Here is a 288,358-nt window from a genome sequence, read left to right as displayed (position 1 = left end):
ACCTGTTATATAAGAACTTATAATCCACAATAGTCTATGGCAGATGTCAAGCACATAAATTAAATATGTAAGTTAAACATTTACGTTATACCGACAGCTTTTTGAACTAAATATATAATTTCCCTGTGAGCCAGCTGCTATGGTGCTTCTCTACTCTAAAAGTGTTAAGACAACATTGTATGACTGAAGACTTGCTACGGACCATTTCCAGAATGTCTTAGAGAACTAGAATGTGGAATCAGAGTAACAACTGCAATACCCTTCCAAGGGTGAACACTGTTCCATCATTGGTGAAAACATTGTTTCCTGGATTGTAAAACTATTCAGGGCATTCTTTTTTGGGTTTATATGATTCTTCTGTCTCAGCTTGTAATCTGTAGGTTGGTGAATTAGATGGTGAATTAGACTCAGTACCAGTACACAAACTATTTAGATGAGTCTAGGAGAAGAATGAACTGACAAAATTTGAAATTGTAGGGAACTGAACTATTCTGACTCTTTATTTTCCAGTCTAGACATGAATTAATAAATCAACATATATTTTGTTTAATGGCAATCAACTCTTTAAAAAAAAAAAAAAAAAAAAAAAAAAAAGGATGTTTCCCTTTTTAAAATGATTCATTGAAAAGTGAAGTTCAGGATCCAACCATTCTGGAGAACAAATTGGAACTATGCTCAAAAACTTATCAAACTCTGCATACCATTTGATCCAGCAATGTTTCTACTAGGCTTATGTTCATCTCAAAGAGATCTAAAAGGAGGGAAAGGGACCCACATGTGCAAATATGCTTGTGGCAGTCCTTTTTGTAGTGGCAAGAAACTGGAAACTGAATGGATGCCCATCAGTTGGAGAATGGCTGAATAAATTATGATATATGAATGTTATGGAATATTATAAGAAACGATCAGCAGAATGATTTCTGAGAGGCCTGGAGAGACTTACATGAACTGATGCTAAGTGAAATGAGCAGAATCAGAATATCATTATACACAACAAGACGACTATACAGGGATCAATTTTGATGGACCAGGCTCTCTCCAACAATGAGAGGATTCAAACCAGTTCCAACTGTTCAGTGATGAAAAGAGCAATCTACACCCAGAGAGAGGATTGTGGGAACTAAGTGTGGTTCATAACATAGCATTTTCATTCTTTTTGTTGTTGTTTACCTGCATTTTATTTTGTTTCTCTCTCTCTCTCTCTTTTTTTTTTGTTTTTGTTTTTGTTTTTTTTTTTTTGTTTTACTGGTTTGATTTGATTTTTCCTGTGCAGCAAAATAATTGTATAAAAATGTATGCATATATTATATTTAACATATTTCTATCATGTTTAACATATATTGGACTATCTGCCATCTAGGGGAGGGTGTGGGGCATGGGGGAGGGGGAAATTGGAACACACGGTTTTGCAAAGGCTAATGTTGAAGAATTGTCCACGTATGTGTTTTGAAAAATAAAAAGCTTTAATAAAGAAAAAGTGAAGTTCAGTGCTTTGTATTTAATTATATTGAACAGTCTTAGTCCAGAGGAGAAATGAGGAAATCCTTTTCCCTATGAAACTTGGTGCAATAAGGACCTATGGGTGTTGGAATACTATATAGTTATCCAGAATGGTCGTTGCATGGGTTAGTTTTGTTTACCTATTCTTGGTCACAAAGTGGTGGTTAAGTGACATGTCCTGAAAAATCTGTAAGATAAAACAGAAAATGAGTGAGCATTACTCTGGATGGGGAAATAGAAAAAAAAAAAAAAAATCCTGAATTGATGTGTTTTTTCTTCTTGACAATGCACGTACTTCAGAGCTACAAACCTCGTTCTCTTTGGAGAAAATAATGTTAGACTGGATTTCTCATGACTCTTGGGTTATAGAATTCAAGCAGAACTACTCTCTTACTCCGGCCCCCCCCAAAAAAAAGAACCCCTTCAAAATACTAAGGATATGATTTAAAAACAGGCTATCGGTGAGAATTAGGCCCTCTGCAAGTGTTTGCTCTTAGTCTTAACCCTGCTAAAGACGGAAATAGCTATTAGGAAAGGGAAAAATACAACCTTTGGTAGCTAGCTAGCACATGAGTTACCTACTGGGAACTCTTCAATTTTACAAACATCCGATCCAAGCGCGTTTTTGGCATCCCCTAACCATTTTTTCTTTTTTAAAAAAAGCGTCAATAAACAAGACCCCACATTCCCAATTAGATTTGCTTTCCTTCAGTCATTCCGCCCTCCTCCCTCCCAGTTTGCAGACGGGAGCCAGCAGCAGTCCGGTAAAGCAAAGCGACTTTCTCTTAATAAAAGGAAGGCTGCAGCACCCCTGAACCGGAAGGCTCAGGACTAGGTGGAAAGACTTAAGTGCCACAATAATAACCGATGACTCAGGGTGGAGCTCTGCATCCTGGAAAAGGGGCACAGCCAAGTCTGCTAGATGGAACCAGAAGTTTCTACGAAGCAGTAGCTTCCTCCTTCTCGCTCCTCTGCTTATCTCCCTCCGTGCCTCTTTGCACCAGGAGGGCTATTTCCAGATACTTCCAGCTCTTTCCTCTCACGTCACTCCCCCATTAATTCATAAAGGTTCTCGGCTGCAGACTTAAGGACATCCTAGTAGTCGGACTCCGTCGCCGCCTCTTTAACCTCCCCCTCCCCCCGCTGCCTCCGCCCAGAGCAGTCCAGCCCAGCTCGACTCACTCTCCCCGCCCCAGCCCCAGCTAATAGCAGCCTCGCCTGCAAGCAGCAGCAGCAGCAGCAGCGGCGGCCGCAGCCCTAGACACAGCAGCAGCCACAGCCAGAGAACCAGAAAGTCGCTCCTACGGCAGAGCATGAGCGCGGCCACTCACTCTCCAATGGTTCAGATGGCGACCAGCAATAGCGGGAGCGGCGGGGAACGAGATCCCTTGCCCCCCGGTTGGGAAATTAAAATCGACCCACAGACTGGTTGGCCCTTCTTCGTGGATCACAACAACCGAACCACTACGTGGAACGACCCGCGCGTCACCCCCGACGGGCCCAAAGTGAGTGGTTCTACTCGCCGCCTCCCCCCCTCCCTCCCAACCTGGCCTCGTCGACTCTTATTCACCACAGTGTAGGCAGCAACGGAGAATTGGAAGGAAGGAAGGGGTGTCTTGGGGGGATGGGACGGGGAGTACGAAGCTCTCCTTTCTCCCCTTTTGGTTTGCTTTTGGAAGAGTGTTGCACGGTGCAGGCAAAGTTCGGAATAGAAAGGAGGGATTGTTGGGCGGGGAGCGAGATAGGCCGACTGGTGGTGGGCAATGAATGTGTCTGCGTGTGCGTGCGTGCGCGCGAGCGCCCTGCCGAAGTACAGGTTACTCTGTCCAGCGGCGTGGCAGTACGGAGAGGAAGGAGACGGGAGGGGGAGTTGGGGGAGGACCGTAGATAGTTCTGGACAAGACATGGGCGGGTGGGCAAGTGCTAGAGATATTCGCCCTCGAGACGATGACAGATTAGCCAGATCCCTGCAGTGGGGCGAGGAGACAAAGGGAGATGGGGCTTGAGGGGCTGGCTGGGGAAGGGCAGGAGGTGGAAAAGGGCATTCATTGGCGAGCCCCTTTCCTCTCCTGCCCCACCAAAGTAGACCGCAGGAGCTGCCTTTTGTCTCTGACGCACTGCAGCTCTTCTCTGTGTGTGAAATCATTTGATACTTTAGCCCTGTGATGTTTATTTAAAGTTGGTTAAGTCCACTAGAGCCGCCAGAGAAAGGAAACTGATTTATTCTTCAGCTGCGTCTGCAGGTTAAACAGTAGGCTGCGTTGGAGCATGAGACACACAGCACTTGTTAGTGGTGACTGCTTTCTTTTGCTCCTTTTACAAGTTGCCTGGGAAGTTTGAACGTATGTTCACAAGAGAGAAGCATTTCTATTCTAAATAAGTCCTTAGATAGAGATGCTAGTGGAAGAGACTGTCCGATGTAGAGGGAAATCTAGCAGCCCCAGACTTGGAGGACCTGAGCTTAAACTCAAGATTCTGCCCCTTACTTCTCTGGATGACCTTGGGCAAAGCACCAAATTCTATGTACCTCAGTCTCCTCATCTGAGATTGGATGCTTGATAAAATGGATTGGATGATCGATAAGGATTCTTCCAGCTCAAATCTTTACAGATCCTTTAAAGATAAAGAAAATACAGGAAAGAGGATTTTTCCTGACATATTTGATTTCTGGGTGACATTTGCTCTGGAAAAATTTAAGAATTGCCATTTTCGTTTTCAATTGACAAGATAAAAAAGACAAGCTGCATTTTAAGAGAAATTTAGTCTCTTGATATTTTGTGGTACTTGTATGGTTTAGTTTTTAAGTTTCCATTCTTAAAGTATCTTTAATAAAACTGTCTCTAGCTTGGGGTGAAACACCAAGAACTGGTGTTTCAAAAAGTGCTATCTTTGGGTCTGAGCCATGCTTTGGTAGGTTTCTGGAGCTTTCTGAACACAAGGGAAAAGCTAGAAGATAAAGACAGAGGTTGCTAAGGCCTATGTTGAAAGAAGTTTGGATGGACTCTCTGGAGCCCCAAATTTTGGCTCATGGCCTCAAAAGCCTGGCATCTTTAGCTGCCAGAGAAGGTTCCTGACGCTTCTTCAGAAATGGGTTGGAACTTCCCAGCTGTTCCCCTAAAAATGGTGGGCAGGGAAGGCTGTTGCCCACTCATGCTGCAGCAAAATGCAGAGTCCAGCTAGTAATGAAGGTGACTTTTCTTGTCTCAGCATTAGGCCAGCACATTTTCTAGATTGCAGGCTGAACCCTAGCCCTAGCCAGAATACTTTTGCTCCTAAACTAGATTTGTCATCATTAGGCTCCTGCATTCACAGAAGGGATACCTATGTGTTTGTTAGTAATGGTCTTTTTTATTTTTCGCCTTTAATTTTATATTACTATTTAAATAAAATGCCCTAATCACCTTAAAAAATCATCTTATTTCCAACATTTAAAGACTATAATTGAATAAAGGATCGTTAACACTTCAAAATTAAAAAAAAAAAAAAATCAAAGCCAGGTGGTCAGTAAATCAGTAACCAATTGACAGATTATTTTGAATTTTAAAAGGCACTTGTGTTTAAAAACAATTAATTTAGGAAAGTCTTTTATAACTATTATTTTTTTTTTAAATATTGCTTTTTAAACTTCCTTGGACTTCACTTTTATGAGCTATAAAATAAAGCCTGGTCTAGATGACTTCTCGCGATCATCTCTAATACCAGGACTCTGATACTATGATCTTGTAATCTTACAATGTTGAGGAAACTCTCCTGCCTACAGACATCAAATTCACAAGTAATTGATTGTATACTCATTTCTAAAAATTAGCCAGCTGACTAATTTTCTATAATTAACATTGGACTTATGTCCAGTGTTGTGTAGATGAATTTTTGAATGTGCAGCAACTTGGGTGGGGTAGAAATCATCTTAGAATTCATATTGTAGTTCGGTTGGCATTTTAAATCAGATTAGAAGATATTAAGTAGTTATGGAACATTTATTTTGCCATGTCATTCCTGTACAAACAACCAAACTTATGGGAAACCTGTAGAGACCAAGAAAATTCAAGACAGTTGTTAATAAACTATCAAGTTTGAGCATTTATTAAATGTGTTGAATGGCCTAGATAAATTGTCTGGTATTTTGTTGTAAACATGAAACTGGTCTAACAAGTCCAGAAAGCTATGTCTGCACAATACACTATGTAGGCCGTGGCTTTAAAAAAAAAAAAAAAAAAATCAAAGGTTTTGGTGTAGGTAAATCTAAATCTATCACTTTGGGAAATAACAACTCACTTTTAAAAAGCACTTTTCTTACAAAAAAATGATGTAGATAATATAAATATTATGGATCCTACTTTATAAATGAAAAGAAAAAAACCCAGAGTTGTAAGGGATTGGCCCTACTGGCAAATGGCTGACAGTCTGTGATAGAGATGGGAAGTCTTAGGTTTTCTGTCTCTTATCAGTTGTGAGTGGTGGAGCCAGTTAAAATGTAATTGGGAAGTATTTACAAAAATAAATAAAAATGCAGTACAATATAGATAATATTAATTTACAATTCACAGTAGTTACCTCTCTTGGGAGGGCTTTAGCCCTCCCTTCACCAATCTTCTCATATTCTCCTACTCAGACACTTCATTGACTTCCAGGAGAATAGGTGTCTTATATTTCATATTTTATATCTATATAGTTAGACCTGTTCCCTAGAAAAGTTGTGGAACCCCAATCTGTGAGTGAAATAATCCAGGAAAAAAAGCAAAAAGAGAGTATTCCTGGGTGTGGCTGTCCCATGAAATACACTGGAGAATATGGGCTTTTCTTCAGACTTAGACCCAAGTGTCAGCAAATCAGCTTCCCAAAATAATAAGGATCTTCTACATAAAAATATAGACAAATAGTGATGAATTCTTTGATTTGGAGAAGAGTCTAGGCACAGATCTTACAACATCTATTTAATTTAAAATTAAACTAATGGATACATTAGTTCAGAAGTATTGATTAAGCAACTACTATATACAATTCACATGGATATGATCAAGAATACATAGACCCTGCCTGAAGGAACTTAATACTGTAGTAAAATGGAAACTCTTGGGGCAGCTAGATGGTGCAGTGGATAGAGCTGCAGCCTTGGAGTCAGCAGGAGACCTGAGTTCAAATGTGGCTTCAGACGCTTAATGTGTCTTAGCTGTGTGACCCTGGACAAGTCACAACCCCAATTGCCTCTCAGAAACAACAAATTGCTAAAATGGAAACTTCCTTCTTTACTGTGCAAACTCTGGACCCTCAGATTGAGCCACAAAACTTTTTGATACTTTGCAATGGCTATAGCATGCCTTTATTTAGCACTCTTAACTTTCTATATATAACCCTATAAGGGTTGTTTCTTTTTATAATCCCTCTATTTGACATCTATCAACAGACATTTTCATTTAGAGGAAGGAGAAAAAAATGCATTGTTTATTCTATAAATTCTTCTCCTTGTTTACCTCCTTCACTGTAGCAGTTCATACAAGTTTTCCCATATTTCTCAGAAATCATCATATATCATAATCATATCATCCCTAGTTGATAGGTAACCACTTTGTTTTCAGTTCCTTGATATAACAACAAAATTGTCCTTAGAAAAGAATGGTCTTTTCCCTCTTGTCTCTTTGAAGACCACATATAATTTATACCACACATAAAGAGTTTAGTAACTTTTAGAATATAGTTCCAAATTGCCTTTCAGAATGGCTGAATCAATTCACATCTCCTCTGAAAGGGCATTAGTATAGTTTTATTAAAACCCATCCAACATTTGTCATTTTCCTTTTTTGTCAGCTTTGCTAATCTGATGAGTGAGAGCTAGAACCTAAGAGTTACTTCAGTTTTCATTTATGTAGTTATTCATGATTTAGAACATTTTTTTTTCATATGACTATATATAGCTTAGATTTCTTGAGAACTTCCTGTTCATTTGACCAATTAGCTGCCTATTTTCATCCACTGCTTATTGATCTATTAAGGAATGGCTTTTGTTGTCTTCGATATTTTGAATTTATCAGAGAAATTTGTTGCAAGGATGTTTTACCAGTTCACTGTTTCCCTTCTATCTTCATTGCTTTTGTTTGTGCAAAAATATTCTAGAAAAGTTCTATGTAATCAAAATTATTTTGTTATAATATCTATCATTTGGCCAAGAGACCTTCCATATCCACAGCTGGGAAAAATATCTTCTTACCTTCTAGCCTTATATTTATAATATAACTTTTTATATGGTTTAGCTTCTAAGTCATGTGGAACTTATTGTGGTATATAGTATGAAATGTTGGTATAAATTTGTACTGTTATTCAGTTTTCCTAGCAGTTTAATCAAATGAGTCCCCCCAATAATTACTGTTTATGGATCTTTATTGAAAGTCATGCTGCTGTTCGCCAAAGTAATTGAAGATGTAAGATTAGATAAACCAAGGACAACAAATATGAACCTCTTGATGTGCCTTCGTAGACAAAGGATTTCTTTTGTTTACCCTGATTCAATCTTATGGATCTAGAGAAGCTATTTTTATTTTCAAATAAAAATTTCCTCTGTCTGAGTAGTAGTGTCAGCCTCCTTGAAGAAGGAAAGCAGGATACAAAGACAAGTTTTCAACTCATAATAGACCTGCTTTCTATCCATTTTTATAAAGAAAGATTTCCATTAGGCACTGAGCTATGAGTCATTTTGTTTGTTGTTGGGCCTATAAACTGAGTGAAACCACATTTCATCCTTTATCTTAACAGTTCCATTAGAAAACTACGGGATCTCTGTAGCTTAAAAGCATAATCCTTTAAAATCTCAGACACCCCGGAGCTTAGCTTAGCTTTTCAGTAGACATTCTTATATTGCTGGGGTTTTTCCTCAGACTGAATTTATTTAAAGACGAATAAAGTGATTTGAGTATCCAATTAATCATATAAGCATAGTGGAACTTGCCTAACTACATGGCAAAATATGATGTGTCCAGTTCGGTACTTGGTTAGTTGAAGTTTCCTTACTCACTGGTAATGTTTCACCCACACTTTCCCCATGTGTCCCAATAGTGTAATGGTGACAATGACTCAGAACTGAGGCCTGTGCTCCTTCGTCAGCGCTGTAAAAATGACTCAGCACCGAGACCGTAGATTTGACAATGCTTGAAGCCCAAGTGTACTGAATGTTCTCAATTTGATTTTTATTCCCACTCAGTGAGGTGATGAGCTAATTAAACGCTACTACCTTGTGTTGTTTATTAGGACTAGGTAGGTAAGGATTTGCCAGGGGCATTTTTTTTTTCCCTTAAAAAAACAAAAACACTGGTAGTTTTTTCTTTGGAAAATTAAAACTGTATAGTGGGCAACCCCACTAAAGTTGTTAAGGAGGCTCCTCAGTTTAAGGAAGGAACTTTTTGTTAGCTATCCTCACCTCCAATTTTGGTTTATGTGATTATCCATTCTTCTGCATGATTATATTTAGCTATCTTCCCCTGTGCTTGTGTCTTGGGTTGACCAAACTCTGATGTATAGTATATATAGCAAATTGGCCTCCTAACAAAGAAACAGAGCTGCTTGGCAGTTCCTTCGGGATTCATCTAGTAATAAGGGAAGGGTTTGTTGGTCAGTGTTAAGATATCCTATGGACATATGTATGAACAGTCTGTTCTTACTACTTCTATCAGTGAGACAAACCAGATAGGATTATCCTCCATATTCACATGCCTTATACATCTTTTGGCCATTATGTTATAATTTTGTAAATTTTTTTCCTTCAAGGCTGCCTCATATACTTTTTTAACCTGATAGATTGAAAGTAAATCAAATAATATTCCTCATCTTTGAATAAACACAAAGTATTCTATAAATAATGATTGATTTAACTTGTATAAAAACACATTGGGAGGTGAGGAACCTCATACATAGTGTGATTTGCTCTGGACCTCAAAGCTGTCAGAGGCAGCCCTAATGATCATTTCTCTCATATATTTTCCTGGGATATCCCTGAACTTTTTTTCTTTCCCAGTGTCCATTGAGGAACATGCTATTTATCACTTTTTCCCTCTTGTTACTTTTCTTTAGCTGTTAAGTGCTACTCATTCTTCAAAATTAGACTACTTAAGGTTAGAATTTCATTCACAGCTTGGGTTTTTATAGCTCAAAGGAATAAAAACTTTCTCTTCCATTCCTGAAACAGTAAAGAGAAGCTGTGCTTCCATAGATTGTTTCTAGGTGGTATTTTGGATACAGCAACTGCTCATTTGCAATTTTAGTTTTTGTAGTGTTCAGCAACCCTGGAAACATTGTGAATCTCTCCATTGCACATAACTCATGGTATAGGTTTTTGTAAGCTTTAGAGCTGAAAGGACCCCTAAGGGGAGGTACCTTGTCCAAACTCCTCATCCTCATACAGGTGAGGAAACCTGAAGATCACAAATAGACAAATGACTTCCCCAGGATTACATTAGGAAGTAGAAACTGGATTTTTTATCACTCACTTCATTCACCCCCATCCTCTGACTTAAAAAATCAGTGAAGCCCTTTCTCCTACTTATCCATTAAAATCAATGTTTGGACTGAATGGGTTGACCATTTAATACTGAATGTGCTGCTGAAAAGGAAAATATCAAAAAGTTTGTTCTCAAAGTAGCTGAGTTTTTAATGTCTAAAAAAGAAAACATCTTGTCAACTGATTAAAAAAAAAAATTAAGAGCAGACATTGAAAGTTCCATGCTGAATTAACTAGATTATTAGACTATCATTGTTTTAGTTCTTTTGTTAATATATTTTTATATCACTTGCATTTCCTTCTTTTCCTTGTGCTTCCCAATAAGCTATCCCTTGTAACACAGTTTTGTGGGTTTTTTTTTTTAAGAGAAAAATAATTCACTAAAACAGACATCATTAATGGCTGGCAGTATATTCATTATTCCATCTCTATAATCTGACACCTTTGCAATGAAAATTAAGAAATATATTTACCTATTTCTTTCTCTAGAACCAAGTTCCTATATTATAACCAAACATTCATTTTGATTTTATTATTCTTTCCATTGTCATTATTGTAGTCATGTGCCTTACATTGTCTCCTCGTTTCTATTAATTTTACTCTGCATTAGTTTATATAATGCACCTATACTTCTTTGAGTTCTTCATATTTTTCATTTTATGCTATGTTAATATTCTATTAATTTATGTGTCAGTTTGTTTAGTTATTCCTCAATTGGACAAGTACCTATTTTTTGTCCAGTTCTTTGCCACCAACAGGAAGTGTTGTCATGATTGTTTTGATATGCATGTGGGCCCTTCCTTTCTATGTTTGACTTTCCTTGAGTCTTCCCTCTGCCTTTGTAAGTTAAGCCTAACCCTAGATCTAGATAACACAAAGTATGGTCATTTTCATCACTTTTATTTGAGTATTGTTACAAAATTATTTTTCTTCCTTATTTTACAAGGAATGAAACTTATTTGGAAACTTTGGGTGATTTCTTATTTTATCATTTCTCCCCATGATTTTCTTATATAATCATTTCTCCTGAGACTGATTAAAAAAAGGTTAAAGCCTTTCTTTTTTTATGTGAAAAGGCATTAGGTTTGCAGTTTGCAGTGCATGAGACATATAAGGTCGTGAAGCCAAATAAGGAGAGGGCAAGCTAACAGTAAAGCCTTTCAAAGGGAAGAGAATGATTATTTTATCTGCTCAATTTCAGGGGCAATGAGGTGGGACAGTACCAGTTGTCTCAGATCCCAAAGCAGGCCTTTGAAATTTACCTCTTGGTTGAGGTCCTTGGTTAAAGTTTTCAAATTGCATCTTTATTTTACAGATAACTTTTAATTTTCCATCTCTAAACTGTAAAATTATGTGTATTTGTATCTTTATATATACATATTTACCTACATATAGGTAAACATTTATAAATGCACATATACACATGTACATGTACCATATATTTATATATGTAGATATTTAAATTTTTATGTATGCAAGCCTCTATTCTGGTAGATCATGTCTCCTTACTTATAGGAATATAAGAAGGGAATTCTTATAGGAATATAAGAAGGGAAAATATGTTTTATCTTATTAATCTCCTCTCTGGGACTTTAATTGTTTGTTGTTTTGTTTTTTTAATTAAGCAGAGTTCAACTTTCTTTTAGTGAATTTTTCATTTATATTATTGTAGTGACTGGGCAATTTATTATTATTTTTTAAAGTAAAACATGTTTTGGTAGGTAAGTTGGACCAAAGAATTCAGCAAAACCTAAAGAAAGTTACTTTTTATAATTTATAGCAAGGGTTCTTAACCTGGGATCCATGAATTGATTTCAGGTTGTCTGTGAACTTGTATGGGGAAAAAATGCATCTTTATTTTTACTAATATTTAACGGAAATTTAGCTTTTCTTTTCCATAATGATGAAATCCCCTGCTGTATGGTTTTGGTGTGTGCTTGTGATCACTGAATGTACAGCATACCATTGAGAGTTTGCCCTTTTGTTATCACAACATTTTTATTTTAAACAGGTTGATACCTGTTAGCTAGAGCAGGAAATTTTGGAGTTAAGAGCACTGCTTTCTTTTCTAATATCATGCATTATGGACATAATTCTTGAGTCTCCACAGTTGTCTGTTAAATGGTTACATAATAAATTGCTTTGTGAGACTTAATGATAGAAAGTTTTAAATCTGCAGCTATAATGTGCTGCATAAATACAAAGTTCTTATTACCTGTCTTCACAAAAGCCACTAATAGAGAAGGCATGTTAACCCTTGTCTTTATATGGACAAAGCAGTTTATTAATTGACTCATTCCATCCAAAGCAATCCCAATAGATTGTGGATAGAAAATGTCATCTACATCCAGAAAAAGAACTATGGAGAGTGAATGTAAATCAATACATACTATGTTCACTCCTTTCTTTTTCTTTCCCATGGTTTTTCCCTTCTGTTGTAATTTTCCTCTATCAACAAGATTCATAAAGCAATGTGTATTAAAATTTAATTAATTAATTTTGGGAAAGTAAAATAAAACTGCTTTCTACTCCAAAATTTCCAGGAAAGGAATTCCAGGCTCCTTTTCTTATTGTAAGAGAATTCTCCTTATTTCTTTTCATATTATCATCTTGTATTTTGCTGTGGTTTTTCTTGGTCCATCATCATTGAAACTCTACCTATCTAATTGTATTATCTAAGCTACAATTTAAAAGGTTCTTCTGGCCTAAAAACTTAGATAATTAAATTGTTGCCCTACTTAAAGGCTCCACAGTTATGAAATTAGAAGTACAATGGAGCTATTATTACTATGGTGATCTCAGGTCATTGAATTTAGAGGCAGAAACTGCCTTAGAAATCATCTGATTCAGATCTTTGTTCAGATGAGGAAACTGAGGCCCAGCTGAAAGTGAAATAATTAACTCAGGGTCATACAAGTAGTGGCAGATTTTAAGTAACAAAGCTCAGATTTAAACCTTTGATTTCTTAACTCCAAATTCAATGCTATTTCTACTATACCATGTAATATAGCATCATTACACTTCATTCTTTTTAGATAACTGGCAATGCAGTAAGAGAACCCGAGTTCAAATACTATCTCTGACATTTATTGTCTGTATGCTCTGGGCAAATCACTTCATTTCTCTGAGTCTTCAATTTCCTCATTTTAAAAATGAGAAGGGGTTTTGTTCAGGTCTTTCAGAGTTCTTTTCCAGCTCTAGATCTATGGTCCTGTGAAAGCAAGGGAGAAACTAGGATAAGGAAAAGTCCAAAAGAAGAAAAATGGAGTGAACTCTTGAAATCTATCCATGTTAAAACCCCAAGAATCTTTTCTGGAAAGAGTATTGTGAACTGATAAAAAATTTGCAGGATTAGTGGTTGGAATGCAGCAAGTTTAACACTATGCAAATGTGATCAATATTGGGGGCTTGTTGTGTTTAGTCAAGATCATCAGGCTAGATATATCTCTCAAATTTATTCTTCCTTGATCATAATGGAAAGCATAGGAGAGAAGATAGATGGATCAATATTATCCTTTCATACTACAAGAAAAAAAACAAAACACATAAGCATGTGTGTATGTGTGTATACACCTCAGTATTTGCTGGTAGCATGATAGCATCATTTCCATATTGGGACAACACTTTTAAAGGCATTGGGGCTCATCTTAGATTCTTTTTTTCCTTTTGGCTTAATTGAATATGGGTTTAAAAATTTATTTAATACCAAATATACTGCTTCTATTGAACAGAATATTATAGTATCCAGAAAATTAAAATTAGGTCATCACTCAGAGAGCAACAGTAGTTGCAAATAGACTGTAATCCATACAAATAAAGAAAGGGGGGAAAAAGCAAAGGATGTCATGGGAAAAAATACTGTCATGCCAGGGATGTGATGAAAGTGAATAATAACTGATGGACAATCTTCTATATGCTCCTATTACTGGTATCCTCAAGATGACAAGAGAAAGCAGAGCCTCAACAGTATATTGGGCCAACATGGCAAACTTAGAGGAAGACACAGGCTTAAGGAGATATGCATGGGCTATTCTTCATTATTGGTGAAAACTCCAAATGGATACACTTCTGGCTTCATTTGAGAATAGAGGTTAAACTTTATTATTCTTAAGTTTTCTTATCACATTAACTTTTTAAAAAATGATGTCTTTTGTTGCTTTCCCTTAAATTTCATAGCACATCTGTTACTCCCTCTCTAGTTTTTAAAATGTTTAGCCAATGCTCACCTTATATCCCCCATTCTTGGGTGCCCCTATCTTTCTGTATGTTATTGTAAGTTCTCTGGGATGAATATTCCTGCAGGTACCTTTAGGTGACAGAGCAGGCTTTTCCATGATACTGTCAGAGCTGGAAGGCGAAGATGGGCTACAATCACATTGAAGTTTGGATTTATCTGAATCCCAGCTTCACCCACTAATAGTTCTCTCACTTTGAGCAAATTGCTCACTGTGAGCTCAGTTTCCCTATCTGCAGCACGTGCCTGCCAAATGAGCCAACCCTTCTTCCCACTTTTATAGATGAGACTGAAGTGTCCAGAGAGGTGAAGAAATGAGTTTGGAGGCCTAACTCTTAAAGTCAGCTACTCAAGGTCTCTGCTCTTTCTACCATTCCATCTGAAGACAACGCTTGCACTGGCCCCAAGGTAATTGATATGAAAGTGCCTTGTAAGCTTATAAAGTACTCTTCAAATGATACCTTACAAGATGACTGCTTTTCTTTTAAATCCCCACGGATTCTGTTTTGTATCAAAATAAAGTAGTTTAAATCCCTATAGTATAAGCCCCAAATCAAAACTTTGCACTGGATATCCTCTAATAATAACTTGAATTTAATGGGACAGATTTTCATCTCATCTAGGAGTACTTTTTCTTTATCTCCTATTCTTGTAATTTTCCATGGAGTAATTTAGGAATAGAAACTGGCACTTGAGGACAGAGTAATTTGCAAAGAATTTCAATGCAGTTTACAAGATGGCTGGCAAGAATGATCAGATTTTAAATGGAATAATCAGCTTTGCAGTGGATTTTTCATTCCTGTCTGGGTTTAGCAAATAATACATTCCCAGTGTCTTTACTGAAAAGATGATGTCAATTAGCAAAATTATTTGACAAAAAAATTTAGTTTCCAGAATGCTAAGATTGAGTAATATAAAAGTTAAATTATCAAGTTATATGTTCTAAATTAGTAACATTAGGGAACAGTTAGATGGCACAGTGGATAGAACACTGATCCTGGACAAAGGATTACCTGAATTCAAATCTGGCCCGAGACCTCCTTAGTAATATTTACTAGCTGTGTGACCCTGGACAAGTTACTTAATCTTAATTCTCTCGAAAAAGAAAGGAAAAAATTAGTAACACTAACATTACATTTTAAAAGTAATTTTATATATCTCACTTCACTTCTGTGAAATGAATAATAATACTACAGGTTTTGTTGTTACTGTTTCACAGATTACAAAATTGGCTCAGAGAGGTTAAATAACTTGTCTATGATAACACAGATATTAATTAGAATAGTTAAATATTCAAATCAGGTTATCCAAGTCTAGCATGATATTCACTATGCCAATCTGTACCCTCTAAATTAAGGTGATCTGTTCAAACTCTATTATCACACTTTTTTTTTTTTTAAAGTAAGCAAATGTTGGAGGTATACTGTCATCTCATAAGTAAATAAATTGGAAGGATGCTGAGCAAGAAATAATATAATTATAGTAACTTGTTCTCCTTATGTTATGATTTTGTAGTTAAAAGCATTGTTTCCTACAGAAAATAAAGCAAAAAGCTTTACAAGATTCACTTTGCTTTTGTCTAAATTTGAAAGCAAGGGTGCCTTAATGTAAGAAGATTATTCAGGAAACTGTGCTAAAGCCTATTCACTTTCATGCTGATTAATTTGTGTGACGTTTCTCTCCCCTTACCCCACCTACATTGAACCTCTTCCATGTGACTAAAGAAAACTATTAAATAATATGCTTTGATGACAGCATATCTACTGAATTATCCAGTGTTCTTGGCTTACTAGTCCTCCTCCTTTCTCACCTATGGGTGAAAGTGTTTTGTTTATTATCTCTTCTCTGGACTTTTCACTGGCTTTTTTTTTTTTTTCCTTTACTCAAATTCAGTTTCCTTTTAATGATGTTTTTCTTTACATTTTTGTTGTTCTTGTGTACATTGTTCTTTTGACTTTGAGTATTTTGACCTCAATCATTTTGTACAGATCTTCTCATAGTTATCAGAACTCCTTATTGGCCATTTCCTTAACATTTGTATAGCAGTCTTTTTTTTTTTTTTTTTTTTTTTTTTTTTTTTAACCATTCTCTAATTCATGGCTATCAGCTTTGTTTCCATTTTTTGCAGCCACTAGGAGTGCTGCTATGAATGTTTTGATATATATTGTTTAGTTATTTTGTAATTTAGCAATTAAAAAACAAAAGAGGTTAACATGGATAGGGAAATACCTTAGAATCAGGAAGACTTGGAGTCCAGGCCCTACCTCTGATGCATAATACCTGTATGGCCATAGGTCATAAATATCATTTAAATTCTCAGTGTCCCAGGGAACAGCCCAAGACTACAATTTATCAGATAGATTACAGATTTCCATTAGAAGGGGTAGTTTCCTCTTTGAAAATTCAGAAATTAAATATAAAGACAAAAATAAGACTACCTTAAATTTTTGGATGGAGAAATCCAAATTTTCCTTTGTCAAAACTTGAAGAAAAACTTTAAGTATTTAATTTTTAAAGATTTTTAACTTTTAAATTAAGATAGCTGACAATTTTCAGTTTTAATTTAATTTCAAAATTAAAATCCAGTGAAAATTGGCAAGAGCTGCTTTACAACATTACTCCTAGTGGGACTCTTAATTATTTGTTGCTGGGTTATTTTTCAGTATTGTCAGACTCTTCGTGACCCCATATGTGGTTATCTTATAAAAAATACTGGGGTGCTTAACCATAATTTTTATCTAGCTCCTTTTAAAGATGATGAAACTGAGGCAAACAGGATAAAGTAACTTGCCCAGGGTCACACAGCTGGGAAGGGTCTGTAGTCACATTTAAACTCAGGTCTTCCTAATTCCAAGCCTGGCATTATCTACTATGATACCTAGCTACTCTTAGGCTCTAATTATAGAGTTATGTATATATGGATGTATATATCCCCTTTTAAGGTAGATGCACAGTGTGATAGTGTGAAAAGAACACCAGCCTGGAAGACCTAGAAGTCCATTTTAGCTGCAACTCTTGTTATAATTCCTTGTAATGATACTGATTCTGCCTACCTCTCAGGAAATTTTTGTGATAATTTTTTTTCCTTTGATTAGGATTGATATATAAAGACATTAAGGCATCTCCAAAAACTGGAAAAAAAAAATGGCTATTTATTAGAATCCTTGGTTTTCTTTAAAGCATAGTCCAAGTTGCCACCACTTACGGAAATCTGATTACCTCCAGTTATTAGTGTGCTTCTTTCTCTCTGATTGTCTGTCTGTCTGTCTGTCTGTCTCTCTTTTTCTAGTTACTCAGTGTTAACCTCCTTAGTAAACTTAATCTACTCACTTATTTGTCAACATACTCTTTGTTCTATTCCCTGAGTTGAATATAGGGTCCACAAGGGCAAAGGCAAAGACTGTTTGAGCTTTGTGTCTTGTATCCCAAGCACAATGTCTTGCACTAAGAAGCCAGAAAGTACTTATTAGATTGAATGGAAACTTTTTTTTTTTTTTGCAAGTTTTTGCTATTTTTATTCCAAAAACAGGGAGTCCAACTGGAGAATAAGTTTTAATAAGGTACCTCCATCCTTATCACATTCTGTCTTTTGCAGCTCTGTGTTCTGAATTTTATTTTATTTTATTTTTTTTATTCATTTTTCCAAATTATCCCCTCCCTCACTCTACTCCCTCCCCCCGATGGCAGGCAATCCCATACATTTTACATGTGTTACAATATAACCTAGATACAATATATGTGTGTAAATACCTGAATGGAAACTTTTTGAGCCCACAGGAATTTTGTGGGGGCTAAAAAAGACCGAAAGGATTTTGTAAATTTTAAAGCACTATACAAAGGTGTGTCGTAGAATTTCCAAGATGCAGTATAGAAAAGAGAAAAAAAGATAAATTTTAAGTTTGGAATTCAGCTTAATGAGAATTTATTAAATGCCTATTCTATATAAGATATCAGGAATATAAAAACAAAAATGAAGACCCTCAGAGACTTTACATTCTTTTGGAGGATCCAATCTATAAGTAGATAAGTAATATAATTTGAGACAGCAAACAAGCACTAAGAACACAAAATTATGAGGAAAGATTTTTTTGGGAAAGGTTAGTACCTGAACTGAATCATGACAAGGGAGTGGGGGGGGGGGGGAAGCTTCAAAGCAGTACTCAGTGTGTTCCAGGGAGTAAGGAACAGTTCATGCAAAGGAACAGAGACAAGAAATAGAATGCCAAGTTTGGGAAACAGCAGACAAAGTGGAGGAATAGTCTCTACAAGGCACAATACTGAGATTTAGAATGTTGATTTTAGGGGAACAGCAAGAAGACTGGTTTCATTGGAACCTAGAATGAGTATAGAGGAGAACCATGGAGAAGGAAGTCTGTAAAATTGGATCCAGGTTGCAAAGGAGTTTCTATGTGAATCTGAAGGTAGTGGGGAACCACTGAAAATTCATGAGTAGGGGAATGAATGATATATATATATTAGAAAGATTATTTTGGTAGCATGAAGGTTCAAGGAAAGAAATAGAAACAGGGAGACCAAAAGAAATGTATCAGAAGCCAGTGACATTAGTCTAGAACAGAGGTATTTTACTGAGGCCTGAACTAGAGTTGTGACTGTGAAGGGGAAGGATTGTGATTTGAAATGTGAGAAATCTCGCGGAGGAAAAACCCACATCTTAGAATTGGTTAAATATGGGGACAAAGAAGAAAGAGCCAAGAGTCTGAATTTGTGAACTGGGGAGACTAGAAAAATGGTGGTGCACTTAATAGAAAGAAAAAATAGGGGAGTTTAGAGAGAAGAGTTTCATTTTGGATATACCCAGTTTGTGATGCATATGGGATATCCAGGTAAAGGTGGATGGGACTGGCAGTGAAAAGAAAGATTAGAACTTCACATATAAATTTGTAGAGTTATCTGCTTTAAGATAATAGTTGAATCTACAGAAGCTGACTCCTTAGGGAAAGAAGGGAGGGAAAGAGGGCTCAGGGCCAAGCCTTGAAGGGAACATCTCGAGTTTAAGGTATAGGAGAGTCAGGTGAAATCCTCAACAAAAGTTAGAGGAGGAGAGAGAAGGGTTGCTTATCAGTGTCAAAAGCAGCATAGAGATACCAACTCTTCAACCAACTAGCTGTGTGGCTTACTACAGTTTTATCTCTCTGGACCTCATTTAATTTCCATAAAATGGAGGATGTTGGACTAAATGATCTCCAAAGTCTCTTTCAACTATTTAATTATGGAAATATTTTTTGTGTTTAGAGATTTTGTTTAAAGAGTTCACTAATTAGTAACCATTTGTATAACATTTAAATTACTGTGCAATATCTAATAATTATAAAATTGCAAAAGCAAATGCAGATCTCTAGGTAACTGTCAGTCATCTTTGACTTCTTTTTGTCCCTTTGTCTGACCAATCTGTCACGAGGTTAGGTTGATTCTTCCTTCCCATAGTCTCTTACATTTCTTCCTTTCTATTTTTGCCACTATCACTATCCCAGATCTAGAAGAAGTCTTGCAGCTCATTTAGTCCAATCTCATTTTACATATTAAAAAAAGAAAGAAGAAAAAAAAAAAAGGCTAAGAGTGGTGACGTGATTTGCCCATGATCACACAGGTAGAAAGTAGTTGAACTGGGATGCAAATAGTAGATATTCCAACTCCCATTCCAAGATTCTTTTCACTAACCAGTTTCCTCTCATCTCATGCCCACTTTCTGAAATACCTTACAATAATTCTCTAATTAGTTTCCTTGCATTCTGACCTTCTTTTTCTTCTCCAATCCATCCTGCATTTGACCTTCAAAATACTTAAAGAATTTGTGATTTTTAGAGTATTAATCCATTCCTGCCATGAAGACCAGAATTTAATACTTTTTAAGCTCCTTGAGTAATCCAGGCTCTATGCTAAATTCTGAACTTCCTTTTCACTTTAGTGTAAAGAGTCTTCATAAGTTGCTGTGGTTAAAAAAAAATTCATCAGTTATTGTTAGGTGATAGATAATTGACTGGCCTCTCTGATCCTAAATAGGTTGGTTCTCAGATAACAGAGAGCATTGTTGGACCCATTCAAAAGGCTCTCATATAATTTCTTTTCCAGTGGCTTATCGTAAGTTCTTATGCATAATGGACACAAGTTCTTGCAGGTTGTAACAGGATAGAAAAGTTTTGAGAAAAAGACTTTCAAAATCTTCTTAAAACAATGTTTTTATCATGTAATCCTATTCTACTTCCTAACACACACTGTCTCCCTCTTATTGCTTGTTAAATCAAAGTTTAGCAACTCAACCAGGCAAGGAAAATCTTCCCACTTTATTTATTCCAATCTTGATCTCCAGTCATACCCTATATCATATTGTCCCAGTAAATCTAGTCCTTGACATGTAATCTGTTCATTTCTATCATTGCTTAAAATGATCTCCATTCCATTCTTTAACTATTTTTCCACCTATACAAGTTTCACATGTCTTTCAAGGCCCAACTCAATTTCATCACCTTTCTAAATCTTCCTCAATTACCTACCTAAAACCATACCTTTTCCTTCTCTTGATTTATTGGACATGTCCTCCCACCCTTTTGCATTCTGGTGGAGTATAGGATTATAAAAGAAACCAATTATATTGAAATATAGTTATCAAAATAATTTTTTTTAATTCATAGATTCTAAGAGTCTATACCATACAAACCTCTTAATTATTACTTTAAAAGCTGGGTATTTCATATATTCTTGCCATCCTAATTAGGCTGTAAGCTACCTTAAGGATAAGAAGGTATATCTATATACCTTCTACAACTTCTGTTTCAGTGTTGGCCCATTATAAGCTTTTATTACATACTTGTTGACTTGACCCCATTGAGCATACCCCAATTAAGGGTTTTGTCCAATACTGTGAAAGAGTATGACAGGTGAAAACAACAAACTCCCTACCACCCCTACTCCCCTCAAAAAACTCACTAAAACCCCATAGCAATGATAAAAGCTCAGCCTTTTTTCAAGCTCTACTCTTTAAAGTGAAAAGAGGAGGAACAAATCCTCTATGGATATTTCTGTAAAAAATACAAGATTTTTTTTTTGTTTCTTTTAGCTTTTTTTTTTTTTTTTTTTTAATAAGATGCCTGACTCTGGAGAGTTAAGCATGGTAATAAAAAAAAAAAAAAAAAAAGGCTGGAGCTCCAGCATGAGGGTGTGATAATCCAGCCTCTGGGAGGAAGTAGTAGCTGCCAGTGTCCCCAAGGACATAGTGATATTCTTGCCTTTGATATTTGCTAAAGAAAGTTGATAGCAAAGGAGTTTCTTTCAAGAGAGAGAAACATTATTAGGTAAACATTGAACTTCCAAGATCATCTAAATGCTAACATACGGATATGTGTTCATGTAACAAAATTAAAATTTAGATCTATCACATAGTTCTCATGTTCACTTTTGCCTTTGACAAATTTTGTTGCAGGAGAGGTTTTTCTCTCTAATCTCAAAAGTTTCTTAGCTTTTAGTTAGTTTTGTTTTTTCTTCAAAGATATGATCACTTGAGGAAGAATATTTCTATTTGGGCTAGCAAATTTCTATCTGTCAAGGACATTGCTATGTTTAGATGTACATGAATGGTCAACGTTGTTGTTTATTCAATGTCAATTTGACATTTTTTGCTCATAAGATTTAGCTACTTTGAGGGACTCCAGATATATGTGATATGCCTTCATTTGGAAAGCTCCCTGTATGGTGAATAATGAATTTGCTTGGTGACTGACCGAAGTGCCTTGTTGTCTGTAACATGATCTTTCCCAGAGGTACATCTGGAACTTGGCCTTCTGGAAGGCCCCAAAATAGACTGGTCACTGAAGAAAGAACTTCATAAGAGGACATGAGGGATATCCCAGTCATTCTTAACCTGGACAGAGTTTGTTCGCATCAGTAAGACACAAATAGTCCTCGGCTCCTAACCACTTCTATGTTCTTTCTGTTTTGTTTATTTGAGGGCATTTTAACTTATTCTCAACTTCTATTGTTGAGCCCTGGCTTGAACTTATTTTTCAGCAGCCAGCTTCTGTATTGGTGCAAAGAATGTTGTTACAGATCTCTTTTTGACTCATCTTTAGTCTTTCTCATTAGTAAACTGAGTAAATCTATGGGAAGCTTGAATAATTGAGTATTGTGTCGTAGATCTGAATTGAACCCAAAAGATCTGAGTCAAATCCTACTTTAGATACTTACTAGCTGTGTGACCATGGAAAAGTTATTTAATCTTTAAAATGGAAGTACTTGGACTCACTGCTCCCAGATTCATCTCTAAATCTATGAATTGTCTTGAAGTAATTTAGTTCTATAATTTGGTACATGTATTTAATCACCAGTCCTGTAAGACTAATCAACACTGCTGGGTCTCAGATACTCAGCAAGATGCCCACACCTATGTGCTTGATGTGCTCTCTTCCCATTGTGTCACCCAAAGTAGACTTGACTGACATCAACCCAAGACTCATCCTGCTTTCTCTCTGTTATGATGCTATAACTTTTCACCAAACAGCAGCCTCTGTAGGGAAGAAAGGAAGTGTTGAGGAAACAGGAGAATAATGTTATAGAGGTGGTTGTTTTTAATGTGATTTTTTTTTTTTAACATTCAACAAACATATATCAAACAATTAAAACATATTGGACATTAGGGAGACAAAACAAGAAGAAAGGTCCTTCCCCTCAAAAGAGGAATGACCATTGAGAGAATAATTTGGAGTGGCCCCTCTCCAGTAGACAGGTGAGATAGCAGTGGCATGGGCTTTTTTTTTTTTTTTTTTTTTTATTATTATTATTATTGATTATCCAAAAAACATTCCCACTTTGTGCTTAAGGGATAAAGAAGTTCTCTTTGGTTCTGAAGACTTGAATAGCTGCATGCTTTCTATATTTTATTTGGTTGTCATTCATTTCCATCCCCCATTTCTTTGTTTGTCTTTGCTTCCTTTTGTTTTAGGAAAATCAGTCATCAGCCAACGGCCCATCTGAGGAGAGTCTTAAACCACCTCCCACAAGGGAGGGCACCCCAGTGTATCCACAACTTCGTGCTGGCTACATACCCATTCCAGTTATCCACGAAGGATCTGAAAACCGACAGCAGCACCCGTTCTATCAGCAGCCTGGGATGCATCGAGTGAAAGCAAAGACCTCTCTGAGAGCTCAGTCACCTCTAAGGTCCTTTTCTCCATCAGAATCCCCACTCAGAAGCTCATCTGAATCTACCCAGCCAGAAAAAAAGAGTGGAAAGTCAAAAACAGCTGCAGCAGCCCAGGCTCCAGCATCTCAAGGACTTGAGGTAACGGGGTGTATCTTATAGGAAAGCGGCCTAGCTACTGTTCAGTGCCTTTGAGACTGTCTTGGTTCATTTGATTACTCAGTGGGTATATAATTCAGATTTCCTGGACTTTTCCGACTTGTAATGTATAATGGATTATTTGGGTGTTCTCATATTTGGGGAAAAAACCAACTTTCTTGAGTGGCTTAGTGACTGATGAGAACACCCAAATAAACGTTCTGACAAAAGACACTTTGCAATATTTATTCAAAGCAGCCTAAAATAGACATGCTCTGGAAAATGTGTATTAGCGCTATTGTTTTAATAATCTCTTGAAGCTATTTCATCCAGTAATATAATAGCTGATTTTATATAGTGCTGCATTTTTTTTTCTTGATATCTAGCATAGAGCCTTGTCTAATAACTGAATGAAGGAAAACAATCAATAAACATTTATTAAGTGCCTTGTTTGTGCTGAGCCCTAGTGATACAAAAAGAGGCCAAAGCAGTTCCTGTCCTCAAGGAGTTTATGATCTAATAGGACAGATATTATTATTGCAAAGTTAGCTATATACAGGATAAATAAATAATTTACAGAGAGAGGGCATTGGAATTAAGAAGGATTGGGGCATGTTTCTACATATAGTGATTTAAAATGCTATGTTATAATATATTTAATTCTCACAACAACCTTATGAGGTAAGCATTCTAGATATTATCTACATTTCACAGATGAGAAAACTGAGTCTTACAAAGGTTTTATGATTTATAGAAAGACTTTGTGGACATATAAAATAGTAAGTATGAGAGCAGAATTTCAATATAGGTATTTGTTGATCTGTAAACCTCTTTCCACTTGACTGTGCTGCTTCCACCACTAGCAGCCATTAAAAACAAAAATCCCAATGGTTCCCATGGTGGATTAATTTTCTTCATAGAGACAATTTTCTAAGACTCTGCACCTGAATGGTAGCCTGGCATACAAGATGTTGAGAACAAGGATCAGGGTCAGATACTAGCTCTGCCTTGTCCTGCCAGGGTGACTGTGTAAGTCACTTCATATTTCTGGACCTCAATTTCTCCAACTGCAAAGTGAGGTTAGGCTAGATGATTGTTTATAAAGTTCCTTTCCACTTTTCTAGCATTTTGATATCCTATGCAAGGAAGCACTGTGGGAAAGCCATACAGATGTCTTGGGAGTCTGGAGAGTTAAGTTTTATTTCTGGATCTGTGCCATCTGAGCGAATCCCCTAACCTCTCCAGGTCTCTTACTCCTCGTCTGCAGAATAAGGGGTTGGTCCAGATCTTTTTTAAGGTCTCTGAAGTCCTGTGGTTCTGAATGGGAAATTGAATGCATTAATATCTAATCAATTTTCTGGCTTGAGACCTTTGACATATCAAATGTATAGATCATTACCTAACTGTTGTATAATAATTTTCATTTCCTGTCTGCCCTAAAGATAGGTTTCATCTCTTATGCATTCTGCATTGTACTTTCTGCATGTGGGAATTAAAATAACCCTGCTGTGGAACATCAGGGGAAGCTTTTTCTTTTATAACAAGTAGTGAATGTATTTATGCTCTATGGGATTTTTTTTTTAATTTGTATTGATTTGTTTTTAATCTCATCTATAGTTCCCAACATATCCATTAATCATTTCCTTTCCAGAGAGCCATTACAAAAATATAAAGTGAATCTTCTTTTTTACTTTTGTGACTTTCAGAGATCCCAGTCTCCAGACTCCTCCTCCTCCTCCTCCTCCAGTCTGCCTCCATCCACTCTCAGGAGCTCCAAGGCCTGCCACCATCTTCCTCGAGGCTATATCCCTATCCCTGTAATCCATGAGCAGAATCACCCCCGACATCCATCACAGGCTTATCATCAGGCCCATCATCAGGGCCATCATCAGGCCCAGAAGACTCACTATCCAGCTTCCCAGGGGGTTTATGCTGATGATCGGGAAACCAGGGCTTCCCATGCACAGTCGCCGTACAAAGTTACCAGGGGCTCATCCAGCCGAGAAGCATCTCCAAGCAGAGCTAATGCATCTGTGCTTTCCTCCTCTCCTGCCCGAGTGCACACCATCATGGAAAGCCCCGAGGTAAGGAGACTTCTAGACCAAAGACTGCAGCCCATTTTATCTATATAGTTCTTTGATCTTTTTAGTTAGTATCATTTTCACCCAGTTAGTCTTTTATCATTTCTAGAGGAAATGCAGTTTATACCTTTCACATGAAACAATTAATTGGAATTCACCGTTAGAAAAGACTCTTGAGTTTAGAGTCCCAAATTCCATATTCTTCCTCCTCCCCTAATTTTTCACAGGAGCCAACTCAAAAGTCTGACATGGCTTTCCCTTGGATGAACAGAGTAGCAAATAGCAGAACTACTTCTGAAACATCTGTGCTAGAAAATGTTAATTTAAACTCAGTTACAATTATTTCAAATCCAGTATCCTTTCCATTTTGGCACATGAGGCAGCTCTCTGGTGTGTTGGATAAACAGCTGAACTTGAAGTCAGGAAGAGCCTAACACCAAATCTGGCTTTAAACATTTAGTAGCTGTGAGAACCTCAAGCAAAGCACTGAACTCTATCAGGCTCAGTGCCCTCATTGGGAAGTAGGGATAATAAAATAGCTCCTACCTTCCAGGACTGTTGGTGAAAATCAAAGCAGCTCAGATATATGCAAATCATTTTGCAAACCATATATCATGCTTGATAAATGTTAGCTATATTATTGTATTATTGTCCTCTCCTCTGAGCTGTCTGCAGAAATGCAGTCGGAGAATTAAGGTTCCTTTTCACATCTTGTGCTTCCACTTATTCTTGCTCCAAGCTGATTTCTTTTGGACCTAATCTAATTTCATAGGTTCCTAGGAGATTAGCCGTGGTAAAATGGAGAAAGCATGGAATGGAAGAATCAAGAAACTGGGGTCCTGCATCTGTTATTCATTATACTATTTTTCTTATACTATTGGAATATTGGGGAGAAAAGTTTGATCAGCCCCGTCTAAGTTCTCCCACCTCAAAGTAACAAAACCTCTAGAACGTATACAGGCCATCCCTTTCTCCAAAATTTAGAAAAGTACTAAGCAACTTCTGGAGAATTTGCATGGAATGATTTCTCTGCCCTAGCCATTACTTCACTCACCTTCTTATCAAGTCTAAACTGCCTGGCTATTTTTTATGACAAGTCATTTCCTACTTTGGGCTATAAAATGAGGGGGTTGGATTAAAATTATTGGATGATTCCCAGAAGTTATCTCTTACTTCTATAATTTTTATCTACTTTTTTTAGTTAAGCTTTTGTTGGCCTTTGGTAATAATTTGCCAAGGGACTTAAGTTGCAGATAGGGGTCCCCTGAGTGATGTCATGGGATAAGGTGAATTTGGATAAGAGATTGATGCCTTATCAGCTCTGCTTTTATGGGAAAGATTAGATTGTCTGTAAAATAGTATTTCTTATTGAGAACTAAAGCAGTGAGGGAGTGTGGAGGATGCCACAATGGGAATGAAAGCAAGAAGGGTTTGAATCCTGCCTTAGCCACTGAAGAGTATGTGACCCTGGGAAAGTCACAGAACTACTCTTAGCTTTAGTTTCTTCCTCTACCATAGGAATAGGAGATAGTACCAATCCTCCAGGGTTTTTGTAGCAGCAAATAAAATTAAAGTATGTGAAGTGTTTTGTAGATCTTAATATAAATGGTAGCTATTATTATTGTTTTTATCTAATGTGTCTAGTGCCACTTTGAGCTCCCGGGACACTAGCAGCAAATCTGCCATGTATTTCTGCTAACCCAGAAGTCCTTGAAGTTACCTTTTGTGCTTCTTACACAAATGGCATGTCCTGTTTTGCTCAAAACAGCCATACTCCTTAAAAAAAAGAATCCTGTGGTCTGTAGAATGGTGATAGCTTCCTCCTGCAGGCCTTGTGGGTTAACAGAAAAACAATTTTATTATAGAAAAACTTTTTGCATATTTATTTCCCTTTTAAAACTTAGGAGGGCTTTTTCTCCCCCTTCCTAGTCCTTGTAACCTTGGTATGAGAATACTTTGGCATCGTCATACAGGTTTGAGGGACATTGTGATACAGAAACCTGAAGCACCTCCTCCATCAGTCTACAGAGATAACTTGCTAGAACTGTTTTTTTGTAGAATCTTAAGAGCTCACATTTATGAAGTATTTTAAGGTCTGCAAAGTCCTTTCTATAGATGACCTTATATTTTACCAACAATCCTCTGAAGTGTGGGAGCTAATATATCTATTTTATTGGCAGCAGAATTTAAGTGACTCATCCAAGGTCTCCTGGCTAATTAGCATCTAAGATGGATTTAAAACCCAGGACTTCCTGACTCCAAATTCAACATTCTGTCCACTGTCTCCTTCTCTTTGCTTATGTGATGTTAGGGAAAAAAATATAGGCACTTCATGATTTTAAATTGGTACCATGACATGTTGCTAACATTTGATTAATCCATTCCTCTATCAACCAACAAGTAATTTATTAGTTTCGTTCTTAGTTCCTAACTCTGTCCAAGTGAAAGGCAAGCTCCCATTCCCTTCCCACATGTGCCTGCCTGACAGTGCAGTTGTGTAGAGCAGTCTCATCTACTTTGTATAAGAGAGATATACCATATAGGCTTTATTCAGAGGAGGGAGAGGTCTGTGTAGCTTGGGTGCAGAGCTGGATGAGTCTCCTTAAGTGAAACTCACTTACCCTAACTGCACTCGATTTTGGGCTTTACCGCTGAAAGAAGCAATTTTGGAGATGCTCTATTTCAACCCTCTTATTTTACCAATGAATATATTAGAGGAGGGATTTCTGTGTTGGCATCTAAGTGAATAGGAGGTGCATTTTAGAGCATCTTTTCATATTTCTTTCATGCACAGATGATATAAGAAGCAATGGAACTTATGTAGTGTCTCATACTAAACTTTTATCTTTCTACATGCACTCAAAATCAGTGCAAATACACTGAATAACAATAGCTTACATTTATAATATAAGCTTTAAGGTTTCCAAGTACTTTACATATATTTTGTTATCTCATTTGATCCTCACAGCAAAACTCTCATATAAGGTAGTTGCTATAAGGATAAGTTATCCTTATTTTATAGTTTAATAAATTGAGAATGGAAGAGGTTTAGTGTTGCCTAAGACCACACAACTAATAAATGACTAAGGCATAATTTGAACTCAGGGCTTTCTGACTCTAGGTCCAAAGGATCCACTATGCATTGTACTACCTAACTAGCCATAGCTGTTGCTTATGCTTGTGTTGGCCCAGTTGTCCGGACTGGGTGGTATATTATTATTAGAGCTGGAAGGGTCCTTAGAGGCCATCAAATTCCAAATCTCTCGTTTTATATAGGAAGTTGTCAAGGCAGGATTTGAACTTGGATCTTCCCAACTTTAAGCTAATTATGGCACTTAGTTCCCTGCAGTTAGTTTATCTTTTTGTTTCTGGTTACCTTGAAACAGAGCTCTTGTTCCTCTCTCATTCCCTGCTTTTCTCTGAAGCTTGGCTCTTAAGGGCTTAATCATTCTTTCAAAAAACAAAGTGTCCTAGGGCGAAATAATCCCTGACCAATCAAAAGTGACAAAAAAAGGAAAAGAGCTTTTCAGAAGTGGAATCTTAGAAGAAAACACTCTGTCTAGAAACTTATATGTACCAAAATTACTGATGAGCTGAAAACAATACAGGCTAAAGAGATCAAAAAGCTCCACCCTTCCCCTCACTCCCATCCTCCACACCCACACAACCCACTCCTACCCACTCCTAGCTCACCTCCCCCCGAAAACAAAACCAAATCCTTCCTACCTATGACTGACATTCTACATTGATCTAATTAACTTGATAAATGTTATTCATGATCTATATTTCACTTTACTTATGAAGCCCAAACTTGTCTTTAAGACACATTTTCAAGTATTTTAAGTTTTGAAAATATTCATGTATCTACTAATCTTCTGAAAATTGTCACTCTTAGTTAACCTAGTCTCCAGTTTTTAAAAGTATATTTGTCTTCTCCAGGCTTCTCCCCAACAGTCAGGGGTCCACCAAGAGTCAACCCCAGTGCCCCAACCTGAAAACGACCTGGAAAGTAAGTCAAGCCCTGCTGAACCAGATCTGTCATCAGGCTACATCCCAATTCAAGTTATTCACAAGGAGGCTGATTCTAAACCAGTTTCCCAGAAGCCTCCACCTCCTCCTGAGAAGGTTGAAGTGAAGGTCTCTTCTGCTCCAGCTCCCACTCCCTCTCCCATTCCTGACCCTTCTGCCCCTAGCTCTTCCAAGATTGTAGATGCAGAAGAGAGGCCAACCTCCCCCATTCCTTCCTCTCCTGAACTAGCACCACAGAAGCCAGCTGATGTGGAAGCAGTCCCCAAACATCCTGGTGTGATGAAAGTGGAAGCAATTCTGGAGAAAGTTCAAGGGCTTGAGGAGGCTGTGAATTCATTTGAAGGAAAGAAGACAGACAAAAAATATTTGATGATTGAAGAGTATTTGACCAAAGAGCTTCTGGCCTTGGATTCAGTGGACCCTGAAGGATGTGCTGATGTGCGTCAGGCCAGGAAGGATGGTGTAAGAAAGGTCCAGCAGATTTTGGAAAAACTTGAACAGAAAGCTGAAGATGTCCCAGGTCAAGTTCAAGTTTATGAACTCCAGCTGAGCTCCCAAGACAATGTTAAGCCCCCGCAGGAAACCATGGCACCCACTACCACCACAACAACCAAAAGTAAGAAGACAAGGCATGAAAAGAGAAGGGAAGCCAAAGCGGAGGCCAAAACCAAAGAGATAGCAGACCCCAGTACAAGCACAAACACATCGCGTAATCCAGCAGAACCATAGCCACCTACCTGTTCTAAATAAAAAACTAACTTGGACTCGGGAACTTGACCCTGTGTGCTTAAAGAAATTTTAAGTTGCATGCATTTCAGGAATTTTGCAGTCATTGGTTAATAATAAGCAAAGCAGCTTGCAGGGATGGGGGGAACATAGTAACAGTTTGGGTCAGGGTAAAAATAGTAAGGATAAGCACAGATAGAATCTAAACACCGAAAAGGCTAGAATGAAAATGACGCTTTTCTTCTGTATTCTTCTCTTGTATATAGAAGCTGCTTGTTTCAAAGGTTAGTCCCATACTTGAGTCATTCTAGTGCCCTCTGTGTACAAGGGCATGCTATGTTAATCCATGTGCGGATTGTCTTCTCATGCTGCTTCCTTACCTAAAGGGAGCTAGGGGGAGAAATCACTATACCACCACTCAAGAATAACCAACTTTAACTTTCAGCAAGATGATTTTTTTCCTTCTTCTTTTCACCATTGGACACTTTAAGTCATGACAGCAGAAAGTGTATAAGAAACGATAGTGTTATTTATATGTGTGGATAACTTTCAGTGCTCAATTTTAAAGATGGAAAATAAACCAAGAATAATTATAATAACCAGATACGCTCATTGTGATTTCTGAAGCCTTGGTTCCTGATCCATATCTGAAATAAGTCTTACTTACAAGTCTGGGTTTGAGGTACATTTTTGCATTGACACTCTGACATGACTCATTGCAACTGAAAGAGAAGAATGAAATACTGTGACATGCTAGCATCCTTTTTGGAGACTGCCAAACAGATTCATTTGAGAACTCCAGTGAGGCACTCTTAGCTGCCTCAGGCTTCAGGGTATACTAGTGCCCTGAGTCTTCTAGCCCTTTTTAGACAGTGCAGGGTGGGGTAAAGTAATTCAGTCTGCATTTCCAAAGAAAATGGGCAAGGCTTTCAAGAGGCCAGAGTGTAGGGATTCATTCTCTAGGACATCAAGAACCACAAAATCAGTCTGGGATTTCACTGATTCTCCTTAAAGGTAGGCTATTTACAATAAGGTTCTGGGTCACTAAGGTGGGGGTGACAGAGAAAGTCTGAAATACTGATAAAATTATAATACTTCCAGAGGTAAGCAGGGAAGGGTCTGATAGGGAAGGGTCCAGTCCCACCCCTGTGGAGGTCTTGGGTAACCCCATCTTAATGTATCCAATCAGAAAGCCAAGTTATGATGTCAAACTCCCTTGGTTAAATTTCCCTTATAAATCTGTCCATGGCCTAAGCCATCTTTGCAGAATCCATTTTGAGTTAGTCTCCTCCTGCATCCTTATTTTTACCTTTCATCCTCTTCTCCCATGCCTCATAAGGCCTTTCTCCATGTTATAGCTAACAAACTCTTTTAAGGTGCTAAATCCCTTTTAGGATTTAGCCTGCCAGTCAGTGGCATGATCTCAGCTCATGGTATATTCCTTTTTTTCTACTAAATTAGAAGTTCCCCTGAGGAATTTATCTTTTTTATTATTGATTGTTAAAACTCCTTTCCTTATTAACTGTATGCTCTTCTAAATCTCATATTTACCACTCTTGCTGCCTATTTTACCTCATCATTTTGTCCATAACCTCTTTCTTTTAAATAAACCTACCTCTTGGCAAAGGAGAAAGCCTTTGTGAATTCTTCATATGTGAGTTACTACCAACATTTGGTGCCAGTTACTCTTCTCAGCCTCATTAGTGGGCCTACATAAATCTCATCACCTGAAAACCTAGAAACAGTTCGGTTTCAGGATTTGGACACACCCAGAACCTTGGGTTCCTTAGATTCTAGGTCCTGCCTCTGACCAAAGATTTTCATTTCTCTATTTACCAAAGAACAAATCTACCAGAGATTCCACTACAGTAAGGAGGCCCAGAGTTGTCATATAAAGTAAGTCAATAATTTTGAACCTTTTATTCAGCATATTTTTGCATTTTTCTTCTCTTTGTGTTTGAATGCCCTCACTTTTTTCTCCTTTAGAATTATCAAGATAGGTTAAGCTCTGAAAGGGTAAAGGTATGAGCAGCAGGAAGGGAAGCAGAAGATTTGGGGTTATCTAATGTATTAACTGTGTATTAACAAATTTTTAGAAATTGTAGCATCATCCAGGTCTCCTAAGGTGCTTTCCAGCTTGAATTCTATAATCTTATGATCCCTTATCTTATACATAAAGAAATTGACAACGCATCAAAGCAAAGTGACTTCTAAGATCATACAGAGTCACTGACAGAACCCATGCCAAGAACATAAATAATGTGTTTGGCTCTCCAATGTAGTAGCACTTTTTGTAGTATAGCATGCTGCTTCTCTGTAAACCTTGTTCAATGTTATATGTGCATTATGTGATTCTTCATGTATTAAAAATACATAAGTAATAGGGAAAAGAACAGTTCAAGAAAATATCTAAATGCATAAAAATTCTTACATGACTGACAAGTTCAGAATCTTGTTAAATGTCTTGTTAAATGAATTTAAGCAGTCTCTCAAAATGACTGTTTATAGAGGGGTATGTGGTATCCACATATATTCTAATTTATATTTTTCCCTTGAGTGTTCTGACTCACTTCAGAACAGCAGACCAGTAGAGAAGAGAGGTATTAAGAAAACCTTAAGCCTATCCAAAATCTTGCCTAGATAAGGAACATGACTACAGAAGAAATCTGGCCATGGTACAGACCTTTACTGGAAACAAAATAAGTGTTCAAGTTGAAAAAGAGGGTTTTTTTTGTTACAAGCACTGGTAACCCCTAAAGGCTGTTTTGCTCCAAAGCTTATGTTCTGAGTATCATTGTTGACTCTGGTTTAATATTGGAATTAGCAGTGCACAATCCTGTGTCACCAGTTTGCTACTCTTAGCTTTGTGAACAACACTGAAGTCATTTTTACATTGATCTGCCAACATAATTCTAGTATGAACTCATCTGGGTACCACATTCTGGCTATGGGATTGCATTTCTGCTTCAAGCATGTTACCACCACTAATATAAAAGAGGAGTACATCCTTCACTCAGCAGAAACTGAAGATGACTTGTAATAAACAGAATCACTAGGAGACTTAACCCAGGCAAAGTATACATACAGAACTCTCTGTGTCTTTGGTCTGCTGTTAGATAGCTGAGTTAGAATCCAATTTAGTGGCATCTGGTGGTCCCTAGGTTCTAGATGGGGCAATGGTAATGAAAGTCCCTATCCTTTACATACCCTACACTGGAACCAGAATAAACCACTTGTGTTCTGAATATATCCTTAGCTATTTCTTTACCTGTTATGCCATTTCCCATTCTTGGAATTGCCTATCCTCTTATCTCAGACTCCTGAAAAATTCTTCAAGCCACACATCATGCCATATCTTTTATGAAATGATTTTTTTTTCCTCAGAAATTAATTCTTTCCTAAGAAATCTCATATCATTTTCTTTGTTCAATCTACTCCATATTCTATTTGTGAACATGTCCCCCAAGGACTTAGTGAGATTGAATTAGCAGGCAGCCCCTCAACTGCAAGGTTTCCACTTAGGGTGAAGAGACGTCATTGTTTCCTAGGAAACAAATGAATAGTGGTAGTAGCAAAAGAACTCACATTAGAATTTTCATTTCTACTTTTAACAGATTGTATGATTTCTGACACAGTCATGCCTTGAAAGGGAGTAAATCACTCAAGAGGTGCTACAAAGGACTCACTTAATCTATGCTAGTTTGATCCCAGTCCCACAAGAAATTTCAGGAAAAGACTTGACCCATGGAGTATACTCACAAACAGGGAAAGATATCTGAAATGTCTTGCAGGTAGATACAGTCTTAGTGCCCCCCCCACCCCCGTAGTGAAGTTCTACCTATCATCTCTGTCCCACAGTCACTGTATCAGGCTGCCCATATAGTATGTTGAACTGCCAGTTGTGGAAGACCTCCCGGGTTATATGGTAATCCCACTGAAAGCAGGTCCAACATAGAACTGGTATATTGCTGGGAGCTATTCGTTGCAGTTGCTGTCTTCCTACTCTTAGATTCAGGTGCATTATTTTCTGTGCAGTGCTAACTTTCTTCTTCATCCCCTTTTCCTAAATCTTTTATTCAGTCATTAACTATCAACCATCTGCTATGTTACAGGCACTGGGATAAATGCTAGGGATACAAAAACAGGTCCCAAACAATCCCTGCTTTCAAGGAGCTCATGATCTAATAATGTATTCACTGATTTTACCTTTCTCTACCTTTATGTGTAAGTTAATTTAAATTTGTCATGTCTCAAACAGCATTCGTTACAGACACTTCCTAGCAGACTGCCATCATGGATGCCACCAAAATTCTCCCATCACTGGCCCAAGACCCTGGAGTTGTCTTTGAATCTTTCTCTTTTGTCCTCTGTATTCAATCTATCACAAAATCTGCCCCTCCAAAATATTTCTTCACATTCTTACATATAAAAAGTATGGGCATATGTATATAAAGTGACACAGAGCAGAGAACAATATACACAATGACTACAATTAAATAAAATTTATATGGAGAGAACAAAACTCGTCAGTTACAAAACATCAATATTAACATTTTGCTATCAAAGGTAAAGACTTCTTTCCTGAAGAGAGTGTGCTCCATTGGAAAGATCATTGGATTTAGGGTTATAAATTGATAAAAGGAAGAGATCTTTAAGGTCATCCAGTCTGCCCCTCTCTCATTTTATTCTTCAGAAAGCTGAGATCCAGAGACATTGAATGCCTTGCCTACAAACTCTCAGGTAAGAAGTGATAGAGTCAAGATTTGAACCCAGTTCCTCTGATTTCAGATTTATTGCCCTCTCCACTGTATCCTGTCTCCCATAAAGTTTAAACTCTGTTATTTATTACCTTTGTGTGTTTGGACAAGACATGTAAGCTGGACTTCAGTTTCCTCATTCATAGACCTGTTCTAAGTCTAGATTTGCTATCCTTTCTATGAATAATTGTTGGATTATTATCAGAAAAGATAATTTATTGGGAGATGGAGTGGGAAGTTGAGTTTTTGTTAGGAGGTATCTTGTTATGTCAGAAAACGTAACACATTTTTTAAATATAAAAAAGGTTAAGGCAATTTCTGTTTGTGACCCACGAATGCTTCTTTGGACTCGGATTTGATTGGTAACAGTAGTTAGCTATTTCTCAGAAGATGAAGCAGAGAGCATAGTCGTGTATAGTCTCATCCCACATTCCTATAAGCCACTGTGTGAATATGGGTGATTTGTTTACTCTTCTGTAACATTATACAAATGTAACCGTACTCCAATGAGTGGAATCCAGAGTGGAAGTTATTTTAGGCTGTGCAGGAGGCTGGTGGGAAAATGCTGGAACATGTTCTGAGTCACTTAGTCAAATACCTTTCTTTCCACTTTACAATAGTGAAAACAAATATAACAAAAACAAAATCCTTGAAGGAAAAAGCTTTCCCCTTTGAAATTTGTTGTTGGAAAGAATGTAACTTATTTCTTTGATATTTTTTCTCCACCAAAAATCTTGGCTTTGTTACTGGTCTGAAATGTATATGCATCCTTTTCCTTATCTCTTTCCCACTCTACCTGAAAATTCTTTCCTTCCTATTTTATTCTTGTTCTCAGCTAATTGTCAAAGTATCTTGATCACGTGATTTTTAGCTACTCCTATCTTTCCAAGCTTCAATCTTTCCTTTTACTGGTTCTTTCCCAGTTACTTAACAGGATATCCAATTTTTTCATTGTTAAAGGAAAAAAAAAAAAAAAAAAGTCATTACCTTAACTCCTCAAACAGTTGTCCTATACCTCTCTTCCCTTTTCTAGCCAAATGCCTAGAAAAAAAGATAGCTCCACTTGTCCCTACTCATTTTTCTTTTTCTTTTTTTCCTTCCTCTTTATCTTTTTTATTAAAACTTTTTATTTTCAAAACATATGCATAGATAATTTTCAACATTCACTCTTGCAAAACCTTTTTGCAAATTTTTTCCCTCCCTTCCCCTTTAACACTCTTCCCTAGATAGCAAGTAATCCTATATATGTTAAGTGTGTGCAGTTCTTCTACACATATTTCCACAATTTTCATGCTGCACAAGAAAAATCAGATCAAAAAAATGAGAAAACAAAATTAAGCAAACAACAAAAAAGAATGAAAATACTGTGTTGCTTCCACTCATTTTTCAATTCTTTGTTTCAATTCTTTGTAATTTTTTTCCAACTTCATCACTGAACTAAAACTGTTCTCTCCAATTAACAAACATTTATTAAGTGGTTACTCTGTGCTCTGGGCACTAGAGATATAAAGACAAAAAAAAAAAAAAAAAAAAAAAAAAGGCAAAATAGACTCTACCCTCAAGGAATCTGCATCCTATTGGGAGAAAACATGTACATATAGAGGAATATGTAAGATACATAATAAAGCAGATAAAAGATAATGTGGTGGGGAAGATATTATAAGCTAGGGCAAGAGATAGGATGGGGGTCATTGAGGTGGTGAAGGGGTAGCACGGTGGCACTGTGGATAGAGCACCAGCCCTGAAGTCAGGAGGACCTGAGTTAAAATTTGACCTCGGACACTTAACACTTCCTAGCTGTGTGACCCTGGGCAAGTCACTTAATCCTATTTGCCTGGGTGGGGAAGGGTAGGGTGGGGAGAATCACAGAATTCTGGATTTAGAGTTGAAAGATGTTAGAGGTCATTAAGTCCAACTCCTTTGGTTTATAATTTTGGAACTGAGGGCTGGAGTGGTGCTTGCCTCGAATCATAAAAGAAATAAGTGTTTAAGACAGGAGTCAACTCCAACTCCTTTTCCACTAGACCTCGTTTTTTATTTCTCAGAAGGTGGTGCTTGTTAAGTCTCAGAGGAAGCTGAAGTGCAGGGGAAAGGCATTCTAGGCCTCTGAGAAAGCCAGCACACACAGGAAAGGAACTAGGCTGGTACAAGTGGACCTTAGAGTTAGCCCAAGACTGGAAAGGTAGCCATATTGTAAGATGCCTTGTGGGAGTTTGCCATTGATCTTACTAGTAATAGGGAGCCTTTGGAATTGCATGTAACTTAAAATCATTTTGACAGCTGTGTACAGGATGGATTAGCACAAGGAGAGGCTAAGAAACCAATTAAGTTATTAACACAGTCTAGGTAAGAGGTGATGAGGGCTTGAGCTAGTGCAGTCTCTATATGAATGGGGAGAGATACATACAAGAGATGTCACCAGGCCAGAAGTGACAAGAACTGGCAACTGACTGCATCCATGGGGAGAAGGAGTGAAGAGTCGAACAAGATTGCAAAACTAGTTAACTAGAAGGATGATGATCTGACAAGAGGAAAGTTTGGAAGAGATGAGTTTGGAGTGGGAGTTCTGTTTTGGATATGTTGAGTTTGAAATAATTGTGGAACATCAAATTTGAAACATCTAGTTGGCAATTTGTGATTTGGGACTGGAGCTCAACTCAACTCTAACTGGAGGTTAGAGATGAAAAAATAGACAAGGGTCATTGATAACAGAGATGCTAGTTGAAACCATGTAAGTAAAAAAGAGGAGAAAAGGACTCACAATAGAATCTTGGGGTATATCCACATTTAGTGAGCATGTTGTAGATGATGGGCCAGCAAAGGAAGCCAGAAGGGATAGTCAGATGGGGAGGGAGGGAATCTTGTCATGAAAAGCCAGTGAAGGGAGAGTATTCAGGAGGAGGGAGTGGTCAGCAGTGTCAGTGCTCCAGAAAGGCCAAGAGGAATAAGGATTGAGAAAATTGCCATTCCATTTGGCAATGAAAAGTTTATAGGTGACTTTGGAGAAAATAATTTCAAATAAGTGATGATAATAATAGCTAGCATTTATTTTGTAATTTAAGGTTTGGAAATCTCTTTATAATATCTTTGTCTCTAAAAATAAACACCTGTTAAATGAAAGAGAAAGAAAATTATTTTTTTTTGTCCTCACAAAATCCCTGGTAGGTGATTGCTACTAATTATCCTGATTTTATGCATGAGGAAATTCAGACACAAGTTAAGTGACTTGTTCAAAGTTGCATAGCTAGTAAGTAAGTGAAGCTGGATTTGAACACAGGACTGGTCAGCCCTCTAGCCACTGTACCACCAGACTGCCTCATAATAAAATTAAAAGCCAAATTGCAGCAGATTAAGGAGACAGTGAAAGGATAGGAAATAGAAGGACCAAGAAAATCTAGCTCCAGCCTATCTTTCCAGGCAGTCAGACCTGTCTCTCCCATCTGTCAAAATCAGTCTAGTTTTCTTCCTTCCCAAATGACATCCCACAGATTGGCTGTACCCCACATGCCTGGCATCCCCTCTTTACCTCTACCTTTCAGAATTCTTAGTTTCCTTCAAGAGTCAGCTCAGCTCCCATCCTGTAAATGAAATGTCTCCTGATTTCCACTCCCCAACTGCTGTGCCCTCTTCCTTCTTAGTCACCTTGTGCTTATTTTCTACATCCCTATATATGTACAAGTTTCTCTTAATAAAATGTAAACTCTTTGAGGAGAGGGATGGTTTCTCTTGTGTCCTTGTCTAGCACCTACACAGCAGCCAGCCATAAGGTGTTTTCCAGTCATGTCTGACTCTTCATGATGTCATTTGGAGGGTTTCTTGGCAAGGATCCTAGAGAGGTTTGCCATTCCCTTCTCCAGTTCTTTTTACATATGAGGAACTGAGGCAAACAGGGTTAAGTAATAAGGTTTAGGGACTAAACTTGTCCCACTTATGATAAAAGAGACTAAGATAGCTTTGAGCCAATGGCACTTTATTAAAGGATCCATGTAACCCTCTGAAATGAACTTCAGATCATCCTCATGACCTGAGATCCTTCTCTCCTTCCAGAGCCCTATTTTTATAGTGCTAGATATGTAGACATTCCAGAATAGTTATACCAGATACAGAATAATTCCATTGATTGACATATGACACATAAACCAAAATAAGCAAAATAATGTCAGTAGGGTCACGAGCTGGATGAAGCAAGGAATATCTCCACACAAGATGGATGGGCTTCTCCTTGGGTTAGGCAGGAGGAGAAGCTAGCATAGTCACTGGTCATGAGATAGTAATAAAATGGCTACTAGCTCCCATTGGACCAGAGAGAATGATCCAGAGGTACAAAGGTATATTTGGGTACTTTTCATGTAGTTGAATCACCTCTGCCACACTGAGCTTGGTTACCATGACAAGGAGAAACAAGAGTGGAGAATCTCGAGTTAATTTCCTATAATTAAGCAATTGAATTTAGAATATGCAACTTGCAACTCTGGGGCCTAATATACAGAACTTTGATATGATTCTATCACATTGATATCACACTGATTAAATTAGAGTACAAGTCCAAATGAACTATTTCTCACAAATGTCACACAACTAGGAAGCATCTGAGGCCAGATTTGAACTCAGAAAGGTGTCTTCCTCTTTCAAGGTTCAGCCCCCTATTCTCTGAGCTTCCTAACTTCTCACCTGGCATATAGAAGAAATTTAATAAATGGCTGTTGATTGGTTGATTTAAGCTATTAGCTGCTAAGGACTTGACGGATGATTCCTCCTTACCTCGAGTGAATTTTAAAAGCCTTAAAAGGGTCTCTTTTCATTTAGTCAATAAATAAACAAGCTCTTATTAAGCACCTACTATGTGCCAAACACTGTACAGGCCTGGCATACAGATACTAAAGTGTACAAATATTGTTTTAACTCTGTCACTTGTCTGCTCTGAAGAATTTGTAATGATTATCAATTAAATCTGATTCATGCTGCCTGGCCTTCAAGGTCTTCCCTTTCTCCCCTCCTGTCTCCATTAATAAAAATAATTAGCTAATATTTATATAGGTCTTCAAGATTTTCAAAGCACTTTACATGTATTATTGGATTTGATCCTCATAGCAACCGTATGAAGTAGTTGGGTATAGCTATTTCCAGTTTACAGATAAAGAAACTTAAGAGAGTGGTTAAGTTATTTACTCAAGTTAAGACAGGATCAAATTCAGGATTCCCTTTCTTTAAGACCAAAACACTAGCTATTATACCTTTTTTATTTTATTCTTGTCAATCTGCTGTTTTCACCATACCTCTTAACATATATGCATTCCTTTCTCTTCTCCATCTGACTTCTTCATTTAGGCTTTGGGGCAGAAAAAAAGTATATTTACACCATTTCCTCAACTTCAAATGGCCACTAATTCATAGCTCATCTTTCTTTCAAACAAACAGCTGGAAAAACTCAAAACTTCAAATCTCAGCTTGTCAAGAGTATCTCCTTAGTAAGTGCACCCTCACAGTGATCACACAGTCACCCAGGAATTGGAAAAATCCCTAGGTTGCCAAATACCAGCATGCCAAGTAAAAATTTTCAGGTCATACATTCCACCACTGCCCTCCAGGTAGAATGGAATGAAGATTGGATTGCTGAAGTGAGCTGAAGCTCTGGGGTCAACTCGTGGTGCTAATCACAGTCCATCTGGACAATCATTTCACCTCTCTGGAACTCACTTGCCTTACCTAGAAATGAAGTTGAATCAGATGACCTCAAACTACTTTTCAACATTAGCATTCTCTGACCCTCTAGACCCGGGCTTCTTCAACTTTTCCCACTCATGATACCTTTTTGCCCCAAATAAGTATACAAATCAGTTATTCACCAATGATAAATCATAATTTCATGACCCCCCACATTCAGTTATGAGATTCCCTATGGGATTGTGAACCAATTTAAGAACTCTAGACCAGAGGTATGCAATCTGCTGCCCATGGTTGCATGAGGGCTTCCAACACTCCTCAGCATGGCCAGTGGTGCACTGTTTAATGGGTCTATTTCTATTTGAGTTTGAATACACGTCAGTGAATTTACTATCACAATTACCTGAGGAGTCCACAGTGCTAGCCAACACTTCTTAGTTAAGAATCTAAGGGCATCTCAACATTCTTTGAAACTTCTCCAGCCCATACATTTGGTATATGGGCTAGAAAAGAGGAAAATTAAGATTGCTCATGTTTTCCCCCTTTTGAACTGATTTTTCTAGCACAGCATGGTGATAATGGAAATATGTTTGGAAGAATTGAACATGTTTAACCTATAAGATTACTTGCTTTCTAGGGAAGGTGGTAGAGAGGGAGGGAGAGAGAAAAATAATGGAACACAAGGCTTTGCAATGGTGAATGTTAAAACTACTTTTGCATGTATTTTGAAAAATAAAAAGCTATTTTTAAAAAGTGTACCATCCAGGGCTCCTGACTTCCATACTTCAATAAAAGTTCATCCCCAATGGGGCACTGTTGGACATTTGCCCGATACAGTTCTTTTGTTGTCCAGGCATTTTTGGCTCTCCATAACCTCATTTGGGGTTTTCTTGGCTGATATTGGTGTGGTTTGCCATTTTCTTCTCCAGCTCATTTAACAGAAGAGGAAACTGAAGCAAACAGGATTAAGTGACTTGTGACTTGCTTAGGGTCACATAACTAGTCTGAGGCCCTTTTTGAACTTAGATCTTCCTGACTCCAGGTCAGGCAATCTATCTACTTAATACCACTTAGATGCCAGATCCTGTTCTAATACCAATCCCAAACTCACCTCCCTTCCTTCCCTTTCTTTTTATATATTCCACTCAACATCAAAGGCTCTTAGGGGAAATTTGAAGTTCCCTTTAATCTGCTATTAACTTTTCTTTCCTAGCTCTACTCTTCACTTGGTGTCAGTGATTTTCTATTTAATCTAAATCTGTTTGAATTTATCAAATTAATCTTTTGGGCATAGCATTATGCACCTGGAGACTTCAGCACCTTCTCTTACTGCTAAGTTTGGGAAGATCCCAGTCCTATGAGCATGATATAAATAAGTAGATTACAACAATATGGTTTAAGTGCGTGCAGTTTCTTTACTTGTGTCCACAAGAAACAAAAGAAACAAAATGAAATATATTAATGTATGTCTCTGCTACTCCTCACAGATTCAGGCAACTTTTTTTTTTTTTTTTTTTTTTTACCATTTTATAGAATGTATGTATGTGTGTGTGTGTAAGTATGTGTGAGTATGTGTATGTGTATCTGTCTATGTATATCTATATCTCTCTATTCAGTCTATCCTAAACCCAAGTATTTCAAGTCAGGTTGTAAGATAAAGAATTCATATTCAACAGGCACCTTGATTCAAATAAGACATAAGGGAAAAGGAAACATATATAAAAATAATACAAAATTAGTAAACACAATGGCCACAATAATAAGAAAGACAGTGTAACAAAACAAACAACATACAACATTCATCATCACCATTCCAAGGAACCGGCAATATCTGAATTTTTTGGCTGGAAGAATCCCTGGTCACAGCCATTCAAAGTCTCAGGGTGGGAAAAATTCCCAGGCAAAGTGTACAGTATTTCCTGGGTGAGAGTCTCAAAGTCTCTTTTGCACTAAAAGGCTTTTATAAACTGACAACAAAAAAGGCACTATGCTAAGTATTCTCATTTGACATATGACTCAAGACAAAGCAGCCCCCAGGTGCAGGATATTCTATCTCCAAAGGCCCACCAAGGAGAATATTTGTTCATTCCTTTAGGATAACTATTTACTCAGGAACTGGCCAGATTTCCAAAGCAAACATAGGTCAGCAATAAAGGAACTTACTAATCAGTGCACCAGGAGGGTGGCCTCCCCCTTTCTTATGCGTCCTGGCATTCCATCAGATAACTGCAAGCACGGTTTCATGTTCTCAGCAGAGTTACACAAAAGACATGGCTGAAATTCACTTAGGAATCCTTACTGGTTACGATTGCTTATACAGGTGCATAGACTAAAGATCTACCTAATGTTTCCAATGTTGGAGCTAACAGATACTTGAGCTAACAAGCATTCCTTTTACTGGAGACAGCAAGCATTCTCAATTTTTTTTTCATTAAAAGTTTCCCAGCAACTCTGATGGACATGGCTCTTCTCAGCATTGAGATGATTCAAATCAATTTCAATACACTTGTGAAGATGTCATCTGCATCCAGAGAAAGGACTGTGGGAGCTGAATGTGGATCACAACATAGTATTTTCACCTTTTTTGTTGTTGTGGCTTGCTTTTTTTTCTTTCTCATTTTTTCCTTTTTTGATCTGATTTTTCTTGTGCAGCATGATTAATATGGAAATATGTATAGAACTGCACACGTTTAACATATATTGGATTACTTGCTGTCTAAGAGGAGGTGGGGAGAAGAGAGGCAGAGAAATTTGGAATATAAGGTTTTGCAAGGATGAATGCTGAAAGCTGTCTTTGCATGTATTTTTAAAATAAAAGAGCTAAACCAATGTGGTTAACGACTTAAAGGAACTCAGGACTTGGAACACTGATTCTGCCGCTGGTTGTTTTTCTATAGTCACCTTGTTGTGGCTGGCTAGAACCTCTCATCCTACTCCACAGCAGCTTTCTAGCGGGCTCATAGAGCCTTGATTATCCGCCCAGCGTGTTCATGAAGTGTTGAGGGATGGAGTCAGAAGCAGGTTCGGCCCACCAAGAGATCCCTCCATCCTCGCCCTTCCTCTTTTTAGCTCTTTGATCCCTGAGTAGAGCCAGCCGCGTCCTTCATTTCTCTAGGAAAAATCGGCCTTGGTATTCAAAGCTTGGCGGACACGCCCATCTTCAGTCCTCTGGGAACCTCGGAGTTTTCCCTGAGCCTCCTTCCTTCGGTTCTTGCGTAGGAGCCTCAGTCCTTAGTCAAGACACGGAGGAAAGGAGCAGAGCAAAAAGCAGGGAGGGACACTGATGGCTCCCCGGGTGGGCATCAGGCAGGGCCAGAGCTGGGTTCCCTTATCTGTAAAATGGGGTGGGGGAGGCGGGTTAAATCAGAGGATCACTAAAGTCCTTCCAGCTTGCACTCACATGCCTTGGCTTTATTTCCTCATCACTTCTAACGAGAACCCTTAAATCCCAGAGGAGGATTTCGCCATACAGAAGAAAGCCTGTGACATCCCGACGCCCTTATCCAGAGGAATCCTCTGCCTTTTATCCCGGGACCACGTCCGTTTGCTCACGCTATCCCTTAAGAATGGAGGGGATGATCTTTTTGTAATTTGATCCCCCCTCCTCCCCCTCAGATAGCAGGTAACAGAGAAGAGCCGGGCCTCCGTTCGGAGACTAAAGAAGTTAGCGGCGTGTTCTCCCGCCAGGCCGGAGCTCGGAGCGCAGTACCGGGGTGTGGCCTTGGGGGACGCAATTTTCCTGCCTTAGATGCAGAGCCGGGCTCTACCCGCGGCTCGCCGGCCGCGGAGAAAGGTCTGGGTGGGGAGCAGGGAGTGAGGCTGGAAGCGTCCCAGCGGGCCCCAAGGCGGGAAGCTGGGAAAGCGTTTTCCCATCTCCCTGCGGTGCACCTGAGTCTAAGGGCAGCCTGGGGGCCTAAGCGGAAGGCTGAGAGCAGAGCGGGGAAGCGGCCGCCGTCTCCCGTGTCCGCTCCCCTTCCCCTCGTGCCCTCGGTCTCCGCAGGAACTGACGATCTCCTTCCAGCAGCGCCTCTGGCTCCTGGCAGGACTCCGGGAGGACCCGGATTATGGGGCTGCTGGAGTCAGGGGCAGGCCCAAACACGGCTAACCCCCGCCCTCCCCCTTTCTTCCTTGGCCTCTCAATGTCTGCGCAAACGCATTTTAGTCCTTTCCACCCTCTTCACGCTGGTTAGCTGAAGCTCCGTGAGCGTACCTCACTCTGGCCACTAGGTGGCGGCATAGTGCACACGGCACCGGTCCGGAGTCTGTGACCTGGGGCACTTGTACATGACTCAGGACAAGTCACTTCCCACTTGCCTCAGTTTCCTCATTTGTAAATGAGCTGGAGAAGGAAGTGGCAAACCACCTGGGCGTCTCTCCCAAGAAACAGAACTGCGCCAACTCTCCAACTCCCAGTTTCTTCAGAGATTTCAGCCCGCTCTCCGTCCCCAGCCCCAGCCCTCCGTAAGCTCCTCCGCTCCGCCTCAGCAGAGCCCGCAGGCCGAACGTTCTGCCGCTCTGGGATCCCACGCCAGCTCCGCACCTGGCTGGCCGGGCCGGCCTGCGGGGTGAGCTCGAGCAAGTCACGGCGTTCCCGGAATCCGCGTGCACAAAGACTTTCTAGTGGCTCTTTTTTTAGTGGCCCGAACCCGGGTTCCCAAGGGCTTGCGGCCTACCAGGGAGTGACTGTGAGCATCCTGGAATGTTACTTCGTGCCGTAAGAGATGATGAAATGGACGGAAAGACCTCCATGAACTGAGAACGATCATTCCTAAAGAAAAAAGCCCTTTTAGATTCAGTTCAGGGCAGTGACAAGCAGATGGAACATTCCACCCGTCAGAGAGGCCGCCGGCCTGACTCAGCCGCAGAGGCACCGGCCGGGCACGCGCCTGTGGGGGGCCCCTAGCTCCAGGAGACATTGGCTGGTCCCCGAGTGCAGACAACTGAGCCCAATACTTGGGTTTGGGTTGTAGAATGATCTCAGGCTCTCCAGGCCTGGGATGAACCGCTGGAGACAGGCTAAAAGGCCTGAATGCAATTTCAGATTCTTACTACCTGCATGACCCCGAGCAAGTCACTTCAGGCACCTCACCTATAAAATAGAGATAATAATAGCATCTATTTCTCGGGGTTATATAAATATATATTTTAGAAATGAGTCCTTTATTGATAAATCTTTAAGAAATTTATTTTGAAATGATTCTCTAGTGTACAAATAATTTTACTTTTTAAAGATGAAAGAAAATTTGCATACTAATGTGCTTATTTTTACATAAAGAATTAGACCCTAGTGGAATATTTGATACTTTTTACCATTGCCAAATTTTTCATGACCCCCATATTCACTTATGAAACTCCATATGGTTTTTCAACCCACAGTTTAAGAAGCTTTGGCTGACATTCTCCAATTGATAAGTGGTCAAAGGATATGAACAGAAAATTTTCAGATGAAAAAATTGAAACTATTTGTAGTCATATGAAAAGGTGCTTCAAATCACTATTGATCAAAGAAATGCAAACTAAGAGAACTATACACACACACACACATATATATATTGGGTTTAACATATATTTAAACATTTTATATGTGTAGGACTACCTGCCAGCTAGGGGAGGGGATGGGGGGAAAGAGGGGAGAATATGGAACAAAAGGTTTCTCAAGGGCCAATGTTGAAAAATTACTCATGCATATTTTTTTCTTTTCCTGAGGGGGGGGCTAAGTGACTTGCCCAGGGTCCCACAGCTAGGAAGTGTTAAGTGTCTGAGATCACATTTGAACTGGGGTCCTGCTGAATTCAAGGCTGGTGCTCTATCTACTGCGCCACCTAGCTGCCTCATGTATATGTTTTTCAACTAAAAAACTTTAGTTAAAAAAAAAAAAGAGCTTTGGCTGAGAGTATGTAGTAGAGTATATAAGAATAAATCAGCTTTTTTTGACTGGAAATACTTAAAAATAGAATAATCTCATTGGTAAAGTCTGCTCTTAGCCATCTTTAGGGATCATGAATCAAGGCACATATTAGCAGCCAGCTTCTCTCCCTACAAGCCTATAGTTCTAGAGAGATCTTTTGTCTTCCCTCAAAGTTTGTTTTTGCCTCTCTCCCCCACTCTTTCCAGTACGGTTCTAAATCAGTGTCATTTGCTGTGAGACCTCTCAGGAACCAGAAGACACATCTTCCTCTCTGTCAACAGTACACAGATCACACAGATGTATGACAGAGTCCAAATAGGAAAAGGGCTTAATAAAGCCCTTCCAAAGGAGAGTGGGGAAAAGCACGAATGGTTTTCCATAAATCCATTTCTATTGCTAGAAAAACTACCTTAAGTACATGCCTAATGTAGTAAAAGAGGGTAAGAAGTGTTATAGATAGAACATGTAAGTTAGTTTCCAAGGTATTGGGGAAATTCACAGGAAGGGAATAAGATATTATTTCTTGAAAGGCCCAGAAGCAGTTTACTATGACACCAGATAGATGGAATTATGCTGACTTGTCTGGATTCTAACAGATCTCCAATTATGGAGGCATAGTACTACCTCCCAATATCATTGAAGGACGGCTGGGAGTGATTAAGCAGGAAGTAATCTTTGTGACAGTCAGCAGAGGGCAGTAGAAAACCTTTAGTCCCTTTTGCTACCTGGACAGGAAGCTGCTATTGTGAGCTCCGAGCAAAGTGCAAAGGGAGAGTTAAGAACTAGGGGAACCTCAAAGCCAAGGGGACAGATCCAAGGAAAGAAGTTCAGAACAAAGATCAGATTCAGCCAGAAGTTTGGAATGTAGCATGATCAAAGGCACTTAGCACTCACAAGAAAGTCCTTCCTGGTTAGTATAGGCTTTGGGTCTGAGAACTTGTCTTAAATATATTTTGACAACTTTTAGTTCTCTTTGCAATCCCACTGTTTTCTTTTATAAATTTAAGAACATGTGTTTGAGAAAAGGTATATAGGTTTCCCCAAGAATGCCAAAAGGTCCGTAAGTCACAAAAAGATTAAGAATTCTTATCTTAAGATTAGAAGGGAAGAAATAAACTGGGGGGGGGGGGTGGGGTGTAATTTGCATTCAAGAGTTCTGATAAAGGCCTCATTTCTAAAATATATAGAAAATTGACTCAAATTTATAAGAATTCAAGCCATTCATGGGCAAAGGATATGAACAGATAATTTTCAGATGAAGAAATTGAAACCATTTCTAGTCATAAGAAAAGGTGCTGTAAATCACTATTGATGAGCGAAATGTGAATTAAACAGCTCTGAGGTACTATTACACACCTCTCACACTGGCTAAGATGACAGGGAAAGATAATGACCAATGTTGGAGGGAATGTGGGACACTAATACATTGTTGGTGGAGTTGTGAATTAATTCAACCATTCTGGAGAGCAATTTGGAACTATTTCCAAAGGGCTATCAAATTGTGCATACTCTTTGATCCAGCAGTGTTCCTACTAGGCCTGTATCCCAAAGAGATCATAAAGGAGGGAAAGGGACCCACATGTACAAAAATCTTTGTGACAGCCCTTAAGGAACTAGAAACTGAGTGGATGCCCATCAATTGGAGAATGGCTGAATAAGTTATGGTATATGAATGTTATGGAATATTATTGTTCTGTAAGAAACGATCAGGAGAATAATTTCAGAAAGGCCTGAAGAGACTTAAATCAACTGTTGCTGAGTGAAATGAGTAGAACCAGGAGATCATTATACAGGGCAACAAGATTTATATGATGATCAATTCTGATGTATGTGGCTCTTGTCAACAATAAGATAATTGAGGCCAGTTCCAATGATCTTGTGATGGAGAGAGCCATTGGCATCCAGAGAGAGGACTGTGGGGACTGAGGCGGAACACAACATAGCATTTTCACTCTTTTGTTGTTGTTTGCTTACATTTTGTTTTCTTTCTTATTTTTTTCCTTTTTCACCTGATTTTTCTTGTGCAGCATGATAATTGTATAAATATGTATACATATATTGGATTTAGTATATATATATTTTAACATGTTTAACATATATTGGATCACTTGCAATCTAGGGGAGAGAGTGGGAGGAAGAGAAGGATTTTGGAAGGCAAGGTTTTGCAAAGGTCAATGTTGAAAATTCATACATGCATATGTTTTAAAAATAAAAGGCTTTAATTTTAAAAAATGAATTTTGGAAGGTGAAACCCTTCATGATAAAACAAAACAAAACAAAAAAAACTTTTCTCTTAAAGGGATACTTTTTAGCTCAGCGCTTGGATAATAACTTCCCTTAATACTGGCAATAATTTCCCTTAATATTTCCTTAAAGTCTCCTTTAAGAGACCTTATAAGAAAGGTGCTATAATGTCCTCAAAGATTGTGCTCCCTTCCTGGAATACATAACAAACAGTGAATTCAAGCCACCTCATAGGGTCATTCTATTTAAGTGCTTTACAAACATTAAAGTACTATGTAAATATGAGTCATCAATATTATTGTTAATACTTGACAGGAATTGGGTCACTGGAAACACTCTACAAATATTAATCAAAGACAACCTGAATTAAATGAATGGGATGCTAGATGTCTAGAATGCTGTTGGCTTTTTGCAGGACTCAGCAAGCTCTTATACACATTTTCATATTGTGACCTGCTAAAATCCATGGGGGGCACTCACTGAGCACCTTTGTTTTATACTCATCAAGCAAAGCCCAGTTACAATAGTTTATTAGCATAATCTTTTGGGGACCATGAAATCTATAGCACCTCCTCATTCATTGATAGGACAGAATCTAAAGGGGGAACACAAAGGAACTTGTTAAGATTATAGAAAACTATGATATAAAGATTAATGAAACTCAAGAGGGGATATCTTGAACTAGTTGAAAGACTGTCACTTCACTTCAATGTGTGTGAGAGAAAAAGAGAAAGAGAGAGAGAGAGAGAGTTCATCTTTATCATCATTATTATTGTTATTGTTATTGTTAAGGATAAGACTTATTCTACTAAATCCCAGAAGGTGGAGCTAGGAATGAGTAGTGCTAAGTGGAAATGGAAAGAGACTTTCCACTAGATTTAGACTTGATGAAATGGTAACTTAGTAAAATGGGCCATCTAGGTCATAATGTGTCCCTCACTGAAAGTCTTCAGGCAAAGGGTAGATAACCAAATGTCAAGAATGCCATAAAAAGAACTTTTTCAGATAAAATTTGGATTATAAAGTCACCAAGGTCTTTTACAATTCTATTGTTCTAAATTTAGTAGTTTGGGACAGAACATGCTTGGACTTCTTGATTCCAAATCAGAGATTAGTCTGAAGCAACTTGTAGCAACAACATAGTTACTGGAAAAGATCCCTGAATAATTTTGGTGAGTTGGTAGGAAATTGTTATTGGTTTTTCACTTGGCCATGTGAACTTTACAGAGTCCTAGAAGGCTGATGATACAGGCTGGCCAGTGCTTGGCACTCACTTTGAGAAGCTTATAAAGTATATGGATTGTAGCTGCAATGTTTTCACACCCAATAAATAAACTGGCATTGTGTAGTTTGGTTACATGGTTCTGGTTTATTGGGGGAGGGGGGTGTTCCATGCAGGAAGGAACAGTCAGAGCTTCCTGGGTGTTTCCTTTGGGTAAAAGGTGAGAAAAGCAAAAGTCAGAATATGAAGCCCCTGCCCCAGAGATACAGCCATCAAGCTACAGAGCTCAGGCTAGGTCAATAGTCATTATGAGTCTTGCATATATTTAGGATAATAAAGCTGAAGAGGACCTGAGAGTTTTCAGAGTTCTGCAATAATTCTAAGACCAGGTACAGAGGAGAAAATAGAGACCCAGAAAAGAAAGACAGGATACGAGTTTTGTTCCCATTTTCTTTTCCCTCAAGTCTATCCTTCCCCCAACAGAAATAGTTATTTGTGTGAATTTGAGCAATCCATTTACTTTCTCTAGTCTTCAATTATCTCATTTTATGGTTACAGATTACTTTCATTTGCTTAAAAACTCTAAGGTAATGATCAGAAGTTGCAGAAGACTCATGATAAAACATTTTTTTGACAGGAAGGTGCTGGACTTATGAATTAAAATACATATATATTCATATGGAAATATGAATTAAAATACATATTTTTTTGGAAATGGCCAGCATCAGAAATTTTTCTGCTTAACTATACAAAATTGTTTCAAGAGTTTTATTCTTCTTTCTCTTTCAAGGTTGGGAGTATAGTTTAGAGGGGGAAAATTGCAAGATTTTTTCAGGTCTTTAAGGACATCTATATTAAAAGGAGCATATCTTCTACTCTCTTGGCCTGCTTATACTGCTGAGTCACGGGAAAAATTTGAAGTTTGAAATCATTATCTATTTCTTTTCCATTTTGAATGGCTTCAATAAGCCCTTTTTGTAATCTAGTTATGGGGGTTGGTGATGCTGGGGGGGGGGAGGTGCCGATGATGTCACCGCCCCTCCCACTACTCCTCCTCCCTCCATTCCTGAAGGTGGAGTTGATGTGGGCTGATCAATAATCTGCTCCCTAGGTGGGGTTGAAATTTCTTGGGGACAATCAGAGTCAACACACCCTAATTCCTCATTCAAATCCCCTTGCCCTCTGGCAATGTCTTGAGTTTGCTTATCTTTTATCTTTTGTTCCTCAGACTTCCTTCTCAGTCCATTTTTAGAACTTTTCCTTCTATAACTTGCTCGATAGCTTAAGTCTAATTGAATCACGTTGTATATATAAAATACCTCTGTGGTAATAGAATAAGGCCCATTTTTTTTGCATAAAATTCTTTCATTTCAAGTCCCACTAGCTTCCAGTTATCTATAGTTAGTTTTTCTTCCTTTAAGAACCAAGGGGACGTGCAATTCAATGAGTCTAAGAGATTATCCATTTGTGGGCTGGTTACAAGTAAACTCTTCTTGTCAATTATCTTAATTATGTCCTCTATAAGATTACTACTAGAGGAGGCTGGAGCAGGAGCAGGGGCTGTATCTGGGTCATCTGAGGCCGAGGGAATGTTTTTAGCTAACACCTGCCCCATCTCAGCTACTAGAAATTGCTGGTTTAGTCCTTAACAAGGTAAGTTCCTTATTTCTATTAGAATACTCACCTAAATCTCCTGGTCACCAGAGGACTTCGGTGGAAGTAGGGTGCCAGCCCCACGTTTGGATGCCAAAATGCTGGAACTCTGTCTTCCCAGAAATCAGCCAGAGTCAGGATCACTAAACGTCTTTATTCTTGATCTTTTACAGTCAAGTTCAGGGGGTTAGGCTAGCTACCTCACAACACACCTTCCTCCCTCAAATGCCAGGAGAGACTGACCCAGCTTCAGCGTCTCAATTCCTCTTCTTCCTCCTACTCCTTCCCCACATGTCACTTCCCCCTCTTTGTCCCACCAATCTAGTCAGCACAGAACAGCTGGGGAGGGTCAACCTTCAAACAAGTTAATAGGCAATTAGCAATTGTCCAATTGGCAATTAGTCTCACGTGCTTCATTATCCAAGTGCATTGCTCAGTTCTAGCCCTTTACATATATATATACAAATATACATATACATACATACATACATATATATTTTAATGTAGAAATTGGTTTTGCTTGACTATACATGTTTGTAATAGGAGATTGTATTTCTTTTTTTTTCTTTCATTCTCAATTAATGATCTAATATAGGATAAAGAGAAAGTAAATTTTTGTTTGAAAAAAATTTAATTTTAAAAAAATTCCTATCTCCTGACAGAGAGTTAATAGATTAACATGCAGAATGAGACACATATTTTTGGACATAGCCAATAAGAGAATTTGTTTTGTTGACAGTGCATATTTGTTGCAAATGTTGTTTTTCCTTTTTTTCCCCAGTGAGAAGATGATGAGAGACAATTAATGCTTGTAATTAAAAATAATTTAATTGAAAGCAATACAATTCAATTTTTTCTTTAATAAAATGAAGAGTTTTATTGAATTGTCTTATTTTTGTGGAGCTGACTAGCTTTTTAAAGATTATGCTAGTGAGCTACAAGCTTGGCCAAGTCATACAAAATTGGAAGGGCTCACCAATCAACCTAAGTTTAGGGAAACTTATTTGCATGTCCACTAGATAATGATGTTTGGCAGAGAAAGGAGACTCACCGACCTTATGAAAGAAGTTAAGATGTAGAGGAGTTGCAGCCTCCATCAGTGGAATGCTGGAAGAGACCTTGGGCAGAGAGGGCAACTGGATCAGGGAATAGAGAGATGCTAAAAACAGATAGGAAACTACTAAAGAGAAAATTTCTTTAAATTACTTAGTCATATTCTGCTCATTGTGATCCCACTTGGAGTTTTCTTGGCAAAGATAGTGGAATAGTTTGCTATTTTTCTCCAGATCATTTTATAATTGAGGAAACTGAGACAAACAGGGTTAAGTGACTTGCCCAGGGTCACACCACAAATAATTGTCTGAGGTCAGATTTTAATTCAGAAGGTTCATCTTCCTGACTCCAGGCCTGGCACTCTATGAACTGCATCAGCTAATTGAATTGAAGAAGAAAGCTAAGAGATTGCAAAGTCAAATCCTAGTCTGTGGTGAGGAAAAAATAGTAACCCTATTTTATTTTATTTTATTTATTTTAATAGTATTTTATTTTCCAAAATACATGCCAGAATAGTTTTTAACAATCACAAAACCTTGTATTTTACACAATCTTTATAAAACCTTGTGCTCCAATTTTTTTCTCTCTGTCTTACCCATATGCCTTCTCCCAAATAATAAGCAATCCCATATAGGTTAAATATATGCAATTCTTCTAAATGTATTTCCATATTCATCATGCTGTACAAAAATACCAGGTCAAAAGGGGAAAAAACACAAGAAAAGAAAAATAAATAAATAAGCAAACAACAACAACAAAAAGGTGAAAATATACTTTGATCCACATTCAGATTCCATACTTTTCTCTCTGGAGGTAAATGGTACTCTTCATCCCAAGTTTATTAGAATTGCCTTGAATCATTGCATCAAGTCCATATTAATTGATTATCACATAATCTTGTTGAATAATCCTATTTTATAGATGAGAAGTCAGGCTCAGAGAATTGAGGAGCTTGCACACTTATTAAGAAGTGACAAAACAGATATATATATAATTGATGATACAAAGAAGAACCCAAGTTTTTTGGCTCCTTTTTTTCATATTCTTTTTCATATTACACCATGTCACTTCTCTTAAGGCATCTACTATGTAGATACAAATGTTCACACTAACATTCTTTTGCCTTAAAAGATTAAGTCATACAACCTTATATTTTTGAGAAAATACTTCATTGATGTGTCAGAAATCTATTTCATTATTTGCTCTCTGAATCAATCCACTAACTTTTGCAAACCTTTTTTATGCTTACTTTATTGTCAATTCAGAGAAAGGGAGTCCTTCACACACACACACACACATACACACACACACACACACACACACACACACACTGGATTCTGAATTTCCTACAAGGCTGAGAGGGAGTTCTTAGATTATTTTCTCTATGGCCTTAGTGAAATCATTCCACTCCTTTGAATACCCATTTTTCTTCTCCCTTTAAGATAGCAGGATGGGCCAGAAGTACTCTAAGATCCCTTCCAGCTCTAACATTCTATTTAAAGATAGTTGGCAAAAAAGCCATCTCTTTAAGCAATCTCTTTCTGAGATTTAATTTAATTAGATTATAAAGATGGAAATGACCATTTCTCTTCCATTTAGTTCACTTAATATCATACTGAGCTCCATCACTGCATGGGGTAAGGGAGGAAACTACAGCTTAAACTGGCAATAAAGTACAACTCTTGGAGGCTAAATAATAATATAACTATGGTATTCTGTGGCATCTTACTCTTTAAAAAATAATCTAGCCATTCCTTGAAATATATTTTAGTCAGAGAATTCAAGCAAGTGTGTAGCTTCAAGAATTATTATGACACAACAATCAATCCATTTACAAGCTAGAGGTTCTTTCCTTCTGGCAGTGGGGGAAGGGGACTGCTCTAAGGAAAAATATCAGAGAGAAGAGTACTTCTAATCCAAGGTTCAATGTGTCAGTCAATAGCTCAGCTCAAGAAAAGCTCAATTTAAGAACTATACTGTTTGTGAATGATTGTTTCTGAGGAAATAGGGGAAGAGGATTGTGGACCAGTTGAAGGAAGTGAGAAACATTTAAAGAACTGAGAAAGATTTCATATTTAAAGGTATACTTGCCTTGACTGAGGAAAGAGAGGGGATTTTGCGACCAATCTTTGTGATAGAGATATAGGTTTTAAGGAGAAAAAAATTTGCTGTTAAGGAGTTGTAGCAGTGATTGGGATTGGACAGACTGCCCTTTTATTTCTTTCCTTTGTTCTGAGGGACTCCCTTGTGGAAGAAATTCTAGCTTTCATATGTTACAGCTTATTCAGTTAAGACAGAAAATTCCTTTGTGCCTAAGTCTTTTTGGTAAATATGCTATTTCCCATTTCTTCATGTCACTAATAATCTCAGTTCTATAAATGGAAGAATATTTAACCTAACTTTCTCTTTTAATAAATAAAGAAACTGAGACTCAAAGAAGTTCCGAGTTTCCCAGTTGTTACATGAGTAATTAGTTACAGATAAAAAATTTGAACCTGGTTCCTCTAACTCCAGTGCCAATACTTTTTCCATCAAATCCTGAGAGGATTTACAGTTCTTGGAGCTCACCTCATGTAGCACATTATAGCTATTAAATACCTCTTAGATATTCTCTTATTTGCTATACATGATAGCTCTGGAAGTAATCAGGATCCATATTCCCATTTCATTATCATTTTCCATTTTATTATTATCTTGTGGAGGGGGATGTGAAAGTTCAAAGAGGTCACCCAGCCAGACTTAGAAACACTGCCTTCCAATTACAGTGTCTTTTTACCACACCACATTGCAACTACAATATGTTCTATTTATAATGAATAACACCTGGCAGTCCTTTAGCCAAGGAGAATTTGCTTTCTTGGTTAGGAATAGACTCAGAAAATGTTGATACTTGTCTCTGAAACTCTTCAAAGCCCTGCAAATCAGCTTATACTTTGACTCAATTATTTAACAGCAAATAGATGTAAAAGATACACCATCTTGTCTGGGAGGTTGTGGGGGTGATGGAAGGAGAGGTAATGAGGGAGGTATTACTTCTATACAAAAGTCTTTCTAGTGAGTGAGTTGTAATAATGAATTATTCTGCAGTAGGACAAAGGTGAATAGATGAATGTAGTTAAGTTTCAAGCCTAATATCAATAACATTGTCACCCAGACACAGAAACAAAATATTGGGCAGATTCTTATTTAAAACTGTTTCAAGCACTGGCCATCTCTAAATATAAGATAGATTATTCTGCAACATAACAGTAAATCCTCAAGGACTTGAGATTTCATTCATGGAGAATGGTGGTTCAATGCAAGAGTAATTTAGAGTATTAGAGAATTGCCCAAGATCCAGAGAGGCCTAATAATTGTCCCATGCACAAGTGACAAGTAGCCTCTGCTTGTACCTTCTCCATCACACTGCCATACAATCTCTCCAAAATGTCTTCAGATTATAACCTTGCCTCTGTTCAGATCTGCTTAACATTTTGATTAATATCTTGATTCCATTATAGGTAAAAATATAACTTGAAGTTGGAACCAAAGAGTTTCTTTTCAAAAGAAATCTTTCATCAGTTTTCCCTCAAGACCCCTAATTTAGTCAGTTTTGTATTTACTAGTATTTATGCACTTACATTGTTTAATATAAGCTTTCTTTATCAAAATGGACAAAAAGCTTCTCAAGGGAGTGGACTGACTCCTTTTCTCTTGTGACAGATCCTCAGACTTTGCTTAAAGGAGAGGCAGTATGTTTAGAGGTGTGAATAGAGCAGTTTTGAACCTCAGGTCTTTGAGCCTGTATTTTTTAAAATTTAATTTGATAACTTTATTTTAATGTAATTGATTTTCTTAATAATTGAATGGATTTATTTTATTTTATTATTATTATTATTTTTTTTTTTTTTTTGCTTAATTCTGAGAAGCCTCTTGGCTCCAAAAGGGTTCATAACACAAAAGAGGTTAAGAAACTCTACCATAGAGTGTAGAGAGAGTGGGATGGCAAACCTGGGTGAAAAGGCATCAACATGACCTGAGGCATTGAGAAGCTGGGCTCTTGTCCCAGATTTGCTATTTTCTAATCATATAACCTTGCATTTTCCTTTTCTGAGCTCCCTTTCTGGTAAAGGTGATGGCTGAACTAGATGATGCTGAAGGTTTCTTCTGGCTTGAAGAGTCCATGAAAAGTCTTTTTTTGGAATTACCTCTGAAGTCTGATGCAGACTCCTTGGCATCTCCTCCATTGTGCCAAGCCTTTCTCCTTCCAAGGTTCATTTGATTTTTGTAAAGGGTTGTAAGTGATTGGAAGCCAAATCTGTTTGTGGTAGAGGAGTGAACTGGGAATATTGGGTTTTTTTCTTTTTGAAAACAACAACCATAGCCATAAACTGGAAATCTGACTCTAAAGCAAGTGTGCAGCAAACTACAGCCAATGGGCCAAAGCCAGTCCTCCAGGGTTTCTGTACATTATATAAAGAACATTCTTAGTTCACTGAACTGTGCAAAAGCAAGCTGTGGGCTGTTTTTGGCCCATGAATAGTTGTTTTCCAACTCTTGTTCTAAAGGAATCAGACTGATATGCTTGTATGATCCACAAACTTGGCCTAACATTGATTCCCAAAGACAAATTCTAAAACATATTTTGAATGTTGGCAGCATCCTTGGAATAAGGATATAGATTCATCAGGTCACAACTTATTGATTATCAACACTCATTGGAGTATACCATTCCTTAAATGTAACTTCAGTTCTATTAAAACTTCACCCTGACATCTCTTCCCATCCCCTAGCAGAAAGGGTCTTTTCTTTCTTAAACCTTGAATGACATTGCATTTCTATCTCTATCATACATCTGTCATGTTCTATTTTGTACCACAATTATTTAAGTATTATGTACTCTCCTGAAAAAAGCCTCATTTCTAAAATACATAGAGAATTGACTCAAATTTATAAGAATACAAGCTATTCTCTCACTGACAAATGGTGAAATATGAACAATTTTGAGATGAAGAAATCAAACCCATTTCTAGTCATAATAAAAATGCTCTAAATCACTATTGATCAGAGAAATGCAAATTAAGACACTTCTGTGATATTATTACATACCTTTCAGATTGGCTAAGATGACAGGAAAAGATAATGGCAAATGTTGGAAGAGATGTGGGAAACCTGGGACATTGATGCATTGCTGGTGGAGTTGTGAAATGATCGAACCATTCTGGAGAGCAATTTGGAATTATACCCAAAGGGCTATTAAACTGTGAAAGCCTTTGATCTAGCATTGTCTCTACTATCTAAAGAGATCATTAAAAAGGCAAAAGGACCCAAAAATGTTTGTAGCAGCCCTTTTTGTAGTGGCAAGGAACTGGAAACTGAGTGGATGCCCATCAATTGGAGAATGGCTGAATAAGTAATAGTATATTAATGTTATGGAATAATATTGTTCTATAAGAAATAATTAGCAGGATGATTTCAGAAAGACCTGGAGAGACTTACATGAACTGATGCTAAATGAAGAGAGTAGAACCAAGAGAACATTGTACACAGCAATAAGATTATGTGATGATCAACTTTGATGGAAATGGCTTTTTCAATCTGATTTTTCTTGTGTAGCATGGTAAATGTGGATAATATGTTTAGAAGAATTGCATGTTTTTTATTGGATTACTTGCTATTTAGGGAAAGGGAATGGGGGTAAGAGAGGGAGAAATTTTTGGAATGCAAGATTTTATAAGGGTAAATGTTGAAAACTATTTTTGCATATGTTTTGAAAATAAAAAGTTATTTAATAAAAAGGATTATCCACTCAGAGTTGTGAAGTGATATAAATATAATGAAGAGCAATTTGGAATTATATCCAAAGGGCTTTTGATCTGGCAATACTACTACTATGTGTGTATCACAAAGAGATCATTAAAAAGGGGAAAGGACCCACATGTACAATAATATTTATTGCAGCTCTTTTTATGGTGGCAAAGAATTGGAAATTATTAAGATGCCTATCAATTAGGTAGTGGCTGAACAAATTGTGACATATAAATGTCATGGAATACTATTGTTCTACAAGAAAAATGATGAGAAGGCATATTCAAAAAAACCTGGAAAGACTTGCATAAATTGATGCTAAGTGAAATGAACAAAACCAGGAGAACACTGTACACTGTAATAACAAGATTATGTGATAATCAACTATGATAGATTTAGATCTTCTGAGTAATATAATGATCCAAGACTATTCCAAAAGACTCGTGCTGAAAATTGTTGACTACATACAGAGAAAGAACAATAGTTTGAATGCTGATTGAAGCATACTATTTTTACTTGTTTTTTTTTTTTTTTTTCTCGTATTTCCCCCTTTTTCTGATTCTTCTTTCACAACATGATTAATGTGGAACTATGTTTAACATGATTGCATGTGCATGTCTTTTTAAAAATAGAATTATCCATCCTATCCTTTATGAGGACACAGACTATATCCTAATCATCTTAGTATTGCTCTTGGTAGGTGCATAATAATACCTTATAAAGGAGTTACAGATAAACCTGAAGCTAGAAACCATGGAAACCATAGTGAAACATCTTAACTATTCTACATTCAGGGGCATTTTTGGCCCACAAGGCTTCTACTGAGCTGCTTGCTCAGCTGAGGGACTGCACCCTACAGAAAGTAACATCATAAGAAGATAGGACACCCAGTTGTACCAGAAGTGTTAGTTGTCAATTCATTGTACTCTCTTTGAGCACCCTCCCCATACATGGTTTCTGTTCTTGATTATTCTTCCCATTGATGATATATATTTTATGAAAGAATATTCCTTAGATTTATTGGAGAGATATTTTTTCTTTTCTCTATTTTTCTTTTTAATTAGGCCATTTTGATAAATGACTGCCTAGGATAAAAAATAAAAATAAAAATACTAAGACTATTTGATGTTTGGTCTTGGTTTTTACTGAAATCCTAGTCTGGAGTACTACTGTGTAGTTTACTGTACTGTGTAGTACACATTTAGGAAGAATAGAAGCTATACCCTAGAACTAACAGAATTTTTTTTTTTTTTTTTTGCTCTCAGGTCTACCATTTCTAAATAGAATTACCAAATTGACTCACCTAAACTCTCTTTCACTGAATATTGCCATGGGCTTTTGTTCCAGGATCTTATTATCAATAGGGCCAGAGTAGAAAGGGAAATTCCCTCCTTCCTTCCTTGCCACTATTACCAAGAGATATAAAGGTATCTCCAAGAGATGAAGATTGCTTAGAGTAGGGTAAGTATGCTTTTAATTAGACTACAAGGGATTTAGCTAATCCTCTCAGTCACTGGAACTCCTCTATTGTTCATCAGTAGCCTGCATCCGAAAACCTACACAATATATCTTCATTTGGTTAATTGAGGAGCTTCTCCACACGTTGTGATTGATTGTTTAGGAAAACTTTCTTATGCTCCATTACCTAATTATAGAAAGCTCCCCAAGTTGTTTAGACTAAGCCACTTCCTTTACATGAATATATTAGACCAAATATATAGAACAGCGTCTATGATCATATCTCAAAGTAATTTTGATAGTAGTAAGTATTTCATTAGAGCCCCAGCTCTAAAGTCAGAAGGACCTGAATTCAAATCTGCTCTTAAATATGTACTAGTTTTATGACCTTGGGCAAATCACTTAGTCCCATTCCTCCAAAAAGGAAAAAAACAAACAACATGATTTTGTGGGATTTTAATAAATCAAACTAGTAGAAAAAAACCTGGAAAAGCCAATGGATAAAGAAGGGAGCACATTGAGAAAATAGCAGTGAAGCACTGTAAAAGGGAGCCATTGAAAAATAATTCAGGAAAAGAGAGGTAATGGGGGATTGGCCAAAAAGGGCCCATCCCTTTGAGCATGTACACTATGCTGTTTGCTACCAATCTACAAGATGGCTTTGGTGAGCCTGCTTCCAGGCATATGAGGAGAGAACTGCCTTCTGCTTTAGAGCATATGCAAGTAGTCTGGAATTGTGTATTGTTCTCTTACTATAAGTTAATGAAAATCCTTTCAATTCTCTGCTGGGCAGGGACTAAGGATACATATAAAAGGGTGCAATAGAGGAACTAAAATCTTCCTTCTCCCTCTTGAAAAGAAAGAAGTGCTGTAAGTCTCTTGGGGAAGTAAGTGGGGGGCAAGAGTCTTTAAATCCTCATCTGGGCCATCATGAAGCAGGGATCATATGGCATTGAAATTTTACTCTGTGTGTTGTATTTCATCTTTTCCTTCTCAGGTGAATGAATGTAAAATTCATCAAGTTTGAAGGGGAAATGAATACATAACTGAACTGAAAAGGACTGACTCATAGATGACTATAGTTGCAAATAATGCTAGTATCAGAGAGTACTTAGAATTTTTTCCTGAGGCTGATAATCATTTTTGTTTAGGAAATTAGTTTCTAGATGCATGAAATCTGGAGAAATTTATGCAAAGAATGAAAGCAAAATCCTTTAGGGAAAATGGATAGTAGTGTGAATGTGAGATGAGAAAGAATATATGATTCAAGAATAACATGGTTATGTGGAAGCAATGAGTGAGTCCGTACTGCTGGTTTGTATATTTGGATATAGATCCCTATCAGTGTATGGGTCTGTCTAATTGTGAATTCCTGGGAGGTTGGAAACTTTGTGAATGAACTTTAGTGAAACCAAAGTGAACTTTGTTTTAAAGGTAATAGGGAAAATAAAGATTGAGGTTGAGGAAGTTTGTGAAGGTGAATGTACCCAGCCTGAATAGGTAGCCAATAAGATATCAGTTAAAACTAGGTATACACTGATTTTAGGACCCTCTCCTTGGAATGATCTTAGCACTAGTAGCCAAGTGGAGCTGGGCTTAGAGTCAGGAAGACCTGAGTTCAAATATAGTTCCAGATACCGCTTTGTGAGCCCCATCAGATATGGCATATCTTAATGGCACAATTCTGAGTTTCTAATAATCTCTGCATGGGAAAAATGAGTAGTTGTGCAAAAGTGATGATAGTCATAGAAGGTATTTTTATTAAAACTCATGTCACTGATCTGTTCATATCACTTTCTTGCTCTGAGCTCCTTAATTTCACTTCTTGTGTGCCTTCCTTTGCTATGCTGATTAAGATAAATGATATTAGTCTTTTTCTTACACTTGTCTCTGATATTTTATTTACTTTTTAATAGTATCTTATTTTTCCAAATACATGCAAAGATAATTTTCAACATTCATGTTTGTACGACTTTGTGTTCCAATTTTTTCTCCTCTCTCTCATTTCCCTCCTCTCCAAAACAGCAAGCAATCTGCTATAGGTTAAATATGTGCAATTCTTTTAAACATATTTTCATAATTGTCATAGTGTGCAGGAAAATTCAGACCAAAAATGGAAAGCATCCATGAGAAAGGAAAAAAAAACACAGAAAAATGAAAATACTGTTTCACTCCACATTCAGTCTCCATAGTGTTCTCTTTGGATATGATTGGCATTTTCCATCCCAAGTCTATTGGAATTGCCTTGAATCACTGTATTGTTGAGAAGAGCTAAGTCCATTCCAGTTGATCATCACATAAAATGATACTACTCTTAACCTAATCATTGACCATTCTTTATTGTTGCTCTAATGTAGTGCTTCATGGCACCTTCAGTAGGGCTAGAAAGCCTGGACTCAGAATCTCAGGACCCCATGAACAGTTGGGGAACTCCAGATTTCACCCCTTCACAGTTCTCTCAAATCAAGCCTCTCTTCTATACACACAGGCTTACATCCCTACTTTCCACTCCTGCACTCTTTCCAATGAAATCATTCTTCCTTAAATGATTCATCCCATTCCACACATACTTACCAATGCTTTCCTACTTAGTCACTAGTCTCCAAATGGAGCTGGGCTTGGAGTTAGGAAGACTTGAACTCAAATATAGTCTCAGATACTTAACAGCTTTGTGAGCTTGGGCAAATCCATTAAATTCTATTTGTCTCAGTTTTCTCAATTATAAAATCAGGTTAATCTCACCTACCTCTCAAGGTTGTTTTGAGGGTCAACTGAGATATTTGTAAGATGCTTAGTACCTGGCACATGATGGGCATTTAATTAATGTTCATTCCCTTCCCCCTTTCCACTGCACTACACATCAGTTCACATCACCTACATAACCACCAGCTCATTGAACATATTCCTGTCTTCATCACACCTTGGGTCTGGTTTCTACCATCATGCCTTCTCTAATGCCAGTATCAAGGATAAAAGAAAAGTATCAAAATAATTTAAATAACCCTATAGTATAATTGGCATCTGAAGCATCTATATATCTTTATCACTTCTACACATAAGTTGTTTTGTGTTGAGATCCTATCACTTCATAGGAATGTTGTTTTGTTGAATTATAATTTAAAAAATACTGAAATAGTTTTTATTTCTATGGAAATTGCTAAATGAAATGAAAAGGTTGCTGCAGCATTACTATTTTTTTTTTTTTTGGTTGCTGCTGCAGTATTACCATTTTTATTAGTTCACTTTTACAACTTGCCCTTTTGCTGAAATTACTTGTTTTATCCAATTTCAGCATTGATAGGAATCTCAGAAGTCTAAGTTGATGCCAATTTGAGCAGGAATCCTTTCTCCAAAATCCCCAAGAAGTACTTGTACAATCTCTAATTGAGGACTTATAATGGGGAATCCATTACCCCTAAAGGAAGTTTGTTCTAATTTGGAATAATTGATCAAAAACCAACTATATTCCTACATGTGAAATGTGCATCTATTTTCCTTTCTGACTCTAAATGTAGGATCTTGTGACATTTAAAACTGTAATTATGTTTCCTCTTAAGGCACAGTCTAAAATCCTTTGATCTTTCATCTAAAATGTTATGTATACCCCAACTTGTCAATGTCAATTTTTTAGTAAGTGGATATTGTTTACTATAAAATGATTAACACTTAAAAATGAACAAATCCTCAATTAAGTTTTTTTTGGGCTTAAAAAAGTTAATCTCATGAATAGCATAGTAGATTTTATTTACTATTGAATAATGGTAGTCCTATGTTATTATATTAAAAACTGTATTAGCCTCAATGTTCTTGACTACCCCAAGAAAAAGACCTAAAAGCAATCATAAAACAAAGTATATTCTCCCAAAGTTATTTGTAACAGTAATTATAAATAAAATTTGACAAATATTTGTAGATATTTTCTAGAACTTGATAGGAAATAATTTTCTTACAGTTTGGTTTAAAGTTCTATAGCTAGATGAGAAATTCCAGTTTGAGGATGCCAAAATAAAGTTATCACCTATACACATTGTCCAAATAATCACTACACATAGACATTTAATGTTTGTAAACATCAATGTCCTTTCAAAACTGAACACAATACTTCAAGTGTATTCTGATCAACAGAACACACTGCCTCTCTTATTGAAGACAAAGATTATGTTTAGGGGTGTGATGTCATACTTTTAACTCACATTGAGTTTGTAGTCCACTGAAGCACCCAGATATTTTTTCCACATCAGCAAACTCCACCCATGCCATTCTTATGAAAAACAAAATTTAATTATAGGACTTCACATTTATTTTTTGAAAACTCTTTCTTGTTATATTTGGATCATTCTTGGTCCCTGAACTGAGAGGAAATGGTCAAATGAGAAAATCTTTGTATCAAATTACTTAGATATTTGGTATTCAAAAATAAAATCAAGAAATAGGATAAAACAGCCATTTCCCAAAAGATAAATGATCAAAAGCTATAAACAGTTCCTGAAATAATTTGAAAGTATCCATATCCACATGAAAGAATTGTTCCAAATCACTAATAAGAAAAATTAAAATCAAAATAATCCTGAGATTTCATCTCATACCCTACAAATTGGCAAAAATGACAAAAATGGCAATCAATATTCAATATTAAAGGGGGTTTTAAACCACAGACACATTAATATATTATTAGTAGAGAAGGGACATGGTACAACCATCTTGAAAAGCTATTTGGAATTATGCAAATAAAGTAACTAAAATATTCATGCTCTTCGAACTCCAAGATGCTATTTCTGGGCATATATACCCCTAAGGAAGCCATTGATAAAAAGAAAGCCCTCATATACATTAAAAAAATTTATAAATGCACTTTTTAATGGCAAAGAATTAGAAACAATGTAAGTATCCATACATTAAAAATATGTGACTAGATAATGTTTCCTCTGAAAAAGATGAGAGGGAGAAGGTTCCAGGGAACTACAAGCTCAATGTGAGTCAATTTATATGGCAACCAAACAAACTAATGTGATCTTGGGCTGCATCAAGTTTGATGTTTAAAATTGTGAATTTATTGTCCCACTGTACTCCATCCTAGTCAGACCACCTCTAAATTATTATGTTCATTTCAAAGTGCCACATTTTGGAAAAACATTAAATAGTTAGAAAGTGTTCTTAACCAGGATGGTGAGGAACCTAAAGATTATGACATTAAGGGGATTAATTGAAGAAACTGGAGATAGATCACTTGGAGAGAAAAAAGTTTAAGAAAGATGTGATATCTTGAAATATTTGAAGATTTATCCTATGATAGAAGGATTAGACTTGTTTCACTTGTTCTAGAGTGGGAGCAGTGAGTGAAGTTGCAGAGACAGATTTTGGATTAATATAAAGCAAAATCTCTATCCCATAGTATAAAGGACTGCCTCAGGATGCAAAAGATTCTCCTTCGCTGAAAGTCTTCAAGTGAAGACTGTATCAGCACTTAGGGGGGGAAACTGTTGACTGAATTTCTAGATAAGTGTGGATTAGACTAGAGGACATCTTTCCAGTCTTGAGATTTTTTGATGTTGTGAAGTTGGATTGTTAATGAATGCTAGATAAAGCCATGCTTGCTCTTGATGAGTTCCACTTAATTTTCCAAATTACCATACTTCATCCCCTTATTAACAAAAGATCATAGATTTAGATCTGGAAGCGGTCATCTGGTCCACCTTCTTCATAAACAGATGATGAAAATGCAGTCCAGAGAGATTAAGGACTTATCCAAGATCATATAGATAATCATGAAGCTTAGCTCTTTTGAGCCTAAGTTCAGCATTTTTCCCACTAGACTATTTTGCCAAAATCAGGCTTACTAGACTATTGAAATTCTTGATCAACCATTTTCTTATATCTTTTTTCCCCCTACAGCTATTGACATAGGTCATAAGAGGAAGAATGTTGGTAGGTGCTTTAGCTTCCCACTCAGGGGTTAAGATTTAAAAGTAATCTCTGATATCATCTGCAGCTTTACCTATCAACAATACTGGTACTATTTTGACACTACAAGATCTGTTAGATCCCCAGTTCCTGCATACAGTTTCTTATTTTTAAAATGTATTTATTTATTAGGCACTTGGGGATGTGACCTTCCCAGGATCATACAACCAGCAAGTGTTTATGGCTAGATTTGAACTAAGGTCCAACTGACTTTGGGACTTAAACTTATCCATTAACCCACCTAGCTGCCCATTCTACCTTTCCTTGCAAACACTTTCAAAGCTGTTTTTAGTCCACCATTTTACAGGCATTTGCACTTTAGCCAAGGTTCCTAAAGTTGCTCCATAAGGATCATGGGGTTTTCTGATTATCAAATCATTAGACACATCTGTAGGGATTGGTATCAAAACCAGTTCTTGGGCAACCTGTTTCTCAAATTTAAGGGTCTGCTCAAAGGTACCAATAAGCCACCTGGTAAAACTATTGATTTACCAATTTAGCCAATCTGAGCTTACCCAGAGTGTCAAAATGAAAGAATCCTTCTCAAGGCTAAGGATATCTATCCCTTAAAGTTAATCCTGTTCAAACATTTTCACAAAAAAATTTTATTGGATTTTAGATAATTTGGATTCCTTAAATGGAATATTTTCCAATTAGCTAGGAGACAATCTATAAATGTACATTTGGAAGAAAAGCAATGACTAGATCTCATATTTTAGAGTAAAAGATTTTTACTTCAAATATTTGAACCAGAATCTGAAGGGCCCCAAAAAGAATGTTTTTGAAATCATTGTCCCCTAACAAATAAAATTTTTGTTGTTGGTGACAAAACACTATAAAGTAGATAACTGAGACAGTAAAGAATGAGATTCTCAGGTGATTTCCTCTATATAAACACTGAGTATATGCCAAATGTGCATTCCTACCAGAATCATTTGATCAATGATCAGTCCATAGTGCTTGACCCTACCATAGTCTAATTAAAACCAGTCCCAGAACCAAAGGGGATTTCTGAATAAATCACTATGCTGCTTTACACCAGACCAGTGCTACTAAACTAGGACCATTTAAATTGTATTCAGCAGCATGTAGCTCAATTTGATTCAGAAACAATGGCTACAACACATAGAAAAGTCTCTTTTTTTTGTGCCTGCAAGGAAAATGAAGTTTTAAAAAAGGCATTGAGGATTCTGAGAAGATGATGGAGTAAGTTAGAAAATTTCAAGTTTTACAGATTTTCCCAACAAACAAAACAAAACTGTGCCTCAGGGTGAACATTAGAATAGTAAAAAGCAAATTGGAGTTGAGGCAGAACAGTGGTCCTCCTGGGACAATTAGAGAAGATCCAAAGAAAGATACTACTTAGCCAAGTTTGGCCACGTGAAGTGAAAACATCTCCAGGCTAGGTCCACTCCCAACTGCCAGTTGGGAGTCCTGGGTTTGGCTGGTTGAAAGGTAGTCTTAGACTCCAGCCACAGGAACTTTCACTTCCTAAACCGGGAGTTCAGGGTCTTGGGTGGGGGAAGATTGAGGGAACCTTTGCTGATGTGTAATGCCAGACTCAACTGTGCTGCAGAGACAGTTCTGGATGAGAAGGAACCAGAAGAAGCCCAGTGAATGCAGAAGCAGTGGGGCAAGGACACTGATGGCTGCAGGCACTCACAGAAGGGTGGAGTTCTTCATTTTGAGTTCCAGGCCAGTGGAGAGAACTGAAGGAGAACCTGAAGCCAGAGGCACTCTCCCCTCATTCACTCCCCCCCACCCCAGGATTAGAGGTTATTATGCTAACAAGCTCTTATTTTTTTTTAAAGATTTAATCTATTTTTAATTTTATAATTATAACTTTTTTTTTGATCGTACATATGCATGGGTAATTTTTTACAACATTATCGCTTGCACTCACTTCTGTTATGATTTTTCCCTTCCTTCCCTCTACCCCTTCCCTTAGATGGCAGGCAGTTCTATACGTGTTAAATATGTTATTAGTATATCCTAGATACAATATATATATGCAGAACCCAACAGTTCTCTTGTTGCACAGGAAGAATTGGATTCAGAGGGTAAAAATAACTGGGAAGAAAAACAAAAATGCAAACAGTTCACACTCATTTCCCAGTGTTCCTTTTCTGGGTGTAGCTGATTCTGTCCATCATTAATCAATTGGAACTGAATTAGATCTTCTCTTTGTCGAAAATATCCACTTCCATCAGAATACATCCTCATACAGTATCATTGTTGAAGTGCTGGTATTCAATCAGCATCAGTTGATGTAAGTCTCTCCAAGCCTCTCTGTATTCCTCCTGTTGGTCATTTCTTACAGAGCAATAATATTCCATAACATTCATATACCACAATTTACCCAACCATTCTCCAATTGATGGACAACCATTCATTTTCCAGTTTCTAGTCACTATAAAGAGGGCTGCCACAAACATTTTGGCACATACAGGTCCCTTTACCCTCTTTAGTATTTCCTTGGGATATAAGCCCAGGAGTAGCACTGCTGGATCAAAGGGTACACACAGTTTGATAACTTTTTGGGCATAATTCCAGATTGCTCTCCAGAATGGTTGGATTCTTTCACAACTCCACCAACAATGCATTAGTGTCCCAGTTTTCCTGCATCCCCTCCAACATTCATCATTATTTTTCCCTGTCATCTTCAAGTTCTTATTTAAAAAAAAAAAGAAAGAAAGAGGAGGCAAAGGAAAAAGAACCCAATCATAGAAAGTTACTATGGCAGTGGAGAAGAGTGGGGTTCATCTTCAAAGGAAGATACTGAAGCAAAAAAAGTCTCTCCTACCCCAAATAAAGAATTACCCTAACAGAATTCATAGAAGAATTCAAAAAAAGGCTTTAAAAATCAAATGAGAGGTAAAAAATTTTTAAAAAGGAACAATTCAAGAAAAACAATAAGATTATAAAGAGAAAGTCAATCAACTAGAAAAGGAGATCCAGTCTTTTTTTTTTTTGGCAATTTTTAAATTATAGCTTTTTTTTTTCAAAACACATGCATAAATAATTTTTCAACATTGACCCTTGCAAAACTTTGTGTTCCAATTTCCACCTCCTCCCCCCAGAAAGCAAATAATCCAATATATGTTAAATGTGGTAAAATATATGTTAATAGGGGCAGCTAGGTGGTGCAGTAGATAGAGCACCAGCCCTGAAGTCAGGAGGACCTGAGTTCAAATATGGTCTCAGATACTTAACACTTCCTAGCTGTGTGACCCTGGGATACTTAACCCCAATTGTCTCAGCAAAACAAACAAACAAATAAATAATTATGTTAAATTATATATATATATAATTTATCAGTTATCTTGCTGCACAAGAAAAATCAGATCAAAAAGGAAAAAAATGAGTAAGAAAACAAATGGAAGCAAACAACAACAAAGAGAGTAAAAATGCTATGTTGTGATCCATAATCCATTTCCACAGTCCCCTTTCTGGGTGTAGATGGCTCTCTCCATCACAAGATTATTGGAACTGTCCTGAATCCTATTGTAAAGAGCCACGTTCATCAGAATTGATCATTGTATAATCTTCTTGTTGCTATGTACAATGATCTCCTGGTTCTGGTTTTGCTCATTTCACTCAGCATCAGTTCATGTAAGTCTCTCTAGGGTTCTCTGAAATCCTGTTGATCATTTCTTATAGAATAAAAATATTACATAACATTCATATACCATAATTTAGTCATCCATTCTCCAACTGATGGACATCCACTCAAGAGATCTAGAATTTTGAGGAAGAAAATTGTGAAGTCTGGAGTAGCACCCTGGATACCTTAGAATCAGCCAGAGTCAGGATAAGCAAAAGTCCTTGGTCTTTATTGTTGTTCTTTAGGGTAGAAGTGAAGGGAATGGACACACAGGATCTCCTCGACCTGCCTCTTCGTCTCCCACCCAGAAAGTTACTCTGGCTAGTTTTAGTATACCCCCTAGTCCCTCCTACAATTCTCTGTATATATCAAACAATTGGGCCAACACAGAATAGTGGGAAGAGCCATTTTCCAAGCATATTCTAATAGAGTATTATCCAACTGGTAATTAGCCTTAAGTGCTCAGTTGTCCAACATCAGTGCGTCAACTCAGAGTTTCAGTCCTTTACAGAAAATGACTCCTTGAAAATTAGAATTGGGCAAGGATAAGCCAGTAAAGTCATGAAAGTGAGAAATAATAAAACAAAATATAAAGAATGAAAAAATAGAGGAGAATGCAAGTCATCTCATAAAGAAAACAACAGATCTGGAGCTCAGATCAAGAATAGTAAACATAAGAATAATTGGATTATCTGAAGGCTACAATCAAAAAAAGAATTTTGATATGTTAATATAGGAAGTAAGTAAAGAAAATTGTCTTTCCCAATTGATAAATGACTAAAGGATACAAACAGGCCATTTTCAGGCAAAAAAAAGCTATCTACAGTAATATGTAAAAATGCTCTAAATCACTATTGATTACAGAAATACAAATTTGAAAATCTCTGAGGTACGACCTCACACCTAACAGACTGACTCATATGTCAGAAAAATAAAATGATAAATATTGGAGATGTGGGGAAATTGGGACACTGTTGCTCTGTAAGAGTTGTGAACCAATCCAACCATTCTACAAGGCAATTTGAAAGTATGCTCAAAGGGGAATCAAACTGTATACTCTTTGATTCAGTAATAGCACTACTATGTCTGTATGCCAAAGAGATCATTAAAAAGGGAAAATGACCTACATGTACAAAAATATTTATAGCAGTTCTTTTTTTTTGTGATGGTTAAGAATTGGAAATTGAGAGAAATTAATTTGGGGATGGTTGAACAAGTTGAAGTATATGAATATAATAAAGGAATGCTATAGGACTATAAAAAACGATGAGTAGGCAGATTTCAGAAAAACATGAAAAAGTTTTCATGAACTGATCAGCAAAATGAAGTGAGTAGAACCAGGAGAACATTGTACATGATAAGAGAAACATTGTGAGATGATGAACTATGAATGATTTAGCTCTTCTCAGCAAAACAATGATCCAAGACAATTCCCAAAGACTCTTGATGGAAAATGCTATTCACATTTAGAGAAAGAACTGATGGAGTCTAAATGCAGATCAAAAGATACTATTTTCACTTTTTTTTTTTTTTTAGCAGTTTTTCCTCCTTTTGGTCTATTTTATAGAATGACTGTGGAAATATTTTATAGGGTTTTTTGTTTTGTTTTGTTTTGTTTTGCTTTTTGGTTTTTTCTCATTTTTCCTTTTTGATCTGATTTTTCTTGTACAGCAAAATAAGAGTGGAAATATGTATAAAGGAATTGCAAATGTTTAACCTATATTGGATTGTTTGTTGCCTAGAAGACGGAGTGGCAGGGAAGGAAGGGAGAAAAAATTTGGGACATAAGGTTTTGTAAGGGTGAATGTTGAAAACTATCTTTGCATATATTTTGAAAATAAAAAAACTATTATTTAAATATTGGAATTGGAAAAGTAGAATACAATTTAAAAAAAAAATTAATAGTTTTAATTTACCAGATATATGCATGGGTAATTTTACAACATTGACAATTGCCAAAGCTTTTGTTGTAATTTTTACTCTCCTTTCTTTCTCCTCCTCCCCCCCATGGCAGGTTGACCAATACATATTAAATATGTTAGAGTATAAATTAAATACGATATATGGATATATGTCCAAACAGTTGTTTTGCTGAACAAAAAGAATCGGACTTTGAAATAGTGTACAATTATCCTGTGAAGGAAATCCAAAATGCAGACAGACAAAATTAGAGGGATTGGGAATTCTATGTAGTAGTTCATAATCATCTCCTAGAATTCTTTCTCTGGGTGTAGCTGGTTCAGTTCATTACTGCTCAATTAGAACTGATTTGGTTCATCTCATTATTGAAAATGGCCACGTCCATTAGAATTGATCATCATATAACATTGTTGTTGAAGTATACAACAATCTCCTGGTCCTGCTCATTTCACTCAGCATCAGTTCATGTAAGTCTCTCCAGGCCTTTCTGAAATCATCCTGTTGGTCATTTCTTACAGAACAATAATATTCCATAACATTCATATACCACAATTTATTCAGCCATTCTCCAATTGATGGGCATCCACGTAGTTTCCAGTTTCTGGCCACCACAAAGAGGGCTGCCACAAACATTCTTGCACAAACAGGTCCCTTTCCCCTCCTCAGTATTTATTTGGAATACAAACCCAGTAGCAACACTGCTGGGTCAAAGGGTATGCACAGTTTGATAACTTTTTGAGCATAGGTCCAAATTGCTCTCCAGAATGGCTGGATGAGAATACAATTTTTTTTAAAAGAAAGAATATAAACACCTTGAAGGCAGAGATTTCCTTTTTGCTTGTATTTGTAACTCCAGTGATTAACAAGCACTGTGTTTGGAACATGATAATAATTTCTTAATAAATCTTTAAAAAAAAGATAATTATCCTGAAGTGTTAGTACAAAAGGAGAAAGTAGAATAGAAAAAATCCGCCAATCACCATCTGAAAGAGTCTTATGAAGATAAAGGAACATGATTACTAAATTTGAAAAACCCCAGAACAAAGAGAAAATTTTACAAGCAACAACAATTCAAATACACTGGAGTCACATGTGTATGATTATAGATATCTATTTATATGTATGTGTATACATATATATATATGTTTGTGGGTACACATATATATGTCAATATGTATGCATGTGCGTATGTGTGTGTGTGTATAAAATCATACTTAATTGTAGCCTGCTTGGGGAAGTTAGAGGAAGGAAATGAGAAAAAAAGAAAAAAGTAAAAAATGCACAGCAGAGAACAACAACAACAACAAAACTACAAGGAAGCAAAGATGGAGAGTTCTGAATTCAATGTATTCTATTATTACATATGCTTTTTTGAAATGGAAATTTATTGTTAAATATTTTGAATCCTCTCATGTTCTGGGTTGCAATGACAATATTTTTTCTTTTTCTGTTTCTTTTCTACTTAAGTTTTTAAAAAAATATATTTGAAAAAAAATTTCAAAGCACAAGATACTGAGGCAAACAGGGCACAAGGTTTGGGGATAAAATGACTTGTCTTACCTATTAAAACCTAAATGTCATAAGTGTAGCCTTTGCTTTAGACATTTAAATTGCTATGCTTTATTCATCATAATATCTGGATAGCTATTAAGCTAAACACCCCAAAAGTTTCAATAGACTAATTTTTCAAATGCAAGAGACAAAAAAAGAAAACAAAATACAGAGAAATACATGGGAACACAGAGAAGACATCTTTCTGCAATTTTTCTGAGTGGCCTGAGTTTTTCCTTCAAAAATTTCCAAGGTAAATCTGTCCTTGTGCACACAGAATTTCTGAAGAAGAAACCCCAGTCTTTTTGATCTTCTGTCTATCCCCTCATGGTCATCAAATTTGTCATGGGAGTTCATGAATAGGTAGCTGCTGCCAAAACATTTACCATAATGCAGAAATTATAGAAGTAAATAAACCTCGGTTTTATTATTATGCTCAAGCATAAGATTTAGTTCTCAGAGAAAATCTGAATCATCATTAGGATTCTAATAAACCATTTTATTAGAGTAATTTTATGATTAGAGTAATATTATGTCAAAGTGACAGAGAAATAATTCCTTTATATATTGCAACCTTATATATTCTTCTAAAATCATAAAAGTTAAAGAAAAGATAGAGCTGTAATTTCAATATAATCTCAATCTAGATTTCCTTCAATGTCACGAAAATTGAACAAATTTAATTAAACAGAATCATAATCTCATAATATTTGAAAGAAACAAACTTCTTCAAACTCTATAGGTAAACTAAGATTACAAGTTAAACTATATTTAAAGAGTTCACAGGCTAATTGAGGAGGAAGATTTGTATGTCACTAAGGTGAGTAGATATTCTGGTTTATCAAATGAATATTTAAGGCTTTAAGTAGATTTGCACATAAAATGGAACAGGTTTTGGTCTGATGAGGTAAATATTAACAGAAGACAGATTTTAGATAACTAAAATTTGCAGAAGGAATTGCTCTAAGCCTAAATAATAAAAGGAAATGAAAAAAATTAAAAATTTCCATTACAACTAAAATATTTTTATTCCTGCCACACCTCTCCCATTACCAACAATTTTTTAATAGTCACTGACAGTACTTTTACCATGCCATAATTTAATTTGGATTCCAGCTTCTTGTTAAATATTTTTGCCTATTTTTACTATTCTGAAAATCATTTTCCTTGGTAGAAAAAGCAGAAACAAATTAAGAATTTCAAAATTTAGAGAGCATTCTGGGAAGATGGCAGAATAAGGCAGGAAATTACCTGCTTTCCTTAATTCTTTCACAAATAATTTAAAATATTGCCTAATGGTGAATTTTAAAGCACCAAAAATAATTAAAAGCAATTTTCCAGCGTAAGGCAATTTGGAAGAACCTTAGGAAAGAGCTGACTTCCCAGGGTGGTGGTCTGGCCTGATTGAAGTACAAATACATGATTCAAAAACTACAAATTCAAAAAATAACAAATCCTAGAAGCAGCTGTGTTAGTGGCAACTTCAGCTTCAGGAACTGTTGCCCCACAGACAGTATAGAGATCAGACAGCCAGTCAGGGGAAGATTGTAGGGCACTCCACTGATGCAAGAGACAAGACCCAGGTGTGCTGATCAAATATGGTCCCAGACTGAGGCTGTAGGTGAGAGCAGAAGAGATAGGGCATACTGGCTGTGGTCAATCACAGGACAGCAGAGTTCCTGATTTGGTTCCAGAGTGATGAGCCCAATCATGAAGCCATTGAAGGGACTACAGGAAGACCATTTATTTATTTTTTAAACATTTTTTTTATTACAGCTTTTTCTTTACAAGATATATGCATGGGTAATTTTTCAGCATTGACAATTGTTCCAACTTTTCCCCTCCTTCCCCCCACTCCCTCCTCCAGAAGGCAGGTTGACCAATACATGTTAAATATGTTAAAGTATAAATTAAATACAATATATGTATACATGTCCAAACAGTTGTTTTGCTGTACAAAAAGAATCGGACTTTGAAATAGTGTACAATTAACCTGTGAAGGAAATAAAAAATGCAGGTGGATAAAAATAGAAGGCTTGGGAATTCTATGTAGTGGTTCATAGTCATCTCCTAGAGTTCTTTTGCTGGGTGTAGCTGGTTCAGTTCATTACTGCTCTATTGGAACTGATTTGGTTCATCTCATTGTTGAAAATGGCCACATCCATCAGAATTGATCATCATATAGTATTGTTGTTGAAGTATATAGTGATCTTCTGGTTCTGCTCATTTCACTCAGCATCAGTTCATGTAAGTCTCTCCAGACCTTTCTGAAATCATCTTGCTGGTTATTTCTAAGTAAGAACATTTGTGATAAGAGGATTGCTGAGGTCCCTGATTACAACTCAGAGGTACAGAGGAGTACCTGAGATTAGGCCCTCAGATAGAGCTCAGAAAACAACAGCATGAAAAATCTGAAAATTATCCCCCACAATTTAGGACTGGAGTCCAACTCTAACATAAAGTTAATAGTCAAAGAATAGGCCACTTAAAAAAAAAAAAAGGAGCAAAAGATAAAAGAGTAAGCAAGAAGATAAAGAACCTGACCATAGATTGCTATTATGGTGATGGAGAAGATCTAGATTCAAACTCAGAAAGGAGATAATGAAGTAAAAAAATATTACTTTTACTTAAAAAAAGGCCACAAACTCAAAAGAGTTTTTGAAACAGCTTAGAAAGGACTCTAAAATGAAATGAGAGAGTGAGAAAAAATCAGGGAAAAAAACCCAAGAATGATTCAAGAAAATCAAAAAAAATTATGAAAAGAAAATTAACTAATTAGAAAATGGTGTTTTTTTTTTTTTTTTTTTTTGTTGTTTTTTTCCTGAGCCTGGGGTTAAGTGACTTGCCCAGGGTCACACAGCTAGGAAGTGTTAAGTGTCTGAGACCAGATTTGAACTCGGGTCCTCTTGAATTCAAGGCTGGTGCTCTATCCACTGCGCCACCTAGCTGCCCCCTAGAAAATGGTTTTTAAATTATGGAAGAAAATTAGAATTACAAATTATTCTAATAAACTAAAAACTAGAATTGGGCAAGGGAAAGCTAATGACTTTATAAGACACCAAGAAATAATAAATTAAAAATAGGAGACAATATGAAACATCTCATTAGAAAAACAATTGACCTGGAAAACAGATTGAGGAATATAAGAATATAAAGACTACTGAAAGTTATGATAAAAAAGTCTAAGATGACAAACATGAAAAATCAATTATAAGGGATTTAATAAATTCAAACTGTTTACTTCATATATGAGAAAATATCTGTAACTATGTAATGATAATGTTATTATTACTAGGGTAGTTTCAATGAGCATACACAGAAGGCTTGGTGTTGAGTTGAGGATTATACTAAAAAAATTGGGTAGGAACAGATAAAATGAAATAATTATCTCATTTAAACAAGATGTGAATGGAAGAACTGTTTCAGTAGAAGGCAGAAGAGTGTGAAGGATTGATAGTTCTAGAATCTTATTCTTATCAGAACTGAATTAATGGGGAAATAACAGATGTAGAGGGATAGAAAAGTTTTCTTAATTTAACAGAAAAATAGAAGAGTGAGGGGAAAAGATAAAGGAGGGATTCTTAGAAGGATACGAAAGTTAAGAAATAAGAAGACTAGGAGATAGAATAAGTGATAGACTCTTAAGAAGATGTGCAGATCAAGAAGAGAAGGGTAAGGGGAGAAAATAAGAGAAGGTTTTTAGAAGATTTGTAGAGTAGGGACACAATTAGAAAAATAACTGATAGAGTTATGAATGTATAGTTATATATATATATATATATATATATATATATATATATATGTGTGTGTGTGTGTGTGTGTGTGTGTGTATGGTGTGTGTGTGTGTGTGTGTGTGTGTGTATGGTGTGTGTGTGTGTGTGTGTGTGTGTGTGTGTGTGTGTGTGTGTGTGTGTGTTAAATATTGATTGGCCTTCTCAACTGAGGGATAAGAAGGCAGAGAGTCAGGGAAGGATACAGGAACTTAAAATGTAAAAAAATTAAATTTAAATTTATTTTTTTAAATATCAAAGTTTTTCTTTGCAGCAAGATAATTGTGTATGTGTATATATACGTACATATATATATATATATATATATATATATATATATATACACACATATATATATATTTATATATTTTAATAGTTTTTATTTACCAGATATATGCATGGGTAATTTTACAGCATTGACAATTGCCAAACCTTTTGTTCTAATTTTTCCCCTCCTCCTCTCCAGATGGCAGGTTGACCAATACATGTTAAATATGATAAAGTATAAATTAAATACAATATATGTTTACATGTCCAAACAGTTGTTTTGCTGTACAAAAAGAATCGGACTTTGAAATAATGTACAATTAGCCTGTGAAGGAAATAAAAAATGCAGGCGGACAAAAAGAGGGATTGGGAATTCTATGTAGTGGTTCATAGTCATCTCCCAGAGTTCTTTTGCTGGGTGCAGCTGGTTCAGTTCATTACTGCTCTATTGGAACTGATTTGGTTCATCTCATTGTTGAAGAGTGCCACGTCCATCAGAATTGGCTATCATATAGTATTGTTGATTTAACATATATTTTAACATGTTTAACATATATTGGATTACTTGCCATCTAGGGTTGGGAGTGGGAGGAAGGGGGGAAATTTGGAACATAAGATTTTGTAAGGGTCAATGTTGAAAAGTTATCCATGCATATGTTTTGAAAATAAAAAGCTTTAATAAAAAAATAAAAATAAAAAAGTATCAAAGTCCTGCCTTCTTCATTTTCTGATATTATCATCCCATTTATCCTAAAGAATAGGTCTATCTTCTTTCCACAATATAGCTTTAAAATCCATTTTTTTTGTTATGTGATTATTCTTAACATATTAAAAATACTAGCCTTAGCTTATTCTGAGCTTCAGTATTCTTGACATTTTTCTTCCAGAACTATACCACTCTTTGGTATTTATCTTCCATTAACCTGTTTGTGTATCATTTTCTGCTTATAGCTTTTGAAAATCTAGTTCTTTTCCCTGAACACATCACCTTGGTACTTAACAGTAATTTTTGTTTCTATGCCATTAGCACTTTCACATCTGTAGCGAACTGTAATGTATTGTTTTCCATTATCTCTGTAGGTCTGTTGCTTGTTTTATTTCATTCATTCACTTGCAACAGTGGGAGAAAATTGTTATTGAACATTTCCCCTAATTTGTTAGCTTGTAAAACTAAGTGTAAGTGGAAGGCATCTGTAGCATTGTGATTTTTTTTTTTTATGTGTGAAATCTATGTAAACTTTGTTGACTCATGTTTAACCTAAGTGTTCCTCTGCTACATTGAATGACTTTCCTGACAACAATCTTGAGAGATAAGTAACTCAGATATTATTCCTAAATAACATGCTGAAACTGACTTGCCAGTTATCTGAAGAACAGGTTGATAGTATAATTATATCACAAATTATATGATTTATATTATTATACTTTCTGTCTAGTTAAAGAAGTTCTGGTTTATCTTTTTTAAAGTCACCCAAAAAAGAGCCTGGGAATTTCCTGTATGTTCATTTTTCTGATTTTGGCATTAACCTTTCCATTATAAATTCCAGCAACTCAGTTTTCTACTTTAAAAATAAATAACATGAATAATTTTTATCTGTTGACTTGTTTCTAGGCTTTCCTTTTCCTCTTTGTTGTTTTCATCCTTTGTATGTTTTAGGGGAAAACATTTTTCTACATTAGACATTTTATTATGATTCTTTTCACTTTACTGGACTGTTGATTTCAGTGGCATAGGGAAGCAACTCCAGATGAGCAAATGCCTTTTAATAGTACAGATTAGCAACTTCTCTGCAATTTATAGTTTTAGAGAGCTTCCTCAAGGGCCCTCAGAGGTATTTATCAAGCCTTTCTCAGATCTTTTTAATCTCAGTGCTTTCCCTCTGAGTATCCAGTATGCACATGTAATAATGTATATAGCATATATACACATATTATATTATATATGCATTATATAACATAGTATATGTATCTAGTATACATATAACTATATTATATATACATTACACAATGTATATGTATCTAGTGTATTATACACGTTATAATGCAAACTAGATATAAACACTACCTTATGTAAGGTATATATATATCATATAATATGTAATGTATGCATGTAGAATATATATGTATTCTGCTTAAATTAAGGATAAACATACACATATATAAATATATGCATGCCTATTTGTACATAATATATATGTTAATCCCTCTTATGACAGTGAACTCTTTGAGAGCTGGTGATTGCCTTTCTTTGTATCTCTAGTACTTAGCCCAGTGTTTTATACACACTAGGTGTTTCATAAATGCTAGTTGACTAAATTCAGCCAATATGTGTCAGAAGTAGAATTTGAAGTCAGACCTTTTTGACTCAGAAAACTATTCATTTCTATTCCAAGCTGACTCACCATGCTGTTATTATTCTCACATAACCCATGTTCCAAAGCTCACTGATCTGGGACTCTCTCTTTACCAATGGAGAGGGGAGTCCTGTCTGGCTTGAGGGATGAGGTGAACTTGGCAAGAGATGAGAGAGCTCCAGCCTTTACTAGTCCCCCTTCAGGACTCCTCAGGGTTTAGGAGGGAACTCTGTCCATAGAAATATAATTTCTTGTAAAAGGCTGAAACTCTGAGTTGATACACTGGGGTTGGACAACCAAACATTGAAGGCTAATTACCCATTGGATAATACTCTCTTAGAATATGCTTGGAAAATGGCCCTTCCGCTGGCCCAATTGTTTGGTGTATACAGAGAACTGTGGGAGGGACTGGGGGTGGAGTAAGACAAGCAGAGTCACCTTTGGTGGTAGAGGGGGAGAAGGAAGGTTGGGGAGATCCTGTGTCCATTCCTTTCACTTCTACTCCTAAAGACCAAGGACTCTTGCTTATCCTTACTCTGGCTGATTCTGGGGCATCCAGGGTGCTAACTCGGTCTTCACATTTGGTGCCCAACGTATGGAGCAAGGACCCTAATTTCACTGAAGAAGTCTACCGGTGACCAGGAAATAGGGTGAGTATTTTAATAGACAAACAGGGAACTTACTTTGTTAAGAGATACACTAGTAACCTTTTCTAACTGAAACGGGGCAGAAAAGATTCTCCCCCATCCCCAGCCCTACCTCCACCCCCACCTCGAAGGGGTGCTGTAGAAAGCATGCTTAAATCAATCAAGGGACAAGGCTTAATTATAACTTGGTTGCAGATCGTTAGACACTTAGGTACATTACAACATACATCCCCTTGGTTCTTAAAGGAAGAAGATATTGGGCCAGATAATTGGAAACTAGTAGGAGCTCAACTATGTGAATACTACAATGATAAAGGTCCTCATTCAATTTCCAAGGAAGCATTTTATACATACAACATAATACAACTAGCCTTAAAGAATCCTAGAAGTTATAGAAAAAAGAAAACTTTTAGGAACAGCCAGATGAGGAAGTGTGAGGAAAAAGAGGAAGATAAAGAACAGATTAATGGCAATGTCACCAGAGGGCTGAGGAATTAAGTGAGGTGAGGGGTCTATTATAATATATCTCACTATAATAGACTATTATAGACTCAGTAGACAAGAGTATCAGGCCTAGAGACAAGAAAACTCATTTTCCTGAGTTTAAATTTGATCTCAGACATTACCAGCTGTGTGACCCTGGGCAAGCCGTTTGTCTCAGTTTTCCTCATCTATAATGATCGGGACAAGGAAATGACAAACTACTTCAGTATTTCTGCCAAGAAAACCTCGAACCCAAAATGGAATCACAAAGAGTTGGACAGGGCTTAAAAATGGCTCAACAACAATAACTTAGACTTAAAAAACTGTAATCTATAAGCTAACAATTGTTTGCCTCCTAGATAGATCTTTCCTAGAACTTTCCCTCCTGTTATGATTTTGTATATGTGGAGGGAGTGGGGGAGAGGGGGGAAAAGGGAGAGGAATCACTTCTTTTTGCATCAAGTTTTGCCTTGAGCATTGCCTCAGGCAAGCAAATTGAGGCCTGGGAAAAGTTCTTGGTTTAGAAAGAAAGTTTTTGGCATTTTTCCTTCTTTGGTCAGCTTTATTTCAAGAGGATAATTTTGTCTTCTCATTCTGGGAAATATTTTTCTTTTCATTTTCCTTTATTTTTTTTTAAATAGTAAGTAGAATTTTTTTAGAGCCATACACAATTTTTTTCTTCCTAGTTATACCCCAGAATTTTTTTACAATGTATTTTTAAATAATAGATTTTTGTTTTTCAAAAATATATGCAAAGATAGTTTTCAGTATTTATCCTTACAAAACCTTATGTTCCAAATTTTTCTCCCTCCTTCCTCTCCGTTTCATCTCCTAGGTAGCAAATAATACAATATAGGTTAAATATGTGCAATTCTTCTAAGCATGCAATGTAATTTTTATTGGGTTTGGGGGGTGGGTTTTTGGGAAGATGTAACAAGATTATTCAAGCTTGACTTTATCTTGTTGTTATGTAATTGCTGCATTTATTGAAAGAGTGTATTTTTTAAAAAATCTGAATACGATCAAATGTATAATTGATTTATGCTGTTACATGAAAAAGCCATTGCTTTTCATGCTTTGATTTCGTGTCTTTTGCTGTACTGTTGAATTGCTTAAGTATGCTTACCCTAATAAAACACATTTTTTTTGTGTGTATTTTCCAGTGCATTATAAAAGCTGCAACCCAATACCTTCACACTTTGATCATCCATCCATACAGACTCTGAAGAAGCTCAAAACAAGAGGATAAAGGCAAGTGAGCACCCCAGAAGTCATTTGTTCACCCTCTGCACTAGATCCCGAGATGGCTGACTTTGGGGTCTCCCAAGTACCACAAGAGGAAGGATAGGTTGAGGCTAGGATTCAGCAAGAAGACAAATGTGATCTCTTTGCATGTATGGGACATGGGATGCATTCAACTTGCAAAACACAGAATCCAGTTCACCAATTTCAGACCATTTGAAGAAAGATACAGGAGAAATCTGTGATAGAAGTCCTAAAAAACCATTCCAAAGAAATGCTAGTTCATGCATCCTTGTAGCAAGCTATCGTCTCCAGAAGCTGCCGGATCGCTCTCTGGGAAGAGATCTGCTGTGTCTACTCAAATCTCTCAGACAGATTCTTCTTCTTGTAGCGAACCGTTGTCTCCAGGCAGTTGCTGTTAACTCTTGTCCAGAGAAGTGACTTCCCTTCCTGCAGAGAGCTGCATCAAGCCAGATGTAGTACAGAGTCTTCTTCTCTTCCTGGAGTGGTGTCCTCTTTTATCCTCCCAGAGAATGGGCGTGGGATAATGCAAGGGCTTCTGGGAAGAACCACTTCAGCCAATGAGCTTGCTCCTTCTATCAAGTCAACCTGAGTTCTCACCTTGTAATTGTCCAGACAACCTGAATTCTCACCTTGTCACTGTCCAGACAACCTGAGTTCTCACCTAGTAATCCTAACATCTCCCCCTTTCTTTTGATTTAGAACATAGGACAGTCATGACCTTGAAACATAAATCCATCAATATGGGAAGTATTACACATAATTACATAAATTACATAAGCACATAGTAACATAGTAACATAACACATGCTAGAAGTATATAACAAATAACATAATCAAATAATCATAAATTGAAAATTTATAAATGTCCATAAGTCCATTGTCCGTTAGTCTCATCTTGTGTTAGGAAATCCAATGATTCCTGCTGGTTTTAAAGTTCTTTAACAGTCTTTTTATTAGCCATGCTCTTTCAAGTGTAAGATGTTTCTTAGATCTTCTCCTTTATTTTGAGGTCTTTCTCTTTTTCTGTCTCTCTCTGATGGACAAGGCGAATATGACTTGTTGGCACCCATCTGATTCCTTCTCCTGCTGAAGAAATACAAGCAAACCCTCTCTCCCAGGCAGTTAACCTATCTAATTTCCTTCTATTTACCACTTTTTAAATCTCTTCTCATCATCTGGCAATTACATTGGAGTTGTTTGCACTGGACACAGCCCTGTTGGTTTAAAAGGCCTGTATTCTCCCCAAGTGTAATCCATTTTTGCAATCTGATTGTCTTTCGGCTGACTTATCAGATAATCCCTTTCTGCCATGTGATTGCTGTTCTGCTGGTTGATCAAATAAGAGTCCTGACCTTCTAAAGGCTCTTTGGGTGTAACATCAGCTGCCATCATGCCCCAAGTCTTTTTTGCCTGGGGCCCTGGACCTGGGCCCCTCATCCCATTTCCCTGAATTATTCTACACTCTGATGCCCAATGGAGTCCTCTGTTGCATTTTGGACATGGGGTTTTAGGTCTTCTTTCACCCTGTCTTCTCACTGTATCTCCATATCTACACTGAGCTCTTAGATGTCCAATTTTTCCACATTGAAAACATCGCCAAGTTTCTCTAGAAATCCCTTGCCAGGAGGGACCCTGTCTTTCCACGTTCATCATTGTCCGGGTGTAAAAAGCATTTGTTCCCACTGTAGCACAACGTCTTATGATCTCCTCTAAAGGAGCATCTTTGTCGAATCCCCATATAATTCTTTTACAAATCTCATTGGCATTTTCCTTAGCCAGATGTCTGGTCATTATTTCTGTAGCTGCATTTTCTCCAATAGTTCTTTTGACAGCAGTTTGCAAACGTCCCACAAAATATGCAAAAGGTTCATTGGGACCTTGCTGTATTTTAGTGAAAGCCTCTCCGTGATCTTTCTGTCCAGGGAGGACACCCCAAGCTTTTATTGCAGCCTTAGCAATTTGCTCATATATTGTCATGGTATAATTAATCTGTTCTGAGTTCTCTCCATACCGACCTTCACCAGCTAAGTGCTCAAAAGTGAATTTTGTGTTAACTCCTATTTCCAAATTGCATCTGACTTGAATTTTACATAATTCATGAAATTCCACAAGCCATAATAAATTTTCTCCAGGTTCCAGGCATGTCTTTGCTCTGGATTTCCAATCATTTGGGGTTAGGACTTCATAAGACAAACCATCTAGTAACATTTTGACATAAGCTGATGTAGCCCCATAAAGGGTACAACCTTTTTTCAAATCCTTAATTTTATTCAAATCTAAAGGTGCATATCTTCTCCTTTTTTTACCTACAGAGTCAATATTTTCAATCATAGGATATGCATGTATAAAATCACTTATATCCTGTCCTTCTCTCTTAGCTTTAACCAATGCTTTTTCTAATCTTGTCATAGGCTTAGGCTGCTTCACAGGCAATTCTGTTTGTGTTTCTGCCTCTTCCCCTCCTTCTTCCTCCACCTCTGAAGGTGGAGTTGATGTGGGCCTGTCAATAATCTGTTCTCTAGGCAGGGTTGAAGCTTCTTCAAGAGAATCATACCCTAATTCCTCATTTAAATCCTCTTGCTCTAGGGCAAGATCTTGATCTTTCCTTTTTTCCTCACACTTCCTCCTCTGTTCATTTTTAGAACTTTTCCTTCTCCTACAACTTGCTTGATAGTTTAAGGCTAATTGAACTATGTTGTAGATATAAAATACTTCTGCATAAATTGAACGAGGCCCATTTTTTGCATGAAATTCTTTCATTTCAAATCCCACTAGCTTCCATTTATCTACATCTATCTTTTCTTCCTCTAAGAACCAAGGGGATGTGCGTCTTAATGCAGCCAAGAGTTTAGCAATCTGTACCCAGGTTACAAGTAAACTCTGCTCCTCAATTATCTTGATTATACTCTCTATAGTACCACTCCTGAATGGGGGTGGAGCTGAGGTTGCTTCTGGGGCTGGGGTTGAGTCGGCTGAGGTCCAGGGATTGAATATAGCTAACATCTGCCCCATTTCAGCTATAAGAGATTGCTGGTTTAGTCCTTAACAAGTTAAGTTCCTTATTTATCTATTAGCACGCTCACTTAATCTTTAACAAAGTTTCCTCGTTACTCACGGTTCTGGGTCAGAGAGACTGAGATCTGGATCAGAAGCTTTTCCACTGGAATCAGGATTGTGTCGGTCCCTGCTCAGGCGCCAAATTGCTATGGTCCAGTCTAGCTCCTCTGAAGGGCTCAGAATAAGTCCTTGTCAGAATAAGGAAAGGTCCTGGCCCCACGTTGGGTGCCAAATGTAGCGAGCTGTCGTCTCCAGAAGCTGCCGGATCGCTCTCTGGGAAGAGATCTGCTGTGTCTACTCAAATCTCTCAGACAGATTCTTCTTCTTGTAGCGAACCGTTGTCTCCAGGCAGTTGCTGTTAACTCTTGTCCAGAGAAGTGACTTCCCATCCTGCAGAGAGCTGCATCAAGCCAGATGTAGTGCAGAGTCTTCTTCTCTTCCTGGAGTGGTGTCCTCTTTTATCCTCCCAGAGAATGGGCGTGGGATAATGCAAGGGCTTCTGGGAAGAACCACTTCAGCCAATGAGCTTGCTCCTTCTATCAAGTCAACTTGAGTTCTCACCTTGTAATTGTCCAGACAACCTGAATTCTCACCTTGTCACTGTCCAGACAACCTGAGTTCTCACCTAGTAATCCTAACACATCCTCACAGAATCCAGTAGCCCTCTCCTATCACACATTGAGGCAATGTCTAAGGAAGGTGGAAAAATACTGATGTGTGTTCATTACCAAATTTTAAACATAGAGACTAAAGGGGAAGACCATGCTTTGCCATGGGTGCAAGATGTTCTGGAGTGTCAGGTGTGCAGCCAGTGGATTTCAGTCTTGGACTTGTCTAGTGTATACTACCAGACTCCTAATGTCAGAAAAGGACAAGGAAAAGATTGCTTTCTTCTATCTGGAGAATTACCAATTGGCTGACCAATGGAAAGCTTACCTATAAAAGATAATTGAGAGACTTGGCAACTTGCCTATTTATAAAATAGCCCCCCAAAATGGGAAGAATCCAATCTGGACTATTCACTGCAACCACCTATTGTCCACAGGAAAATCAATAGGATTTTCTAATGAGCATGTGGAGAACTATAGGACCCTGGCCCAGGAAACAGCTGAGGAAGTTCCTCAGGCTGCTGCCTTCCCTCCCATTTGTCCATAATTTCTGCTTCTTCATCTTCTTGCCTGCTTCCTGGGAGGATGAGACCAACCTGGCTTGTGACAGTCAGATAGACCTGGTGTCTGGCCCCGATCCTCCCCCGATCCAGCATGGATCCAAAGGTGGGTGACCACTGTAGTAAGAGAAAATAAAGGAAAAGATGGCAGAATATCTATTGTGGTAGACTGTGGCACTAGACATACAAAACTTAAATATGCTAGAAATATGAAGTCGTAGTTTTTCATTACTTCATGTCTTGCTGTTAAGGAGTCTGAAAAAGTAAGCATAAAGGAAGATGATGCAAGTTGTCACTGATCTAGATTTCTTTGCTGGGGATGAAGCAATAGAAAAGTCAACTTACGCAATGAAGTAGCTAAGTTATGGCCTAATTGACTACTGGGACTTGATGGAGAGATGGAGCAAGTGATCTTTACTTAAAGGCAGAACCTGAAAGTACTTATTTTCTTTTGACTGAACCCCCACTAAACACACAGGGAAACAATATACTGCTAAAATTGTTTGAATCCTTTAATAGCTATTCCAGATATTTTTGCTTTTATGTGTAAGTCTTGGGCAACAAGACAGGTAAGGAAGGAAGGAAGTAGGAAAGAAAAGCATTTGTTAGGTACTCAGTTTAGGGAAGCTGAGCTTCTCTGTAACAGAGTCATTTCTAGTTTTTCTCTCTAGAACAAAGTTCCATCTTCTATATGAAGTGAATAAAATCATTTCAACACACAAAGTTTTGGGGTAAATTAAAACTGATTTTGTTAATCACACCAGCAAACGACTACCAAAAAAACCCCTCATTATCCTCTTAATGATCAAAAAAGAAGATGCCCACTTTTTGAGGTTTATATGTCCTTGGATAAGAGGTGTTACAGCAGATGGTAATCCACTCTTATTGGTTAATAATTAATGAGAGGTGGACATTACATCATATAACTCTTGGACAGAGAGACTATCCCTATATCCAGATCACTCCCAGTTTTGAGTTAGCTAGACAAAAAAGATACATCTTCATCCAAGCTTTTGGGCAGAACTTTAAACTTTAAACTAGAGATTCCTTGTAAGGATAGAATGGGGTCAGATGGAGAAGAAATTTAACTCAACTTTGAGAGACTGAATTTTTGAAATGACATTAGAAAAGGGTAGAATTCCAGATCTCCCCAGATCATTGGCTATTATCAATCATTTCTCTCATATATGATATTCTTTAAGTTACAAAAAGACACTTAATGCATTCTTCCCACTCCAAAAGTCTTTTCTGCTCTAGGATTAGCATGACTTCAGTTGACTTTCTTATAGCATGGTGTCCAGGTCACTGGCCATCTTCCTCTAGATGCATTCCAACTTGTTAATGTCCTTTCTAAAATGTGATGCCTACAATTGAACATTGTGCCCCAGATGTTGTCTGATTAGGGCACACTATAGAAACTTTATGATATGCTTTGTTTCAGACAATATTCTTTTTCCAAGATTGCCACAACACACCACTAATTCATATTGACCTAATTTATTGTTGTTTATTCACTCGTTTTTCAGTCTCTGTCCAATTCTTTCTGACCCCATTTGGGGTTTTTTTGGAAGAGATACTGGAGTGGTTTGCCATTTCCTTCTCCAGTTCATTTTACAAAAGAAGAAACTGAGGCAAGAGGGTTAAGTAACTTGTCCAGAATCACACTGCTATGTTTGAGGCCAGAATTGAACTCAGGTATTTATATCTGACTCTGTATGTGTGTGTGTGTGTGTGTGTGTGTGTGTGTGTGTGTGTGTGTATATATATATATATATGACACTTTTTTTCACCACTCAGTCTACAGGCTCCATGTTTACCTTACAGTCAATTAGACTTCCCAGGGTTTTTTGTTTGTTTGTTTTATCCAAGCTATTGTCTATCCACTTTGCTAGCTAACACTTATACAGTTAATTTTTTGTAACTTAAATGTTTAACTTAATGATAATCTCTATTAAGTTGAATCTTACTGGATTTGAAAAGGTGATGAGGCTCTTTTGTAGGATTTCTTTGACAAGTTTAACTTGACAGGCCAGACTTGTCAGGGCTAACTCCTAGTCAATAAGAATATCTTGTTTTGATAGCAAAGATTTCTTTGATAACATAGGAACTGCTTTTCCCCCTCCCTCTTCTTTGGCCCTTTGATAGCCAGAAGATGACTAATTCAATCATAACTAGTTACTTGTATTTGAGGTCTAGGGTAAAGGAATCAATTTTCTAGTAATTCCAAGGTTTTTAAAGGCCAAGTACCAGTACTCAGCACATTTTTTTTTTTTTTTTTTTTTTTTGGTTGGGGGCTTAACCCTTGCTATAAGTCTGGACAATTGAATTCCCATGAAAAAGTAAAGCTCATGGAAGAATTTTGACTTTCTAGCAAACCTGCAGTTTTTTGTTGAGATGAAGCAGAACTCAGAAAAGTGGAAGTGAGCTATTTAAAGTCATATAATGAGTCAGCAGCAGAGCTAAAATTCAATCCCAGTTTCCTCTTGACTTTTTTATTAGACAAATTTTGAGTCTACCTAACCCTTTCATCTTGTCAGCAATAATTTCACAAAGGACTTCTTTCCAACATCTTTACTGCAATCAAAATAAATTGACTATAACATTCCTTTTGACATACAATTAGAAAAAGATATTATTTTAGTCTAGTAATTTTCTTTTTTTTAAATTTTATTTATAAATTTTTTGACAGTATATATGCATGAGTAATTTTTTTTTATAACATTATCCCTTGTATTCATTTTTCCACATTATCCCCTCCCTCCCTCTACTCCCTCCCCTTGATGACAGGCAATCCCATACATTTTACATGTGTTACAGTATAACCTAGATACAATATATGTGTGTAAATACCATTTTCTTGTTGCACATTAAGTATTAGATTCCAAAGGTATAAGTAACCTGGGTAGATAGACAGTAGTGCTGACAATTTACATTCACTTCCCAGTGTTCCTTCTCTGGGTGTAGTTATTTCTGTCCATCATTGATCAACTGGAAGTGAGTTGGATCTTCTTTATGTTGAAGATATCCACTTCCATCAGAATACATCTTCATACAACATTAAAGTGTACAGAGATCTTCTGGTATTATTCATTTCACTCAGCATCAGTTGATGTAAGTCTCTCCAAGCCTCTCTGCATTCCTCCTGCTGGTCATTTCTTACACAGCAATAATATTCCATAACCTTCATATACCACAATTTACCCAACCATTCTCCAATTGATGGACATCCATTCATCTTCCAGTTTCTAGCCACCACAAAAAGAGCTGCCACAAACATTTTGGCACATACAGGTCCCTTTCTCTTCTTTAGTATTTCTTTGGGATATAAGCCCAGTAGTAGTATGGCTGGGTCAAAAGGTATGCCCAGTTTGACAACTTTTTGGGCATAGTTCCAAATTGCTCTCCAGAATGGCTGGATTCTTTCACAACTCCACCAACAATGTATATGATCTCATTCTTTATGCCTAAATCATGGACCCATTTTGATCTTATCTTGGTATATGGTGTTAAGTGTGGATCCATATCTAATTTCTGCCTTACTAATTTCCAGTTTTCCCAACAGTTTTTTCCAAATAATGAATTTTTATACCTAATGTTGGTATCTTTGGGTTTGTCAAAGACTAGATTGCTATAGATGTACTCTTTTTTTGTCCGTTGTACCTAATATGTTCCATTGATCTACCGGTCTATTTCTTAGCCAATACCAAATGGTTTTGGTGACTGCTGCTATATAATATAGCTTTAGATCAGGTACACCTAGACCACCTTCATCTGACTTTTTTTTCATTAGTTCCCTTGCAATTCTTGACCTTTTATTCTTCCATATGAATTTTGTTGTTATTTTTTCTAAGTCACTAAAATAGTTTCTTGGGAGTCTGATTGGTATAGCACTAAATAAATAGATTAGTTTTGGGAGTATTATCATCTTTATTATATTTGCTCGGCCTATCCAAGAGCACTGAATGTCTTTCCAATTATTTAAATCTGACTTTATTTTTGTGGCAAATGTTTCGTAATTTTTCTCATATAATTCCTGAATATTCTTTGGTAGATGGATTCCCAAATATTTTATACTCTCAACATTTGTTTGGAATGGAATTTCTCTTTGTATCTCTTGGTGTTGCATTTTGTTAGTGATATATAAAAATGCTGAGGATTTATGTGGATTTATTTTGTATCCTGCAACTTTGCTAAAATTCTGAATTATTTCTAATTTTTTTTAGCAGAGTCTTTGGGGTTCTCTAAGTAAACCATCATGTCATCTGCAAAGAGTGATAGTTTGATTTCCTCAATTCCTACCTTAATTCCTTGAATCTCTTTCTCGGCTCTTATTGCCAAGGCTAGCATTTCTAGTACTATATTGAATAGTAATGGTGATAGTGGGGCAACCTTGTTTCACTCCTGATCTTACTGGGAAAGGTTCCAGTTTATTTCTGTTGCATATTATGCTTTCTAGTAATTTTCTTAATAAACTATGCATATTTGTAAGGATCACTGCTTCCTTTTATAAATATTCATAAACTATTCCTTATCATTTTGCCAGGAAATGAAGTTACACTAATTGATTTATAGTATCTAGCCATTTTCCTTTTGTGAAAATAAGAGCATTTGCCCCTTCGGTTTTTTGCTCTCTTCCATTTTTAATAGTTCTAACAGTTCTTGGACAAAAATGAAACACACATTTTTCAGATGTTTTATACTATTTCAAGGATGTATTTTTTTCTGGATTTGATAACCTGTTGGTTCTTTGTTTTCAAAAAGGAGCAATGACATCATTTGCAGGTGAGCTGAATTTCAGTGAGTTATACAAAGTTGTCTGCCTCAATCTCTCTTCCACAGTCCTTGAAGATTAGTAGCAAGACAAAAGTAAAGAAGATTAGCAATGGCCCAGAATATATTGGATGATTTTGGCATCTTTAATGTCTGACCAAGCTTTACGTGCTCCACAGAGCTTACTTCAGACCCCTTCAGATGCCATTGGAACAAATTGTTCTCATTCATCTATTCTGCCAGGAGGAAATCTTCACATACTTGGGGGATACACCCCAATGGGGTAACTCACCAATGGGTTTGAGATTTACCTTCAACTTGTTTAGCCCAGCTGCTGAGATAGCTTACTGTAGTATGACCACTGTACATGGGAGATGGGTGAAAGATGGACAGCAAAGGTGGATGAGCAGCCCTAAAAAAAGCTCAACAAACCCTCAGATTAGAAAGGCTGATCCTTCTGAATATCCCATATATTTTTTTGAGAACTCTCTTGTACTTGAAACAAGCTTTTCCATTATATAGCATTAAGGAAGTTAAGTAATTTTTTCCTTCCTTCCTTTCTTTTTTCTTTCTTTCTTTCTGTGTTTGAGGCTGGATATGAATTCTGGTCCTTCTGGCTCCTGGATTGTTACTCTATTCATTGAGCCATCTAGCTGCTGTTGCCTCCCTTGTCTTTACAATTTTTGTTCTTTCCTTCCCAGTTTGAAAATCATTTTCCTTGTTAGGGAAAATAAAAAGAAAATGAGGGCTAAGTAGTTCCAAAGTGTCCACAGGAAGCTAGATGGTACAGTGGATAGAGTGTGGTCCTGGAGTCACTTCAAATCTGGCCTCAGACCCTCATTATGGGACCCATCCATTTTCAGTGTCCCATTCTCTTTTGTCAATGGCATTATCCCTTCTTTGGTCTTCCTCTTGTATACATCATAACCTTCATATCATTGGTCTCAGCTTGTGCTAAGGTTTAATGAGCCTGACAATATTCTTACATAACTATGTCTCTCTTTTGTATTTATTTACCTGATTTTGTATCTATCTCCTGTACTTATCTTAAAAATCTTTATTGGTTGATATATTATGCATTCAAATTGGTCTTTTTAAAGTTTTTTTTTCCCTTTTCTTACACTGTGGAATCACTTGTGTTTATTTTGTCTAGTTTTATTCTTCAGAGCTTTCCACCCTTATAACTTCCTCTGTTGAATTTTAAATCACAGAGAAATCTTTTCCTTTTGATGAATTCTTTGAAATTAGTCCTTCAAAAAATGTATAGTGTTTCTGTTATGCCACAGTCTTCTCGAACCGTTCTACCTCAGTTTCCCTGCACTAGTTTCCCTCATTGTCCTGACTGAGTTTCCATGAATTGTTCTATCTCAGTTTCCTTAACTGTTCTGCCTCAGTCCCCTAAGTCATAAACCCCCCTGGTTCATTAAGACTGAGGACCATTTGCTCTAAGGTTATAAATTGTCAATGGGAGAAGAGGAGCAGATCAGACTTCCTGGCTCCTAGCTCCTTCTGCCCCCAAGAATTTATGGCACTGCCCTTCTAAGATATTCCAAAAGATAAGACTATCTCGGATACTTCACTGATATCTTTATTTCTGTTATTCAAACATCCTGACTCTAGCTTTTAATAAAAATTTACAACTTCCCCCCCCATCCTGAAAAGGCTTCTAATTTTTCCGCTCTTTTTCCTTCCCTTTGTTTGAAGAGCTATAAAAGTGTTTATCATTTCCCCATTCATTACTGGATACTTTGAGACAAGAGTCCTGTCCAGTCAATTAAACTCTCCAATTAATAAAATATTAAAAAAAACTCTCTAATCTCTATCTTGCCTCAGTTTCTCCGGCATTACATTTCTAGCTTTCACTTCCCTATCACAATTTCTTACAAAATTTAGAACAAGGTGAGACAATCAAAGAGTCTCATAGAATGTTAATGCACATGTGGTCACATTCTCTAGAGTCCCATGGTTTCTAGTTCAGATAGCACTTTCCTTCTTATTAGAATCAGCTCCAGAATGCCAGTTACCCATTACTGCCTCTACTTTTTAAGAAAGAAATTATCATGAAGACTAATCATAAATTTCTGCTTTTAACAGCAAAACACTCTAAGCAAATGCACAGTGTGCTGAAAAGGAGAGTGGATTTGGAGTTAGACGACTGGAATTCTAATTCTAGCTCTATCTTTTGTTATTTGGGTTATGTACTTCCCTTCTCTTGTTTTCAATTTTCTTACTTTCCAAGTGAAAGAGTAATACCAAAGAACTTCTAAGGAACAGCTATATCATTTCATTCTTTTGGCTTTCTCATCCTATTCAGTTATTATATCTTACTATAAATTGTCCTTAGAGGATAGGCAAAGAGTTAGTCACTTTCAGCTTGTCTGTTTAACATGTTTTCCCCCCTCAGATACATGTGTCTTCCATTGTGTCTTTTTTGATGCTTCTAATGTCTGAGTCATTGTGAGAGAGATGATTATTTTTCTCTCAAATAACCAGTTATTGAACTAGATCAGGATTTTTTCAGAAACTGTAAACTGTTCAGTCTATGAAGGGCATTAATTATTACTGAGATTACCCAAATCCCAGGAGTGCCTTTCAGTCCTGTGTGGGAGACCCCACTCAACTAGAAAATCTTACAAAAAAACTTTAAACTCGGGGGAATTCTGGCTCATCATGTTCCACTCAGCCAGATTTCAGCAGAGATGGATTCTCTTTTGTCTAGATTGTCCTAAGTGAGGGCAGACAGGATAAGATCAAGAAATCAGACCCACAGCTCCTCATTAGAATAGGTCCACCTCTTATTATAATATTCATTCTCATTAATTGTTAACCAGAGTTGATTGCCATTCTCACCCACTCTTTCAAGGACATATAAGCATTGGGGGAGGGCAGCATTCAAGAGTCACTTACTCTTTTATTATTGCTAGAATCATTAAATAAAATAAAATGATTAATTACCTAGAAAGTATGTCTCTCAAAATTTTTGTACATCACTATAGATAATATATTGGTGCGTGCAGCTTTCATCTTTTCATTGTTCTTTCAGATATTTGTATTTTTGATTCTTCTCTTCTATGTACATAATGATTTTATAGAGATAAAAAATTAAGTATATGGATCATTAGATGCCAATGTCTTTTAGCCTCTTTTAAAAAATTAAAAGTACCAACTATAGTGATCTTTTCCATTCTTTTGGAATCTTTGAGGTATCTTGAAAATTGACTCCTGAGTACCTTTAAAATTGTATTATAAATTTCTCTTATGTGTGTATAATATAAATGGATATAAAAACATATATAAGGATTGGCCAAACTCAGACCTTTGAGCCGATACAGTTTGCTTAGCCAATCCAATCTTAATGTGGACTTTGGAGCATGAGTAAATATTCTGTTTTGGGTTCATTTAACCACAGATAAAAGAAGTAAATTTTTCTTTGGCTGGTAAGCTGGAACTGGCACTACTTAGAGAAAATTCCCTTGGCAGAAAACTTAAATCTTTTTTCCCTTTGGTTGTGAGAAAAGAGGATAAAATATTGTGGGCTTCCCTTGGATGAGAGTGGAGCCTCAGGCCCTTTCTAATCCAAAACCAGGGGGACCCGAAGTCAGCTTGACCTGGATCCCAGGGCCATTGTTAAATTTTCATTCTGAGTGTTTATATCTTGGAAATGGAGCAAATACTACAACTTGGAGCCTGATTTATCAAGCCTGTATTTAAGAAAATTGTTAATAATTCAGATTAAACTTAAAAGGGTGCTCTGCCATACTTTTTTTTTTTTTTTTTTTTTTTTTCAAGAGAGGAGTGTTAAACATTTCTCAGCACACCCTGCTGAAAGTCACCGAGCAACGAGGAGTGCATGGCCTTGTAACAAGACAGTTAAAGAAATCATTGCGGTGGTGCCGTGGCCTCCTATGGCCCATTGCCTATCTCCTCATCTGAGCAGATATGTGAATTATAAACATAGGGCTCTGGGTTGGGCCTCTTTTCATTTGTTCTTCCCTGCTCTTGGGTGATAGAATATTAGAGATGGCTGTGAAATTGGTTGGAATCTGCAACATCAAGTACTCAGTCCATTCTGGGATCTATCCAACAATGGAACGGGAGATTTCTTCCAGTTCTTCGGACACTTTATGGACAGCAAGGGGACATGCCAGCTAGTGATCAGTTATCCCTCATTCCGCCTTATGGCTGCTTACCTCTCTCTGATAAAATCCTTAATACTACTTCTTCTCAGCTATTCTTCGTTCGCACTTTGTAACAGAATACTCATGGGCACCGCGTGTCTCCTCATTGTCCTTTGGGTGACCTGCAGCTTAGTTGTTTGGTGACAGTCGTGTTCCATGACTCATACTGGTACAGCATCACAGGAAGGATATTGATTTTTACACAGAGAGCTTTTGTTTCTAAAGAGAGAACTTAGGAGTCATTGAAAATATTGTGTGATTTTCTCAAAGCCATTCAACATGTTCCTTTCCTATTCAATTCTGGGACCCCTTCACTTGTGAAATATTTGAATTAAAAAGATAAGTTTGTGTTATGGAGAAATTTGGGATCACTAAAAGTACCGTCTAATTTCTCATATGAAATCCAGTCCATTTTCTTCCTCATTTAATTCTGGACCCAACTCATTGTCCATCTGCAACTGCTGCCCCAGAAATTGCTTTAGCAAAAACAAAACAAAAAACAGAAAAATCCTAGCAGTGCACTTCACCTCCTTGCCAAGTGGAGAGAGATGGAGGTCAAGGGCAATGCTAATTTAGAATACAAATCCTGAGCAAGTCACTTAACTGCGGTTTCCCTAAATCCACCAGAGGAGGAAATGGTAAATCACTCCAGTGTCTTTGCCAAGAAGAGTCCGTGGAGAGTACTGATATGTCCACGGGGACACAAAGAATAGGATATTACCGAGAAACTGAGCAATAACAGCAAAGGGGTCGGGTACTGGTATGCCTGCCTTTCTTGTGGGGTTTCCATATGGGACCAGTGTCCACTTCTTCCCTCTGTGCGTCAGTGTAAGGTGAAGGGAGGTTACATCTCTTGTCTTCCTAACGGGATCAAAAGCTCTTCCCAAATCTCTATCCATACCACCGTTCATCATACCAGATAAGGAATGGGAAGCTGCAGAATTTGTTTATAATCAGACACAGAATATACCTGATAATCTGAAATAGGGAAAAATTTAACTGGGAAACAATCTCAAAGAGCACTGATTGCTTTGGTTTCCGTTAGAGGTCATGTCTCTGTCTCTCCTTTTGTCTCTCTCTCCTCTAACTGAGAAGAAAGCAGGGCAGAGCCAGGAGGAAATGTTCTCTCAGTCCCAAGGGCTTCTACGTTTTTCCACAACCCACTAAGAGTCCCCAGTGAGAAAGGCAGAGGAAAGTGTTTAGAAATCAACTCTACAAATGACATTTACTCTACATGGCATACCGCTTCTCTTCCTGCTGCTTTTTCCCAGGGTTTCTAAAGTCAAATGGAACCAATCTAATGAATTCTGGAATCATATCTGCTTGCGTTTCTTGCTTGAACATTCCATAACAATGTTGTTTGTATGGAGAGCCCAGGAAGTCAGGATATATTTATTTCACTCTGCATATATTCATACAAATTTCATGTTTCTTCAAATTCCTCATATTTGTTAATTCGTTGTACAATAATGTCCCATTTCATTCATATACCAGAAATTTTTTAAAAAACTGATTTCCTAATCAAAGGATCTTCACTTTTTTTTTTTTTTTGTAACATCTATATGCTATCACAAAACAAACAAACAAAAAAACACTGCTATAAATGTATTTGTTGGATTTTTGTTTTTGTCTTTGTGACTTTCTAGGCATATATGAGCAATAGTAACATTACTGGGCCAAAGAATATGGCCAGTTTAGAAACTTCCCTGTGTAACCAAGTCAAATTGAATAAGACTCTTCTTTGGGGAAAATTGATTAATTAATGCTCCACACCTGCTTGAAGGGTAGAATTGGTTGGAAATTGGGAGAAGAGAGAATTCTTTCTTCTGACTTCCAGCTTTGAAAGAGAAGACATACAGTTCCAGATGTTCTTCAAGTGCTCAAAGGGAGAGAAAGATTCTGAGAAGAAGGAAACTTGTAGAGGGCCTGATAGCCAAATATCTCTATCTCTAGCATACTATATTAGTTTTCAGGGAGTTTCTCCTTTGGTGAGATCTCTCTCCCTCTCCCCACTCTTCTCTTTCTCCCTGCCTCCCTGCCTCCCTCCATCTCTCTCTCTCTTCCTCTTTCTTTCTTTCTCTCTTCTTCCTTCTCTCTCTCTCTCTCTCTCTCTCTCTCTCTCTCTCTCTCTCTCTCTCTCTCTCTCTCCAACCCCCTCCCCAGAAGAGCTCATTACTTGGACATTCCTTCTCAAATGATCATGAGCCCAGTTTGAACTTAGAAATTGTTTCCCTTAGACCAAAATATTTAGAAAGGGAAAATAGATATAATTTTAGCCTAGTATCTTCTTTTACTGAAGAAAACTCTGGCCCTAATCTCCTACTTCTCTTCCTGGCATGAATCAGTCTTCCTTGAAAAATAGTGAGTGGAAGAGAATCTAAAGATATCTATCCAAGCTTCATTGTGAGCCATATCTAGACAAGTTCATGCAAACACCCATAATCCACTTGGGCAACAATAGATCACTCCCACTTGCACAATTGCAAATTGATATCCTCAAGTTAGATATCTATTAAATTGATATCCCCTGGTTGGACTAATTAAAAGTTCTATCAACAGTATATAAGTATATCCATCTTCTTATTGCTTCATTAACAAAGATAATTATTAATGATCATAAGTCTTTGCCAATTTGCAGTGTGAAGTAAAGTCACAGAGTTGTTTTAATTTTCATTTCTCTAAATAATAATGTTTGGAATAGTTTTCCAATTTTCATTTTATAGTTTAAAATTCTTTTGAAAACTATTCAATGAACAGAACCAGCCACACTTAGCAAAAGAACACTGGGAAATGAGTGTGGACCACAACATAGCATTTACACTCTTTCTGTTATTGTTTGCTTGCATTTTTGTTTTTCTTCCCAGCTTATTTTTACCTTCTTTCTAGATCTGATTTTTCTTGCGTAGCAAGATAACTGTATAAATATATATATATATATATATATATATATATATATATATATATATATATATATATATATATACATATATTGTATTTAACATATTTAACATGTATGTAACTACCTGCCATCTAGGGGAAGGAGTGGAGGGAAGAAGGTATGTATGTTAAACTTTTAACAATAATTTCTATTGCAGATATTTCCCTACCTTGACACTGCCATTTAATTCATTTGTTCCAAAGGTTTTTAAAAGTTGATGTAATTAAATTTTGTGTGTGTGTGCTTCAGCCTATCTTTTTTTCCTTTTATTTAAATAATAGCCTTTTATTTTTAAAATACATTAAAAGATAGTTTTCAACATTCACCCTTGCAGCACCTTGTGTTCCAAATTTTTCTCCCCCCCTTCCCCCTCCCCTAGACAGTAAGTAATACAACATATGTTAAACATGTGCAATTCTTCTATACATAGTTTCACAATTATTATGCTGCACAAGAAAAAATAGGATCAAAAAGGGAAAAAGATGAGAAGGAAAACAAAATGCAAGCAAACAACAACAAAAATGGTGAAAACACTGTGTTGTGATCTACATTCAGTTCCCATTGTCCTCTGTGTGAATGCTGGTGGCTTTCTCCATCACAAGACCATTGGAATTGGCCTAAGTCACCTTATTGTTGAAAAGAGCCACGTCCATCAGAGTTGAGCATTACATATGTTCTCTTGGTTCTACTCACTTCACTTCATATCAGTTCATATAAGTCTCTTCAGGATTCTCTGAAATCAACCTGCTGATCATTTCTTATTTAATAATAATAATATTCAATAATATTCATATACATATAATTAAATTTTTAATGAAATCTTCTATGTATTATTTGTTTAAGATTTCTCTCTCTAGTCATAGTTATGAAAGTTACTTCTCATTAATTTCTTTTTCTGTTTTTTAAAAAATGAGAACTTTTACATTCAGGTTGCCATCCATCGCTCCATGTCATTTTTCCTCCTTTCTTGGTATCTACTAGAGTCACAATTTTCTTTTATACCTCAGATAAATCTTCATTCCTGAGACCTTTGTTGTTGTTGTTTGCCCTTTTTCTCAAAGAGGACCATGAAGTTAGTGAGGTAATGCTATGACATGCAAGTAAATTGAATTTAAGTGAGGGAGGGCTGTGTAGAGTCACCTGCCTTACTCTTTCCCCTCCAAAGCCATCAAGGTCCAGTGGCCACATATAGATCAGGACGACTGAAGATGGCCTTGAGTGCATTGAGAGAGATCTTGGCCTTCTTAAGTTAAGGCCTTCAACAGGTCTCAGTTTGACTTAGGCCTCAGTAAGACCACCCCCCACTCCGTGATTAATGCTAGTACCAGTTGAAGCAAAGAATGCCCTCTTTCACACAGTCAAAAAATCTGAATGAATAAGTAAATAAACAATCAATAAATGAATAAATAAGTGAATAAAAAAAAAATAAATCGTGGAGGGTGTTATGGGCCAGAATCTGAAATACTAAGTCACTGGAATTGATAGAGACAATGATTATATACTTAGTACTTATTAGAGTTCACATCTTTAAGAAAGCATACATAAGGGGAAGCCCAAAAGCCCACAAGCCCACTCTTGGAGGCAGAGTCAGATTCATTCCATTTTCCACCTTTGTCCTGGCTGGAGACTTTGGATTCAGAAGGAGCTAGAGGCAGAAACTGGAAGAGACAAAGGACCAGTGACAAGAGCTCTTGAAACTAAGGAGAGAGATAGGCCTCTATTAAAGCTAACTGGGCCCCAGGAAAAGATTCAAGACTTTGAAGGAGAAAATAAAGGATTTGGACTTTAGCTCCTGGTTGCATTTGAGGTGATTATTACACTGAACTGAAACTAAGGCTGCCTCCAGAAGCTCCCCAAGAAACCTGCTCCCAGAGAACATTATATTCTAGAGAGGAACATTACAGGAGAGGAGACTCTCAGGTTTTCTGGCCAAAACAGAAATGACTGCTATTTACATTCATTCTGAGTCGATTAGGACCCAAACAATGATCAATTTGAGCTAGTTTGGGACTTATTGTTGGCCATCTCTGGTGCTTCTGATCTATATCTGGCCAGTGGACCCAGATGGCTCTGGAGAGGAAAGTGAGACTGGTGACCCTGCAAAGCCCTCCCTCACTAAAACCAATTCACTTTCATGTCATGGCATCACTTCTCTGATGACATGGTCCTCTTTGCAAATGAAAGATAAACAACAAACTCTGTGAGTAGAACTGCCCCACTGGGGACCCAACTGGGAACTGGTCAGTTAGGAAATTCCCTTTGCTGTTGTTCTGTTATGTCCAACTCTTTCTGACCCCACTCAGGGTTTTCTTGGCAAAAATGCTGGTGTGATTTGCCATTTCCTTCTCCAGCTAGTTTTACAGATAAGGACTTTACAAACAGAGTTAAGTGACTGGCCCAAGATCACAAGGTTAGTAAGTGCCTGAGGCCAGATTGAAACTACTGAAGGTGAATCTTTCTGACTTCAGGCCTGGTGCTCTATCCATTAACCTAGTTATTTGTTATGGATCTAATTGGTTACACTACCTTAGTGGGGCAGAGATGGGACCCAGTCTTCCTGACCTTAGGTCTCTGTTGTATCTAGAAACTCTGAAGATCTTCCCCTTCCTGTTTTAATTATTTGAGTAGGCAAACATCATCTTATGGAGCAAACTAGGCCTTATTTCTTTCCTAGCCTTAAATCAATGAATGGGTGTTGCCTCAGACAGACTGAGACCTGGGAAAGATCTTAGTTTTAAAAGGCCAAGATCTCCCATTGCATCTGGGTCATCTCTAATCCTCCTGATCTATGTTTGGCCCCTGGGCTCATATGACCCTGGAGGAAAGAGTGAGACTGGTGATTTTGCAGGGCTCTGTCTCACTTAAATCTAATTCCTTTATAGGTCAAAACATCACCTTCTTCTTTTTTTAAAAAATTATAGCTTTTTATTTACAAGATATATGCATGGGTAATTTTTCAAATTGCAAAACTTTCTGTAACAACTTTTCCCCTTCTTATCCCTACTCCCTCCCCTAGATGGCAGGTAGTTCCTAACTATGTTAAAGTACAGGTTAAATCCAATATATGTATATACATACATACATACATATATATATATATGTATGTATGTTTATATATATAATTATCTTGCTGCACAAGATCGGACCTAGAAAGAAAATAAAAATGCAAGCAAACAATAACAGAAAGAGTGGAAATGCTATGTTGTGGTTCATTCTCATTTCCCATAGTTCTCTCTCTGGATGTAGCTGATTCACTTCACTACTGATTTGGATCCTCTCATTGTTGAAGAGAGCTATGTCCATCAGAATTGATCAATGAATAATCTTGTTGTTGAGGTATATAATGATCTCCTGGCCCTGCTCATTTCACTCAGCACAGTTCATGTAAAGTCTCCCCAAGTCTCTCTGTATTCATCCTGCTGGTCATTTCTTACAGAACAATAATATTCCATTACATTTATGTACCATAACTAATTCAGCCATTCTCCAATTGATGGGCATCCATTCAGTTCCCAGTTTCTGGCCACTACAAAGAGGGCTGCCACAAACATTCTTGCACGTACAGGTCCCTTTCCCTTCTTTAAGATCTCTTTGGGATATAAGCCCAGTAGTAACATTGCTGGATCAAAGGGTAAGCACAGTTTGATAAATTTTTTTATGTGATTTACTTTTTTTTTTTATTATAGCTTTTCATTTACAAGATATATGCATGGGTAATTTTTCAGCATTGATAATTGCAAGACCTTTTGATCCAGTTTTTCTTTCTCTTACCCTCATCCCTTCCCCCAGATGGCAGGTTGACCAATACATGTTAAATATGTTAAAGTATATCTTAAATACAATATATGTATACATGTCCATAGTTATTTTGCTGTTCAAAAAGAATCAGACTTTGAAATAGTGTACAATTAGCCTGTGAAGGAAATCAAAAATGCAGGTGGACAAAAATAGAGGGATTGGGAATTCTATGTAGTGGTTCATAGTCATCTCCAGAAGTGTTTTGCTGGGTGTAACTGGTTCAGTTCATTACTGTTCTATTGGAACTGATTTGGTTCATCGACCTTCTTGAAGAGAGTCATGTCCATCAGAATTGATCATCATATAGTATTGTTGTTGAAGTGTATAATGATCTGGTCCTGCTCATTTCACTCAGCATCAGTTCATGTAAGTCTCTCCAAGCCTCTCTGTATTCATCCTGCTGGTCATTTCTTACAGAACAATAATATTCCATAATATTCTTATACCACAATTTATTCAGCCTTTCTCTAATTGATGAGCATCCACTCAGTTTCCAGTTTCTAGCCACTACAAAAAGGGCTGCCACAAACATTTTTGCATATACAGGTCCCTTCCCCTTCTTTAAGATTTCTTTGGGATATAAGGAATGGCTTTATTTCTTATAAATGAGTCAATTCTCTATATATTTTGGAAATGAGGCTTTTATCAGAACAGTTAACTGTAAAAATGATTTCCCAGTTTATTGCTTCCCTTCTAATCTCGTCAGCATTAATTTTGTTTGTACCAAAATTTTTAAACTTAATATAATGAAAATTTTCTGTTTTATGATCAATAATTATCTCTAGTTCTTCTTTGGTCACAAATTCCTCCTCCACAGGTCTGAGAGGCAAACTATCCTAAGAAATCACCTTCTTGATGTCATTGATCCTCTTTTGAGAATACAGCACAATCAACAACAATCCTGACCTTTCTAGTCATGCAACATCTCTCTTTGCACATAATAGGCAATATGTTTGTTGAATTTAGTTGAATTAAATTTTGTTATAATTTGATGATCATTTTAATTTTTCCTTTAATTAATTAATGTCCTGTTTACACACAGATACCTGATTGTGAAATGTTTAATACATTGTATAACCAGTCATTTCCTATCTATCAAGAAAGAGTCTAGAGAGGTACTATGGCACAGCAAATAGAGAACTAGCTTCTGAACCAAGAACCCCGAGATTCAAGGCAACCACTGGTACAGATTGATTGTGTGATTGGGCAAATTACAATTTATCAGGTCTCCAGGTAATTATCTAAAACTATAAGCTACAATATAGTAGCTTTAGTAAGGGCTACTTATATCTGTGAAATTATAGGTTCAGTCCTTCCCCATCCTAAAAATTTCCTTCCTTCCTTCCTTCCTTCCTTCCTTCCTTCCTTCCTTCCTTCCTTCCTTCCTTCCTTCCATAGAGCTATATTGACAGGCTTATACTGCCATTCTGAATATTGAAATATTTTAAACAAAGTCCAACAAAAGCTTACAGGAACACACACACACACACACACACACACACACACACACACACACACACACAAACACCCATAATGTATAAAAAAAGCCTTGTGAATAATGGAACGATTATATATTAAACAAGATTCCAAGGAGTTTCAGCTAAAGAAATATTTCTAGGTTTCATTAGCTCATTAATTTTTCACAGAATTAAAACATACTGAAATAATAATAATAATAGTGAATCTTTAGATTTTTATACGATCATTTTTTTCAGCATAAAATGTTATTTTTGGAATTGTCATGTTATACATGAGACTGTAGAGTGCTGTTGTCTCCAGACGCTGCCGATTGCTCTCTGGGGGGGAGATCTGCTGTGTCAACTCAGATCTCTCGGACAGATTCTTCTTCCTGTAGAGAGCCAACTTCCCTTCCTGCAGAGAGCTGCATCAAGCCAGATGTAGTGCAGAGACTACTTCAATCTCTGGAATGGTGTCCTCTTTTATCCTCCCAGAGAATGGGCTGGGATAATGCAAGGGCTTCTGGGAAGAAGTACTCCAACCAATGAGCTTGCTCCTCTTAGAATTCCTAAGGTGTAAATTCCCTTTAAAGGCCCAAGCCAAAGGTCTGAGCCAGAGAACTGTCAAGTCAACCTGAGTTCTCACCTTGTAATTGTCCAGACAACCTGAATTCTCACCTTGTTACTGTCCAGACAACCTGAGTTCTCACCTTGTAATCCTAACATGAGACAATAAAATTGAAGTGTAAGAGTGATTTTCCACTCAGGCCATCACTAGGAATAAAGAAAACCGCTTGATTTCTTGCTTGATTTTCCTTTCACTTCTATAGTATGAAAATAATCAAGGGTTGAGTTCTTAGAAATTGAAGACAGAGTTACAGACAGAGGTGGAATTAGAGTCAGTTTTGAAACCAAGGAGAAACAGGATCTTTCCCCCCCAAGGAAGAAAATCTCCTTCAGGAATTCAGATTTTAGGCAGTGTGCTTCATATCTGGACATGTAAAGGCCTACAAAGGCCAGTACATTAGTGAACAATGAGCCTATGGGGAGGGTGAGCTTAGAAGAGAGTGATTAGTATCTTTAAAAAATTATTTTTATTTCATTAATTATTTCCCATTTGCATGCAAAAACTTTTAACAAGATTAAATATTTCCCAGATACATGTAAAAAATTTTAACAATCCTTTATTAAGCTTTTGATTTCCAAATTCTCTCCTTTCCTCCCACCCTTCCCTCCTCTTTGAGAAGGAAAGGACTTTGATTTTGATTATACATGTGAGCTTATGCAAAAGATATTTCCATATTAGCCACACTGCAAAAGAAAACACAAACAGAATAAAGTAACAAAAATTAAAAAGGCAAAAAAATTATGTTTCAATCCATTTAATCAATGAAAGTTCATTAGTTCTCTCTCTCTCTTTTTCATTTTTCATTATGAGTCCTTTGAAATTATCTTGCATCATTGTCTTAATCAGAGTAGCCAACTCTCTCATAGATGATCATCATTAACATTGCTATTACTATGTACAATGTTTTTCTGGTTTTGCTCACTTTATTTTGCATTGGTTCATATGAATCTTCCCAGATTTTTCTGGAAGTATCCTGCCTGTCATTTCTTATAGCACAACAGTATTCTGTCACAGTCATATATCACAATTTATTCAGTTATTCCCCAATTGCTGGGTATCCCCCCCCCCCCCAGTTTTCAATTTAGATCAAAGTGTTTCTAAAAGGAAATGAAAACAACTGGCAAAAGCATTCAACAATACATAAAGAATGTTTAATATCAAATATGGCAAGGAAAATCTTAGGAGTGTATTTTGACAATGTTAAGAATCCTCTGGGTGGACTGGATGAAACTTAAATAAATTATTTAGGGTATGGAAATAACTAGTGTCAAAAACCAATTATCATTATGTGTGGAAAAGGTGAAGAACTTACAGATCTAACACATATCAGAGACTGTTAACTAAATTAATTGAAGCCTTAAAGGCCTCAGTTTTGGCTTTTCTGTGATTTTAGATAAGGTCTGGAGTACATTCCATTGTCCAAAGATGGGATTAAAAGTAAGAAGCTATACATCACCTCATCTTCTGCATTCCAATGACCAAATAGGGGAAGAGAGACTTATGTAACCAATCACAACATATAGAGGGTGGGTTTTTGGGGTTCTTTGTCTGAAATGTATAAAAAAGGTGACTACTCTCTAGGGAATGGCCTTCCTGCTTTGAACTTCGGCTCACAGAATGAGATGGTTCACTTCTTGAGATTCTAATAAATAATTCTGCTTTTTATGAGTGATCTCTAAGTAGTCAATTTGGGTAGGTGTCTTTGTCCCAAACAATTAAATTTTTGGCAAGGCAATTGGGAATAAGTGACTTACCTAGGGTCACACAGCCAGTAAGTGTCAAGGATCTTGGTCTGGATTTGAATTCAGGTCCTCCTGATTCATTGTTATATCCACTGCACCACCTAGCTGCCCCCCAAACCATGTTTCTTTCTGGAAGTGGGCTATCCATCTTTTATCAGTGAATGAGCCTAGGCTCAGCCTTCCTAGTAGTTTGGTGACTGGTGCCTTGAGGCAAAGAGACTTGCTAGACATTCGGTCCCCAGGAACTGTTCTTTTTATATATATATATATATATATATATATGCTTCACAACTGTAGCCACTTACTGAGGAATAGGGATGCTGTCATAACTTGGGATTACCCCCTGCTGGTAATTCTGTCTGTTCCCAATGGGGCCTTTCACTTGATAGCCTGGTACCAAAAGAACTCCCCTTTCTGAGATGCTTCCTTGCAAAACTTGGTCAACCTGGTCTCTTGCCTCTCATCCCTCTCAAATCCAATCTAATATCTGTCTCTGTCTTTGATTCTCGCTGTCTCTGTCTCTGTTTCTGTCTGTTTCTGTCTCTGAGTCTCTGTTTCTGTTTTTGTTTCCATCTCTCTGGTTTTTTTTGTCTCTGTGTGTCTGCCTCTCTCAATCTGTCTGCTTCTAGTCTCTCTGTCTCTGTCTTTCCATCTGTCTCTGCCTCCTGTCTCTCTATCTTTCTGTCTGTCTCTGTCTTTCTGTGTCTCTATCTTTATTTCTCTTTCCAATGTTCTCTACAAATTATCTCCCCAATATTCCCTACACACCACTTCATGGACTAAGATGAGATCTTTCATAGGATTTCACCTTTTCTCTAGGGTGTGTCCTGGAGTCAACTCAAATCAGCTCACTCACCTTAGAAATCAGCAAACACTACAAATCAGGACAATTATTTAATCTCAAAAAAATGATAGAGAAAATGTTAATGATATAATTTAAACTTAAAATATATGCCAGAGGGGACAGCTAGGTGGAGCAGTGGATAGAGAGCCAGCCTGAAGTCAGGAGGACCCAAGTTCAAATCTGGTTTCAGACACTTAACACTTCCTAGCTGTGTGACCCTGGGCCACTTAACCCCAATAGACTCAGCAGAAAAAAAAAAAAAAAAAAATATATATATATATATATATACACACACACACACACACACACACACATATATGCCAGGTGGGACATCCAACTGGTGAAGTGGAGAGGCTCTAAAGTCAAGTAGACTTGAGTTTAATCAAACCTCAGACTTTTACTAGATGTGTGATCTTGGTCAAGTCACCTAATCCTGATTGCTGACGTCCCCCCCCCCAAAAAAAAAAGAGTATGATCGGTTATGTTTTCCCCCTTACAGATCAGTTCTTAAACATTTATTGCTATACTTCTGTCTCTCCGCCCATCTGGAGTCATGTCTCCCTGAATGGACACAATATCATGTGCCCATCCCTTAGGGAACTGAAAAAAGGGGGAGGGTGAAGAGTAGGAATTGGAATGTCACAAGAAATTTTCTGAATTTGACTTGTTCAATGCAAATCTTCAATCTTAAAGGCATTCCTTTGAGTGCTCCCCATTCCAACTTTGCTTGGTGAAAACACTTTGGAAAAAAAGCTGAATTCTTGTGAAAGATATCTGAGGTCGTTTGGAAACTAGGAATCACAGTCAGTCAGCAAGTAATGCATTTGTTAAGCACTTTTTGTGTGCCTGGCCCTGTGCTAGGTACTATGGAAATAGAAACAAGTATGATATAATCTCCTCCCTCACAAGGAACTTCTATTAGGGGTGGGTAGGGGTGTGTGTGGAAATACAACATGGCTACAGATGACTAGATTCAGGATATGTACAAATTAAATACACTGTGATTTAATATGTGTGTGTAAGGTGGTGGTGGGGGGAAAGGTGGATATGAAGGTTGTGGAACTTGAGCTGCCTTAAACTGAAGCAGGGATTCCAAGAGGAAAAAAGGAAAGGGAGTGCCATATAGGTGGCTCAGTGAATACACCACCAGTCCTGGAGTTTGGAGGACTTGAGTTCAAATCAGGCCTGAAATACTTAGTAGCTGTGGGTCCCCAGGGCAAATCATTTAACTCTGATTGCCTTTAAAGAAAAAAAAAGATGTAAGGGGAGAATCCTAGACATTGGTGGTGAATGAGGATGGAATGGTGGAATGGAGGGGAGGGAAAGTCAGAGACATACAATTGCAACTGGATGCTAAGTGCAAATTGTCAAAATCTCATATATATATATTTGCCAAATCAATATTTTATCTGAACTTCAGAAACATACATATTTGATATCTGATTAATATGGAAATTACCTATTTGGTCCAAAAATATGCTATCCTAGATATAATTCAATTTCCTAAAATGAGATCTTTTTGAAAGGAAAAACAAAACATGTATAGGTATGAAATAATTGCTCCCAAATTATTGCATTACTAAGATATATTTACTGGGAAGTATTTTTCCCCTTATGTCTAATTAAATTTTACCAGTGTGGCTAAGTGTCTCTGGCCCCAGCTTCCTCATCTTGGACTTAATGACCTCTGTGGCCTATTACACCTTTTGATTGTTGACCTTAAGGACAAAATCACAGATCTTTGAAATTTTAAAGAAGCATTAATAATGACAACCTGTAATGTTCTTTTTTCTAAATTATAATTGTTCTCTGGGTGCAGGTTTCTTGGGGAGCTTCTGGGAGCAGCCTTAGTTTCAATTCAATTCAATCACTCCAAATGCAGCCAGGAGTTAAAGTCCAGATCCTTTATTGTGTCCTTCAAATATTGTCTCTTCAAAAATCTTATCTCCTTCATTTGGGGCTCGGCTAGTTTTCTGGAGGCCTTCCTCTCTCCTTGCTTCCCGAGATCTCTTGTCTGAATATCTCCAGCCTGCACAAACGTGGAAATTGGAATGACTCGACTCTGAATCTCCTAGAGTGTGGGATTGTGGGTTTCCTGGAAGTCAATCCTAGTTGTAAATCTTCCAAAGTCCTCTCCTGAAGTTCTCTAAATTCTGAGAGCTTCTTGCTTATATGGTGCACACTGAGTATACACCAATCATTACATCACTAGGAAACCATTATTTGTTGTAGGATTAAATCTATGCTAAACTAGATTTAATCACTGTCTCCTCAATTCCACTTAGTAGCTTGTTTCAAGTTCTGGCCCATAACATCTCCTTATAGGATCAGATCAATCATACGAACCATGCTAAATTAGATAATTATTGTCTCTATCATTCCAGTGACTTAGCACCTTGTAAGAATCTTAACAACAACCAGCAAAAGAGAAATGTAGAAGAGTGTAATATATAAAATAATTACTTCATCAGGATAGAATAGACTTGTAATCAACTAATTTCTGCCGAAATGGTGGTGCACCTATGAATTGTATCTGTGTGTGTGTGTGTGTGTGTGTGTGTGTGTGTGTGTGTGCATCTATAAAATTCCAGAAAGTCATGATTTGGGTACACGATGTCAATGCCAACTTCACAGCCCAGCTGCAGAGCATTAAGCAGGAAGGAACGGGGTGGTGTGGCCCCACAAGCCTGGTACAAATAGATACTGCTGCTGAGCAGACAAGTGTTTGTTCCATTGTGCTGTTTGGCAGCAGCAATTCCCTGGATGTCCTCCATCCCATCCTCTCCTCAGTTTGACTAGCTTTCCTGGAACAAGGTTCTGCTTGCATCTTGGTTTCTGTTTGCAAATTTGCCCCTGAATAATCAATCTGGTGAACGGCTGTTAGTTTCCCTCTGGGGACAGGAACTCTGCTTGCTTGTACTCATTCTGTATCAGTGATTATCTTAAGTACCAGTTTCTGGGCTACTTTTCTCTGAAGGAAACCACAAAATGTTGTCTTGCCAACTCTTTTCCAGCTTCTCTGCTGGAGTTTAGATTAAGGTCCTATTTCACCTAGTCCCAGGACTTGTATCCTTCTCCTTCCTGAAGGGAAAGGACCCCTCCTCTGTCCTGAAATCTCAGCCTAAAAGTCTCACTTGGTCATTTCCACTTTCCCCTAATCTGCCTATGATACCCATGATCTGACTTTGAACATATTTTCTTTTTATTTATACCTATGTGGCTGTTGTCTTCTCAAGTAGGCTGGAAGCTCCTTAAGAACAGAGATTATCTAAAGACCTCATTTCCAAAATATATAGAGAATTGATTCTAATTTGTAAGAAATCAAGACATTCTCCAATTGATAAATGGTCAAAGGATATGAACAGACAATTTTCAGATGAAGAAATTGAAACTATTTCTAGCCATATGAAAAAATGCTCCAAGTCATTATCAGAGAAATGTAAATTAAGACAACTCTGAGATACCACTACACACCTGTCAGATTGGCTAGAATGACAGGGAAAGATAATGCAGAATGTTGGAGGGGATGTGGGAAAACTGGGACACTGATACATTGTTGGTGGGATTGTGAACACATCCAGCCATTCTGGAGAGTGATTTGCAACTATGCTCAAAAAGTTATCAAACTGTGCTTAGCCTTTGATCCAGCAGTGCTACTACTGGGCTTATATCCCAAAGAAATACTAAAAAGGGGAAAGGGACCTGTATGTGCAAAAGTGTTTGTGGCAGCCCTCTTTGTGGTGGCCAGAAACTGGAAACTGAGTGGATGCCTATCAATTGGAGAATGGCTGAATAAATTGTGGTATATGAATGTTATGAAATATTATTGTTCTGTAACAAATGACCAGCAGGATGATTTCAGAAAGGCCTGGAGAGGCTTACATGAACTGATGCTGAGTGAAAAGAGCAGGACCAGATCATTATACACATCAATAACAATATTATATGATGATCAGTTCTGATGGACATGACTCTCTTCAACAATGAAATGAACCAAATCAGTTCCATTTGTTCAATAATGACTAGAACTAACTACACCCAGCGAAAGAAGTCTGGAAAATGAGTGTGAACCACTACATAACATTTCTAAATCCTCTGTTTTTGTCCACCTGAATTTTTTATTTCTTTAACAGGTTAGTTGTACATTATTTCAAAGTCCAATTCTTCTTGTGCAGCAAAATAACTATGGATATGTATACATAAAATTAAGGGAGATGAACTAGGAAATTATTACAGTTCCTAACACTTCTGACTGTTTTTGTTTTCTATGTAAATTTCAAACTTGGGGAAAAGTTTTCAAGGCTACAAGTATTTCCTTCTTTTCTTCCAGACCATATACAGAGCTCATTGTGGTTTGGTGTCAAATACTAAAGGTCACAGAAAGTAGACCAGACTCACCGCCGAATGTCCAGGTCATTTAAGAGGAGATGCCAACAAGCTAAATTGGAGTGTAAACAATGTCTCATGGGAGTTACTGGAACAAAGCTTATGTTAGTCTAAGGGTTATTAACAATAGCCCAGGAGTAAAAATGTTGTTTCCAGGTCAATGGACAGGTCCAGGGATTTTTCAGAGGAGTTAGGATAAGGAACAGTGAGCTCATACTGCATTAACAGCAGGGGTGAGGGCTTCAGATCTTGCTCTGACTTCATCTCCATCTGCTAGCATCCTAAGGACTGTGTCCTTCTGTGGTCTGAGACTGGAGGCCTTATCAACATGTCATAAGCAGTTAGATTGTAGCATATAAACAAATCCTGAAGGAAAGCTCATTTTTTTTTTTTCTCTTGTTAACTGCGTCATTGCCACTCATTTGGAGGGAGAGGAGGGCCAAGGTACCAGTCCATTATCTATCTAACTATGGGGGAAGACATGAATTGAAACTGTTGTGTTAAAGGTTGTAGTTCTTAAAAGAGAGTGGTGGAAGAAAATGTAATGTTCTCTTGTTTGGTTTTCTTGGGGTCTCTGGGAACAGCCTTCTTTTCAGTTCAGAGTAATCACCACACGAGTAGCCAGGGGTTAAATTCCAAATCCTTTATTTTCTCCTTGCCTGATTCTGGGTAGCTTTCTGGAGAGCCTTTCAGTCTGGCCTTGGATTTAGTGGGAGAAGTGCAGGAGGCCAGGCCAGCCACCAGGAAGATCGAAGATGGAACTGAATTTCTCCCCTTGGTTCTGAGAGCTTAAGCTCCTGCCGCCAGTCCTTTGTCTTCTCTGCCTCTCTGGCTTCTCTTTCACAATCTTCGTATACTTCTCTTACACAATCACACTGCTACTGTCTTTCCTCTGAAATTATGTTGTATTTTCACTGTATAAATTATGTATGGGCATCTACATGGTGCAGTAGACAGAGTGCTGGGAATCAGAAAGAGAGTCAGACATACCTGGAAAATGACTAAACAATATGATATATTTTTGATTGTATGCTATCTCCCCTAAGATCCATGATTATTGGCTTTCTTTGTATCCTCAGCAATTAGCATAATCATTAGTCACCTAGCTGTTACTTGAAAAACGCAGTGAAGAAGAATCCATGACCTTTGCAGGTTGACTTCTTTGAATAGCACTAATTGTTAAGAAGTAAGTTATATTAGTCTAAATTGCCTTTCTGCAACTTCCATTTTTTGTTCCTTCTTCTACCTTTTGGGTTCAAGAAGAAGGATCTTGTTCCCCTTTCCATACAATAGTCCATAGAATATTTGAAGATAGTTGTCATGGCTTCCCTAAATTTTATCTTCTTCAGGCTCCACATCCCCAGTTCTTTGAAATGATCCTCACATTCATAGTTCTAAGGACATTTCTTTGCTCTCTTGAACATGATTCATAGAACTAATCATAATGGTTCAGGTATGATCTGATCAGGACAGTGGGATTGTCACCTTCCAAGTTCAGGGCACTAAGGCCTTCTTAATGTTGGCTAAGATGACATCAGATCCTCAACTGCTGTTCTACTATTAGATCCTCTTCAGCTTTGTTGTTGTTCATTCAGTTTAGAATTATGACGCTATTAGGGGTTTTCTTGGCAGAGATACTGGAGTGGTTGGCCATTTCATTCTTCAGCTCATTTTACAGATGAGGAAAGGATCACAAGGTAATCATGTCTACCCAGTCATGACTACCTGGGGCCAGATTTGAACTCGATAAAATGAGTTTTCCTGAATCCAGACCCAGCATTCTCTCCACTGTGCCACTTAGCTGTCCTTGCTTTGCAATTCCCTAAAATACCGAAATCTTTTTCATATGAATTACACCCTAGTTGTGTACTTTCAAAGATGATTTATTGAATTCAAGTATAAGCTTTATCCCCATTACATTTGATTTTATTAAATTTAACTGAAAGTTTTAGCCTACTATGTCCTTTCAGAACCTGATTGTCATTCATTGTGCTATTCCACTAAATCTCCTGTCACCTACAGATTTCATAAAGAAGTTTTTTTTTTCAAATCATTGATAAATACATTAATAATATGGACCAAGCATAAATGCTATTTTTATTCAAACCATTGATAAATACATTAAATAATATGGACCAAGCATAAATCCTATGGGCATTCCACTAGCAACTTTGTCAACTATTTTATTAAATGCTAGACATACTACATTCACTGCATTGGCTTTGATTTGCCACTGTTAATGCTGTCAAAAGAAATAAGATTAATCTGGCAGGACCAGTCCTTAATGTGACCATGATGGTTCTTTGTGATCAGTTCTCCCTTTTCCAAATGCTTACTAATAATGTGAGGATGAGTTTATATTTATGTCTGCTAACATACAGATATGTTTCCCCCCAACAAAAACCTCCTTATAAATACAGACTCAATAAAGTGAGCACTGTCAAAAGGTATACATAGTGTTTGTTATTCTTTATTGTATAATTTCATATTGCTTTTTGAAAAGGTTCAATTTCCAAGTCTACTAACAGTGTAAGAAGAGCCTGTTAAACCATAGCAGCACTAACATTACATTTTGTTATTTTTGCCATCTTCTTTAAATTTCATTTGCATCTTTCTGGTTTCTATCCATTGATCATGGCAGCTAGATGGCACAGTGGATAACTTCCCTAGTTCAGATCTGATGTTAGACTCTTATTAGTTGTGTGATCCTAGGCAAGTCACTTAATCCTGGTTGTCTTACTTTCTCATCTATAAAATGAGCTAGAGAAGGAAATGACAAACTGCCCCAGTATCTTTGTCAAGAAAACCCCAAATGAGGTCACAAAGAATTGGACACAACTGAAAAAAAGACTGATAACAAAAAAAACAAACAAAAACAAAAACAAAAAACCCTATTGGTCATAGTCTGTGCAGCACTCATTGCTGTGTGAGTGTCTGCTCCATTATACTCCTCCCAAGATCTTTTTCCAGAGAATTAATATGATACTAAATTCAAAACACATCCCATTTTACCTCTTATTTGATTTACCAGTGTATTGGGGCTTGATCTGTGCATGGTCAAGATCAGCTAATAGAGGCATCCTGCTTCCTTTGCTTTCCTTATCATATAGATGAGAGTAGTCACTTTCATTGTACATTTAGAACAGGTTATATCTTTAAAACTGACCTGATTGGAACAGTCTATCTTGTTCCTTCTGTAACCAGAGGGTAAGGATTATATAAAGTTTGCCTACAATATAGGCACTATAAACTGAACTGGGGAAAAGGATACCTTCCCAACCTCTCAATCCCCTACCTTTTACCTTGTCTCCAAGAAATAGACCTAGGAGTGTTTGTTTCTATTCTGTGTCCTTCTCAGTTTCCGGGGCTTGTGATGATCCCCACTGGACCTGGGAGTTTGATTTCTGGCCATTTTTTAGGCACGATTCCAGCTGGGATATTGCAAAGCAGCTGGACTAGCAGAGAAGCCTGGAAAAACCAAGGCGTCTGGGACTTGCGCTAAAGGGGATTTTGTTCTTGGAATTTGAGATCATACTCTTATAAGTTACTAAGCTAAACTATGAATTTAATGCATTTCCCCATTTGAGAGATTGATATGGGAGGAAGATTAAACCCTACATGTTGGGGGAGTAAGCTGTCTGAATATTTGTTAATATAACTTTTAAGTAAATCTTTCTTTCTCAAAGCTAATCTGTTAGTGCTTAAATGAAACTGGGTACAGGGGACCTGGGCACACATTGGTAGGAACCTAGATACCCTAACCCCTCCTAAGAGTACTGGAGAACCCTCTAAGGGGGGTGAAATATAACATGCTCAGCCTTCTGGTAATGGGGGCCAGAGTAGTTAATGTTACACCAGTCTGAGGTTTGATAGCAGGTAACAGGATCCCAGATTAGGAGATCAGAGAACAAGGATCAGAGATCCAGGCAGAGAAGTAGTCTGGAAAAAAAAAAAAACAAAAACTTTAAAATATTTTTAAAAAAGAAGGGGTCTGGTCAGAGAAAGAATCAGTATCTAAGCAAGATGTTTGAGTCAGAAAAACAGAATACCAAAAACATAAATGGAAATTGATACTAAGATAAACTTCTGAAGCAGGGCTTCTGGCCAGGGCCAAAGATAGTCTCAGAGTGCAGGTAGACTTGAAGCTGTAGATATAAGCAAGTAGTACTATCTGGCTAGAAATGGAGAATAGAGAAAACTTATAGGATCATGGATTTAGAGTTGGAAGGGACATTAGAGGACATTTGGTCCAACTGTTTCATTTGGCAGATGAAAAAAGTGAACCCCAATATGTTTATGTGACTTGTCTAAGGTCATGTAGCAGTGAACCTCGGAGATAGGATTTAAAGCCACAGCTTCCCACTACACTCCCCTACTTTCTCGTAGGAGTTTATAATCCTTTCAAGGGCCCAGGGCCCATATTTCCATGCTTCAAATAAGAGTTTGATGGTGCTTTTGCTTATTCAGCAGAATTTGACAGGGCCAGAAGACAGATGAAAGGATGAGACAAGGAAGATATTAGGTGATCAAAAGATCTCATCCAGAGATGGCGCAAGTTTAGGTGGATTTGGTGCATAATAGGAGCAAATGGTTCAGCATTCAGGAGATTAAAAAGTTAAATTTAGTGTATAACAGGGGTAAGTGGTTCAGTATTAAGGAGCTCAAATAACATATAATAATATTCCATTAGTAATCTAGAAATTTTAAGATTGAGTTTTGATCCTATTATAGTGATTAACATTCATCTGGTGCTTTAAGGTTTCTCTTCTTCCAAATTATCCTTCACTTCTGTGTACTGTAGTTGTATTCCCAAATAGTTATTCTCTTTTTTGTTTCTTTAGTGAGACTTATCACTGTGGATTCAATGTTTTCTATTCTGCCAATTCTTTCTGCTGTGGTCATAAATTCTGCTATCACAATTCTGCTTTCTCTTTTAAATCATTCAGGAACGTCCATGCTCTCTTGGAAATACACAGATTCCTCTGTCTTATCAGATTCACTTTCCATTGTTTTGCAATATTTATTCATATAGTATATGTATTGTGAGCTATCTGGAGGTCATATTCCCTTCTGTTACTAATATATTCCCTGTTGGTTTAACTGTTTTATGTTCAAGGTCTCTTCTCCCTGAAATCTTTGGTAATTTCAGGTTTTTTTTTTTTCTTCTTACAATCCTATAGTGCTTACTTTCTGACTCTTCCTTTGAATGTAGTTACTCTGAGGGCACTAGACCTCACAATTGTCTCAGGCTCTTCTCACATCAAGCAACTCCTGTTTTATTGATTTTAATTTCTGCCCTAAGTGACTTCTGAGGTGACAGAAGTGGCATCAGCTGGAAACTGGACCCTTTGTAGCAGGTACCCTCCAGTGTCTTGTCCTCTTCCTTGAGTTGTTGTAGCATAAAGGACTTTATTCCCAAGTCCTTTATTCCCAGAGCAAGCTTCTGTCTTCTGGTTTTCCATGGTATAGTAAGAAGGAGAGGTAGGAAGTAGGTAATTCTGAATTTCATTACTAACTTGAGGCTTGTCTTTCTCAGCTGTGCCAGAGCTAGTGGAAGCTGGACAAGAGGGTGCTGAGTGAGCAAGTTAGAAGTTAGGATTAGTTTTATCTGGTATTAAATCATCAGATTTTTTCTTTATGGAGCTCTGGATTTCCTAAACTGAAATGAAAGTTTACTTTCCAGGATTGTCCACATTGAAAATAAGGTTGATACATGTATTGTCAGACTCAGTGTTTGGAAAGCTCTAAAGGAAAGTATGGGAGATAAGTATTAGATTGACTACTAAACTGAAGGTCTACAGATCTGTTGTATTGACTTCATTGATGTATATCTGTGAAATTTGGACAGTATATGAGTATCATGCCAGCAAACTGAATTGCTTCTATTTGAATTGTCTTAGGAAGATTCTGAAGATAACCTGGTGGGATAAGGTACCAGACTCTGAGGTCCTTTCTCAAACTAAATTTCCAACCATTCAAATTCTACTGCAGAAAGCACAGCTCTATTGAGCTAACCATGTTGTTCAAATGTCAAATGTACTCTTGCCTAAAAGACTATTTAATGGAGAATTCACACAGGGCAAGCACTTATGTGGAGGTCAGAAAAAGCAATACAAGCACACTTTCAAGGTCTCTCTTAAGAACTTAAGCAACTCCCATGACATGGGAGATGCTGACACAGGACCATCCAGCATGGTGTGCCCTCATCAGAGAAGATGCTGTGCTCTATGACCAAAGTAGAATTAAAGTAGATCAGATAAAATATGAGATACATAAATTTAGAAAATACACCTCAAATGTTCATATGGGCTATTTGTGCCTTACCTGTAGCAGAGCATTTCAAGATCCTATTGGTCTGATCAGCCATTGTTTGACACATTGTAACTTGACTCTAACATAACAGCCAAAGAAAAAGCTTTGGTGAGCTGCTGGCTGGATGAACTAGAGTGACATTGCAGAAGTTTTCAAATAAGTGAAGGAAACTTGATCTCACTGAGGGGTCAGTGAATGGGAGGTACTATTTACAAAATATCAAGCTAGTTGAAAACTGAAATTATTCGAGGTATTTGGATTCCAACAAGTAGTGATTGAAGAAAGAGCAGTTCAGCTAAATACCTACTGAGGAGGCACTCGAGGGGAGAAAACCATATTTCTTTCCTGACCTCTTTTATGTTCTTTGCCTGTATATGGTTAGGCAAGTGTTTCTAGTTGTATGGAAGAAGCAGCTCTTGATTTCTGCTGAAGTTTTCAGTCACTTTTTCCAAAATCACTTTTTAAAAAACCTAAATAGTTTTAGAATGAACAACTGTAAGCAGTTTTTTTTTTGTTTTGTTTTTTTTAATTCACAATAGTGCTATTTCCCCCCCACACTGGGGAAATATGACTCATGGTGAAAGTAATGGAACAACATTTTTTGAAAAATATATATCTAGGGGGAAATCTACTTTGATTATATGCTCTCTATTGTGGTTGATAATGGGAAAAAAATGACTTGTAAACTGAGGCAAATGTTCTCTTAAGGGAATTTAGATCTCTTTCTTTCCCCAAAAGTGTAAGATGCCAGGAGAATGCAAAGGCCAATTCTCAAGATTTAAATCCCCCTTTTTCCTAAAGGAAGGAAAACTAGCAGAAGATGATGCCTGTGAAATTAAAGAAAGGTTTTTATATAAGCAGAGAAGAAAAATATCACAAATGCTGAACAGGATGCCAGGTAATAGATGTGAAGAGTTTATATATCTTTTAAACAAAGGAAGGGAAGAAATTTTAGAGGAGAGGTGGGCTTAGAAAGGAATGAGTCAGTAAACCCATCCCTAAGAGGAGGAGAAAGTGAGAAATTCTAGGAGTCAGAGATACACAAATCAGAAGTCCTCCTTGCTAATAAGCAATCTGTAGTTCAAGGCCTGATAAAGCTTGATATCTTCAAAAACAGGATATTCTAAGAGCTCCCTAACCAAAGTTAAGGAAAGGTCTGGAGATAAAGTTGTCTCCAAAACACATAAAATAGGATATGTACAGAATCTTATAACCTGCAGTAAGAAAAATCTTTGAGGACATGGATGTCTCTCGAAGATCCATTAAACCACCAAATAGCTCAGGGTCTGCTTCAAAGGTGGTATGAGCTTAATTGGCTTCAAAGTTGCTGATTTTCTGTATATCGATCTATTTTTATTCTCCATCACCACAAAGGATGGTTGCTTTATCAAGCCAATATATCCAGGACTCATACAGTTCTTCTAGTTACCAGGATAATTGGGGGAGGAGGGGCCTTAAGGAAGTCAAGGTATCCATTTCCACACCCTCTAAACATCCAATTTCAAGTATGTGTCTATTATCCTCTTTGCTGAGGCTGTCTTAATATGAGTATCTGATACTCAAACACTTTCCATAAATTGGCATTACCCTGAAAGACTCAAGCTAGACTTGATGGAAAGATGTGATGATCTAACTCACCTTTGTGTGTCCTAGGGCTCTCTGGCAATTTGATGAAATCTGTGGATAAAATACAAGGATTACAAAGGGAGCCAACTATTCTGAAAAAAATTAACAAAATATTTAAAAAATTTTAAAAAGTTAATAACTCCTCATTTAGTGGAGGAAAACACTAGATGAGGAGATAAGATTTGGGAACTGTGCAACCAAGTCTCATAATCTATTTAGGCCTGTTTCCTCAATTGTAAAAACTTTTTAACATCAACATTCTCTTATTGTTGCTGTTGTTCAGTGGTTTCTGAATCTTTGTAATGGCATTTAGGGTTTTCTTGGCAAAGATGCTCGAGTGGTTTGCCATTTATTTATCCAATTCATTTTACAGATAAGGAAACTGAGTCAAAAAGGGTTAACTGACTTGCCCAGGATCACACATCTAGTAAAGTCTGATGTCTGAGGACCAGAGGTCAGGTCTTTCTTATTCCAGACCTAGTACTTATCGGATACACTATTTAACTGTCCCTCTTATTCTGTATAGGAAATGGGTAAAATCCTTCCTTCAAGACAAGTATTAAAATTGGAGGCCCAGCAACTTTCTAGGACTGAGATGCCAGTCTTGTTAAAATAGGTGTGGTCTTGATTTGGGTTGTGGTCTCTTTAAGACTAGTCCTTTCAGATTGATTTATTCCTTTCTGATTCCCAGCCCTTCCTAACTGATCAATTCAAGAAGCTAGGACCTTTGATTCACAAATCCTGGTCAAAAGTACCCCTTTGAATTCCAATAGGAGATTTACGGGCTCTCGCAGCCTCCATCAATCTGAGCCAACTTGGGCTGTCCCAGCCCCCATACTAATGATCTGCTCAAGTTTCCCAACTCCCACCTAGCAAATTGTAGCCCTAGCTGGGTTCAGGGAGGAATCAACTTGGGACTTCACCCACAGGCCCCTTTAGCTAAATCTCTCATTATAAAAGAGCCAGACTAGAGTCCTCTCTTTGCAGAGGTTCCTAACATGCCAGCACCATGCCTGGCACCAAATACTCTCTGTCCACTGGAATCTTATTTCTGGTGCCCTTTTATCTCTACCTTCATCTTTTACTAACTAGACTTTAACTTTACTTCCAAGCCCCCAAATAAACCTCTTTTTATCAATCTAGGTTTTCGGGCCTGTAAATTCCTTTACAGAGAACTCTTGCACGGCCACTAGACCTCATTTAACTCTGTATCCTTGCGCCGAACCCAAAGGGGTTGCAGGGGAGCTCCATTTGACTCCCTGTCCCCCAAACCTGCCACTAGACCTCAATTAACCCTAATTTCATTTAGCTTCCCCATATCTAGACCTCATCAGTCTTCTGGAGAAGATAAGAATTGCCTGATAGAGGTGGAGAACACTATCTCTTATAAGAATAGAGAGTATAGCTCTTAGTCTCTCTCAGCTCTATGCGAGTAGTTTAAATACTGTTGACTGTACTCTTTCCAGTATTTATTGCTTTTCTTTCTCACCGAGGAATAGCAAGTGCAGAAATTTATATTATGAGACTGCTTAAGCAAGATTGAACCAGTCAGTGGCAAGCATTAAGAGCTGTTAGTGTTGTAAAGGTCTTAGAAATGATTACATAGGTGACTTGAGAAATAATGATTTGTCTACAATCATAGAATCAGGACTGGAACCCGAGTTTCAATCCCATTCCAGATTTTTTCCACTATATAGTCTCATTTGGGGTCTATTTATTGTGTATTTGCTACAAATACTGGTTGACTAGGGAACACAAAAGAATCAGAAAGTAGAGGCCCCTGAGGCACTAACAAGCTTTAGGAGAAAAAAAATCTGGCAAAGGAAGTACATAGAGAAAAATTATTAAACCAGCAAGTCAAAAGGATGTGAGAGGCTCCAGCTAGCTTAATATCCATATGAAAGGCCAGGAATCTGGCTAAATAGGAGACACAAAGATCTAGTCTCCCAGATTTAGTTTTGTCTTTGTGCATTTCCTCAATCTTCAACTACCCAGGAAGGGATTTTTTAGAAGTGAAAAAATTGGAGAACCTCCAAATTCATCCCGGAGACGTTTGGTTGCTACAGGCTTCGATCGGAAGCTGAAGAGAAGAAGTAGAGCCTTCAGGGCAGGAAATAAATGGTTACTAAGACCAAAGGTGAACTTGTCCTTAGAGACTCAGACCGAAGGGCATTAGTTGCTTAGAAAGTAGTAAAGAACTGAGGGCTGGAGGCAAAAAAAAAAATCCGAGACCCTAGGCCTTCCAAAGAGAATGCAGAAAGGGGACCCTCCTCTCTATAAAGGGGGGAAAATGAATCTTTTCAGAATTGTTATTGGTTTGAGGTCTGAAACAACCGTGGCTGTTTTTTCTCAGAAAGCTGAAGAAAAAAATACCAACAAAAAACCAAGACGCCTTTGGTTTTTGAACTAAGCTGGAAGAGGGACTTTTTAAAACATTAGGCGCTCGTCAGTCAGGACTCTGCTGAAGCCAGAAGCTGCGTGGCTCCGAGGCAGCAGCGGCCGGCGGAGCAGCTTCCACCCGAGACGGATGGGTATGGAAGTTGGGCTAGTCTGAGGGACATCCACGGAGGATAGGTCCGGCGGGAGCAGGGCAATGACATCACTAGACGACGTCAACGGCTCCTCTGCTTCCTAGGGAGAGCTGCCGAGGGCCAGGAGCAGCGCCTGCTGCTTCTGCCCCCGGGCCTCGGTTCGCAGCGGCGGCCACCCCGCTGCCAGGCTCTAGCTGGCCATCCCGAGCATTTATCCGGCGCTGACTGCGGGCCGGCCCGCGCTGACAGCTAGGCATTTCTCTCAGATTTGTCCCGTAACTCGAGTTTGTGCGAAGTTGTTTGCACGCTGTCCGCCCCTCCCTTCCCCCTCCCCTCCCCGTTTGATCTGGAACTTCCTGAGGACCGAGGCTTCCTTTGTAGTCCTAGCTTCTGACACACATTTGGCGTCTACTAAATGCTCATTCATTACCCGCAAAAAACTTATTGCACTGAAACAGAGAAGGGGAGGACCGCGGGTCACTTGCTTTCAAAGGCAGAGTGAGGGAGGTGAAAAGAGGAAGCCTGGGCAGGGGGCGAACCCCACTTGTGGGAGGGGTCTCTTCTGTAGAACGGCCCATGTGTTCTATCCGGCGGGACGAGCGAGACCCGGGAACCCTTTCCCGGCCCTACTTGGAGTTTGGGGTTTTGTTTAAGAGCGGCTCTGGGGTCCTGGAGGACTGGTGGAAGCACGACTGGGAGGCGCTGGCTCTTGTCCCCCGCAAGGGGGCGGGCGGGGAAGGGGCACTGCCTGGTCGCTGGGTTGCACTGGCAGGGGGACAGGAGGTGGGAGGGGAGGAGAAAACAGCAGGGGAAGAGATGACCGCAGGGTCGCCCTCAAGCGGCTGCCCCAGTCTCCCGCAAGGGGGCGACGTGGAGCCGCCACGGGCGGGATCACGTGAAGGCAGGGAGGGTGGGGACGGGGCGGTGCTGGGGGCGGAGCCTCGGAACCCGGGGAGAAGACCGAGAGCCGGAGCTGGGCTCACACAGACTGACCTGGAGCCGAGAAGGAGGCGGCGGCCGCGGCGGCAGTGGCTTTTAGGGCGGTACTCCCCTACGCTCTTTGCCCTTGGGCCTTGGCTCTGGCTCTGCGGCCGCCGCTCTGGCGGCCCCGGTTGAAGAGGGCGCCCCGGCCGGGCCGGGGGTCCGCCGCGGGGCGGGCTCGCCACCGTGCTCTCCGCCCCTGGGGCCCGGGGCGGGCATGGAGCTCTTCCAAGCCAAGGATCACTACATCCTGCAACAGGGCGAGCGCGCGCTGTGGTGCAGCCGCCGGGACGGGAGCCTGCAGCTGCGCCCCGGTAAGTGGAGACCCCCGCCCCGGCAAGCGGAGACCCTCGCCCCGGCGTGGGGAGGAAGGAGGAGGAGGGCGGCGTGGGGGCGGGGCCGTGCCCCCAGCCCGTTCCTGCCCTCCTCCCACTCCTGGCCCCCTGCGGGGACGGGGATGGGGAGGGGCCTTTGGGCCGGGCGGTTGGCTGGGGGTCCGCAACCTCTGAGCTCCTGGAGGGCTGGAGGGTGGGCGCGGTGTCTCCTGCTGAGAGGTCATTATCTATTAAATGACCACATCGTGATGATGGTCAGGTTGGGGTGTGAAAGACGGATGCTGTTACTTGGGAGCAAGGTCCTTGGAATTAGAATTTGCGAAATAAAGGTTCCGGGAGGCGTAAGGATGCTTAAGGTGGATAGATGTCTTCTTTTTTAACCCTGTCCTGCCGGCTCCTCCTACTAGACTCGGCGTATTGTATCCCTGAAAAGAGGAAGTTCGGCTTCTGCCTCTTTAATGAATCCATTGGTCAGATAACCTAGCTTTCCTTTGTAACTGAGAAAGGTTTTTTTTTTTTTTAATCCTTCAGAGGTTTATTTCTTAGAGAACAGCAACCACAAACAATATCACAAAACAGGTTACCAAACCTTTGTCACAACAATTAACATTCATTAGTATACACCCACAACAATCATATGATGAACTGGAGGTGGCAATCTTGCAAGATGCTATCTTTCAAGGGTGGGCCTAACCTTATGTGAGTGACTCCTAGGTTTGATCTTCAGTGTTTGGGGCATAAAATAAAAAGGTTTTTGCATGAACTTTGCTTGCTTTTTAAAGATGCCTTCTTTTCTGGAATCTTAGGCAAGTGGCCAGAATTGAATGTTCCAAATTTAGATGTTCTGTCTTCCACTTGTAATATCAGGCGAGAAATAATTATTTCTTGTCCATCTGTCTACTCCTGGCAGTATTGTTGACATCAATTTTAGTTTCTCTAACCCCAACTTTAAAAGTGTGACTTTATTATGATTACTTTGTCACTTTTGTGATTTACTTTATTTTTTTTTAATTTTTTTTTTTTATTCATTTTTCCAAATTATCCCCTCCCTCCCTCCACTCCCTCCCCCTGATGGCAGGCAATCCCATATATTTTACATATGTTACAATATAACCTAGATACAATACATGTGTGTAAATACCATTTTCTTGTTGCACATTAATTATTAGCTTCCGAAGGTATAAGTAACCTGGGTAGATAGACAGTAGTGCTAACAATTTACATTCACTTCCCAGTGTTCCTTCTCTGGGTATGGTTGTTTCTGTCCATCATTGATCAACTGGAAGTGAGTTGGCTCTTCTTTATGTTGAAGATTTCCACTTCCACGTGATTTACTTTAAATGCACCTTTTCTTATGTAATAAGTATACTGAACAGTCTAATGTACTTTAATTATATATATATAATATAAATATCTAATTAACATATAGTCATATAAAATGACTACATTTATTGCCTTGTGGGTAACCACAAAGTGTTTTGACATTGTTTAGGGATCAGGCTTATTAAAACTATAGTCATTTTGTTTAGCATAAAAGATTCCTGAATCATTATCTTAATTTTCCTTTTGAGAAGTTTAAGATTAAAAAAAAATTCACAATGAAATTAACTGTTTAGATATTTTGTTTCTAAGTTTTTGGACTGATATGTTTATCTTTTTCTAATATTACCCAAAATAATATTTACTCTATCACTAAATTAAATTAAAACAATTTTTTAAAAAATGGTCATCTTGTTATAATTCTGCTCTCTATACTTTGATTTTGTGAATTCTTGAAAGCAGCTTTCCACAGTATAACTTTTAAATTTTCTAAGATTGGTACATAAATAGAATTTTAATTACTAACAAATTCCATGATATATATACTTAAAAATGTGGGTTTAGTGCCAAATATTAGTTGCTTCTTTTTTTTTTTTTTTTTTTGATGATCTGACAAGCCTAGGAAATAGCCTGATATAGCTGTAAAAATGCTGAATCAGGAATCACAAAATCTTTTATTCCATCTTTTTACTCACTGACTATAGTCTTGGACAAGTCATTTACTTTCTTTAGGTATAATTTCAGTCATTCCCTGAAGTTCACCTATGTAATTTCTAAGATCTCTTGCAGCTCAAAGTATTAATTCAGGGGCTCTCATGCCTTGTAGGACATTGACCTAGATCAGAGACTCACCATGTTGAACAGGCTCCATCCAGAAAGTCCCTTCTTAAATCCCAAGGATTCTTTCCAAGACTACATGATTTTGTTTTTCATTTCTTACTAATTGCAATTGAACAAATATTTGTTGAGCACTTACTATGAATGAGGTACCTTGTTAAATACTAGAGAAACAAAGACAAGACATTGAGAAAGTCTTGACCTTCACATCCAATTTGAAATATTTTCAAAGACAAATAAATATAGGGTTATGTAAGGGAAAAAAAAAATTGTTAACTGGAAAGTTGGGCAAGACTTCCATGAGGAGTTTATATTTTGAAAAAACAATAAGAACTGAAAGGCCAAAATGAGGTGGGAATGTATTCTAGACTTTAGTTCCTAGGGAGTGCCTCTAGTTAAATTCAGATAAGAAATTAGGGTTGAATATATAGATTGAGAATCATCTGCACAGAGATAACTTATTCTATGGAAGTTTCTTAAGAGTTGCAAGATGACCCAGGAGAGAGTTGGCAACAGTTATGCTTAAAGGGCAGGAGATGGGTTAAGAACCTGCAAAAGAGATTGTAAAGTAGTTACTGTTAATGAAGTTTAGGGAAAAGAACTTCAAAGATAGAGGAGATGATAGCAGAAAGATCGGTGAAGGAGATTGAAGAATTGAGAAAAAAAGCTGTTAAATTAAGCAATTAAGAGATTATTGGCAGCCTCAGCTGAAGTTAGAAGCCAGAATGCAATAATAAATTGAAAAGTGAGTAAAATAACCAGGAAGTGAATGCAGTCAATGAAAAGGATTCTAGGAGCCTAGCAATCATTCACCTAGCATTGATTCACAAACATGATTCGCAAACAGACACTGTGATAGGCATTGAAATTAGGAAGACAAATATGAAGTATTCTCCATATTTAAAGAACCTACATGTATATGTGTCTTCAGAATAGATACAAAATAAATATGAGTAGTTTATAGAGAGAGGGTAGTGACATTTAGAAATTCAGAAAGGCTTTGTGTAGAACCTGGGTGCTTAAGCTGAGTTATAAGAGAAGTAAAGAATTCTTTTTTTTTTTTTTTTTTTTAAATTTAGAATTTTTTTTTCCCACAGTATATATTCATGAGTAATTTTTTTATATTATCCCTTGTATTCATTTTTCCAAATTATCCCCCCCTCCCTCTATACCCTTCTCCCCCCCCATGACAGGCAATCCCATACATTTTACATGTGTTACAATATAACCCAGATACAATATATGTGTGTAAATACCATTTTCTTGTTGCACATTAAGTATTAGATTCCGAAGGTATAAGTAACCTGGGTAGATAGACAGTAGTGCTAACAATCTACATTCACTTCCCAGGGTTCCTTCTCTGGGTATAGTTATTTCTGTCCATCATTGATCAACTGGAAGTGAGTTGGATCTTCTTTATGTTGAAGATATCCGAAGTAAAGAATTCTTAAGAGGTAGAAATGAGGAGAATACATTTTAGGATCTATGAGCCCAGCCTTCATAAAGGCCTGGAGACAAGAGATATAATGATAATGTCCAGGGTGAAGAACAGCCAAGAAGGCTTATTTGATTGGATTGTTGAGGGTGGAAAAAATAAACACACACACACACACACACACACACACACACACACACACACACAATGAGGGTGTAGGTTCCATCAGATTACAAGTTTTAAAAAACAAATCAGTCAATAAGTATTTAAGTGCCTCTTACTGTGATAGTCCTTGTTTTAAACACAAGAGGTCATACAGGCAATAGGGATCCATTGGAGTCAGACTTGTAGTGTTGTGAATAGATAATTTTCTTAAAGATTTTATAGAAATGGAAAAATAGTTATCGTTCATTTGTTCAGTCATGTCTAGCTCTTTGTGATGCTATTTTCTTGGCAAAGGAAGAACAAGTCATTGGGTTGATATGGTTTATTCAAGATTCTCACTTGAGTTCTGTATTTAGTTCTCCCTACTTTGGAGGCAGTACTGCTTATCCTTCTTTTCCTCCATGACATTACACATTAAAAAAACTTTACCTTTCATCTTTGGCTTTTATATCATCTTTAATTCTCCATAAGATTCTATAGATGAGTTTAGAATTGAAACCAAAACTTCTTCAGCTGCGGGTTGTGACCCCATATGAGGTCATATAACTGAATGTGTGTGGGGGGGTGTCTACAAAAAATTTGACAGCAGTAAAGGTTTCTGAAGTAGTAACCAAAAATTAATTCCAGGTGTTTCTGAAAGTACTTGCCCATGTTGCATTGAGCAACTTCACTGAAGCTTTGGCTATGAACACAAATGTACACTTTGCACTGGGCATGCACAAATGCTGCTAGAAACATCTTGACTCAAATTCTAGATGGGATCGCAAATTTCTCAGGAGAAAAAGGCTCACGAATGGAAAAAGTTTAAGAAGCCCTGGTCTAAACCAATGTTGTTCTAGGCTGTCATATTGCTTTACTTGGCAAGGAGATAAAATTTGCTGGCAAATAATTTATGCCTTGTTAAAATTCCTTAGGAAATGGTGATAATCTGTATAAGTATCAGTTCTCTTTATATTTTACCGTCTTTGGCCTGTTTCAGTCAGTCAAATTATCTATGTGTATGTATATAAAAATGTGTACATATATTTATACAGAAACACATTTATTTATTCTTTGTCATAAAACATACTCAAGATTGTGTTAAAATTAAGATGAGATTACATAGAGATGAAGTGCTCCACATAGATCCAATACAATGTTAACTCAAAACAGAATCATCAAGTAAACTAGAACGATTAAAATATAATCTGTAATTGGTCAAAGGTATTTAATATCCACACAAAAACAAACAAATGAATTATGAATACTTAATGTTTAGATTCTCACCGGCCCATCAAAAAATATATCTTGGATAGTTGCCATAGATGAAACTAGGTTTAAAATTGAATGGTGGAGAAGTATATTTTAGGGAATATTGTTCAGTACTTTTAGTGAACCCAGACTTCTCAATGAAACAAAAATCTAACTTTTTAACGTTAATAGTTTTCCAGGGATGCTACAAGTCATAGGATATGACAACCTTCTGAATTACATTTATGTGTGTTTTGAAAGTCAATGAAGAACTTCATGATATAGGTCAGTAGATTGTAGCATACTGACATTTAAGAGAAGCAGGGGGAAAAAAAGTATATCTTTAGAGATGTTTAAGCAGGAAAAGAAGTGGGCTTATCATATTATTAGAGCCAGGATCATCAGATAAGAATCTGAGGTGCTCCATTCACATCTATGAAGTGTGAAGAGATTTAGAAGATCCATATCACATTCATTAAAGATATGGATAGTATGAACTGGATGAGAAGATTGGGTAGGGTCTGTGATCTTTGAGACACCCACATTGATGAGATCACAGATCTGTAGAAGTGAACTTTTTAGGTTAGGAATAAAAAGCTCAGAGAGAGATGCCATTCTAAATGGGAACATAGATTTCCAAAATTATTTGACAATGGGAAGCGTAGATTGTATTAGTTTAAGATTGGGGGAGTTCCCCATGGCATTGAAATCATAGCCTGAACCAAAAAGTAAAAATGAGTGGGTTAACTTCTGCCTCTTGGGCCCTCCCATGTTTCTTTCTTTCTTTTTTTTTTTTTTTTTTTACTTTTAGTCTTTAAGGTGGCAGGTACATAAGGAATGTATAGAGGAACAACAAAATCTTCAGTTTGACATTTAAAGATTTACCCTACAGCCTTGTTTTACATTCATCTCCTTTATACACTCTCCAGTCCAGTCAAACTAGCTATCTTATTGTCCCTTACCCAAGATATTCCATCTCCTGTTTTTGTGCCTTTGTCTAGGCTGCCTCCTTATGCCTGAAATGTAATCTCTCTCCTCATCTTCACTTTTTTAGGATCTTGCTTTTCTTTAGGGCTCAGCTCACAGCTCATGGGAAAATGTTCCTTGATTTCTCTCCTTTTTCTCTCCCCCAACTACTAGGGCATCCCAAAAAAGTTACTTTCTGTTTACTTTATATGTACATAAATGTGTATACATCATCTCCCACAGTATAATGGAAGCATCTATGGGACAGGTATTTAATTTTATTTTTTAGTTTTTGTTACTACTCCCAGTTCAATAAAATCTTAATTGATTAAGGTGAAACAGGATAGTCATAGAAACCATCAAGTCAGAGATGTTGAAGAATTATTTATGAGTGTTATACTGATAATTGACTTATTAGTTTCTTGTACACCAGTGTTTAATAAATTGTAATAATGAACAGAAACAATTTTCCTTACTAAAACAAATTAAATTTTATAGAATACTGGTTAGTCAGTTACTTCTTGCTAATAAATGAGAATACTATCTTTTTTTATACTTGATTTGTGATCATATATATGAATTTTGCTATTAGGCCTTGAAGGAAAACTCTAAAGTATCTAAAGTATATTAGCCTAATTTTGGGCTAGATGTTATGATTTTGGATAAATTTGTAATTCAATTTGAAAGGAAAACTGAAGTTTTCTGGCTTTGAATAGGCTTGATAGAACATTGGCTTCATGCTTTTTTACATATGATTATTTCTTTTATCTAGAGTTATTTAAAAAAAAAAATCTTGCTTGCTGAAATGGACATGATTAGGTAGGAGAAGAGGCTGGTTGTGTTTTATTTAGTAATTGTGAATGTTGGCCTCTTCAGAATGTTGTAGACTAGTTGATTAATGGTTACAGTCCTATTAATGACATCTGTGCTTCATCATTCTGTGAATCATGTCTGTACCCTCCCATTAATCCTTCATAGAAGATCTGTGTTGGAGGCATTCTCTGATTCTCTTAACACTCTTGGGTACTGGTGCAACACTTAGGCTGTCTGTTATTCATGTTCTTGCTACAATACCACCTATGTTTCTGATCCTATTTTCAGGATCATTCTTTTTATGCCACTTATATTAGCAATCATTGGATATATTTTGCATCCCTCTTATGCTCCCTGTGTATTTGTCTACTCATTGTCTTTTAAGATATCTGTAATTTTGATTCTTGGAGATTGTTTAGGGTTTTTTTTTTTTTTGTTTTTTTTTTACCTAGACTTGTGATTTCATCAATTCAGAGAACTTGCTTTTATGCAATGCAGATTATATATATATATATATATATATGTATATGTATATATATATATATATATATATATATATATATATATGTATATGTATATGTATATATGGTTTCTGTAATGTAAAGTCTTATAGAGCATTTTCCTGAGTCCCTTAAGAGGTTTAGTCCAAGGTTACACAGCATGTGTAAAAAGCCGGACTTGAACTTGGGTCTTTGATTCCAGAGCTAACATTCTCTATCCATTATGCTAAACTTCTTGAGTTATTCAATGAATAAATTTTATTTTTGCAACATTTTAAGACTAAAAAAGGATAAGGTTAGATAGAAGTATCTTTTATTTCTGAAGAAAAATGGGAATTCACAATATTTGAGTTAGAGGATACTTTACAGACTTCTAATACAGTTATTTCATTTTGTTGAGGAGACAGAGGTCCAGAAAGCTGAAATGTCTTCCTTGGTTCTTGTAGTGGAACTTTGTAGAAAGACTTTCATTGTTTTCTTTAGCTAGTTATGTTGAGACAAATAGAAAACTCAGGTTCATATTTAGAAGTTACTGAATAATGTAACTGAAGAACTCTTTCTGCATACCATTCTTTATCAAGTGGAATTTAAGATCTTCTGGTACTTAAATATTTTCTGGTATTCAACTTGAAGCCAACATGCTATTGGAGAAGAAAATGCCTCCTTTGGGACTTCCACAAAATTTCAGTCCCAGTCTCTCTTTCTATCCTATTAAAAACAGAATTTAACTTTATTTTTTTTCTGAATACCATGCTGAAGGAGCTATGTTTAAGTGTCATTTAAATATGAAGTTCAGATTTCCTATAGATAACCATTATTCTCTTAATACAAGAAAGACTCTTGGTGCCAGTTAGACATAGGCATTCATTGATTCTCTGAGAGTTCATGTGCCTACACTTGGTTTTTTGTTTTTTATGTTTTTTAATATATGATATGAAAGTATTACTTTAGTATTCTACCACCCTGTCAAACTATTGATTTTAATTTTCTTTTATCAATTTTTTCCTTTAAAACTTCCTCTTATCTAGACTTTAGATTTTTTTAATATCTGGAGTTTATTTTCAAGGGAGATCATGAGTGAAACACAGGGAGACAGTATACTGTTGTTGAAAGAACTTGGGCTTATGATCTTGAGCCTTGGGTTTGAATTCCAGTTCTGTCATTCAGTACTGTGTGACTGTAGGCAAGTCACTTCTCTCTTGGGGTGTGTTGCTTTACCAATTCTACTAATTAGATTTTTGTTTTATATGCAGACTAGTAGAAAAATGTCCCAATACTTCTGTTCCCCCCCCCCCCTTTCCTCAGAAACCAAAAGTTTGCTGTCATGATATTTTATTATACTTTTAAAACAAGTTTTTTGGAGGGTGGGAGGGTATATTTCTGTTTTATATTTGGACTGTTCTCTGTAATTAAGTGACTAAGAATTAATTATATAACATTTTATTACTGTTGACAAAGATGTTTTCTATTTTATCATCTTTTTCTTATGAAAATTGTATCCCTGAGACTCCATCTAATAGGTACGTTTTGTTGTCATGATAAGAACAACTCTGTGACATAGGATAGAATATTTTTTCCTCCTGAGGCTGGGGTTAAGTGACTTGCCCAGGGTCACACAGCTAGGAAGTGTTAAGTGTCTGAGAACAGATTTGAATTTGGGTCCTCCTGAATTCAAGGATGGTGCTCTATCTACTGCGCCACCTAGCTGCCCCAGGATAGAATATTGAATCAAGAAAACCTGAGTTCAAATGTGGCTTGACACTTCCTAGCTGTGTGACCCTAGCCAGATCACTTCACCCTGTTTGTCTCAGTTATCTCATCTTTAAAATGAGCTGGAGAAGGAATTGGCAAAATATTTCAGTATCTTTGCTAAGAAAGGGGTCATGAAGAGTTAGAGATATGACCGAACAACAATAATAACTAACACCATAATAGTATTTTATATTAGTGTTGTGTTCATGATCGAGTTTTATACTGTATGTACACACACACACACACACAAATATGCAACATATGTTTACTAAGTACATGCAGTTTACTAGGCATTACACTAGCCATTAAGAGTACAAAGAACAAATGAAATAAAGTGGCTTTGAGGAGACACATGTTCATATATATGTATAAGTAACAAATGCAAGGTGACTGGGGGAGGGAGAACATTAGTGAGTTGATTTTCTAATCAAAAAGACTTCCTATAAAAGGTATGCCCAAAGCCTAAACTGTGAAGAAAATGAGATTCTGTATCTGAAGGAGAGGTAAGGAGGAAGCATGTTCCAAAAATAGAGGCATTGTCAGTGCAAAGACAAAAAGGTGGGGATAAAGTGTTGTGAGTATGGAACAGTCAGAAGACCAGTGTGGTGCTGGAGGTGGAAATAAGTAAAAGATGACATAGTTCTGTGTGAAGAAAACTAAAATGATTGCATCAAAAAATTGCTTTTTTTCCCTTACAAAAAATATTAAAATGATTTTAGAGTGGAAGAAGAAATAACTTTTGGCAAATATATCTGATTAAATATCTTATACTCATAATCTGTAATTGAAGCTATTTCTTAATGGAAATGTGGTCTAAAGATAGACACAGAATTTTTGAAAAAGGAGATTCAAAGTGTTAATCACTTGTAAAAACTATTTAATTCTCTGATTAGAAACACAAGATAACTTTTAAGATGCTACCATCAACATGAAATTTGCAAAATTTATTTTAAAATTACCTAATTTGATGTTTTTAGTACAAGGTTGAGTGGAATCACACACTCATTAAATTTAAGTTTAAATTTTTTTCATTCAGAGTACAGTATTATAGGAGGCATTAGATGGTGAAGTAGAGAGAGTGCTGAGAAATCAGGAAGGATAAAATTCAAATTTATCTCTGTGTGTGTGTGAAAGAGAAAGAGATTGAGACACACACACACACACACACACACACCTTGGACTATACACTTAATTCCTCTTTGCCTGTCTCTTCCGTTGTAAAATAGGCATAACAATAGCACCTATCTCTCCATATTGTGAAAATCAAATGAGATAATTATTTGTAAAATGTTTAGTACAATGTTTGGCACATAGTTGGTGCTATATAAATGCTAGCTATTATATTTGTGCAAAACTTTTTAAATTTAATGTAATAAAAATTCTCCATTTTGCATTTCATAATGTTCTTTATTTCTTATTTCATAAATTTCTCCCTTCTCCAAAAATCTGACAGGTAAACTGTCACCTGCTTTCCTAATTTGCTTATAGTTATCACTTCATATCTAAATCATGAATCCACTTCGATCTATCTTGATAAAGGATGTGAAATGTTGGGTCTATGAGCAGCCTTTGCCATACTATTTTTCAGTTTTCCCAAATGCTAGTTATTATTATTGCTTGCACTTAAAACTGCTGATCATAAGCTCATAGACTCAGGAATTAAAAGGGACCTCAAAGGATATCTAGTTCAACTCCCTCATCCTATAAGAAGAAGAAACTGAGATTTTGAGAGGTGAATTGACTTATCCAAGGATACAGAGGTAGGAGATGCAGTCTTTAAACTCAGATCTGGACTCCAATTCTTTCCACTGTGTTTTATGATTTGATCTAAGCTTTTTAGAAATCAATATGACAGTATCCAGTAAATCACAGAAGTAATCCTATCCTTTGACTTAGTAGCCCTATGTCGTTAGAAAAGAAAAAGACTTTTCTCTACAAAAACAAAAAACAACCTCCCCCAAACCAAGATTATTCATAACTACATTATTTCTAATAGTGAACAACAACAAAAAGCAACCTATTGAGTTGTTGGTGAATAGCAATATATCTTTTCTTTCACTAATGTTATTACATATGATATGCAGAAAAACATAATGAAATGTGAAACACCTACTAAGTGATACAAAATGAGGTAAACTGACTAACAAAATACAGTTACTATCACATTAAAAATCTAACAAAATCCCTGGGGGGGGGGATTAAAAAATGAATTTTGTTTCCTTATTAAAATCTTTTCTTTTTTCTTTTAATTGGCAAAATAATAAGATACTACTAGATATAATAATAAGATAATAGAAACTACCACTGTTTCCATGCGATATTAGTTTTCATCTAGAGAAATTGTATTTTACAAGTGGGAATAAATACTTATGTTAACTTATGCATCTCAAGCCTTATAATAGAGGCTGTTTTTAAAACATCTGAATAGAAAAACCACATATAATATTTTTTTTCTTAGAGGACTCATTTGTTAGGATTACAAGGTGAGATTACTTTACACTCATTGATATACAAGATTTTATGGAGTGTTGAGATAAAAACATAAATGTCTTTGCTTTGAATTACAGAAGAAATGAGTGTGGTTTGCCACTGCTAGTTAGGAATCTATACAAACTTGCCAGTCAAGTCAATAAATATGGGAGCCATACAGAAAATGGGAAGATCCAAAAAAAACTGGTCCTGTACATGATTGCACTCCCTCCCATCTCTAACTTCCAGTCCTCATCTTTGCCCTTCCCTAGCTACACCTTCAAGGCTCAGAGGAAGTGCCACCTCTTACTTAAAACTTATCAGGGTCTCCACACCCTGAACATTTCCTCAATTCCCTCTCCCTTATATATACTTACAAATATTTTGTGTTTACATATGTTGTTCCCCCCCCAACCAAGAATGCAAACACCTTGAAGGCAGGACTTTTTTTTCCTTTTGTTTTTATATTTCCAGAGCCTAGTAACATACCCAGAAGACAATCAGGGAATTTTTTTTTTTTTTAAATACCTTCTATGTGACAGGCATATATATACAAAGAAAGCAATTGCTGCTCTCAAGGAAACACAGTCTACTGGGAGAGACAATATGCAAACAAGTAGACATAAGGGAACTCCTTCCATTCACAGATAAGCAAAAAAAAATCCTGTACGGTTCTTTCTTTGATAAAATTAGTCATAGTCAATGTAGACAGTTATTCTTTTAAAAACTTTGATTCAGTCTTTAAAAAAAAAAACAAATTGCTTCCATCCCACTTTTATGTCAATAAGTAGTATCTTGAGGAAACTTTATGAATCTTGGGTTTTTTCCCATTTTTATTTGTATTGTTTTTGAAACAACATCCTAGAATATTATGAACTTTGCAGCGTTATATTTGAACATTGTGTTTTGAAGTAAATATGAACTTTAATTAAACCCATTATCATTTTTAAAATGTTTATATGATTCTGGATGAATTTTTTCTAATCATAGCATGTATATATCAAATCTAGAAGGTGTATTTTTCCCCAGGTAGCCAATATAGTAGTTGAATCACAAATTAAGAGGAAAAGAAGAAAATTATCTTGTACCCATTTCAGGTAGCTGTGTTTTCTTTCTCCCTGTATTCTAAAACAAAATAAAAACTCTAAGAAAGCAAAACCCTGCTTTAAAAAAATTGGTACTGGGGGCAGCTATGTGGCGCAGTGGATAGAGCACCAGCCTTGAATTCAGGAGGACCCGAGTTCAAATTTGGTCTCTTAACAAATCTGGACACTTAACACTTCCTAGCTGTGTGACGCTGGGCAAGTCACTTAATCCCAGCCACAGGGGGGTGGGAAATTGGTATTAGATCACTCTCTTTACCATCACATGTCACATCTGACTATTCTCATTTCTTATTTAACTTTAATCTAATTATCTACTTTTCTTTGTTTTGAAATGGAGACAAAGACAATGGCTTTGCATTTTTGAGGCTGGTACCTAGGATTTCTTGGATATTTAAAATTTAAACTTTTGCTTCTCTTCTCTTTCTCTTCTTAGAGGTTATGCACAGATCTCTGTCTCCAGGCCTTACTGACTCATCTCCTTCAGATTTGTACTCCAGATGTCTATAGTTTTTAATGCATCCCTATAGATGTCCTACCAGAAGCTTAGTATCAACATGTCCCAGGTCACTTTATTATCTGATGTATTCTCCCCCAGATGCCTTTCCATTGATTTTTTTTTTTAACCAGTGAGATGTCCAGTTACATATGTTTGAAACCCTTATTAATGTTAACTTTTCCCTTTCTCTCCCCACATCCTATTGTTAATTAATTACTTATAAGTTCTACTTAGAAACATTTCTTTGGATCTTTCCACTTATTACTATTGTCTGTTTCACTGTTTCTCCTAACAGTTCCCTCTCTTCCCCCAGTCTTTCACATAACAGACTAATCTGCCTCCCTTGTGTGTGTGTGTGTGTGTGTGTTCTCTTCAGTAATAATGAAGATAATTCTGAATATAAATTTGACCACATAACTTACCTGTTTAAGAAGCTATCTCTTTTAGGAGAAAAATACAAACTCCTCAGCTTGTTTTTTTAAATCCCTTACTGATAATTCAGTCTATTTTTTTTCCTAGACCAATTGCATGTTATTCTTCTTCTACTCCCTTCTCCCCAAACTAGTCTGTTTATTGTTCCTTGAACTCTGCATTTTATCTTATGGTTTCTGGCTTTTTTACAAGTTTACCTTCATGCCTGGAATGCATTTAGTTCATCATCACATCTACCTCTTAGAGATAGGAATTTATGGAGCTTCCTCTTTTCTTTCTCAGGCTTTTGGAGCACCTACTATGTGCTTTTCAAATATCTCACTTGTGTTTGTCTTGAATTATGATGAAGAGAACCCCAAAGCACTATTTTTTTTAACAGGTGGAATATTTGCTAATGAATATTTTCCTGGCCTTTGGCTGCAGCAGCATATTATAGCCATATCTATAGTGATTTTCTAGATCCCTTTCCTAGGTCAGAACTACTGGGCTTGAGTATATATCTTAAAATGTATAATTTGTCTTTGTTTTTCAGAAACACATTCTGATATATCTTCCATTAAAACATGTCCCATATATATATATATATATATATATATATATATATACACACACACACACACACACACACATATACATCTTTATGTATATGTGTATATATATCCATATCTGCTTATTCATGATGTCTTATGAGATCTGTGACTTTTTACTATGCAGATGAGTTTACATGATCTTATCAAAAGAATTTAGAATTTTTACTGTTTAAGAGGATAATACTACAAAATAGGGTATATCCTGTGACTAACTGGCTATTATACTGGGAAAGGACTAAATACTAGAGGTTCTGAATCAGTAGATGTTTAATGCTTGTTGGCGAACTAATTAGTATGTTAGTACACAACTGGCATGTTAAAAGTTTAAAATAGTTTAGAATCTTTTATAAGATGGCTTCTTAATTCTGGGCATATTTTCTTTGAATATGTTTTATAAAATGTCAAAATGTATTTCATTAAATTGTCAAAGCATAGTTAAGAACCTTGTTGCGCTAATAATTGCTCTCTCTTATTTCCTCCATTCATTTTTTTTTTTTTTTTGTCAGTGTTATTTCTCATTCCTATCCGCTCTTTTTGTTCTAAGCAGGAAATGAGGCTTGGGTCTAACTAGTTACACCCTGGCCTTTTTTTCTTCTAACAGGAACTATTGAATTTGCTAATGCATAACTTATTACAAGATCAGTTTAGAGCATATGCTTATTCTTGGAGTTACGGGTGTGTCTCTTTCACAGTAAGGATATTGGAATGAATGACTCATACTTTATGCAGACACTCTTGTACCATTAACTTATTTTCTGCATACCAAAAAGGCAAGAGCATTTTTCATTGTAGAAATAAAATACTACCTAATTTGTCTGAAATAAGGATGGCAATGTTTAATTTTGGAAGTGGGGACTCAAAATTAATTGTAGAAAACCATTATAGTCAGGACCTTACAAGTTTTTAGGGACTGGCAGCTTCTCTGATGATTGTCTGTGTAGAACAGAGGAGAATGGATTCTTGTTAAAGGAGTTCTCCAATGTTTATGAAAGTAAGCTGACAAAATAGACTAGTTGCTTTGACTTTTAACTTTTCTCTAAGTAGAGAATCATGGACAATGTTTTTGAACTGTGTGCTTCCTGAACAAAGAAGAGACTTATTTACATGGCTAGTACAACTCTACGACAGTGAAGGGAGCCTGTGACTTGGACCTCACTTTCCTTCCTCTCTATTACAAAGAATTATCCTGAAAATGGGTTTGATAGGAAGAAAAAAATGTTTGTTCAGCAGCATCAGAATGAGATTATCTTCTTGGGAGAGCATGAGGCTATTTTAAATGCATTGAAATGCTATTTTAAGCCATTAAAGTGCTTTCTGGTTTTCAGTATCTACTTATAAACTCCTGCAACTGCTGTCAGTGTTTTCTTTATCAGTTTATGGATTCCTTTATGTCTTTTGCATTTTCTTGACTACTTGGCATGGGAGCTAGAGATTCTTTTTACCTATAGTGGGAAATTTAAACACAGCTTTAAGTAAGCTACATTTGAAGATTCCAGCTCCTTCTACATTAAAACTAGATGATTACAGCAAGCCAAAAAATGAAAATGACTTGGCTTTGTACTAGTTTATTTGAGCTCTGGTGATTATTTTAGGGAGTGGGGTGGATGGAGAGAAGAAAGGGAACCTGAACTTTACATTCAGATTAGTACATTAATAGACAGGTAATATGATTAGTTCAAATAAATAATTATACATGTGTGTATACATACACATATACACAAAATAAATGGTAGAGCTAGGAATATAATCTTGGGTCTTTTGCTTCAAATATACTGTTCTTTCCACTGTACTATGCCGGTTGTGGCTACCTCTCTCAAATCAACATTTTTCAAATGATAATGACAAAAAGACACATATACACACAGAGACTCAAAAAAAATGAAAGAAAGAGATAGGACAGAGAGTAAGAGGAAGGACAAAGGGAAGAAAAGGAGTGAAAGAGGGAAGGAAGGAACTTCAAGTTTTCTCAAAACCATTTGGACTCTAGGGACCTAATAAGCCCCTATTGTCTAAATTACTTCAAAACAATAGTAGACTTTTTTTCCCCCCCTTTGGATGTCACTGAAAGTTTATTGGTCTAGGGATTTCCCAGTAAGCTCCCTCCACAGGAGGATGACACTGTTCCACAATTGTCTTATTTGCCTGGAGGCATTGAGACAGCCAACACCTGTCAGAAATGGGACTTAAACCTGGTTGTTCCTGAATTCAAGGTCAGCTCCATATCTACAATGTCATCATGTGCCTTACATTTTGAATAATGAATCTAAAGGTTATGAGTATATGTATATGCTATATTTCATGCATATGAAACTATGTGCATAATGATTATAGTTACATATAGAAAATGTTTTTTGTATTTTTATGCACTATAAAAAAAGTCTTTTTCTTGTTACTGATACATATATTTATGTTCAGTTATTTTTTTAATCATGTCTGACTCTTCAAAATCCTATTTGGGATTATCTTGGCAAAGATACAGGAGAGGTTTGCCATTTCCTTCTCCAGCTCATTTTACAGATAAAGAAAACTAAGGCAAACATGGTTAAATAACTTACTCAGGGTCACATATCTAGTGTGAGGTCAGATTTTTCACTCAAGAAGATAAGTCTTTTTAAGAATAAAGGCCTATAGAAACTGGAAAATGAATGGATGTCCATCAATTGGAGAATGGTTGGGTAAATTATGGTATATGAAGGTTATGGAATATTATTGCTCTGTAAGAAATGACCAGCAGGAGGAATACAGAGAGGTTTGGAGAGACTTGCATGAACTGATGCTGAGTGAAATGAGCAGAACCAGGAGATCACTATACACTTCAACAACAATACTGTATGAGGACGTATTCTGATTGAAGTGGATATCTTCAACATAAAGAAGATCCAATTCACTTCCAGTTGATCAACGATGGGCAGAAACAGCTACACCCAGAGAAGGAACACTGGGAATTGAATGTAAACTGTTTGAACTACTATCTTTCTACCCAGGTTACTTATACCTTCGGAATCCAATTCTTACCCTGCAACAAGAAAATTGGATATACACACATATATTGTATCTAGGTTATACTGTAACACATTTAATATGTATGGGATAACCTTTCATATAGGGGAGGGAGGGGAAAATTTGGAAAAGTGAACAAGGGATAATGTAAAAAAAAAAATTACTCATGCATATGTACTGTCAAAAAATTTATAATTATAAAATTAATTAAAAAAAAAAAAGAATAAAGGTCTGGCACTCTTATCTATCTACTGGGCCACCTAACTGCACTTATTGTTTCATATGGTAAAAGTCATACAGATGAAAGTCCTCCCAACAGATCCAGATAGAATTTCAATATATGATAGGCTATTTCCCTTTTAAGATTATTATTCCCTTTCAATAGTGAGGGTCATTGAATTTCATTTTCTATAATCCTTGATAAGACATCTTCTGTGTCTCCTCTCTTTGCAGAGTTGGAACAGCTTTTTAAGTTCTCTGTTATAAAGGATGGCTATCTGGGATGATGGGGATGATATACATTGGGAAATATAGGTACTATAAAAAGAAAAAAAACATAAAATTATTTTAAAAATACTTTCTGCTCTTCCTTACCCATTTCTACATTCTTTTCCAAATGTATGCTGAAGTTGTGCTTCTAATTGCTATTGTAGTCAGTTGAAGAACCTACAAAAGAGCTATTCGTGTGTGTGTGTGTGTGTGTGTGTATGTATGTGTAGGTATATGTGTATGTGTACATAGGTAAGGAGTTGATTCCATAGATTCCTGGGATAACATATTCCTTAATGCTCATTATTATGTTCTTTAGAGCCCATACAGTCAGCCTATTCATGTGTCAGTATGCATAGAAGAGACAGTTCTTTCTCTTATAAACCTGTGTTGGTCAAATTTATATAGGTTGGATATTGCCTTAATAGAAAGAATAAGAACAATTACTTAACAATTTTAGATACTCGGGTGGGGTTGGTTAGATTTGTGAATTTGCCCAAGATATTTGTGAAAAACCAAAGAAGGGGATTCTTACTTGCTAAGGCAGCTTATTTGATTTTTGTCAGTTATTAGAAATTTTTTTTCTTATATTGAACCTATCTTCATATGATATTTTACTTTTTTGATATCCTCTCCATGTTGCTTTCCTGTCAGGTGTAATATCAGCTGATATTCCTGTAGTACTTTAAGCTTTATTATTATTATTATTTGCTGCCAGTAGAGCAGCCTTCTGAGGTGTGTCCTTCTGAAAAATTTAATTCTCAACTTGAATACCATAATCTGGTTAGGATTTGACCAGAACCACATAGAGCAGAGACCTTGTTGTGTAGAGGAGAAGATGTGATATAAACATCTATGTCAAGGCAATTGAAGTGGCTGTCTTGATTTAAAATTTGATTTGTGGGTAGTTTTTGTCCTTAGGATAATTGGGCTGAATATAAGATTGTATTCTAATTTTACTGCTTTTGGAATTTAATTTCTCCATCATTTGATTTCTGTTTTGTCTTTTAAAAGCTTTGGAAATATTAATAGCATCCATTTAATTGTTAATGTTCCTTCTTTTGGTAGATATTTGGTTGATTGCTTCTTCAAAAATAGACGTCAGGTCCTTTTGTAACTGAGTAAATATTGATAATAGTGATTTAATTTTACATAATTCAAATTATACTCAAGGTTTGGAAAAATTGCACATTTAAAAAAATGACTTGTCATTGTATGACTGCTATCTACTGTAAGAAATAGTTTGTGAAAATTTTATTGTAAAAGATGTGAAATCTTATTCCTATTTAATCAGAGATACCTTTTATGCATATGCAGATCATTTACAAGGATTTTTGGAAATGAATTTGGTAGTTATTTGTAGTCTTTTTTTATTTGCAAATGGACATTTACCTTTTCCCTTGTCACAACTCCTCACATTAAGAAAACAAGAAAAACAAATATATATAGTTAAGTAAAGAAATTCCCATATTGTCCACTCTCCACTTTTGAGTAATTACTTTCTAACAGGAGGTAAGCAAACATGTTTCATCTTGAGTTCTCTGGAATTGTGGTTGGTTATTGTGTTAATAAGATTTCCCAAGTTTCTTAAATTGTTTTTTGCAATGTTGTTTTTATATAAATTGTTCTACTGCTTGTGCTAATCTCATTTTGTAATATTGATGGCCTTTCATAAGCTTTTTTAGATGGTAGTAATGCTGGACAGAAGTTTAAAAATTATGGTTTTGAATCTTAGAGTTGTGGCCATAATAAACAATTGAATAGATCAACTCAAAAGTATATATAATCTTAGGTGTATGTTGCAGGGAGAAAGTGAGTTGGACCAAGAATTGACTAAGAGGATTTGGGAGATTTTATTGTATTTTCAACCATATCAAGCTGCTCCCTGAAACAGAAACCTGTTTAAAAAATGATAATGTTCTCCAGTGTCATGTTTTTCTTTCTCAAATTATGCCATGAAAAATTTGTAAGGATTTCGGATATCATAGTTGCTAAGAGTACTGGAAAAACTGTAGAACAATGGCCATGACACAAAATTTTCTGTAGATTGAATAGTTTGTTTTCCATAATTTTTTTTATTTTGATACTAATTCAAGACGTTTGTATTTCTCATAATGCTATTTCTTATCTTTAGTAAGTTTGTTTTTACAAAATGATTGGCATTTCAGAAACAAATTTTCTCTGTGGTCTTATACTTGGGGCAGTTATTTTTGGTAGGTGGTATGATGGGGGAAAACTCAAGTAAAAACACATTGAATTTTGATTTACATTTGAATTTAATTAGTCATTTAGTAAGAGCATACTATATACAAGGCACTATTCCTTCACTGGTGTGAATTATTTGTGTTCTAAGTTAATGAATACACTTATGCAGAGTTTGGTTTTTGAACATTGTTAGAACTATTCTTTCTCCTAGACCAGAAACTGTTAACTATGTTATAAGCATGCTCTCTCTTTTAGTAGTACTACTTTGTAATAGTTAGTGTACACTTTGTATTTACTTTATTTGTTTACCTGTTTTAATCTTCCTGCTGATATATATCTCTTTAGAGGGGGCATTATTTTATTTTTCAAATATCACCTTGGTGTTATATAATGTTTAGCCTATCATAGATGCTTAATAAATGGAATCAAACTACTAGAATTTGGGTACTCAACTTATTATTTATATTAAATATAATTTTTCCATATATTTAATTGAAATTTCTGAAACAGACCCACGAAATATTTCTCTTTTGACAAAGAAAAATAAATTTAAAAAAATTCTTAGATCATTGTCAGTTCTGTAGATACATGTCTTTAGTCCATTGTGATTTAGGATTATCTCTGACAATATAGATCACAATCCATCCTGAGTACTTTGCCATCCTGTATATCTTTGTCCATATTCTTCTTTAAGTGTGCCATAGGAAGTTACTCAGCACACTGGTTGGGGATGTCTTGAATTCTAACAAAATACAATTAGAAAATGTGGTCTGTTAGTTATCTCTTCTTCTAACACGCCTGACTTAGTCTGATATAGTTATTTTCATTTGGGATTGGAATGAAATTTAACCATCTAACATTTAACAAAAGGAATTTTTCTTAATAGCATGGAAAGAAAATCTCTTATAATTTTATTCTAGACTTAATAAATGCCAAATAAACTGAACATATCCATATATAGAATGATTAGAAAAAGAGAAGTTTGTCCATGAAACTGCAAAACTTTCTTATGTAGAGTGTACTTTTCCTTTAAGTAAAACAAATTCAACATATAACTTTCAAAATCACCCTGCTTATGATTTTAAAAAATTCTTCACTTATCCCATTTTCTCTTTTTCCTGTTGTTTTCCTTTTTTGTCAACCCTAGAGCTATTTCATCCCTGCCTCAGTTTTAAAAAGAAAAAAAAGCCTTTATCAAATATGTATAATCCATCACCTCTCTCAGAAAGTGGGTAGCTCTGTACAATCAATTCTGGAATTGTAGTTGACTATTGCATTCTACATAATTCTGAAGTCTTTCAGAATTGTTTTTCATATTGTTATTTTACATATATAAATTGGGTTAGTTTCACTCTAATTTTTCTGAAATCATCCTTTTATCATTTTTTATAGTGCAACTATATTCTATTACTTTTATGTATCATAATTTGTCCAGCCATTCTTTAGTTAATGGATATTCACTTAATTTTTAATTCTTCTCTAAAATGAAAGAGCTATTATAAATGTATTTGTATATAGGGATGGTTTTCTCCTTAACTTTTTTTTTATATCACAGGTTAAAAAATACATACAGTTTAGTAACTTTTGAAGCATAGTTTTAAATTGCTTTCCAGAATAGCTGGAGCAGTTCACAGTTTCACCAACAGTGTATCAATCCGCCTCTTTTCTCCCTACTCCTAAAACGGTGGCTTTTTTTTTTGGCTGGGGGGGGAGAAAGGGGTCATTTCATCAATCAGATAAGTAGGGAACAGAACTTGTTGCTTTAATTTGGATTTTCCCAATCATTAGTGATTTGGAATCTTTTTAAAAAATGCTCATAATAGCATTTCTTCTTCTGAGAACTGCCTGTTCATGTGCTTTAACCATTTATTTTTTGGAGAAATGACTCTTGTTCTTATATAGTTGAATCAATTCCTTTATATTACTTGGCTTTGTGCACTTTTCAATTTTATATAATTAAAATTGTCTTTTATTTTCTCTGATTCTTTCTATTCTTTGTTTCAACATTAATTCTCTTTATCCATAGATATGGAAGGTAATTTCCTTCCTGTTCCTCCAACTTACCTTCCCTCCCTCCTTCCTTTCTTTCCCTCCCTGTTTCCCTCTCTCTCCCTCCTTCCTTCCCTTCTCTTCCCTCCTTCCCTCTTTCCTTCCCTTCTTCTCTTCTTCCTTCCCTTCCTTCTTTCCCTCTCTCCCTCTCTTTTCCCTCCCTCCTTTCCCTTCTTCCTTTTTCTCTCTTTTCCTGCCTTCCTTCCCTTTCCTCCCTGAATGTCCCATAGGCATTTTTAATTGTTGTGTCTAAAACATAACTTGTCATCTTGTCCCTCAATACCTCTTCTGAATTTCTGTAATACGATGTTCACAATGTTGGTGTTATCCTCTAATTCTTACTTGCTTTCACTTCATATATCCAGTTAACTGCTAAATTTTGCCATTACTACCTGTATAACATCTTTCAAAGATAACTCTTTTTTCTCCATTCAAACAGTGACCATCCTGATTTAAGCTCTCATTAGCTCATGTACAGACTCTTGCAATAAACTTCTGGGTCGCTCTTTTCCTTACCTTCTCTCTCTGGTCTGTAGTCAACTGCCACTCAGCTGTCAAAGAAATTTCTTTAAAATGCAATTCTAATCATGTTACCCCCTTATCCTCATTAAATTTTAATTCCCTCCTATTACTATTATGATCAAATGTAAAATTCTTTGTTTTGTTTTTACAACTAAGAAACTATTTTGTTACAAGGGAATTTTTGTCATTTTGTATTCAAAATAATTGGGTTAATAGACCAATTTATTTACTTATTTTTTTGTAGTGAGGCTTTGAAATTATGCTATCACTAGCAAGCAGGATTTACTAAGATAAGAGAATATTATGTACCATAAGGATTGATAATTTTTTTCCAAATAGTAAACATTCACAAAATGTCTTTTGGGTTTTTTTTTTTTTAATCTCAAAAAACCAATATTAATTTTTAATATAACTAATTTCCTAAAATACAGTGAATATCTAGGTCTTGAATTGTATTTGGATTTACATATGTACCCAATGAGCTACTAGCATAGATCTTCTTTGCTGTTTCTGTGCATGGTGGGAATTATCTTCTTTTAATTTTACCCTCTGGCTTCCTTGACCAATTCTTTCAAGTCTCAGCTAAAATTTTGCCTTCTGTAAGAATCTTTTCCCAATTCCCCTAATGATAGTGCCTTTTCTCTGAGATGATCTCCATTTAATCTTATATCTGTCATGTTTGTACATATTTCGTTTGCATGCTCTCTTTTGAAAGAAGGGAGTAGTTTTGCCTTTCTTTGTATACTATCCCCAGTGTTTAGCAAATAGTTCGTGACACATAATGACACTTATAAATGCTTATTGACTTGACATACACTTTTCACCTGGAAAACTCATATTATTTTATTATTTGTAGTAAGGTTATTCATTCTTTTGTTCTTTTTCCAATAAGTATATAGAGGTTATATTCAGATAAGTAGTAAGATTAAGCTATAGAGTTTAGAATCTTATTAACTCAGTTAATTGTTAAATTCATGTCCTTTAAACAATTTAAGTAGAATTTCAGAAAAAAGTTTTTACCAATATGGTTTACCTTCTAAAAAACATACTACTGTGACTGCTTGTTTCTACTTATAACTTCTGAATGGTACTGATTTTATGATCTTGTCAAATTTTTACTCTCTTGGCCTCTTCAGAGTAGGTATTTCAAAGTGTGATTTATATAATAGTGTCCCTATAACATTGGCCTTCCATTTTTGTCACTTCAGAGAAGATTAAGAGTTGGAAAGGACTTTAGAAGTCATTTAGTATAATCCTTCTACTTTATAGAATAGAGACTGCTAGTTAAGTTGTGACTTATCATCACCCAACTCAGCTAGGATTTAAATCTAGGTTTTATGGCTCCAAATCCAAGGTCTTTTTCTTCTTTACTAGGATTTAGGATTGTCCTTGAATAGGGACCTATCTAGTGTGATATCTTGTAGTCATTTAATCTAATCCTTGTTTCATCTACCCTTTTCTCCTGGATGATAATGGATGATAACAATGACTCAGCTTTTTAGGTGACAAGAATTCAGCAGTTCTAGAAGACAGTCTACTAAGTCTTCTAAACCCAAGGAAGGAATATGTATCCACTCTTATAAAACTACATATCCTTCAAATATTCAAAATCATGATGAGATCCATTCATCCAGAAATGTGAAGAGAAAATAATAAGCTTCTCCCTTTTTGTTGTTATATTAACTAATTAGAGCCTTGACTGGGTTTTTAATTTGGATCATATTTCATACTCAGTCACTTTTGTTGGCCAATTTACTGTTTTAAAAATATGCTGCTTTAGATATTTTGTAATATTTTCTTATGTTAATATATTTTAAAATAAATGCTTTTTTATTTTATTTTAGCCACTGACCTTCTTCTGGCCTGGAATCCCATTTGTTTGGGGCTAGTCGAGGGTGTTATTGGGAAAGTTCAACTTCATTCAGGTAAGTTTCTAAACTTCTTACAAAAAAAAAAAAGCAACAATCTGAATAGAATCATAATTTATTAATTATTAAATATTTAATTTACCAATTAAAAATTAACAATATCAGCTATATTTTTCATCAAAGATGAGGCTACAGATCTATAGAACTTTGCCAAATCACAAAAGTTTAATTATGATTTTGATTCATTTTCTTCCTTTTCTTGGTCTTATAATATGTATACAAGTTGAAATACAAGACATGGAAAACAGCTTTGATATTATGGTCTGCCTTAAGTTATTTGTTTATTAAAATGTAATTTTGATCCTGGATGATACTGAGTTTAGATATTAGAGTATATGTATAACTTTTAAAAAATATCATCTCATAATTATGATTTAAGCTTGACCTATGACATATGATCATAAGCAAGACTTATGACATGATCATAAGCAAGACCTATGACATATTTGTTATGATCATTCCAGAAATTATAATAATGCATACTTGTAAATACTATGTCCATGGTATCTTTCACATGGCCATAACCTTAATTCAGGACTTTATTACATCTCTCCTAGATTATTTTTGTAGTCTCCTAAATGAAAATTAGTCGGTTTAATGTATCTTTCACTTAATTGCCCAATTTTCCAACTGTATTGGCCTTATCATGTGTTTCATTTCATTTCCTTATTCAAAAATTTGAATAGTTCCCTGTTGTATATAAGATAACTGCGTAATTCTTAGCTTGGCTTGTATGGCATTACTCAAACTGATTTCATCTTACTTCTCCAGTATAGTTTTGAAGTTCAAACTTGAAATTTTTTTTTTTTTCATTTTTGTGGAGTGCAGATTACCATAAAATGAATATTTTTATAAATTCTCTTTCATACAGATAGTCAACTCATTTAATTTATAATATACAAATTGCCCAGAATCATTGAGAAATTAATTGACCTATGAAAGACTTGTTCTTTTCAGTAGTTCAGTGATCCAAAGCAATCCCAATAGACTTTGGACAGAAAATGACATCTGCATCCAGAAAAAGAACTAAGGAAACTGAATGTAAATCAACATATGCTATGTTCACTTTATTTTTTCTGTTTTTTTTTTTTTCTTTCCCATGATTTTTCCCTTTTGCTCTGATTTTTCTCTTCCAACATTATTCATAAAGTAATATTAATTAAAATAAATAAATTTACTAGAAAAAAAGAAAAATTAAGTTACCCATTATCACATAGTATATATCACAGTTCTTACTCTCAATTTTTAACATACTTTAGCTTTCAGTGAATTAATTAGTTTTAATTTATCTATAGGAACTGGTTACATAATTATATTGCAAGTGGCTACTAGGCCTCTATTTAAAAAAAAATACTTATTACAAAATTATGAATTTGAATAATTTGAGATTCAGCCCTAAGTAAAATTTGTTGTTCAGTATTCGTGTGTCCAATTTTTTGTGATGCCAGTGGCTTGTCATTTCTTTTTCCAGTTCATTTTACAAATGAGAAAATTGAGCAAAATAAGATTAAGTGACTTTCCCAGGGTCATACAGTTAATCAATATCACTATGAACTTATTTCAACCTCCTAATTTTACATATGAGGAAATTGAATTCCTCAGAAGTTAAGGGACTTTTTTCCAAAATTGCACATTAAACAAAGCCTGGATAGTATCCTAAGTCTTGTGACTCCAAATCCCAGATACTTTGCTATATGCCATATAAATTATGCCTTATTTTGTATTTTAGATAAATAGGAACCAATTTTAATTATTTTTTAATTAAAAACTATTTTTGAAATTTACCTCCTTGGATTATAAATCAGGGAACTGATAGGTGGGTAGGCCCTTTTCCTCTTAATTCTCTTCCTCTCTTATAACTCTCATTTTTAATAAAAAATGAGTTTAACAGAAACTCATGTATTCTAATTCAGAAAAATTCTCAAGATCTCTGTAGATACTTACTTATCTAGTATTTAAAGACAGGATTCAATGAACTTTCTAGAAGGAAGAAAATGGTACTTAGAAATAGAATAGCAGGAATGATTTTGGAGAAGAGTGACTAAGAGGAAAATCTCTACAATGCTGCAGAGTTTTCTATTGTAGGGCAGGTAAAAAAAAGATCCTATAAATTTAGAAGGCTTGAAATAATTTGTCACCAACATTCCATGTTTATAAAGGTCATTCATTCCCTGACACAGTAGTGATCTGAAGACCTAACAGTCATAAACAATGGTTGAATTAGAACTCTCAAAGTTAAGGTGCACAATAATGGATAGATAACTTTTGCAAAAATGACTTCAGGCTGTCATGGAGACAGGGACAATAAGGGGATGACTTTCCCACAAAATACTCTTGATGGTTTTGGGGAAACCAGTCTTCTCTTATGTCAGGCCTGCTTCTGCTTTAGACTTTGCCCTTGCTCTCTTCTCTGAAGTCCTTTATACCTTCTGGCCTTTAATTAGATGTCTTTAAGGGTAGAACCATATCCTGTAGCTGCCTTGGAGTGGAGGTTACTAAGAATCCAGGCATCTCGTTCTTGACTTTGCTCTGCTTGAAGGGAATAAAAGAACGTAAGAAGCTGAGGGGAGTGGGAGTGGATTCCAGGAAGGAGGTGTAATCAGTGCAAAGGTCCTGGCAGAGGCGGGAAATGGAATGAGGCAACAAATGGAGAGAAAGGGAGGTTAGCAGGACTAGACCTTTTAGGGTTTAGAAGTCAAACAAAGGGATTTATATTTGATCCTATAGGCAATAAGGAGCCATTGGAATGTTTGGAATAAGGAAAATCCCTCTGGCAGATCTATATAGAAGGCTCTGAATGAGGAGTCTTCATGCAAATAGAGAAATCTGATGTACAAAGTAATTGCAACAGGAGAGGTGTCCTGACAACTCCAGGGATTGGGAAAGGGCTCTCTGCACAGCTGAGACTTGGATGGGAGAGGGGGGAGAAAGAGGAATTAGCCATTGATGCTTTTTTAGTGGGAAAATGACATGGTCAGACTTGGTTTTACTAATTACATGTGGAACATGGCTTGGAGAGGGAATAAGCAAGATCCAGAGATAATTAGGAGGCTGTTAGGATTAGTAGTGTTCATGTGAAAGGTGACTTGAATTATGATGATAATGGGAGAATCAAAGAGCAGGGAGCAATCACAAGAGAAGTAGTAGAGGTAGATTCAGCAGAACCTGACAGCTTGAATACAAAAGGCAAAAATGACTGGGATTGTTAGCTTGGATGAGAAAAAGAACAATGATATTCTTAATAAAAATAATGAAGTTCATGAAAAGGGTTTTTTTGAAGGGGGCTATAGTGAGTTCAGTTTTGGACACACTGAATTGGAGATACTTCTGAGACATTCAGGGAAAAGCATCTTGTAGCAGGTGACTGGAAATGTGGGACTTTAGCTTAGGAAAAAGAATGTGGGCTGAGTTTATTTGGGAATTATCTGCATCCACTTGATAATCATGGGATCAGAAAGATGGTAGAGACAAAGAGAAGGCAGTCTCTGGACTGAGTGTATCCACACACTGGAGGAAATAAATGATAATTCTGTAAAGAAGACTGAATGGCTCATATGTATAGGACAAGCAGAAAAGAGCAGGGAAGAGAGAGAGAAGCCACAAAGAGAGATTTTAGCTAGTGAAGAAAAGTGAAGAAGGATGAAAATTGAGAAAATATGTTTGGATTGGGCAATATCATTATTGATGTTGCAGAAGGCAGTTTCAAATTGAATGGTTAGGATTGGAAGGAGTAGTGAGAAAGTAGAGGCAAAGAATGTAGACAGTTTTTTTGGGGGGAGAGTAAATTTAGTAGTGAAAGATGAGCATTATAGAAAACTTGCTAGATTATAGAGTTATAGATTTTCTTTAAGGATGAGTTAAGTGGCACCTAGATGGTTTGGTGGAGAGAGCGCTGGCCCTGGAATCAGGAGGACCTGAGTTCAAATCCTATTTCCATCATTTAACACTTCCTAGCTGTGTGACCCTGGGCAAGTCAGCTAATCTCAATTGCCTCACAAAAGAAAAAAAAGATTAAACAGAAAAAAGGATGATTTTACTGTTCTTTGACTCAATTACATTTATTTTTAGGAATACATTCCAAGAAAATAACCAGAAGGAAACAAAGCAATTTGTACAATATTCATAACAACACTCTTTGAACAACTGGAAACAAACTTAAGTTCTGACAGTCGGGGAATAGCTAAGCAAAAATTATATTAATATAATAAATTGTTAATAAGTGACAATTATGTAAAGTTCATCAATAACTTAAGTACATGAATTTTAAAAAGTAGACTATATAATAGTATACATCACTAAAATCACATAAAAATTATTTACATAATAACAACTACAGGAGAATCTGAAATAATATAAGTTGATTTTATATCAGAAGGTATAATTTCTTTGTTTGTTTTGCTTTGGGGTTAAGTGACTTGCCCAGGGTCACACAGCTAGGAAATGTTAAATGTCTGAGACTAGATTTGAACTCGGGTTCTCCTGACTTCACGGCTGGTGCTCTATCCACTTCACCACCTAGCTGCCCCTAATTTGTTTCTAATAAAAACGGTAAGACTTCTGGCCAAGATGGCGGAGAGGACACACACATATATTTAAACTTCATCTTTTCTCTCAGAATAATTTATTTCATGACAAGCCTTGGAATTAGTGATTGACTGAAAAAAACCACAAATAATTACCAAGAGAAGATATCTTTGAAATTCGCCAGAAAAGGTCTATTTTTGCTCGCGGGTGGGCATGGTTTTAGATTGGGTACAAACTGAAGGCAGGCAGGGACAGCACAGCAGACAGTGAGACTAAGGCAGGCAATTCACAACTGAGTAGATTGGTGGGGTGTGGGGTATGATCTCAGCCGTTTCTGTGGGAAGAACTTTACCCAGTGTGGCTACTTTGCCCTGGCAGCAAGCCAGTAGATCAGCAGAGAAGCTATAATCCCAAAAAGCTAGGGTCTCTTGGGACCTGGCCACCCCCATTCGAAGTGTCTCAGCACACTCTCAGAGTCTCAGAGCGCAGTCGCAGTGCAGCCATTGCTGTCCTGCTAGTGCCTCGCTGCTGTCCCTTACAGTCTGTACCCTTCAGCCACCCCTCAAAAAAAGCAGATTGCATTTGGATTTTTTGTTAGTTTGTTTTCTTTGATTCTTCTTTGACAAAATGAATAAAAAATTAAAATGGACTCTTAACTATTGATAGCTTCTATATGAGTAGAGAGTAGACTTTAAACCCTGAGGAACTAAAAACAGACTCTCTCCAGATGAATCCCCAAAGGGAGATATGATCTGGTGCTCAATACACAAGACTCTCATAGAAGAAATTAAAAAGGCTCTCACAAGAGAGCTAGAAGAAAAATGAGAAAAGGAAAGAAGCTTGTAAAGAGAGTCTGGATAAATCATTTAAAGGCAGAGTGGATAAAGAAATCAAATCCTTGAAAAACAATTAGTGAATTGGAAAAACAAAATAGGTCTCTAAAAAATAAAATTGGCAAAATGGAAAATTCTATAGATCAAAACAACTCACTTAAAAACTCAATTGGACAATTAGAAAAAGATATAAAAAAAGTGAGTGAAGAAATAATTCATTAAAAATCAGAATCAAACAAATGGAAATGAATGATTTGAGGAGACAAAACCAAAAAAATGAAACAATGGAAAAAAATGTCAAATACCTTCTTGGGAAAACAACAGATCTGGAAAATAGATCTAGGAGAGATAATCTGAGAATTATTGGACTTCCTGAAAATTATGATGAAAAAAAGAGCCTGGACACTATTTTCTAGGAAATTATCAAAGAGAACTGCCCAGATATTATAGAAACAGAGGGTAAAATAGACAGTGAAAAAATTCATCAATCACCTACTGAAAGGGACCCTAAAATCAAAACTCCAAGAAATATAGTGGCCAAATTTCAGAACTATCAGACGAAGGAAAAAATACTGCAAGTTGCTAGAAAAATCAATTCAGATATAGAAGAGCCACAATAAGGATTATTCAGGCTCTAGCAGCATCTACATTAAAGGATGGAAGGACCTGGAATATGATATTCTGAAAGGCTAAGGAACTTGGTATGCAGCCAAAAATAACTTACCAACAAAATGAGCCTTTTTTCCAGGGAAGAAGATGGACATTCAATGAAATAAGTGAATTTCATCTATTTCTGATGAAAAAACTGGAACTAAACAAAAAGTTTGATCTACAAATATAGAACTCAAGAGAAACCTAAAAAGGTAAAAAGAAATGTTGGGAACTATATTTCTGTTATAAAGATATATAAAGAACATATATTCATATGGAAGAACAAAAGGTCGAGAATTTCAAGGGAAGTAATGAAAAAAAAATCAAATGAAGGTGGCCTAGCTGTACCTGATCTAGAACTCTATTAAAAAGCAGCAGTCACCAAAACCATTTGGTATTGGCTAAGAAATAGACTAGTTGATCAGTGGAATAGGTTAGGTTCACAGGGCAAGATAGTGAATAAAAATAGTAATCTAGTGTTTGACAAACCCAAAGATCCCAACTTTTGGGATAAGAATTCATTATTTGACAAAAACTGCTGGGAAAACTGGAAATTAGTATGGCAGAAACTAGGCATGTACCCACATTTAACACCACATACTAAGATAAGATCAAAATGGGTCCATGATTTAGGCATAAAGAACAAGATCATAAATAAATTAGAGGAACATAGGATAGTTTACCTCTCAGACTTGTGGAGAAAAAGGAATTTGTGACCAAAGGAGAAGTAGAGATCATTATTGATCACAAAATAGAAAATTTTGATTACATCAAATTAAAAAGCTTTTGTACAAACAAAACTAATGCAAACAAGATTAGAAGGGAAGTAATAAATTGGGAAAACATTTTTACAGTTAAAGGTTCTGATAAAAAGCCTCATCTCTAAAATATACAGAGAGTTGACTTTAATTTATAAGAAATCAAGCCATTCTCCAATTGATAAATGGTCAAAGGATATGAACACACAATTTTCAGATGATGAAATTGAAACTATTTCCACTCATGAAAGAGTGTTCCAAATCACTATTGATCAGAGAAATGAGGGGCAGCTAGGTGGCGCAGTGGATAGAGCACCAGCCTTGAATTCAGGAGGACCCGAGTTCAAATCTGGTCTCAGACACTTAACACTTCCTAGCTGTGTGACCCTGGGCAAGTCACTTAACCCCAGCCTCAGAAAAAGAAAAGAAAAGATCAGAGAAATGCAAATTAAGACAACTCTGAGATACCACCACACACCTGTCAGATTGGCTAAGATGACAGGAAAAAATAATGATGAATGTTGGAGGGGCTGTGGGAAAACTGGGACACTGATGTATTATAGGTAGAGTTGTGAAAGAATCCAACCATTCTGGAGAACAATCTGGAATTATGCCCAAAATGTTATCAAACTGTGCATACCCTTTGACCCAGCAGTACTACTACTGGGCTTATATCTCAAGGGAAGGGAAACCTTTCAGATACTTGAAGAGAAGTCTCTGATTTTGTTGGGTATTTTCTTCTCTTTAGCTAGATTTCCCCATTCTTTCAGAACACCCTCCTAGAGGTTGACCTTGATGTCCCTTCCAGTTCTGATCATCCTCCTCTGGATAGGCTTCTCAATGCCTATACTAAGATTCGACTTCCAGAATTGAATATGATTATGCAAATCTGGTCTGACCAAGCCAGGTTAGTGGAGGGCTATACCTTTGGATAGAATGCTTGCCAGTGCAGTTTAAAATTGCATTATCTTTTGGCTACTATATTGTAACGAGCTGTCGTCTCTAGAAGCTGCTGGATCGCTCTCTGGGAAGAGATCTGCTGTGTCTACTCAAATCTTTCCGACAGATTCTTCTTCCTGTAGCGAACCGTTGTCTCCAGGCAGTTGCTGTTAATTCTTATCCTTAGAAGTGACTTCCCTTCCTGCAGAGAGCCCCGTCAAGCCTGATGCAATGTAGAGTCTTCTTCTTGAATCCTGGCTCTGAATCTCCTCCAGCTCTTATCCTTCTCCAGGCCGATCTGCTCTCTGGGCCCAGTGCTGTCTCTTTTATCCTCCCAGAGAATGGGCGTGGGATAATGCAAGGGCTTCTGGGAAGAACCACCCCAGCCAATGAGCTTGCCCCCTCTATCAAGTCAACCTGAGTTCTCACCTTGTAATTGTCCAGAAAACCTGAATTCTCACCTTGTCACTGTCCAGACAACCTGAGTTCTCACTTAGTAATCCTAACACTATATCATATATCTTTGAGCTTGTAGTTCATATGAAAACACAGAGATCTGCAAGGCAGAGCTGCATCATGACTCAAGTGCTGGATTTGGGTTCTGAGAGATCTGTGCTCACATTCTAGTTCCCTTACTTCTTAGTTATATGATCTAAAACAAGTCATATCATCTCTCTGAAACTAAATTTTCTAATCTGTAAAATGATATGTAAAAATAATATCTCCCTTGTAAATATCTCCCTTGTAGATTTGTCATGAGAGTAGAAAACCTTTTCTTTCAAAACTGAAAAATAGTCAATAGTTAACAAATCATTTATTGAATAGCTACTATGTGCCACATATTTTTCTCAATATTGGAAATACAAAGAAAGCTATAAGAAAGAGTGTGCCTTAAAGGACCTCACAATATGTTGGGGGAAGGCAACATATGGAAAAAGAGTTTCAAAGCCAGAGGTGAGGTGGTAATACTCAACTCAGGAATGGCAACATTTTGTAGTTAGAGTGGGAAATTATTTGAGGAGACAGTACCTTCCTTAAAAGGTAGAGAACTAGGGAGAAGTTCTTCACTGTCTAGTTTGAACTCCCTCCAGTCAGAGGCAGGGATGCTGTAGAGGTATGAGTTTTAAAAGTTGATTTCATCTTGTGGAATGATGAGTTTCTGGAGATCATGAAGTCTAGGAGAATAGCCAGATGGGAAATAATGAAAATCTTTCTCTCTCATATCACTTCATTAGTGAGTCATTTCTTATATGGTATACAATTAAAATTCTTCCTTTGCTATTATTCTAGCTGGCCTTTCAGGTCATGCTTTTCAGAGTAATCCCTTCCTGATTTGTTTTTTTATCTTGCTGTGTAAGGATTTTGTTTTTTACCTTTTTACTTTTGGGTCTGAGATTATAAAATTCTTATTTTCTAAAATATAATAGCATTATTATTTTTATTAGGACTCCAGTGTTAAGATTTTTAATGTCTAAAGCTATTACTCAAATTTTAATTTAGTGGTTATAGTTTAGAAAGAAATATCTCTTTTCTGTGGAATTATGTAAGTTAGTTCCTTTGCCCAAACTAGTACTTTAATTAATTTTATTTGTAGAATCATAAGTTATGAATATTTATAATTTTATGGATATTGTGATTTTTTTTTGTCTGAACTGCATCAGTTTAAAAAATTAGGCTTTGCATGTTCTCTTCCTTTCATCTTCTTACCCTGCTCTCAAAGACAGAATACTTATGACAACAGATTCCATCATCTCCTTTAAATTATTTTACTGCCTAATGAAATTTCTTAGAAGTATCTCAGTGTTCAGGCAAAAATTTCCAGTTTTGTTCCGTTGGATAACTTTTGGCTATTCTCAAAACTATCCCAGTAACGTATTTTTAAGTTTTAATAGACTATCCTAACATAACCCTTGCTTTTGACAAAGAGTGCATTTTAGTTTTCCCTTCTCTGCTATAATAGAACTCTTAAAAAATGTTTAAATCTTTATACCTGTTTTCAGCTTACTCATGATTATTCAGTTTCAAAGTGAGGACTGTCATATTTGTGTCTGCTATCATTAGTGGAGTTACTTAACAGTTTCATATAATTTTGTTTATATAATTACTCTTTTTACTTGAAATATGAAATTAAAATGTTTTAATAAGAATATATCTGTAGATAATTTTTTTTAAATTTTTTATTATATATATATATTTTTTTATAATATTATCCCTTGTATTCATTTTTCCAAATTATCCCCCCCTCCCTCTATTCCCTCCCTCCGATGACAGGCAATCCCATATCTGTAGATAATTTAAAGAACAAATGAACAATTGCCTTTTTCGATTTGCAAAAAAACAGAATAGCAAAATTAAGTTAAAAAAAATAGAAGATAAAGGTTTAAAAAAATGTTTAAAGGGATTTGGAACTGAGGATATCCTAACATTAAGTATAACAACTATTATAGAAAATAAGATGTAGCCAAAATAAAATGTTTAGTTTTCCTACTGGATCCATCCATAATTCCATCATTAGTATAACACACAAACTACATTAAAATTTTTTTTTCCACTTTAGTATTAGTATGACAGTTGCTTGGTTTATTTGTACAATATACTTTATATATAGATACATGAAGTTGACATCTATTTTCATCAAAGTATATGGGTTTAGTTGATTTGCTCAAAAACTATGAATTGCCCCATCGTTATGCAGGCCACACACTTTGAAGGTATGGTTTGTTTTACTAATCACTAACATAGTTGTATATTTAAATATGGATCTAGGCTAACTTGTTCCTTTCACAGATGAATAAACTGAGGTTGAGGAAAGGTAAGAATTTGCTCAGTGTTAAGCAGGTAGTAAGTAGCAAGGCTGGAATTCAGGTTCAGGTCTTTTAAATCTCAAATTCCATGAATGTTTTTATATGAATTAGAATTCAGTTTTTTGTTGTTGTTTTTCCAGTGTCTTATACATAGTAGACCCTCAAAAGTATTAATGAGTGGATGAAAAAATGTTTAGTAAGCACTTACGATGTCCCAAACACTGTGCTAAATGCTAGGAACAACAAACAGAAAAAAACAAAACAGTCTCTGCTCTCAAGGAACTCAGTCAAATTGAAGGAAATGGCACATACAAGGTTGTTCAGTTGCATAGTCGGGAGAAAGGCTGAAAAGTCCAAAAATGCTACTGTACTAAAGGGGGGAAATGGCAAGACCAGGGATGTTTAGGTTACATCAGTGGGGCAGATCAGATGGCAGTATCTTAAAGGCTGGCAGGCATAGCAGTAGGACAGATGGTAACCCAAAAGGCCTTGAATACACAATGGCAGGGCAGAGGGTCCAGCTATGTGTTCTTCTATCTTATTGGAAGACTTCTAATGATAAGTCCAGGTTCATCTAAGCAATTTAAGCAGACATGTTGCTTTGCTTCCTTCTGCCCCCATGAGGTCTGGTCATTGGGATTGGGCGGGGGGGATGTATTTGAAGATTGGGGAAAGAGTAGAGAGAAAGCTACCATGTAGCTACCATGGCTTTTGAAAATGATAAATTCTTACTTGTATTTTTTTTTTTGTATCCACAGTATAAGGTAGATTATCAACAAATATTTATGATAAAGAATAAATTAATCATGTCAGTCCTTAAATGGCAATAAGGGTAATGGAAACTCAGATGAAAATTTCCCCTCTCCACTGATCTTCAGGGGAATGGTATGAAGGGAAGTATTCATTTAAAAAAATTCAACCTTTAAATCTTCCCTAAAGATTATGATACTTAGGAAAAAATGGGAAAATAAAGATTTTTTTTTGCAACTATTTTTCCTAACCTAACTTTTTTTTTCATGTAGAAAATAAATCAGGCAGTACATATTCATATTGGTAAAAAATTCTTAAAGTACCATTTGTTTCAGCTGTTGATAGGATTTGTTTAGAGCTAGAAAAGACCTCAGTAATCATTTAGTTAAAAATCTTTATAGATGAGGTAAATGAGGCCCAGAAAAACTTGTCCATGGTTACACAGGCAGTAAAAGGCAGAGAAATGATTCAAATCTAGGGCCTCTGACTTCAAATCCAGCTCTCTTTCCATTGTATCCCACTGTTTCATGTTATATCTACTGGTTATTTAGAAAGAAATCTTCTTTTTAAAAAAAATTGTCACACCATCTCATTAGCTAACACATTCTTATGCTCTATACTAGGATACTTCTAATTTAATCTTAATTTTTTAAAATGAAAGGTAAAAATTGTTTGCAAAGATCAGAGTAGCCATGCTTCTAAAGCAAGTTCTTTTGTTTCAACTTAAACTTTGTCCTTAACTTTTTAATCTTTTTTTTGAGGAATATTATAAATGAGATTTTTTTGATAAAGCTCCTCAGTTTTCAAGGATAATAGCTCTATATAAATACCAAGGGGGGGGTATTATTTTTCTTTTTCAGATCTCCCATGGTGGCTTATTTTAATTCGTCAGAAAGCCTTGATAGGAAAGCTTCCTGGAGACCATGAGGTCTGCAAAATTACCAAAATTGCTGTATTATCACTTTCTGAAATGGAACCTCAAGATCTTGAGCTTGAGGTAAGATCAAACCTGCATGGGAAGGGGCGGGGTCTGGAACTTTAGCTTAATTATAATTAGTTAAATGCAGTAATACAAAATTGATTATGACTCACAAAAGTCACATGAAACTGGAAGGGAAAAAAATGAGCTTTTCCTGTCTTTCTATAGACTTATTCAAGAGAATAGCATAACTTTCTATGGGGGGAAAAAAATCATTTAAAAAAAAAAAAAGGTAATTGGCAGTAGCTAGGTGGTGCAGTGGATAGAGCATCAGCCCTGAAGTCAGGAGGACCTGAATTCAAATCTGGCCTCAGACACTTAACATTTCTTAGCCATGTGACCCTGACAAGTCACTTAATCTCCAATTGCCTCAGCCAAAGGAAAAAAAAAAAAAAAAGTAATTATCTAGTTAATAACATGCAACTAAATTATCAGTACACTTATTTATTTTTTTTAGTACCTATATTAAGTAACTATTTCTGTGCAGTGAACTGGGCCTAGAATTGAATATGGTCAAGAGAGCTGCCTGGATTTTGTTTGGGAAATTGTGTAGGGCTTTACCAAGCTGTTCCCTGTGACATAGTAATTTCTCTTGCGATATTATGTATTTGTGAATATTCAACACAATTTCTTTTTTTTTTTCTATTGATTTATTTTTATTTCCACTGAGTGTTTTTCATATTTTGAAGTGAGACTTGTAATTTGCTTTCAACTTCTGAAGGGTATTATAATTGACTTTTTTTTTTTTTTAAGAATTTTTTTTCCACAGTATATATGCATGAGTAATTTTTTTTTTATAATATCCCTTGTATTCATTTTTTCAAATTATCCCCCCTTCCCTTCACTCCCTCCCCCCGATGACAGGCAATCCCATACATTTTACATGTTCAACACAATTTCTTAAGAATTATAACTGAAGATATCCCAAAAGAGAGGTGTGTGGTAGTTGTAAATAGACTTTAATGTTTTCAGTGATGAACTGTATTCAAAAAAATTATATAAGGGTTGTCTTCTAGGAACTAACTGTATAACAACTAGAAAATTTTATCCTCTAACATTGAGTAGCTACTCTATGAAAGATTTATGGGAGAATCTTATAGTATGACAAGGCCTGAATGGATTGTGATTTGAGTGTTAAGAACAAACTTATAAAAATTAAGAAACAAACCAAGCTTGATAAAGTTTACATGTTTTAGGCTCAGCTCAAAGATCTTCAGTGTCTTATTAATAAACCAACTTTAAATTTAAATGAGAGTGATCTAAGGATGTTTCTACTTTTACTCTTAATGATTTTTTTGTTATTCTTTTGTGTTATCAGAATTTGTTATTGCTAACTACAAATTGAATAACTTAAGTAACTATAAGACAGAGCTATCCAGTCAATATTCTCATGACAGTTTGAGCTTTTTATCTTTTAAGGGTCCCTGGAAGGAAGAACTAGGGTTTGAGATTGTGACCTGGAAATACAGCTTGAGTTTGAATGTAGTGGGGTTAGGACCTAACCTTGTCATAGCCTTAGATGTAATAATAGATAATAACTTTGAGTACACCTCCAGAGTTTTAATAAGTAATTCTTCAGGTCTACTCATGCTGACATCTTTCATTCTGTTTTTCCTGGGAAGAATGCCTTTATTAGAGCCAAGGTTTCTTGGGAAGTATATGTGAAAATTCCTTGGTGGGGTGAAATTTGTGTTGGGCTACTCTCTTTGTACTCCCCAATGAGTAACTGTGACTTTTTCATTATCCTACCATTTAGAGGCCTAAGAAGTGTCTCTTTAGGGGTAGGTAGATGGCACAGTGGATAGAATACTAACCCTGGAGTCAGGAGGACTCCAGCCTCAGACACAATACTTCTTAGCTGTGTGATCTTGGGCAAGTCACTTACCCAATTGCCTCTCAAAAACCCCTAACAAAAAAAAAAACAAGAAGTAGTTCCTGATTAGGAAAAGCTTATATGTAGGCTCTACTTTTACTTTTTTTTTTTCCTGAGGCATTTGGGGTTAACTGACTTGCTCAGGGGCACACAGTTAGGACATGTTAACTGTCTGAGGTCATATTTGAATTCAGGTCCTCCTGACTTCAGGGCTGATGCTGTAAACACTGTGCCATCTACTGCCCTTAAAGAGATATCTGGTTGCCTCCTACTTTTACTTTCTTACTCGGGTTCCTTAACTATTTATTAGTCACAAATTTGACACTTTTTTGAGCCTCCCATCTGACCATTATTTAAAGTACAATGCAACACAAAAAAAAATTATTTTTTTATTAAAGGTTTTTATTTTCAAAACATAAGGATAGATAATTTTTCAACATTGACTCTTGCAAAACCTTGTGTTCCAAAATTTCCCTTCATTCCCCACAACCCCTCCCCCTGATGTCAAGTAATCCAATATATGTTTACATATATTAAAATATGTTAAATCCAATATATGTATACATATTTATACAATTAATTCGTACCAAAAAAAATCAGATCAAAAAGGAAAAAAATGAGCAAGAAACCAAATGCTAGCAAACAACAACAAAAAGAGTGAAACTACTATGTTGTGATTCACACTCAGTTTCCACAGTTCTCTCTCTGAGTGTAGATGGCTTTCTTCATCACAAAACCATTGGAACTGGCCTGAATCAGTTCATTGTTGAAAAGAGTCATGGGGGCAGCTAAGTGGCGCAATGGATAGAGCACCAAGCCTTGAATTCAGGAGGACCCGAGTTCAAATCTGATCTCAGACACTTAACACTTCCTAGCTGTGTGACCCTGGGCAAGTCACTTAACCCCAGCCTCAGAAAGAAAAGGGGGGAAAAAAAGAAAGAACCATGTTCATCAGAATTGATTGCCGTATGATTTTGTTGTTCCTGTGTATAACGATCTCCTGGTTCTGCTCATTTCAGTCAGCATCAGTTCATGTAAGCCCTTCCAGGCCTTTCTGAAATCATCCTACTGATTGTTTCTTATAGAATACTAATACTCCATAACATTCATATTCCATAACTTATTCAGCCATTCTCCAACTGATGGGCATCCACTTGGTTTCCAGTTTCTTGCCACTACAAAAAAGGCAAACACTTTTGTACATATGGATCCCTTTCCTTCCTTTATGATCTGTTTGGGATATAAGCCCAGTAGTAACACTGCTAGGGATATGCACATGACAAAAAACATTTTTATAAGGAAGTTTTTACAAATTTCGAGAATATCGTAAAAAGTTTGAATATTTCTTTTGTTATTTACTTAATAAGGAAAGTACTTCAGCTAGTTAAATGGAAAAGATATTGCTTTCAATTACAGATTAGAAAGTGTTTTTTTTCCAAGCAACACTGTTCAGTATCCTTTACAGTATACTGTGTTATCAGGCTTCTGAAGATTATGGTATTTGTTAATGAGGTTTAAGAAGCTACTCTTAATTATCCAAACTAATAGAGGACAAAGAGGAGCACAGATAAAGGAAATTATCTCCACTTCGTATTTTAAGAAGTAACTTCATACCCAGATCACTTTAGGAGACATTTTAATGATTCAGAACTAAACCATTTTAATTTCAGCCTCTTAGCTTCCTCCCTTTCCCCACAATGATAATTTTTTTATAATGATGCTTAAGAACAAAGAAGAAAAGAAGCTAATGGATTGGATAATGAGCCCCTAAATAATCAAGGGTTAATTATTTTCCAATAAAAGGCCATACATTTTGTTATCTTCTTCTAGATTTCAATGGAGACATTATTGAAAGCGTGTATACTATAAAGTAAATAAATAATCACATGGGGCTATTTAGTCAAATGTTCTCATGATACAGTTTGAAGGGTCTCTTAGGAACATTTTATAGATATCTCACTTTCATTATTCTTGAGCCTGTTTTCTTTGTGATAAGTCTAATAATTGATGACTTGATTGTTTTTGAGGAAAGAAATTATAGCAATTTGATTTTTATTTTCTCCAGACCTGTGATTTCATCAGTTATGGGATCTCCCTGATGAGGACATTCTCTTTGACAGTATGGGGTGGTCATGTTTCTGCACCTTTTACTTTTGCAGAGCTTCTGGGATCACTGGGAGGTGGAGTAACTTGCTCAGAGCCCCTGGGCAAGGATAGGCCAGAGACAGGATCAGAATACAGAACCTAGCTCCTTGGCAGACCTGTTAACTACACCAAATTGTGACGAGGCACTTATTTTAAAATCCAATAAGCTGTAATATTATAAATTGATTAGTTTGATTTCCTTTTCTTACTATTACTCTTTTCATTCTCATTATTTTTGGTGCTTATTCGCATATAAGTGCTCCACACCATATCTCTAAGAAAACCTTAAATATGAAAGTTACTCTGCTACACTTTGGTGTTCTTTTTTCTTTATATTATCTAGCATCTATTAAGTGCCTGTTGTATATTAGGTACTGTGCTAAGAGTGGGGAAAACAAAGAAAAGCAAAAACACAGTCTGTCTCTCAGGAAGTTCACAGTTTAATGGGGGTAACAGCATGCAAATTACACAAAGAGGGTGTTTCTGGAAGGCACCAGAGTTAAAAAGAACCAGGAAAGGGTTGTTGCAGAAGCTAAGACCTCAGCTGATACCTGAAAAGAACCAGGGAAGCTGGGAAGGAGAGATGAGGAAGGGGAGAGCATTTTAGCATGTGAGACATGTTGCCAGCAAGTATTTTTGAAGTGTCATGTGTGAAGAACAGCAAGAAGGCCCATGCCATTGAGCCATAGAATACATGGAAGACAGTAAATTGTACAAAGACTGGAAAGGCAGGAATGGGGCCAAATTGTGAAGGCTTTTAATATTTGATCTTGGATACTATATAATGATCAATTCTGATGGATGTGGCCATTTTCAACAATGAGATGAACCAAATCAGTTCCAATAGAGCAGTAATGAACTGAACCAGCTACACCCGGCGAAAGAACTCTGGGAGATGACTATGAACCACTACATAGAATTCCCAATCCCTCTAATTTTATCCACCTGCATTTTTGATTTCTTTCACAGGCTAATTGTACACTATTTCAAAGTCTGATTCTTTTTGTACAACAAACCAACTGTTTGGACATGTATACATATATTGTATTTAATTTATATTCCAACATATTTAATATGTATTGGTCAACCTGCCATGGGGAGGGGAAAGAAAGGAGGGGAAAAATTATAACAAAAGGCTTGGGAATTGTCAATGTTGTAAAATTATCCATGCATATATTTGGTAAATAAAAACTATTATTAAAATATAAAAAATATATATTTGATCAATAGGGAGCCAGTGGAATTTTTTTGACTTTAGGGGGTAATATAGTCAGACCTGAGCTTAAGGAAGGAACACTTTGTCAGCTGAGTGCAGGATGAACTGGAGTGTAGAAAGACTCTAGGCCTAGAGTTAAAGCAATAGTAAGTCTATTTCCATGTGAAAATAGTTTATTTTAACATTCAGTTGCCTATCCTTTGCCCACTATATTGGGCTGTTAAAACTGTGTTTTCATCTTCTTTTTTTCTGCCTGCAATTTTTAATTTCTCTAAGTTGAAATAAAGAATCTGTAATGATAGTAGAAATGAGAGCACAGATGTTCTCACTGTTTAGAATAGTTCTTTAAAGTTTCATAGGCTTATATTCCACTTCTGCATATCCTGTTTGCTGTATTCCATTGCCTTAATAGATAGCAAGCATCATTTTTCTTATTTGGTTTCCCATTAGACATCCATTTTAAAATTCTAGCTTTACATAGCTAAAGATACATGTCATCTTTAAGGTAAAACTTTTTTTAATGAGGAAAATTATTAGTTCTTAATCTTGGTTATAAACTTGTAGATTTAAAGATAGTAATACGTAATTTTCTTTGTTCTCCTTTTCTTTTTCTTTTTTAAAGGTATGTGTATGAAAGCTATAATAAAAAATTAAGGATCTTCCATATAGAATTGGCTCAGCTTCTGGAAAGGGAATTTGATTTTACACAATTGTCATTAGTTGTTTAGTGTTTTTAAAAAATTGTAATCTCTGTGGGCCATTTTTAGTCAAAAAGAATGATAAAAAGGATCCTAAGAAATATTCTACTTCCCTGGCTTTCAATCTTGTTTCCTGGAAAAATTATATAGAACCATTCTGTTATTTTTCTTTTTGAAAATTGACCCCTGGGGCAGCTAGGTGGCACAGTGGATAGAACACCAGCTCTGAAGTCAGGAGGACCTGAGTTAAAATCTGATCTCAGACACTTAACACTTCCTAGCTGTGTGCTTAACCCCAATTCCCTCAACAAATAAATAAATAAATGAAGGAAAGAAAGAAAGGAGGGAGGAAGGAAGGAAGGAAAGGAAGGAGGGAAAGAGGAAGGAAGGAAATTGATCCCTACAGCAGTTCTTGCTATTAGACTGTTTTGTCCATTCTTCTTGAAAATAGGGCTTAAACATCTAGGTGAGGGAATAGAGGGGGAAAATAAGGGAGTACAATTTACAATTACAATTACAACATTGTAATGTCAACTTTGAAAGACTTAAAGTCTATTCAGTACAGTAACCAACTACATACAGTTGCAGAGGACCAGAGATGAAGTGTGCTATCCACCTAAAAGAGAAATGATACCCTCTGCTTTTAAACAAAGACTACTGGATCTTTCTCAAATGATCTGAAATATGATTTTTTGTCACTTGAAATCCTTGAATACTTGCATTATTTTTCTTTGAGCTCAGGATTTTGGCTGTGATACTGTGACTTTTCCTTTTAGGGTTCTTGTCTACTTTCTTTATGTTGATGTCTGATTCTAATAGATGTAGGCAGTTTTATTAATGATTTCTTAAAATGCCATGTCAAGATGTATATTTTTTTAATCATGGTTTTCAGTGTTTTCTCTGATTTTTTTTTTTTTTAATGTAACACATCTTATATTTTCTTGTATTTTTCAGTGTTTTGATTTTGTTCTGATTTTTAAAAACTTTTATTGATGTCTGTTGGGCTATTCTAATTCTTGACATTCTGTTCTACTTTTTCTTCTGAACTGCTTTTTTCTTTCGCCCCTTTTTTCCCCCTCTGGAACCTTTATTTTGTTTTTTAGCTGTTGCTTAATTTCTTCTAGTTATCCATGTAGGTTTTGTGGGGGAATCATTTTTCACAATACCACACATTTTTCATCATTGATTCTCTAGCTTTAGATTGTTAGGACATTAGATTCTCAGTAATTTTTTTATTCAGGATGATGTTTCATTTATTCATCTTTTCAGCTTTAGTTTGTGAATTAGAACTTTGTGCTAGGTTCAGTTCTGTCTTTTTCTGTGCCTTTGAGTCAGGTGGTCAGCCTTGCTTGACCTTACCTTGGGTTCTTCAGATCTTCATCTTTCAGTTTAGGGAAAGAAAGGGATATTTGAATTTTAGGGAGCTGAGTCTTTTGGGCCCTCTCTGGCTCCTCAGTGCTATTTCCTATGACTTCCAGGCTACTCATTCTGAGACTTCCAAGTGAGCTTTCTGCTTGTTTTTTTGAAACAGTATTACATAATGACCTAGAAAAAATCACAGCAAAATTCATATGGAAGAACAAAAGGTCGAGAATTTCAGGGGAATTAATGGAAAAAAAAAATCAAATGAAAGTGGCCTAGCTGTACCTAAAACTATATTATAAAGCAGCAGTCACCAAAACCATTTGGTATTGGCTAAGAAATAGACTAGTTAATCAGTGGAATGGGTTAGGTTCACAGGACAAAATAGTGAATAACTATAGCAATCTAGTGTTTGACAAACTCAAAGATCCCAACTTTTAGGAAAGGAATTCATTATTTGACAAAAACTGCTGGGAAAACTGGAAATTAGTATGGCAGAAACTAGGCATGGACCCACATTTAAGACGACATACCAAGATAAGATTAAAATGGGTCCATGTTTTAGGCATAAAGAACAAGATCGTAAATAAATTAGAGGAACATAGGATAGTTTACCTCTCAGACTTGTGGAGGAAGAAGGAATTTGTGACCAAAGGAGAACTAGAGATCATTATTGATCACAAAATAGAAGATTTTGATTACATGAAATTAAAAAGCTTTTGTACAAACAAAACTAATGCAAACAAGATTAGAAGGGAAGTAACAAATTGGGAAAACATTTTTACAATTAAAGGTTCTGATAAAGGCCTCATCTCTAAAATATACAGAGAATTGACTCTAATTTATAAGAAATCAAGCCACTCTCCAATTGATAAATGGTCAAAGGATATGAACAGACAATTTTCAGATGATGAAATTGAAACTATTTCTACTCATATGAAAGAGTGTTCCAAATCACTCATTGATCAGAGAAATGCAAATTAAGACAACTTTGAGATACCACTACACACCTGTCAGATTGGCTAAGATGCTAGCAAGGTTAACATTGAATGTAAAGAATTCATTAAGTTATTGTGTGCAGATGATATCAAACAGCTTTTTAAAAAAAGTACTGTGTAATAGGGACAGCTAGGTGGTCCAGTGGATAGAGTACCAGCTCTGAAGTCAGGAGGACCTGAGTTTAAATGTGACCTTAGACACAACACTATGTGACCCTGGGCAAGTCACTTAACCCCAATTGCCTCAGCAAAACAAACAAACAAACAAACAAAAAACCCCACTGTGTACAGAGCAGGCTAAGATAAACAGAGACAAATAAGAAACGGCTCTTGCCCTCAAGATGCTTATATTCTATCAGGTATTAAGATCATCTGGCTTAGTAATAAAAAATGAAACAAATGAATTCGGAAATTATTCATTCAGTAAGTTTTTATTAAGCACTTACAATGTACCAGGTAGTGTGTTAGATGCTGGGGACACAGACACACAAAATGAATCCATCCCTACTCAGAATGAGCTTATTATATTAGAATGGGACCATGATAAGTACACATAAAACTATATGCAGTATAATATTTAACATATATTGGATTGTTTGCCATCTAGGGAAGGGAGTAGGGAAAAGGGAGGGAGAAAAAAACTGAAATTCAAGGTTTTTCAAAGGTGAATGTTAAAAATTATCTATGCATATGTTTTCAAAATAAAAAGCTTTAAAATAAAAAAAATTTAAATGGAAAAAATATAGGATAAATAGAAATACTACTATATACACATATTATACACATGTGTACATGTATGTATAATTATACACTTTGAAAATTAGAAGATTTTTGCAGTAATCAAGGTGAAAGGAATGAGGGCTTAAACTATGGATAGGTGTGTGAGTAGATGGAAGGGTTGTAAAATAACACTATTTGGCAACTGATGGATATGTGAAGTAAAGGAGCTCATAGTTTTCCATACTGGAAAATGAACAAAATAATTTTAAAATAGGAAACTTCATTTACAATGATAGAAACTATCAAATATCTGGGAATTTATTTACTTAATATATTTATATGATTTTTAAAAGATAGATGAAAATACTAGAATCAAATGAAAATGATACTAGAATGACATTCAGTAGCTTGCAGTTCCTGATGAAGAGAATGCTTGTCGTAATAATGACATTATGATTTGAAATTCATAAAATGGAAATTCACGTGAAATTGAAAAATATTTATTAACAAATAAATTAGTTTATTATTATTTTCTGTTTTGCAATTGCCAAATTTCAAAATCTATGTTTAATTAGTCTCCTTGCTAATCCTTTAAAATTTGGGCATCAGAATTCACTAGGAATCTTAGTTTTATTTTAATTCTTGATTTAAATATTCATCATAAACAATGAATTTTATTTTTAATCATTCAGCTCTGTAAGAAGCACCATTTTGGAATTAACAAACCAGAGAAGATTACGCAATCTCCCGATGACTCAAAATTTCTACTTAAGACATTTACTCATATTAAATCAAATGTATCTGTTCCCAATAAAAAGAAGGTAAGGAGTTGCCTTAATTTATTTAGGTTTTGTAATCAGTTTACTTGATTTATGTTATAAGGTAATTTAATGCAATTGTGTTCAAAAATAGATTTGTTCTATTTTAACATTTTTTTATAATTCTTTTCTATAAGTAGAATAGGGACTGGAACTGTGGTTTTATTGGTATAGGGAACTTTCACATGAGAAAATTTCATTCTTCCGATACAGATTGACACTTCTCTGCAAATCTGTAAAGCCTTTGAGAATTATCCAGAATACTTAGAGGTTATATGCTGTAAAGTATATAGTATATATATTATATACAATATGTTTTGCCCAGGGTTACCCTGCAAGTATGTCAGGGGCAGTAATTGACCGGGGGTCTTGATGGTTCCAAGGCCACCGCTCATCTCCTATGCCAGGCTGCCTCATTTTTTAAAAATTATAAATGCTGGATGAAAATTCTACTTCATTTTGCTTTATAGGTGAAGGAGAGTAAAGAAAAGGAGAAATTAGAAAGGAGATTACTGGAAGAGTTATTAAAAATGTTCATGGATTCAGAATCTTTTTATTATAGTTTAACTTATGACTTGACCAACTCAGTGCAAAGGCAAAGTATTTGTGAGAACAAAAACTTACCACTTTGGCAAAACGTAAGTACCTGCTCCTGATTACAATAATAATGGTAATAATTGATATTGTGTAGTGTCAGCCACTATATATTTTCTATATAGTATCTCAGTGCATTCTAACAACTTCACTATGAGCTGTGTACCACCAGTAACAATATCCCCATGTGGTCCCACAGGCTGGTCAGGTAGAGTTAGGATTTGAAGCGAGACCTTTCTGATTCTGCATTCTTGTTATACCAGGGTTATACTTTAAAATTATATCAATTTTGTGAAACTGTCTTGTTTTTGAATTACAAACCAAGGAGAAGTGACCCCTGAACTTTTTTTTTCTTTTTGCTTTTTCTAGGTCGATGAGAGATTTTTTTGGAATAAATATATGCTAAAAGATCTAATCGAGATTGGTGTGAGTAATTATTTTCTAAAAAATAAGCTCTGTAATTCCCATAATTAATTTGGAAAAAAATTGGGGGGATTGTCCTCTTTATTGTACTGCCATTATACCTCTTGAAGTATTTGAATTACTTTGATGCTATCAAAATGTTTGCTTATTAAATAGCAAGAAGATTTTTCTACAACATTCCTATAAGAGCCCTCATGGCAGGAACTAGAAAAGCCAGTGTAATATGAATATTTGGTAACTGTGGGTAACAAGGGGTCACCCAGTTGTTGAAAAAGATATTTATTGTTTGTATAAAGTAGGAATGCTGAGCCTGGTTTTTCTTTTGTGAGGAAAAACATGTAGCTGGCCGCATGTGCTAAAGGTCCCTTCTAGATCAGTGCTTCTATTCTTTTCCTCTTGTTCTGTCTAATGCTGGAAAAAGAATACTTTGGAGCTAGAGGACAGTGGTGAACTTATAAGAAAGGAAAACAGCTTCTTATTCTTGTAAGGATTTAATTTTCATTTAAATCATCGTTGAGAAATCAGATTTCAGATGAGCTATATGATATATGATAATAAGTAATATAGAATAAAAAATATAATTGGTTTCCTGGAATAATCATAACTCCCACATCATCTTTTCTCGATATGTTTTTCAGATTTCTTGTAAATTTTCTCATATTTAATTAATCTGGGGGCATCAAGGTAGCGCAGTGGATAGTAGTGCATCAGCCCTGAATTCAGGAGGAACTGAGTTCAAATGTGGTCTCAGACACTTAACACTTCCTAGCTGTGTGACCCTGAGCAAGTCACTTAACCCCACTTGCTTCTGAAAAAAATAAAAAACATAAATCTGAAATTAATGCTAAAATGTTTTAGGAATGAGAAATATGGAAACATTTAATTGGTTTCAGAGATAATTTTTGAATGTTAGGATCAAGTCAGTAATTGAACTCTTGTTATATGTGTTTTAACCTTTTTTTGTATTCCTCAATGTTTAGCCCAGGGCCTGGCACTTAAGTGCTTCTTGGCTGACCATCTCCCTCCTTGTAGTTAAAAAAAATGTATAGTATAATAATAAATATGTATAATCATATAAAATGTATGTATATAAATATATCTTTATATAAAAATGTGTCTCATTTTATATTTTTGTTTATTCCCCGGTCAGGACATGGATAGCATTCTTATCATCATGCCAGAATCATATTTGATCATTATGTTTGTTATTTATCAGAAAGCTCACATATTTCAAAATTGTTCATTTTTATAGTGTTGTTATAAATTGTTTTCCTGATTCTGTTCACTTTATTTTACAACAGTTAATTCATTTTGATCTTTGCAGGTTTCTTAGAAATTTTCCTCTTCGTTATTTTTTATAGCACAATTGTATTCTACTACATTTACATTTTATTTCACTGTTTCCCACTTGATAAGCACCCTCTTAGTTTTTAATTCTCAACCATTACAAAAAAATAAGTATTTTTGTATATGTAAGACATTTTGCTTTTCCTTTATTTTCTTTGGGGTTCTGCTAGCTAGTTGTATAATTAAGTCAAAGGGTAGGCCTTCCAGAATGATTCCATTTATTTTTATTTTACCAGGTTCTGTCAGTGTATCTACTTAATTTATCTTTTACAATATATGAATTATACTAGTCATCTCTTGTTATATACTGTGCATTTGGATATAGTGTAGGTTAAATCATTTAATTCATTACCCTCCCAAACACCATGGGCACTAATACTTAGGATGCAGTTATAAAAAGGTTCTAGTGTATTTTGTTAACAAGGATAGGGACTAGACATTGATATTGAAATTCCTTATGTCAGTGTAGATTGGCATCTTCCCTGCAATGTGTATTCTTAAGCCACCAAGAGGTTATGTGGATTGCCAAAGGTTACATATAATCAGAGGCAGTTCTGAGCCAAGACTTCTAACTTTAAGGACGGTTCTCTGTGTACCTTGACACACTGCCTGTGATTAAAATGTCAACAAGATATTTTTGTGTTTCCATTTGAGTTGCTTTTTTTTTTTTTTTTTTTTTTTTTTGAGTTGCTTTTTAATCAAGTGTTAAAGCTGGTAATTTTTTTTATCTTTGTAAAAGGTTTGTGTCATGGCTAGACTAGAAAGAGGCAGATATTGGTAAATAGGGTTGGAGTAAAGGACAATACATTTAAGAACAAGTCTCTAGTGGGACATTTAAAGAACTTTGTGATTGTTAACAACTAGATTTTTCTAGTGCTTTAAGGTTTGCCAAGCTCTTTATAACTTTCATTTAATTCTTACAACTAGGGTCTTTATTTTACAGATGAGGAAACTGAGGCAGAAAAAGATTAAGTAAGTTGCCCAGAATCACAGTGTTCATAAATGTCTGAAGTAGGATTTGATCTTGCATCTTTCAGATTACCAAGTCTGATACTGAGTTCTTTGTGCCCTCTAACTTCCCTCTATTATATATTTATTCCATTCAATTATTAAATCTTAATGTTTTTATTCACTAAGGAGAAATTTCCTTTAAGAAAATTAATTCTTTTAATTATTTTTGATTTCCTAATTAGGCATTTTAACTATTTAAGAAAAGGTCAGACTTGTGGTTGTTCAATACTTGAACTGGTTTAAGTAAGAGAGAATTCTTTTTTCTTTCAAAGTTATGAAACTCAAGCTTTTTAAAAATTAATAATGAACATAGTGAACTTTTATATTTATTTTAAAAATTGTGAAACTAGAACATTTCTGCAGAATTGGTTCAAAATTTCACTGAAGTTTTAGGACATGTTAGAATTTAAAATCTTGTTTAGGTTACTTGTTTTCTACAGAGTAGTCAATTATTAATAATAGAAAATGCTACTTTTAACATTGTCATAATCTACATAAAAACAAGGAAAAAAAACCCAAAAAACTTAACTTCTACCACAGTTGAGTCATTTAGCTTCTTGGTGACCTAGACAGTTCTCTCTGACAATTGTAGAACAAATGTTGATCTAATTTTATCAAGGGAGTTTCTCTACTAGGGGAAACTTAAAAAAAAAAAAATAATAATAATAATTAAATGTTATGTTCAACTCTTTCTCTTTTCCTCCAAACAAACAAAAACTCCATGATTAAACAAAGGAAATTTTCCCTCTTCAGTATTTTTACACTCTTGACTAAACCCTTCTTTCTGGATACCCTTTTCTTTCTAGCCTCTGTGAATCTGGCAGCTCCTAGTTTTCTTGTAACCAGGTGACTGTTTCTTTTTACTTCCCTTTGTAGGGTCATCATATTTGTCCCACCTCCTGATCCATAAATGTCCTGAATCTTCTTTTTATACTTACTAATTGGTTTAGAAACTGATTGGTTTCAGTAATTTCTATTTCAGATGACTCCTAAATTTATACATCAAAACCTCTTCACAGCTCTGGTCCTCCTTCAATGCCAGCTGCCTAACATTTCTCTTGGGATATCTCATCAGCTTCTCAAACTCAAAATTTATCACATGGTTGTCAAACTTTGTTGTAGTGGAGCGGTTGACTATTCCCCTTGCGTCTTCCCTCTCTAATATCCCATAGCCAGTCAATCATCATGTTGATTCTCTGTTCCTGTCACATATCTTGCGTCTGTTCTTTTCTCTCTGCTTGTGTGTCCACCACTCCATTTCAGATCCAAACCATTTATTGTCTGGACTATTAGTCTTCTTAACTAGGTTTTTCCATATATGCTCCGGTCTCAACACGGTTGCCCAGTCTCCTTAAAACTTGGATCTGACTATGGTATTCTCTTTCTCAGAAATCTTCTGTGACTCTGTTTGCTTGTAAAATATCAATTCCTCAACACAGAGTTTAACATCTTGCCCAAGATGACTCCATCCTCTCTTTCCGACATATTTCATGTTCATTTCCATCCTTTTTTGGTTCTTGTCAGATTGGCCTGATTAATATATTAAGTCTCTATCTCTTAAATCATCTTGGTTTTACTTATTTGATTACATTACATATTGTATTTCCCAGTAGAATGTAAGCTCCTTTTCCATTTTTGTTTTGATCTACATATTTATACCTAGCATATGTAGAAGGTACTGAATAAATGTATATTGAATTAAATGGAAGGTTTCTGCTGAACAACTCTACTGGAATAAAATAATACATCTTAATGTGGTTTTGATTTCAGTACAGCTCGATTTGTGTAGGATAGAAATAGAGGAGTATACATGTTTTTTGCAGACTTCTGAAGTGGATTTTTGGATTATCCCAATCATCCAAGGTTTTGTGCAGATTGAAGAACTTGTGGTCAACTATAACGAATCATCTGATGATGAGAAAAGCAGCCCAGATACTCCTCCTCAAGAGTCCTCTTGTGTAGATGATATTTATCCTCGATTTCTTGTGGCTCTCATTTCACGCCGAAGTCGGCACAGAGCTGGTAAGCACAAAGTCTCCTGAATTACTAAACATGAAGGTGATCCTAAAGAGTTGAAAGGGCAAAGGACAAGATTAGAACCAATATCTGGAAGATCTTCAATGTATTGCTGCCTTGATGCATCAAGCAAAGAAATATTCCTTTGCTTAAAAACACTGCTGAACTTTTCTCTGTTAGAATTGGTTTGATTTGAGGAGATGCTTAGATATGATTAGAAGTTCCAATCATTTGACTGAAACTAAGGAATAAATATGGATTAGTGATTAGGGAATATAGGGAGAAAAAAGAAAGGAGGAAAGATATATATTTTTAATGAAAACTTTATAATAGTAAATTAAAAGATATGGCTGTTTTTTTTATTATTCGTAGGTAAACAAGTAAGTAAACTACAGAAAATAAATTGGTTTATATATTTGCAAAACAAATATTAGTGCTTCTAATTAATTATGTTTTAATCATAATAGAACCTCCACAAAGGTTTATTTGCATAAGTGTTTACTATGTGTACTGTATTATAGGTGCTTGGGATCTACAGCTAGCAAAACAGTTCTTTTATCCTTACATGCATGTGCACACAGATATATAGGTAGAATGTGATAGGTATAAAGGAATAAGAAATTGAAGGAGGAACCTAATTTCCTCTAATATTAAAAAACAAAATCAGAGAAAACTGAATTTTCATATACTTTTGGGTAATCTGGTTATAATTATAGGAGAGGAACCATAATGTCTAAGATGTCATCGAAACTATAATGAAAGGGAGAAGATGGGTTAGAGTACAAATTCTTATCCTGAGATCCATGGGTCTGTCATTATTTTGGGGGTTTCCATCATGATGAGAAGGGGCTTCCCCAGACTGAGAGGACTTAGTGACACAAAAAAGGCCAAGAACCTCTGGTTTAGAGGAATGCGTGAATAAGGCAGAATAACTTCCATGTAATAAATTATTTGCTGCTTTTTTTTCTTTTGTCATTTCACAGGGATGCGATACAAACGAAGAGGAGTTGATAAAGATGGAAATGTTGCAAATTTTGTAGAAACTGAGCAGTTAATTCATGTTCATAATCACACACTGTCATTTATTCAGACACGAGGCTCTGTTCCTGTTTTTTGGAGCCAGGTTGGATATCGGTACAATCCACGGCCACGGCTAGACAAAAGTAAGTGGGCCAATTATCTAGTTGCTCTGTGAACAATATTATTTGAAAGCATATGGGAAAAAAATGAGACTTTGGAATATGAGCTTTCAAATTGCTGAATTAAACAAGAAAATCATTGCATTATGTCAAATTGTATAGATAAGCAGTAATGTTTTTGCTGAGGCAATTGGGATTAAGTGACTTGCCCCGGGCCACACTACTAGAAAGTGTTAAGTGTCTGAGACCAGATTTGAACTCGGATCCTCCTGATTTCAGGGCTGGCTCTATCCACTGTGCCACCTAGCTGCCCCCATGATATGTTCTTTATCAAAAGAACAGTCACTGATTTGAATGTTAATCTTTTAACTTAAATTCCTAAGTGATAATTAGTTGAAGCATACATCAGATGAAGAGACCTTTTTGTGGTGACCTTTAACTGCTATTTAGCTTGAAAGATGAATTAATTGGTTACTTGAGTGTATAAAAGTTAAACACAAACAATATTTATCTCATGAGGAAATATTTTTAAGTGGTAACACTCACCAAAATAGGCTATATATAAAATTGAACAGAATTTTTTCATTTTGAACATCAGAAGATAGTTTTTCTATTTTAACTTCACAATAAAATTTCCAACATGCACATACACACACAGACACAGTGACAACACAAAACCTTAAATTTTTTCACTAGTACAGATTACCACTTATCTGTGATTTTTTTTCATTTGGTGAAACTTTTGTCCATTTCTTTCCATAAATTTCCATGGAAGTGTACGCAATATACTAAAGACTTTTCTTAGGGTGTTTTAATATTGTGAGGATATGTGCAAAATGCTAGAGCCATTTTGTTGTTCTTTGTTCTTGACTGACCCATTCCTTTTTTTAGTCACATGTCTCTTGTAGGACACATTTGACACAGTTAGATGAAGAGCTTCAAATTAGTAATGCTGTGCAACCTACTTATAACTACCCCATATTTCTTCCTTGACTTTTTGTAACCTGCACTTTTGCTGATATTGCATTATTCACTGCCATGGAATATTAGTAATTAATGTTAAAAACATAGGGGTTTTGTTTTAGAGAGAAGTTTGGAGTCATTTTCTAAATGCATTCCAGTTAGCTTTCTTTGTCCATTTCAATTTTGAACTTAGTTTAGTATCTTTATTTTCTGTTCAAGACATAATATCTTAAGTCCCTGCTCTTTGTATGATTTTCTCCTATTGAATATCCTAGAATGGACAGTTTTAATTCATTCACTTGCTTTTTCCCCCCCTTGGCTAGTTGAGCACTTTTTGAGTGTTTTTAGATTTCATTTAGGATGCCCTACCAATATATTGAGTTAGTTAGTATAATGATGTCTACAAATAAGGACACCTGGAAGATCTCCTCATCTATAGGGATTTCCTTTTCCATTTGGCCTCTGTGCACCTTCCTAACTGTGGTGAAAAATTTTAGGCATGAATATATCTTTCTGTTTTATTTCTCACTTGATATAATAGAGAATTATTAAGGAAATTTCTCTATATCTACTGGGGTCATAGAGCAGGATTTAGAGCTGAAAAGAACTTTATAGGTTACAGTTTAGTCTCTCCATACTGAGGCCCAGACTAGCTTTATCGAATGTTACAGTTGATGATAAATTCAAAGTAGGATTCAAATCCAGGTCCTTTAACATTAGTTGATACAGTATTCTTTTTACTGTGCCATATTGTGTCCTCCATGCAGCAAAAGTGAAAGTTCAGTCCCAATTGGGATTAGAATCTAGGTCCCTTGAATCCAAATATGTTATGTGGTAAAAAGCCAAGATCACTTGTGGTTAAAGAAGTAAAGAGCCATTTAGCATATTGGTTCTTCTTCTTCTTTTTTTAAAAACTGTCTTTATGTTTTGTTTTGTTTGTTTTTTTTGATTAAAGTTGTTTATTTTCAGAACATGGACATAATTTTCAACATTTACCTTTGCAAAACCTTGTGTTCCAAAATTTTTTCCCCTCCTTTTCCTCCACCCCCTCCCCTAGATGATAAGTAAACCAAATATATTAAGGTATATACAATTCTTCTATATATATTTCCACAATTATTGTGCTGCACAGGAAAAATAAGATATCAAAAAGTAAAAAAAAAAAAAAAGTGAGAAAGAAAACAAAATGCAAGCAAACAGCAATAAAATAACATGTTGGTTCTTATGTACTTTGGTAAATTTTGGAACCTAAAAAAGCTGATTTCCACTAAATCAGGACTACTGTGAAATTCATTGTTACAAATTCCGAAGTCATGTAATATTTTTAATTGAAGTCAACAAGTCTCCATCTTTTCTTTTAATTGTAGCATCCTTTGTTTCTTCTGGTTTTATTTACAGTGAAAATGTCCATATTGCTAGAAATTATTTCCCATTAGTAGGATATTGATTTATTGATCATTGCAAAGGGATTTTGTAGTTAGAGTACTATTCTTATTAATAGCCTAAAAATTGTAATTCTTAGCATCATCTGACCCCTTTTTCCCCAATCCTGGAACTCTCACTGCAGAAGTAAAAAACAGAGTAACTTTGAAAACCATTTGGACTTTGTCTATTGCTATGTCTCTTCAAACGTCAAAGGATCATAGGTAAAACTTATCATCTACCTCCTGATGTAAAAGTGAGGACTCAGAGTACAAAATAAGACATTTTTCATTAGTGATTTATGCCATGGGTAGATAATTGAACAAGAAGTTTATAACTCAGAATTTTCTTAGAATCTCTCCTTATGAAATTTTTTCCTTTCTTTTGCATTCATGTCCTTTTACATTTTATACAATTGAGTAGTTTTTTTATTCACTGTATCAATCTTACTTTTTAAAAAATTGCTTTTTATTTTCAAAATATATGCAAAGATAATTTTCGATATTTACTCTTGCAAAACCTTGTGTTCCAAATTTTTCTCCCTCTTTCTCTTCTACCATTCCCCTAGACAGCAAGTAATCCAATATATGTTAAACATGTACAATTCTTCTAAACATATTAACACATTTATCATGAATCACAAGAAAAATCAGATCAAAAAGGGAAAAAAATGAGAAAAAGCAAACAACAAAAAGGTGAAAATACTATGTTGTGATCCATAATCAGTTCCCACAGTCCTCTTTCTAAATGCAGATAGCTCTCTTCATCACAGTTAATCATCACATAATCTTGTTATTGTATATAATGTTCTCTTGGTTCTATTCATTTCATTTAGCATCTGATCATGTAAGTCTCTCTAAGTCTTTATGAAATCATCCTGCTGATCATTTCTTATAGAACAGTAATATTCCATAACATTCACGCACATAATTTATTCAGCCATTCCCCAACTGATGAGGCATCCATTCAGTTCCCAGTTCGTTGCCACTACAAAAATGGGTGCTACAAACATTTTTGCACCTGTGAGTCCTTTTTAATGATTTCTTTGGGATACAAGCCCAGTAAAAACACTGCTGGATTAAAGAGAATGCCTTTGGGCATAGTTCCAAATTGCTCTCCAGAATAGTTGAATCAGCTTATAATTCCACCAATAACATATGTGTTCCAGTTTTCTCACATCCTCTCCAATATGTATCATTATCTTTTCCTATCATTTTAACCAATCTGAGAGGTGTGTAGTGGTACCTCAAGAGTTGTTTTAACTTGCATCTCTGAGATCAGTAGTGATTTAGAGTATTTTTTTCATATGATTAAAAATGTTTTAAATTTCTTTGTCTGAAAATTGTTTATATCCTTTGATCATTTATCAATTGGAGAATAGCTTGTATTATTATAAACTTGAGTCAATTTTCTATATATCTTAGAAATGAGGCTTTTATCAGAATCCTTGGATATTTTTTTTCCCAGTTTTCTGCTTTGCTTCCCTTTTTGTTTGCACAAAACCCCTTAATTTAATATAATCAAATTTATCCAATCAAATCTTCCTTTTAAAAATGAAGAATTATTTAATTAGTTCGCTTTTTGATTAAGCAAATTTGATTTTCTTAGGATCAGGGATTCTTTTAGAATTGGAAGAGATCAGAGAAGCAGCTGAGGAAATTGAAACATATAAAAAGGTGTGAAGGGATTTATTCAGGGATTTACAATTCTTAAGTATTAGGACTTGAACTCATCCCTTCCTGACTCCAAGATAGAAAGTATTCTATCCATCTTAAAAGTTACACTTTATAGATCTTTTTAAAGTATTAGTGCTGCATAGATTTGAGTCAGAAGATTAGGATTAAAATCTTGGTTTTCCAATTTAGACTTGTACAGTTTTAGTAAAGGCACTTGATGCTCTGAAAATGTTGAGGTGGCACTAGGGAGTTGGGTGCCACAATGGATGGAATATTGAACCTTGGATCAGGACCTAGACTTCAGTTCAAATCTAGCCTCAGATACTGACTTTGTGATTATATTCAAATCACTTAACTTCTGTGTACCTCAGTTTTCTCAATTCTAAAATGGGAATGAGAGCACCTACTTCTTAAGGGTGTGGTAAAGATATAATGAGACAATAATTTTAAAATACTTTGGAAACCTCATAGTTCCATATAAATTCAAGCTCCCCCTTCTTATGAAGAGGTGAAGTTAGGCTTGATCTCTTCTGTGACTATGCCTTCTGTCTCCTGAAGGAAGACTTCATAAAGCTTCCATCTCCCCCTGCTTAGGAGACTTTCACTTCCCCCGATCTCTAGCCTCTGTGAAAAAGAGAGGGGACGACCTTCCATCTTCTCCTGTGTATGTCCCCTAAGGAAAGGTGGCAGGGGTTCAGGACTTCCGTCATCCCCAGCCTTGAAGACTTCTACCTACTGGTTAGTTGATCTGATTTTTGAGTACCATCTCTGTGGCTGCAGAGCTTCCATTTCCTGCTGTGACTATCCTTTGAGGGTAAAGGATGACAAAGGTATGCTAGGAGAAGGATTTAGCTGCAACTCTTGTGTGCCTCTTATTGGAAGATGAAAGGAGAAATGCAGACCTTCTAATTGTGGTCTTCTGTCTCATGATGACCATGTCTACTGTCTGATTTCCAGCCACTTTTGGGAGAAGGATTTTCACCTTTCACCCAGTGATGATGAGAGTCACTCTTAGTCTTATCTTCCACATGCCAGTAATTCTGATATCTTGTAAGTTATCATTCAGAACCCTGTTCCACAACACCTACCTCTCAGTTTCTTATTTCTATTCCCCTCAAGCTTCCTACTCTCAAATCCCAACCAGATGCAAACTACTCCTTTTACTGTGTCTTTGGAAGGCCTTATCCATAGTCCTTCATCTTAAATCTTTTCATCTCCCACTTTTCTCATCTTCCAGCAATCACCAAAACCGGATTCCATCTAATGACACAGTCAGTCTCCTTTGCCACCTTTTGCATACTGACTGCACTTGCATTTGTTCTTTTTGACTCACTGGTCAAAGAAGAGGATTTTGAATACTCTTTCCTCTCCATTACCTCTTCTAGGTTCTCCCCCATCTCATTTTCTTAATAACTTCTTTGAAGTCCATTATATTCCACATATTCCATTCAATCAAAATCCTGGTAGCTATTATCTATAAACCTCTAAGATTTTCTCCTTTCTTTCTAAATGAACTCATTACCTGGCATATAATCTTCCTCTCCTCAACTCCTTTTCTTATATGTGGGGATTTCAATATACATATTGCTACTCTGAAACACTAACCATTCAGTCCCTCAGTTTACTGACTTCTGATGATCCTATTTCCTCTACCTTTTTTCAGCCACACACAGATATTCAGACCTTTGACTTTGCTTTCACCCTTAAAAGGATTACCTTCCTATTTAAAAATTTTGAAACACCCTTCCCTGATCATATTCTACAGATTTCCCTTCCCTCCCTCTGCCTTCCCATAGTAAACACTACTCTTTGTTTACATTGTGACTGCCAGTCCCTTAACTCTTCAGTTCTCCCCTAGGCCATCACCATTGCACTAGCCACTCTTTTCTCTTTTTCTCATCGTGATCCCTTGATGAACCAGTTAAAATCTAAACTGTTTCCTTCTCTTAAGTCCCTGGTTCCCTTTTCAAGTCACTGGTCATACACTGCCAAACATTAGCTGGTCTCTTCCTTTATTCCTATACATACACTGCTGAACAAAGGTGGAGAAAATCACTTGTGACATGATGACTGGGCATGCTACTGAGCCTCAGTTGGGCCCTTACTACTTCTGAGTAAACTTTCTGCACCTCCCTCGTTTACTATTATGACACTCTTCCAAATCTTTTTCTTTTTTCTTCCTCATCTCATGTTACTCTTTACTCTTGTCTCTCATGAAAAGATTACCCTTCTTATCGAGGAACCACTCTACATACAGAATTCCCTCACTTCCTTCTTCTCTACCACCCTATAGACATACCCATGTCTCCTCTATCCTCAAAAAATCCTCTTAATCCTTCCATCTCCACTAACTGTCCTTCTGGGTCTTGTTTATTCTTTCTAACTAAACTTCAAGTAAAGGTTGTCTGCAGCATGTGCATCCACCTTCTTTCATCTCATGCTCTTTTTAATGTTTTACAAGCTATTTTCTGACCTCATCATTCCACTGAAACTGCTCTCCCCAAAGTTACTGGTGATATAATTATCAAATGGAATGCCTTTTTCAGTCCTCATTCTTCTAGGTCTCTCTGGCACCCACTGACCACCCTCTTCTCCTCAGTACTCTTCTCTGTTTTTGAGTCACCACTTCTTCCTTATTCTTATGCCTATCTGACCACATTCTTTAGCTTCCCTTGCTAGGTCTTTATTCAAGTTACATCCACTAACCATAGGTCATTCAGGGCTCTGTCCTAGGCCTTCTTTAATTCCTATGGTATTTCATTTGGTGATTGCATCAGCTCCTATGGATTTATTGAACATCTCTATGCTGACGGGTCTTGGAGCTACTTTTCTAGTCCTAACCTCTCTATTGACCTCTTGTCTCCTATCTCCAGATAACTTTTCTGACTTTTCAAACTGGGTGTCCAGTAGACACCTTAAACTCAACATGTGTAAAATTGAGCACATTACCTTTATCCCCTAAACTTATTCCTTTCAACTTCCCTATTACTGTCAAGAACATCCATCCTTCTAATCCCCAAGCTCATAATCTGGGTGTTATTCTGTTCCTCTCCAATTTTCACTCCTCATATACAGTTTGCTGCCAGCATCTTTCATATAGCCCCTTCTCTCCTCTCCCACTGCCCATAATTCTGGCTCAGGTTCTCATTACCTCTTGCCTGGGCTGTTGCAGTAGCCTACTGGTGGGTCTGTATGCCCCCAATCTCCACTCTAATTTTTTCTTCATTCAGCTGCCAACATAATTTTCCTAAAGCACAGGTCTGGCCATGTCACTCTCCTACTAAACAAATATTAGTACTTTTTTTTTTTTCCCCACACATTTGATCCTGTAGATCAAATACAAAATCCTCTGTTTAGGGTTTAACAATCTTTCGTAACCCAGTACACTCCTCCCTACCTTTCCAGTCTTCTTATATCTTTAACTTTCCCATATATTTTTCTGTCTATTAACACTGATTTCCTTGCTGTTCCACAAGTAAGACATTCATTTCTTAGCTCCCAGCATTTTTTCTGGCTAGTGCCTGGAATGCTTTTCCTTCTCATCACTACCTTTTAGTTTTCCGTGGATTTCTTTTAAGTTCCATCCAAAATTTCATTTTCTACAGGAAGTCTTTACCCACTGCTCTTCATGCTGATGCTGTCCTTTGTTAATTAGTTCCTATTTATCTCATAAACAGCTTGTGTTTGCTTGACTCCCTCAATAGATTGTGAGTTCCTTAAGGCTGAGGCTTATTTTTTGCTTCTGTTTGTATATTCAGTACTTATCACAGTATCTGTCATATAATAGGTGCTTGATATAAGTCTGTGGACTATCTTTTGACTCTAAATTTTTTCACCTTTGACGTCTTACCTTCTAAGTTTCCTTAGTGCTTATGGCTTTCTCATGTAGAATCTCCCTCTACTTCGTAGTCCCTTTTCTCACTGATGAATTCCTTCCAGAGCCTCCATTTTGGGAAAAGAGCCAGACTGTCCTCTTCATTCCTCTCTCAGCTCTGCTTCTTACTCTTTGAACTTGGCTACTGTACCCGTGCATGTAGTACCTGCCAACTCCATGTGACATACACCTTTCAGTTCTCTTGTAGGTATTGTCTTCCCCTAATAGAAGATATATAAACTTCTTGAAATCAGAAGTGTCTTTCTTTTTGCTTGAGTTTGTCTGCCTAGATCCTTGCACAGTGACATAAGTGTTAAATATTTGTTTACTGATAGCCCAAAGTAGATGGTTAAAGATGGAAATATGTGTATGTATGTACACACACACACCACACACACACACACACACACACACACACATATATGCACACATGCTCTCAGTGCCTTTCTGTTTTATATATACATGGTAAGAAAAAAATTTTGTATTTTTCTTTTTTGTAGGTGAAAAGGAAACAGTTGCATATTTCTCAGCACATTTTGAAGAACAGTTGAAAATTTACAAAAAACAGGTAGGCTTTGAAATCTAGTTATCACATTTTTTTATGTTTAGAAATATTTTATTTTATAGGGTTTTCTCAGGGTATATGTAATTTTTTAGGAAAAATATTCATTATACAAAAAAACGGCTTTTACACTGAAAGATGCCGTTATCTCATATGTGTATGTATTTTATATATACATAAATAGTAAAAGAACATTGAAACTGAAAACACATTCTTAATATATTTTGAAGATTATAGATCCAGCAACCAGACTATTTAAACATTGTAAGTGATCCAGTGACAAATTCTTATGAATCTGGATTTTTGTAATTTCATAGGAAACAAGTTGTTAGTAGCATGAGTTAATTTCTTAATTTATGACTGAGGAAACCATTCTTGCAGTATGTTCCTTGAAAAAAAAAAAAAAGATTCAGCATGGATAATTGTAAGTTTCAAAGATTTAGTGAAATCTTACTTTTGCCTTGCCTTCCTTTCCCCTTTTACTTTCCTTAACAGGTTATCATTAATTTGGTAGATCAAGCAGGAAGAGAAAAGATTATTGGAGATGCTTACCTCAAGCAGGTGTTGCTTTTCAACAACCCAAATCTCACTTATGTTTCATTTGACTTTCATGAACATTGGTAAGAACATCCTTGAAATGTTCTTTGATCCATTGGAATGTAAGAGGCTATGTGATAAAAGCTAGTTTCACTAACTAGCAATTATCTTATTTGTAAATAATTGGATTAAGGAATTTCCAAGGTCATTCTCAGTTCTAACACTCTTGAACTCTGAAGTACTTCTGTTTAATGGAAATTATTTCTTCTTAGTTTTAGGACAGATTTTTTTAAAATTTGATTTCCACATAAACATAATTTTGATTTTTTTGGTCGGTTTCTCTCTCTGTCTCTCTGTCTCTGTGTGTGTGTGTGTGTATATATATATATATATATATATATATATATATATATATATATAGCCTTCAAATGGTTTGGAGAGGGAGTGTGTGTGGTGTGTTTTGTGTGTACTTTCCCTTAGCTACTTCAATTCTAGAATTTTCCTTCTGTCCTATTCTTTACACACTTAGGAAATTTTCTTTTCTTCTAACCCAGAACAAAATTTACTTTGAAAAAAAACTATGGAAAACAGGATACTTATAATTGTAAATTCAACTTCAGTTTTGTACTATTGCATGTATAGAGGTTGTATTCTGAACCTCTGGCTCTGGCTAAAGTAATTTATACTGTTAATAGGTTGATTTTGGGCTAATCAGAAAAGGATAAATTACCCAATTTTTCTGTTTTAATATTGTTCTTCATAGTCTTTTAAAGACTATACTTCATTGAACCACATAAACTGACTTCAAATGTTTATATAATTTATTTCCGTTACTTTTGCATTGTATTTTACACATTTCATGTTAAAAAGTTATCAAAGAGATTTAAAAATACCATTTTCCAATGTGTTTTAGCCGAGGAATGAAATTTGAGAATGTTCAGACCTTAACGGATGCCATCCATGACATTATTCTAGACATGAAGTGGTGTTGGTAGGTATTATTTAACAAAGCTAACTTTTTTTTTTTTTTTTTACAAGATTCTAATATTTATGCCTTTTTCTGCCTATAAACACTAAGTGTAACTTCTGCGGGGTTATTTATTTGATCTCCCAACTCTCATCTTTTTATTTTATTTTCCTAGAAATTTAGTTATTTTGCTTTGAGGAGAAAAGTCATAAAATAGATAAATTTTTTAAAATGGTTTAAATCTTATTGCTTTTTTGAGTGTCTTAAGTCTGTCCACATTATTTAATGAAGATAAATTGACTTAAAAGAGTATTCCTTCTTAATCCATATTTTTTTATTTTTATCAAATGGAGAAGCAAAACAAAGATATTGAAGACACTGACTTAAATTTTTAATGAAAAGGATGATGGTCAATGATAGTCATTGGCTATTGACAAGCTATTTCATGAGAATGCCTAGGACAATGGCTTATAGATATAGTTGCTTAATAAATAATAGTGAAATAAGTGGATAATGACAGAGCATTAAGAGAAAATTAACATGTCATGGAAGATTTAGAGTGTATGTTCTGAAGGCATGTTGATTACAGGGCAGTTGTTCAGAAAAAGACATTAAATTTTTTGAACATTTTTATGTTCAAATTAGTTTGCTATAGACTTGAGATAATGTAAATGAATATACTTGAAGTCAGTAGATAGAAATGAGATAACCACTGAATTCCTATTCAAACTTATAATTATAACTTGAAGCAATTAGAGTTAAACCTAATTGGTAGTCAAGTTTCTTTAGTCAGTTATGTCAGATCTCGATACAATTCATTGTAGGCTTCGCTTGGGTATCATATACTCTTAAATTGATTGCTTATAACAGTTTAAGTATGCATATTAGAACTTGTATTTTGGGTATTTGTGACTCAAAACTTTAACCTAAAATTTAATCAGTTTGATCAAGAACAACAAAATAATATGCTACCAAGTGACAGATTTGCAGAAAGTTACACTATTACTAAAATAGCCTCCTCTGGATTTTTGAAGGGTTGATCAAGCAGGGGTAATATGTAAACAGGAAGGAATTTTTCGAGTTAACTGCATGGACTGCTTGGATCGTACAAATGTAGTACAAGCTGCTATTGCAAGAGTGGTCATGGAACAGCAGGTATGTTTAAATTTGATGTTGATTTTTTTTTTTCCTAATCAATTGTATTGCATTATAATTATATAATAATTGTATTGCAATTTAGTCTTGAAGTCAGAAGAAAGACTAGTTCAAATACTGACTTGGTTACTGAAGTTTGACTAGGAATTTAAGTCTTTTAACTTTTAGTTTTCCTAATTTTTAAAGGCAGGGGCTTTTAATTAGCTGAGTCCAAAGATTGTTTATGAAATCAGTGCATTAAATAAATTAAATTATTATGTATAAGAAGAAAAAAATTATTAAAACTGCGATGGAGAAAGATCCATTTAAACTGAGTAAAAGTGACTTTTTTTCACTTAATATTTTGTCTAGTTACATGTCTTAATTTTTGAAAGATTTTGAGTTCCAAATTTTTCCCCCTTCTTCCCTTCCCTCTCCCTAAGAAAGCAAGCAATCTGATATAGATTATACATGTATTCTCATTTTAAAAATATTTCCATGTTAGTCAGTTGTGGAAGAAAAATCAGAACAAAAGTGGGGAAAGTATGAAAAAGAAAAAACAACAAAAAAGTGAAACTAGTATGCTTTGATCTATATTCAGTCTGCACAGTTCTTTCTCTGGATATAGATGGTATTTTCCATCCCAAATCCATTGGAGTTGTCTTGGATCACTATATGGCTAAGAAGAGCTAAGTCTGTCATAGTTGATAATCACATAACCTTGCTGTTACTGTGTGCAATGTTCTCCTGGTTCTGTTCATTTCGCTTAATATCAGTTAATATAAGAAAAGTGACATCTTTATAAGTATTAATTTCAAAGATGCAAATTTTGACATTTTAAAACTTGCCAACTATAAAAGTGTTATGTAGTCAGTTTATTTTTTGTTTTACATTGATATTTTGTTGTTTCTGCTGTTTACATTTGATGAAGTGAAATATTATTATGTGGACCTTTATGCCAAAAAATTACATGAAGCCATTCCATGTATTTTGTTTATATATCTTTGACATTCCAAATGTTACTTTTCTTATGATATTAAAAAGACAATGCTAACTCTTTTCTTTAAAAGTACTTATTTTTGTTTGCACTTTGTATTTTATGTGTGCCATCCTGTGGGAGCTTTGCAACTAATAATTACTGTATTTTTAAATTTAGCTAAAGAAATTAGGTGTGATGCCTCCTGAACAACCATTGCCAATGAAATGCAATCGAATCTACCAGATAATGTGGGCAAATAATGGTGATTCCATAAGCAGACAGTATGCTGGAACAGCAGCTTTGAAGGTAAATTTTTAAAATGGGGCATACATTTGGTCATCAATCATCCAATACCTATCAGGGTTTTGTTTAGAAGTAACTTTTGAAAATATCAAACTTGTTAAGTTTTTTTTTTTTTTTTTTTTTTCTCTATGTGATAGGGTCTTTGGAAATCTCCAACTACTCTGTGATAGACTTAATTACTTATCTCATTGTGAAATCATAAATTGTGAAAACTTAGGTATCACTTTACACCCATGTTATTATTTATACACACCTAGAGCTTGAAGGGCTCCTCAGTCATCAAACATTTCATTTTTTAGTGAAATTTTTAAAAAATTATAATAATTAAAAGAGGTAAAATTTAGAATCCTTTCACATTTTCTTATTTTAAAGCATAGGGAAAGGTGTTAACTGTGGGGATTTAAATTCAGATTTCTGAAGAAGCTATCTTCTAGTTCTTGTTGGTAGCAGTATGTCAGTCCTAGTTCGGTGGACCTAGAATAGGTTCATAGGATCATTCAGACTTACAACTGAAAGGGGCCTTTAGAGATCCTCATATTCAACCCTTTCATTTGACAGATAAACAGGTATACTTCAGAAAGGTTATTTGTTCAACATAAGTTGCACATAAAATTTTCAGTTTACCCAGCAGTTTTTGTCAAATAGTGAGTTCTAAGCCCAAAAGCCTAGGATCTTTGGGTTTGCCAAACACTAGATTGTTATAGTTATTGACTATTTTGTTTTGTGAACCTAACCTATTCCACCCATCAACTTCTTTATTTCTTAGCCAATACCAAATGGTTTTGATGACTGCTGCTTTATATCAGGGGTTCTCAAACTATGGCCCATGGGCCAGATGCGGCCCACTGAGGACGTTTATGCTGCCCGCTGGGTTATGGCAAATGGGCTGAGGGACGGAGAGTGTGAGTTTTTGTTTTTACTATAGTCCGGCCCTCCAGCAGTCTGAGGGACAGTGAACTGGCCCCCTATTTAAAAAGTTTGAGGACCACTGCTTTGTATTATAGTTTTAGATCTGGTACAGCTAGGCCACCTTCATTTGCTTTTCTTTTCATTAAACCCCTTAAAATTCTTAACCTTTTGTTCTTCCAGATGAATTTTATTATTTTTTCTAGGTCAGTAAAATAGTTTCTTGGGAGTTTGATTGGTATAGTACTAAATAAATAGATTAGTTTAGGGAGTATTGTCATCTTTATTATATTCACACAACCTATTTATCCAATAGCACTTGACATTTTTCCAGTTGCTTAGGTCTAATTTTATTAGTGTGGAAAGTGTTTTATACTTTTGCTCATATAGTTCCTGACCCTCAAGGGAGGGTCAGGAAAGATTCCCAAATATTCTATCCTATCAACAGTTATTTTAAATGGAGTTTTTCTTTGTTATCTCTTGTTGTTGGATTTTGTTAGTGATGTATAAGAATGCTGATGATTTATGTGGATTTATTTTGTATCCTGCAACTTTGCAAAAGTTGTGGATTACTTCTAATAGTTTTTTAAGTTGATTCTCTAGGGAGCTTATAAAATTTTCAGCAAAAATAGGACCTCTGTTTTTAGCAGCCTTTCCAGGTTCTTTTAATTAAATTGTATCATAGTCACAATAGGTAATGCGTTATAGTAGAACTGAATTTAGAGTTGTGAATATCTGGATTCACATCCTATCTGATTTTCCCTGAACTTGAGTTCCTTGAACTCTTTGTGCTTCTAACTCTATTAGCTTCTAAGGCATAGCTCTTCAGTTGATGAAATTATTGGTCCTAAGCACCTTTGGCACTTCTTTTTACTTCAAGTAAAATTAGTATTTGGAAAGAATTTTTATGAAGCTGTGCTTTGATATTTAGTGGTATGTTCTTATTAATGTGGTTATTCTCTACCTACAAAAATTATATGTCAGCTTTTCTATTTTTTCCCTCTGTGATAGATCATTATGCTTCCTTCCCATACATCATTTAGGGAGGATCTACTTACTGCTTTAAAGACCTTTTATTATGGTGAAGCATAATAGATTATTCTCCAAGCCCTTTTTTTGGTATCTTTTCATTTCTAGTAAACAACAACATATTGTTAGATTCTAGTTTCTAATCCATTTTTTATCTTTTTTCATTTTTATGGATGAATATATTCTAATTACATTCACAGTTACACAGAACTATGTAACTCTATCCTTTTATCTTATGTTTTTCCTTCTTTTTTTTTTCTCTGCATTCTCTTTAAGAGTTTGTTAATGCTTCACTTAATGTATCCTCTCTTCAATTCCTCTATCCCACTCCACCTCATCCTTTTCCCCTAATGACTTTATTTATCTCTTTGGTAAGTTATACTTTTATATCTATTTGACTGTGTGTGCGCGCGCGCGTGTGTGTGTGTGTGTGTGTGTGTGTGTGTGTGTGTGCACGTGTGTGTATCCTTCTCTTCTGTGACCAATGCATATTATAATGAGGCTCATATATTTTTCCCATTCCTCATTTTTCCTACTTATATTTCCTTGAATTCCTAATTTTTATAGGATAATTTTCCTCATTCTTTTTTTTCCCCCTCTTTACAGTATGTTCCTTCCCTCTCTCTCTCTCTCTTTTTTTTTTTTTTTTTTTTTTTTTTGAGATCATCACCAATAACAGAATCACTTTCTAATGATGATAGAGTTCTGAGAGGCTACATATATCACCTCTCCATTAAAAAAAATGTAAATGTTTAACCTTGTTTAGTCCTTTGGATAGCATGTTCGTGTTTACTTTTTTATGCTTCTGTTGACTGCTTTGTTTGCATGTCATGTTTTCTATCAACTTTGATCTTTTTATGGGAATGCTTGGAAGACTTTTTTTTTTTTAATATATTTTTTAATAATATTATCCCTTGTATTCATTTTTCCAAATTATCCTCCCCTTCCCTCTACTCCCTCCCCCCGATGACAGGCAATCCCATACATTTTACATGTGTTACAATATAACCTAGATACAATACATGTGTGTAAATACCATTTTCTTGTTGCACAATAAACTTTAGATTCCGAAGGTACATGTAACCTGGGCAGACAGATATTAGTGCTAACAATTTACATTCACTTCCCAGTGTTTCTTCTCTGGGTGTAGCTACCTCTGTCCATCATTGATCAACTGGAAGTGAGTTGGCTCTTCTTTATGTTGAAGATTTCCACTTCCATCAGAATACATCCTCATACAGTATTGTTGTTGAAGTGTACAGTGATCTTCTGGTTCTGTTCATTTCACTCAGCATCAGTTGATGTAAGTCTCTCCAAGCTTCTCTGTATTCCTCCTGCTGGTCATTTCTTACAGAGCAATAATATTCCATAACCTTCATATAGCTTGGAAGACTTCTATTTCATTAAAGATACATTTACTTCCTGAGTATAATCAGATTTTCTGGTTAAGTTATTCTTGGTTATTTTCCTAAATTCTTTGCTTTTTAGAATATCAAGCCAAACTCTCCACTTCTTTATTATTGTGGCTGCAGTGCTGACTGAGGTACTTGAATTCTTTTTTTCTGGCTGACTGCAGCACTTTTTCCCTTGACCTTAGAGCTCTGAATTTTGTTGATAATTTTCCTGGGAGTTTTTATTTTAGAGTTTCTTTAGGGAGGTTGTGACTATATTCTTTCCATTTTTACTTTACCTTCTGGTTCTGAGGGTATTAAAAAAAAATGATTTCTTGAAATAATATGTTTAGACTCTTTTGTTGTTGTTCAAGACTTTTAAAAATAGTTTAGTTATTCTTAAGTGTTCAATCTGTTTATCTCATGGGATCGTTTCCATTTGGCCAGTTCAAGTTTTGTTTTTGTTTTGTTTTTAAATTTTATAATTATAACATTTTTTTGACAGTACATATGCATGAGTAATTTTTTTTCTTTTTCTTTTTCTTTTTCTTTTTTTTTTTTTTTTTTACAACATTATACCTTGTACTCCCTTCTGTTCCAAATTTTTTTCCCTCCTCTCCACCTCCTCCCCTGGGTGGCAGGCATTCCCATACATATTAAATATTTTATAGTATATCCTAGGTACAATATATATGTGCAGAACCGAATGTTGTTGTTGTTTTTGCAAAGGAAGAATTGTATTTGGAAAATAAAAATAATCTGGGAAGAAAAGCAAAAAAAATACTCACAGTTTACACTCATATCCTAGTGTTCCTTTTCTGGATATAGCTGATTCTGTCCATCATTGATCAATTGGAATTGGATTAGCTCTTCTCTATGTTGAAGATATCCACTTCTATCAAAATACATCCTCATACAGTATCATTGTTGAAGTGTATAATGATCCCCTAGTTCTGCTCGGTTCACTTAGCATCAGTTGATGTAAGTCTCTCCAAGCCTCTCTGTATTCCTCCTGTTGGTCATTTCTTACAGAACAATAATATTCCTTAACATTCATATACCATAATTTGCCCAACCATTCTCCAATTGATGGACATCCATTCATTTTCCAGTTTCTAGCCACTATGAAAAGGGCTGCCACAAACATTTTGGCACATACAGGTCCCTTTCCCTTCTTTAGTATTTCCTTGGGATCTAAGCCCACTAGTAGCACTGCTGGGTCAAAGGGTATGCACAGTTTGATAACTTTTTGGGCATAATTCCAGATTGCTCTCCAGAATGGTTGGATTCTTTCACAACTCCACCAACAATGCATCAGTGTCCCAGTTTTCCCATAGCCCCTCCAACATTCATCGTTATTTGTTCCTGTCATCTTAGCCAACCTGACAGGTGTGTAGTGGTATCTCAGAGTTGTCTTAATTTGCATTTCTCTGATCAATAGTGATTTGGAACACTCTTTCATATGAGTGGAAATAGTTTTAATTTTGTCATCTGAAAATTGTCTGTTCATATCCTTTGACCATTTATCAATTGGAGAATGGCTTGATTTCTTATAAATTAGGGTCAGTTCTCTATATATTTTGGAAATGAGGCCTTTATCAGAACCTTTAATTGTAAAAATGTTTTCCCAATTTGTTACTTCCCTTCTACTCTTGTTTGCATTAGTTTTGTTAGTACAAAAGCTTTTTAATTTGATGTAATCAAAATTTTCTATTTTGTGATCAATAATGATCTCTAGTTCTCCTTGGAAACAAATTCCTTCCTCCTCCACAAATCTGAGAGGTAAACTATCCTATGTTCCTCTAATTTATTTATGATCTCGTTCTTTATGCCTAAATCTTGGACCCATTTTGATCTTATCTTAGTATGTGGTGTTAAATGTGGGTCCATGCCTAGTTTCTGGCATACTAAATTCCAGTTTTCCCAGCAGTTTTTGTCAAATAATGAATTCTTATCCCAAAAGTTGGGATCTTTGAGTTTGTCAAACACTAGATTGCTATTTTTATTCACTATCTTGCCCTGTGAACCTAACCTATTCCACTGATCAACTAGTCTATTTCTTAGCCAATACCAAATGGTTTTGGTGACTGTTGCTTTATAATATAGTTCTAGATCAGGTACAGTTAGACCATCTTCATTTAATTTTTTTTTCATTACTTCCCTTGAAATTCTCGACCTTTTGTTGTTCCATATGAATTCTGTTATTTTTTCTAGGTCATTAAAATAGTTTCTTGGGAGTCTGATTGGTATTGCACTAAATAAATAGATTAGTTTAGGGAGTACTGTCATCTTAATTATATTCGCTCAGCCTATCCAAGAGCACTCAATGTCTTTCCAATTATTTGAATCTGACTTTATTTTTGTGGCAAGTGTTTTGTAATTTTGCTCATATAATTCCTGACTCTCCTTTGGTAGATATATTCCCAAATATTTTATACTATCAACCGTTATTTTGAAAGGAATTTTTCTTTGTATCTCTTGCTCTTGGATTTTGTTGGTAATGTATAAAAATGCTGAGGATTTATGTGGATTTATTTTGTATCCTGCAACTTTGCTAAAGTTCTGAATTATTTCTAATAGCTTTTTAGCAGAGTCTTTGGGGTTCTCTAAGTATACCATCATGTCATCTGCAAAGAGTGATAATTTGATTTCCTCATTTCCTTGTATCTCTTTCTCGGCTCTTATTGCCGAGGCTAGCGTTTCTAGTACTATATTGAATAGTAATTTTGATAGTGGGCAACCTTGTTTCACTCCTGATCTTACAGGGAAAGGTTCCAGTTTATCGCCATTACATATGATGTTTACTGAAGGTTTTAAATATATGCTCCTTATTATTTTAAGGAATAGTCCATTTATTCCTGTACTCTCAAGCGTTTTTAGTAGGAATGGATGTTGGATTTTATCAAATGCTTTTTCTGCATCTATTGAGATGATCATATGGTTTTTATTAATTTGATTATTAATATGGTCAATTATACTAATAGTTTTCCTAATATTAAACCAGCCCTGCATTCCTGGTATAAATCCCACTTGGTCATAGTGTATTATCCTGGGGATGATTTTCTGAAGTCTATTTGCTAATATCTTATTTAAGATTTTAGCATCAATATTCATTAAGGAGATTGGTCTATAGTTTTCTTTCTCAGTTTTCACTCTGCCTAGTTTAGGTATCAGTACCATGTCTGTGTCATAAAAGGAATTTGGTAGGACTCCTTCAATCCCTATTTTTTTAAATAGTTTATATAGCATTGAAGTTAGTTGTTCTTTAAATGTCTGGTAACATTCACATGTAAATCCATCTGGTCCTGGGGATTTTTTCTTAGGGAGTTGGTTAATAGCTTGTTCTGTTTCTTTTTCTAAAATGGGACTATTTAGACTACTTACTTCTTCCTCTGTTAATCTGGCCAAGCTATATTTTTGAAGGTATTCTTCCATTTCATTTAAGTTATCGAATTTATTGGCATAAAGTTAAGCAAAGTAGCTCCTAACTATTGTTCTAATTTCCTCTTCATTAGTGGTGAGTTCTCCCTTTTCATTTTCAAGACTAACAATTTGCTTTTTCTCTTTCCTTATTTTAATCAGGTTTACTAAGAGTTTGTTTTTTTCATAGAACCAACTCTTAGTTTTATTAATTAATTCAATAGTTTTTTTACTTTCAATTTTATTAATCTCACCTTTTATTTTTAGAATTTCAAGTTTTGTGTTTGTCTGGGGGTTTTTAATTTGTTCCTTTTCTAGCAGTTTTAGTTGTAAGCCCAATTCGTTGACCCTCTCTTTCTCTATTTTATGCAAGTAGGCCTCTAGAGATATAAAACTTTCCCTTATTACTGCTTTGACTGTATCCCACACATTTTGGTATGATGTCTCATTATTGTCATTTTCTTGGGTGAAGTTATTAATTATGTCTATGATTTGCTGTTTTACCCAATCATTCTTTAGTATAAGATTATTTAGTTTCCAATTATTTTTTGGTCTATTTTCCCCTGGCTTTTTATTAAATGTAATTTTAATTGCATTGTGGTCTGAAAAGCATGCATTTACTATTTCTGCCTTACTGCATTTTGATTTTGAGGTTTTTTGTATAGGTTCCATGAACTGCTGAGAAGAAAGTATACTCCTTTCTGTCTCCATTTAGCTTTCGCCAAAGATCTATCATATCAAACTTTTCTAGTATTCTATTTACTTCTTTGACTTCTTTCTTATTTATTTTGTGGTTTGATTTATCTAATTCTGAGAGTGCAAGGTTGAGATCTCCCACTATTATAGTTTTGCTGTCTATTTCTTTTTGCAGCTCTCTTAATTTCTCTTTTAAGATTTTAGATGCTGCACCACTTGGTGCATATATGTTTAATATTGATACTGCTTCATTATCTATGCTACCCTTTAGCAGGATATAATGCCCTTCCTTATCTCTTTTAATTAGATCAATTTTTGTTTTTGCTTGATCTGAGATGAGGATCTCTACCCTTGCTTTTTTGGCTTCACCTGAAGCATTGTAGATTCTGCTCCACCCTTTTACTTTTAGTTTGAATGTATCACCCTGTTTCAGGTGTGTTTCCTGTAAACAACATATAGTAAGATTCTGGCTTTTAATCCAGTCTAACTGCTTCCTCTTTATGAGGCAGTTTGCCCCATTCACATTTATGGTTAGAATGACTAATTCTATATTGCTTGCCATTCTGTTAACCCCGGCTTATGCTTTTCTCCTTTCCTTCCCTCTTACCCCCCTACCCAGTATTAAACTTGTGAACACCACTTGTTTTTCACAGCCCTCCCTTTTTAGTATCCCATCCCCACCTTAAAGTTCCTCCCCCTATTTTACCCCTTTTCCTCACAATTTCTGTATTCCCTTCCCCTTAGCTTACTCCTTCCCTCTCACTTTTCAATGAAGTGGAAGAAGTTTCATCATAAATCGAATATGTCTGTTTATACACACTATGTTCATCTCCCTCCTTTCTTTCTCTCAGATATAATAGGTTACCTTTGCCTCTTCATGAGATGTAGTACCACCACTTTACACTTTTTTATGATATAATTTCCTTTCCACCTCAAGTTTCTAGAACAAATTATACATATGTTCTTTACATATTTTTATGGCAGAAGTATAGTTCCCAAGATTTCTTTTTACTTTTTTAGAAATCTCTTGAGTTCTGTATTTGAAGATCAAACATTTTATGTAGGTCTAGTTTTTTCATCAAGAATAGATGGAATTCATTTATTTCGTTAAATGTCCATCTTCTTCCCTGGAAAACTATGCTCATTCTTGCTGGGTAAGTTTTTCTTGGCTGCATATCAAGTTCCTTAGCCTTTCGGAATATCATGTTCCAGGCCCTTCATTCTTTTAATGTGGATGCTGCTAGATCCTGGGTTATCCTTATTGTGGCTCCTCTATATCTGAATTGCTTTTTTCTAGCAGCTTCCAGTATTTTTTCCTTTGTCTGATGGTTCTTGAACTTGGATCTACTGGCTTGTTCTTTTTTGATGATTTCATGAACTACTGTCACACTCAGCTATTAATAGCTTGCTGAGAAGCTCTGTAGATTCAGAATTATTAAATTGCTGGTTTCCCCTTTGACTTGGGACACTTATTCTGGTTATTTCTGTTCAGGCATCTGTTGTGTCCTGCTTTCTAGAGCCCCCAAGTTGAGGTGACAAAGCATACCGTGCTTTCTAGAGCCAGGGTGATTAAGATGGACCTTCCTAGGGGAGAAGGGATGAGGCAGGACTCCTGAGGATGGTGGGAAAATGGAGTCCGTTTATTTCAAGGACTTTCCCCTTTTTATAATGTAACAAAAACAAGCATGTGGGACCATATAAACAACTTGCTATGTAGTTTGCCAGTCTCAACACATGTTGTCACCACCCCCTGACTTCTCAGGAAGGCTGAGAGCCCTTAGGGGAGATGGGGAGCTGAACCCATAGAATCACGTGACCTGAGCCATTTGCTCTTTTACTTCCTTTTGTCAACAATGACCTACCCTATGATTTGGTTGAATGAGGCTAGGGGTACACAAATATCTACTTGTGGAAGCATTTTTTTCCTAGTTAATCTAAGACATTGTCAGCAGGTTCCCTCTGGGCTGAAGGGTCTTATACCTTACCCAGAGTTTCCCCACTGTCTGTGACCCTCTACAGGCATCTACACTGAACTAGAGACTAGAACTGAGCCCCTGCAATGCTCTTAGGATCAGAGCTGTACAGCTAAGTTTTGCTTCAGCTTGTTCCCTTTGGGTACACAATAGGGTTCTCTACTCTTGCTGGGTAACAATGGCCAGATGGTGCTCAGTCCTTCAGCCAGTGCTAGTTCCACAATCCTCTAGGATCACTATCTTTGAGACCCTGGTACTTAAATGACCTGTACCTCATGCTCTGTGGTGGGCATACCTTGTCCCCAGTATCTACAAAAAGTGTTTCCCTTAGCCACCTTGGGCTGGAAGAAAGTATTCACATGCCTTTTTTCGAGTTCCCAACTAGAATTCGTTCTGTGGTATTTTCTAGGTCTTTTGGAGGAGACTTAGAATCTGGGCTTTACTCTTTACTCTCTCTCGCTGACATCTTGACTCTGTCCCTCTGATCTATATGACACTTTTTCTTAAGAGGTCACACCAAAACTGTTATATGCTTCAAAGCCTCATTTTTGCAATGATTTTTTTAAATTAAGCATTTTTTAAATTAATTTTTATAATTATAACATTTTCTTTGGCAGTACATATGCATAGGTAATTTTTTTTTTTTTTTTTACAACATTATCCCTTGTACTCCCTTCTGTTCCGAGTTTTTCCCCTCCTTCCTTCCACCCCCTCCCCTGGATGGCGGGCATTCCCATACATATTAAATATCTTATAGTATATCTTAAGTACAATATATATGTGCAGAACTGAATTTTGTTGTTGTTGTTGTTGTATTCACAAGGTAAAAATAATCTGGGAAGAGAAACAAAACAAAAACCAAAACCAAAAACACCCCAAAAAAACCCAAAAACAATGCTCACAGTTTACACTCATTTCCCAGTGTTCCTTTTCTGGATGTAGCTGATTCTGTCCATCATTGGTCAATTGGAATTGGATTAGCTCTTCTCTATGTTGAAGATATCCACTTCCATCATAATATATCCTCATGTAGTATCATTGTTGAAGTATATAACGATCTTCTGGTTCTGCTCATTTCACTCAGCATCAGTTGATGTAAATCTCTCCAAGCCTCTCTGTATTCCTCCTGTTGGTCATTTCTTACAGAGCAATAATATTCCATAACATTCATATACCATAATTTACCCAACCATTCTCCAAATGATGGACATCCATTCATCTTCCATTTGCAATGATTTTAAGGGCAGCAACTGATGAAAAGTTTTAAAAATTACTAGGATAATATATAACACAAGGCATAGTCAATGCTGAATTTTAATAAGAAATACCAATATTTTAAAAATTTAATAACCTTTCAAATGTTTTTGTAAGTTTGTAGTATTTATACCTTTGAAGTAATTTGACTTTAATACTTATTTAAAATATTGAGGAATACTATATGTGCTTATAGATCCTGTTCACCTGAGTGCCATAATTTGAGCAATATGTGTTGCTGCTCATCTATTTGTGTGTGTGTGTGTGTGGAATAAGATAACCATTTTTGAATGTCTTTAAATTTTATTGAGATGAAGTAGTTCTATAAGCAGTGCTTTTAAGCTTAACTGCACAAAAACTGCACAATTTTTCTTGAGAAAGAGATGCATTATGATCTTACAAGTTTGTCTTCTCAACAGGAGGGAGAGAATTTGGAACACAAAAATAAAGAAACTCTCATGTATATAGAATATAGTAGAAATAATTAGCTCAGTAGTTAATAGAAAATCCCAGTCTAAGTTAACACTTAATCAAGTACGCAAATTAGTGGAAATTCTTAGCATACAAATATATTTTTTAAAGTGATGGAGTTTTAAACAAGAATATTACAGAAGGGATATCAGTGGATTACTAGTTGATTCTCATCTAGCAAACTACAAGACAGGCCTTTTAGTCAGAATGATGGAAAAATGAAGTTTTCTTTGGTCCATCAGGAAAACAAAAGAAAAAAATGCTTTTTCTCCTGGTATATAAAACTAGGAAGGGAGGCAGACCAGAGAGCAAAGCCTCAAAACTTCAAACTCTTTCTTGACTGTAAGGAAATAGAGGGCAAAGTCAGGAGAGATCACAGAAGGCCGGATCTTAAAATTTTGGTTACTGTGTCTGGTCGAGTCATGTTCCTCCTTCAAGGATGAACAACTGCTTTTATTTTCTATAGTCCAAGTTCTGCTATATTTGAAGATCAGTTTTTAAGGGGAGTCCTATTCCATTAGTAAAGAAAAAGCTGCCTCTTCATTTCAGTCCACATGTTTTATTGAGGATCACACTTTGGAATTCATTAATAACAAATAGGTCTTGACATTTGGGTACCATTCTTTCCTGAAAGGGGACTCCTTATCTTAGCAGGAAGGAAAGGCAGAAGCAAGTTATTGTAACCTTCTCTCCATCCCAAGTTACTTACAAGGCAACTTGTAACAGTTGTGGATTAGAACTGCCAAGGATGGCTGAGCAGGCAAGCTTTATAACCAGACATTCCTTCAGTTCTTTAAGGGATAGTGGGAATTCAATCCAATTCACCCGAAATTCTTCTGTAACAGAATCTTGGCTGACTTTTGGAGGGGCATCTTAGAAGTCTTTTTCAGCATCCTGGGTTTTAGACTTGTGTTGCTATTTTCTTAAACCTGATACCAGAACAATCTTTTCTCTCACAGGGTGACTTCACTAGGACTGGTGAAAGGAAATTGGCAGGAGTCATGAAAGATGGAGTTAATTCTGCTAATAGGTATTACCTGAATCGCTTTAAGGATGCTTACAGACAAGCAGTCATAGGTAAGATCCTTTTTCTCTTCTTTAAATTTTGATAGCTAGTCTAGTAATTTCTTTTTTGAGTAAACATTTTTTGGGAAAAAAGGCTGTCAATCTTGAATAAAGTTTCTGCTTTGTAATATATTTTGTATTGTCTACCTTTCCAGACGAGATGACTTAAAAAAAATGATTGTTGATGTCAGTTGCTTAGACTGCTACTAATAAAATAAGCCATCTTTCTCTATAAGTATTTGTCTCTGTGTTTCCAGTGCAACAGAGCCAGTGAAGTTGGAGCAAACAGAATGAAGTGTTTAAAGCCACTGCCTCATAGAATTAAAATTTTATGGCCTCAAAATTTCCTAGTCAGCTTTTAGATCTCATTATTCCTTCCCTTCCCCAATTTTCCTCTTTCTCTCAAAAGCACTACCATCATTGATCTCCAACTCTTCACTTTTACCTCCTCCTATCTAATTGCTTACCATGTTTTGTTAATGGAATCTCTTTAGCATTTTTTTCCCATCTTTTTCTTCTTTACTCAGACAGCTACCCATGGTTCAGATCTTCATCCCCTCTTACCTGACTTACTGCCACAACTTCCTTTGGTGGTCTCTTGTTTTGTCTCTTCGTTTTCCAATTCATTCTCCACCTATTTACCAAATTGATAGTCTGACAACCCAAGAAACTCTGGTGGCTCCCAGATGGCTTCTGAGATAAAATTCAAACTGTTCTCTCACTTAAGTTAACTTGACATTCCTTTTCCCCTGGGTATTCTGTGCTACAGGCACAGCAGAAAGCAAAGAATTCTTTCCTTTCATACCTTTGCCTCTTAAGATGCATTGGTCCCTTCAAGGCTATTTTTAAATGATAGTGCCTTCAAGAAGCCTTTCCAGGTTTTCCTTAGATATTTCTTCTGATCACTTTATGTTTAGTGTGAGTATCCAGTATTTATTTTGAGCATGGAAGAAGGTTTTGGGGCAGCTAGGTTAGGCATTGGAGAGAATGCCAGCCCTGGAGTTGGGAGAACCTGAGTTCAAATGCAGCCTCAGACACTTAGTAGCTGTATGATCCTGGGCAAGTCACTTCACCTTGTTTGCCTCAATTTCTTCATCTGTAGAATGAATGTCAGAAGGAAATGGCAAACTACTGCAATTCCTTTTCCAAGAAAACCCCAAATGGGACTGTGAAGAGTCAGACGTGACTGAAACATTGAATCACAAAGAATATTTAATTCTTTTGAGGGCACAGGGACTGTTGGGTTTCTTTATGTATTTTTAACACCTCACACAGTGCCTGACACATAGTAGGCACTTACAATGTTAGTTGTTTGGATAAAAGTAGGAAACTTCCTTCTCTGGAAAAAAAATTTTTGGTCACTATGGGATCCTTGCCATGGACAAGAGTTGATCTCTTGCTGTAAGCACGGTTTGATTTTTTTTCCCCCTCACAAAAATACCACCTTGCAGATGACTTTGAGGGAATGTTGCATACTAGTTCCTATCTCTGTAGTGCTTTTTTATTTACGAAACTTTTTTCTCAGTCCTTGAAAGTAGAAAGTGAAAGTCTTTTTATCCCATTTAGAGATGTCAGTAGCTGTTCAATGTTAAAAGCCTTGATATCTTGTGAGCTTCCTTTTCGATGACACATGCCTTCTTTTCTATTTTTAAGATTATTAATCATTTTTATAGTTAAGAAAAATATATCTTAGCATACTTAGACTTCTATTGTACAAAAGAATTTCTAATCTTTATCATTTTGTCTTTCTAGATTAATTAATGCTGTTGTGTTTCATTGGTTGAAAATTTATTTTCCCTACATTGTTGTTTTTGTTCACTTATTTTAGTTGTGTCCAACTCATCATGATCCAATATGGAGTTTTCTTGGCAGAGATCTTGGAGTGGTTTGCCATTTCTTTTTCCAGCTTATTAGATAAGGAGATTGGGACAAATAGGCTTAAATGACTTTGCTCAGAGTCCCTTGGTCTGTAAGTGTCAGAGCTTGGATTTGAACTTGGCTCTTCCTGACTTCAGGCCTAGCACTTTATTCATTATATCGTCTATCTACATTTTTTAGTTTACCCATAACCTTTAACCTTTTTAAAGTCAGAATTCATTATAGTTTGTTTTTTTTTAATCAGTATGCATACCTTCAATCTTCATTCTTTGTATTTTTTCTTATATGATAAATGTTTAGGAATTATAGACCTTCTTATTTTCTTAAAAAAATATATTTAAACTAATCCTGTTTTCCATTCTCTTTCCAAAGTATAAATTAAGATAATGACTTTTATTGGCATTTTTTCTACTTTCTCCAATTTCCTCACCTTCTATCTTAGATTTGATGCAAGGCATTCCTGTGACTGAAGATCTCTATTCCATATTTACAAAGGAGAAAGAACATGAGGCTTTGGATAAGGAAAATCAGAGAAGCCACCAGGAACTGATTAGCCAACTTTTACAGAGCTATATGAAATTACTGTTGCCTGATGATGAAAAATTCCATGGGGGATGGGCCCTTATTGATTGTGATCCAAGGTCAGTTTGAATCAGTACTCTTTCTTGACCTTCTGATGCTAATGTTTTAATTAACAGTTGCCAGATAGTATTGGCAGTGTTTACTTAGATAATAAAAGATTTGGACTTCTTTGCATGATGCATGGCAATTTACAAACACTTGGGTATCACATCATTTTAGGTAATTGCATATGGCCTTTAAAGATGTTCCATGTATGCTAGTGGTGCCCTCCTTCAATCTTCCTTTACTCAGATAACTGTGCCGACTCTAAATTGTTTTAATGTTTTGGTATTCGTTCACCCTCTTTTTTTTCACTGCTCAATTTCTACCTTAGTAAATTCTACCATAGAATGATGTGAAAGGCTTTTCTAAACTGCAGTATGCTGCTATCATATGTGTTCTCTACTCAAGTCCTGGTAGCTCATTATGGTGAGGAGGTGGCTTAAGGTTATGCTGCCAGAGCATAATTAGCCCTTGAAAATTCCATCAAGTTGGAATGGTTTTGAGTATAGGTATGATGATGGACTATAAACTGATCTTGTATTCTGTCAGTTGAGGGAGCATCTAAATCATGCATCCTTGAAACAATCTATATGTAAACATCTTGCTTTTAACTTCTTTTCTTCAACTCTTGTCCATTAAACTCAGGAACTTTCCCCCTCTGGCTGCATTCATTTATGGATATCCCAAACACTCCTCATCATGACTGAGAAGTATAATATTGCTAGTGACAGTTGTTTCAAGAAACAGAAAGTGGATTAATTTTGAGATGAAATTACATAGTAGAGAGATCCAGGCCACTAGTCTCCAAAAATGCTTTAAAAACACTTAGAAACCTTCTTCACAAGTTCTGTAAAACCTTCTATATGTAACCAATTTTGGTGTTTCAAAAATATCTTAAAAACTAGATTAAATGATTTATTGTTTTTTTCTTTCTTTAAAAAAAAAATCACTGGTATTCCAATGTTCTAACTTTTTCATCATAAAAATCTGTTAGATAGCCTGAGACTCTTTCCATGTAAATGTTTATATCATCATAAAATCTCTGTAAATAAAACCAAAAGTGCAATATCATTAGGACCGGTTATTCCTTCCCTTCATTATTTAGGGAGATTTTGTTATTTGGACAGTGACAAGTGTAAAAGCAAGGGATTTTTATATAGTTAACATGGACTGTATGAGCTTGCCCTTAGTTTCTCCTGTGTTTCATATAGTGGTGTCAATGTAGGAGTCCCAGTGGCTGATGAGAGAGAATACAAATAAAACTGTCATGGAAAAGTTTTAACCAAGAATATACATGTTCTACATGTACTATTTCTTTTGTGCCCCCATAAGAATACTATTGGTTGATGTTTTTTCACTTTGACAATTGATAGTCAAGAAATAATGCTGAATCTTATTACTTTATTATACTGAAATTTCAATTTTTTTTTTCCATGACAATTGGGGTTAAGTGATTTGCCCAGGGTCACACAGCCAGAAAGTGTTAAATGTCTGAGGCCATATTTGAACTCAGGTCCTTCTGACTTTAGGACTTTCACCTACCTGCCCCTCAATTTATTATCTTAATGGAGATTGAGTTTTCTATTCCCTTAATTTACTAGTTCTCTAAAATAAGCTCGAGAGGGGACCACATAACAATAAGTTAATAGTGTTTCTCAGCCTCTTTATTTTTGCTCTGTTTTATACTTTTTTCTACAACCTGCTAAGTTTAACAGCTGTTTCCTTCCAAAATTCCAGGGTTTTTTTTGTTTTTGTTTTTTTAATGAGAAAAGAGTTAGTTAACAATAATCAGAATAGTGTTAAGTCCTCATTATTTGTGGATAAACTATATATTTTATCTATAGATTTTAACCAGTTCTATTTGTCTTTATGCAAAATTGTAGTTGATGGTTTGAAATATGGGTTGTTGTGAAAATAATTTTTCCCTAATCCCTGCCATATTTTTTAGCCTTATTGATGCTACTCATAAAGATGTGGATGTGCTGCTACTGCTTTCTAACTCTGCATACTACGTGGCCTAGTAAGTTGCACATTGATTAAAAAAGCTCTGATTTAAAAAATTAGATGATTTCTTCAATCAAATGTCATTTTTATAAGATTGTTATTTCTAACAGCTTAAAAGTTCTTGATTATTTTATGTACTCATGCTGCAAGTTGTCTTGTTAAATCTTTATTCTACTTCTTTCTCTATCTAGTTATGATGAGGAGGTTGATAAAGTAAATCAGTATCAAAGACTGAGCCTGGAAAACTTGGAGAAAATAGAAATAGGTAAAATTTAAATATTTAGATTGTTTACATATTAATCTGTTTCTTTAAAGGGCATTTTGGTTTAAGCAACTAATATGATTGTTTTAGAACCAGAAAGTTTCTTGAATTTTGGGGAATTTTTCTAACTTCTCGGTGAATAGCTCTCAGTATTTTGGCCCTGTGAGCCAAACAGACAAGACAGATTTCTTTTTAAAAAAGTCATGATTGAGATGTGAAGTTTTGAGTTAAAAACTTCACAATCTGGTTCAAGAATTCCAAAATCCCTCTCACTGACCATACCATATTGACTTTCCTCCTCTCCCTCTGTCTTTCCTTCACAAGCCCTACTCTTCACCCATTATCCTCTCCCCAACCCCTCATCTGTCTGTCTCTCTCCAGCCTTTAATGTTCTTGATTATCTTCTCTTTGATATTCTTTCTTTTCTGGATTTTTGGGGTTCTTTTCTCCTGGTTGTCTTCCTAACAATCTGATCATTCCTCACGCCCAGAGGCGTGAGTTTTGTTCTGGGCCTTCTTCTGTCCTGCCTTATTGGTGATCTCATTAGCTCTACTATGGATTTAATTACCATTTGGGTTCTGGTAATTCTCATACCCACTTATCCTGCCTTAACTTTAGCTAACTTCCTGTCTCACATCTCCAATTGGCTTTAAGATATCTCACACTGAATATTCAGTAGACATCTTAACTCAGCCTGTCCAAAAGTAGACTTGTGAACTTGCCCCAGACAACCCTTTGCGCCCCTGCTTTCCGCATCGCCGGAGAACTGTGCCTGCCCAGGGTTGTCCTTGGCAACTCTTACCACACCACTCCCACAGCTCATCTCTGGCCAGGACCTACCTGGGGCTTGTCCACCTTCTGAATGTGCCCCTTTTCTTCTCTGTTCTGCTCCTTCTGCTGCAGGCCCCTCTTACCTCAGCCCTGACTAAGGAGGCTTCCTAAAGGGTGGATCACCAGGTGTCCCTCCCATTTCCCTCTTGCCTCCTGGACCAAATGCTTCCCTGGCTTCCTTTAAGTTCCAACTAAAAGTCCTTTCTATAGGAAGACTTTCCCAATCCCTCTTAAAATTTTAGGTCTTTTATTTCCTATTTACCCATCATAGAGTTTTTGCTTCTCATCTTTCCCATTAGATCATCAGCTTTTTGAGAGCAGGGAATTTCTTCTTCCCCAGAATTTAGCACATAGTAGGTGTTTATTGATTAAATAAGATTGACAGAAAAGTATTCTAAATGCATAGTTGTTGATAGAAAATATATTAAATGGTGTTTGGATTGTCTTAAAGGTCATTTAAACTATATGATATTCATTTGGGTTTCTAGGTCCTGAGCCCACTCTTTTTGGGAAACCAAAGTTTTCCTGCATGAGGTTACACTATAAGTATAAAGAAGCAACTGGCTATTTTCATACCCTTCGAGCAGTGGTGCGTAACTCAGAAGAGGATGGAAAAGGTAAAGATAATAAGAGAAATTGTGTCTTCATTCTGAGTGGAGATAGATGAGCCTCAGTAGATGATTTATCCTGAGATGGGATGCAATTTTTAAAAAGCAACAGAGGATGTAGAACGTAGATTATATTGATGTAATTCTCAGTGATGGAAAGTCTCAGTGTGACCTTGCAGTAAATTATATAGCTGCAGACACATTTTTACATCCCCTATTTTATACAAATGTCAGAACTTATTATTCTTTTAGGGATATAGCATATAGTGTTTTCTGCACGTGTTAACCACTTAGCATTAAAGTTGGAGGAAAAAGATTTAAGTTATTAAAGCTGTATTAAGACTTTTGGGGATTTTTTTGATGGGGATAAATTTTTTTTTCCCATTTAAAAAAAAAGTAGACTAGATTGCATCAAATTTCATTTTAGATTAGATTGGCTCTTTTAAAAATGTATATTTTGAAGGCTCACAGGATGTAAACTGGGTTTCAGATACTCTTCAATGCATTGCAGAGATGCTACAGATCACCAAGCAAGCCATGGGTTTAGATGTACCCATCATAGAGAAAAAACTTGAGAGGTGAGTGAATTTATTGCCTACTCCTGGCTTTTAGAGTGTCAAGGAAAAAAAAGGGGCAAGTATGTGTATATGTTATGTGTGTATATGCATGTGTATGTATATATAGATATGTATGGGGGTATAGAGAGACAGAGTGAGAAGAAGGGAAGGAAGGATATTTCTTAGACTTCTAAAATAATAAAAAGAAATATTTTGCCTTCAAGCAGGGCAAGGCCAGCTAGTTTAAGGGACAAACTTCAGAGGTATAAGGTACTTTGAACTCAAAAAAATTCAGGGAAATTTCAAAACAAATTTTAACAGTTAAATATTGTCTTGGAACCCAAATTAACATTCTGCAAAATACTAGGGTTTTTTCAGAATATGGAATAGAAGATGCAATTTGCAAATTATGCAAAATAGCATTTAAAAATTGAATATTTTTCACCAGTTTTTCTAAAGACAGTAATCTATTTCAAAGGATTAGATTTAGATCATCTAATTTTAGCTTTTTGGCATCAAATATAAGTACTGAAATACATAAATAGGCATCTTATGAATCCTAGTTGATGCTTATAATTCTATTGATCTCTAGTATTGTAATAATGTAACAATCTTTGCTAAGTTTGATACTTTTTTCTCTTTTCTCATAATACTTGGTTTGTGTTGTGATTAAATAATACTCTTGTAAAAATCTCTGTAGTTGATTATATTAATGTGATGCTGCTGCTGAGCATAGTTCACTTTTTCATTGTCCATTTCGTTTGTTCCTCCTTGAAACCTTATGAAAGTTTATAGACCAATAAACCCAAGATCAGATATAAATAAAAATAACTTGACCCTAGGGCTTTGAGCTTCAATTCCAATCTTCTTTCTACTAATTAGAATTGCTTCACTTTATGAATATGGGCATTGTAAGTAGCTTTTTAGAAGTCTTTGAAATTATAATTCTTAACTATTTTTCTCATCCGATTTATAGGAAGAGTAGCAAGCCTCATGAGGACATCATTGGCATTAGAGCTCAAAATCAAGGATCATTGGCTCAAGGAAAGAATTTTTTGATGAGCAAATTTTCATCTCTTAATCAAAAAGTGAAACAGACCAAATCCAATGTTAGTATTGGCAACCTACGCAAGCTAGGAAGCTTCACAAAACCTGAAGTGAAAGTCAACTTTTTAAAACCAAACTTAACAGTGAATCTTTGGAAATCAGACAGTAGTCTTGAAACGATGGAAAATAAAGGTGTGATGGATAATAAAGGTCAGATACAATCTGATGAGGAAATATCTTCAGATGATTCATTCCACTCTGATGAGTATCTTACAAATTCAAAGTGTGAAGAAGACCGGCAACTAGCTAATTCTTTAGAAAATGTGGGGCCAGTGGACTATGTTCTTCCTAGTTGTGGCATTATTGCTTCGGCTCCAAGATTAGGCAGTCGATCTCAGTCTATAAGCAGCACTGACATTACCATTCATGTTCCTTCTGAAATTGTGCCACATGGAAGTAGCCTAGGAAAAGGACTGTCTTCTCCAATAAAGAAAAGTCCCTCTGCTGACAGTGTATTAATAGACTTTGTGAAGCCCATGGATGCTTACTGCCATAGGTTTGTACAAGATGCTCAAAGTAAAGTGACCCAGCAGTTAGAGACCGAGGCTGCTTCTCAACAGGCTGCTGAGGAAGACTCTCAGTCCACCATGGATGAGTGGAAGACGAAAGAAATCAAATCAGAAGTAATGAAAGAGATACCTTCTCGACCCTCTAAGCTGGATGTCCCTTCTGACACAGGACCACAATTTTTGTCAGTCGAAACACCTCATTTTGCTATAGCTCAAAAGACCCCAGGTTCTGGATCTAGTGTTCTTGAACTTGAAGCAGGAGCTAACCCAACACCTTCCCCTGCAGAAAGTAACGGGAGTAGAGCAGTCTCACCTTTTGCAAAGATCCGAAGCTCCATGGTTCAGGTTGCTAATATTACCCAAGCTGGATTGACCCAGGGGATAAACTTTGCGGTTGCTAAAGTCCAGAAGAGCCCAGCAGAACATGAGGTAGTTAATGAGGTAGCACAAAATGAACTTAAAGACATATTTACCCAGTGTCAGACTAGAATAATTCAGATTTAGTCAATCAGAAATAGTTCTTCAATGGCTTGAATATAATCCTGGAGAAAAATTATTTCATACCAGAACCTCATTATAACACGTACTGCCTGAGTATGGGGATCAAAACTGCAAATTATGTATATTTGGAGAATGGTTTTGAGACATTCTGAGCAGGATTCAAAATTACAAAGAGCCCTGAGATGATATTCACAGTAGAATATTTTGATTTCAGCAGGTAGTCATACACTGGCACTAACAAACAAGCTATTTACTTAAATTCCAGAATCCATAATTTGGGTACTATCTGTAAATTGCTTCCACTGAAAGGATGGATCTGGATACATTTACCTAATTGGTAATTCACAGCTAAACATAAAATATTTTATCTATAAGGTACATTGTTTATTTAGGGGTTTTGTGTATTTTAATCCTTGTTTTAGTCGTGTTGATGAGCCTGTAGTCTCATTTCTGTCTTAACATTTCTGTAGGGTAATTGATAAATTGGTTAGGTATAGGAGTTTTAAAAGTAGTTGTTTTAAGACCGAGTTGAGAGTGAGTGAGAGATGCAAAAAGATAAATGATTGCTTCTGTGATTTTCATCCATCTCCCTATAAGGAGCTAATTTTGGGATACTGTAGTCAGGAACCTAGGGTACCCTTTCAGCTGATTATCCACTTGAAGTATTCATAATACATTACTGCCTACACATTTGCATATGCAGAGTCTAGCAGCACTAAAAACCCAGTTGTTAAAATAAATCTGAATATATTCAGATTGTGTGACTGACCATTCACTACGTGGATACCTTAAGATCCTTCTAAAGTGTTTTCAGGAATGAAGTGAAAAACTACTTTACATGTGTGCACTGTTTATTGAGTATTAAGAACTTCTTTGTAGAAATATAAATGGATTTTGTTTCTAGCAATTCACAATAGGGACTTTTCCATGACATTTTCATGTAAGATACCATAGAGAAAAGGTAGCAAGCTTCAAAACTGTTAAAATTATGGCTTCAAGCCATTCCCCCCACTATATAAAACCATTGTGTGCCTGTGCTTTAGTATATGTCCTGTGAGCAGACTGCACATGGTATCTCAGACATGTGTCATAATTGTAGTATAGTGGCTCAAGAGCCTTCCTTTCGTGTTGAAGTGATTATCAGCTGAACAGATTATGTCTGTTGAAACTTTGATAAGCATTTTAACTTTTGTTATTTATTCATTTTATTAGTGACGTGGTGTTTTTTGTGTCAATAAAATCTTGTCACTGTATATTTAAAATAAAATACTATTGTATTTTAATGCAAAGGGATGTATATGAGAAATATTTTAATAAAAAATTTAATTCCTAATTAGCTTCCTGATGTTTCAGATATAAGATATACATATATATGGGTTTAGACTCTGTTTCAGACAGCTTGTGCATTTAATAGAAAACAAAAATGCTCTATTATTTCAACTTTTTGCCCTTTCTCATTAACATTATTCCTTTCAATGTGATCTTTATATTAAATATTTTATAACATTCTTTTAAATTTTCAAAATTCAGATCTTTAAGAACAAATGATGCTAACTCTTTCTTGTGAAACTCATATTTGAACCAATGCTTTTTTTCCTTTTTTTTAAAATAAGGTTGACGTTTCTGTTGTCTGTAGGTAAGCCTTGAGATTGCATCTCTATCAATCAGTCAATAAGCCATAGTAGCCTAAGTATAAATTAAACTCCTAAGTGAAACGCCCTGTGACTATTTCATAACATTATTTTAGTGTGAAATCTAATGACCAGAACTGGCTGACTGAATAAATTAAATACCTGAAGAATGTTTTCTCAGTCCTGTCTGGAGGGTAACTGACCAGAGGTAAAAATTATAGCATGTTTCAAGGCCAACATAACTTTGAGATTTGACAAATTTCTTGAGTTCAGAAGTAGGAGAGTAATTTAGTTTTGTTTTTTTTTAATCAAAATAAATTCAACCAAAATTCAAATGCCTATTGTGCATTTGAAGATGAATCCCCAAAATTAACTTCCTAGAACAATTTTGCTGCTTTCTTGGAACAAGAAGGGAAATGAAGCACCCTACTTCATTTTTGTCCATCTATATACCTTAAAGATTTGTAATGTTTTGGGGGGAGGGGAGGGAAAGTGTATTCTCACTTGATACTCGTTTTCTTTCAACATTCAAGCTACTTTTACTGAAATCTCTCTCCCATGTCATCAGTGACTTCCTCATGACTCACAGAAATTCCTTTCCTGTGCTCCTTGTCCATGACCAAATCCTTCACTCTACCCCCTTAACTTTTTTTCTCCTGGCGCTTCTGTCCTTGGCTCAGCACCTCCTATCAATGCTGCCCATACTTCTGACACTATTTTCACTGGAGCTCAAAAAACTGTTTGCTAACGTTCCTTTCTATTGAGGAGTTGTGCCCTCCTCTCTACATCCTCCACACGCATAGCTGTTAACTTGCCCCATCCTCTTGACACTTATTAAATCTTATTCTTATCCTTTCTTTTTCCTTCATGCCCCTCGTCTTATCTGTATCCCAACTTGTATCACAGCCTGGATAACCATCCCCAGTCTCCCACCTGATCTGCCCCTCTACTCTCTCCCTTCTCCGGTTCAGCTTTTCTACCACTTCTCCAGGAGCTTTTCAAAAGAAGGTTCCCTACTTCTCACGTACACTTGTCCCTACTTACAACTTTCAATAGCTTATTCTTTGTGTAATAGTGCATAAATTTAACTCTATGTTCAAATCCTGCAGTCTACCCTCTGCCTTCCTAGCCTTTTCATACTTCTACTATCCCTTCAATATGAGCTATGAATCATGTTAGGTGCTGAGGATACAACAAAAAGTTTAAAGTTCCCAGCTTACATTCTATTGTGCTTCAGTAATACAAACACAATTAAATGCAAATCAGATCATGTATGGTTAGGTTTGATTATTCCAAATAAATCTTCTATGAGGGTGTCACAAGCATTTGAATTAACTTCAGAATTACAATTTTGTAAAATATGGCAATTAGTTCCAGCCCAAGGGAAATATGCAGTATGAATTAGAGTAATGTGACCCCTTCTCAAGATTATTTCTAGTGACAGCCAAATATAATTTCTTGTATGGAAGGGCATTGGCACCTGGAACAGCAGAGTGGGAGAGACAGGAGACAGCACAAGCTAAAGTTTGAATGAAGGTAGCAAATGGAGTGGAGATTAGAAGGGGTACATGCAAGATGCTTGTGGAAAGATTGTATCTGGAAACCAGCTGAATTGGAAAGTGGAATATAAAAAATGTGATAAAAGCCAGAGTTTTGGAACTGGGCTTTGCTCTGAAAGGCTCTAATGGCCACCAAAGGACTTTGTATATTTTATCATAGAAAACAAGAGAGCTCTATCTGAGCTTCTCAAGCCAAGAAATGGCCTGTTCTGTCTTTCATGAAATTAGAAAGGAAAGTAAATGCAGAACAACTAGGTAGTACAGGCAAGAAGTGACATAGGGAGAGTGGGTAGAGAACTACTCACTGCTTGTTAAACTCAAGCTCACAGGATTTGGCTAAAATATACCATGTGCACTTCTATTCTCATTCTTGCCTTGGGCTCTTTGTCCCCCTTGGTTGGAATGGCTTCGAGGTCTAACTCCTATCAATCCTACCCTGACATTCTCTCACCCAACAGCCAATCTTTCTTTCCTCTCCTCCACCTTTTAAACTTTAGGTTTTTCCAAGCATAGCCAAGAACTTTCCTTTACATAATCCCCATGTTTTTACCCTTTATTAGATTGAAAGGTGCTGGGTCTGCATCCTATTGTATCTCCAGCAACCAGAATTCTCTTTCACTTAGGACTATTAGTGCTACCTCCCTCAAAAGTCCCTGAAAGCAAAGTGACAATGGAGTTATAATCAGCAGTATTATCAATATTAAATCTTTAATATCAAATAATTTGCACAGTTACCAGTTTAATTACAAAAAAACTTCAAAAGCTTCATAAAATCAGTAAGTTTAAAAGAAGGCCTTACTGAATACCATATAAACTTCAGTTGTTTTCAGGCATGATTTGGATTTCAAGGAAAAGTCATTTGTTTTGATACAAATAATCTACAAAACAATATGGTATAAATGATATTTCAATTTTACAATAATCTTGTTGCACTTTGCATGTTACCTTTTCATAATCTGTTAAACTAAAGTAAAAGAAAAAATTTTTTAAAGTTCATTTCCATTAACACATTTCTGTTGTTGAAGCCTGGTTTTTCGTAAAGATTCCAGCTGCTTTGCTCTTAGCCACCTCTCTCTTGACAGTGTTGTCTGACCAGCACTTAGAGACAAGAACCTATGTAAAATGCAAAACCCAATGAGGATGTGAAATATAGACCAAATGCACCTTGCAGAATCTAAACAAAGGACTATAAAGTTCATGGACTACAGACATTTCTTTTTATAGATGTAATCTAATGAAGGGATATGGCTTACACACAGAGTAGGGAAAAGCTGGGACTAGAACTGAAATATCTTTAACACATATTAGCATTCCACAAACTAGAAACGGTAGTTAAGCTGGGTAAGCCACATATACCCATAAAAGCTCTTTTTTAAAGATTAGATTTTGATTCACTTTAATTTTGGGCTCTGTATTTTGGCAAGAGGATACTTGTTATGGCTCACTAACTTTATGGACTTTAGATATATAAAGCATGTGCTTTTTTTTACATGGCTCACCTAGACATTATCTTCATCCACTGTGATCCCCATAACAAAAAAAAAAAAAATATTTTAAAGATCAAAGAGGACATTCCTCCTAATTTGCCAAAGAAAGAGAGAGGTTTACCTGGCTACAACCAGTAATCGATGGAGGTCATCAGCTGTTATGCTCTGTGGGTCATTCTTGCGCATTTCCACAAAGTCATCTTCAACTGCCTGCAGGAAATATCAATGTCTCATATAACAAGGAAGCCATGGCACACTGAGCTAAAGTGACTTGCCTGAAGCCACAAAAATCATTCTTGTATTTAATTGTTTCCTAATCTGACATTTCTGATGTTTACAAAACCATTTTCATTTTCCTACTTCATTCTCCCAATTTTGTATTGCTACTGTACCCATAAGGTAACAAAAAACAAAACCTACCCCCCCCCACTAAAGCACAAAAAAACTCACTCTGCCACAAACATACCTTGGTTATCTCATCAGATATGCTATAATCCAGCAATCGCAAAACAGTCAGATAAATGCGGAATTTATTCAAGACAGAAGGGAGTACTGCTGTGAGAAGACTGCTCATATATTCTTCCATATTTGGTGGAATTATTTGTGGCTGCAAGTGGACCTGGCAATCTGACTATTAAGAAAAACAAAATATGATTATTTCCAAGTTTCTAAACAAACTATCAAAAAGATCTGAATGTTTCTGGTTACAACATGAATAGTAATTTTTGTCAGATAAATGTCTTGTCATTAATGAAATTGACAAATTTTCAAGATTGAATACAGTTGCATCATAATTATAGAAAAAGTTACAAAAATTAGACTAAAATAAAAATTTAGTAGGAACAAGGTGGTTGGGTTTTAAAAAAAAAATTCTCAAATGGGTTTTCCATTGAAGGGGCTTGAAAATTCTGAGCCAATAAGACATAAAAGACAATATTACTACTTAAAGAAATGTTCTTTTGCAGTCAGTGTAAAACAGCTTGGGATTACTGAAAATGCTGCATGATTTTCCAAATACAAACAACCCTAAATTCCAATTCTGTTGTTAGATATGTGTAAATGTGTAAGATAAAACATTTTACACTTGGATTAACCAACTATATGGGAAAATCTGGGAACATTCTACTCTTCAGGTGCGTGTTAGTCTGACACCTAGTGGCCGTGAGAAGACCTAATGTGTTCCACAGCATGATCAGCACAAAGGACAAGCACACATTCACATATTCACTTTGTGTCCTATTGTCATTAATACTCAAAAGATCACTGAAGTGAGTTACCCTCTGCAGTTTCACCAGCAAAGAATTGTATATAATCTTAACATATGCATGGGAGGATATTTTATGGGAAGAATAGTTCTCCCCTCTCCCGTCCCCAAGGACAATTCCTCCCCCCCCACCCCAGTCAGATGCCTTTTTTTGGGATTCACCATAAAAGACACGTCATGATCTTAATCTTTAATAACTTAAAATCAGCCATGATTATATGAAACACAACCCTTGATATAAGAGCTTACATTTGATATAAAGCTTTAATATTTGCAATGTTATCTTTAAGACAGGGAAAAAATCTATTCATGAGTGTGTTATTAAATCAAACTGCTTCTGTTAATCAAAAAAGATGTTACTTCTTGCCTACACTGCTTCAGAGAGGCCATGCTGTCTATTATATACAACCTAAGACATTATTATCCTGTTTAATTTGTACCTGTCTTATTTCTTGCATATCCCAATCTGACAATTTCGTTATCAATTATATCCCAAATAATCTTTGCTTCACAGAATTTTTCCTTCTTTGCCTCTCTCCTATCCCCTTGATGCACGCAGTCAGAAAGAGAGGGAGAGAGAGAAACCTTTCCTGTTCTTTATCCTACAGCACAGGGGGCAAGTGCTATTCTAATGCCTCTCTTAAACTGCATTGAAAACTCCCATCTTTGAACTTGAATAAATTAAGGTAATTAGCAAAGTGATTAACTATTCCATTTTCACAATATGTACATGTGTGTATATGTGTATGTACCTATTTGTGTCTAATGGTAGCCTGAGGAAGGGGGGAACTAAGGAAAAAAAGTGAAAAAAAGAAATTTACATAAGAACTTTATGCATATTTAAAAGGAATAGCAAATTATATATAATAGTTTTGTGTTTTCATGTGTAATAATATTTTTAAAAATTATCCTGTTATGGAAATGCTTGTTTTATTTCATAAATTAAAAGAAATGTAGGAGCAAAGCAAAAAAAACAAACAAAAAAACAAAACAAAACAAAACAAAAAAAACACCTCCCATCTTTGCTTAGAACTATAAATCTACAAAATAAGTTTAAAAGCTAACTATCCAGAATTTTAGTGCCTTTCCTGCCACAGGTAACTACAGGTTTAAAGGCTATAGAGAGGCTATCCAACACAGATTTTCTCCCTCTGAATACTGTGTAGTGTAGACAGTGGAAAGGGTACTAGATATGGAATGAGAGAATCTGAGCTTGAATCTGGCTGCGCTTCTTTTCCTTATCAATAAAATGAGGGAAGTTGGATTCAGTGATGTCTAAGTTGAGTTCAAACTTAACAGTCCTACCCCTATCAATGAGAATAGATGATCAGTAGAACTTCCATTCCGTTTTATGACTATCTATTGTCTTCCCAATTTCATGGCTCCCATGAGCCAGCTTAATTTTCACACATTCTATGTAAATAAAGATTTTGTGCTTTGCTCATACCACATATTCTCCTCCGTAATTCTTTAACAAGTACATTTGTATTCTAAACTAAGGTTGCCATTGGTTATCATGTTTGTCTCTGCCCAGCTAGAAGACAAAGTAGATTAAGGAAGCGCTTCCTGGCCCAGAAACCACAGAGACCTCTGCTATCTTGGAACAAATACAGTAGAAGCACTGGAAATTCGGCAGAAAAGGTAATTCCAGAGCAGAATCAACATTATGACATTCAAACAACATTTTTTTTTTTTAAAAAGAATTTAAGCATTCCTAGAAATAACTTGAAATGGCTTAGGTCTCCTAAACTAGTTCTTTTCCTTGAACAAAAGAATCCACAATTATTTCAATGATCATAGTTGTATACTTAAATACAATTTTTTTTTTTGCCTTGAAAATCTCATGAGATTGACCTAACATTTTCTAATTCCAACTTTCTTAGTTTATTCAAATCTTTGATTTGATACGAGTTCAAGAAAAGTCTCCATGAAAATTGGCACTTTCATGACAACTTTAAGACCAAAAATATAATTGTTATTGAAGATATCTAATAGTAATTTTACTTGTTCAGGAATAATAGGAGGCAAAATTTGACCCAAACTCCTAAAAGTAGCAATTAAGATAAATGTTTTAATTAGACTATCAATTGAGAAAAACAATCATGTGAAACAGGAGAGGAGCTGCTGTAACCACTCTTTAAAAAAACAATCACCACCAACCCTATAATTTTTTGGCTCTGCCTAAAAACAGCTATCTTTTCCTTATGATTGGTAACAATTTACACAATTAGACAGTTTTAAATTTCTTGTTATGAAACCTTTTCTGTACAAATTTAAAATGTATGTTGTATGTTAGTTATTTATATATTTGAAATGATTCTACTGCCTGAATAATCAGCAATGATTATTTTAAGTATATTTGGGAAAGAAAATGGGCATCAAAAAAGCATAAGAAAATGTATACTTTTATTCACACACCTTTCAGTACAATTTCCCTCCATTCAAAAATCCCTCAACATACCGGTAGCAGTGATCTGCCTTCTGAAGTAATAAGTACATTAATATTGCAGGGGAATTCCATCTGGTGGTAATTAAAGTCATAATCTACTTTCTGCCAAGTTATTAGGTTGCCCAGTGCTGTTACATTATGGACTCCTAGTAAAAGAGAAGAATTTGGAGGGTTATTTTATTTTAATCACGTAAGCAAATTAGTTTCTTGATATAAATTAGATGAGAGAGTTTTACAGTACTGTTTAATGAAAGAAAAAATATCAATTATTACTTATTGATAGACATCATGAACTTAGACAACAAGCAAGAGGAATGGGGATATGCCATTAAAAAACAACCACCACCAAAACCCCAATTTAGAGGCCTTTCCAATAAAAAAGAATGCAGCAGTATCCATTATCTCCCACTATTATGTAATATAGTGCTAGAAATGTTGACTATAGCAAGGAAAAGAAATTTATAGAAGGATTTTTGCAGATGTGATTTAAGTAGAGAAAAGTAGAAAGTCAATTAAAATTAATTGAACTAACTAAAGCAAATCTGCAACTATAAAATAGACAAGCAGCAGCATTTCTGTACATTATCAATGAAACCCAGAAGGAAAAAAAAAGGAATTTCATTTAAAATAACTATAGAATGTATAAAATATTTTGGAGTCTCTATAACTATATAAATATACTACATGTTGTAATTCTTTATGGAAATAAAGAATTAAGTAAATGGAGAAATATGAATTATTTATGGGTACCCCACCCCAATATAAGAGAAATGACAATTCTACCTAAATTTAGTCTCATTTGAAATGACCAAAATATCACTTGAGAGCTAGGAAAAAAAAAAAAAAAATTCATCTGGAGGAACAAAAGGTCAAGATTCACAAGGGAAATTAAAAAAAAAAAAAAAAAAAAAAAGTGGTAAGTAAGAAGGCCTAACAATACCATTTTCAAATTATACTTCAAACTAGAAATCATGTAAATGACTGATTAAAAAACAGATCAAATATATAACAAAATTCTGCAAAATGTTTAGTAGCCTAGTATTTAATAAAATTAAGATCAGAACTCAGTTTTCTACAAAAACAACTGAGAAAACTGGAAAGTACTGACAGAAAGCAGAATTAGAGCAACATTTTGTATCACATACTAAGATAAGCTCCAAACAGATAAGACTATATAAAGGGTGACATAAAAAATCAAGAGGAACAAAAAAGGATGTACCTTTTTACAACTATGGAGAAGAGAGGATCGCATAAGATAAAATAGACAATATTGATTACACAAACAACACCAACATAGCTAAAATTAGAAGGGAAGCAGATAACTGAGAAAAATATATGGTATAGTGAGAATAGGATGCAGCCTATTATCAAAGAAATTTTAATGTACTATATTGGTAATCTGTGCAATGTCAAGAGGTCCCAAGGAAGGCCCTCCATAAGATGGATAGAAACCCTGCCCACTCTCCAGAGATGTATGTGAGAAACATGGATGTGAGCAGAATATAGGATGAACAGGTATAGAGGGACTAGAGGAAGGAACCACACTGGTGAAGATCAGAGAAACTGATATCTTCGCACTGAAAACTCAATAAGAAATGCACAAAATTGTTCTTACAAGGTTTTTTCATTTGAAAACCATGGGGATCACACTTATTAACTCATCAATATTCTAGTATGAGCTGCTTTTAGGATACATACTCTCCTAACAACTTACTTTTCTAGTAATTACCAACAACAAAAAAATTAGCACCTAAAAAACATGTTTTTTACTTTATATAGTCACATATAAAGTTTTTTACTTTATATAGTCATATATATATAGGTTACTAGGATGAATTTTATTTTTAACTTAGGAGTTTCAAAAAAGAATGACAAAAACTAGCTATAATCTTATATCAACAATGCAGGGACAATATACATGTACTTACCTGGGGTGTCAAGCTGTCCTTGCTCAAGTTGAGTCTCATCTATTACAAGGGAAGTATTATTTGACAGTTGCAAGATTCCACTGACTAAGCGATTAGCTGTGTAATCTTTGTGAGGAATTAATTTCAAGAGATTCATATTCTCTATTGTCATCTGTAGACGGAAAGACTTTGAAAAAAGAAAAGTTTAATAAGAAAAGGAAAAAAAAATCTGTCTTCTAGGTAATCTAATCAGGATTATTGCATTGCTGAGAAGAGCTAAGTCAATCTAAGCTGATCATTGCACAATGTTGTTGTTTCCATGTACAATGATCTAGTTCTGTTCACAACAACCTGTTGTTTCTTATGGACAGTTGGATACAATGATCCTAGGATGAGTTTAATTAACAGTAGTAATCTGTCATTGTGAAACTGTTTTCTTGGCTATTGTATAACAAGGCCTGAACAATACATACACTACCTTATTTGAATTGAACTATAAAAATTAACTTGAAGGATAGTTTTTAATTTACCAGCGAATTAAAAAAATTAAAAAAAATTGCTTGACAAATGAACGATTAACCATAAATTACACTCTCTTATCTTAGATGTAAGAGAAAAAAAAAAATTATTTCACTAATCAGAGCCAAAAGATCACTTTGATTTAAACCTTTAATTTCAAAGAATCTGAAAATATATTGTCTTTCTCAAAAACGAAATGGTAAAACCTCCAAGATTCCAACTAGGACTTTCATATTTAAGAACAGTTAGGTGGTTTGGCTGAAGCACTTTCCATCCAGCCGTGTGCTACTATTTCCTCATCAGCTGTAGGTATGAGATCTTCACTAACCAGGTTTTGATTCTTTATTTCTTTCCCCAAGTTTCATGGACTCCTTATGTGTTTTCCTATCGCCTGGTACCATAATAATGTTCTCATATGCCACACTCCACCAGTCAACCCCAAAAAGCTTTTTAAATCTTTGACTGCTATCTTCTGCTAAAAAAGGCTCAGTATTTCTAGGGAGGCTTTATTAAGGATTAAAAATTAATTTAAAAATGATAACTGACAGAAAAAAAAAAGAACAGAAATCTGAATGAAGGTTCTACTCTTGACGGTGGCCCAAATAAGCTCCATTGCTTAACTTTTGTTCTACAAGTGGTGATAGTAATACCTGTTCCATCTAACAGGGCTAATATAAAGAAAAAATATAATCATGAAAAATTTTTAGGAGAATAATAAGGAAAAACAGTGGCACAAGGAAAAATTTAGACAATGTAAAAATTAAAAAAAAAAAAAAAAAGAAACAAATATATGCTATATAAATAGCAACAAATGATGTGTTTAGAAGATAGATGATATTTAGAATGCAAAAGTCCTATTCCCGTATATTTTTGGTTGACATGGAAGTGGTCATGGATTCTTAAAGGCTGTGTGCCAGCAATGGTTATATTAGGCTGGAAAAGCTTACAGGACTATCCCAGTATGAGTCTGCTAATCTGCAAAGTGGCTATAGTTAGGTATGACGTTCATTACCAGAAGGGTGTCCCTCAAGACCCAGAAAATAGAATAGAAAGATTTAAGAGATATAAAATACCCAAGAAACAAGAAATACTCATTCTAACTTTGGATGAAATTATGACTGGCAATCACTGAATATTAAATACTAGTATTGTATAAAACAAAACAAAGCAAGAATTTTCTAAAGTCAAACAAAACAAGTATGTGAAGTATATTTAAAATTATCTTACTGCTGGAACAAGATGTTGAATAATTTGATATATGTGTTCTGTGAAGGTACTATTTCGAGGGCAACCACTCAAGTTAACTGTGAATTTTCCTAGAGGAAGAACATCTCTCCTTGTGTATCTGAAAAAGCAAAATCAAAAATTATCAAAAACATTATTAACAAGATTTTCATTTAGGAGATTTTTTTTTTTTAAAGGCCATTTTTATGACAATCCTATTCTTGAAATAACAGGTCATTTTTTTTCACTTAATATATTTTTTTTTCTGATTACATGTTAAGATAGTTTTCAACATTCACTTTTGTAAGATTTTGATTTCCAAGTTTTTCTTCCCTCCCCCACCCCCCAAAAACAGCAAGTGATCTGATATAGGATATATATATGCACGAGAAAGAAAAAACAAAAAAGGAAATATAGTATACTTCAATCTGCATTTAATCTCCATAATTCTTTCCCTGAATGGGAATGGCATATTCCATCTAAAGTCTTTTAGAATTGTCTTGGACCACTGCATTGCTAAGAAGAGCTAAACCTATAATAGTTGATTATCACACAATCTTGCTTTTAACTAACAGGTCACATTTTGGAATGTGTAAATAGTATGAAGAAATAGCTAATTCTCTCATTTTACTCAACTCTAGTCAGATTCTGTATTCAATTTTGAGCTTGAAAATTTAAAAGATGATATAACAAAAATTGTGAGGCAAAATGATAGAATAGTCAGGAAGTCCTGCATGTAAATCTTTTTCCTAAAACCTACTAGTTGTGTTTCCTTGGGCAATATACTAAGCCTATCAGTATCCAAGGCAACTTTACTAAGATTTTAAGTTGCAGTGATGAATCTATATTAAAGAAATGACAGGTTTGATTTAAAAAGCACTTATTCCTCTCTCCAATTCTAATTTACAATATGTTCCTTGTCTTAAGTTCCTCCTTAAATTTTCTACTCCATCAGAATTTCAACTTACACAGTGGAGATGAGATGCAATATTAGGTATTCAGCAGCCAAGCTATCTCCCAGAAGAGCATGGGTTAGGAACCCAAGTAGTTCTGCTCTCACAGGAGATAATTCTGACATGAATCCTGAAATAACTAAGAGAAAATACAAACAAAAATTTTAGCACCTTCTCTTACTTTCTTCTAACGCATCAAAAAGAAAAGATGATGATTACAAAGTAAAAAAATACAATCAAAGATTTTAATAGCAGAACACAACCCTTGCTTTTTGGTCCTCTGAATTTTATAATGTAATTTTCACTTAATAAAAAAGACACATACAGCTGCTCCCTCACTTTATCTGTGAAGAATATTGTAAAAGTTGAAAAAAGACAACAAAGAAACTGAGATGACTGACAATGGCCTACTATGGCACTATATTTTTCTTCTAAAGAATTACATTTTTGATGATTATATGACATTCTCTTTTACATCATATTAGGATACATGCAATCATACATCTTAATAATTTCTCCCCAATTATATATATTGCCAGGCTTATAGGATGGCTTGTTGATTTATATTGAACTTATGTTTTTCCCCCTCTTACTTTTTAGTAAGAATTCTTTTACAAATGATGTCTTTCTGGATAATAGGGGAGGATATACTTGGAAATGAAGGAGATAAAAACAAAACAAAAAGGAATTAAATTAATAAAATCTAAAAAAAAAAAAAAAAAATTCCCTACATTATAATTAACCTATTAATAGGAGCTACAAAACATTATGTAACAAGCTTTATTAAGGAATCACTAATTTTTTTTTTTAAACTTACAGCTTTTGTTCTCCTCTTCCTTAAGAAAAGCAGGCAAGAGTGGATTGATGTGCTGCAATTTTTGGGCTAAAATCACATGAATTCTTGGAACTAATGAAGCAGGGGGGCTATGTACTCTTTGTTCTTCTAGGGTATCCATAGATTCCATGGGATCCAGTAATGATGACTCCCTAGGATATTAAAATAAAACTTAAATTGTGTAAAAAGCACTTACAAAATAAAAATAGATCTCAAAGCCAATACATAATATTCTCATGGATTCATCCTACAGGTGCTCTTCACTTATTTCTCAATATGAATTATAATATGCAGCTTTTAACTGTAAAATTGGCCAAATCTTTAAAAAAATTTCTAAATTGACTTGCGATTTTGGCAAATGGGAGCTGATATTTTGAAAAGACAATGTTTTCCTTTTGTATGTATTCACATAAGTAATATGGAGTTAAGGTAAAATTATTTCATGACAAAATTTATTAGTGCTACACAAAATGTCAATGCTTTTTCTGAATTATTTATGAAGTAATCAAATAGACTTGACAGAGGCTCAAAAAGAAGTGTTCAACTCAACAATTTAGCATGTAAATTATCATTTTGCCTCTTTTAATACATTAACTGTTCTAGTAATTTTGCAATTCTACATAATCCTCCTTAAAGAGTATGTGGCCAAGTAAAGAAAAATTAAAATTATGTCATTATGTTCTAACAACTCTAATAAAATGATTTGGCCTGAAATGATCATTTTAATTTTGCTATTCTTTATTTAAAGACTTTTATCCAATATGAAGTAGAAAAAAAAAAAAGAAGTCTTGTTCTTCCACTTAAAAAAACATAGTGAACATGTTTGAAAACAATTCAAGTACTTTCTGCTGATGTCAGGTTGTAAACCAGTCATTTAAAACCAGAATGCTTTTTTTAAAATGTCCTTTCCTCCAAACTATAAAGAAAAAAAATGATTACCTTTCTTCATTATTCAATATGCTCAGCACTGGATCCACAGACAAAATGCCATATACCTCAAGAATATCATTCACTTTGAAACAATCCCAGTTTTCATAAACCTGACAAAAAAAAAAAATTAGTGTGAAATAATCAGTTTCAAAGTAAATTATGTAAACAACATGTATCTCTAAATTTATCTTCATCCCAATAACAGGCAGCCTCAAAAAAAAAAAAATGACTCATTTCTATAGTGCTTTAATAAGGTTTACAACAAAGCACTATCCTCACAACACCCCTGTGAGGTAGGTAGTACAAGGATTATTGGTCATTGTCGGCACGCAGCTAATAATCACTTAAGTTAGAATTCAAACCCCGGTCTCCTAGACTTCAAGATTTTGTAAATGTTTCCAATATTCCACACTACCTCATCCTTAGAAAACTCCAATATCAAGTACTCTGTAATAGTGTGTAAAGATTACTTCCAAATCATGAACTACTAAGTGATGGAAAGGATCCTAGAGATTTTTTGTAATGACTTATCCCTTCCCCATTCCCGCGTTGCCCTGCTAATGGGAAAGCTAAGGGAAAAAAAAAAAAAAAAAAAAACACAAACCAAAAAAACCCAATAAACTGCTGACATGTCCAATAGATTTTTTCTTCCAGCTGATTCACTATACAGATCTTCCCCACAGAAGGCTATTCTGTTTTTTAACAAAATATATGCCACTTCAAAACCAACCAACCACACATAGACAAGAAAAAAGAATGACAATTTTAGATGTCTTCTTCAGAGCCTGTTTTTCCAAGGTATTATTTTAAAGTGTCCTACTGGCTTGAAGATAACCCTGAATGCTTGATGGCTGGACTAGTGGAAAGTCAAGCACTGACAAGTCCTTTCAAAGTGGAAAGGTTTTAGGTACAGGATGGCAACAGACAGCACATATCTTGTCTGAACACTAAACTAGATGAATTTGAACAAGTTAATAACTAGTTCAGTCATGATCACAAAGGAACATTTTTTCTTTTCAGGCACAACCAACTTACACCAACTAACAAATAGAAGAATTATAATCTGTATTACTAGTTTGCAATACCCATACTAATAGAATCATGGATCCTTTAAATACTCCCTTTATCTAATATCAAGCTACAAATTTGATCACTAATTTTCAGAATAAAACAAAAAACAAAAAACAAAACAAAACAAAAACAAACAAAAAAAAAACACCACCCTGCAGTATTTTGAAAAAAGCCAATACAGACAAGGTAATGCATCTCTCTAATGAGATCAGTCACTGTTGGATCTCTTTTCTCAGCAAGTCATTTTGTGGAAGAATGGAAGCAGATAAATGAAGAAAGAATATATAACTGTTTCAGTCCAGCATCCTCTTATGTGTTTGGCATTCGGTACATTTTATCTATTCTCAATCATCATCAATACTCATACTGTCTATTTCACCAAGTTAAATGTTCATGAACAGTCTAATTACCTTTACAAGGCATGCAGGGCCTTTCTCTCCTGGCAGTGGAAAATTGAGATCAAGAGGAGGGGTGTAGTTTGGGGAGTTCAAGTGTTGCCCAGCAGAAGCCTCAGTTTCTAACCGTTTTGGCTCTCCATACCCATGAAGATCACCAACCTTCCCTAAAATCAAAAGAAATAACTGTACTTTCTAACACCCCTAGGAGAAAAACAAACCTCAACAATCTTATCAGTCTGATTCCTTATCAGGCTAATGATGCTTCTCACTGGACAAAACTTAAGTGGTTAATTTTTCAGGGAATAATATTAACAAGCTAATAAAGCCTTTTGCAAAACGTATGAGGAAGACAATAAAAGATTAATTTGCAGAATAGGATAAATTTAAATTTTTCTCCTAACTGTACAAATAACAAGAAAATGGGTAACAAATATTTTATGAAACAAGCGCTAAGAAAGAAGAGCTACGATGAACAAAGAATGTTTTACAGTAAAGAAATAAAATACATCTAAAAGCAAAACAATTTATTTGTTTTAAAAGTATTTCCTTGAAGTTATTTTATTCTCTAATAACAAAATAGTCTTTTACTTTCTAGACACTGGCAAGAAATTATCAATTAATAAACACTTATTAGGATTGTACATATTTAATTTATATCAGATTACTTGCTATCTTAGGGAGGGAGAAGAGAGACAAAAATTTAGAACACAATTCTAGAAAAATGAAAGTTGAAAACTATCTTTACATGTAGTTCAAAAAATAAAATGCTAAAAAATAAAAATAATAATAACAATTCATTTACTATTTACCAGGCACTTTGCAAAGCATAAATTATCTTCCAAATAGAAAGGTTTATTTCTATAAACAAATGTAAAACTTTTAAGTCTACCTTTTAGGAAACCAATTTTGCAGAATTGTGTCCCTAAATTACCTTGTGACATATATTAGTGCTATCCAGACAACTACTCAAGAAATGACCTCTTACATTAAAACCTTCACATTATCCCAGCTGAATGACTACTGACATGTATACTACAAAAAATGTTAAAGCTGTACTGCCAAATGACTGTTATGTATTAAGACAAAATTGATCTAATTTTATCAAAAATGATAAATAATATTAGATCAAATGAATTTCACTGATATTCTAAACCCCTTCTTTGAATTAACTTTTATTCTTTGTTCCTTTCCTACTGTTAAAGGTATTAATGAACTAATAAAATAATTTCACTTCCTTTTTCTGCTACCTCTTATGAAAATAATTTTCCTAAGAAAATGGGAGAAGAAACAGGGACAAAGGTATTGTGCATATAAAATAAAGAGATGAAAAGTACCCATTTTGCCTTCAAAAAATAAACCAATGATGATTCATGTTTTTTAAGAGTCAAAAGTTTTTTAAAATTTCAAGTTCTTACAACATGCAAATTTATTAGTTTGGTACAAACTAGTAACATGATAAAAAAAATTTTTAAGGAAAAAAATTACAACTGTTAGCACTACTGTCCTTCTACCCAGGTTACTTATACCTTCGGAATCCAATTCTTAAAGTGCAACAAGAAAATTGGATTTATACATATATTGTATCTAGGTTATACTGTAACACATTTAATATATATAGGATTGCCTGGAGGGGAGGGAGTAGAGGAGAGAGGGGAAAATTTGGAAAAATGAATACAAGGGATAATGTTATATATAAAAAAAAATTACTCATGTATTTCTTTTGCCTTACATTATGTTGCTTGCATAGTAAATATGACCATGAATATATATTGTATATTTCTTCAAATTTGGGGAGGAAATGAAGCTAATAACTGAAATACATACTTTTTCTTGAGTGATTTAAGACTGAAAAATAAATGGCTTTATCCCACAAAGACTACATAACAAGCAAGCCTGTTTTCAACAAGAAAATACTTTTAAGTACTCTAAAAGTGCTAAAGAAGATAAGCTGAAAGTGAAGACCATATGAGCCAAGGAAAGACATTTTATTTTCAGTCTAACCACTCAGGAACTTTCAAATTCAATTATGTACCTATAGGCCAGGTAAAATGGATTTTTCAGTTTAAGAATTATTATAAATAATCCTATCAGGTAATCTCTTGTTATTAAGAGATAAAATATGTTTTGTTTACACCTATTAATAGTTCTGATACAATAATTTCCATAAGCTTGATAAATATATTTTAGGTGGTGGGAGGCTGAAAAGAAGAGGCATAAATGAATCTCCCAATTTTGCTCAGGCTGTAAGTATTTTTACCTCAAATGAGATCCAATGGATGAAATGTTACAAAGCTTTGACAAGCTCAGTTTCTGCCTGGGGCTGGTTTCCCTGGCAGCTCTGCCCCCCTGCTCCTTGAGGCCAGAATTAGTGCAGAAAAGTGATCAGTTTTAGCTTAGTGCAGCTCAGAATTTCCAAGCTCAAGCACTTCGGCAGCCTCAGTTCACTGGTGGCAGGGAATTACTGGTGTGAAACATCCTATCCAGTGATTGATACTCTTGAAGTTAGTCCCGTTTTAAATTTATTAGCGAATACTATTATATTACCTGTATGTCTTAAACCTGTATGTTGATCTTTCTGTTTAGATGGATGAAGGTCCATATCTTCATCATCTTCGTAACTTCTCTTGTGACGACTTGGAGTATAGGAAGTTGAGGGACTAACTCGAGCTTGACTTGCACTAACATATGCGTAAATGAAAAATTAAGGAAGCCACCACATAGAATTTAAAATCTAAAGTACTGCTTTTTTTTAACAGCTCCTTAAAGATTACCAGCTTGTTTATTAGTTTAATAGATTAATAAGAAGACCCATTCTATTACATTATTGCTTTCACAAATTTCTTTCAGAACACTTTAGTATTTATTATTAATGATGAAATGATGACATATTCTTTAATTTCACATATTAGAATTTTCAGAAGTTATAGCATGACTCACCATTCCTAAAATTTTGTAGACCACCAGGAAGCTGTTACCATGATTTCAATACAACGATCTTTAATTCATTAGTGAGATTTCTCTTTACCTATCTTACAATTACTAAAATAAATTTGCTTTCTTCTTGAAATTAAGCATAATAACTATAAAGCTGAAGAATATGGAAAAGCAACTTTTTTTCTAATAAATGACTAAAAAACAATTTACTAAGTACTTACTATGTATCAAAAAACTATTTCAAGTTCTTTGGTTAAAAATAAGAAAGCAAGATGGTTCTTATTCTCAACAAGTTCCAGTTTAATAAGGAGAAACAAGCCACATGGGAAGATTTAGTGTTTAGATGGGTGCCAGGCCTGAGAATCCCAAAGGGACAGTAGCAGGGTAATATAGTTTCCTAAGGTACTGTAGACTCCCAAAGTCCTGGGATCCTGGTTTGGGAGTGAGGGAAAATCATAGGATCTCAGAGTTGGAAGAGACCTCACCTAGTTCACCCATACCTGAATAGGAACCTCTCACAATGTTCTTAAACAAGTGATTATCCAGCTCTACTGCAACTCTAGTGAACGAGGAGTCTGCTATATCCTTTGGCAGCACTTTTCAAATTTGGACTGTACCAACTGTTAGGAAATGTTTTCTTACATTAAACCCAAAATCAAGTCATCATTTCCATGCATTTGATACTAGTTACATTTTCTGGGACCCTATGTGTAATTTTCCTTCCCCCAAAATAGTGACAATAATGACAAAAAAATAGTACAGATTAAAATTTTAGAGTAGAAAGAGACCTTGAAGTTCATTTAGCATATTTTAATTTTACAGTTAACCCATATAAGTAAAATGACTTATTAATAAATGACAGAGCTTGCATTTTATTGCTCATTGATGTTCTCTTTCAAGGTTTTTAACCCAATAACCCTGGCAATTATTGTTGCTACTCAGAGAAGCTAAGTGATCCTATAGCTAGTATCAGAAATAAGATCTGGCCCTAATGAATGATCCAGGGTTCTTTACCCAAGTATTACATTGTAGATCATCCTGGAACCCTGATTTGCATATGAAATCACATTACATCTTCGCAATAGTTGAAAACCATTCTCTCCTTGTTCTCAATGTTTTAAAAGATTAGACCTTTAAGATCTAGTGATCTATGTGTATATATTAGTCAAAGTAAAAACATGAAAATTTGTTTACATCAGAGAAAAGTCTTAAATAGTTTTATGTTTAGTTTTTCTTAAAAGTTAAGACAAATAAGTTTTAAAAACAAAGTGTTATACATGTAGCTGGGAAAAATAAAAATACTAAAAAGGGGAAAAAAAAGATTGAGAAATAAACATTAAAAAAATTATGACATGTGAAAATATAGGGAAAAAAAACACCTTACAGAAATAAACTAAGTTCCAAAATCTATTTATTTGTGACTGGTAAATGGAATGAAATCCACTTAACCCTTTGATCTAGCAATAGCACTACTAGGTCTGTAATCTAACGAGACATTAAAAGGGGAAAAGGACTCACATGTGCAAAAATGTTTATAATAGCAGTTCTTTTTGTGTAGCAAAGAATAGAAATTGAGGAGATGCCAACCAACAGAATGGCTGAACAAGTTGTGGTACATGAATGTAATAGAATACTGTTATGCTATGAGAAATGATGAACAGGTGGATTTCAGAAAAACTTGTAAAGACTTAATAAATACTAAATACTGAATTAATGCCGAGTGAAGTGAACAGAACCAGGATAAGTATATACAAGTTACTGTACAGTAACAGCAACACTATATGATAGACCCAGCTCTTCACAGCAATACAATGATCCAAAAGACTCATGATGAAAAAAAATGCTATCCACATTTAGGGAAAGAACTATGAAATATGAATGCAGATTGAGGCATACTATTTTCATGTATTTTTAGGGTTTTTCTTTCTTTTTCATGGTTTCCTTTTGTTCTGTTCCTCTTTGACAACATTACTAATGTAGAAATATTTTAACATAACTGTACGTGTAAAAAACCTATTTCAGATTGCTTGCTGCCTTGGAAGGGAGGGAAAAAAAATTTTGGGATGCAAAATCTTACCAAAATGAATGCTAAAAACTACCTTTCCATGTAATTGGGAAAAAAAAATTAAATATCATGAAGTGCAAAAAAGAGAAAGACAGAAAGACACACACAGACAGAGAGATCTAAATATCTGGAGATATGCTCATGGATAGAACAAGCCAATAAAATAAAATAAAACACCCTCCCACAACAACGAAAAATATAACATTCTCCCCCTATATGCTCCTTTCCTCCATTTATAGATGAGAAACAGCCTCACAGAGGTTCAGTGAAGCACCAAGTTGAAGCCTAGATTACCCAAGAACAGAAAAAGGATATTTCTTTTACCCATGCCGATTCTCCTGGCACTGGGACACAATAGAATGTCTGTCGTTCCAAAGTAGTGGTCTGGGCAGAGTTCAAATCAACTTCTTGTTGAGGCTGTAATAAAAAGCAACATAAAAGAGATGAAATAATGAACATATTAAAATTATGACTTAAAAAAGAAAGTTCAACCTGGAAAGGGGATGACAAAAGGAAACATTGGGAAATGAAGATATTAAAAATAAGTGATATCATTAAAAATTTATTTTTAGAAAACTCAACAACTACATTTTAACAATAATCTACAGAATGATGCGTACTTTCCATGGAAATGAAATATAGTTATAATAAGCATTCCATTAAGAATAACAGATAATTGGTCAAGAAAAATAAAGATAGGGAAACATTGTAAATTATATTGTAATCCGAACATTTCCCCATTCCCCTATGATATACCTTGCCCAAGACCATAAAAATCAATAAACCAATAACCAATTCTTCTTACAATAGTAAGTTAAATATTTACAATTTCTCTTTATTAATATTTTGTATATTAACTATAGGTCTTCCTGATATTATTTATTATATTATTATTATATATAATGTTATTATTATAATATTATTATATATTAATATCATAATATTATATTATATATAATAATATTGTTAATATACTATATATAATATTATTATAGGTCTTCCTGATATTATTGTACAACGTATTACCATTAGGGGCATAGTTCCATTGGATATACCTGTACTTCCTGGGAAAGACAAATAGAGACTTTTTAGTGAGATCCACAAAAATCCCCATAAAATGAATTTTTAGAAGTAACTTAACTATCCAATACATGGATCTCCTCCATCTCCACTTGAATATTTTGAATGTCTAGTGAGCTCACCAAATCACAAGATACCCTATTCCATTTTTAAACATCTCTGACTGTTAAGTTCTTCCTTGAGTAAGCAGAACAAAGTAAACAATATGCCCAATGACCTCCAAAACATAAATGGAAAAAACAACATAAGAATCGAAACAATGCTGCAGAATTAAAACCAAACTTGACCCCAAATAAGAGATAAGGCATTTCTCTCCACATTCTTTGAAGCAAGGAGGGGGAATGCAGATGTCAAACAATGTACAAAATATGAGACATTTTCAACATATTAACATGTTTTGCTAAGCTTTCCCATTCCCCCTTTAAAAATGCTCTATTATAAAAGATAACTCTGAGAGGTAAAAAGGTTAAGAAATGTAAGTAATAGGAAAAAAAAATTATCCAAAGAAGTTCTTTCATTTAGTGATGTAAAACTTGACTTCTACTACTCTTCAATTTTATTTGTATTCTCTGGAACAACACTAATTTAACCCCCTCTTTGATTAAAGATAAATTTTTCAAATATTTAGCTAATATGTTCTCTTTTCCAGAAAAAACTCTTTCAAAGTCACATTAATAATTTACCTCAAAGAGATAATACATCAGTTGGATCAGATATAATGATGCACCATCATATAAAAGGTAGTACACCATTCAACATTATGTTAAAATGTTAACAGATGGAACTTTTCCTCACAAATGTTATCAACACAGGTTAATGGATCAATATGTAAAATACTATCAATCCCAAGATTTTTAAAAAGTTCTAAAAGGAAAAAGATCATAGACTTCGGAAGTTATATTTTCTCAATAATTTACTATGTATTTAATAGGCATGTGATCTCACTCTCTTATACCAGAAATTCCAAACTTCTTCAGTAACAATTCTAAAAATAATGCACTTTAACATTTTCATTTAGTCCTGTGTATGTCTTTTGCCTAAATATGCATTATCAGAAAAAAAAATTTCACGGAATTCAGAATCTAGATATATATAGAATACACGAAATAAGTGTGTGTGTGTGTGTGTGTGTGTGTGTGTGTGTACAGACACACACTTACACTTAGATTCTGAATTCCACGAAATAAGTATACACACACACACACACACACACACACACACACACAGGTCATTAACAACTCCCATGTGATTTGGGGCTTTTTAGAAAATAAGCTTATTTCACATGGTTTTCCCTTTCAACCATCACTACATTCAGTGTTCTATGTCTTCTACTCTCTATTGGTTAGAAAGTAAAACTTTCTCCTTTTCCCACCCCCATCCTACAATTTTTCTATTACCAAGGAGGCTAATTCATTCTATTAAAAGAATCACATATTTTCCTCGAGGAGGAAAATATGGAGAATAAAATGATTACTGAGGTGTGCAAGTTTGTAAAATGCAAGTATATGTAAGTATATTAGCAAGGAATAAATTTCTATTTTTAAAGTAGCCAATGGTTAAATATGCAAATTAAAACCAAAATTTCTCAAGTATGTGGAAAAACACTAATTAAAATATTTATTATAAACTCCCTGTATGTAAAATTAAAAAAAAAAAAAGACATGCCACGCAAAATTATAATACAAATGACAACTTAAGGAGATAATATCTACTATTTTTCTCAGATATGTGAAACAAAAGAAAAACTTTTTTTTTCATTTGTGCAAAGTAAAAAAAAAAATTCAGTATCAAGCTCAAGAAGAGTAATAAACTCCAGCACATAATCTTCTAAGGGGATCAAAACCAGAAAGTTCTTGTACAATACAAAATATTTATAGCAACACATTTTTTGGGGGTAGCAAAGAACAAACTAGGGAATCCATTAATTGGAGAATGGCTAAACAAATTATGGTACAAGAATATAGGTAAATATTACTGAGTTATAAGAAATGACAAATATAAAGAATTCAAAGAAACAGGAAAACTTAAAGAAATTGATATAGAGTGAAGTAAACAGAACCAGGAAAATAAAAACAATGACTGCAATAATGTAAATGGAAAGAACAACAAAACAAAACTGAAAGCTGTGCATTATAACCAAGCTTGAACCTTGAGAAGAGATGAGAAAATATACAGAAGTAATGACTATGTGGGTAGTGTTAGTTTGGCAGAGATGACTTTCACCCATCTTTCTGCATTTTTTATTACAGGGGACAGATCACTGAGAAAAACAGGACAATTATATTTGGAAATTTATGTGATATAAAAACAAAAGTTACCAATAAAAAGAGAAGTAATAAGTTCTGATTTAAAAGTCTTGTTTTTTAAAAAATATTTTAAGCTGCAACACATACCCCACATTCTGCTATGTCTCTGTATTTTCCAAAATGTAAAACCTGTGAACAACAACAACAAATTGATTCAACATTCAATCAAAACAAATTATAGATTTTTACAACTCAAGAATCAGAATGCTATAATAGAATGACAAAATTTAACACATCAAATTGTAAGCAGCTCTGAAATTCTTTAAGTTTATATAGTCAGGGACTCTGTGAAGTCTTCTTCAGATGCTTCTTTACCAAAAACCATCAAATACAACAGCTAGTTACTAAAAATCTACTTAGTAAACTGTACAACCCATTACCTAAAGCATCATTACCTGTAGGAATGTAGTATTAACTTTGGGGCCAAATCAAAGCTTAAAATCATAACCTTGGTGACCAATATCTCCAAATATCTGATATAAAAACAAATTTTTCTCCATATTATTGCTATAATATTTTAATTTTATCAATTATTTATCAATTAAGAGTCCAATAAGTCTGAAATCACAGAAGGATATGTTTCTCAGAGGTGGTAGATTTTTTTGTCACAAGATTCAATGGAGGAGGGGTAGGAATAGGAAGGCACACTGGAAAATTACTGGTATTTCCAAGACATCAATAAAATGTATTTTAGTTAAATTAGTAGAATTCATCTAGCAGATATTTAAGTTTCTGTCTTTTTAAAGTTTGAGTTGGGATCTTTCCAAGGTTATTCCTAAGAAAGTCTTTGAAAATCCTTATAAAAATATACAACCCAACTTCCCATGCCAACTCATACCAATCAAACCTGGTTTGGCAGAGAAAATAAGCAGTATACAGTCCATTCCTGCCTCTAGTTTTTCTTGTTCTATCACAAACAACTCTTCATGACCCATGGACCAAAGTACATCTATGCTGTTCATGGGTTTTCTTGCCAAAGATACTGGAGGGATTTGCCATTTTGTTCTCCAGTGAATTTAGGCAAATAGAAGTTAGGTGACCAGCCCCAGATCATGCAGCTAGAAAGTGCCTAAGGGCAAATTTGAATTCAGATTTTCCTGACTCAAAAGCCTGCTATTGTCCACCAACTCACCTGGCCTCCTCTACAGGTTTTCCTTATAGATGGGCAATCTAATTTCAATTAACCATAAAATAGTTATGATGCCAAAGCTGAACAAGGCATAATTTAAAATGCTTCATACTTAGTATAAAAATGATTGCTGCTTAATTATTCTGTGACTAAACTTTAAAGTAGCAATACATACCCGTGCTTTTGTATTTGGATCAACAGTTTCATAGACTCCCATGTAAAACTCAGGATCAAACATATCCTGAACCATGCAGCGAAATTTCACAAAACTATTGGGTTTCAGATAATGAAGAGGAACATCATTCAATGATGGTACCTTAATGGGAAAAAAAATAAATAAAGTTTAAAACAAAAGTAAAACCAGACACATCTCCAGATTTAACAAATATTTATCTTGTGCCTAATATGTTTCATTCTATGTACTGTGAATATCTATTGGGAATACAAACACAAAATGAAATAGTCTGATCTCAAGGACCTTACATTTTATGAGGTAAAACAAAACAGTTATATGTCAATTATTATGGATACCATTATCAGCCAAAATTTCACATGGCAAAAGGATCCCTTCCAAGTCTCAGCTGTCAATTGAATTATCCCAATAATTAATACAATGAAATCATCAAAATATTTTCATATTTCCTTAAAAGTTCAGTTTACAAGAATTGCACATATTTAACATATATCTGATCACTTACTGTCTAGGAAAGGGAGAATAGATAGGGAAGGGAGAAAAATCTGAAATCTAAGATTTTGCAAGGATAAATGTTGAAAACTATTTTTGCATATATTTTGAAAATAAAAGCCATTTTTTAAAAGGTTCATATATAAATATGTGCTCTCTTCAAGAGAAATAATATCTGCTCTGTAGTGCTATACTTTACAAATAATATAGATATAAATTTCAATCAAATCAAGGTACTATGTTACCTGTTACAATAGCAATGTAGCATTTTTCTAAACATTAAATGACAGCTTGTCAACTACTGCCATCTACAGGCGCTGATATATAGCACCTCAAAGCCATCACAATAGTATCTTAACCTACTAGTTATTGAAAAAACACAAGCTAGTGACATTAACTTGGCTCCAAACTAAGATTAAATTCAAAGAAATTAGAAACAAACAAAAAATCGTTAATCTTACCCATTTAGTAGCATTGTTTTCTTTTAGCTTTTCTTTAAAATATCCAGTTACTTTCTTCTCCCAGTCAGAATTTAATCCATTTTGGGCTGAAAGGAGAAAATTCACCTTTTTAAAACAATAGTACAATAACTTGGGACTTTATTTAGTTGATTTATGCCGTTACGTTGCTAAGAGGCAAAGCTAGTCATTTATATACTTGTCAAACAGTCATTGCTCAGGTGAGGGATAAAATGCAGAATATAAAGGAAACAATTATTTTTTTTTAAAAGAACAACAAAAACTTCATTCCAACCATTTACCAAGGAGGGCAGTGAGTTGTCAGCTCTGTAAACTTTGAAATAATTGGTAAATTTGTTATTAAATAGCAGCTTAAAATATAATTTCAGATAGCTCACATGTATGATTACTGTGTTTTCCTCATAACAATTCTCTGAAACCATGTAAATATCACACACTTTACAGAAGAAAGTAAGGTTAAGTGAACTGCCCAAGATAACACAGCCTCCGGGCTGTGGGGGCATCACAAAAGAGAGGAGAAACTGTACCACAAAGATTGTCATTCCTTCTCCCAGTCACATAGGATATATACCCTTGCCTAAGGATGCTCTTAAAAGCACTTTTGTCTTTTCTTTTTCACCTCTGAATCCTCCCCCAAGCTATTTTGGAATTTACTGTCTGGATTTCTTTCTTAAGGATCAGGCCTTAAACCAAAACCTAAATGGATGCAGAATAACAATGATTTGTTGACAGTTACAAAGAATATTTTTAAATGAATAATTTCTACATGACCATGATCCATAACAACAGATGATGGCATTTTTATGTAAACATGAGAATGATTATTACATTTCTACTCTCTAGGACCTAGAGATAACAAAAATATTTAATCTCTGCTGAAAGCTTTGATTAAAATGAAAAGTGTCCTCAAATAAAAGATGGAAACAAGGTAGCACTTTTAGCAACTCACCTCCATTTTATCTTTTAACTCTGGGATATTTTAACCCACTATGAAATTTTAGAGTTGAAAATAAGAAACTGTTTCATCTTGTAAGATGAACAAACTAAAGCAGTGACTCAGCATCTCAATAACAGAACTGGAACCTAGCTAAATTTTAAAAGATTAAAGGCTTTTGTTTTTTGGTGAGTTGGGGTATTTTGACATAGAAAGAAGTAATAAAATTGAAAAGTAAAAGTATTGAACTTGGAACAAGAAGCATGGGATATAGCATAGCACACTAGAAAGAGCCTTTGATTTGTAGTCAGGGTTCAATTTCTGTCACTGTGTAAGTGCCTAAGATTTTAGGCAAGTCCCTTAACCCCAGTTTCCTCATCTACTGCACGTGTGGTTTGGCCTAGAATATCTGAAGTTCATTCTAGCTCTAAATAATTAATCCTATACTATTTGGACTCCACCGAATCAAACATATCCTGAACCAGACAGCAGAATTTCACAAAACAAAAGTTAAAGCCAGACACAGATGCAGATTCAACAATTATTTATTTACTTACTACCTGTGAACACAATAGGCCAATTATAGTTAACTTTTCAACTTCAGTTCCATCATCTACAAAATTGGTTAATGCCTATTCTACCTCATAGAACTAATGTGAAGTATTATGTAAATTATAAAATGCCATAGGTGAGTGGTATAAGAACATTGTATTTGGAAGTTTACAGACCTTAAGATCAAAGTCCCAGGTCTGCCACTTACTAGATGTAGGACTTTAGGCTTTCATACTAGCCTTGTTTTATCTGTAAAATGAAAGAATCAGAATAGTGGATTTTAATGCACCTTACTGTTCTAACAAGCTATAGCACCCTCTTAAATTATTATTTAATAGCTGATGGAGAAGGTAAAAACAATGTTGGTTATCTAAGCATTTTTGATATAGAGAGAATGGCACAGTAGGAGATAGCATCAGAAATATTTTATATGCAGTATTCAATCATACCTTCAGCTCTCCAGGGCTGTGCTGACCCATGTACCTTTACGGCATATAACCAGCCCAGCCCTCTGCCTCTGCCCACTGCCCATCACTAAAGCAACCAGATGTATACTACTACCACTGCTTGACCAATTGTGATTCCAGAAGACTGATGATGAATTCTAGCTACTCACTTCCTGATACAGAGGTGACAGTTTCAAGATACAGATTTTTTTGGACATGATTAATATGGGAATTTGTTTTGCTTAATTATATATTTATGTTACATACGTGTTTCAAAGGCTTTGTTTTTCTTTGCTTTTTTTGGTAGGGATAGTAAGAAGGAAAGTAAAAGCTTATTAATTAAAAAATAAAATATAAATATAAAAACACAACCATTGCTCCTGGAAAGGGTGAGGAAGGCATTAACTTAGTATCTGTTATGCTACCACTCCCCTTTAGAAAGTAAGTTCCAAAAGGACAAAGACAATTCCCTTTTACAAGTACTCCAGTGGTTAGAACAGAGCACAAGCCCCTTAAGCAACTTTGAGCAACTAGCTCAAAGAATCAGTCTTTTCTCACACATGAAACCATTATGCAGGGCATTTTACCTTTTTTTTTCCCCCCTAAAGCTCACACTTTTCAATAAAATGCACAGCACTGTCCCCAATCTCAGAGGGAGGAACTCTCTATCTCAGGAGCTTGCTACATACTGCAAGAAGGTTAGGTGAACAAATGAAAAAGTACCAAAAGAGAGCACACTCTGAGCTTTTAAATTACCACTACAAACAGTATGTGTCTTATTAGGTGTAAAGGGAGCATGCAAACAAGAGTATATCAGCAGCAGACACTTGAAAATTCCTTTAGGGCAGGATGTTGCTTTCCTTTTGCTCAGTGTCTAACAGGGGCCTGCACACAGACAAATTAAATGTTTGCTAGAAAAGAGCAACAGGGGAGCTACATGAAGGAAATAAGCTGTCTCAAAAGACAGAAAGGATATGGAGTTACAGAAAATGAGAGAGCATTAGAAAATCAGGCCAAGACCAAATTTTTGGAGGGCACTGTGTGGTAGGTGGCTAGAGGTTTGGACAATCTTTTAGCCCATGGGTAGTAGAATATTTCTCAGGAGAGGAATGACACCATCCCAGTTTATTTCAGAACTGCATACAGGAAAATTTAAGTAATTTTTTAGAGCTCTCTAAAGATATGGCTTTATCAAAGAAGGTCGATTACAACATTTATTTTCTATCTCACAATGGAAATAAAAAACAGATCATTTAGTTCCTGGCAGTGACCCTGGGTTCTTGAAGAATTTTGTGAGGAAATTCAAACCATGGCAGATTTTGTGACTGTCACCTGAGGATAAATCTGGATAGTTTCAGAGAGGCTCAAAAGAAATGTGGACACAGGCAATAATTCACTCAACTGTGCTGACAACTGGAAGAACTGTAACCTGGTATGAGTGGAAGGGGTTTCCTAACTTTAGATACCCTCCTCAATCTATATTATACAATACTGACAATTATAACTTTTTTTAAAGTCTAAAGAAATTATTTTAAATAAGAGATTAAGCACTTCATCTGGCAAATATAAACCCAAATCTCTACTTAAGCCACAAATTCAATAATTGAAAATGGGGGTAGAGAGGCAGACCTATGATGTCATAGAAGTGAAGGGCATTTAGTGAGGAAAAAAATTCACTCTACCAATGTAGATCAATAATAAATGAGTTATTATTTTGCAATTTATTTAAGAGAGTTCCTGGGGCAATCTAGGGGTTATGATTTGGTTTAGGGTCAGAGTCAATGTGTGTCTGGAAGAGTTCTCAAATCAAGGTTCTTCTGGATTAGATTCAGCAATGTGCAGATACAATTACATTAACAACAGACAGGTCTTGAATTGGAAAGACTTGGTTTAGGAACATCCTCTGATACACATTAAGTCTGCAACCCATGGGAAAATTCCAGCATCTAACTTTTTAAGTTGCAGATATAGTTTACTACAGTGATATAACCACAGTCTGAGCTCCAGAAAAATTTTCCAAATTTGTTATCAATTTTCTATTCAATATTTCTCCCTGTGGCTATGTCATTATTTCAAGAGTAAAAAGACAGTAACTCTATTTTCAGGTATTTATCAGTATTTCTATATAAGGAAGTAAAAGTAATTTTCTCCTGTCCAGAGACTAACTAGAAATATACCCAACTATTCTCATGTCACATTATTTATTATAATAAACATCCATTCCTGAAACAGTATTTTATCATGGCAGCCCAAGAAATTGTGAAATTGACATCCTTCAATAGTACTAAATGCAAAATATCCAAAAAAGAATTGAGTTTTTTGTTAATATAACAAGGCCAAGTAACATGGGCACTACATTATTAATAACTATTATAACCTAAATAACTCATGGAATTTTAATAACATTGTTGAACCCTGTTATAAAGCCGATGCGGGATACCAAATATAAACAGTGTCTGCTTTCTGGGCTATGGGAAAGGGCACATTTCGATGTAACAAAGGAAACATGATTTGACCAGATCCTTGGCATACAGTAACAAACTTCAATTGATCAGAATCTTGGGAATGTTGTGCTTTGTATGAGTAAGGCATTTAAAAAAATAATCATTTTTGGTGGAAATCCTAAAATGTAGCACACTTTTCTTCTCTAGTTAAACACAGCATGCTAAAGATAGATCTGTTAACTTTTGCTTTAATTACTTGGGGCTCATCATTAAGAATATCAACTATTACACTTCTTTGTTAGAATGATGCCGTTGGAGACGGCAAGGTTCTTCCCTGAAGGGTCTCAGATACTACATTTTAAGTTAGTTTTAAACAAGATTTCCTGCTTCTGTCCTTACTATAGGGACTTCATTGTTAAGTGTCCCTCTGGCCAGTGCTTGAGATGTGGAAATGATACTTCTCCTACCGTGATGGGCAAATAACGCTGCCAAGTCCCATCCCTCAAGACCTCCCGTAAGTGCACGGGCTGTATGTCAGTTGACAATTTCTAGAACTTATTTCCTACTTGCTTCTGCTCCGGACTAGGATCGCCCGATAAATGAGCTCAACAACGGCTGGCTCGCAAGTGCTGCTATACCGATATCAATCCCGCCTCAGTTTAGGAAGAAGCCCGGAAGACCGATGCTAGGACGCTCCCCAGGGGCTGGGGAGGAAAGGACCGGCTCAGGGTCATTCGGCCAGTAAGCGTCTCCAGACTGACAAATGAGGCCCGGAGTCAGGGCCCCTTTTGAGGCTGTGCCTCGGTTTCCTCCTCTGTGCAATGGCCAGCGCTCCAGTTCTTTGCCTAAAAGACCCCCCTTCCCCCTCCCTGGGGTCACAGAGCTCGGACCCGACTGGCCCCCAGCCGTAAAAGCGCACCGGAGCCTGAAGTCTCCGAGTTTGCAGTCCGGTGCTCACAAGCCCAGATTGATCTCCCTTCCACTTCACGGCACGCGGGCAAACAACGACGTTCGACGCGGCACGAGCGCCGGGGAGCCTCGGGACGCGCGGCGGCCTTGCCCGGGATTCCCGCCGTTCGGTTCCGGCAAGGTTCCCAGGCTGCGCAAGCGTGCCACTGAGAACCGTACCCGAGGACGGAGAAAATAGTGGGCAAAAAAGTTTCCCCCGCGCATCCTGGTCCCGAGAGAGCAGAGGTTGGGCCCCGAAAGCACTGTCCCTCCTTAGGCGCCCGCACGCGCGGCCTCGGCCCCAGCCCGCCGTTCTCGGGGTGCCCGTAGGTTTGCCGGGGAGCACTCTTCTTGCCCACTCTGGGCACGAGAGGCTTCCCCGAGACAGCCAAGGCTCCATGGGTCCCCATAACGCGACCCCCCGGCGGCGGCGGCGGCGCGCGCCAGGACCCAGGTTCCCCGCACCCCCACTCACCGAAGAAGCCCTGCACGATGCCGAGTGGATGGTTGAGCCAGTCGTCCCCGCACGGCATCTTGCCGAGGGTCGCGCGGACCAGGCTACCCCGAACGGGGTTCTCGAGGCCGCGGCAGCTGGGTTGAGCAGACAATCGCACGGCTCTCCTCCCTCCCGGGGGGCGGCGGCAGCGGCGGATTCCTCCTCCTTCTCTCTGCTCCTCTTCCTTCGGGGTCCAGCCCCCAACCCCCGGCCGCTCCCTCTTTTGCCCACACCCACGCCAGGCAAGCCGCAGTGGTCACAGAGCGTCACTGCCCGGCCTCGGACTCGCCTCGCTGCAGGCAGCAGCAACTTCGGCGGCTACGAGGCGGAAGCGCAGCTAGCCCCTCTGACCCTCGCCTTCCTCTACACTATGGCGGGAAACGGACGCGCAGACGGCGTCGCCTCTGACCCCCGAGCGCGAGCTGAGGAGGGGGCGGTGGTGAATTCAGTGGCGTTAAAAGGAGGGGCGGGGCGGAGCTTCCGGGACCTGGCGTCGTCGTCGTCGCTGCCGCCATTTTAGGAAAGGGCAAAAAGGGAGGGCAAGCCTGAGAGGCGGGGCGTTGTGGGGGAGCCGGGGCCGAAGCCCAATTCCCAGTTAGCTCCGCGCGAGAAGCGACCTTCCTTCCTTCAGCCCCTCCAAAACCTGGTCATTCTGGGGTTTCGGCTCTAACACGACAGGATTGGAAGAAGGGGCAGGGAAGATTAGGCAGTCCAGATCTACAGATGAGGAAACGGAGGCACTAGGCGATTCCGAGCCGAGACAGCGCAGAGCCGAGGGCAGTGCCAGTTGCAGGAGCTTTCACTTCTGCCTCCCGCAACGTCTCCTCTGGGCCTGCGGGATGTCCAGAAGCTGCGGGTGACTTTAAATCCCCAGCAAGTGCACCTGGGGCGGAAAGGAGACAGGGTTCCCGAGCCTAGGGTTAGCTTTGGAGTGGAATGGATCTCATTTGTTCAGACACCCGTAAGCATACACGCATATGTATGCATATGTGTACACAAACTACATTTCTATACATATTCATTCTATGAATGCCGCACTATATGTTGATTACAAATAATACATAATAAACATCCACGTGTTGTTAAATATGCAGTATTTTTATGTTAAATATATGAAATACACATTAATGTCATAAAAGCCTGGGCAACTTGACCAGATAAAAGAATGATGTCTTTATCTCTCCCTCTATTTTGGTCTTCCTACACACTATATTCGCTACTGAACTGGTGCTTAACAAAATGTTTGTTGAATTAATGAATGGCTTTGAATAGAGATCATTTAGACCTCTAGAAATTTTGATCAATCAAAAGGGAGAGGTGGGAAGTGACCTTAAAAGTCTGGAGGCTTGATTCCTTAATTGTGCTGTCGTACCCCAACCTTTCCACATATCCATACTTTGTTTCTCAAACTGAGGATCACCTCACAATCATATTTCTGGAATTAGCTAGATTGGGGTTCAGACAACATCAAGGGACTTGCCTTGTCAAAAGAAGTTTGCAAACTCTTTAAAACTATATAAATGATAGCTATTACTATGATGATTATGACAAAGATGACTTGGCCTTCAAAAACTCAGGGTTTCAAAAAGATCATAAAGGAGGGAAAAGGACCTACATGTGCAAAAATGTTTGTGGCAGCCCTTTTCATAGTGGGAAGAAGTTGGAAACTGAGTGGATGCCCATCAGTTGGAGAATGGCTGAATAAGTTATGTTATATGAATGTTATGGAATGATCAGCAGGATGATTTTTGAGAGGCCTGGACAGACTTACATGAACTGATGCTAAGTGAAATGAGCAGAATTAAATCATTGTACATGACAACATCAATATTATAAGACGATTAATTCTGGTGAACCTGACTCTTTCCAACAATGAGATGATTGATGCCATTTCCAATGATCTTGTGATGAAGAGAACCATCTACCCCCAGAGAAAGGACTGGGGGAACTGAATTTGGATCACAACTTGACATTCTCACTCTTTTTTTTGTTGTTCACTCACATTTTGTTTTCTTACTCATTTACTTTCTTTTCTGATTTCTCTTGTGCAGCAAGAGAATTGTATAAATATGTTCATACATATTGGATTTAACATATATTTTAACATGTTTAATTTATATTGAATTGCTTGCCATCTAGGGGAGGGGGAGGGGGAAGGAGAAAATCTGAAACATAAAGTTATGCAAGGGTCAATGTTATCAAATGATCCGTGAATATGTTTTGAAAATAAAAAGCTTTATTAAAAAAAACAAAAACAAAAAACAGGGTTTCTGTTGTATGATCAGAATAAGATTTCAGGTCAAGTGCCACTTTCTACAAAAGGCTTATTCCATTTCCACTTTGACAGTGGCCTCTCCTGCCCCTCCCTGAATATCACTATGTATTTTGTACTTTCTTTGTAAGATCCTGCAGACTTGGAGCTGAAAGGAACAATTCTTATGATATGATCTATATATTCCTATATGACCATATAGTCCAACTCCCCTATTTTTATAGATGAAAAAACTGAGGCCAAAAGCACTAAAGGTACAAGAATAAGTGAATCAAAGACAGGATTCATACTCAGTTCCATTGATCCTATTTCAACATTCTTTCCCTTTTATTCCAAATGCTAGAATTATTCATGTTTTTCCTAATACAAGTTTCTTGACCACAGAAATTTATTTCTATCTTTGTACCCCAAGCACCTAATACAATGTCTGGCAGTATTTTCTCTACTTCAAGTTGAATAGTAAAAATCCTAACATTCATCACATCTGTGTTGTGTGACTTGTCCTTGCCTAAGTTTGCCACAGGAGTATATCCAATATTTTAGAGCTCTTCTCATTTTTTCTCCCTCTTTTTTATATCAGGTTTTTGAACTTTTTATAAACTGTGCATATTAAAATTAAAATCATGACAAAAAAAAAAAAACAACAAACCCACAATCTAATTAACTGTATGTTATAGCTTGCCTAGGCCTTGTTACAACTTTACATTTTTCCCTGTAACTAAATTGACTGAATTCCTTCCCAGACTCTTCTTTCATTAAAGTGCAAGCTCTTTTTTGTGCTTAGTACCAAAACTAACCAGACAGATGAAAAAGCTACAAAACAATGCCTTCTTTCAGAATCAATATTTTTTTTTCCTTCTAGTGTTGAAAAGGACATCACAGTCTTAAAGCTTCATCAAAAGTCTTTGCAACTTAAAGATCAAAAATAATTAAATTAAGAAGGTAAAGTTTATTAAATGTACAGTAAATATTGACAGGGCAGCTTTCATTACAATTGCTTGCTTCTGTTCAATAAACAGAACAAGAAGATAATGAATTTTTCTCATTTCTGCCTTTCTTAATTTCGATTTATTGAATTCTGCCATATCTGATTTTTGTAGACTAATCAATAATAGGTGAAGTGTACCAGTAAATTAAGTCCCCATAGAGGTGACTCTGGCTGACTTCTTCACTTTTTCTTGAAAATCTAAATCAGCCATTCCCAACGTGTGGTCCTCAAGAATCTTAGAGACTCTTTCAGTCTCTAAGGACAAGAAATTCTTTCAGGAAGTCCTCAAGATCAAAACTGTTTAAAATAATACTAATTTGTTATTTGCTTATTCCCTTTTCCAGTTACTTTCTATGTGCTGCTGGATTTTTTCATATATTTCAACCAAAACAACATGTCACAACAGACTGTGGAAGCATATATGGGAATACTGATGTCTTCCATTTAGCTACTCATTAAAGAGATTTGCAAAAATATGTAAAACAGTGCTCTCTAATTCTAATTTGGAAAAATTATGTGAGCATATTTATCATAATTTTTAATGATTACATGTTTCAAAATGTTGCCAATTATAATTATATTTTGGTGAATGTATATATAGCCCAAATAAACAAAGTTTTTTGGGAACCTCAAATTTTAAGAGTGTAAATGGGTCCTGAGAATAAAGTTTGAGAACCATTGATCTAGATGATATTAGTACAACATTCTGTCTGTTCATGTCATCTCTTCTCTTTGCTGTTGCAGGAATTTCTGCAGTGTTGTGAGGCTGGATGCAACCAGCACAATATCCTCCCCAAACTGGAGAATTTGGAGGATCTCACCACCCCCAAAAAAAATCACTCATTAATTTAGACTGTCTTTCAAAGGAGTTTTAACAATTTTAATGTTCAGTTGCAAGGCACTATCTAGAAAAATAAGGGAAGACTATGAAAGCAGAGGGCTATGAACAGTTTTGAATACCAGAATTTTGATCTTGGAGGTGAGGGAATCATAATTGTTGAGAAAGTAGCAGAATGACATAGTTGGACCTGCATTTTTGGAAAATCACTTTGACAGCTGAATGGAGAATGGATTGTAGTGGACAAAAACAGCGGCAGGCAGACTACTGATGATGAGATCATAAGTGGTAGCTGTGTCAGAGGGGAGAAGGGGATGCTTAGGAAAGATCTTGTAAAGGTGAAATCAAAATCCTTGGCAACAAGGTAGTGATTTTTCTCTATTTTTATTTTCTATTTGCATGAAGTAGTCTAGAAGATAAGGCCTGGACCTGGTAGTCATGAAGATCTGGGTTCACATCCCACCCAACACTTGTTAGGTTTGTCACTTAGGCAAGTCACTGAATCAAATTGTGCTTTGATTTCCTCATCTGTAAAAAATGGAGAAGAATGTTGGTGCATTTTCTTCCCCTGGACCTCGAAGAACCTGGCCATCACAATTACAGGGAGCTCCGGTTGCTCTTGAGGACTATGCTGGAATGTTGGATACCCGTTCCTTTCTGCTTTCTTCACTATGCATCTGCGCATACAAGTCTTCATATGCTCCCGCATTCTCCCCGTTCCTGGTGATTAGGTGGCTGCACTTATTCTTCTAGGACATCCACGCCCCACAAAGTGTGTGGCTAAAGCCTAAGTGATAGGTCCTGGACTCGTTCGGGCTCTAGGTTCCCATAAAAAGTGCTGCTCTGACTGTTCAACTCCCTTTGCCTAGGGAGGAACACGAAACTTCGCGTTCCGCAGCGCCACCTTCCGGCAGTATCACTCTCCGACGTCTTGGCTTAGTAAAAAGGGCGAGGCTGAAGTATTACGTCTGGCAGTAAGGGAACGCCTTCGAAGTAGTTTCAGGAACGCCCCTTAACGTTGGAATCCCACGAAATGTTTTCCTTTCTTTTTGCTTCACGAACTTTTAAGTTGCTTCTAATGTTAATGGGGTCAGAATTCACCCTAAGCTCGTCACTCATCTTCCCCCAAATACCGAAGACCCAACTCTCTTCCAATCGCGGCGTCCATTTTGACTCCTGGGGTTGGGAGGGGGGAAAGGAGGATTAGGGGTGGGCTATAAGGGAGCCGAAGAGAAACACGGAAGAGGCGGGGCCGGGTGGGTCAGCTGATCTCTTCCAAGCTCAGCGCGCAAATGCGGAAGAAGCCGGTCCCCTCGTCTGACCCGTTTCCGGTCGGTGTTGGGGCACCGGCTGGCCTGAGACGTGTAACTGGGAGGCGGGCCGGAGTCATGGCTGAGAAGAAGCCTAGTGGAGGCAGCAGTTCCTCCGCCGGCACCAACTTACTTTTTTCTTCGACTTCCGATTTCAATTTCAATGTGCCCTTCATCCCGGTCAGCCAGGCCCCCACCTCCACAGGCTCATTGCTTCTCCTTGGAGGTAGGAGGGAAGGAAGCGGGGGTGGGGCGTGGGTGATGGGCACCGAGGGCTCTGGAGAGCCTAGCCTCGGAGCAGGCGAGGGGCGCTGTTAGAGGTGCCGTCTCCGGAGGCTGGCAGAGTTCTCGTGGAAGAGTGAGGCGTCTGGGCACCCACCGTGTGAGGGGAGTAGCGCCCCCAAAGTGGAGTAACGAGAGAAATGGCGAGCCTTAAAGGAATTGGAAAACCTTCCTCTTTAGCGTGATTGCAAGAGGGGTGGGCTCCAGGGTGGCATAGGATGCCCGGGCTCTGAGGGTCGCGCCCTCTCCTTCCTTCTCCCTCGTTTTCCGCCCCTCTGGTTTCCCCGGCAGGATGGACGGAGTTATCCATTCTCGGAGAGTCGTTGAGAGGTAATCATGGGGAGAGGGGAAGCCCGGGGTCCAGGACTGGGTCAGCCCAGGAGTTAGGTTTTCTGCTTCGAGGAGGTGGAGACTGGGTAATAAAAGCGAGTGAATTGGCTTCTGTTTACCTTGCCAAGGTGGCAGGGCCGCTGGATCGTGGACGCCGCTCCTTTTGGAGGTCCTCTGGCCATATTTATGCCGGCCTACCTATTAGAGAAGGTGTTTATGCACTTTGCCTCTAATGTATCTCTTGTATTTCGATTGCCTCCAAAGGTTTGCAGCTGCTAACCTAGAATTTAAATTTTGGTATTTGAATTAATATCACCTTTGAGAAGTAAATTAACTTTGCTTACTGTTAAGGTTGCCTCCTCCTCCTCCTCCTCCTCACTCCGCACTCTCAGCTTAGTTCCTTGCTATCTGACTTCTGTCCCTATCTCCTTACTAAATTACATTCTGTAAGGTTGTAATCTCACCCTTGCCAAAATCTGCAATCTTTTCTTGGCGCTCAGACTTCTTGGCTTTTCCCTAGCTGTTTGATATCGTTGACTTCCTGAACCCTTTTGTCTTTTTGCTCCTTTTCCCTTGAACATGGCTCTTTCCTAGTTCTGTTCCCTGACTTGCTGATGTCCTCACTTCTCTTAAATGTGGATAGTGTCTTTTCAACTTTCTTTGATAGTTCTCATGCTCTCGCATTCTCTTTTGGAATCTCGTCTGTGCAGATGACCCTTATTACTTACATGACCAATGCCAATCCGCCTATTTTTCCTAATAACCCTCCCACCCCCATCTTCCCTCCATTTCCCAGTCCCATATTTCTGTTTCATTCTGACATTTCTTCCTGAGTGTCCCACTGACACTTCAACTTCCAGTTCACCTTGTCTTAAAGAGAATGTATTTCTCTCCACAAAAAGATGATTCTCCTCACATTCTCACATTTCCTTTTTCCTATTGATGAAATCAACTTTTATATAATTTATTAGTACAGAGTTTGCATCTTGTTTCTATTCTTAGGTGAGCTCCTTGAGAGCTCACTTTTTCACCACGTTTGTATTCCCAGTAACATAGTAGACACTTAGTAAATGTTAGTTGACCAATTGACAAGATTCAGAATTAAATCATTTCCTTCTTTCCCTAATTCCCCACATTCAACAAATAGTGAAGTTCTTTTCATCCACAATAACTTCTTTACTCACATTGTAAGCTTCAGCTGGACTATTTTATTAATAGCCCCTTTTTTGATCTCATCTCTTACCTTTTACATACCTGCAAGAATAATTTCCTTTTTTTTTTTTTTTTTCAGTGTTTGATTTGACCACAACATTTCCTTTTTCAAAAACTTTCTATTTGATTCAGAGGATAAAAAACAAATTCCTCATCTTACCATTTAAGACTATTTGCAGTCTAGTTCCAACCTACCTTTCAGCTCTGTTTAATTTGTTATCGTACATGTATCTTTCAACAGAGTTATCTTATAGAAATGGGGATCACTACTTAGGACAGAAGGAATCCTATAGGCCACTTAGTTTTAAAATATAATGTTATCTTTGTTTTATTGTCTTTTTATTTATTTTGGAAATTATTTCTCAATTAACATTTTAATCTGGTATTGCTGACCTCAGCTAACTCAGCTTTTTATTCATAACAAGGGTGTACTACTTCTGTATCTCTGCCTACTGAAATCATTTTCTTCTTTCAAAACTCAAACTTCTCCATGAAGCTGTTCTTGATCCCTCTGTATGAGAGTAATTTTTCTTCCTTCTGATTTCTTAGGATATTTTAAACTTCTTTATCATTATCACATTCTACTTTGGAATCTTCCTTAGACTCTTAAAAGGGAGAGGGGGGTTTGCATGTTTGTCTTCCTAACACCTTGTGTATAATATAAGCCTGTAAATATTGGGTTGAATGTTTTTGTTGAATTTACTTGTCCTGGTCATTTAGGATCATAATGTTTTGTAGAGAATGGATTGAGTATATAAGTATTTTACATGTAATCATAAAATATATCTGAATTTATTTGTGTTGTTAATGGTTATCTGTAGTTGATATTGACAGATTTAGTGAATGAAAAGTTTTAACCAAGGAAACAGTGTTTCTTTTATATGTGAAACAAGGTTTAGGAAGAAACATTAATTAAAAGATAGGAACATGAGTGGATTAAGAGAATAAAATGATATCCATGGGCGTCGCAATCCTAAGAGAGTAGACTTAGGGAGTTTCTGTTTAGTCAAGCCTGAAGCCCGTGCCCCAGATAATTCAGGGAATTGTCAAGCAAGAATCTAGCCCTGGTCTAAGCACAATAGAGAAAAAGCCCTTTGCAAAATCCAACTAAAGTAGTCTCCAAAGCCTTTGGCTGGAAATCAGCATGGGAATATTCTCTGACCCCAGTAGTTAGAGGAAACAACCCCGAGTAGCATGTACAGGAGAAATCTTGGAGCCTTAAAGTAAAAGAGGGCACATAGGCAGAATCCAGCACTGCAGCAGGTCCGGGGCTTCTTGAAGAAAGGTCCTAGTCTAGGCCAACATACTTGGTCCTAGACATTTGTGGAGAATGATTCAAATTTATTAGGCTTTCCCTGCTAAATATTGAGGTTGTTAAAATGAGCAAATCAACAAAAATTCAGAATATTATGAGGAAATAGCTTGGATTGAGAAATGCCTAGGGAAAAAAATTCATGAAGTATAGTGATCATCTCACAAATCCAGGTGCAGCCTTAGGAAAATAGTTGTCTTGGCCACTTGGGATTGTAGGAGTACCTGGGAGAATTGAAACAATAGAGACAAAATTGAAAACTAGGGTGATAAGAATAGAAAGAAAGAAAAGCAAACTCATGAACTGAAATGTAAGGGCCAAGTAAAAACAAAACAAAACAAAGACGAAACAAATCAGACACAAGCAATGGGAAATATATATTTTTGTAAGTTTTAAAATATTTTAAATTTTAAGTATTTTCAAAATCACTTTTTTAAAAATAAAAATATTGAGAAACAGAAGTCATGGCCAGTGTGGGAATTTCTTTTGGACTACATATCTCTATTTATGAAAATTTTTATTTGGTCAGGTAGTGTGACATTGGAGAGACAAATTAGTAAATGAAAAAATTTACACACAGCAGAAGGGAGTTGAGAAGGGGACAAAGACAAGAGTGATGGTTTTGTAAATTTAACATTTAAAACAAGATATGTATAATATAACTGAATTATGAATGTAATTGAGGTCCACAATTTTATATATAATCTTTCTGTTCAGACCTTGTATTTGGAAATGTTCATATTTGTTGATATTTTTCTTTCTTTTTTTTTTTCTCCCTGAGGCAATTGGGGTTAAGTGACTTGCCCAGGGTCACACAGTTAGGAAGTGTTAAGTGTCTGATGTCAAATTTTAACTCAGGTCCTCCTGACTTCAGGGCTGGTGCTCTATCCACTGCACCACTTAGCTGCCCCTCTTTTTTTCTTAAAAGTATTTTATTTTGTTTAAATACATTTAAAGATAGCTTTTTAACTTTAATTTTTGTAAGATTGTGTTCCAATTTTTTCTTCCTATCTCCTTTTATCTCCCTTCTTCCCAAGATAGCAAGCAATCTGATATAGATTCTACATGTACAATATTTTTAAACATATCTCCATATTTGTCATGTTGTGCAAGAAAAATCAGAGCAAAAGGGAAAAACCATAAGAAAGATAAAGCAAACAAAAAAAAAGTGAAAATGCTATGGTCACAATTCACTCTCCATAGTTCCCTCTTTGGATGCGGATGGCATTTTCCATCCCAAGTTTATTGGAATTGTTTTGGATCACAGCATTGTTGAGAAGAGCTAAGTCTATTATAATCGGTCATCACATAATCTTGCTGTTACTGTGTTCTGGTTTTGCTCACTTCAGTCAGGATCTGGCCCTGCAAATTTTTTCTTAGGCAGTTTATTGATGGCCTGTTCAATTTCTTTTTCTAAAACATAAGTTTTTAAATTTAAGTAATTAATTTTCTTTCATTTTAATCTGGGAAATTTATATTTTTGTAAATATTCATTCATTCACTTAGATCATGAGATTTATTGGGCACAATAACTCCTTATTGCTTTGATTTCCTCTTCATTGGTGGTTAGTTCATCCTTTTCATTTTTGATACTGGTAATCTGGTTTTCTTCTTTTTCTAATCAAATTAACCAAAGATTTATCTTTTTTTTTTTTTTTTTTTTTTTTTTTTTGCACAGGCAATTGGGGTTAAGGTACTTGCCCAGGATCACATAGCTAGGAAATGTTAAGTATCTGAGATCAAATTTGAACTCAGGTCCTCCTGACTTCAGGGATAGTGTTCTATCCACTTCATCATCTAGCAGCCCCACCCCTCACCCCCCATTTAAAAAAAAAAACAAACTTTTAGTTTTATTTATTCAATAGTTTCCTTTCAGATTTTATTAATCTCTCCTTTGATTTTCACCATATCTACTTTGGTATTTAATTGAGGATTTTTAATTTGTTCTTTTTCCCAACATTTTAGCTGCCTGCCCAGTTATTTGATATCTTCTATTTTATTCATGTTAACGCATCTTAGAGATATAAAATTGTTTTGTCTTGCATCCCATAAATTTTGTCATGTTTCTTTATTCTCTTGGATGAAATTATTGATTGTTTCTACAATTTGTTGTTTGTTCTACCTTTTTTTTGGGGGGGGAGGCTGAGGCTATTGGGGTTAAGTGACTTGACCAGGGTCACACAGTTAGGAAGTGTTAAGTATTTGAGACCAGATTTGAACTGAGGTCCTCCTAACTTCAGGGCTGGTGCTCTATCCATTGTGCCACCTAGCTGCCCCGACCTACCTATTTTTTAGGATTAGATTGTTTAGTTTCCAATTAATTTTTGGTCTTTTTCCCAAGGCATTTATTACACATAATTTTATTTCATCATAATCTGAAAAGGATGCATTTAATGTTTGGCTTTTTTGCATTTAATTGTGAGGTTTTTGTGTCCTAATATATTGTCAATTTTTGTGCAGGATATTTTTCAACTTGATTAAATTTTTTTTTTTTTAATGGTATAGAACTGCAATACCAAGGAAAACTCTGTAAAAACAGAGGAAACAATTGTGAATTATTGTTTTGAGGGGTGAAGTGACATGAATAAAAAGTGAAGGACAATGAGAACTGTATTTTTAATGTATTTAGAGCCATACAGACATTTACTGGGTCTTGGCAAAGGATTTTTTTGCTGGGATCAGAGTAGGGAGGATCAGTGTAAAGTAGAATATGATGAGCCCACATAATTATGTTAAAAAGCACAAAAATCTTTGATCTTACAATCTTTACAATAAGTTAAGATTGACGATATAGTCAGATTTAGGTTTTGGACATTATCTCATAGAGATTGGTGATCATGATGTTTCCCATGAGATCATTCACATTAGGCAGAGAGATGAAGGATGATTCAAAGCTTTTAAAATTTATTTGTATTTTAATTAGTAATAATTTACTGGTTAGTTTGGTGTTTTAAAAATATCAGTTTGTGGTAACGTGATTTGGATATCTGTTCAAATCTGATCTCAAATACTTAACACTTCCTAACTGTGTGATCCTGGTCAAGTCACTTAACCCCAATAGCCTCAGCCTCCCCCCCCCCAAAAAAAAAAAGGTAGAACAAACAACAAATTGTAGAAACAATCAATAATTTCATCCAAGAGAATAAAGAAACATGACAAAATTTATGGGATGCAAGACAAAACAATTTTATATCTCTAAGATGCGTTAACATGAATAAAGTAGAAGATATCAAATAACTGGGCAGGCAGCTAAAATGTTGGGAAAAAGAACAAATTAAAAATCCTCAATTAAATACCAAAGTAGATATGGTGAAAATCAAAGGAGAGATTAATAAAAACTGAAAGGAAACTATTAAATAAATAAAACTAAAAGTTTTTTTTTTTTTTAAATGGGGGGTGAGGGGTGGGGCTGCTAGATGATGAAGTGGATAGAACACTATCCCTGAAGTCAGGAGGACCTGAGTTCAAATTTGATCTCAGATACTTAACATTTCCTAGCTATGTGATCCTGGGCAAGTACCTTAACCCCAATTGCCTGTGCAAAAAAAAAAAAAAAAAAAAAAAAAGATAAATCTTTGGTTAATTTGATTAGAAAAAGAAGAAAACCAGATTACCAGTATCAAAAATGAAAAGGATGAACTAACCACCAATGAAGAGGAAATCAAAGCAATAAGGAGTTATTGTGCCCAATAAATCTCATGATCTAAGTGAATGAATGAATATTTACAAAAATATAAATTTCCCAAAGTTTCATGTCATTACCATAAGTAGTCATACCCATTTGGGTAGAAGAAAAACATAATTACAGTTACTTCAATAATCCAAAATTCACCGATTGAGTTACCACAAACTGATATTTTTAAAATACCAAACTAACCAGTAAATTATTACTAATTAAAATACAAATAAATTTTAAAAGCTTTGAATCATCCTTCATCTCTCTGCCTAATGTGAATGATCTCATGGGAAACATCATGATCACCAATCTCTATGAGATAATGTCCAAAACCTAAATCTGACTATATCTTCAATCTTAACTTATTGTAAAGATTGTAAGATCAAAGATTTTTGTGCTTTTTAACATAATTATGTGGGCTCATCATATTCTACTTTACACTGATCCTCCCTACTCTGATCCCAGCAAAACTGAGGTCCTCCTAACTTCAGGGCTGGTGCTCTAGACATTTACTGGGTCTTGGCAAAGGATTTTTTTGCTAGTGGATAAATTATTAAAATTTATTTTTGGTGTTACTTTTAGAGAATGGCACTCTCTTTTTCCGAACTTTGTGGTAAATTTAATCTCAACCCTCTTTTTATTCTGTTTTTATTTCAGAAGATTCTACAGATGTTGGTGAGGAAGACAGTTTTCTTGGTCAAAATTTTGGTCATACTACTTTGCCACAGACATTTAATTATTTCTCTCAGGTATCCACCAACAGTGATCCTTTTGGGAATATCGGACAGGTACCATTAACAACTGCAGCTGCACCTGTTGGAGTACCAACATTGTCTAAGCCTCCAACTTCCCTTCCTCTTACAGTTGGATCTCCAGATGGTCCAAATACTTTCTCACCACACATTTCAAAGACACAGTCTGCTTGTAGTGTTGCACCTCCAACCAATGCTTACCAGTCTTCACATGGTGGTCTCCCACCTACAAACTTTACAAGTCCCCATGGAACACCACAACAAGGATATAATCCTTATCGTCATAACCCTACCAGCAGCAGAGCTAATCCTTATATTGCTCCACCACAGTTGCAGCAATGTCAAACTCCAAATCATCCTCCCCATCCATCAACATCTGGACCACCTCTTCAGATGTATCAAAGTCCTTCTGGAACAATGCCACCGGTATAAATATTCTCTTTAATTCAATTATTCCTTCTATTATCACTCTTTTTAGTTTTATTCTGCATTTCAGATAATCTGCTTTTTAAAAAAAATAAAGGAATATGAAAGGTAGTCACTTTTAAAGAAATGTTGAAGTCTTTATGTTTTATGGAGAAAATAATTTTTTAAAGTGAGATGATTAGATGTATTCTTTTCATTACTTTAAACTGCTTATTCACTAAAGAAGTAACTGATTAAACTAACTGGCAAATCAAAAAGTTTTAATGTAATATGAAGTATGAATTACTTTATAAAATGAGAAGTATCTAGGAACAAATATCTTGGAATATAGTTAGTTATAATTTTGATTTTTAAAACCATAGTTATCAAAATTGATGTATAATTTTGTAATTATGTTTAGGTTGTTTTTTTTTTTTTTTTTGCTGAGGCAATTGGGGTTAAATGACTTGCCAAGGGTAACACAGTTGAGGTTAGATTTGAACTCAGGTCCTCCTGAGTTCAGGGCTGGTACTCTATCCACTGCGCCACCTAGCTGCCCCCCTATTATCCCACTTTTACAGAAGAGGAAATGGCCTCAGAGAGATTATGGTCACACAGTTAGTATGAGTTAGTAAGTATCTAAGATGGGTCTTGCTGCTCTCGAGCCCATGGTGCCTCTCAGACATGGAGGAGACCTGAGGCTTTATCTTTTCAGATCCCTCCAGCAGGACAGACAGTCTTGTCATCCCCAGGCCAGCAGCAGCTCCTGGCTAGACCTGCAGCTCCTGTGATTCAAGCACCACCTCTTTTCCTTCAAAATCCGTATGAGGCTGTTCAGCCACATTGGTTTTATTGCAAGGAAGTAGAACACAAACAAATATGGATGCCATTTAGTATGTTTGATTCTATACATCTTGAAGAGGTCTATAATTCAGGTAAGTACAATTTTCCTTTTTTTGGGGGGGGTTGGGGCAGGGAAAGGCAACTGATTTTAAAAAATAGAAATTTAGATATGATCTGGGAGTGGAAGGATCTTATTCCTTGCTTTTCTTGTGATTTTGTGTACATATCAAATTACTTAGTTCTCTCAGATGTATTTCCCATTCCTCTGTTTTTTTCTTTTTGAGCAAGTAGTATATGTTTGAATTGAATAACTTTTCATTTTATCAGAGGAACTGTTTGTCTATATATAATCCATTTATTCATTTTTGTTGTTGTTATCTCTAATTAGGATAGCAAAGAAGCATTTGGCTTCAGAATTTGATTTTTATTAAGGAAGAATTTCCTTAAATTAAAAAAAACAACAAACATTGAACATTAAAAACAAACAAACAAACAAAAAAACATTCAAACAGCATAAAACAATTACTTTTGACCTAGGAAGTCTTCTTCCCCCCCCTTTAGCCCCCCATAGAGTTTTCTAGATCATTCTTTTGAGTTAGTTTTGTGTTTTGATATGTATGCTTTTGAAAAATTTAATATATCTAATGAGCTTGGTTTGTTATTTAGTATAATTCTTAATATGACTTTTTTAAAAACTGGATTTTTGAGTTAGGTGATTTTGGGAATTGCCAATGAGGAAAATATTTACACCCAAACAGATCACTACTTTATTTTTTTGTTATTTAAAGAGAATTGCCTAGAACACTGAAAGCTTAATTGGCCAGACTGTAAGACAAAGCCAGTGTGAATCACTAGTGGAACTTGAACCCAGATCATTCTGCCTTTTGAGGCCTGCTGTCTCTTTCTATTCCATCACCTTGATTTCCTTTTTGTGGCACTTGTATTTTTTAAAATCCCATAAATATTTTTGAATTATTTAAAGTAGCACAGACTAATTTTAAGCCTATTTTTCAACTGGATGAATTTTGGCATTTTATTTGGAAAGAGAGTAATATGTTCATTGTGTTATCTATTTATAGATTGGGAAGAAGAACATATTTAATGTCTAAATAAAGTTTAAATTTTATATTTTAGTTCAGCCTGATCCAGAGAATGTTGTTCTAAGCACAGATGGTGGACGTTATGATGTTTACCTCTATGACAGATTGAGAAAAGCTGTATATTGGGAAGAAGAACAGACTGAAGTTAGACGTTGCACTTGGTTTTATAAGGGGGATACAGATAGTCGGTATATTCCTTATACAGAGGAATTCAGCGAAAAACTAGAGGTAAGAATTTAAAAAATATTTTGCCATTTGTTTAAAAAAAATAGGCACAATATACATGTGCTTAAACTTATTAACATACTGTTTTTTTCAGTGTAAAATTTTTTTAATAATATAAAAAATTTACATTTAAATACAAAATGAGGGGAAAAAAACATTGCCATGTACATGGAAGACCATGAGAGGATTCAATATGAAACAAATTTCCATTTCAAGAAAACATAATAAATACTACATATTGTTTTCAAAACTGCACAAGACTGTCTTTCCTGCTGAAGGAATTTGAAAAGAAAAAGCCTCATATCTTACATATTTGAGGAAGCAAAGGAAAGTTGGGCAGCTTTGAAAAATATCTGTAATATCTGGGTTTTCTTAAAATGGAAGTTTATTATTTTATGTTGAATTCTCTCATTGTTTGCTGTGTATGTGGTAGTGTTCTTTTATTTTCCTTTTTCCTTTCTCCTACTCCAAGAAAGGCTGCAATTATGCATATATATATTTGTACACACACACACACAGATATCTCTAAACATGCATATGTACATGTACTGTGTTTATTTCCACCTATCATCTGTTTCTCTTAAAGAAGATAGCATCTTTTTTCATATCTCCAAGTTTTTACATGTTTTTCTAAATCAACTGGCTCATCATTTACAAAATATTACTTTCTGGATTTAAACTTCAAAAGCTACCTTTAGGATACTGCTACTAACCAGTGTTCTCTTGGTTCTGCTCATTTTATTCTTCATTAATTCATGTGTGTTTTGTTTTTTTTCTTAATACCTTTTTGTTTTTCCAAATACATGCAAAGATAGCTTTCAACATTTACCTTTGCAAAACCTTGTATTCTGAATTTTTCTCCCCACCTTCTCCAATATACCCCTCCTCTATAGATTAAACATGTGCAATTCTAAACTCCATGCTTTTCTAAAATCATTGATCTCATCATTTCTTGTAACCGAGTAGTATTGTCTCATGAATTTATGCCACAATTTGCCATCCTTTGAGTGACTGTCAGTACAAGAAAGCTGCTATTAATATTTAAGAATATGTAGGTTCTTTTCCATTTTCTTTAATTGTCTTGGGAAACACCAATATTGGTATTGGTGAGTTAGAGGCTATAAGCAGCTTATTAACTCTTTGGGCATAATTTGAAATCTCCAAAATGGTTGGTTTAACACATATATACACCAAAAAAATCATATAATATCAATAGTTGCAGAAAAAGAATTTGATAATACTAATTTCTATTAAAAACACTTGAAAGTATTTGCATAAATGGACTTTTCCTTTCCCACATAAAAAAAAAAATTTGTCATTTCTTGATATTCTTAGTGACTCAGCCTCTAAGCATCACCTGTTTTAATTTAGTGCTTATGCATGACATTCCCAAATGCAAATAGAAAAATGTATATTTTTTCCAACTAGTTTTTTCTAGTTAATGGACATGATATATGAATCAATCTAACATTATAAAAAGATTCTGTTGTCAAGCATCATCCTTTTAATATCTTGAAATCAATGGGTAAGTATCACTTCCTTTTAGGACATAGTATATTCAAGCTAAACTTAAACGTAATTCATTGTACCTCCTTTCAGAATGCTGAAAACTGTAGCACTGAAAACTATTAGATACCAGATCTATGCTGGCATCAGATAAATACCAAAAATTAGAAATTGAGAATGGGCATAAGAGTGAGAAAAATAAGAGTATATCAGGTTTGACAAGATAGAAAAGATTTTTTTATGAGGAGAGAAAAAATTGATAACAATGAAGATTAGAGAGACAAACCTATTGTCTGCTGCCCAGTATATATTAAAATCTTCCAGAATTATTTGTTTCTGAAAAACAATTAACATGCTTTGAAATAACTAGAAAAAATAAAAAAAATCTGAGATGCAACTTTTATTTTGCCTTGATTGAAGAATTCATCACCTGATAGCCAATTCCTTCACTGTATTCTATATTGGTCCAAATGTGGAAAAGCCATCAGCAGGTTGACTATTAGATGTGAGGTTGTTGCAGAATAGTAGTCTATTTATTTAGGTGGAAAATTGTGAAGCTATTTAATGCAAGTGAAAATATTTCATTGTTTTCAGGAGCCATATAAATTGTAAATTATTATTATTCCCTCTTTCCCTATCTATGTTAGAGAACTAAGAAATTCTATTCTCATGTTAATTTTCCTGGAAAAAAGAAACTTCAATAAGCAGTAGATCAAAACATTTTTAAAATCCTGAATTTTTTTATATTGATTTTATTTGTAAATCTGATTTTATATTATCAATTAATTTTATAGTTTTTCAGCTGATCATTGCTAAGTCATTAAATCCCAGAACCTAAAAAATACAATTGATTTCTACATTTGTAATTTGGCCTCTATAAACCTCCAAACTGAGTGAGCCCTTGTTACTTAGGTAATTATTTCTTTCTAGGAAGTTGCTGAAGGTAGTAATTTGGTTGGTGAGATGACTAACTTTATATTGATTAATAGCTTCAATATTTGCTTCACATTCTTGAATTTTTATAAAGCACGTTTCTATTTCACATATCTTCTTAAAAGATTAGCCCTTTGTGATTTGTGAATTGCTTGAGCAGGAATCCTCTCCTCTTTTTGTATCTTGCTTGACACTGATTCTGTACCCTGATATGAAAAAAAAAGACTTAATTTATTTGGATTTATCAAATGAATCTTAGCCATTGGGAGTCAGTATTCTAATACTTTTATATTCTTATCCTGAAATATCACTAGGCTTGCTTTACATTTATTCTCATCTTTGCCAATGTTATATTCCTATATCCTTTTCATATAAATGCTTTTTAAACATGGCATATAATTTTATGATATTAATTATTTTGGACTTAAAACTATTTTTCCCATTATCCTAGGCAGAATACAAAAAAGCTGTAACTACCAATCAATGGCATCGTAAACTTGAGTTTCCCAGTGGAGAAACAATTGTTATTCATAATCCAAAGGTAATAAAGCTATTTAAGTCATGTTTCAAATTATTTTTCTGAGAATACTACTTGCATGATGTTAACTTCAATAGTGGGTGTACATTAATAAATAATGATACTTATATTGTATTCAGATTTTTTCACCATAGTTGTCATGGAAACTAACAGAGTTTGGATTAATTTGAAATGTCCATTTGTGTCAACATACAATGAAATAACTGAACTAACAATCAGAGTACTTCTTGTTGTTAGGTATCCTGATTTCTATATAATGTTACAAAGTTTTAATATATACAAAAGTATACCCTTTTACAATTCTTTTTTTTAATGTGAAGTTGTTCTGTTTAAACTTTTGATTTGTGATTTTCTGCATAACTTTTACTAACTGCAAGATATTTTGCAGGATAGAACAAAATGAATTTAGGCATGATTTGCTGTAAGATAACTTCTCAAAATGCAAATGTAATTATATAATTGTAACCTTATTGTTCATTCACATTTACAGTCATTCTTTTTTTTATGAAACTACATACTCTGATTTATTTTGTAATTTGAATTTTCAAATAAATTGAGATATGTTAATAGTAAAATGATAAAAATAATTAAATAAAAATAAAATAAAATAGCAAAATAATAAAATAATATTTTTTCATACTATCAGCTGACTTGTTGAATCTGGACATTTATAGTGATACATTTTATAATACTAATCTTAGGGTCAGAGGGTCTAGTGTCTGCCTTTTATAGGTATTTAGATATAGCAAAAGTTTTGTTTGATTCATTTATGTTTAAAGAAGTATATTTTTGCTCACAGTAGAAGTGAATTTGTTCACTTTTTGTTTCAACAAATTTCTTTTTTTCTTTTTTAAAGAATATTCTTTTTATGTATTTTAGGTTATAGTTCAGTTTCAGTCTTCCTCAATGCAAGATGAATGGGGAGCCACACAAGATGGACAAACAAGACCTAGAGTTGTAAAACGTGGTATTGATGATCATGATGAAATTCCTGATGGTATGTGAACTTCTAAGGGAGAGAGCAAAAAGACCAATGATATGATTAAATAATTCAAGTCTTTCTTCAAAATAGAGAAAACCCTAGAATTTGTTGTAAGAACTAAATTTGAGTCCTGGCTCCACTACTTATATAATGGTGGACAAGTCATTTAATCTCTCTGATTCTCAGTTTACTCATCTGTAAAGTAGAAATAATGGTACCACTACTTAGGTATTGTGAGGAAAGTGTACTATGAATTGAAAATTGTGATGTAAATGTGACCTGACTTTTTTGATGAGTAACTGTATTCACTTCACATTTATTCATGTTTGCTTTAGACAGTCTTGAGAGAAACAGTTCCTTTAGAATAAATGTAAACAAGACTGAGTCATGGAAGCTTGCTTTGAGGAAGTCTTCCTCATCTTTTCTTTTATGTCATTTTTTCCTAGCACTTTTTTCTGGTGTCTTTTGTTTTCTTTTCCTTATTTATATCAAGTCCATTTTTTTAATACATTTTCACATTCTTTTTAAAGACTATCTTTGTTGTATATAACATTTTCTATTATTAAAATTATTTTATTAAGCCCTTTTCTCTCTTTCCTTTAATTATTTCAGTATCCCTTCCTTCCCTTTCCAAAAAATGAGCCACCTTTATACAAAAGAGCTAAACCAAACCAACTAAAACTGCTTAACAGCATATACAACATTCTTGGGCATCTTTACTGAAAGGATAAAAGTTAGTTTAATTGTTCATTCTGTAGGACTTAGATCAGTATATCTACTCAGAGTTTTGCTTTGTTTTAGGTTTCTTTTCACATATAATTTTAATATTTAATTTAATATAAATTTCATATATATATTTTCATTTATATTTAACTTTTCATATATGACTGCTGCAGTACTTACTGTCTATACTTCAGTGATTTGTTACTAATAACTATGCATTTTCCCAATTACATTCTTGTTTGGTTAGACTATAAATTTTTGCTTTTTTTTCTTTAGTTTTATGTTGTTAGTTCCTTAATTTCTAATTTCTTAAATACTAATTATTAAGTGAATTGAATTTATCTGTTGAGTTCGTCATATTTTACATTTAGCTTTTTATGCTACATTCTTTATTATAGTTACTCTCTGTTTTCATCAGCAATTACTTCTATCTTTATCTTTCCTGTAATTTTTAAATATGCCCTTAATAGGGAGGATACTTTTACAATTCATTGTTTTTAATTTACATAGGATTTGTGTACTTTTTTAGTCTCTTAACACTACTTTTGAACTGGTTACTGTTGGGGACTATATAAAGCACATAGATCTGGAAAAGCCTCCTTTCATTTCAAAAAAATTATTTTGACATTAAACATTAAGCAAATCAACACATTTATTCACATTTCAGTTTGTATCTTCCTATATATTCTGAATAAGCACATTGTTGTTTAATGTGCCTTTGGATTTTGTCTGTGATTTCATAAATGACTGCTTTTGTTTTTTTACACCTTTGTATAGGGACCAACAATCCCGGATTATTAATGTTTATGAGCACTTTACTTTCATTTGTTGTAATAGGAAGTATGAAATTCAATTTGACAACTTCATACATTTTATGTTTGTTCTGTTGCTCTCAGTTACACAAAAATTTCTAAGAAGATGAAATATAAGTCATATGAAAAAAATTAAGCAGTAATTCATGTTAAGCATATTTGAATAATTAAAAAAAATTCTTTAAGTAAAATGAATATGGGATGATGAGTGTTTAAGAAATGGCACAGACCAAGTTTCATCTTTTAACAGTATTTCTCACAATGGAATGTAAGACTCTGGAGAGATGAGGAGCCCAAGTGATTACCAAATCTAGAGTTGGAGAGTTCTTAACAGTTAGATGATTATGGGAATTTCCAGGTAGGGCAGTAGTCTGCTTCCTTTTCCTCCTGGGCCTCCTGCTGTATACTGGGGAGAGGTGACTTTTTTATTTATTTTTTTTATTTTTTTATTTTTATTTTTTTTTTTACTGTAGGGGTGTTGAAGTGTATATTAAGGAGTTGGGGCAATAGGGTTTTTATTGATGAAAGTGTAAGGACATTGAGCAAGATAATACTACCTATCAGTTAGGTAATGCATACCTAATGTCTTTCTTTTTCTACAGGTGAGATGCCTCAGGTTGACCATTTAGTATTTATGGTACATGGCATTGGTCCTGTTTGTGATTTACGTTTTAGAAGCATTATTGAGTGTGGTATGTTTATCATAATTTTTTTTTATTCAAAGAGTAGTTTTAAATGAATTTACAAACTATTAAGGTGCTTGTAAAACTTAGTTTTCAGTTGTACAAAAATTATTAGGTGATTGTTTATAGTACATCAGCAGAAGGAATGTTGATTTGAATCGTTAAGGAGAAAAATTATCTTTTTTGTGCTTTTACATTTGACTACCATGATTCATGAGCACTATATTTATTTGAAAATAATTTTAATTGAAAGTAGTTTTATTAATTATAGTACATCAGCAGAAGGAATGTTGATTTGAATCGTTAAGGAGAAAAATTATCTTTTTTGTGCTTTTACATTTGACTACCATGATTCATGAGCACTATATTTATTTGAAAATAATTTTAATTGAAAGTAGTTTTATTAATGATCTAAAATTTTTCATTAAATTTGGATTTTTTAAACCATTGTGTTACTGTTTAAATTCATGTTTTCATAGCCACTTAAGTTTTCTTTTTACATAACTTGGTTTCTAAAATGAGGGAATTATTAATTTCTCCCCGCCCCCCCTTTTAGTGTTATTGAGTAATAGATCTGCTTTTTTTCTTCAGAAAATGCCTTTGAGATTTTAAACACAGCAATTGTTTAATTTATGATCATCTAGCTACTATTGAATTTTTGTCACTGAAATATTTCATTTTTCTTCTTTCAAGTTGATGATTTCAGAATGGTTTCTCTAAAATTGCTGCAGACACATTTTAAGAAATCTTTAGATGACCATAAAGTAAGCAGGGTGGAATTTCTTCCAGTTCATTGGCATAGTTCCCTACATGGTGATGCTACAGGTGTTGACAGGTTTGTATTAGCTAATTTTCTAGATTTAGATTAAGATAATTTTAAGTTCAAAATTAGAAAAGTACAGATTTATTATTAAAGTATTGCACTGACACTCCTCTCCTCCCCTCCTCCCCCCATGCTATGTAACCCAATATGGGAAGTTGTATCTCCTTGAGCTTGTTTGATGATCTGTAAAATGGGAACATTGAACAAACTATCTAAGATCTTTTGAACACTAACCATTTTATCTAGTATTCTATTTTACTAATGTTAAAATATAATATGTTACATTTATATTGTAGGAAGCACTTGAAAATGTGTATTGATGGAAAGAAATATAATAACCCAAATTTAAGTTTTGATTGTGCTGCTAAGAAACTATACTATTAATTAGTCTTATAATCTTTGGCAAGTTGCTTCACTTATTTTAGTTATTTTTTACTTGCAAAATGAACTTGGACTAGATCCCAACTAGTTTTGGATGAGATAATCTCTAAGGTCTCTTTTCACTCTATTAGAGGCCTGATATCAATTTAACATCAGTTGTTCAAATATGCCCATTTTTTTTTCATACTCTCTAAACATAAGCTTGAAAATACCTGAGAAAAGTTTCCAGATATGCGAGTACAGAAATTCTCTTCTTTGCACATTTTTGTTGTTTGAAATTTTCTCTCCCTTCACGTCCTCTCTTACCCTTCATCCTCCTCCTCCCCTATTCCCCCCCTCCAATGTCTCTGCAAAGCATATTGTGAATCAAAATGTTCTTTTATGGACTGGTCTAGAAACATGTCAGTGATAGTCATTTTTTAAAGCTTGTATCCCCAGCACTTGGCACAGTATCATGTGCATAAGAGGCTTTTAGTAATGTGTATTGAAGAATTAGCTATTAATGACTAAATGTATTTATATTTTTGTTTTCTGAAGGAACATTAAAAAAATAACTTTACCAAGTATTGGTCGTCTGCGACATTTTACCAATGAAACTCTGCTAGACATATTATTTTACAATAGCCCTACTTACTGTCAGACTATTGTGGAAAAAGTGGGAATGGAAATAAACCGCCTACATGCACTTTTTATCAGTCGGAACCCAGGTTTTAAAGGAGGGGTGTCTGTTGCTGGACATAGCTTAGGTAAGTTTTCAATGTATACATTGGACCTAATTCTAGATTGATCCTCCATATCCTGCAAAGTTTTATGAAGGATAAAGTTTAACTTTTGTAGCTTAAAATGATGGCTTTCCCACTTTATTTCCTCTTTTGTCTTGGTATGCATTATTTTTTAAAATTTCTATTCAATATTCTATATAATTAGTGGTATTGGAGATATTTATAACACCTGGCATTTATGTACCAGCCAGCATCTACATAATGTTAAAGTTTGCAGAGTGCTTTACAAATATTATTTCCTTTGATTTTAACAACAACTCTGGGAGACTGATGCTGTTATTTATCTCCATTTTACAGCTGATGTAACTGGGATAGATTGAAGTTAAATGGCATGCTCAGGTTAAATATCTGAGGCAGGATTTGGATTCAGATCTCTGAGTCCAGGTCTAAACTTTGGGATTCTAGTGACCCTGGGCAAGTCACTTAACCCCAATTGCCTCAGCAAAAACAAAACAAAACAAAACCACACACACACACAACCTTTGGTATTCTACTTCTGTGGACAAGTTTGAGAATTACTGGTTTAGTGAATAAAATATTGAATCAAGTTAGACCTCAGTTTTCTTATTTGTAAAATCTGAATGGAAGCCAAGGAAGGCCCGAGTGGGTGGGATTTAAGAAAAGCCCTTGATTAATCTTAAGAAATATTTAAATATTTTCTGTTATTATTGTCATATCTTAATAACTTTATAAATAGAAAAATATACTTTTCTTCATATTCTTCAGGGTCTTTGATATTATTTGATATACTTTCTAATCAGAAAGTCTTGACTTCAAAACCAGTGCCTCTAACTACTGCTAACGGAATCATGAAACATACAGCTCCCTTTGAAAAGCAGGTATGTCTCAAGAATGTTTAGTTAATATATACATTTGTGGCTGCTGCTAAGTCTGCTTCAGAACTTGCTATCAAATTTCAGAAATGTTTTCATATAGTAAATACATCTTTTGAGAAATATAATAAGAAATTTTAGTGCTCATCCATGTAATGATTTTTCTATTGAGAGAATCTGTGAAAACTTTGAAAATATTTTTTATTTATTTTCTAGGCATTAGAAGATCCAAAGGCATCAGTAGATGAATCTTGTGACTTTGATGTTGAAAATGAAGTCCTGACTTTGCAGGAAACCCTGGAAGCTCTTAGCCTTTCTGAATATATCAGTACTTTTGAAAAGGAAAAAATGGACATGGAGTCTCTGGTACTAATCATAATTTTTAATCTTTTTTAAAAAGTCTTATCCAAACAGAAAATTTAAGAATGAGATAAGATCTTAAATTATGAAATCCAAGATTCTCATCCAATGTGTGTAATTTTAAAAAAAGATTTAGAGTTTTTAGTTGAATGAGTATTTATCTGTTTTTGATATTACAGCAACTTAACTCGCTAATGTAGGATTTTGAAAATTTTCATTTTTATGTATTTGTTATCTTTCTTTTGTTTTTCTTTTTTTAAAGCTTATGTGTACAGTTGATGACTTAAAAGAAATGGGAATACCTCTTGGTCCTAGGAAGAAAATAGTCAACTTTGTAAAAGACAAGGCAACTAAACTGGTAAATTCATATTTTTTTGTTAACTGCTTATTTCTGAGAATGGTAAAGTAACAGATAAATTTGATTCAGGTACCTAAATTTATAAACTTTAAACATACAAGGATGAAAAAACCTTAGACTTAAAGTAGACTAGATTTAAAAGAATCAAAGAGAGAAGAGATATATACCATTCTCTTAAGAGTCTTCAGATATCTGTATAAATTCACTGAAATATTCTAGTTGTCTTAAGGGGGAAAAAAGGCAACTCAGAATTTTTTTTACTACTTTGGAGATAGAGGAAAAATCATTTTTAATTGTTGTAGTTGTACAGGTGCTGTAGTCCTTACTGTAGTGCTTATCATCTCTTCTACTTTTTTCATACTTAACATATTTAACTATATATTTTTTAATATATATACACAGTGTAAGCTTAATATAATAATATTAATTTTTATAAGCTTCCAGATTTTTAAAATGTCCTGATAAGGCATTGCATATTTTAAAAAACTGTCTGCATAACGCAAAATGCCATCCATTATTTATTTAGCATGTTTCTTTACAGTCATGCCTTTTGAATCTTATTTTATTAGATTTTAAACTCCTTAGCAATTGAAAATTCATTCTTTTGCCTTTCTTTATATCTCTCAAACCTAGCATAGAGCTCCTTATGCAAGCTAGTTGCTCAATAGAGATGTGTTGGTGACAGTAAAAACTAATTTAGTAACTGAGAAATGATGTAAAGTTTACCATTCTTATGTAGGCTGATATTAATGCATTCTTCTGTTCATAATATTCATTGTAGAATTTCAAAGAAATAAAACTTGGAAAATGTTGTTTGAAGTTTGAGGATATTAGTCCTCCTTTATCATTGTTGTCATAAATTCTTATTTCTTGATATGTCATTGAACTAAAATTCTGTGAAAAAAGAAAAGATTTTTTCTCTTTTTTCATATTTCATTCTTTTCAGTAAAAGAAAAGAAAACTACATAATGTTGAAATATTTGAAATTTTAAGGAACAGCCTACTTGTCACTTTGTTGTTCTTTGGATTACTATATTATTTCATTTCAAAGTGTTTCTCAAAGGAGCTGGGGGCTATTCAATTATTTTACTTCCTAAGACTGATGGAATCTATCAGTCTTTACTTTTTTATATAGATAGCAAGGTATACCAAATCAATACTAAGATAGATGATTTGCTAATTTGATTTATTGGGATTGAATAATTGAACCAATATAAACCAATTCTTTTGTAATCATGAGATTAAGGTTTTGTGGCCTCTTTCTTTATATATCTATCTCAAGGATTTGAGACATAATTTTAAAGAGCAGGGGGAACTTTCTGAGTTGAGAAATAAATATGGACATATTTTTAAATTCACTTTTTAATTATTTCCTAAAAGAACAGAGTGAGAATGGGGAAAAAAAATATAACTATTGGCATGGAAAAATAAAACATTGAATTTTAAAAAATGTTAGGATAAGTTCTGAGAATTGTGCCTTGTTCATATTAAGCACTTAATCAGTATTCCTTGAAATGAATGGATGTAATATAAACAAGTAGAAATTATTTTTGATTGAGGAGATAGATTATCAAAAATTTTGATAAATGGTGTCTTGCAGTTAAAAACTTAAATGCACAAAAAATTAAATTTTGCAGAGTTTCTAGAATGTCAGAATAAAGATCTCTGTGTTTAAGATTGTCAGACTAGAGGCAGCTAGGTGGCGCAGTGGATGGAGCACCAGCCTTGAATTCAGGAAGACTCCAGTTCAAATCTGGTCTGAGACACTTAACACCTCCTAGCTGTGTGACCCTGGGCAAGTCACTTAACCCCAACCTCAAGGGGAGGAAAAAAAAAAGATTGTCAGACTGCTTTTTAGTAGCATGACTCCCCAGTCCTCTTGAGGTTGAAGCACCTGACTTTGATTCTTTGTGTTGCTTATAGATTCAGAATCTCTTTGTTGTTATTCATCCTATATGGAGGGCAAACATTTTTTGAACAGGATATTTTGGTAGTTCTGAAGAAATGTAATTTATATAGGTATCTTTAAAAATGATACAAATGTTTTATAGTTTAGAATGTAAGTGTTGCATTAGTGAATGTTACTGTTATTACATATATGATTTCATAGGGAAAATGCATCTTGACATATTCTGTGCCTTTAAGTTTGAATTGCAGAATGTGAAATGATGATTTCACATTCTTTTAGACATCACAACTCAAGTTTTTATTAAACATAAATTCTGAGATTGATTCTTTTATAGGAGCAGAAAAAAGAAGCGTCAGACAAGAAAACCTTAATGACTAACTTAACAAGAGGTCAAGAAGAAGCTTCTCAAAAAGCAAAAGAAACAAGTCCTCTGTCTTCAGAGGGTGATCCATCAAAGAGAAAACTCCCAGTTGGTCCTTTTGTGTCATCTGTGCATGTAGATTATGACTCTTTTGACATTGGAACAGGACAGGCAAGTTTAATATTTTATTTCAAATGGCCATACAAAAATAATTATAAATAATTGTAGTAATAAATGGAAACCAGAGACCTAAATTCCAATCTCAGAGCTGTTGATAACTAGTTATTTGATCTGAGATAAGACATTGCCTCTCTCATTCTTATTTTTGAAGTAGGCTGAACTTAACATGATCTCTAAATCTAACTTATTGTTTTCTATATTGCCTCTCACTTAGATTTACTCAAATGACTAATTAACATATGAAGAATAGTTTACACCCCTTATAGTGTTATTAATCTTGTCTTTCTGAGACAGGAAAATATGACTGAATATTTCTTTTTTTTTTTTTTTTTATGACTGAATATTTCAAATATATCATCCCTCATTGAAACTAGATGCATTCCTTCGTACTACATCTTGCAGATGGCCATAAGTCATAATTCTGATACTGCTCGTATTATTAGAATTTCCTGTTTGGATACCAGTAGGAATTGTCAAATTAGAGGATTAAAAATGGCAAGAAGTGGTTTTAAATCTTTATTACATAGTGTTTAGCAAATTGAATGATGAAATATGAACCTCTGAAGAAGTGTGAAATACTGGTGTTATCGTCACTTTTGCTAATCGATAAAATACTTACAAGATAAATCATTATATTAAATGCATCAAGTATTTATGTGATTTGTCATTTAAGAAATGTAAGCAATTTCTGATATGTAGTATGATCTGTTTATTGCTATCCATGTTTTTTATTATTGTTGTTGATTTCTAGCTTTGAATTTGTTGTATCATTCACTGACCTACTGGTCATTCTTCTAATTTGAGCACGTGATTTATTGTCTTCTCTCTTTTCATCTGCTATCGGCTTCAGGTACTTTAGTATTCGGATGGATAACCTTTTTTTAACTATTTGATTCCCTAATTTCTTGGGCTGATTTTTCCTGACTTTCACTACCCAGTATCTATCCTAGTTTCAGTTTAGATTTTAGTAGCTCTCAGAATTATGCCAATTTCAAGATAAAGAAATATGAAATCCAACTTTCTAACCACAGTTTTCTTCCACCTTTCCTTACTTCTCATTAAACCTGCTCTTATTTTTTAAAAAAAATCACATCTTTATGCACAGATTTATTTTTTTAAAAACATTTTTTGTCTTAATCTGCAGTTTCATTGGTGGAGGGAATGTCTGGTGAAGGAACTTACTTTTAGCAATGCACATAGACAACTGCTCTACAACCCAGTTGCCTGGGACCCAGAATGACTAATGGTTGGGGGAAGCAGGATTTGAACAACCTAGGTCTGCCTGACCCAGAAGCCTAGTCTCTGACCATTGTGTAACACTACACTGCCTTACAACTTGGGCCTTTTTTTCTATTCTTTTCCCAGCTGACTTCACTTGTCTTTATTGTCATACTGGCTTTTGATCTCATGTTCTATCAGCTTACTGCTTTCTTAGTGACTACCCACTAAACTCTCCTTTCCTTCAGATTTTTCATCATTCCTGATCTGCTAATTCTTATTCGTTGGAAATATTTTCTGATGCTATACTCCTCTTTGTATGCTAGAGTGTGCCACTGGAAAAAGTCATAAAGTTGAGCTGTTTGCAGCTGATATAGATTTATGTTTGTAATTTCATTTATATTCCTGACTTCTGGCAATTTTTTATTCTACTTTATTGATTCCATGCCTTTTCCTCTTTCCTCCCTTGCCTGTCTTGCATGCCAAGAGCAGATAACTGTCTCTCATTTTACTGAAAAGACTAGAGTAACTAGTAGAGTCAGTGGGAGCTTGTTCAGTTATATAGTTCTTCAATGTTATCACTTTTTTAGTCATATTCTCATTCCTTAAAAACTCAGCATCATCACTCTTTCCTTCTTTTGTGACAAAAGAGCTATTACTAATCCCTATGCTTACATCCTTGATTCCATGTACTTTAGCTTCTTCAGTGACTGTGCTCTAGTAATTATTCTCTCTTGCACAGTCCAGTTTTTCTCTTTCCGTTGTCCCCTTCCCTTCTGTCTTCAAATGTTTTTTTCTGTAATCCTAAAAATAGTTCTCTTGGCTCTTCAGTTCCATCTTTCTCTTCCCTTTAGTTATGAAACATAAAAGTTTTTTACACTGGGTACTTCCACTTTCTTATCCTTAACCTCTTTTAGTCTGGCTAAGGTCTTGTTTAAAACATTTAACAGTATATGAGCATTATGTACTGTCAAAGTAGTTTCAGACTTGCTGGTTGTAAAGTTGTTTCTAATTCTTCCCCTTCCCAGCTCCCCCATATTCTGTCTTCTTGAACTTCTGAGGAATTTGATTCTTTTGACTGCCTCTTTCTATTGGATTCTTTTTATTTTTAAGTTTCAATCTGATCATTTTCCTATGGCACACTCACATTCTTTTCTGTGACTGCTACTTATAGTCCAGTTATGATTCCTAACTCTGTAGTGTTGACCTAGGCTTTTTTCCTGTGCTCTACTGTTGTTTTCATTTGTCCATTTAATATGTCCAAACTGAGCTCATCAGTGACATTCATCTCAAAATTACATCTTTGTCTCTTAAAGTTTCTATCATTCACCCATATTTCCATGGTTATAATTTTGGAGTTTTTAGTCTTTCCTCTAATATCCATTCAGCTTCATGTCTTGCCAAGTCTGCCCCCACAATATAACCTGAAATAAAACCTGAAAAGATTTTGCATAGTTACTTAGGCCAAAATCCTCATTTTTTCATCTCTCAAATTTGCCATTCCTCCTCATAACAACTGTCACTATCCTAGTAGTATCCTCATTGCCATTTCCTTAGACCATTTTAGTAACTTTTTAATAAGTCTTTTTAACTTTCTAACTTCTACCAATTCTTTTTTTAATCACTGCAAAATTTATCTTATGCATAGATCTGGTCATAAAATGATTTACCTCAGTTATCCTCAGTGATTCTTTTAATTACTTGATGTCAAAAAATGACAATACTGAATGTTATATTTTAGTCACAAGTCTTGGAAACAATTTTATTATTTTAACAGTCTAAAATCCAGTCAGTTTTAGGGAGAAAAAAGTTCAGTGACAAAACCTTTCATGTTTTAGTACATGTCTTTTCCCAAGATAATATGAAGTAACAAGGAAAATCACACGTAACAATGCAGTTCAGGGTTAACATTCTAGAATAATCACTATTTGGATTTTTTTTTTTTTTTTTTTGACCATTTCCCTTTAAGGCTGCAAAGTTCTCTGTCCTATTTTCAACATACAAGTACTTTATTGTAATGTTCTTTTCTTTGTTTTTTGAGGGGCTCTGGAGGCAGCTTTCGGTTCAGTTTAGTAATCACCACATGAATAGCCAGGGGTTAAAAGTCCAAATCCTTTATTATCTCTTTTAAAATCTTGTCTCCTTTCCTGGGGCCGGGTTAGCTTTCATAGAGACCTATCTCTCTCCTTGGTTCTGAGAGCTTGAGCTCCCACTTGTCTTTTCTGCCCTCTGAATCTCTCCAAATGAACCCTGGCTGAGGCTCCTAGCTTATGCTCTTACACTGAGTATAAACCAATCATTATATCACTAGGAAACCATTATTTGTTGTAAGATTAAATCAATCATACTGAACCCTGCTAAACTAGATAACCATTGTCTTTATCAATTCCACTGACTTGGCACTTTGTAAGAATCCTTTGTTTCAAGTTCAGAGTTCTAGCCCATAACACTTTATGAATGGAGGGTATAGGGAAAGAGGAGACCAACTTAGTTGGGTCAGTAGCCAGGTTGCTTCTATTGCCAGGGCTTGAGGAAGGCAATATTTTTAACTAGATACTCTTTTATCTAGATATTTTACTAGGTACTCTTTATGCTAGGTTTGATTGCTATCCTTTATCAATTCCTTAAGAAAGACTTTTGTTCTCATCCTGTTCTCCTCCATTCTGTGTATGTGTGTGGGAGAAAGGTGTTTGTATGGAGGGATGAGAGGAAGGAAAGAGGTGGGACAAATCTGGGAATGTCTTTTAGACCAGAGAAATAATATTTTAAAAAATATTTCTAAAGAAAAGGGAGGCTTTTTGTTTTTATTTTTTAGTGTGCTTCTATGATAACTAAAACTCTTTCAGCTGGCATTTAAACACTTCTGTGAGCTGGTACCAACTCCCCCCCCCCCCCCTGTTTTCTTATACTCCATGTGTTCTGTGTCCTGTGAAAGTAGAATAATGACTGCCCTGTCACATAAATTTCCCCTCCCCCCCAATTTGCTTTTGCTGTGTCCCAGGACTGGAGTGGTTTTTGTATCTTCCTATTGAATTCTCACCTCCGTCCCCATGGAAGGCCTTTTAAACCTTCCAATGCATTTATGTTATTATGAAGTATTGTTAGATGGAGTATTACAGTTAGAACTCCATTAATAACCTTTTGATGTCAAGGAAGAGCAAAAGAACCTCCCAGCTATTGAGTGGACTCTTGGTGATAGATTTATGGGAGGGAGTAGAATCATAAAATTATGAGCTGCAGGATCCTTTATTCCAACCCCTCATTTTACAGTTAAGAAAACTCAGGCTCAAAGAGGGAAAAGGACTTGTTCTGGTTCTCACAGGAGTCAAGTGGCAAGTTAGAATCTGAACCTAGGACATGAACAAGAGTCCTGGAAGAAGAAAAAGTATGTGTAGGTTATCCTCTGCATCTTTGAGGAGAGTATCCACCTTAGGATGATCCTGGATAGATTTGAGTAGAGTTATGGCTGTCTTCTACTCCTGCCAGACCATAGTCATTATGAGGATGTACTTCACATCTCCGTCAGGACCAAGCAGAGTTATTTGCTTCCAGGAAGTACTTAATCAAGTGTTTTGTTTGGTTTTGAGTTGACTTTTAATTCAACAGTTTTCTTAATAAGACAGTAATTATAGGTCATAACAATTATTATAGGTGCCATGTATCTTGCTACTATAGCCCTACTGCACATGCAGACATGATGTGTTGAACAATAATAGTGCTTGGCTATGGTTTAATTATAGTTAATTCATTAGATTGTGTATTTTGAAATTATGAGACAATGAAAAACTCATTTTCTTCCCCCCCCATTTAATTCTGATTAGGTTTCTGTGGTTTACAACTCATTAGATTTTGAGCCAGAGATTTTCTTTGCTTTGGGATCACCAATTGGTGTCTTTCTGACTGTACGGGGAGTGGATAGGATAGATGAGAATTACAGGCTTCCTACCTGCAAAGGATTCTTCAATATTTACCATCCAGTGAGTACATTTAATTTACGTTTATTTGGGGAAAAGAAGAAGAATGTGCTGTTTTAAATGTAGAGTCTCATGGGTCTTAGCATTATGTCCAGTAATCTAGTTTTTTTTAAGTAAGGTAGCTTATGGTTTTGTGGTACTAAAACTACTTTCCTGTAGTTGTCTAATTTTGTCTTTAGTCTCTTTGGGAAAAAAATTGTTTGCACAAATTATTTTGGGAAAATTACTTTGGACGTTTTCATGAATATTGAGTACATGATTGAAGAATTAATTGATGGCTCTAGTCTATTCATATCTATTTGTAAAGTTGCATAGTGTCTTTTCTCATATAAGATTAAGATATGTGACTAAAAGTAAATAAATTAATTTTCAGTAATTCTTCTTACAGCTTGATCCTGTGGCATATAGATTAGAACCTATGATAATTCCAGATTTGGATATAAAACCAGTTCTCATTCCACATCACAAAGGCAGAAAAAGACTTCACCTAGGTAAAGGCAATTACAATAAAAAGATTTAATGTTGGTATTTATTCTTTTCTGTCCGATACACTGCCTAGCAGTTTGGGGGGGAAAAAAAGAAGCAGAGAACCACATTTTTACTCTTGAGCAATATTATTGATTATAGTAGTGGAGAGATTGGAAGTGTGACTTCAAGGTAGAAGATAATGGCAAATAGTCTATAATAAATTTTTATTTATTTTATCAAAATTTTGGGTCAGATTTATTCATTTAAATTTCATAGGTCAAAAAAATAAGGATTCTCAAACCTGCAGTTGGTAATGGTGTGCAGTGTATTTGTATGAGAAATTAAGTTTAATTGACATTTGAGAAATAATTTTTTCCTTTAGGTGTTTACTTTTGTCCTTAATTTAAAAATAAAATTATTGATATAGATATATTTGATAAGTTTTTAAACCACCCTCTGTCCCTTCCCTTAACCTTCCCAGAGAACCATTCCTGAATAAGCATTTACTTTAAAAAGATGAGTAGATAAAACCAATAAACACATTTTTTAAAAATCTGACTTTCAATAGCTTGAGATTTTTATTATAAATCTCTTAGATTGGTGTCATTTGGATTTTGTTTAGAGCTGAAAGAAAGTCTCACTCGGATGGGATCTGATTTGAAACAAGGTGTTATAAGCTCTTTGAAAAGTGCCTGGCAGATATTAAATGAGTTTGCACGTGCTCACACTTCTTCTACTCAGTTACAAGAAGAATTGGAGAAAGTGGCTAGTCAAATCGAAGAAGAAGAAAAGCAAGTAGTAGAAGGTAAATTTTTGCCATTTCCTTATGAAAACATTTTCTCTAACTTAATGTAGCATTTAGAAATAATTTAGTTACTGTTTTTATTGTTGAAAAATTAAGATATCTTTGGGTGGAGAAAGCCCTTATATAGCTTAATTGATTTGTCAAAACGGAATTTCAGCATTCAAGTTCTCTTTTCACTGTATCTTACTACCGTACAATTTTTAATCTGCATTGCAGAGGAGTATAAGTCTAAACTAGATAGTCAAAAATGAGGATAAGAATTTTTAAAAGGTATTTAAAGAAGTCTCCTTCCAGCCATCTTTTAACTTGTTTAATTGGGATTTAGATAATAATGCAATGTCAGTCCATTATTCCGTGATAATTTTGGATTTCTCTGATTCTAATTCTATCTCCTTTCTTTTCTGCAATGTTCCCTCACCCCTTTTCTTCACAACTCCTGCCAGCTGGTTGGCTGTTTCTCCTCTTCTCTTTGTGTAACCTGTCCTAAGTTCCCTTGGCCCTATGGAAGAATGAGAAGTCAGCCCCTGGTAGCTCCCCAGGTTGCTGCAGGTGTCGTGTCAAGCATCATTTCTCTTTGAGTCCAGAAAGTCAGCTAAAATCAAAGGATTTTGATTGAGTGATTGACTTTTATGTTGAAATGGTTTAAATTTTAGCAGAAAAGATTGTTGAAAGTCCAGATTTTTCCAAGGATGAGGACTTCTTAGGAAAGGTTGGAATGTTAAATGGAGGTCGCCGTATTGACTACGTTCTACAAGAAAAGCCAATAGAAAGTTTTAATGAATATCTTTTCGCTCTTCAGAGTCACTTATGTTACTGGTAAGAATTCTTATTGTAATTCTTTAGTTACTAGCTGTCTTTAGATCTGTGTTTAAATTGCCATTGAGTTTTAGTTTGCCTTTTCCCTTTCTAAAAAGAAAGACTTCCAATGTCTTATGGAGTATTTTTAGATTTTTTTTTGTTATCCACTAGATGGCAGCATAAAGTTTTCTTTATCTCAAGGTCTTTGTTAGTATTTTTTTACATATATATATATTTTTTTAAATCATACTTTTATATATTTCCATACTTTTCTACAGAAAAGGAATGAAAAATATCTTGAAAAGTAATTTCTTATGTCTATTAACAAATATAACCAGAATAGATAACCATTTCTTTTCTTTGACATTTCAGTATTAAGCAGTCTTGGTAATGTTTTTATCTTATTGTACATAGATAATTTGCTTCTTCTAGTATTTTTTTCTGAAGTAAATTTGCCTTTTTTAAAAATAGGGAATCTGAAGATACTGCTCTGTTACTACTTAAAGAAATTTATCGAACAATGAACATCAGCCCTGAACAGCCCCACTACTAATGAAACTACAGTTCCAAGTGTGTGAGTTTTATAAATTATATAAACTGAACTCAATGTTTCTATCTCTGAATGCTTCTTGGAGATGATAAGATCTTTTTTTTCTTCTTACTTTCTCACCCCTGTTTAATAGTTAGTAAAGAAAGAAGCATTTTGTAGCTTCCTAAATGATGTAGTACCTTAATACTACTTTATAATGTTTCTTTCTATATGTAAAATTTAGTGCCTTTATCTTTAGTTTCTTGAATGTTCCAGACTTGCAACAGTGTCTCAGTGTACGTGTCAGACATGCAAAGACTCCCAAAATGTATCATTAATTAAGATTATTTTCACGTGTATGATTTTGTGTGTATAAACATTCCTTTTTAAAATATTAAGGTGGTAGAACTGTCTTGAAAGTAGACAGCTTAATATACTTTGTAGAGTTAAATTTGACCATATACCATTGAATACAGAATTCTAAATTTCTACTTACAAACTAACTTTTCATAAATCAAAAACTCTTTACTCCAATCTAACTTGCATAAATATTCTTAGGGTTCATTTAAGATTACATTAAAAATGGATGTTCAGAGAATTAATAATTGTTATATATCCTGTAGACTAGAGACATTGCTATTTTAATTTAATTTTAATAGCATTTCTTATATTAGAGGTATATTGTGTTTAATTAGGTGGCAACAGGACTGTTCCCGGCACATTGCAAATTTCATTTTTGTGTAATCATTGCCATCCATTTATATAGCTAAGTAATTGGCAAGTACTTGAAAATGTTGGTTCTGCATGTCAGAATGATCTTTACTGCCACACTGACCAATTGTTCTAGTTACTTTGACCAAATTTGATATTAAAGACCCTTTGAAATCATTCTTTTGTTCTTCATGTAATTCATTTTGGTCAAAACTATAAAGGACAAAATAGTTATTTTTGTCATGTTTCTCTATCATTGTTTACTTTTTCTTCTTCAGATTGATAGCAGTATTCCAATTATCTAAATGTATTATCAGAAAGCTTCACAGTCTTAGATTTGAAATTAAATATGGGAATTATTTTATTGAATTATCTAAGGTTTATCACTGAAGAAAGGAACTGGAATTTAATAGCATTGTTATCTAATCTGAAAAAAAATAAATTTTTTGAATCTCTTTCCCTTAGTAGTATGAATTATTGTTCATACAATTTTTTTTAAAACTTATTTTAAAAGTATAGGAGATTTTTTTTGTGATTTCATTATTCACCTTTATATGGGATTTCCTTATGGTAGGGAGTTCCTGTAAGGAATTTTCTAGCTTTATAGAGCAACATTGTCTTTGTATTTTTGTATTAATTGTCTGGGTCACTGGAAGTTTAAGTGACTTGTCCAATAACCATTAGGAGTTGATGAGAACCCACATCAAGAACCCTATTGACTCTGAGATTGGCTCTTTCTCTAAGTATTATGTCATGTTGCTTCTTGGATCAGTTTTAGTAGTTGTAAAATTTATATTGGGCTGTATAAGGACTTGAGCTTAGGTTTAGTTATTGTTTTCCTTAATCAGTTTATATAATTTATGTTATGAAGTCTGAGTTTGCTTTGTTTTGATGACTATATTTGTAAAGTGCTTTGCAAAGATCTTAGCATTAATAGATACTTAACAGTCTTCTTCCATTGTCTCCCTTCCCTTCCCCCCCAGGAAGCCAAGCTAATATTTAAGTACATTGTTATTCTAAATCTGTAAATTCACTGATTTTAAAACAATTTCTTTTTTACAGAATGTTCCTTGTGGTGCTGAGAAAATTCTAAAAAGAATCCTTACAATTTACCCTGGTGAAGGATAATAGGAAGTTGTTTCATCAATTGTTCATTTTACAAGTCTGAGATACAAGATTTTGTTAAAAAATACAGACACAATGAAACAAAACCCAGCACCATTTATACTACATTTCACAAAACACAGTTGGGAAAATACATATGTATATTATAACAAATGATGCAGTTTTAATTTTCTCAAATCATTTTAGTTGTACAGTTGTCAAATTGATGTGATCAATGAATCTGGATATCCTTCTGGATATTGTAGCATGCAAACTGTTATTTCTAATCCCTAGCAAACTATTGTGAGAGGATTGATAAAGTTGTATTTTTTTCTTTTTATCAAGGCAGGATATCCTTTTTACTAAAATAAGGACTTCTTGAGAAACTAGAAATATTTTTTCCTGAATAATTCATATTCCACTTAAAATGTGAATTTTAGGTTTGGGCTGCTTGAATGCAGGGTCATTTGTATTTGCTAAAAGTAAGCAACAAAATTCATTTATATTCTAAGAAGGAAAGCTGGCCTTGTGATGCTCTTTTGTTGTTGTAGAGCAGAGATACCTGTGGAGGTAAATGCTCTTGTAAAGAAGTATGAGAACTGCCATAGCATTTGTATTTTTACCTGTAAAGATGAATGGAGGCCAGGGACAGAAAATGAGAACATTTTCCCATTTTGTCATCTTAGAGAGTTGATGCTGTAATCTGGATGCTGATTCCAAATAATGTGAAAAACCAAAGTGGGTTTTGGCCAGATGAGAGTTTCATTTTTTACCAAAGTGTATTGTAAAGTATGACATGTATCACTTCTAAGCTATAAAGCTAATAAACTATGAAGGTTAGCTCTTTAATATTTCTTTCAGTTTTACATTTTTAATTCAAATTATCTAAATATTTTCCTAAAGCTAACTTTCCTTTTATTATATGCAGTAGAAGCATTTTGCACTGTTTACATAACATGGTGATTTTGGGGGGGGTGGGGTGGGAAGGAATTGATGTATAATACACATTTTGTGTATGTATATATTCTGATTAGAGTGAATAAAATAGTAATATCTGCATTTTTACAGCAGACTTATGTATTTCTGTTTTTATTTGTTGACTTTTCAGTATACAACTAGTTTCAATGATAATATTATGAAAGTATATATTAGCATATGTGTGAATATAGCATGTTCACAATCATGTTTAGACACAGATAATAGAATTTTCAAGTTGGAAAGGATTTTAGAAATCACAAAGCTAAAGCTTTTTACTACTGAGGCCAAGAGAAATAAAATAACTTATGAAATCATTTGGTTAGTTAGAGTTGGAATTGCAGAAGCCTGCTTCTTCTATCTTTCAGGCTAGTGTTATCAAATCTTACACTTATAAGGAACCTGAAAGATCCTCTAGTAAAGGTTATCTCTGAATAAGAATTTTACCACAGAGCCATCAGTGGTCTTCTCTGCTCAGAGATTTTGAGTGATGGAGAACTTAACTGTTTCATAAAATAGCTGATTCTCCTTTCTGATAGCTAGGGAGTTTTTTCCTTTATGCTTTCATTTATGTCACTTACTTTTACCTGCCAAGAGTAAATTGAGTCCTTTTTTTCCTACCCAAATTAGCCAAGATATTTTTATTAGATCTTGACCACAGATACATAAGCAGATAGCTGTGTTCTCTAATTATGTAGAATGTAGCTAATCAATTTTTAGGCTCACAGCTTGGTGGAGAAGACAAAGGATCAGTTGAGGATAGAATAGTTGGAAGACAAATGGGGATGAGGATGAGGAGGGTGATACAATACTGTGGCAAGAATGTGCAAAGTGTAATATATTGTTAACTATGTACTATGACCAAGTTTTAATTTTAACATTTTAAGCTCTTTTCATTGTCCTGTCTAGAAATGACACTCTTTTCTATGGAAACATATTTTTTTCTTAGTTTCTTCAGATTAGCTACATCGAATGTACTTGCAGGCCTTTTCAGTGATGTCAGAATCTATAGAAACACAACAAAATAAGACAGGTTTAGGATCCTGATTCCACATACTCATTGCTCCTAATGTTGTCATCTCGGCTCAAGCAGAAGTGTGATCTTCTCCTTGTGGTTGTCTACCAAATACAATATATATTGTATAATATCCTGTTCCCTCCATGTCTTCCCAAAGTTAAACACTCCTGGTTCTTTCAGTTGAGCTTCTGAAATTGTAACCTCAAAGCCTTTCTTCATTCTGGGTGCCACTTTAATGTTCTCAGATGTCCTACGTTAAGTGAACACATCCTCTTGGATAGTGTCTGCCTTGGAAAAAGTACAGAGAGATGACTTTTCATTACATCGGTGAATGAATCTCATATTTCTTTTCTAAAAGCAACCAGAAAACCCCCAAACATTAGAAAAGATCCAGAAGAGACCTTCTGGTGTTCCAACCTTTAGGATTAGTTTTGTTAACACTCTCTCCCTAAAGAACGGGATATTTCCTGATAAGATGGAAAGTCAAAGACTTCGTACAGGCAGAGAAAAATCCAAACCTCTGTCAAGAAAATTGATAAGAAGAAGAAAGGAAGTATAATTCTGAACACTTAGGCAAGAGGCTCTTCCCAAGGGTTGGAATCTGGATTTGGAGAGGAAGAAGCTGCAGCAGGGGATGTTACTGACTGACTAATGGTGATTGGCTTCCTTCACTAAATGTAGTGAAGAAATTGAGACTAGATGAAAGAGATTCCAGGCATAGTTTGCTGAGTGCCCTGGACTTCAAGAGAATAGATTTCAAAGAATTATAACAAAAGATAGGTATAATCCTGGAGTTTCAAGACTCAAAGGTAACTTTTCTCAACAGGTATGGGAGTGTGTTTCAAAAGTATTATAAATGACCTTGTAAAGGAGGTAGCTACATGGAAGTCATTCATGAGCTTATATTTTAAAAGGAAGAGGGCATGCGACATTAAAGAATGGAAAGCCTTGGGACTAAAAGGTTAGAACTGATTATTCTCTTCAGAGATAAAAGCCCACATGTACAAACTCAAAAGCCTGGTTAGCACTTAAACTTTTTATGTGTACTACACAAGTTGAATAACATTTCTCAGGTTTCATTATGAACTTTTAATTTATTTATTAAATACATTGATAAGATATTGACTGATTTATTGATGTTCTTTACAAAATGTCATTACTACCTAATTTTCCTTTTCTGCCAGAGCTGAAGCCCTTCATTTTAACAAATGTTTATAGTCAGGCAGAACAAATCAGTGCTAGATTTTTATTTTATTTTTTTTTTTTTCATTTGATAAGTATTTATTAACCACTTATTGTATGCTGGCACTATGATAGATTCTTGTAACACACTTGGGTGTCTAGATTTATCTGTGATCAGAAAAAGGGACTGAGGTGTTCCCTTTAATGACAGCTAGATTTTTTTTTTTTTTTTAATTTAATTTTTTATTTTATTTTATAATTATAACATTTTTTGACAGTACATATGCATGGGTAATTTTTTACAACATTTTCCCTTGCACTTACTTCTATTCAGATTTTTTCCCTTCCTCCCCCAACCCCCTCCCCCAGATGGCAAGCAGTCTTATATATGTTAAATATATTACAGTATAATTTAGATACAATATATGTGTGTAGAACCGAATTTTTTTTGTTGCACAGGGAGAATTGGATTCAGAAGGTAAAAATAACAGTTTACATTCATTTCCCAGTGTTCCTTTTCTGGATGTAGCTGGTTCTGTCCATCATTAATCAATTGGAATTGGATTAGTTCTTCTCTATGTTGAAGAAATCCACTTCCATCAGCATACATCCTCGTACAGTATCATTGTTGAAGTGTATAATGATCTTCTGGTTCTGCTCGTTTCACTCAGCATCAGTTGATGTAAGTCTCTCCAAGCCTCTCTGTATTTCTCCTGTTGGTCATTTCTTATAGAACAATAATATTCCATAACATTCATATACCATAGTTTACCCAACCATTCTCCAATTGATGGACATCCATTCATCTTCCAGCTTCTAGCCACTATGAAAAGGGCTGCCACAAACATTTTGGCACATACAGGACCCTTTCCCTTCTCTAGTAGTTCCTTGGGGTATAAGCCCAGTAGTAGTATGGCTGGATCAAAGGGTATGCACATTTTGATAACTTTTTGGGCATAATTCCAGATTGCTCTCCAGAATGGTTGGATTCTTTCACAACTCCACCAACAATGCATCAGTGTCCCAGTTTTCCCACAGCCCCTCCAACATTCATCGTTATTTGTTCCTGTCATCTTAGCCAATCTGACAGGTGTGTAATGATACCTCAGAGTTGTCTTAATTTGCATTTCTCTGATCAATAGTGATTTGGAACACTCTTTCATATGAGTGGAAATAGTTTTAATTTCATCATCTGAAAATTGTCTGTTCATATCCTTTGACCATTTATCAATTGGAGAATGGCTTGATTTCTTATAAATTAAAGTCAATTCTCTGTATATTTTGGAGATGAGGCCTTTATCAGAACCTTTAACTGTAAAAATTTTTTCCCAATTTGTTACTTCCCTTCTAATCTTGTTTGCATTAGTTTTGTTTGTGCCGAAACTTTTTAATTTGGTGTAATCAAAATGTTCTATTTTGTGATCAATAATGGTCTCTAGTTCTCCCTTGGACACAAACTCCTTCCTCCTCCACAAGTCTGAGAGGTAAACCATCCCGTGTTCCTCCAATTTATTTATGATTTCGTTCTTTATGCCTAAATCTTGGACCCATTTTGATCTAATCTTAGTATGTGGTGTTAAATGTGGGTCCATGCCTAGTTTCTGCCATACTAATTTCCAGTTTTCCCAGCAGTTTTTGTCAAATAATGAATTCTTATCCCAAAATTTGGGATCTTTGGGTTTGTCAAAGATTAGATTGCTATTTTTATTCACTATCTTGTCCTGTGAACCTAACCTATGCCACTGATCAACTAGTCTATTTCTTAGCCAATACCAAATGGTTTTGGTGACTGTTGCTTTATAATATAGCTTTAAATCAGGTACACTTAGACCACCTTCCTCTGACTTTTTTTTCATTAGTTCCCTTGCAATTCTCGACCTTTTATTCTTCCATATGAATTTTGTTGTTATTTTTTCTAGGTCATTAAAATAGTTTCTTGGGAGTCTGATTGGTATAGCACTAAATAAATAGATTAGTTTGGGGAGTATTGTCATCTTTATTATATTTGCTCGGCCTATCCAAGAACATTGAATGTCTTTCCAATTATTTAAATCTGACTTTATTTTTGTGGCAAGTGTTTTGTAATTTTGCTCATATAATTCCTGACTCTCCTTTGGTAGATATATTCCCAAATATTTGATACTATCGACTGTTATTTTGAATGGAATTTCTCTTTGTATCTCTTGTTGTTGGATTGTGTTGGTAATGTATAAAAATCCTGAGGATTTATGTGGATTTATTTTGTATCCTGCGACTTTGCTAAAATTCTGAATTATTTCTAATAGCTTTTTAGCAGAGTCTTTGGGGTTCTCTAAGTATACCATCATGTCATCCAGTGCTAGATTTTTAAACCATATTTCTCATCTTTTTTATTTTTTAACTTGGTTTTTAAATATAAATAATTTCCTTTGTAAATTCTAGGTATTTTTTGCTTTGAAAAATATTCTGAGAATGAGTCCATAGCCTTCATGGAAATGTCAAGGTGGGGGGGGAGTCTACCTTAGAAAAGGTTAAGAACCTTTATTTTAATCCATTATGTCATTGCCAAAAGATAAGAGGTATATTTCATCATCAGTCTTCTGAAGCCATGATTAGGCTGTTTTTGCCAGAGTTCTGAGGTCTTTCAAAGTTACTCTTTTGTTGTTATTTTGGTTATGTATATTGTTTCTAGCTTCTCATTTCCCTTTTCGTTAATTTGTCTAAATCTTTAATTATTTCTCTGAATATAAAATATTAATTAAGATTCATATTCATAATATTCCCTTACATTAATAAGCCACCATTTGGTTAACCATTTTCTCGGTTTATGGGCTCCTGTTGTGTTTCCTGTTTTTTGATATAGAATTAAAAAGTTGCCATAAATATACTTTTACATGTTTTTTTATTTCTCTATTCTTGATCTTCTTTGGTATATATGTTTAATTAAAAATTTAGGTGAATTGATTTTTTTCTCACTTCCGTAATCTTTTTTTTTTTTTTTCCTTAATAGACTTGTTAGGTAAGAGAACAAAAAGGTATCTATTTAGAAAATGTTCAAACATATCTAATTAACTTCATTTCCCTTTTTGACAGGATTAGTAGACTTGTTCAGAAAAATAACAGATAATGTATTTTTCCTTTTTGTTGCTAAGGCAGTTGGGCTTAATTAAGTGCCTTGCCTAGGGTTACACAGTTAGGAGTTGTTTTTTTTTTTTTTTTTCCCCTGAGGCTGGGGTTAAGTGACTTGCCCAGGGTCACACAGCTAGGAAGTATTTGAGACCAGATTTGAACTCGGGTCCTCCTGAATTCAGGGCTGGTGCTCTATCCACTGCACCACCTAGCTGCCCCAGTTAGGAAGTGTTAAATGCTGAGGTCAGATTTGATCTCAGGTCCTCCTGACTTCAGGGCTGGTGCTGTATCCACTGTGCTATTTTGCTGCCCCTCTGTTTTTCCTTTTGGATGGAGAGAGGTGCAGAATTGGCTGTAAGACAGGACTGAGTGTTGAATTACAGATGGATAGTCAACTTAGAGATTCCTAGTGAAGTACTACAGGGATCCTTTCTTGGACCCATTGTGTTCAGTCAAGCATTTATTAAATTCTGCTATGCTTCTGTCCACTAGATGATATTAGGGAACTGGAGAAAAGAAACTGACATTCATTTCTGTGTTCTCTCTCTGTAATCCCACTCCAACTGGTTGTCATCTGCCTTTTCTCATTGTTATATTCTTTATTTCTGGTAAAAGGTTATTGATCTTCCAAAGGAGATCCAAGTTTAGATGTAGTCAGCAATGACTTGCTGTTGAAAAGCAAGGATATTCTAATTATAAAGAGGTCCCTTTAAATCACAAATCATCCTTTTTAAAAGGAATGTACTAGCAGTCATGAATTTTGTCAAATTAAGGGAAAAAATTGGGAAAGAATATTTTAAGATAGCTACAACTTAATTCTGGATGGATGATTTATAAAAACATAAGGAAGTACAATTCCCTAATATCAATGTGTTACCAATTATGTTTAGTCAACAAGTACTTTTTAAAGGACTTACATTGTGCCAGGCACTATACTGAGTGCTGGAGATATAAAGAAGAGGGAAAACATTCCCTTTTCTCCTGGAGCCCACGTTTTAATGGCAGGGAAAGGTGTGAAGGAACAACATTCAAAAGCTATGGACATACACGAAATCTTGGGGGGAAGCAAGGAAAAAGATTGTGAAAAGCTTCCTATAGAAGTAGGGTTTGATCTGAATCCTCAGGAGGACTCCACCTTCCAGGAAGGATATGGAGGAGAGGACAGTTGGCCAAAAATCTTTGAAGTGATATGTTTAGGCTCATTTGTGGGAAATAGCTTCCATTCTCCACTGCATCCCCACTGTCTTGCATTTTTCTTCCACATTAATGATTCTGATCTTATGAGTCTCTTCACTGGTGTAGATTGCAACTTCTTACCTTGTTGCCATTCTTGTCTATAGATCTGGAATCATCAGAGCCATAAACTCATCTCTGACTTCTGACACCATGTGGGACTCTGGGCAAATTTTAAAATCTGAATCTTAAATGTCCTAATCCATGAAATTAGAGTAATAATACAAAATATAAAACTCTAATACAAAACTCAGTGAAGATCAAATATGAAAAAAAAAAGTATGCTGTGCATACTTCATAGCACTATTTAAGTATAAGCTATTAAGAAATTTTCCAGTGTGGTAGATCTTTGGATGAATCTAATGAGATGAAATTCGGTAATAATAATGCAAAATCTTATGCTTGGGTTATTGTAATGTGCTGTTGTCTCCAGGAACTGCCGATCGCTCTCTAGTCTAGAGGAGAGACTTCTTCCTCCAGAGAGCCGCCTCAACTCTGACCTAGAGCAGAGACCCCCTATCTCTCGAGTGCCGCTCTCTTTTATCTTCCCAGAGAATGGGTGTGGGATAACGCAAGGGCTTCTGGGGAAAATTACTTCAACCAATGAACTTGCTCCTCCTAAGCATGCATGCTCCACCCCAAGGAGTTCACTAGTAAAACTCCCAGTAAAGGCCGGGACTAGAGAATTGTTAAGTACTGACTTAGCACTTAGTAAGAACATAACAGGCTATAAAAATAAAACCCACAGCAGAAGCACAGGATGAGCAAGGTACAATTAGCAGTTATGAAAAGGTTCTGAGGGTCTTGGGTGTGTTAGTAGACTTCATGTTCACTGTGAGTCAGTGACAATTACGTGGCTGCCAAATAAGCCAAAGTGTTGGGCTGCATTGAGAGGCCTGGCTTCCAGGAGTAAGGAGGTAACAGTCCCTCCAAATTCTGTCCTCAGCAGCTCTGTCTGGAGCATTATGTTCAGTGTGTTCTTTAGAGCACACTGGGATAAGTGTAAAGTCCAGAATGGGTCATGATAGACCCATTATAATCTGCTGGAATAAGCACGTCTAGCTTATGATGTTTCAGCCTAGGCTGTACATTTTAGGGAGGATAGTGACAAAACGAAGAGAGTGCTGAGAGTTCTTAAGAACAAATGAGATAATTATTTGTAAACTGCTTGGAACAGTGGCATGTGGGCAGGCACTTAAACCTTTGTTCCCTTTCTCCTGCCCTTCCCTAACTAAATGAGCATTGTTGGGGAAAATTGGGGTTGTTAATTTCATAGAATAGATTTGGTGGAGAACATGATAGCTGTTTTCAAGTGAAGGGCTGAACAGGAAATTAATTTTTTTCTTTGACCCCAAGGGGGAGCAGCAAGAGGTAAGAATTGAAAAAGGCACAATTAGAAAATTTACTAAGCATCAGAACCACACAAAAGCAGAATGGGTTGCTTTAGAAGGGATTGGGTTTCCATTCCCTGTTCAAATGAAGGTTGCATGACCTGGGGATGTTGAGGATGGGAATGGTTTTTGAGGTCCATTTCAAGCCTGAGAATCTAACTTTTATTTTTTGAACTCTTCAAGTCAACTAGTATTTATTAAATGCCTACTATGTGCCAGGGGTTGGGTTAAGCACTTAATACTTTATATCCTTCTTATGTACTTATAGCCCATTTTATATTGTAATTACTTGGCAATGTGTCTTATTGCCTCAATTGTACTTTTAGTTCTTTGAGCGAAGG

At 35.6% G+C, this 288,358-nt stretch overlaps 4 protein-coding genes across 10 annotated transcripts; 3 read left to right on the top strand and 1 right to left on the bottom strand.

Moving 5' to 3' along the window:
* Nucleotides 1-2,591: 2,591 nt before the first annotated feature.
* Nucleotides 2,592-30,946, top strand: BAG3 (BAG cochaperone 3). The gene is made up of 4 exons (XM_074286851.1): nucleotides 2,592-3,005; nucleotides 23,173-23,511; nucleotides 25,215-25,592; nucleotides 29,529-30,946. The coding sequence occupies exons 1-4, from the start codon at nucleotides 2,814-2,816 to the stop codon at nucleotides 30,345-30,347; spliced, it is 1,728 nt and encodes a 575-aa protein (XP_074142952.1). The 5' UTR covers nucleotides 2,592-2,813; the 3' UTR covers nucleotides 30,348-30,946.
* Nucleotides 30,947-122,322: 91,376 nt separating this feature from the next.
* On the top strand, nucleotides 122,323-210,402 carry INPP5F (inositol polyphosphate-5-phosphatase F). Of its 2 annotated transcripts, XM_074286847.1 has the most exons (20): nucleotides 122,323-122,643; nucleotides 146,885-146,965; nucleotides 159,088-159,224; nucleotides 168,911-169,039; nucleotides 169,507-169,674; nucleotides 170,000-170,056; nucleotides 174,235-174,433; nucleotides 175,411-175,590; nucleotides 184,002-184,069; nucleotides 184,559-184,683; nucleotides 185,514-185,591; nucleotides 186,602-186,722; nucleotides 187,858-187,986; nucleotides 200,083-200,200; nucleotides 202,509-202,707; nucleotides 204,639-204,710; nucleotides 204,886-204,959; nucleotides 206,276-206,404; nucleotides 206,886-206,973; nucleotides 207,929-210,402. In XM_074286847.1, the coding sequence occupies exons 1-20, from the start codon at nucleotides 122,547-122,549 to the stop codon at nucleotides 209,070-209,072; spliced, it is 3,393 nt and encodes a 1,130-aa protein (XP_074142948.1). In that variant the 5' UTR covers nucleotides 122,323-122,546; the 3' UTR covers nucleotides 209,073-210,402. The 2 variants fall into 2 exon arrangements, with proteins under 2 accessions (XP_074142948.1, XP_074142949.1); XM_074286848.1 differs by lacking the exon at nucleotides 159,088-159,224 and having other exon boundaries at nucleotides 122,627-122,643.
* Nucleotides 210,403-212,948: 2,546 nt separating this feature from the next.
* Nucleotides 212,949-242,220, bottom strand: MCMBP (minichromosome maintenance complex binding protein). Of its 2 annotated transcripts, none has more exons than XM_074286849.1 (16): nucleotides 241,774-242,220; nucleotides 235,957-236,042; nucleotides 234,986-235,126; nucleotides 233,769-233,810; nucleotides 230,611-230,712; nucleotides 227,841-227,985; nucleotides 225,309-225,460; nucleotides 223,837-223,937; nucleotides 222,880-223,049; nucleotides 222,078-222,201; nucleotides 221,113-221,230; nucleotides 219,388-219,553; nucleotides 217,472-217,605; nucleotides 214,213-214,377; nucleotides 213,868-213,956; nucleotides 212,949-213,372 (listed from the first exon to the last, which is right to left on the bottom strand). In XM_074286849.1, exons 1-16 carry the CDS (start codon nucleotides 241,829-241,831, stop codon nucleotides 213,246-213,248), a joined length of 1,920 nt encoding a protein of 639 aa, XP_074142950.1. In that variant the 5' UTR covers nucleotides 241,832-242,220; the 3' UTR covers nucleotides 212,949-213,245. The 2 variants fall into 2 exon arrangements, with proteins under 2 accessions (XP_074142950.1, XP_074142951.1); XM_074286850.1 differs by having other exon boundaries at nucleotides 227,841-228,027; nucleotides 230,590-230,712; nucleotides 241,774-242,219.
* A 4,984-nt stretch (nucleotides 242,221-247,204) lies between these two features.
* Nucleotides 247,205-280,180, top strand: SEC23IP (SEC23 interacting protein). 5 transcript variants are annotated; one of them, XM_074286843.1, is made up of 19 exons: nucleotides 247,205-247,428; nucleotides 254,675-255,192; nucleotides 255,887-256,106; nucleotides 257,149-257,342; nucleotides 260,230-260,319; nucleotides 261,196-261,313; nucleotides 263,436-263,525; nucleotides 264,210-264,351; nucleotides 265,258-265,466; nucleotides 266,229-266,341; nucleotides 266,552-266,701; nucleotides 266,958-267,053; nucleotides 269,297-269,494; nucleotides 274,543-274,698; nucleotides 275,084-275,186; nucleotides 275,786-275,968; nucleotides 276,622-276,784; nucleotides 277,238-277,336; nucleotides 279,069-280,180. In XM_074286843.1, the coding sequence occupies exons 1-18, from the start codon at nucleotides 247,281-247,283 to the stop codon at nucleotides 277,317-277,319; spliced, it is 2,973 nt and encodes a 990-aa protein (XP_074142944.1). In that variant the 5' UTR covers nucleotides 247,205-247,280; the 3' UTR covers nucleotides 277,320-277,336; nucleotides 279,069-280,180. The 5 variants fall into 5 exon arrangements, with proteins under 5 accessions (XP_074142944.1, XP_074142946.1, XP_074142947.1 ...); XM_074286845.1 differs by having other exon boundaries at nucleotides 254,672-255,192; nucleotides 276,625-276,784; XM_074286846.1 differs by having other exon boundaries at nucleotides 254,672-255,192; nucleotides 276,625-276,784; nucleotides 277,238-277,340; nucleotides 279,069-279,956.
* Nucleotides 280,181-288,358: the final 8,178 nt, after the last annotated feature.

The sequence above is a fragment of the Sminthopsis crassicaudata genome, chromosome 2 (assembly GCF_048593235.1).
Source record: "Sminthopsis crassicaudata isolate SCR6 chromosome 2, ASM4859323v1, whole genome shotgun sequence".
NCBI lineage: Eukaryota > Metazoa > Chordata > Mammalia > Dasyuromorphia > Dasyuridae > Sminthopsis > Sminthopsis crassicaudata.
This window is presented reverse-complemented; position numbering and strand designations above follow the sequence as displayed.

Bases quoted from the DNA above. Each gene is read 5' to 3' on its own strand.
- BAG3 (XM_074286851.1), top strand. From the start codon at position 2,814: ATGAGCGCGGCCACTCACTCTCCAATGGTTCAGATGGCGACCAGCAAT. The intron at 23,512-25,214 runs GTAACGGGGTGT...TGTGACTTTCAG, and splicing joins CAGCATCTCAAGGACTTGAG to AGATCCCAGTCTCCAGACTC. The intron at 25,593-29,528 runs GTAAGGAGACTT...TGTCTTCTCCAG, and splicing joins CCATCATGGAAAGCCCCGAG to GCTTCTCCCCAACAGTCAGG.
- INPP5F (XM_074286847.1), top strand. From the start codon at position 122,547: ATGGAGCTCTTCCAAGCCAAGGATCACTACATCCTGCAACAGGGCGAG. The intron at 122,644-146,884 runs GTAAGTGGAGAC...ATTTTATTTTAG, and splicing joins GAGCCTGCAGCTGCGCCCCG to CCACTGACCTTCTTCTGGCC. The intron at 202,708-204,638 runs GTCAGTTTGAAT...CATATTTTTTAG, and splicing joins CTTATTGATTGTGATCCAAG to CCTTATTGATGCTACTCATA.
- MCMBP (XM_074286849.1), bottom strand. From the start codon at position 241,831: ATGCCGTGCGGGGACGACTGGCTCAACCATCCACTCGGCATCGTGCAG. The intron at 227,986-230,610 runs ATATCCTTTTTC...TTTTTCATTTAC, and splicing joins AATCGGCATGGGTAAAAGAA to GCATATGTTAGTGCAAGTCA. The intron at 213,373-213,867 runs GTAAACCTCTCT...CATTTTACATAG, and splicing joins CGATTACTGGTTGTAGCCAG to GTTCTTGTCTCTAAGTGCTG.
- SEC23IP (XM_074286841.1), top strand. From the start codon at position 247,281: ATGGCTGAGAAGAAGCCTAGTGGAGGCAGCAGTTCCTCCGCCGGCACC. The intron at 260,320-261,195 runs GTAATAAAGCTA...TATGTATTTTAG, and splicing joins TTGTTATTCATAATCCAAAG to GTTATAGTTCAGTTTCAGTC. The intron at 274,699-275,083 runs GTGAGTACATTT...TTCTTCTTACAG, and splicing joins TCTTCAATATTTACCATCCA to CTTGATCCTGTGGCATATAG.